At 53.8% G+C, this 287,637-nt stretch overlaps 3 protein-coding genes and 1 long non-coding RNA gene across 7 annotated transcripts; 2 read left to right on the forward strand and 2 right to left on the reverse strand.

Moving 5' to 3' along the window:
- Window positions 1-34,605: 34,605 nt before the first annotated feature.
- Window positions 34,606-237,627, forward strand: LOC142474895 (kinesin-like protein KIFC3). Of its 3 annotated transcripts, XM_075581038.1 has the most exons (20): window positions 34,611-34,682; window positions 34,904-35,252; window positions 79,088-79,178; window positions 107,703-107,875; window positions 123,247-123,505; window positions 125,256-125,431; window positions 142,110-142,175; window positions 142,622-142,759; window positions 163,221-163,418; window positions 194,062-194,235; window positions 194,646-194,793; window positions 195,454-195,584; window positions 196,108-196,219; window positions 198,548-198,729; window positions 205,968-206,072; window positions 209,335-209,465; window positions 214,849-214,972; window positions 228,765-228,894; window positions 233,321-233,550; window positions 234,034-237,627. In XM_075581038.1, the coding sequence occupies exons 2-20, from the start codon at window positions 35,151-35,153 to the stop codon at window positions 234,160-234,162; spliced, it is 2,799 nt and encodes a 932-aa protein (XP_075437153.1). In that variant the 5' UTR covers window positions 34,611-34,682; window positions 34,904-35,150; the 3' UTR covers window positions 234,163-237,627. The 3 variants fall into 3 exon arrangements, with proteins under 3 accessions (XP_075437154.1, XP_075437152.1, XP_075437153.1); XM_075581039.1 differs by having other exon boundaries at window positions 34,606-35,252; window positions 233,321-233,627; XM_075581037.1 differs by having other exon boundaries at window positions 34,608-35,252.
- Window positions 180,648-187,380, forward strand: LOC142474947 (uncharacterized). 2 transcript variants are annotated; one of them, XR_012790649.1, is made up of 6 exons: window positions 180,648-180,903; window positions 180,995-181,061; window positions 181,427-181,452; window positions 183,770-183,924; window positions 184,943-184,998; window positions 186,338-187,380. It is a non-coding gene; the product is annotated as an uncharacterized LOC142474947 (long non-coding RNA). The 2 variants fall into 2 exon arrangements; XR_012790650.1 differs by lacking the exon at window positions 184,943-184,998 and having other exon boundaries at window positions 180,649-180,903; window positions 186,338-187,379.
- LOC142474931 (uncharacterized) lies at window positions 185,355-187,512 on the reverse strand. The gene is made up of 2 exons (XM_075581041.1): window positions 187,241-187,512; window positions 185,355-186,877 (listed from the first exon to the last, which is right to left on the reverse strand). The coding sequence occupies exons 1-2, from the start codon at window positions 187,335-187,337 to the stop codon at window positions 185,811-185,813; spliced, it is 1,164 nt and encodes a 387-aa protein (XP_075437156.1). The 5' UTR covers window positions 187,338-187,512; the 3' UTR covers window positions 185,355-185,810.
- A 45,857-nt stretch (window positions 237,628-283,484) lies between the features above and the next one.
- Window positions 283,485-284,938, reverse strand: LOC142488467 (uncharacterized). Its single transcript, XM_075588989.1, has one exon. It carries the CDS (start codon window positions 284,874-284,876, stop codon window positions 283,638-283,640), a length of 1,239 nt encoding a protein of 412 aa, XP_075445104.1. The 5' UTR covers window positions 284,877-284,938; the 3' UTR covers window positions 283,485-283,637.
- Window positions 284,939-287,637: the final 2,699 nt, after the last annotated feature.

Here is a 287,637-nt window from a genome sequence, read left to right on the forward strand (position 1 = left end):
GCAGGGAGAGGGAGAGACCCTGTGTAGTTCTTAGTGCAGGGAGAGACTCTGTGCAGTTCTTAGTGCAGGGAGAGACCCTGTGCAGTTCCTTAGTGCAGGGAGAGAGAGAGACCCTGTGCAGTTCCTTAGTGCAGGGAGAGAGAGAGACCCTGTGCAGTTCCTTAGTGCAGGGAGAGACCCTGTGCAGTTCTTAGTGCAGGGAGAGAGAGACCCTGTGCAGTTCCTTAGTGCAGGGAGAGAGACCCTGTGCAGTTCTTAGTGCAGGGAGAGAGAGAGACCCTGTGCAGTTCCTTAGTGCAGGGAGAGAGAGAGACCCTGTGCAGTTCCTTAGTGCAGGGAGAGAGACCCTGTGCAGTTCCTTAGTGCAGGGAGAGAGACCCTGTGCAGTTCCTTAGAGCAGGGAGAGAGAGACCCTGTGCAGTTCCTTAGTGCAGGGAGAGAGAGACCCTGTGCAGTTCCTTAGTGCAGGGAGAGACCCTGTGCAGTTCCTTAGTGCAGGGAGAGAGAGACCCTGTGCAGTTCCTTAGTGCAGGGAGAGAGAGACCCTGTGCAGTTCCTTAGTGCAGGGAGAGAGACCCTGTGCAGTTCTTTAGTGCAGGGAGAGAGAGACCCTGTGCAGTTCCTTAGTGCAGGGAGGGAGACCCTGTGCAGTTCTTTAGTGCAGGGAGAGACCCTGTGCATTTCTTAGTGCAGGGAGAGAGAGACCCTGTGCATTTCCTTAGTGCAGGGAGGGAGAGACCCTGTGCAGTTCCTTAGTGCAGGGAGAGAGAGACCCTGTGCAGTTCCTTAGTGCAGGGAGAGAGAGACCCTGTGCAGTTCCTTAGTGCAGGGAGGGAGAGACCCTGTGCAGTTCCTTAGTGCAGGGAGAGGAGAGACCCTGTGCAGTTCCTAGTGCAGGGAGAGAGACCCTGTGCAGTTCCTAAGTGCAGGGAGAGAGACCCTGTGCAGTTCTTAGTGCAGGGAGAGACCCTGTGCAGTTCCTTAGTGCAGGGAGGAGAGACCCTGTGCAGTTCCTTAGTGCAGGGAGAGAGACCCTGTGCAGTTCCTTAGTGCAGGGAGAGAGAGAGGCCCTGTGCAGTTCCTTAGTGCAGGGAGAGAGAGACCCTGTGCAGTTCCTTAGTGCAGGGAGAGACCCTGTGCAGTTCCTTAGTGCAGGGAGAGAGAGGCCCTGTGCAGTTCCTTAGTGCAGGGAGAGAGAGACCCTGTGCAGTTCCTTAGTGCAGGGAGAGAGAGACCCTGTGCAGTTCCTTAGTGCAGGGAGAGAGAGACCCTGTGCAGTTCCTTAGTGCAGGGAGAGAGAGACCCTGTGCAGTTCCTTAGTGCAGGGAGAGAGACCCTGTGCAGTTCCTTAGTGCAGGGAGAGAGAGAGGCCCTGTGCAGTTCCTTAGTGCAGGGAGAGACCCTGTGCAGTTCCTTAGTGCAGGGAGAGACCCTGTGCAGTTCCTTAGTGCAGGAGAGAGAGACCTGTGCAGTTCCTTAGTGCAGGGAGAGAGAGACCCTGTGCAGTTCCTTAGTGCAGGGAGAGAGACCCTGTGCAGTTCCTTAGTGCAGGGAGAGAGACCCTGTGCAGTTCCTTAGTGCAGGGAGAGAGAGACCCTGTGCAGTTCCTTAGTGCAGGGAGAGAGAGACCCTGTGCAGTTCCTTAGTGCAGGGAGAGAGACCCTGTGCAGTTCTTTAGTGCAGGGAGAGAGAGACCCTGTGCAGTTCCTTAGTGCAGGGAGGGAGACCCTGTGCAGTTCTTTAGTGCAGGGAGAGACCCTGTGCATTTCTTAGTGCAGGGAGAGAGAGACCCTGTGCATTTCTTAGTGCAGGGAGGAGAGACCCTGTGCAGTTCCTTAGTGCAGGAGAGAGAGACCCTGTGCAGTTCCTTAGTGCAGGGAGAGAGAGACCCTGTGCAGTTCCTTAGTGCAGGGAGAGAGAGAGACCCTGTGCAGTTCCTTAGTGCAGGGAGGGAGAGACCCTGTGCAGTTCCTTAGTGCAGGGAGAGGAGAGACCCTGTGCAGTTCCTTAGTGCAGGGAGAGAGACCCTGTGCAGTTCTTAGTGCAGGGAGAGACCCTGTGCAGTTCCTTAGTGCAGGGAGGAGAGACCCTGTGCAGTTCTTAGTGCAGGGAGAGAGACCCTGTGCAGTTCCTTAGTGCAGGGAGAGAGAGAGACCCTGTGCAGTTCCTTAGTGCAGGGAGAGAGAGACCCTGTGCAGTTCCTTAGTGCAGGAGAGACCCTGTGCAGTTCTTAGTGCAGGGAGAGAGAGACCCTGTGCAGTTCCTTAGTGCAGGGAGAGAGAGACCCTGTGCAGTTCCTTAGTGCAGGGAGAGAGAGACCCTGTGCAGTTCCTTAGTGCAGGGAGAGAGAGACCCTGTGCAGTTCCTTAGTGCAGGGAGAGAGACCCTGTGCAGTTCCTTAGTGCAGGGAGAGAGACCCTGTGCAGTTCGACCCTGTGCAGTTCTTAGTGCAAGGAGAGAGAGGCCCTGTGCAGTTCCTTAGTGCAGGGAGAGAGAGGCCCTGTGCAGTTCTTAGTGCAGGGAGAGACCCTGTGCAGTTCTTAGTGCAGGGAGAGAGACCTGTGCAGTTCTTAGTGCAGGGAGAGACCCTGTGCAGCTCTTTAGTGCAGGGAGAGAGACCCTGTGCAGTTCTTAGTGCAGGGAGAGAGAGACCCTGTGCAGTTCCTTAGTGCAGGGAGAGAGAGAGACCCTGTGCAGTTCCTTAGTGCAGGGAGAGAGACCCTGTGCAGTTCCTTAGTGCAGGGAGAGAGACCCTGTGCAGTTCTTAGTGCAGGGAGAGAGACCCTGTGCAGTTCCTTAGTGCAGGGAGAGAGAGACCCTGTGCAGTTCTTTAGTGCAGGGAGAGAGAGACCCTGTGCAGTTCCTTAGTGCAGGGAGAGACAGAGACCCTGTGCAGTTCCTTAGTGCAGGGAGAGAGAGACCCTGTGCAGTTCCTTAGTGCAGGGAGAGGGAGACCCTGTGCAGTTCCTTAGTGCAGGGAGAGAGAGACCCTGTGCAGGTCCTTAGTGCAGGGAGAGAGACCCTGTGCAGTTCCTTAGTGCAGGGAGTGACCCTGTGCAGTTCCTTAGTGCAGGGAGAGAGAGACCCGTGCAGTTCTTAGTGCAGGGAGAGAGAGAGACCCTGTGCAGTTCCTAAGTGCAGAGAGAGACCCTGTGCAGTTCTTTAGTGCAGGGAGAGGGAGACCCTGTGCAGTTCCTTAGTGCAGTGAGAGACCCTGTGCAGTTCCTTAGTGCAGGGAGAGAGAGACCCTGTGCAGTTCTTTAGTGCAGGGAGAGAGAGGCCCTGTGCAGTTCTTAGTGCAGGGAGAGAGAGGACCCTGTGCAGTTCTTAGTGCAGGGAGAGAGAGACCCTGTGCAGTTCTTAGTGCAGGGAGAGAGAGACCCTGTGCAGTTCCTTAGTGCAGGGAGAGGGAGAGACCCTGTGCAGTTCCTTAGTGCAGGGAGAGAGAGACCCTGTGCAGTTCTTAGTGCAGGGAGAGGGAGAGACCCTGTGCAGTTCCTTAGTGCAGGGAGAGAGAGACCCTGTGCAGTTCCTTAGTGCAGGGAGAGGGAGAGACCCTGTGCAGTTCTTAGTGCAGGGAGAGACCCTGTGCAGTTCCTTAGTGCAGGGAGAGAGAGACCCTGTGCAGTTCCTTAGTGCAGGAGAGAGAGACCCTGTGCAGTTCTTAGTGCAGGGAGAGAGACCCTGTGCAGTTCCTTAGTGCAGGGAGGGAGAGACCCTGTGCAGTTCTTAGTGCAGGGAGAGACCCTGTGCAGTTCCTTAGTGCAGGGAGAGAGAGACCCTGTGCAGTTCTTAGTGCAGGGAGAGAGACCCTGTGCAGTTCCTTAGTGCAGGGAGAGAGACCCTGTGCAGTTCCTTAGTGCAGGGAGAGACCCTGTGCAGTTCTTAGTGCAGGGAGAGAGACCCTGTGCAGTTCCTTTAGTGCAGGGAGAGAGACCCTGTACAGTTCTTTAGTGCAGGGAGAGAGACCTGTGCAGTTCTTAGTGCAGGGAGAGAAAGACCCTGTGCAGTTCTTTAGTGCAGGGAGAGAGAGACCCTGTGCAGTTCCTTAGTGCAGGGAGGGAGAGACCCTGTGCAGTTCCTTAGTGCAGGGAGAGAGACCCTGTGCAGTTCTTTAGTGCAGGGAGAGAGAGACCCTGTGCAGTTCTTAGTGCAGGGAGAGAGACCCTGTGCTAGTTCCTTAGTGCAGGGAGAGGAGAGACCCTGTGCAGTTCTTAGTGCAGGGAGAGAGAGACCCTGTGCAGTTCTTAGTGCAGGGAGAGAAGACCCTGTGCAGTTCTTTAGTGCAGGGAGAGAGAGACCCTGTGCAGTTCCTTAGTGCAGGGAGGGAGAGACCCTGTGCAGTTCTTAGGTGCAGGGAGAGAGAGACCCTGTGCAGTTCCTTAGTGCAGGGAGAGAGAGACCCTGTGCAGTTCTTTAGTGCAGGGAGAGAGAGACCCTGTGCAGTTCTTTAGTGTATGGAGAGAGAGACCCTGTGCAGTTCCTTAGTGCAGGGAGAGAGGACCCTGTGCAGTTCTTAGTGCAGGAGAGAGACCCTGTGCAGTTCTTTAGTGCAGGGAGAGAGAGACCCTGTGCAGTTCCTTTAGTGCAGGGAGAGGAGAGACCCTGTGCAGTTCCTTAGTGCAGGGAGAGAGACCCTGTGCAGTTCTTTAGTGCAGGGAGAGAAAGACCCTGTGCAGTTCTTTAGTGCAGGGAGAGGAGAGACCCTGTGCAGTTCCTTAGTGCAGGGAGAGAGAGACCCTGTGCAGATCTTAGTGCAGGGAGAGGAGAGACCCTGTGCAGTTCCTTAGTGCAGGGAGAGAGAGACCCTGTGCAGTTCTTAGTGCAGGGAGAGAAGACCCTGTGCAGTTCTTTAGTGCAGGGAGAGGAGAGACCCTGTGCAGTTCTTAGTGCAGGGAGAGAGAGACCCTGTGCAGTTCTTAGTGCAGGGAGAGAGAGACCCTGTGCAGTTCCTTAGTGCAGGGAGAGAGAGACCCTGTGCAGTTCCTTAGTGCAGGGAGAGAGAGAGACCCTGTGCAGTTCTTAGTGCAGGGAGAGAGAGACCCTGTGCAGTTCCTTAGTGCAGGGAGAGAGACCCTGTGCAGTTCCTTAGTGCAGGGAGAGAGAGACCCTGTGCAGTTCCTTAGTGCAGGGAGAGAGAGACCCTGTGCAGTTCCTTAGTGCAGGGAGAGAGACCCTGTGCAGTTCCTTAGTGCAGGGAGAGAGAGAGACCCTGTGCAGTTCCTTAGTGCAGGGAGAAAAGACCCTGTGCAGTTCCTTAGTGCAGGGAGAGAGAGAGAGCCTGTGCAGTTCCTTAGTGCAGGGAGAGACCCCGTGCAGTTCCTTAGTGCGGGGAGAGAGAGACCCTGTGCAGTTATTTAGAGCAGGGAGAGAGAGACCCTGTGCAGTTCCTTAGTGCAGGGAGAGAGAGAGACCCTGTGCAGTTCCTTAGTGCAGGGAGAGGGAGAGACCCTGTGCAGTTCCTTAGTGCAGGGAGAGAGAGACACTGTGCAGTTCCTTAGTGCAGGGAGAGAGAGACCCTGTGCAGTTCTTAGTGCAGGGAGAGACCCTGTGCAGTTCCTTAGTGCAGGGAGAGAAAGACCCTGTGCAGTTCCTTAGTGCAGGGAGAGGGAGAGACCCTGTGCAGTTCCTTAGTGCAGGGAGAGAGAGAGACCCTGTGCAGTTCCTTAGTGCAGGGAGAGAGAGACCCTGTGCAGTTCCTTAGTGCAGGGAGAGACCCTGTGCAGTTCCTTAGTGCAGGGAGAGAGAGACCCTGTGCAGTTCCTTAGTGCAGGGAGAGAGACCCTGTGCATTTCCTTAGTGCAGGGAGAGAGAGACCCTGTTCAGTTCTTAGTGCAGGGAGAGAGAGACCCTGTGCAGTTCCTTAGTGCAGGGAGAGAGAGGCCCTGTGCAGTTCCTTAGTGCAGGGAGAGAGAGAAACCCTGTGCAGTTCTTTAGTGCAGGGAGAGAAAGACACTGTGCAGTTCCTTAGTGCAGGGAGAGAGAGACCTGTGCAGTTCTTAGTGCAGGGAGAGACCCTGTGCAGTTCCTTAGTGCAGGGAGAGACCCTGTGCAGTTCCTTAGTGCAGGGAGAGACCCTGTGCAGTTCCTTAGTGCAGGGAGAGACCCTGTGCAGTTCCTTAGTGCAGGGAGAGAGAGACCCTGTGCAGTTCCTTAGTGCAGGGAGAGAGACCCTGTGCAGTTCCTTAGTGCAGGGAGAGAGAGACCCTGTGCAGTTCTTAGTGCAGGGAGAGAGAGACCCTGTGCAGTTCCTTAGTGCAGGGAGAGAGACCCTGTGCAGTTCCTTAGTGCAGGGAGAGAGAGAGACCCTGTGCAGTTCTTTAGTGCAGGGAGAGAGAGACCCTGTGCAGTTCCTTAGTGCAGGGAGGGAGAGACCCTGTGCAGTTCTTTAGTGTATGGAGAGAGAGGCCCTGTGCAGTTCTTAGTGCAGGGAGAGAGACCCTGTGCAGTTCCTTAGTGCAGGGAGGGAGAGACCCTGTGCAGTTCTTAGTGCAGGGAGAGAGAGGCCCTGTACAGTTCCTTAGTGCAGGGAGAGACCCTGTGCAGTTCCTTAGTGCAGGGAGAGACCCTGTGCAGTTCCTTAGTGCAGGGAGAGAGAGACCCTGTGCAGTTCTTTAGTGCAGGGAGAGAGAGGCCCTGTGCAGTTCTTAGTGCAGGGAGAGAGAGAGACCCTGTGCAGTTCTTAGTGCAGGGAGAGAGAGACCCTGTGCAGTTCTTAGTGCAGGGAGAGAGAGACCCTGTGCAGTTCTTAGTGCAGGGAGAGGGAGAGACCCTGTGCAGTTCCTTAGTGCAGGGAGAGAGAGACCCTGTGCAGTTCTTAGTGCAGGGAGAGGGAGAGACCCTGTGCAGTTCCTTAGTGCAGGGAGAGAGAGACCCTGTGCAGTTCCTTAGTGCAGGGAGAGGGAGAGACCCTGTGCAGTTCTTAGTGCAGGGAGAGACCCTGTGCAGTTCCTTAGTGCAGGGAGAGAGAGACCCTGTGCAGTTCCTTAGTGCAGGAGAGAGAGACCCTGTGCAGTTCTTAGTGCAGGGAGAGGCCCTGTGCAGTTCCTTAGTGCAGGGAGGGAGAGACCCTGTGCAGTTCTTAGTGCAGGGAGAGACCCTGTGCAGTTCCTTAGTGCAGGGAGAGAGAGACCCTGTGCAGTTCTTAGTGCAGGGAGAGAGACCCTGTGCAGTTCTTAGTGCAGGGAGAGAGACCCTGTGCAGTTCCTTAGTGCAGGGAGAGACCCTGTGCAGTTCTTAGTGCAGGGAGAGAGACCCTGTGCAGTTCTTTAGTGCAGGGAGAGAGACCCTGTACAGTTCTTTAGTGCAGGGAGAGAGACCTGTGCAGTTCTTAGTGCAGGGAGAGAAAGACCCTGTGCAGTTCTTTAGTGCAGGGAGAGAGAGACCCTGTGCAGTTCCTTAGTGCAGGGAGGGAGAGACCCTGTGCAGTTCCTTAGTGCAGGGAGAGAGACCCTGTGCAGTTCTTTAGTGCAGGGAGAGAGAGACCCTGTGCAGTTCTTAGTGCAGGGAGAGAGACCCTGTGTAGTTCCTTAGTGCAGGGAGAGGAGAGACCCTGTGCAGTTCTTAGTGCAGGGAGAGAGAGACCCTGTGCAGTTCTTAGTGCAGGGAGAGAAAGACCCTGTGCAGTTCTTTAGTGCAGGGAGAGAGAGACCCTGTGCAGTTCCTTAGTGCAGGGAGGGAGAGACCCTGTGCAGTTCCTTGGTGCAGGGAGAGAGAGAGACCCTGTGCAGTTCCTTAGTGCAGGGAGAGAGAGACCCTGTGCAGTTCTTTAGTGCAGGGAGAGAGAGACCCTGTGCAGTTCTTTAGTGCAGGGAGAGGGAGAGACCCTGTGCAGTTCCTTAGTGCAGGGAGAGAGACCCTGTGCAGTTCTTTAGTGCAGGGAGAGAAAGACCCTGTGCAGTTCTTTAGTGCAGGGAGAAGGAGAGACCCTGTTGCAGTTCCTTAGTGCAGGGAGAGAGAGACCCTGTGCAGTTCTTAGTGCAGGGAGAGGAGAGACCCTGTGCAGTTCCTTAGTGCAGGGAGAGAGAGAGACCCTGTGCAGTTCTTTAGTGCAGGGAGAGAAAGACACTGTGCAGTTCTTTAGTGCAGGGAGAGGGAGAGACCCTGTGCAGTTCTTAGTGCAGGGAGAGAGAGACCCTGTGCAGTTCTTAGTGCAGGGAGAGAGAGAGACCCTGTGCAGTTCTTAGTGCAGGGAGAGAGAGACCCTGTGCAGTTCCTTAGTGCAGGGAGAGAGAGACCCTGTGCAGTTCTTAGTGCAGGGAGAGAGAGACCCTGTGCAGTTCCTTAGTGCAGGGAGAGAGAGACCCTGTGCAGTTCCTTAGTGCAGGGAGAGAGAGAGACCCTGTGCAGTTCTTAGTGCAGGGAGAGAGAGACCCTGTGCAGTTCCTTAGTGCAGGGAGAGAGACCCTGTGCAGTTCCTTAGTGCAGGGAGAGAGAGACCCTGTGCAGTTCCTTAGTGCAGGGAGAGAGAGACCCTGTGCAGTTCCTTAGTGCAGGGAGAGAGACCCTGTGCAGTTCCTTAGTGCAGGGAGAGAGAGAGACCCTGTGCAGTTCCTTAGTGCAGGGAGAGAAAGACCCTGTGCAGTTCCTTAGTGCAGGGAGAGAGAGAGAGCCTGTGCAGTTCCTTAGTGCAGGGAGAGACCCCGTGCAGTTCCTTAGTGCGGGGAGAGAGAGACCCTGTGCAGTTCCTTAGAGCAGGGAGAGAGAGACCCTGTGCAGTTCCTTAGTGCAGGGAGAGAGAGAGACCCTGTGCAGTTCCTTAGTGCAGGGAGAGGGAGAGACCCTGTGCAGTTCCTTAGTGCAGGGAGAGAGAGACACTGTGCAGTTCCTTAGTGCAGGGAGAGAGAGACCTGTGCAGTTCTTAGTGCAGGGAGAGACCCTGTGCAGTTCCTTAGTGCAGGGAGAGAAAGACCCTGTGCAGTTCCTTAGTGCAGGGAGAGGGAGAGACCCTGTGCAGTTCCTTAGTGCAGGGAGAGAGAGAGACCCTGTGCAGTTCCTTAGTGCAGGGAGAGAGAGACCCTGTGCAGTTCCTTAGTGCAGGGAGAGACCCTGTGCAGTTCCTTAGTGCAGGGAGAGAGAGACCCTGTGCAGTTCCTTAGTGCAGGGAGAGAGACCCTGTGCATTTCCTTAGTGCAGGGAGAGAGAGACCCTGTTCAGTTCTTAGTGCAGGGAGAGAGAGACCCTGTGCAGTTCCTTAGTGCAGGGAGAGAGAGGCCCTGTGCAGTTCCTTAGTGCAGGGAGAGAGAGAAACCCTGTGCAGTTCTTTAGTGCAGGGAGAGAAAGACACTGTGCAGTTCCTTAGTGCAGGGAGAGAGAGACCTGTGCAGTTCTTAGTGCAGGGAGAGACCCTGTGCAGTTCTTTAGTGCAGGGAGAGAAAGACCCTGTGCAGTTCCTTAGTGCAGGGAGAGACCCTGTGCAGTTCCTTAGTGCAGGGAGAGACCCTGTGCAGTTCCTTAGTGCAGGGAGAGAGAGACCCTGTGCAGTTCCTTAGTGCAGGGAGAGAGACCCTGTGCAGTTCCTTAGTGCAGGGAGAGAGAGACCCTGTGCAGTTCTTAGTGCAGGGAGAGAGAGACCCTGTGCAGTTCCTTAGTGCAGGGAGAGAGACCCTGTGCAGTTCCTTAGTGCAGGGAGAGAGAGAGACCCTGTGCAGTTCTTTAGTGCAGGGAGAGAGAGACCCTGTGCAGTTCCTTAGTGCAGGGAGGGAGAGACCCTGTGCAGTTCTTTAGTGTATGGAGAGAGAGGCCCTGTGCAGTTCTTAGTGCAGGGAGAGAGACCCTGTGCAGTTCCTTAGTGCAGGGAGGGAGAGACCCTGTGCAGTTCTTAGTGCAGGGAGAGAGAGGCCCTGTACAGTTCCTTAGTGCATGGAGAGAGAGAGACCCTGTGCAGTTCCTTAGTGCAGGGAGAGACCCTGTGCAGTTCCTTAGTGCAGGGAGAGACCCTGTGCAGTTCTTAGTGCAGGGAGAGGGAGAACCTGTGCAGTTCCTTAGTGCAGGGAGAGAGAGACCCTGTGCAGTTCCTTAGTGCAGGGAGAGACCCTGTGCAGTTCCTTAGTGCAGGGAGAGAGAGAGACCCTGTGCAGTTCCTTAGTGCAGGGAGAGAGAGGCCCTGTGCAGTTCTTTAGTGTATGGAGAGAGAGAGAGAGAGAGGCCCTGTGCAGTTCCTTAGTGCAGGGAGGGAGAGACCCTGTGCAGTTCCTTAGTGCAGGGAGAGAGAGACACCGTGCAGTTCCTTAGTGCAGGGAGAGACCCTGTGCAGTTCCTAAGTGCAGGGAGAGACCCTGTGCAGTTCTTAGTGCAGGGAGAGGGAGAGACCCTGTGTAGTTCCTTAGTGCAGGGAGAGAGAGACCCTGTGCAGTTCCTTAGTGCAGGGAGAGAGAGACCCTGCGCAGTTCTTAGTGCAGGGAGAGGGAGAGACCCTGTGTAGTTCTTAGTGCAGGGAGAGACTCTGTGCAGTTCTTAGTGCAGGGAGAGACCCTGTGCAGTTCCTTAGTGCAGGGAGAGAGAGAGACCCTGTGCAGTTCCTTAGTGCAGGGAGAGAGAGAGACCCTGTGCAGTTCCTTAGTGCAGGGAGAGACCCTGTGCAGTTCTTAGTGCAGGGAGAGAGAGACCCTGTGCAGTTCCTTAGTGCAGGGAGAGAGACCCTGTGCAGTTCTTAGTGCAGGGAGAGAGAGAGACCCTGTGCAGTTCCTTAGTGCAGGGAGAGAGAGAGACCCTGTGCAGTTCCTTAGTGCAGGGAGAGAGACCCTGTGCAGTTCCTTAGTGCAGGGAGAGAGACCCTGTGCAGTTCCTTAGAGCAGGGAGAGAGAGACCCTGTGCAGTTCCTTAGTGCAGGGAGAGAGACCCTGTGCAGTTCCTTAGAGCAGGGAGAGAGAGACCCTGTGCAGTTCCTTAGTGCAGGGAGAGAGACCTGTGCAGTTCCTTAGAGCAGGGAGAGAGAGACCCTGTGCAGTTCCTTAGTGCAGGGAGAGACCCTGTGCAGTTCCTTAGTGCAGGGAGAGAGAGACCCTGTGCAGTTCCTTAGTGCAGGGAGAGACCCTGTGCAGTTCCTTAGTGCAGGGAGAGAGAGACCCTGTGCAGTTCCTTAGTGCAGGGAGAGAGAGACCCTGTGCAGTTCCTTAGTGCAGGGAGAGAGACCCTGTGCAGTTCTTTAGTGCAGGGAGAGAGAGACCCTGTGCAGTTCCTTAGTGCAGGGAGGGAGACCCTGTGCAGTTCTTTAGTGCAGGGAGAGACCCTGTGCATTTCTTAGTGCAGGGAGAGAGAGACCCTGTGCATTTCTTAGTGCAGGGAGGGAGAGACCCTGTGCAGTTCCTTAGTGCAGGGAGAGAGAGACCCTGTGCAGTTCCTTAGTGCAGGGAGAGAGAGACCCTGTGCAGTTCCTTAGTGCAGGGAGGGAGAGACCCTGTGCAGTTCTTTAGTGCAGGGAGAGGGAGAGACCCTGTGCAGTTCCTAAGTGCAGGGAGAGAGACCCTGTGCAGTTCTTTAGTGCAGGGAGAGACCCTGTGCAGTTCCTTAGTGCAGGGAGAGAGACCCTGTGCAGTTCTTTAGTGCATGGAGAGAGACCCTGTGCAGTTCCTTAGTGCAAGGAGAGAGAGAGGCCCTGTGCAGTTCCTTAGTGCAGGGAGAGAGAGACCCTGTGCAGTTCCTTAGTGCAGGGAGAGACCCTGTGCAGTTCTTAGTGCAGGGAGAGAGAGGCCCTGTGCAGTTCCTTAGTGCAGGGAGAGAGAGACCCTGTGCAGTTCCTTAGTGCAGGGAGAGAGAGAGACCCTGTGCAGTTCCTTAGTGCAGGGAGAGAGACCCTGTGCAGTTCCTTAGTGTAGGGAGAGAGACCCTGTGCAGTTCTTAGTGCAGGGAGAGAGAGGCCCTGTGCAGTTCCTTAGTGCAGGGAGAGACCCTGTGCAGTTCTTAGTGCAGGGAGAGACCCTGTGCAGTTCCTTAGTGCAGGGAGAGAGACCTGTGCAGTTCCTTAGAGCAGGGAGAGAGAGACCCTGTGCAGTTCCTTAGTGCAGGGAGAGAGAGACCCTGTGCAGTTCCTTAGTGCAGGGAGAGACCCTGTGCAGTTCCTTAGTGCAGGGAGAGAGAGACCCTGTGCAGTTCCTTAGTGCAGGGAGAGAGAGACCCTGTGCAGTTCCTTAGTGCAGGGAGAGAGACCCTGTGCAGTTCTTTAGTGCAGGGAGAGAGAGACCCTGTGCAGTTCCTTAGTGCAGGGAGGGAGACCCTGTGCAGTTCTTTAGTGCAGGGAGAGACCCTGTGCATTTCTTAGTGCAGGGAGAGAGAGACCCTGTGCATTTCTTAGTGCAGGGAGGGAGAGACCCTGTGCAGTTCCTTAGTGCAGGGAGAGAGAGACCCTGTGCAGTTCCTTAGTGCAGGGAGAGAGAGACCCTGTGCAGTTCCTTAGTGCAGGGAGGGAGAGACCCTGTGCAGTTCTTTAGTGCAGGGAGAGGGAGAGACCCTGTGCAGTTCCTAAGTGCAGGGAGAGAGACCCTGTGCAGTTCTTTAGTGCAGGGAGAGACCCTGTGCAGTTCCTTAGTGCAGGGAGAGAGACCCTGTGCAGTTCTTTAGTGCAGGGAGAGAGACCCTGTGCAGTTCCTTAGTGCAGGGAGAGAGAGAGGCCCTGTGCAGTTCCTTAGTGCAGGGAGAGAGAGACCCTGTGCAGTTCCTTAGTGCAGGGAGAGACCCTGTGCAGTTCTTAGTGCAGGGAGAGAGAGGCCCTGTGCAGTTCCTTAGTGCAGGGAGAGAGAGACCCTGTGCAGTTCCTTAGTGCAGGGAGAGAGAGACCCTGTGCAGTTCCTTAGTGCAGGGAGAGAGAGAGACCCTGTGCAGTTCCTTAGTGCAGGGAGAGAGACCCTGTGCAGTTCCTTAGTGCAGGGAGAGAGAGACCCTGTGCAGTTCCTTAGTGCAGGGAGGGAGAGACCCTGTGCAGTTCTTTAGTGCAGGGAGAGGGAGAGACCCTGTGCAGTTCCTAAGTGCAGGGAGAGAGACCCTGTGCAGTTCTTTAGTGCAGGGAGAGACCCTGTGCAGTTCCTTAGTGCAGGGAGAGAGACCCTGTGCAGTTCTTTAGTGCAGGGAGAGAGACCCTGTGCAGTTCCTTAGTGCAGGGAGAGAGAGAGGCCCTGTGCAGTTCCTTAGTGCAGGGAGAGAGAGACCCTGTGCAGTTCCTTAGTGCAGGGAGAGACCCTGTGCAGTTCTTAGTGCAGGGAGAGAGAGGCCCTGTGCAGTTCCTTAGTGCAGGGAGAGAGAGACCCTGTGCAGTTCCTTAGTGCAGGGAGAGAGAGACCCTGTGCAGTTCCTTAGTGCAGGGAGAGAGAGAGACCCTGTGCAGTTCCTTAGTGCAGGGAGAGAGACCCTGTGCAGTTCCTTAGTGCAGGGAGAGAGACCCTGTGCAGTTCTTAGTGCAAGGAGAGAGAGGCCCTGTGCAGTTCCTTAGTGCAGGGAGAGAGAGGCCCTGTGCAGTTCTTAGTGCAGGGAGAGACCCTGTGCAGTTCTTAGTGCAGGGGGAGAGACCCTGTGCAGTTCTTAGTGCAGGGAGAGACCCTGTGCAGTTCTTTAGTGCAGGGAGAGAGACCCTGTGCAGTTCTTAGTGCAGGGAGAGAGAGACCCTGTGCAGTTCCATAGTGCAGGGAGAGAGAGAGACCCTGTGCAGTTCCTTAGTGCAGGGAGAGAGACCCTGTGCAGTTCTTAGTGCAGGGAGAGAGACCCTGTGCAGTTCTTAGTGCAGGGAGAGAGACCCTGTGCAGTTCCTTAGTGCAGGGAGAGAGAGACCCTGTGCAGTTCTTTAGTGCAGGGAGAGAGAGACCTGTGCAGTTCCTTAGTGCAGGGAGAGACAGAGACCCGGTGCAGTTCCTTAGTGCAGGGAGAGAGAGACCCTGTGCAGTTCCTTAGTGCAGGGAGAGGGAGACCCTGTGTAGTTCCTTAGTGCAGGGAGAGAGAGACCCTGTGCAGGTCCTTAGTGCAGGGAGAGAGACCCTGTGCAGTTCCTTAGTGCAGGGAGTGACCCTGTGCAGTTCCTTAGTGCAGGGAGAGAGAGACCCCGTGCAGTTCTTAGTGCAGGGAGAGAGAGAGACCCTGTGCAGTTCCTAAGTGCAGGGAGAGAGACCCTGTGCAGTTCTTTAGTGCAGGGAGAGGGAGACCCTGTGCAGTTCCTTAGTGCAGGGAGAGACCCTGTGCAGTTCCTTAGTGCAGGGAGAGAGACCCTGTGCAGTTCTTAGTGCAGGGAGAGAGAGACCCTATGCAGTTCTTAGTGCAGGGAGAGAGAGACCCTGTGCAGTTCCTTAGTGCAGGGAGAGAGGGAGACCCTGTGCAGTTCTTAGTGCAGGGAGAGACCCTGTGCAGTTCCTTAGTGCAGGGAGAGAGAGACCCTGTGCAGTTCTTAGTGCAGGTAGGGAGAGACCCTGTGCAGTTCTTTAGTGCAGGGAGAGAGAGAGACCCTGTGCAGTTCTTAGTGCAGGGAGAGAGAGACCCTGTGCAGTTTTTAGTGCAGGGAGAGAGAGAGACCCTGTGCAGTTCTTAGTGCAGGGAGGGAGAGACCTTGTGCAGTTCCTTAGTGCAGGGAGGGAGAGACCCTGTGCAGTTCTTAGTGCAGGGAGAGAGAGACCCTGTGCAGTTCCTTAGTGCAGCGAGAGAGAGAGAGACCCTGTGCAGTTCTTAGTGCAGGGAGAGAGAGAGACCCTGTGCAGTTCCATAGTGCAGGGAGAGAGAGACCCTGTGCAGTTCTTAGTGCAGGGAGAGAGAGACCCTGTGCAGTTCTTAGTGCAGGGAGAGAGAGAGACCCTGTGCAGTTCTTTAGTGCAGGGAGAGAGACCCTGTGCAGTTCTTAGTGCAGGGAGAGAGAGACCCTGTGCAGTTCTTAGTGCAGGGAGAGAGAGGCCCTGTGCAGTTCCTTAGTGCAGGGAGAGAGAGACCCTGTGCAGTTCTTTAGTGCAGGGAGAGAGAGAGACCCTGTGCAGTTCTTAGTGCAGGGAGAGAGAGACCCTGTGCAGTTCTTAGTGCAGGGAGGGAGAGACCCTGTGCAGTTCTTAGTGCAGGGAGAGGGAGAGACCCTGTGCAGTTCCTTAGTGCAGGGAGAGAGAGACCCTGTGCAGTTCTTAGTGCAGGGAGAGGGAGAGACCCTGTGCAGTTCCTTAGTGCAGGGAGAGAGAGACCCTGTGCAGTTCCTTAGTGCAGGGAGAGGGAGAGACCCTGTGCAGTTCTTAGTGCAGGGAGAGACCCTGTGCAGTTCCTTAGTGCAGGGAGAGAGAGACCCTGTGCAGTTCCTTAGTGCAGGGAGAGAGAGACCCTGTGCAGTTCTTAGTGCAGGGAGAGGCCCTGTGCAGTTCCTTAGTGCAGGGAGGGAGAGACCCTGTGCAGTTCTTAGTGCAGGGAGAGACCCTGTGCAGTTCCTTAGTGCAGGGAGAGAGAGACCCTGTGCAGTTCTTAGTGCAGGGAGAGAGACCCTGTGCAGTTCTTAGTGCAGGGAGAGAGACCCTGTGCAGTTCCTTAGTGCAGGGAGAGACCCTGTGCAGTTCTTAGTGCAGGGAGAGAGACCCTGTGCAGTTCTTTAGTGCAGGGAGAGAGACCCTGTACAGTTCTTTAGTGCAGGGAGAGAGACCTGTGCAGTTCCTTAGTGCAGGGAGGGAGAGACCCTGTGCAGTTCTTAGTGCAGGGAGAGAAAGACCCTGTGCAGTTCTTTAGTGCAGGGAGAGAGAGACCCTGTGCAGTTCCTTAGTGCAGGGAGGGAGAGACCCTGTGCAGTTCCTTAGTGCAGGGAGAGAGACCCTGTGCAGTTCTTTAGTGCAGGGAGAGAGAGACCCTGTGCAGTTCTTAGTGCAGGGAGAGAGACCCTGTGTAGTTCCTTAGTGCAGGGAGAGGGAGAGACCCTGTGCAGTTCTTAGTGCAGGGAGAGAGAGACCCTGTGCAGTTCTTAGTGCAGGGAGAGAAAGACCCTGTGCAGTTCTTTAGTGCAGGGAGAGAGAGACCCTGTGCAGTTCCTTAGTGCAGGGAGGGAGAGACCCTGTGCAGTTCCTTGGTGCAGGGAGAGAGAGAGACCCTGTGCAGTTCCTTAGTGCAGGGAGAGAGAGACCCTGTGCAGTTCTTTAGTGCAGGGAGAGAAAGACCCTGTGCAGTTCTTTAGTGCAGGGAGAGGGAGACCCTGTGCAGTTCTTTAGTGCAGGGAGAGGGAGAGACCCTGTGCAGTTCCTTAGTGCAGGGAGAGAGACCCTGTGCAGTTCTTTAGTGCAGGGAGAGAAAGACCCTGTGCAGTTCTTTAGTGCAGGGAGAGAGAGACCCTGTGCAGTTCTTTAGTGCAGGGAGAGGGAGAGACCCTGTGCAGTTCCTTAGTGCAGGGAGAGAGACCCTGTGCAGTTCTTTAGTGCAGGGAGAGAAAGACCCTGTGCAGTTCTTTAGTGCAGGGAGAGGGAGAGACCCTGTTGCAGTTCCTTAGTGCAGGGAGAGAGAGACCCTGTGCAGTTCTTAGTGCAGGGAGAGGGAGAGACCCTGTGCAGTTCCTTAGTGCAGGGAGAGAGAGAGACCCTGTGCAGTTCTTTAGTGCAGGGAGAGAAAGACCCTGTGCAGTTCTTTAGTGCAGGGAGAGGGAGAGACCCTGTGCAGTTCCTTAGTGCAGGGAGAGAGACCCTGTGCAGTTCTTTAGTGCAGGGAGAGAAAGACCCTGTGCAGTTCTTTAGTGCAGGGAGAGAGAGACCCTGTGCAGTTCTTTAGTGCAGGGAGAGGGAGAGACCCTGTGCAGTTCCTTAGTGCAGGGAGAGAGACCCTGTGCAGTTCTTTAGTGCAGGGAGAGAAAGACCCTGTGCAGTTCTTTAGTGCAGGGAGAGGGAGAGACCCTGTTGCAGTTCCTTAGTGCAGGGAGAGAGAGACCCTGTGCAGTTCTTAGTGCAGGGAGAGGGAGAGACCCTGTGCAGTTCCTTAGTGCAGGGAGAGAGAGAGACCCTGTGCAGTTCTTTAGTGCAGGGAGAGAAAGACCCTGTGCAGTTCTTTAGTGCAGGGAGAGGGAGAGACCCTGTGCAGTTCTTAGTGCAGGGAGAGAGAGACCCTGTGCAGTTCTTAGTGCAGGGAGAGAGAGACCCTGTGCAGTTCCTTAGTGCAGGGAGAGAGAGACCCTGTGCAGTTCCTTAGTGCAGGGAGAGAGAGACCCTGTGCAGTTCCTTAGTGCAGGGAGAGAGAGAGACCCTGTGCAGTTCTTAGTGCAGGGAGAGAGAGACCCTGTGCAGTTCCTTAGTGCAGGGAGAGAGACCCTGTGCAGTTCCTTAGTGCAGGGAGAGAGAGACCCTGTGCAGTTCCTTAGTGCAGGGAGAGAGAGACCCTGTGCAGTTCCTTAGTGCAGGGAGAGAGACCCTGTGCAGTTCCTTAGTGCAGGGAGAGAGAGAGACCCTGTGCAGTTCCTTAGTGCAGGGAGAGAAAGACCCTGTGCAGTTCCTTAGTGCAGGGAGAGAGAGAGAGCCTGTGCAGTTCCTTAGTGCAGGGAGAGACCCCGTGCAGTTCCTTAGTGCAGGGAGAGAGAGACCCTGTGCAGTTCCTTAGAGCAGGGAGAGAGAGACCCTGTGCAGTTCCTTAGTGCAGGGAGAGAGAGACACTGTGCAGTTCCTTAGTGCAGGGAGAGAGAGACCTGTGCAGTTCTTAGTGCAGGGAGAGACCCTGTGCAGTTCCTTAGTGCAGGGAGAGAAAGACCCTGTGCAGTTCCTTAGTGCAGGGAGAGGGAGAGACCCTGTGCAGTTCCTTAGTGCAGGGAGAGAGAGAGACCCTGTGCAGTTCCTTAGTGCAGGGAGAGAGAGACCCTGTGCAGTTCCTTAGTGCAGGGAGAGACCCTGTGCAGTTCCTTAGTGCAGGGAGAGAGACCCTGTGCAGTTCCTTAGTGCAGGGAGAGAGAGACCCTGTTCAGTTCTTAGTGCAGGGAGAGAGAGACCCTGTGCAGTTCCTTAGTGCAGGGAGAGAGAGGCCCTGTGCAGTTCCTTAGTGCAGGGAGAGAGAGAGACCCTGTGCAGTTCTTTAGTGCAGGGAGAGAAAGACACTGTGCAGTTCCTTAGTGCAGGGAGAGAGAGACCTGTGCAGTTCTTAGTGCAGGGAGAGACCCTGTGCAGTTCCTTAGTGCAGGGAGAGAAAGACCCTGTGCAGTTCCTTAGTGCAGGGAGAGACCCTGTGCAGTTCCTTAGTGCAGGGAGAGACCCTGTGCAGTTCCTTAGTGCAGGGAGAGAGAGACCCTGTGCAGTTCCTTAGTGCAGGGAGAGAGACCATGTGCAGTTCCTTAGTGCAGGGAGAGAGAGACCCTGTGCAGTTCTTAGTGCAGGGAGAGAGAGACCCTGTGCAGTTCCTTAGTGCAGGGAGAGAGAGACCCTGTGCAGTTCCTTAGTGCAGGGAGAGAGACCCTGTGCAGTTCCTTAGTGCAGGGAGAGAGAGAGACCCTGTGCAGTTCTTTAGTGCAGGGAGAGAAAGACCCTGTGCAGTTCCTTAGTGCAGGGAGAGAGACCCTGTGCAGTTCTTTAGTGCAGGGAGAGAAAGACCCTGTGCAGTTCCTTAGTGCAGGGAGAGAGACCCTGTGCAGTTCTTAGTGCAGGGAGAGGGAGAGACCCTGTGCAGTTCCTTAGTGCAGGGAGAGAGAGAGACCCTGTGCAGTTCCTTAGTGCAGGGAGAGAGAGACCCTGTGCAGTTCCTTAGTGCAGGGAGAGGGAGAGACCCTGTGCAGTTCCTTAGTGCAGGGAGAGACCCTGTGCAGTTCCTTAGTGCAGGGAGAGACCCTGTGCAGTTCCTTAGTGCAGGGAGAGAGAGACCTGTGCAGTTCCTTAGTGCAGGGAGAGAGAGAGACCCTGTGCAGTTCTTTAGTGCAGGGAGAGAAAGACCCTGTGCAGTTCCTTAGTGCAGGGAGAGACCCTGTGCAGTTCCTTAGTGCAGGGAGAGAGACCCTGTGCAGTTCCTTAGAGCAGGGAGAGAGAGACCCTGTGCAGTTCCTTAGTGCAGGGAGAGAGAGACCCTGTGCAGTTCCTTAGTGCAGGGAGAGAGACCTGTGCAGTTCCTTAGAGCAGGGAGAGAGAGACCCTGTGCAGTTCCTTAGTGCAGGGAGAGAGAGACCCTGTGCAGTTCCTTAGTGCAGGGAGAGAGAGACCCTGTGCAGTTCCTTAGTGCAGGGAGAGAGAGACCCTGTGCAGTTCCTTAGTGCAGGGAGAGAGACCCTGTGCAGTTCTTTAGTGCAGGGAGAGAGAGACCCTGTGCAGTTCCTTAGCGCAGGGAGGGAGACCCTGTGCAGTTCTTTAGTGCAGGGAGAGACCCTGTGCATTTCTTAGTGCAGGGAGAGAGAGACCCTGTGCAGTTCCTTAGTGCAGGGAGAGAGACCCTGTGCAGTTCCTTAGTGCAGGGAGAGAGAGACCCTGTGCAGTTCCTTAGTGCAGGGAGAGAGAGACCCTGTGCAGTTCCTTAGTGCAGGGAGAGAGACCCTGTGCAGTTCCTTAGTGCAGGGAGAGAGAGAGACCCTGTGCAGTTCCTTAGTGCAGGGAGAGAAAGACCCTGTGCAGTTCCTTAGTGCAGGGAGAGAGAGACCCTGTGCAGTTCCTTAGTGCAGGGAGAGAGAGACCCTGTGCAGTTCCTTAGAGCAGGGAGAGAGAGACCCTGTGCAGTTCCTTAGTGCAGGGAGAGAGAGAGACCCTGTGCAGTTCCTTAGTGCAGGGAGAGGGAGAGACCCTGTGCAGTTCCTTAGTGCAGGGAGAGAGAGACCCTGTGCAGTTCCTTAGTGCAGGGAGAGACCCTGTGCAGTTCCTTAGTGCAGGGAGAGAGACCCTGTGCAGTTCCTTAGTGCAGGGAGAGAGAGACCCTGTTCAGTTCTTAGTGCAGGGAGAGAGAGACCCTGTGCAGTTCCTTAGTGCAGGGAGAGAGAGGCCCTGTGCAGTTCCTTAGTGCAGGGAGAGAGAGAGACCCTGTGCAGTTCTTTAGTGCAGGGAGAGAAAGACACTGTGCAGTTCCTTAGTGCAGGGAGAGAGAGACCTGTGCAGTTCTTAGTGCAGGGAGAGACCCTGTGCAGTTCCTTAGTGCAGGGAGAGAAAGACCCTGTGCAGTTCCTTAGTGCAGGGAGAGACCCTGTGCAGTTCCTTAGTGCAGGGAGAGACCCTGTGCAGTTCCTTAGTGCAGGGAGAGAGAGACCCTGTGCAGTTCCTTAGTGCAGGGAGAGAGACCCTGTGCAGTTCCTTAGTGCAGGGAGAGAGAGACCCTGTGCAGTTCTTAGTGCAGGGAGAGAGAGACCCTGTGCAGTTCCTTAGTGCAGGGAGAGAGACCCTGTGCAGTTCCTTAGTGCAGGGAGAGAGAGAGACCCTGTGCAGTTCTTTAGTGCAGGGAGAGAAAGACCCTGTGCAGTTCCTTAGTGCAGGGAGAGAGACCCTGTGCAGTTCTTTAGTGCAGGGAGAGAAAGACCCTGTGCAGTTCCTTAGTGCAGGGAGAGAGACCCTGTGCAGTTCTTAGTGCAGGGAGAGGGAGAGACCCTGTGCAGTTCCTTAGTGCAGGGAGAGAGAGAGACCCTGTGCAGTTCCTTAGTGCAGGGAGAGAGAGACCCTGTGCAGTTCCTTAGTGCAGGGAGAGGGAGAGACCCTGTGCAGTTCCTTAGTGCCGGGAGAGACCCTGTGCAGTTCCTTAGTGCAGGGAGAGACCCTGTGCAGTTCCTTAGTGCAGGGAGAGAGAGACCTGTGCAGTTCCTTAGTGCAGGGAGAGACCCTGTGCAGTTCCTTAGTGCAGGGAGAGAGAGAGACCCTGTGCAGTTCTTTAGTGCAGGGAGAGAAAGACCCTGTGCAGTTCCTTAGTGCAGGGAGAGACCCTGTGCAGTTCCTTAGTGCAGGGAGAGACCCTGTGCAGTTCCTTAGTGCAGGGAGAGAGAGACCCTGTGCAGTTCCTTAGTGCAGGTAGAGGGAGACCCTGTGCAGGTCCTTAGTGCAGGGAGAGAGACCCTGTGCAGTTCCTTAGTGCAGGGAGTGACCCTGTGCAGTTCCTTAGTGCAGGGAGAGAGAGACCCCGTGCAGTTCTTAGTGCAGGGAGAGAGAGAGACCCTGTGCAGTTCCTAAGTGCAGGGAGAGAGACCCTGTGCAGTTCTTTAGTGCAGGGAGAGGAGACCCTGTGCAGTTCCTTAGTGCAGGGAGAGACCCTGTGCAGTTCCTTAGTGCAGGGAGAGAGACCCTGTGCAGTTCTTAGTGCAGGGAGAGAGAGACCCTATGCAGTTCTTAGTGCAGGGAGAGAGACCCTGTGCAGTTCCTTAGTGCAGGGAGAGAGAGACCCTGTGCAGTTCCTTAGTGCAGGGAGAGAGAGAGACCCTGTGCAGTTCTTAGTGCAGGGAGAGAGAGACACTGTGCAGTTCCTTAGTGCAGGGAGGGAGAGACCCTGTGCAGTTCTTTAGTGCAGGGAGAGAGAGAGACCCTGTGCAGTTCTTAGTGCAGGGAGGGAGAGACCCTGTGCAGTTCCTTAGTGCAGGGAGGGAGAGACCCTGTGCAGTTCTTAGTGCAGGGAGAGAGAGACCCTGTGCAGTTTTTAGTGCAGGGAGAGAGAGACCCTGTGCAGTTCCTTAGTGCAGCGAGAGAGAGAGAGACCCTGTGCAGTTCTTAGTGCAGGGAGAGAGAGAGACCCTGTGCAGTTCCATAGTGCAGGGAGAGAGAGACCCTGTGCAGTTCTTAGTGCAGGGAGAGAGAGACCCTGTGCAGTTCTTAGTGCAGGGAGAGAGAGAGACCCTGTGCAGTTCTTTAGTGCAGGGAGAGAGACCCTGTGCAGTTCTTAGTGCAGGGAGAGAGAGACCCTGTGCAGTTCTTAGTGCAGGGAGAGAGAGACCCTGTGCAGTTCCTTAGTGCAGGGAGAGAGAGACCCTGTGCAGTTCTTTAGTGCAGGGAGAGAGAGAGACCCTGTGCAGTTCTTAGTGCAGGGAGAGAGAGACCCTGTGCAGTTCTTAGTGCAGGGAGGGAGAGACCCTGTGCAGTTCTTAGTGCAGGGAGAGGGAGAGACCCTGTGCAGTTCCTTAGTGCAGGGAGAGAGAGACCCTGTGCAGTTCTTAGTGCAGGGAGAGGGAGAGACCCTGTGCAGTTCCTTAGTGCAGGGAGAGAGAGACCCTGTGCAGTTCCTTAGTGCAGGGAGAGGGAGAGACCCTGTGCAGTTCTTAGTGCAGGGAGAGACCCTGTGCAGTTCCTTAGTGCAGGGAGAGAGAGACCCTGTGCAGTTCCTTAGTGCAGGGAGAGAGAGACCCTGTGCAGTTCTTAGTGCAGGGAGAGGCCCTGTGCAGTTCCTTAGTGCAGGGAGGGAGAGACCCTGTGCAGTTCTTAGTGCAGGGAGAGACCCTGTGCAGTTCCTTAGTGCAGGGAGAGAGAGACCCTGTGCAGTTCTTAGTGCAGGGAGAGAGACCCTGTGCAGTTCTTAGTGCAGGGAGAGAGACCCTGTGCAGTTCCTTAGTGCAGGGAGAGACCCTGTGCAGTTCTTAGTGCAGGGAGAGAGACCCTGTGCAGTTCTTTAGTGCAGGGAGAGAGACCCTGTACAGTTCTTTAGTGCAGGGAGAGAGACCTGTGCAGTTCCTTAGTGCAGGGAGGGAGAGACCCTGTGCAGTTCTTAGTGCAGGGAGAGAAAGACCCTGTGCAGTTCTTTAGTGCAGGGAGAGAGACCCTGTGCAGTTCCTTAGTGCAGGGAGGGAGAGACCCTGTGCAGTTCCTTGGTGCAGGGAGAGAGAGAGACCCTGTGCAGTTCCTTAGTGCAGGGAGAGAGAGACCCTGTGCAGTTCCTTAGTGCAGGGAGGGAGAGACCCTGTGCAGTTCCTTAGTGCAGGGAGAGAGACCCTGTGCAGTTCTTTAGTGCAGGGAGAGAGAGACCCTGTGCAGTTCTTAGTGCAGGGAGAGAGACCCTGTGTAGTTCCTTAGTGCAGGGAGAGGGAGAGACCCTGTGCAGTTCTTAGTGCAGGGAGAGAGAGACCCTGTGCAGTTCTTAGTGCAGGGAGAGAAAGACCCTGTGCAGTTCTTTAGTGCAGGGAGAGAGAGACCCTGTGCAGTTCCTTAGTGCAGGGAGGGAGAGACCCTGTGCAGTTCCTTGGTGCAGGGAGAGAGAGAGACCCTGTGCAGTTCCTTAGTGCAGGGAGAGAGAGACCCTGTGCAGTTCTTTAGTGCAGGGAGAGAAAGACCCTGTGCAGTTCTTTAGTGCAGGGAGAGGGAGACCCTGTGCAGTTCTTTAGTGCAGGGAGAGGGAGAGACCCTGTGCAGTTCCTTAGTGCAGGGAGAGAGACCCTGTGCAGTTCTTTAGTGCAGGGAGAGAAAGACCCTGTGCAGTTCTTTAGTGCAGGGAGAGAGAGACCCTGTGCAGTTCTTTAGTGCAGGGAGAGGGAGAGACCCTGTGCAGTTCCTTAGTGCAGGGAGAGAGACCCTGTGCAGTTCTTTAGTGCAGGGAGAGAAAGACCCTGTGCAGTTCTTTAGTGCAGGGAGAGGGAGAGACCCTGTTGCAGTTCCTTAGTGCAGGGAGAGAGAGACCCTGTGCAGTTCTTAGTGCAGGGAGAGGGAGAGACCCTGTGCAGTTCCTTAGTGCAGGGAGAGAGAGAGACCCTGTGCAGTTCTTTAGTGCAGGGAGAGAAAGACCCTGTGCAGTTCTTTAGTGCAGGGAGAGGGAGAGACCCTGTGCAGTTCTTAGTGCAGGGAGAGAGAGACCCTGTGCAGTTCTTAGTGCAGGGAGAGAGAGACCCTGTGCAGTTCCTTAGTGCAGGGAGAGAGAGACCCTGTGCAGTTCCTTAGTGCAGGGAGAGAGAGAGACCCTGTGCAGTTCTTAGTGCAGGGAGAGAGAGACCCTGTGCAGTTCCTTAGTGCAGGGAGAGAGACCCTGTGCAGTTCCTTAGTGCAGGGAGAGAGAGACCCTGTGCAGTTCCTTAGTGCAGGGAGAGAGAGACCCTGTGCAGTTCCTTAGTGCAGGGAGAGAGACCCTGTGCAGTTCCTTAGTGCAGGGAGAGAGAGAGACCCTGTGCAGTTCCTTAGTGCAGGGAGAGAAAGACCCTGTGCAGTTCCTTAGTGCAGGGAGAGAGAGAGAGCCTGTGCAGTTCCTTAGTGCAGGGAGAGACCCCGTGCAGTTCCTTAGTGCAGGGAGAGAGAGACCCTGTGCAGTTCCTTAGAGCAGGGAGAGAGAGACCCTGTGCAGTTCCTTAGTGCAGGGAGAGAGAGAGACCCTGTGCAGTTCCTTAGTGCAGGGAGAGGGAGAGACCCTGTGCAGTTCCTTAGTGCAGGGAGAGAGAGACACTGTGCAGTTCCTTAGTGCAGGGAGAGAGAGACCTGTGCAGTTCTTAGTGCAGGGAGAGACCCTGTGCAGTTCCTTAGTGCAGGGAGAGAAAGACCCTGTGCAGTTCCTTAGTGCAGGGAGAGGGAGAGACCCTGTGCAGTTCCTTAGTGCAGGGAGAGAGAGAGACCCTGTGCAGTTCCTTAGTGCAGGGAGAGAGAGACCCTGTGCAGTTCCTTAGTGCAGGGAGAGACCCTGTGCAGTTCCTTAGTGCAGGGAGAGAGAGACCCTGTTCAGTTCTTAGTGCAGGGAGAGAGAGACCCTGTGCAGTTCCTTAGTGCAGGGAGAGAGAGGCCCTGTGCAGTTCCTTAGTGCAGGGAGAGAGAGAGACCCTGTGCAGTTCTTTAGTGCAGGGAGAGAAAGACACTGTGCAGTTCCTTAGTGCAGGGAGAGAGAGACCTGTGCAGTTCTTAGTGCAGGGAGAGACCCTGTGCAGTTCCTTAGTGCAGGGAGAGAAAGACCCTGTGCAGTTCCTTAGTGCAGGGAGAGACCCTGTGCAGTTCCTTAGTGCAGGGAGAGACCCTGTGCAGTTCCTTAGTGCAGGGAGAGAGAGACCCTGTGCAGTTCCTTAGTGCAGGGAGAGAGACCCTGTGCAGTTCCTTAGTGCAGGGAGAGAGAGACCCTGTGCAGTTCTTAGTGCAGGGAGAGAGAGACCCTGTGCAGTTCCTTAGTGCAGGGAGAGAGACCCTGTGCAGTTCCTTAGTGCAGGGAGAGAGAGAGACCCTGTGCAGTTCTTTAGTGCAGGGAGAGAAAGACCCTGTGCAGTTCCTTAGTGCAGGGAGAGAGACCCTGTGCAGTTCTTTAGTGCAGGGAGAGAAAGACCCTGTGCAGTTCCTTAGTGCAGGGAGAGAGACCCTGTGCAGTTCTTAGTGCAGGGAGAGGGAGAGACCCTGTGCAGTTCCTTAGTGCAGGGAGAGAGAGAGACCCTGTGCAGTTCCTTAGTGCAGGGAGAGAGAGACCCTGTGCAGTTCCTTAGTGCAGGGAGAGGGAGAGACCCTGTGCAGTTCCTTAGTGCAGGGAGAGACCCTGTGCAGTTCCTTAGTGCAGGGAGAGACCCTGTGCAGTTCCTTAGTGCAGGGAGAGAGAGACCTGTGCAGTTCCTTAGTGCAGGGAGAGACCCTGTGCAGTTCCTTAGTGCAGGGAGAGAGAGAGACCCTGTGCAGTTCTTTAGTGCAGGGAGAGAAAGACCCTGTGCAGTTCCTTAGTGCAGGGAGAGACCCTGTGCAGTTCCTTAGTGCAGGGAGAGAGACCCTGTGCAGTTCCTTAGAGCAGGGAGAGAGAGACCCTGTGCAGTTCCTTAGTGCGGGGAGAGAGAGACCCTGTGCAGTTCCTTAGTGCAGGGAGAGAGACCTGTGCAGTTCCTTAGAGCAGGGAGAGAGAGACCCTGTGCAGTTCCTTAGTGCAGGGAGAGAGAGACCCTGTGCAGTTCCTTAGTGCAGGGAGAGAGAGACCCTGTGCAGTTCCTTAGTGCAGGGAGAGAGACCCTGTGCAGTTCTTTAGTGCAGGGAGAGAGAGACCCTGTGCAGTTCCTTAGCGCAGGGAGGGAGACCCTGTGCAGTTCTTTAGTGCAGGGAGAGACCCTGTGCATTTCTTAGTGCAGGGAGAGAGAGACCCTGTGCATTTCTTAGTGCAGGGAGGGAGAGACCCTGTGCAGTTCCTTAGTGCAGGGAGAGAGAGACCCTGTGCAGTTCTTAGTGCAGGGAGAGACCCTGTGCAGTTCCTTAGTGCAGGGAGAGAGAGACCCTGTGCAGTTCCTTAGTGCAGGGAGGGAGAGACCCTGTGCAGTTCTTTAGTGCAGGGAGAGGGAGAGACCCTGTGCAGTTCCTAAGTGCAGGGAGAGAGACCCTGTGCAGTTCTTTAGTGCAGGGAGAGACCCTGTGCAGTTCCTTAGTGCAGGGAGAGAGACCCTGTGCAGTTCTTTAGTGCAGGGAGAGAGACCCTGTGCAGTTCCTTAGTGCAGGGAGAGAGAGAGGCCCTGTGCAGTTCCTTAGTGCAGGGAGAGAGAGACCCTGTGCAGTTCCTTAGTGCAGGGAGAGACCCTGTGCAGTTCTTAGTGCAGGGAGAGAGAGGCCCTGTGCAGTTCCTTAGTGCAGGGAGAGAGAGACCCTGTGCAGTTCCTTAGTGCAGGGAGAGACCCTGTGCAGTTCTTAGTGCAGGGAGAGAGAGAGACCCTGTGCAGTTCCTTAGTGCAGGGAGAGAGAGAGACCCTGTGCAGTTCCTTAGTGCAGGGAGAGAGACCCTGTGCAGTTCCTTAGTGCAGGGAGAGAGACCCTGTGCAGTTCTTAGTGCAGGGAGAGAGAGGCCCTGTGCAGTTTCTTAGTGCAGGGAGAGAGAGGCCCTGTGCAGTTCTTAGTGCAGGGAGAGACCCTGTGCAGTTCTTAGTGCAGGGAGAGAGACCCTGTGCAGTTCTTAGTGCAGGGAGAGACCCTGTGCAGTTCTTAGTGCAGGGAGAGAGACCCTGTGCAGTTCTTAGTGCAGGGAGAGAGAGACCCTGTGCAGTTCCTTAGTGCAGGGAGAGAGAGAGATCCTGTGCAGTTCCTTAGTGCAGGGAGAGAGACCCTGTGCAGTTCCTTAGTGCAGGGAGAGAGACCCTGTGCAGTTCTTAGTGCAGGGAGAGAGACCCTGTGCAGTTCCTTAGTGCAGGGAGAGAGAGACCCTGTGCAGTTCTTTAGTGCAGGGAGAGGGAGACCTGTGCAGTTCCTTAGTGCAGGGAGAGAGAGAGACCCTGTGCAGTTCCTTAGTGCAGGGAGAGAGAGACCCTGTGCAGTTCCTTAGTGCAGGGAGAGGGAGACCCTGTGCAGTTCCTTAGTGCAGGGAGAGAGAGACCCTGTGCAGGTCCTTAGTGCAGGGAGAGAGACCCTGTGCAGTTCCTTAGTGCAGGGAGAGAGAGACCCTGTGCAGTTCCTTAGTGCAGGGAGAGAGAGACCCTGTGCAGTTCCTTAGTGCAGGGAGAGAGAGACCCTGTGCAGTTCCTTAGTGCAGGGAGAGAGAGACCCTGTGTAGTTCCTTAGTGCAGGGAGAGAGACCCTGTGCAGTTCCTTAGTGCAGGGAGAGAGAGACCCTGTGTAGTTCCTTAGTGCAGGGACCAGTGATTGTGTTGCTGCATGTTCCTGTGTGCTGTGTTGCTGATCCAGAGACTGTCCTTACGGTGGGACGTCCGGCTGGACCCCATCCCACGTGGAGGTACAGATCAGCGTTGGACCAAGTGGCGCCGGTAGACCCTTTGCGAAGACCCCCAGGTGCAGGGACACCTGGGCAGGTATTTACAGCCTTCCACCCGTGCACCAACGTTGCCATGCTCCTCACATGTGACAGGCCTGTTCACACACTTGGGTGGGCTTGGACTCTCTGGACACGGGGTTGGGAAGGGGTGTAAGGGTATAGCCCAGTTAGGGGCTAAGGAGGTTATAGCCCAGTTAGGGGCACGGTTATAGTTGCCAGCTAGTGGCAGAGGGTGGTACATATATCTTGTTGTGTATTGCTGATGTATGTGTTAAGTTACATTCTGCATATAGTAAAGACCGTTGCTATTTTACATCCAGTGTATGTGTTCATTTGTATGTGTCCTGCGAGGAACAACTCCCACTCTGCTGGGAGCCATCGCAGGTGGAGGCGCTGCTGGGAGCCATCGCAGGTGGAGGCGCTGCTGGGAGCCATCGCAGGTGCAGGCGCTGCACCCTATAGTATTGTTCCAGAGGATACACCCCAGGCTCTCACTGGCAGAGGCTCAGGCCTCCTGTGAGCCTCACAGGTAAAGCACCACACCGGGTAATCCATATATATCCCCCCACATGCACCCTATCTGCGATTGGGAGGGGGGGGGGGGATATGGGTTACATAACCATAGTCCCACTAATAGTAACTGTCATCTTTGGGGATCGAGTGGATGGAAGGAATGTAAGTGGAAGTTGTAAATCAGTATCGTAGCCCTGTACTGACCTGCGCGACCCGCCCCAAGGGGGTCAAAACGGATCTCCAAGTATAAATTAAACTGTATGCCCAGATCCCTCTGCCCCAAACGACAGATTAATGATGGACAAAGATGGACATAATACATGCTAGATGAATGAGGAGTAGATAAATCCCTCATTCAAGCCTGATGGCGCTTTCGTGCCCCGTGTGTGTATCCACCTGCGTTCATGTTGCAAAGTTTGCGGTCCCAGTCACCCTTACGGGGACCCGATAAGCCCCCTGTCTCGCTCCCATGTATATCATTTACAGGTGTATCCCGTCCATTGTCCATCATTAATCTGTCGTTTGGGGTAGAGGGATCTGGGCATACAGTTTAATTTATACTTAGGGATCCGTTTTGACCCCCTTGGGGCGGGTCGCGCAGGTCAGGACAGGCCTACGATACTGATTTACAACTTCCACTTACATTCCTTCCATCCACTCGATCCCCAAAGATGACAGTTACTATTAGTGGGACTATGGTTATATAGTAGTACAGCTTAACATCAGATACCCGCGTCGACCTCCCCCCTTTATGTGGGGGTGGGGGGGGCCGTGTAGGCCAGTACATTCCTACCACTATCATGATGTGTGCCCTTGACATGCTAAGAAGATCATTATTATGTATCTGGTCACACTTTAGTTACATTACACAGTTAGTTAGGCTGTATCAATATATATATATATACCTCCTCAAGTTTGTTTGTGTTTGTTTTGGTTCACTTACCTATTCAGGGAGAGACTGTGTCACTAACTAAGTTGTTACCAAAATTGTGTCAGACCATCGTTGTGATTGGCGCGGTGTATTAGTCCCGCCCACTTTGTAGGGTATATCCTTCGCATGATGCGACCGGTATGTAGCTCCTCCCCTGAAGAAGTGTCTGTAGACACGAAACGGCGTCGGGTGCAGTGACGTCACGGTTGTGGCGCCTGCGAGCGGGACGGTGTTCAGGACGGTGGTAGCGGGAGATCTCGCTCTGCTCGGAGATACGGTTGTATACCAATAATACGGCTGACATTGTGGTGCTGCAGCTGCAGCTCCCTGATACAGATCAGTTCTGGGGCTGGGTGTTGGGGCGTACTTGATACAGATCAGTTCTGGGGCTGGGTGTTGGGGCGTACTTGATACAGATCAGTTTCTGGGGCTGAGTGTTGGGGCGTACTTGATACAGATCAGTTCTGGGGCTGAGTGTTGGGGCGTACTTGATACAGATCAGTTCTGGGGCTGGGTGTTGGGGCGTACTTGATACAGATCAGTTCTGGGGCTGAGTGTTGGGGCGTACTTGATACAGATCAGTTTCTGGGGCTGAGTGTTGGGGCGTACTTGATACAGATCAGTTCTGGGGCTGAGTGTTGGGGCGTACTTGATACAGATCAGTTCTGGGGCTGGGTGTTGGGGCGTACTTGATACAGATCAGTTCTGCGGCTGAGTGTTGGGGCGTACTTGATACAGATCAGTTCTGGGGCTGGGTGTTGGGGCGTACTTGATACAGATCAGTTCTGGGGCTGGGTGTTGGGGCGTACTTGATACAGATCAGTTCTGGGGCTGGGTGTTGGGGCGTACTTGATACAGATCAGTTCTGGGGCTGGGTGTTGGGGCGTACTTGATACAGATCAGTTTCTGGGGCTGAGTGTTGGGGCGTACTTGATACAGATCAGTTCTGGGGCTGAGTGTTGGGGCGTACTTGATACAGATCAGTTCTGGGGCTGGGTGTTGGGGCGTACTTGATACAGATCAGTTCTGGGGCTGAGTGTTGGGGCGTACTTGATACAGATCAGTTCTGGGGCTGGGTGTTGGGGCGTACTTGATACAGATCAGTTCTGGGGCTGGGTGTTGGGGCGTACTTGATACAGATCAGTTCTGGGGCTGGGTGTTGGGGCGTACTTGATACAGATCAGTTCTGGGGCTGGGTGTTGGGGCGTACTTGATACAGATCAGTTTCTGGGGCTGGGTGTTGGGGCGTACTTGATACAGATCAGTTCTGGGGCTGAGTGTTGGGGCGTACTTGATACAGATCAGTTCTGGGGCTGGGTGTTGGGGCGTACTTGATACAGATCAGTTCTGGGGCTGGGTGTTGGGGCGTACTTGATACAGATTCGTTCTGGGGCTGGGTGTTGGGGCGTACTTGATACAGATCAGTTCTGGGGCTGAGTGTTGGGGCGTACTTGATACAGATCAGTTCTGGGGCTGGGTGTTGGGGCGTACTTGATACAGATCAGTTCTGGGGCTGAGTGTTGGGGCGTACTTGATACAGATCAGTTCTGGGGCTGAGTGTTGGGGCGTACTTGATACAGATCAGTTTCTGGGGCTGGGTGTTGGGGCGTACTTGATACAGATCAGTTCTGGGGCTGAGTGTTGGGGCGTACTTGATACAGATCAGTTCTGGGGCTGAGTGTTGGGGCGTACTTGATACAGATCAGTTCTGGGGCTGGGTGTTGGGGCGTACTTGATACAGATCAGTTCTGGGGCTGGGTGTTGGGGCGTACTTGATACAGATCAGTTCTGGGGCTGAGTGTTGGGGCGTACTTGATACAGATCAGTTTCTGGGGCTGGGTGTTGGGGCGTACTTGATACAGATCAGTTCTGGGGCTGGGTGTTGGGGCGTACTTGATACAGATCAGTTCTGGGGCTGGGTGTTGGGGCGTACTAATACACAGTTCTGGGGCTGGGTGTTGGGGCGTACTTGATACAGATCAGTTCTGGAGCTGGGTGTTGGGGCGTACTTGATACAGATCAGTTCTGGGGCTGGGTGTTGGGGCGTACTTGATACAGATCAGTTCTGGGGCTGGGTGTTGGGGCGTACTTGATACACAGTTCTGGGGCTGGGTGTTGGGGCGTACTTGATACAGATCAGTTCTGGAGCTGGGTGTTGGGGCGTACTTGATACAGATCAGTTCTGGGGCTGAGTGTTGGGGCGTACTTGATACAGGCATCCTTAGGTGCACAGGTGCTTACCGCTGCACCGCAATATACTGCCTGCACATACAGCGTGCAGGTCCTTATACACCACACTCTTCATTATATCTACCTCTGCGGCGGCTGCAGCCTATGATATACCACATGTGTATCCAGCTTGTGGTATATATACCTTAGCAGGGTTATATTAGTATTGACTATACCACTCTTATATATGGATTGATTGGTAGTGTGACTAAGATTGCTATAATATAGCTATGAAGCTGATTGAGTTCACTGCCAGCTTCCCACCTGACACACCCTCCTCAGGGGAAACTTTATTCCTTTTTTAACTCACTTGTACATACTCACACCTGTACATACTCACACCTGTACATACTCACACCTGTACATACTCACACTTGTACATGCTCACACCTGTACATACTCACACCTGTACATACTCACACCTGTACATGCTCACACTTGTACATGCTCACACCTGTACATGCTCACACCTGTACATGCTCACACTTGTACATGCTCACACCTGTACATGCTCACACTTGTACATGCTCACACTTGTACATGCTCACACTTGTACATGCTCACACTTGTACATGCTCACACCTGTACATACTCACACCTGTACATACTCACACTTGTACATGCTCACACTTGTACATGCTCACACCTGTACATGCTCACACCTGTACATGCTCACACTTGTACATGCTCACACTTGTACATGCTCACACCTGTACATACTCACACCTGTACATACTCACACCTGTACATACTCACACTTGTTTCGGCGTGACTAATTGTCAGACATGAAAGTTGTGTTATTTTCTGTTTTTATACAGACCGCCTGTCGGTTTCTGTTGTTACACCCTCCTCGGGGTAGTGGGATATCGGTTAAATGAATGGATATGAATCCGTGTTATTTGTACGTGTGCACCATGAGGGCGTGCTAATAGGGACCTGGGCGAATCTGTTTGCTGTTTGTGCTGTAACTTTTCCCTTCGCACCTGAGCCTGATACTAAATTGTATGTCTTCGGTACTGAGCGAGAACTGTATCTGTGTTTGCACACGGGAAAGGCCACAAGGTGTGTAAAAGTAAGAATATTAGAACATCTGAGTAACATCCGAAGAGGGGTCACTACCCATCTTCCATCAGAACACTTTCTAACACATCACCAAAGTAACACTGCAGGACTGGTTTTCACTGTCCCGGAACATGTAGCTCCCCATTGGAGGGGAGGAGATAGAAATATATTATTGAGAAAACGAGAAAAATATTGGATTTTTTCAATGAAAACATTAGTCTTGGGTTAAATGTGGATATTGGGTTAAATGTGGATATTGAACTTGGCGTCTTTCTTTGAAAATGAAAGGAGGTGGGGGAGAGAAATAAGGGGAGGGGGAGAAGGGGGAGTGAGATTGTATAATAAGAGAAAGTGAGGGGCAGAGAGGAGAGACAGGGGAGAGGGAGAAAGGAGGTGGGGGAGAGAAATAAGGGGGGGGGTGGGGGAGAGAAATAAGGGGGGGGGGGTGGGGGAGAGAAATAAGGGGGGGGGTGGGGGAGAGAAATAAGGGGGGGGGGGTGGGGGAGAGAAATAAGGGGGGGGGGGAGAGAAATAAGGGGGGGGTGGGGGAGAGAAATAAGGGGGGGGGGGTGGGGGAGAGAAATAAGGGGGGGGGGTGGGGGAGAGAAATAAGGGGGGGGGTGGGGGAGAGAAATAAGGGGGGGGGGGTGGGGGAGAGAAATAAGGGGGGGGGGAGAGAAATAAGGGGGGGGTGGGGGAGAGAAATAAGGGGGGGGGTGGGGGAGAGAAATAAGGGGGGGGTGGGGGAGAGAAATAAGGGGGGGGGGTGGGGGAGAGAAATAAGGAGGGGGTGGGGGAGAGAAATAAGGGGGGGGTGGGGGAGAGAAATAAGGGGGGGGGTGGGGGAGAGAAATAAGGGGGGGGGGGTGGGGGAGAGAAATAAGGGGGGGGTGGGGGAGAGAAATAAGGGTGGGGGGGGTGGGGGAGAGAAATAAGGGTGGGGGGGGTGGGGGAGAGAAATAAGGGGGGGGGGGTGGGGGAGAGAAATAAGGGGGGGGGGTGGGGGAGAGAAATAAGGGGGGGGGTGGGGGAGAGAAATAAGGGGGGGTGGGGGAGAGAAATAAGGGGGGGGTGGGGGAGAGAAATAAGGGGGGGTGGGGGAGAGAAATAAGGGGGGGGTGGGGGAGAGAAATAAGGGGGGGTGGGGGAGAGAAATAAGGGGGGGTGGGGGAGAGAAATAAGGGGGGGGTGGGGGAGAGAAATAAGGGGGGGGTGGGGGAGAGAAATAAGGGGGGGGTGGGGGAGAGAAATAAGGGGGGGGTGGGGGAGAGAAATAAGGGGGGGGGGTGGGGGAGAGAAATAAGGGGGGGGAAGAGAAATAAGGGGGGGGGGAGAGAAATAAGGGGGGGGGAGAGAAATAAGGGGGGGGGGGTAGAGAAATAAGGGGGGGGGGTAGAGAAATAAGGGGGGGGGTAGAGAAATAAGGGGGGGTGAGAGAAATAAGGGGGTGAGAGAAATAAGGGGGGGGGGAGAGAAATAAGGGGGGGGGAGAGAAATAAGGGGGGGGGGAGAAATAAGGGGGGGGGAGAGAAATAAGGGGGGGGAGAGAAATAAGGGGGGGGAGAGAAATAAGGGGGGGGGAGAGAAATAAGGGGGGGGAAGGAGAGAAATAAGGGGGGAGAGAGAAATAAGGGGGGGGGAGAGAAATAAGGGTCGGAGAGAAATAAGGGGGGGGGGGAGAGAAATAAGGGGGGGGAGAGAAATAAGGGGGGGGAGAGAAATAAGGGGGGGGAGAAGGGGGAGTGAGATTGTATAATAAGAGAAAGTGAGGAGCAGAGAGGAGAGACAGGGGAGAGGGAGAAAGGAGGTGGGGGAGAGAAATAAGGGGGGGGAGAGAAATAAGGGGGGGGAGAGAAATAAGGGGGGGGGAGAGAAATAAGGGGGGGGGAGAGAAATAAGGGGGGGGAGAGAAATAAGGGGGGGGGGAGAGAAATAAGGGGGGGGAGAGAAATAAGGAGGAGGAGAAGGGGGAGTGAGATTGTATAATAAGAGAAAGTGAGGGGCAGAGAGGAGAGACAGGGGAGAGGGAGAAAGGAGGTGGGGGAGAGAAATAAGGGGGGGGGTGAGAAGGTATAATAAGAGAAAGTGAGGCTAGAGATAGGGGAGAGGGAAGGAATATAAAAGGAGGAGGGGGCAGATAGAGGGATGCTGAGAGAAAATGAGAGAAAGGAAGGTGAGAAAGAGAGAGAGAAGAGAGAACTGAGGGGAGAGAGGGAGGAGAGAGCTGAGCTGAGGGGAGAGAGGGAAGAGAGAGCTGAGCTGAGGGGAGAGAGGGAGGAGACAGCTGAGCTGAGGGGAGAGAGGGGAGAGAGAGAGATGATGCTGAGGGGAGACAGGGAGGAGAGAGAGAGAGCTCAGCTGATGGGAGAGAGGGAAGAGAGAGAGATGATGGAGAGATGATGCTGAGGGGGAGGTGCTGTATCCCCTGCTGCCTTGTCACACACGCACACACACACACACACACACACACGGACAGGATGGACCAGCTGCGGTTAGTACCAGCTCTTTCATGGACCTAAGGATCGCGTCCTCCCCCCACACCCGTCTCTTGCCCACGGGCGATACACGCCTGAGCATCCTGCTGTCCTCCCACTACACACCCATCCCTCGCCCACGGGCGATACACGGGCTTCTCTTCCGAGCCCCCTGGCGCCAGTCCCGGCGCAGGACGCCCGCTCGCTGCTCTCAGCAGCTATTATTCTGTATTCGCAGCTTCCACCCAATCTCCGTGGATTCCCTATTCAGCCATTCCGTGGTATTTTCCGTGGCTGAGAACGCCACGTTACATGTGACGCGCGCTCCAGCGTTGGGGCGATTTTAGGGCGGTTGGGATCCCCATCTCACAGACAAGGACGTGGACTGGATGGGGCGGAATCTTCTGCCCCTGGATTGTACCCCCTGACGCGCTTTGGATGCCGGATTGTTGCCCCCACGGACGCGCAGACGCCCCGCACTCGCCATGTACGCCTTCTACTCCCTCCTGGTGTACATCATATACGCCTTCTTCAGGAAGCGCGCTGGCGAGGAGCCGGAGACTACAGCGGATCAGGAGGTGTCGCAGGTAAAGCGCTCGCCCAAATCCCTGCAGCGTGGAAATCACTGCAGCACCCTCACATCAGCACCCACCCAAATCCCCGCACCTGCGCAATCACTGCAGCACCCTCACCTCAGCCCCCATCCAAATCCCCGCACCCGGGCAATCACTGCAGCACCCTCACCTCAGCACCCATCCAAATCCCCGCACCCGGGCAATCACTGCAGCACCCTCACCTCAGCACCCACCCAAATCCCTGCACCTGGGCAATCACTGCAGCACCCTCACCTCAGCCCCCACCCAAATCCCTGCACCTGCGCAATCACTGCAGCACCCTCACCTCAGCACCCACCCAAATCCCTGCACATGGGCAATCACTGCAGCACCCTCACCTCAGCCCCCAACCCAAATACCTGCACCTGCGCAATCACTGCAGCACCCTCACCTCAGCCCCCAACCCAAATACCTGCACCTGCGCAATCACTGCAGCACCCTCACATCAGCACCCACCCAAATCCCCGCACCTGCGCAATCACTGCAGCACCCTCACCTCAGCACCCATCCAAATCCCTGCACCCGGGCAATCCCAGCAGCACCCTCACCTCAGCACCCACCCAAATCCCTGCACCTGGGCAATCACTGCAGCACCCTCACCTCAGCACCCATCCAAATCCCCGCACCCGGGCAATCACTGCAGCACCCTCACCTCAGCACCCACCCAAATCCCAACACCTGCGCAATCACTGCAGCACCCTCACCTCAGCCCCCACCCAAATCCCTGCACCTGTGCAATCACTGCAGCACCCTCACCTCAGCCCCCACCCAAATCCCTGCACCTGCGCAATCACTGCAGCACCCTCACCTCAGCCCCCACCCAAATCCCCGCACCTGGGCAATCACTGCAGCACCCTCACCTCAGCCCCCACCCAAATCCCTGCACCTGCGCAATCACTGCAGCACCCTCACCTCAGCCCCCACCCAAATCCCTGCACCTGGGCAATCCCTGCAGCACCTCACCTCAGCCCCCACCCAAATCCCTGCACCTTGTCAATCCCTGCAGCACCCACCCAAATCCCTGCACCTGGGCAATCACTGCAGCACCCTCACCTCAGCCCCCACCCAAATCCCAGCACCTGTGCAATCACTGCAGCACCCTCACCTCAGCACCCACCCAAATCCCTGCACCTTGTCAATCCCTGCAGCACCCACCCAAATCCCTGCACCTGGGCAATCCCTGCAGCACCTCACCTCAGCCCCCACCCAAATCCCTGCACCTGGGCAATCACTGCAGCACCCTCACCTCAGCACCCATCCAAATCCCCGCACCCAGGCAATCACTGCAGCACCCTCACCTCAGCCCCCACCCAAATCCCTGCACCCGGGCAATCACAGCAGCACCCTCACCTCAGCCCCCACCCAAATCCCCGCACCCGGGCAGTCACAGCAGCACCCTCACCTCAGCCCCCACCCAAATCCCTGCACCCGGGCAATCACTGCAGCACCCTCACCTCAGCACCCACCCAAATCCCTGCACTTGGGCAATCACTGCAGCACCCTCGCCTCAGCCCCCACCCAAATCCCCGCACCTGGGCCATCACTGCAGCACCCTCACCTCAGCCCCCACCCAAATCCCTGCACCTGGGCAATCACTGCAGCACCCTCACCTCAGCCCCCACCCAAATCCCTGCACCTGGGCAATCACTGCAGCACCCTCACCTCAGCCCCCACATCCCTGCACCCGGGCAATCCCAGCAGCACCCTCACCTCCCAACCACCCAAATCCCTGCACCTGCGCAATCACTGCAGCACCCTCACCTCAGCCCCCACCCAAATCCCTGCACCTGTGCAATCACTGCAGCACCCTCACCTCAGCCCCCACCCAAATCCCTGCACCTGCGCAATCACTGCAGCACCCTCACCTCAGCCCCCACCCAAATCCCCGCACCTGGGCAATCACTGCAGCACCCTCACCTCAGCCCCCACCCAAATCCCTGCACCTGCGCAATCACTGCAGCACCCTCACCTCAGCCCCCACCCAAATCCCTGCACCTGGGCAATCCCTGCAGCACCTCACCTCAGCCCCCACCCAAATCCCTGCACCTTGTCAATCCCTGCAGCACCCACCCAAATCCCTGCACCTGGGCAATCACTGCAGCACCCTCACCTCAGCCCCCACCCAAATCCCAGCACCTGGGCAATCACTGCAGCACCCTCACCTCAGCACCCACCCAAATCCCTGCACCTGTGCAATCACTGCAGCACCCTCACCTCAGCCTCCACCCAAATCCCTGCACCTGGGCAATCACTGCAGCACCCTCACCTCAGCACCCACCCAAATCCCTGCACCTGTGCAATCACTGCAGCACCCTCACCTCAGCCCCCACCCAAATCCCTGCACCTTGTCAATCCCTGCAGCACCCACCCAAATCCCTGCACCTGGGCAATCCCTGCAGCACCTCACCTCAGCCCCCACCCAAATCCCTGCACCTGGGCAATCACTGCAGCACCCTCACCTCAGCACCCATCCAAATCCCCGCACCCAGGCAATCACTGCAGCACCCTCACCTCAGCCCCCACCCAAATCCCTGCACCCGGGCAATCACAGCAGCACCCTCACCTCAGCCCCCACCCAAATCCCCGCACCCGGGCAGTCACAGCAGCACCCTCACCTCAGCCCCCACCCAAATCCCTGCACCCGGGCAATCACTGCAGCACCCTCACCTCAGCACCCACCCAAATCCCTGCACTTGGGCAATCACTGCAGCACCCTCGCCTCAGCCCCCACCCAAATCCCCGCACCTGGGCCATCACTGCAGCACCCTCACCTCAGCCCCCACCCAAATCCCTGCACCTGGGCAATCACTGCAGCACCCTCACCTCAGCCCCCACCCAAATCCCTGCACCTGGGCAATCACTGCAGCACCCTCACCTCAGCCCCCACATCCCTGCACCCGGGCAATCCCAGCAGCACCCTCACCTCAGCCCCCACCCAAATCCCTGCACCCGGGCAATCACTGCAGCACCCTCACCTCAGACCCCACCCAAATCCCTGCACCTGGGCAATCTCTGCAGCACCCTCACTTCAGCCCCCACCCAAATCCCAGCACCTGAGCAATCACAGCAGCACCCTCACCTCAGCCCCCACCCAAATCCCTGCACCTGGGCAATCACTGCAGCACCCTCACCTCAGCCCCCACCCAAATCCCAGCACCTGCGCAATCACTGCAGCACTCTCATCTCAGCACCCACCCAAATCCCTGCACCTGGGCAATCACTGCAGCACCATCACCTCAGCCCCCACCCAAATCCGTGCACCTGGGCAATCACTGCAGCACCATCACCTCAGCCCCCACCCAAATCCCTGGAACTTGGCAATCACTGCAGCACCCTCACCTCAGCCCCCACCCAAATCCCCGCACCTGGGCAATCACTGCAGCACCCTCACCTCAGCCCCCACCCAAATCCCTGCACCTGGGCAATCACTGCAGCACCATCACCTCAGCCCCCACCCAAATCCCTGGAACTTGGCAATCACTGCAGCACCCTCACCTCAGCCCCCACCCAAATCCCCGCACCTGGGCAATCACTGCAGCACCCTCACCTCAGCCCCCACCCAAATCCCTGCACCTGGGCAATCACTGCAGCACCCTCACCTCAGCACCCACCCAAATCCCAGCACCCGGGCAATCACTGCAGCACCCTCACCTCAGCCCCCACCCAAATCCCCGCACCCGGGCAATCCCTGCAGCACCCTCACCTCAGCACCCACCCAAATCCCTGCACCTGGGCAATCACAGCAGCACCCTCACCTCAGCACCCACCCAAATCCCTGCACCTGCGCAATCACTGCAGCACCCTCACCTCAGCCCCCACCCAAATCCCTGGAAATTGGCAATCACTGCAGCACCCTCACTTCAGCCCCACCCAAATCCCTGCACCTGGGCAATCACTGCAGCACCCTCACCTCAGCCCCCACCCAAATCCCTGCACCTGGGCAATCACTGCAGCACCCTCACCACAGCCCCCACCCAAATCCCTGCACATGGGCAATCACTGCAGCACCCTCACCTCAGCACCCACCCAAATCCCTGCACCTGGGCAATCACTGCAGCACCCTCACCTCAGCCCCCACCCAAATCCCTGCACCTGAGCAATCACTGCAGCACCCTCACCTCAGCCCCCACCCAAATCCCTGCACCTGGGCAATCACTGCAGCACCCTCACCACAGCCCCCACCCAAATCCCTGCACCTGGGCAATCACTGCAGCACCCTCACCTCAGCCCCCACCCAAATCCCTGCACATGGGCAATCACTGCAGCACCCTCACCTCAGCACCCACCCAAATCCCTGCACCTGGGCAATCACTGCAGCACCCTCACCTCAGCCCCCACCCAAATCCCTGCACCTGGGCAATCACAGCAGCACCCTCACCTCAGCCCCCACCCAAATCCCCGCACCTGGGCAATCACTGCAGCACCCTCACCTCAGCCCCCACCCAAATCCCTGCACCTGGGCAATCACTGCAGCACCCTCACCTCAGCCCCCACCCAAATCCCTGCACCTGGGCAATCACTGCAGCACCCTCACCTCAGCACCCACCCAAATCCCTGCACCTGGGCAATCACTGCAGCACCCTCACCTCAGCCCCCACCCAAATCCCCGCACCCGGGCAATCCCTGCAGCACCCTCACCTCAGCACCCACCCAAATCCCTGCATCTGGGCAATCACAGCAGCACCCTCACCTCAGCACCCACCCAAATCCCTGCACCTGCGCAATCACTGCAGCACCCTCACCTCAGCCCCCACCCAAATCCCTGGAAATTGGCAATCACTGCAGCACCCTCACCTCAGCCCCCACCCAAATCCCTGCACCTGGGCAATCACTGCAGCACCCTCACCTCAGCCCCCACCCAAATCCCTGCACCTGGGCAATCACTGCAGCACCCTCACCACAGCCCCCACCCAAATCCCTGCACATGGGCAATCACTGCAGCACCCTCACCTCAGCACCCACCCAAATCCCTGCACCTGGGCAATCACTGCAGCACCCTCACCTCAGCCCCCACCCAAATCCCTGCACCTGAGCAATCACTGCAGCACCCTCACCTCAGCCCCCACCCAAATCCCTGCACCTGGGCAATCACTGCAGCACCCTCACCACAGCCCCCACCCAAATCCCTGCACCTGGGCAATCACTGCAGCACCCTCACCTCAGCCCCCACCCAAATCCCTGCACCTGGGCAATCACTGCAGCACCCTCACCACAGCCCCCACCCAAATCCCTGCACATGGGCAATCACTGCAGCACCCTCACCTCAGCACCCACCCAAATCCCTGCACCTGGGCAATCACTGCAGCACCCTCATCTCAGCACCCACCCAAATCCCTGCACCTGGGCAATCCCTGCAGCACCCTCACCTCAGCCCCCACCCAAATCCCCGCACCTGGGCAATCACTGCAGCACCCTCATCTCAGCACCCACCCAAATCCCCGCACCTGGGCAATCACTGCAGCACCCTCACCTCAGCCTCCACCCAAATCCCAGCACCTGAGCAATCACAGCAGCACCCTCACCTCAGCCCCCACCCAAATCCCTGCACCTGGGCAATCACTGCAGCACCCTCACTTCAGCCCCCACCCAAATCCCTGCACCTGGGCAATCACTGCAGCACCCTCATCTCAGCACCCACCCAAATCCCTGCACCTGGGCAATCACTGCAGCACCCTCACCTCAGCCTCCACCCAAATCCCAGCACCTGAGCAATCACTGCAGCACCCTCACCTCAGCCCCCACCCAAATCCCTGCACCTGGGCAATCACTGCAGCACCCTCACCTCAGCACCCACCCATATCCCTGCACCTGGGCAATCACTGCAGCACCCTCATCTCAGCACCCACCCAAATCCCTGCACCTGGGCAATCACTGCAGCACCCTCACCTCAGCCCCCCACCCAAATCCCTGCACCTGCGCAATCACTGCAGCACCCTCACCTCAGCACCCACCCAAATCCCTGCACCTGGGCAATCACTGCAGCACCCTCACCTCAGCACCCACCCAAATCCCTGCACCTGGGCCATCACTGCAGCACCCTCACCTCAGCACCCACCCAAATCCCTGCACCTGGGCAATCACTGCAGCACCCTCACCTCAGCCCCCACCCAAATCCCCGCACCTGGGCAATCACTGCAGCACCCTCACCTCAGCCCCCACATCCCTGCACCCGGGCAATCCCAGCAGCACCCTCACCTCAGCCCCCACCCAAATCCCTGCACCCGGGCAATCCCAGCAGCACCCTCACCTCAGCCCCCACCCAAATCCCTGCACCCGGGCAATCACTGCAGCACCCTCACCTCAGCCCCCACCCAAATCCCTGCACCTGGGCAATCACTGCAGCACCCTCACCTCAGCACCCACCCAAATCCCTGCACATGGGCAATCACTGCAGCACCCTCACCTCAGCACCCACCCAAATCCCTGCACCTGGGCAATCACTGCAGCACCCTCACCTCAGCCCCCACCCAAATCCCTGCACCTGGGCAATCACAGCAGCACCCTCACCTCAGCCCCCACCCAAATCCCTGCACCTGGGCAATCACTGCAGCACCCTCACCTCAGCACCCACCCAAATCCCTGCACCTGGGCAATCACTGCAGCACCCTCACCTCAGCACCCACCCAAATCCCTGCACCTGGGCAATCACTGCAGCACCCTCACCTCAGCACCCACCCAAATCCCTGCACCTGGGCAATCACTGCAGCACCCTCATCTCAGCCTCCACCCAAATCCCCGCACCTGGGCTATCCCTGCAGCACCCTCACCTCAGCCCCCACCCAAATCCCTGCACCTGGGCAATCACAGCAGCACCCTCACCTCAGCCCCACCCAAATCCCTGCACCTGGGCAATCACAGCAGCACCCTCACCTCAGCCCCACCCAAATCCCTGCACCTGGGCAATCACTGCAGCACCCTCACCTCAGCCCCCACCCAAATCCCTGCACCTGGGCAATCACTGCAGCACCCTCACCTCAGCACCCACCCAAATCCCTGCACCTGTGCAATCACTGCAGCACCCTCACCTCAGCACCCACCCAAATCCCTGCACCTGGGCAATCTCTGCAGCACCCTCACCTCAGCACCCACCCAAATCCCCGCACCTGGGCAATCACTGCAGCACCCTCACCTCAGCCCCCACCCAAATCCCCGCACCTGGGCAATCACTGCAGCACCCTCACCTCAGCACCCACCCAAATCCCTGCACCTGAGCAATCACTGCAGCACCCTCACCTCCCACCCACCCAAATCCCAGCACCTGCGCAATCACTGCAGCACCCTCACCTCAGCCCCACCCAAATCCCTGCACATGGGCAATCACTGCAGCACCCTCACCTCAGCCCCCACCCAAATCCCTGCACCTGGGCAATCACTGCAGCACCCTCACCTCAGCACCCACCCAAATCCCTGCACCTGGGCAATCACTGCAGCACCCTCACCTCAGCACCCACCCAAATCCCTGCACCTGGGCAATCACAGCAGCACCCTCACCTCAGCACCCACCCAAATCCCTGCACCTGGGCAATCACTGCAGCACCCTCACCTCAGCACCCACCCAAATCCCTGCACCTGGGCAATCCCTGCAGCACCCTCACCTCAGCCCCCACCCAAATCCCTGCACCTGGGCAATCACTGCAGCACCCTCACCTCAGCACCCACCCAAATCCCTGCACCTGGGCAATCACAGCAGCACCCTCACCTCTGCACCCACCCAAATCCCTGCACCTGGGCAATCACTGCAGCACCCTCACCTCAGCCCCCACCCAAATCCCAGCACCCGGGCAATCACTGCAGCACCCTCACCTCAGGCCCCACCCAAATCCCTGCACCTGGGCTATCACTGCAGCACCCTCACCTCAGCACCCACCCAAATCCCTGCACCTGGGCAATCACTGCAGCACCCTCACCTCAGCACCCACCCAAATCCCTGCACCTGGGCAATCCCTGCAGCACCCTCACCTCAGCACCCACCCAAATCCCTGCACCTGGGCAATCACTGCAGCACCCTCACCTCAGCCCCCACCCAAATCCCTGCACCTGGGCAATCACTGCAGCACCCTCACCTCAGCACCCACCCAAATCCCCGCACCTGGGCAATCACTGCAGCATCCTCACCTCAGCCTCCACCCAAATCCCTGCACCTGGGCAATCCCTGCAGCACCCTCACCTCAGCACCCACCCAAATCCCTGCACCTGGGCAATCACTGCAGCACCCTCACCTCAGCACCCACCCAAATCCCTGCACCTGGGCAATCACTGCAGCACCCTCACCTCAGGCCCCACCCAAATCCCTGCACCATCACTGCAGCACCCTCACCTCAGCCTCCACCCAAATCCCTGCACCTGGGCAATCCCTGCAGCACCCTCACCTCAGCACCCACCCAAATCCCTGCACCTGGGCAATCACTGCAGCACCCTCACCTCAGCCCCCACCCAAATCCCTGCACCTGGGCAATCACTGCAGCACCCTCACCTCAGCACCCACCCAAATCCCTGCACCTGGGCAATCACTGCAGCACCCTCACCTCAGCACCCACCCAAATCCCTGCACCTGTGCAATCACTGCAGCACCCTCACCTCAGCCCCCACCCAAATCCCTGCACCTGGGCAATCACTGCAGCACCCTCACCTCAGCACCCACCCAAATCCCTGCACCTGGGCAATCACTGCAGCACCCTCACCTCCCACCCAAATCCCTGCACCTGCGCAATCACTGCAGCACCCTCACCTCAGCACCCACCCAAATCCCTGCACCTGGGCAATCACTGCAGCACCCTCACCTCAGCACCCACCCAAATCCCAGCACCTGGGCAATCACTGCAGCACCCTCACCTCAGCCCCCACCCAAATCCCTGCACCTGGGCAATCACTGCAGCACCCTCACCTCAGCCCCCACCCAAATCCCTGCACCTGGGCAATCACTGCAGCACCCTCACCTCAGCCCCACCCAAATCCCTGCACCTGGGCAATCACAGCAGCACCCTCACCTCAGCACCCACCCAAATCCCTGCACCTGGGCAATCACTGCAGCACCCTCACCTCAGCCCCCACCCAAATCCCTGCACCTGCGCAATCACTGCAGCACCCTCACCTCAGCCCCCACCCAAATCCCCGCACCTGGGCAATCACTGCAGCACCCTCACCTCAGCCCCCACCCAAATCCCTGCACCTGGGCAATCACTGCAGCACCCTCACCTCAGCCCCCACCCAAATCCCCGCACCTGGGCAATCACTGCAGCACTCTCACCTCCCACCCACCCAAATCCCTGCACCTGGGCAATCACTGCAGCACCCTCACCTCAGCACCCACCCAAATCCCTGCACCTGGGCAATCCCTGCAGCAACCTCACCTCAGCCCCCACCCAAATCCCTGCACCTGGGCAATCACTGCAGCACCCTCACCTCAGCACCCACCCAAATCCCTGCACCTGGGCAATCACTGCAGCACCCTCACCTCAGCCCCCACCCAAATCCCCGCACCTGGGCAATCACTGCAGCACCCTCACCTCAGCACCCACCCAAATCCCAGCACCTGGGCAATCACTGCAGCACCCTCACCTCAGCCCCCACCCAAATCCCTGCACCTGGGCAATCACTGCAGCACCCTCACCTCAGCACCCACCCAAATCCCTGCACCTGGGCAATCACTGCAGCACCCTCACCTCAGCCCCCACCCAAATCCCCGCACCTGGGCAATCACTGCAGCACCCTCACCTCAGCACCCACCCAAATCCCCGCACCTGGGCAATCACTGCAGCACCCTCACCTCCCACCCACCCAAATCCCTGCACCTGGGCAATCACTGCAGCACCCTCACCTCAGCCCCCACCCAAATCCCCGCACCTGGGCAATCACTGCAGCACCCTCACCTCAGCACCCACCCAAATCCCTGCACCTGGGCAATCACTGCAGCACCCTCACCTCAGCCCCCACCCAAATCCCCGCACCTGGGCAATCACTGCAGCACCCTCACCTCAGCACCCACCCAAATCCCCGCACCTGGGCAATCACTGCAGCACCCTCACCTCAGCACCCACCCAAATCCCTGCACCTGGGCAATCCCTGCAGCACCCTCACCTCAGCCCCCACCCAAATCCCTGCACCTGGGCAATCACTGCAGCACCCTCACCTCAGCACCCACCCAAATCCCTGCACCTGGGCAATCACTGCAGCACCCTCACCTCAGCCCCCACCCAAATCCCCGCACCTGGGCAATCACTGCAGCACCCTCACCTCAGCACCCACCCAAATCCCAGCACCTGGGCAATCACTGCAGCACCCTCACCTCAGCCCCCACCCAAATCCCTGCACCTGGGCAATCACTGCAGCACCCTCACCTCAGCACCCACCCAAATCCCTGCACCTGGGCAATCACTGCAGCACCCTCACCTCAGCCCCCACCCAAATCCCTGCACCTGCGCAATCACTGCAGCACCCTCACCTCAGCCCCCACCCAAATCCCCGCACCTGGGCAATCACTGCAGCACCCTCACATCAGCACCCACCCAAATCCCCGCACCTGGGCAATCACTGCAGCACCCTCACATCAGCACCCACCCAAATCCCTGCACCTGGGCAATCACTGCAGCACCCTCACCTCAGCCCCCACCCAAATCCCTGCACCTGGGCAATCACTGCAGCACCCTCACCTCAGCACCCACCCAAATCCCCGCACCTGGGCAATCACTGCAGCACCCTCACCTCCCACCCACCCAAATCCCTGCACCTGGGCAATCACTGCAGCACCCTCACATCAGCACCCACCCAAATCCCCGCACCTGAGCAATCACAGCAGCACCCTCACCTCAGCCCCCACCCAAATCCCTGCACCTGCGCAATCACTGCAGCACCCTCACCTCAGCCCCCACCCAAATCCCCGCACCTGGGCAATCACTGCAGCACCCTCACCTCAGCCCCCACCCAAATCCCTGCACCCGGGCAATCACTGCAGCACCCTCACCTCAGCACCCACCCAAATCCCAGCACCTGGGCAATCACTGCAGCACCCTCACCTCAGCACCCACCCAAATCCCAGCACCTGGGCAATCACTGCAGCACCCTCACCTCCCACCCACCCAAATCCCAGCACCTGGGCAATCACTGCAGCACCCTCACCTCCCACCCACCCAAATCCCCGCACCTGGGCAATCACTGCAGCACCCTCACCTCCCACCCACCCAAATCCCTGCACCTGGGCAATCACTGCAGCACCCTCACCTCAGCCCCCACCCAAATCCCTGCACCTGGGCAATCACTGCAGCACCCTCACCTCCCACCCACCCAAATCCCTGCACCTGGGCAATCACTGCAGCACCCTCACCTCAGCCCCCACCCAAATCCCTGCACCTGGGCAATCACTGCAGCACCCTCACCTCAGCCCCCACCCAAATCCCTGCACCTGGGCAATCACTGCAGCACCCTCACCTCAGCCCCCACCCAAATCCCTGCACCTGGGCAATCACTGCAGCACCCTCACCTCAGCCCCCACCCAAATCCCTGCACCTGGGCAATCACTGCAGCACCCTCACCTCAGCCCCCACCCAAATCCCTGCACCTGGGCAATCACAGCAGCACCCTCACCTCAGCCCCCACCCAAATCCCCGCACCTGGGCAATCACTGCAGCACCCTCACCTCAGCACCCACCCAAATCCCAGCACCTGGGCAATCACTGCAGCACCCTCACCTCAGCACCCACCCAAATCCCAGCACCCGGGCAATCACTGCAGCACCCTCACCTCAGCACCCACCCAAATCCCAGCACCTGGGCAATCACTGCAGCACCCTCACCTCAGCACCCACCCAAATCCCAGCACCTGGGCAATCACTGCAGCACCCTCACCTCCCACCCACCCAAATCCCAGCACCTGGGCAATCACTGCAGCACCCTCACCTCCCACCCACCCAAATCCCCGCACCTGGGCAATCACTGCAGCACCCTCACCTCCCACCCACCCAAATCCCTGCACCTGGGCAATCACTGCAGCACCCTCACCTCAGCCCCCACCCAAATCCCTGCACCTGGGCAATCACTGCAGCACCCTCACCTCCCACCCACCCAAATCCCTGCACCTGGGCAATCACTGCAGCACCCTCACCTCAGCCCCCACCCAAATCCCTGCACCTGGGCAATCACTGCAGCACCCTCACCTCAGCCCCCACCCAAATCCCTGCACCTGGGCAATCACTGCAGCACCCTCACCTCAGCCCCCACCCAAATCCCTGCACCCGGGCAATCACTGCAGCACCCTCACCTCAGCACCCACCCAAATCCCTGCACCTGGGCAATCACTGCAGCACCCTCACCTCAGCCCCCACCCAAATCCCTGCACCTGGGCAATCACTGCAGCACCCTCACCTCAGCCCCCACCCAAATCCCTGCACCCGGGCAATCACTGCAGCACCCTCACCTCAGCCCCCACCCAAATCCCCGCACCTGGGCAATCACTGCAGCACCCTCACCTCCCACCCACCCAAATCCCTGCACCTGGGCAATCACTGCAGCACCCTCACCTCCCACCCACCCAAATCCCTGCACCTGGGCAATCACTGCAGCACCCTCACCTCAGCACCCACCCAAATCCCAGCACCTGCGCAATCACTGCAGCACCCTCACCTCAGCCCCCACCCAAATCCCTGCACCTGGGCAATCACTGCAGCACCCTCACCTCAGCACCCACCCAAATCCCCGCACCTGGGCAATCACTGCAGCACCCTCATCTCAGCCTCCACCCAAATCCCCGCACCTGGGCTATCCCTGCAGCACCCTCACCACAGCCCCCACCCAAATCCCCGCACCTGGGCAATCACTGCAGCACCCTCACCTCAGCCCCCACCCAAATCCCCGCACCTGCGCAATCACTGCAGCACCCTCACCTCAGCACCCACCCAAATCCCAGCACCTGCGCAATCACTGCAGCACCCTCACCTCAGCACCCACCCAAATCCCTGCACCTGGGCAATCACTGCAGCACCCTCACCTCAGCACCCACCCAAATCCCTGCACCTGCGCAATCACTGCAGCACCCTCACCTCAGCCCCCACCCAAATCCCCGCACCTGCGCAATCACTGCAGCACCCTCACCTCAGCCCCCACCCAAATCCCTGCACCTGGGCAATCACTGCAGCACCCTCACCTCAGCACCCACCCAAATCCCTGCACCTGGGCAATCCCTGCAGCACCCTCACCTCAGCCCCCACCCAAATCCCCGCACCTGAGCAATCACTGCAGCACCCTCACCTCAGCACCCACCCAAATCCCCGCACCTGCGCAATCACTGCAGCACCCTCACCTCAGCACCCACCCAAATCCCTGCACCTGGGCAATCACTGCAGCACCCTCATCTCAGCCCCCACCCAAATCCCTGCACCTGGGCAATCACTGCAGCACCCTCACCTCAGCCCCCACCCAAATCCCTGCACCTTGTCAATCCCTGCAGCACCCACCCAAATCCCTGCACCTGCGCAATCCCTGCAGCACCCTCACCTCAGCCCCCACCCAAATCCCCGCACCTGCGCAATCCCTGCAGCACCCTCACCTCAGCCCCCACCCAAATCCCCGCACCTGCGCAATCACTGCAGCACCCTCACCTCAGCACCCACCCAAATCCCTGCACCTGGGCAATCACTGCAGCACCCTCATCTCAGCCCCCACCCAAATCCCTGCACCTGGGCAATCACTGCAGCACCCTCACCTCAGCCCCCACCCAAATCCCTGCACCTGGGCAATCACTGCAGCACCCTCACCTCAGCCCCCACCCAAATCCCTGCACCTGGGCTATCCCTGCAGCACCCTCACCTCAGCCCCCACCCAAATCCCTGCACCTGCGCAATCACAGCAGCACTCTCACCTCAGCACCCACCCAAATACCTGCACCTGGGCAATCACTGCAGCACCCTCACCTCAGCCCCCACCCAAATCCCTGGAACTTGGCAATCACTGCAGCACCCTCACCTCAGCCCCCACCCAAATCCCTGCACCTGGGCAATCACTGCAGCACCCTCACCTCAGCACCCACCCAAATCCCAGCACCCGGGCAATCACTGCAGCACCCTCACCTCAGCCCCCACCCAAATCCCCGCACCCGGGCAATCCCTGCAGCACCCTCACCTCAGCACCCACCCAAATCCCTGCACCTGGGCAATCACAGCAGCACCCTCACCTCAGCACCCACCCAAATCCCTGCACCTGGGCAATCACTGCAGCACCCTCACCTCAGCACCCACCCAAATCCCTGCACCTGGGCAATCACAGCAGCACCCTCACCTCAGCACCCACCCAAATCCCTGCACCCGGGCAATCCCTGCAGCACCCTCACCTCAGCACCCACCCAAATCCCTGCACCTGGGCAATCACAGCAGCACCCTCACCTCAGCACCCACCCAAATCCCTGCACCCGGGCAATCCCAGCAGCACCCTCACCTCAGCACCCACCCAAATCCCCGCACCTGCGCAATCACTGCAGCACCCTCACCTCAGCACCCACCCAAATCCCCGCACCTGCGCAATCACTGCAGCACCCTCACCTCAGCACCCACCCAAATCCCTGCACCTGGGCAATCACTGCAGCACCCTCACCTCAGCCCCCACCCAAATCCCTGCACCTGGGCAATCACTGCAGCACCCTCACCTCAGCCCCCACCCAAATCCCCGCACCTGCGCAATCACTGCAGCACCCTCACCTCAGCCCCCACCCAAATCCCTGCACCTGCGCAATCACTGCAGCACCCTCATCTCAGCCCCCACCCAAATCCCTGCACCTGGGCAATCACTGCAGCACCCTCACCTCAGCCCCCACCCAAATCCCTGGAACTTGGCAATCACTGCAGCACCCTCACCTCAGCCCCCACCCAAATCCCTGCACCTGGGCAATCACTGCAGCACCCTCACCTCAGCACCCACCCAAATCCCAGCACCCGGGCAATCACTGCAGCACCCTCACCTCAGCCCCCACCCAAATCCCCGCACCCGGGCAATCCCTGCAGCACCCTCACCTCAGCACCCACCCAAATCCCTGCACCTGGGCAATCACAGCAGCACCCTCACCTCAGCACCCACCCAAATCCCTGCACCTGCGCAATCACTGCAGCACCCTCACCTCAGCCCCCACCCAAATCCCTGGAAATTGGCAATCACTGCAGCACCCTCACCTCAGCCCCCACCCAAATCCCTGCACCTGGGCAATCACTGCAGCACCCTCACCTCAGCCCCCACCCAAATCCCTGCACCTGGGCAATCACTGCAGCACCCTCACCACAGCCCCCACCCAAATCCCTGCACATGGGCAATCACTGCAGCACCCTCACCTCAGCACCCACCCAAATCCCTGCACCTGGGCAATCACTGCAGCACCCTCACCTCAGCCCCCACCCAAATCCCTGCACCTGAGCAATCACTGCAGCACCCTCACCTCAGCCCCCACCCAAATCCCTGCACCTGGGCAATCACTGCAGCACCCTCACCACAGCCCCCACCCAAATCCCTGCACCTGGGCAATCACTGCAGCACCCTCACCTCAGCCCCCACCCAAATCCCTGCACCTGGGCAATCACTGCAGCACCCTCACCACAGCCCCCACCCAAATCCCTGCACATGGGCAATCACTGCAGCACCCTCACCTCAGCACCCACCCAAATCCCTGCACCTGGGCAATCACTGCAGCACCCTCACCTCAGCCCCCACCCAAATCCCTGCACCCGGGCAATCACTGCAGCACCCTCACCTCAGCACCCACCCAAATCCCTGCACCTGGGCAATCACTGCAGCACCCTCACCTCAGCACCCACCCAAATCCCCGCACCTGGGCAATCACTGCAGCACCCTCACCTCAGCACCCACCCAAATCCCTGCACCTGGGCAATCACAGCAGCACCCTCACCTCAGCCCCCACCCAAATCCCCGCACCTGGGCAATCACTGCAGCACCCTCACCTCAGCCCCCACCCAAATCCCTGCACCTGGGCAATCACTGCAGCACCCTCACCTCAGCCCCCACCCAAATCCCTGCACCTGGGCAATCACTGCAGCACCCTCACCTCAGCACCCACCCAAATCCCTGCACCTGGGCAATCACTGCAGCACCCTCACCTCAGCCCCCACCCAAATCCCTGCACCTGGGCAATCACTGCAGCACCCTCACCTCAGCACCCACCCAAATCCCTGCATCTGGGCAATCACAGCAGCACCCTCACCTCAGCACCCACCCAAATCCCTGCACCTGCGCAATCACTGCAGCACCCTCACCTCAGCCCCCACCCAAATCCCTGGAAATTGGCAATCACTGCAGCACCCTCACCTCAGCCCCACCCAAATCCCTGCACCTGGGCAATCACTGCAGCACCCTCACCTCAGCCCCCACCCAAATCCCTGCACCTGGGCAATCACTGCAGCACCCTCACCACAGCCCCCACCCAAATCCCTGCACATGGGCAATCACTGCAGCACCCTCACCTCAGCACCCACCCAAATCCCTGCACCTGGGCAATCACTGCAGCACCCTCACCTCAGCCCCCACCCAAATCCCTGCACCTGAGCAATCACTGCAGCACCCTCACCTCAGCCCCCACCCAAATCCCTGCACCTGGGCAATCACTGCAGCACCCTCACCACAGCCCCCACCCAAATCCCTGCACCTGGGCAATCACTGCAGCACCCTCACCTCAGCCCCCACCCAAATCCCTGCACCTGGGCAATCACTGCAGCACCCTCACCACAGCCCCCACCCAAATCCCTGCACATGGGCAATCACTGCAGCACCCTCACCTCAGCACCCACCCAAATCCCTGCACCTGGGCAATCACTGCAGCACCCTCACCTCAGCCCCCACCCAAATCCCTGCACCTGAGCAATCACTGCAGCACCCTCACCTCAGCCCCCACCCAAATCCCTGCACCTGGGCAATCACTGCAGCACCCTCACCACAGCCCCCACCCAAATCCCTGCACCTGGGCAATCACTGCAGCACCCTCACCTCAGCCCCCACCCAAATCCCTGCACCTGGGCAATCACTGCAGCACCCTCACCACAGCCCCCACCCAAATCCCTGCACATGGGCAATCACTGCAGCACCCTCACCTCAGCACCCACCCAAATCCCTGCACCTGGGCAATCACTGCAGCACCCTCACCTCAGCCCCCACCCAAATCCCTGCACCCGGGCAATCACTGCAGCACCCTCACCTCAGCACCCACCCAAATCCCTGCACCTGGGCAATCACTGCAGCACCCTCACCTCAGCACCCACCCAAATCCCCGCACCTGGGCAATCACTGCAGCACCCTCACCTCAGCACCCACCCAAATCCCTGCACCTGGGCAATCACAGCAGCACCCTCACCTCAGCCCCCACCCAAATCCCCGCACCTGGGCAATCACTGCAGCACCCTCACCTCAGCCCCCACCCAAATCCCTGCACCTGGGCAATCACTGCAGCACCCTCACCTCAGCCCCCACCCAAATCCCTGCACCTGGGCAATCACTGCAGCACCCTCACCTCAGCACCCACCCAAATCCCTGCACCTGGGCAATCACTGCAGCACCCTCACCTCAGCCCCCACCCAAATCCCTGCACCTGGGCAATCACTGCAGCACCCTCACCTCAGCACCCACCCAAATCCCTGCATCTGGGCAATCACAGCAGCACCCTCACCTCAGCACCCACCCAAATCCCTGCACCTGCGCAATCACTGCAGCACCCTCACCTCAGCCCCCACCCAAATCCCTGGAAATTGGCAATCACTGCAGCACCCTCACCTCAGCCCCACCCAAATCCCTGCACCTGGGCAATCACTGCAGCACCCTCACCTCAGCCCCCACCCAAATCCCTGCACCTGAGCAATCACTGCAGCACCCTCACCTCAGCCCCCACCCAAATCCCTGCACCTGGGCAATCACTGCAGCACCCTCACCACAGCCCCCACCCAAATCCCTGCACCTGGGCAATCACTGCAGCACCCTCACCACAGCCCCCACCCAAATCCCTGCACCTGGGCAATCACTGCAGCACCCTCACCTCAGCCCCCACCCAAATCCCTGCACCTGGGCAATCACTGCAGCACCCTCACCTCAGCACCCACCCAAATCCCTGCACCTGGGCAATCACAGCAGCACCCTCACCTCAGCCCCCACCCAAATCCCCGCACCTGGGCAATCACTGCAGCACCCTCACCTCAGCACCCACCCAAATCCCTGCACCTGGGCAATCACTGCAGCACCCTCACCTCAGCACCCACCCAAATCCCCGCACCTGCGCAATCACTGCAGCACCCTCACCTCAGCCCCCACCCAAATCCCCGCACCTGGGCAATCACTGCAGCACCCTCACCTCAGCCCCCACCCAAATCCCTGCACCTGCGCAATCACTGCAGCACCCTCACCTCAGCCCCCACCCAAATCCCTGCACCTGGGCAATCACAGCAGCACCCTCACCTCAGCCCCCACCCAAATCCCCGCACCTGGGCAATCACTGCAGCACCCTCACCTCAGCCCCCACCCAAATCCCTGCACCTGGGCAATCACTGCAGCACCCTCACCTCAGCCCCCACCCAAATCCCTGCACCTGGGCAATCACTGCAGCACCCTCACCTCAGCACCCACCCAAATCCCCGCACCTGGGCAATCACTGCAGCACCCTCACCTCAGCCCCCACCCAAATCCCTGCACCTGGGCAATCTCTGCAGCACCCTCATCTCAGCACCCACCCAAATCCCTGCACCTGGGCAATCACTGCAGCACCCTCACCTCAGCCCCCACCCAAATCCCTGCACCTGGGCAATCACTGCAGCACCCTCACCTCAGCCCCCACCCAAATCCCTGCACCATCACTGCAGCACCCTCACCTCAGCCCCCACCCAAATCCCAGCACCTGCGCAATCACTGCAGCACCCTCACCTCTGCCCCCACCCAAATCCCTGCACCTGTGCAATCACTGCAGCACCCTCACCTCCCACCCACCCAAATCCCCGCACCTGCGCAATCACTGCAGCACCCTCACCTCCCACCCACCCAAATCCCTGCACCCGGGCAATCCCAGCAGCACCCTCACCTCTGCCCCCACCCAAATCCCTGCACCTGGGCAATCACTGCAGCACCCTCACCTCCCACCCACCCAAATCCCTGCACCCGGGCAATCCCAGCAGCACCCTCACCTCTGCCCCCACCCAAATCCCTGCACCTGTGCAATCACTGCAGCACCCTCACCTCCCACCCACCCAAATCCCTGCACCTGGTTAATCACTGCAGCACCCTCACCTCAGCCCCCACCCAAATCCCTGGAACTTGGCAATCACTGCAGCACCCTCACCACAGCCCCCACATCCCTGCACCTGAGCAATCACTGCAGCACCCTCACCTCAGCCCCCACCCAAATCCCCGCACCTGCGCAATCACTGCAGCACTCTCACATCAGCCCCCACCCAAATCCCTGCACCTGGGCAATCACTGCAGCACCCTCACCTCAGCCCCCACCCAAATCCCTGCACCTGGGCAATCACTGCAGCACCCTCACCTCAGCCCCCACCCAAATCCCCGCACCTGGGCAATCACTGCAGCACCCTCACCTCAGCACCCACCCAAATCCCTGCACCTGGGCAATCCCTGCAGCACCCTCACCTCAGCCCCCACCCAAATCCCTGCACCTGGGCAATCACTGCAGCACCCTCACCTCAGCCCCCACCCAAATCCCAGCACCCGGGCAATCCCTGCAGCACCCTCACCTCAGTACCCACCCAAATCCCTGCACCTGGGCAATCACTGCAGCACCCTCACCTCAGCCCCCACCCAAATCCCTGCACCTGGGCAATCCCTGCAGCACCCTCACCTCAGCACCCACCCAAATCCCTGCACCTGGGCAATCACTGCAGCACCCTCACCTCAGCTCCCACCCAAATCCCTGCACCTGGGCAATCACTGCAGCACTCTCACCTCAGCACCCACCCAAATCCCTGCACCTGGGCAATCCCTGCAGCACCCTCACCTCAGCCCCCACCCAAATCCCTGCACCTGGGCAATCACTGCAGCACCCTCACCTCAGCACCCACCCAAATCCCTGCACCTGCGCAATCCCTGCAGCACCCTCACCTCAGCACCCTCACCTCAGCAGTGGCAGGGGAGGGAGGGGGTGTAATTTCGGCTCTGCGGGACCTATTAACCAGATTGAATCTGTGAAACGAGCGCTGATATTGCCGGAGAAGGCGTTCCATGCCTGAGTGCTCTCGCTCTCTTGTATAGGAAACACCCGGGGGGGGGGGGGGGGTATTAACCCTTCCAGTCCCAGGCCGGCCGGAGCACGTTCCTCTGCCAGTAACATCACTCGGTTATTTCAATACAAATAGCACAACACAGCACAACAGCGTATCACCGCACAACACAGCACAACAGCGTATCACCGCACAACACAGCACAACAGCGTATCACCGCACAACACAGCACCGCACAACACCGCACAACACAGCACAACAGCGTATCACCGCACAACACAGCACAACAGCACCGCACAACACCGCACAACACAGCACAACAGCGTATCACCGCACAACACAGCACAACAGCGTATCACCGCACAACACAGCACCGCACAACACCGCACAACACAGCACAACAGCGTATCACCGCACAACACAGCACAACAGCACTGCACACAACAGCACCGCACAACACCGCACAACACAGCACAACAGCGTATCACCGCACAACACAGCACAACAGCGTATCACCGCACAACACAGCACCGCACAACACCGCACAACACAGCAGCACAACAGGGTATCACCGCACAATACAGCACAACAGCACCGCACAACACTGCACAACAGAGCAGCACAACAGCATATCACCGCACAACACCGCACAACAGCGTATCACCGCACAACACAGCACCGCACAACACAGCACAACAGCGTATCACCGCACAACACAGCACAACAGCGTATCACCGCACAACACAGCACCGCACAACACAGCACAACAGCGTATCACTGCACAACACAGCACAACAGCGTATCACCGCACAACACAGCACCGCACAACACAGCACAACAGCGTATCACCGCACAACACAGCACAACAGCGTATCACCGCACAACACAGCACCGCACAACACCGCACAACACAGCAGCACAACAGGGTATCACCGCACAATACAGCACAACAGCACCGCACAACACTGCACAACAGAGCAGCACAACAGCGTATCACCGCACAACACAGCACAACAGCGCAGCACAACAGCATATCACCGCACAATACAGCACAACAGCACCGCACAACAGCACCGCACAACACTGCACAACAGCGCAGCACAACAGCGTATCACCGCACAATACAGCACAACAGCACCGCACAACACTGCACAACAGAGCAGCACAACAGCGTATCACCGCACAACACAGCACAACAGCGCAGCACAACAGCATATCACCGCACAATACAGCACAACAGCACCGCACAACAGCACCGCACAACACTGCACAACAGCGCAGCACAACAGCGTATCACCGCACAACAGCACAACACAGCACAACAGCGCAGCGCAGAACCGAACAGCACAACAGCACTGCACACCACAGCACAACAGCACTGCACAACAGCACAACAGCACTGCACATCACAGCACAACAGCACAGCAGCACTGCGCACAACAGCACAGCAGCACTGCACACCACAGCACAACAGCACTGCACAGGACAACAGCACAGCACAACAGCACTGCACAGCACAGAGCAGCACAGCAGAACAGCGCAGCACTGCACAACAGCACTGCACAACAGCACAGCAGCACTGCACACCACAGCACAACAGCACTGCACACCACAGCAGCACTGCACAGCACAAAAGCACTGCACATCCCAGCACAACAGCACTGCACAGCACAGAGCAGCACAGCAGAACAGCACAGCACTGCACAGCACAGCACAACAGCAGAACAGCGCAGCACTGCACAGCACAACAGCACTGCACAGCACAACAGCACTGCACAGCACAGCACAACAGCACAGCACAGCACAACAGCACTGCACACCACAGCACAACAGCACAGCAGCACTGCGCACAACAGCACAGCAGCACTGCACACCACAGCACAACAGCACTGCACAGCACAACAGCACAGCACAACAGCACTGCACAGCACAGAGCAGCACAGCAGAACAGCGCAGCACAGCACAAAAGCACTGCACATCCCAGCACAACAGCACTGCACAGCACAGAGCAGCACAGCAGAACAGCACAGCACTGCACAGCACAGCACAACAGCAGAACAGCGCAGCACTGCACAGCACAACAGCACTGCACAGCACAACAGCACTGCACAGCACAGCACAGCACAGCACAACAGCACTGCACAGCGCAGCACAGCACAACAGCACAGCACAGCACAACAGCACTGCACAGCACAGCACAGCACAACAGCACAGCACAGCACAGCACAACAGCACTGCACAGCACAGCACAGCACAACAGCACAGCACAGCACAGCACAACAGCACTGCACAGCACAGCACAACAGCACAGCACAACAGCACTGCACAGCACAACAGCACAGCACAGCACAACAGCACTGCACAGCACAACAGCACAGCACAGCACAGCACAACAGCACTGCACAGCACAGCACAGCACAACAGCACAGCACAGCACAGCACAACAGCACTGCACAGCACAACAGCACAGCACAACAGCACTGCACAGCACAACAGCACAGCACAGCACAGCACACAACAGCACTGCACAGCACAACAGCACTGCACAGCACAGAGCAGAACAGCAGAACAGCGCAGCACTGCACAGCACAGCACAACAGCACTGCACAGCACAGCACAACAGCACTGCAGACCACAGCACAACAGCACTGCACAGCACAGCAGAACAGCGCAGCACTGCACAGCACAGCACAACACAACATTGCAGCACCTGGAGCACACACGGAGTCTGAGGCTACGCCCAGAGAGGGGGAAGCCGCGCTGAGCCCCGTGCACGCTCCACGCTGAGCCCCGTCATCCTCAATGAGGTTGTCTTTAAAGGGGGCTTCCACGAGGGTCCGCAGGCGTGCTGAGGCGCTGGGATTTTCAGCCGACAGCAGAACCTGTTTCTCAGCGCGCTGAAAGCACCCAATCAGCACGAAGCAGCGTCATGACGTCGACGTCGGTGCCCCCGGCTCACCCCGCCTCCCGATCGCGCACGCTGACTCACCGGCCAGTCCATGGAATGCCTCCTGACCGAGCAGGCGAGCCTCAGCGTCAGCGCGGAGCAGCGCGGAGCAGCGCGGCTGGACCCCTCTATGGACTCAGCCTTAGATACACTCACTGACAGACACACGCACACACACACACAAACACTGAAACACACTCACTGACAGACACACGCACACACACACACACACAAACACTGACACACACTCACTGACAGACACACGCACACACACACACACACAAACACTGACACACACTCACTGACAGACACACGCACACACACACAAACACTGACACACACTCACTGACAGACACACGCACACACACACACAAACACTGAAACACACTCACTGACAGACACACGCACACACACACACACACAAACACTGACACACACTCACTGACAGACACACGCACACACACACAAACACTGACACACACTCACTGACAGACACACGCACACACACGCACACACACACACACACACACAAACACTGACACACACTCACTGACAGACACACGCACACACACACACACAAACACTGAAACACACTCACTGACAGACACACGCACACACACACACAAACACTGAAACACACTCACTGACAGACACACGCACACACACACACACACAAACACTGACACACACTCACTGACAGACACACGCACACACACACACAAACACTGACACACACTCACTGACAGACACGCACACACACACACAAACACTGAAACACACTCACTGACAGACACACGCACACACACACACACACAAACACTGACACACACTCACTGACAGACACACGCGCACACACACACACAAACACTGAAACACACTCACTGACAGACACACGCACACACACACACACACAAACACTGACACACACTCACTGACAGACACACGCACACACACACACAAACACTGACACACACTCACTGACAGACACACGCACACACACACACAAACACTGAAACACACTCACTGACAGACACACGCACACACACACACACACAAACACTGACACACACTCACTGACAGACACACGCGCACACACACACACAAACACTGAAACACACTCACTGACAGACACACGCACACACACACACAAACACTGACACACACTCACTGACAGACACACGCACACACACACACAAACACTGACACACACTCACTGACAGACACACGCACACACACACACAAACACTGACACACACTCACTGACAGACACACGCACTAACTCTGGCTGCGGCCCGTTAGCGCTGAGCGTGCTGGCGCTCAAACCATGCGTGGCGGGTGTCCTGGGTCTGCTCGCGCGTGGGGGGAGGGGGCGGCATCGAAGCCGGTGGCTTTGCTATTCGCGCAAGAGAAATTTTGAAAAGCCGCCCGCGCTCTTACTGCCGGAGCACTACAATCTGATTGGGTTAGACGATTCTTATAGTATTCTAAGGCCGCGCTTATAGTGCCGGCGACGTCGCCCGAAAACAAATGCATTGTTGCCGCCGCCGCGTTCGCTTATAGTAAGCGCGACGGCGACGCTATTTTTGGTAGCCGTAATTTGATTTTTCAGGGGCTGTCGTCTCATGTGACAGCCCGTGAACCAATCAGGACCCCGGTCGCCCGCGACGCCGCCGCAAAGCGAAATACAACTAGGCGCGGTCCAAGTTTCATTCATGAAACTCAGCAACCAATCATAGCGTGGGAACTTTCTCAGCAGCCAATCAGAACCAAGCCCGTATGAAAGCCGGGTCAGCGGGAAATCTGAAATTGCCAAGGGTCATGCAAAAGCCTGGCACCTCCGTCCCTGGCTATCTCATGCCACCCGCTGGGACAGGCTCTACCAGGTCTGGCACCTCCGTCCCTGGCTATCTCAATGCCACCCTCTGGGACAGGCTCTACCAGGTCTGGCACCTCCGTCCCTGGCTATCTCATGCCACCCGCTGGGACAGGCTCTACCAGGTCTGGCACCTCCGTCCCTGGCTATCTCATGCCACCCGCTGGGACAGGCTCTACCAGGTCTGGCACCTCCGTCCCTGGCTATCTCAATGCCACCCTCTGGGACAGGCTCTACCAGGTCTGGCACCTCCGTCCCTGCTATCTCAATGCCACCCTCTGGGACAGGCTCTACCAGGTCTGGCACCTCCATCCCTGGCTATCTCAGTGCCACCCTCTGGGACAGGCTCTACCAGGTCTGGCACCTCCGTCACTGGCTATCTAATGCCACCCGCTGGGACAGGCTCCACTAGGTCTGGCACCTCCGTCCCTGGCCATCTCATGCCACCCGCTGGGACAGGCTCTACCAGGTCTGGCACCTCTGTCCCTGGCTATCTCATGCCACCCTCTGGGACAGGCTCTACCAGGTCTGGCACCTCCGTCCCTGGCTATCTCATGCCACCCTCTGGGACAGGCTCTACCAGGTCTGGCACCTCCGTCCCTGGCTATCTCATGCCACCCGCTGGGACAGGCTCTACCAGGTCTGGCACCTCCGTCCCTGGCTATCTCATGCCACCCACTGGGACAGGCTCTACCAGGTCTGGCACCTCCGTCCCTGGCTATCTCAATGCCACCCTCTGGGACAGGCTCTACCAGGTCTGGCACCTCCGTCCCTGGCTATCTCAATGCCACCCTCTGGGACAGGCTCTACCAGGTCTGGCACCTCCGTCCCTGGCTATCTCAATGCCACCCTCTGGGACAGGCTCTACCAGGTCTGGCACCTCCGTCCCTGGCTATCTCATGCCACCCGCTGGGACAGGCTCCACTAGGTCTGGCACCTCCGTCCCTGGCACCTCCGTCCCTGGCTATCTCATGCCACCCGCTGGGACAGGCTCCACTGGGTCTGGCACCTCCGTCCCTGGCTATCTCATGCCACCCGCTGGGACAGGCTCTACCAGGTCTGCCACCTCCGTCCCTGGCTATCTCATGCCACCCGCTGGGACAGGTTCTACCAGGCCTGGCACCTCCGTCCCTGGCTATCTCAATGCCACCCTCTGGGACAGGCTCCACTAGGTCTGGCAGAGCAAGTGGCATCCCGGATGACTACTATTGTCCTCCGGACCTGGGTACGTGAGCCCTTCCCTGCCACCCAAATGGCTTTCACACCTCTGGCTACTTTGAAGTCCGATGTCCAGCAGACTTACTGGCACCAACTTGACAGTCAGACTGGACATCGGATCTGAAAGTCCCAGCTCATTACAGTACACAACAGGACATTACAGCAGCGGTGCGCAAACTGGGGTGCGCACGGGGCAAAGTTTACGCACCCCTGTATTACAGTATGTTACAATGTATTAATAATATATACTTTAATACATCCCTAAGCCCTGGGTATGGGGAATAGAAAGCTGCACTGTTATTTCTATCAGCCTGTATTCCCCACACACTGTCTATGGGACTTATCTATGGTTGGAGCACCCACAACCCCAATACAGGTTCTGGGCTACCTGGGCACTAACTGGGGTACCCCCCTCAACCTAGGAATCTCCACAGTTACAGAGACACTTTTCATCCCTGTGCTCCATTTACCTTTCTGGGCTGTGCTGAAGCAGGGAACCCTAGTGGTGAGTCGCTCTTGCATTTTCAGGGGAGATATTGCTGGGGCAATGTGCCTACATGTATCCGAGAATCAGGCATAATTCCCGGGTACATCTATAGGGGAACTGACAACTCCGGACCCCAACCTCCTAGACACAATCTGACAACAATTTCTCCGTAAACCTCCCCCCCCCCCTTGAAAACACTATATATATTCTATCATCCGAGAACAGTCTAAGGTTTTTGAATGTGGATGTATAGATTTTTTTCTAAAACCAGATCCCTTATTTTAATTCAAAATTCGACATATATATATATATATATATACTGAGTTAAGTTATGGTGAGTAAAAAAAGTGACAAAAACCCTCCACAGGAAAGCAAATATGCAAATATACCTGTATGCTCATCTGCATGTCTTAGGCAGGTCTGCAACCCCGCCTTTCCCCATTATCACCCAGCATACAGCACTTCCACTGCAGCAAGGGATTCTGGGAAATGACATGCAAATGAGCACACAGTGTCACTTTTTGCCTCAATAACCATTTTTAACATGGTTCCCTATAGGCTTAAGCTTGCTGCATGGTCACAGCTTTGAGCACAGCCAGGGTTAAGGTGCATACCCAGAAAACCACCCACAGACAGCTGTTTCGACCTTGATGGGTCTCATCAGTGTGGGGTTGATTTTACTGGGAATGCAAGAGAGGCTTATGGGATAGGCTAAACCATAATACTGAGTTAAGTTATGGTGAGTAAAAAAAGTGGCAAAAACCCTCCACAGGAAAGCAAATATGCAAATATATATATATATAACCCTCTCATAAGTTCAGGAGATCTAAGAATTTGGGAGGGCCTCATAGCCAACTGGACGAGCGATTTCCCAGACCTCCCAGACTGGAACCTAATTCTGCAGTCATTTAATAGCCTGAGAAGAGCATCGCATCCGCATGAAACATTTAGACAAGATATCTCCAGCAACTGTCCAAAATGTGGAGGCGTTGATGCCAATTGTTTGCATTGTATATGGCAGGGGAGCGCACACTTTTTGTGCTGCGCCCCCCTGTCTCTCTGCCCTCGGCTCTCGCGCCCCCCTGCCTTCCTTCAGCCGCGTCAGATGACGCTGCGTGGGCGTGTGACGTCAGGTCACATGGTGCCGCGTAGTCTATTGACGCCGCGTTGCCATGGCGACGCAACACAGACGGCTGAATCCCGGTAAGTAAACAGTTGCAGGGGCCTCACGCGATCCCCCGGCATTTAATTTAAATGCCTGGGGGAAGAGCGCGGGGCCTCTGCAACAGCCCGCGCCCCCCCAGCACAATCTCCCGCCCCCCCTGGGGGTCGCGCCCCCCACTTTGCGCACCGCTGGTATATGGGACTGGGGCAAGATCAGATATTTCTGGAATAAAATCACGCAACTCCCAGCAGGCTGTTAAACAGGAAGATAAATACGGATTATAGGCCCTTTTTGTTTGGGGTCATGACCCCCTGGTTTACTCGTCCAAACCTTGATAGATCTCATTCTCCTTTCGGCAAAAAAGTGTCTCATGGACTGTTGGATTAGATCCATCTCCCCCTCCATCTCCCAACTGACAACACAAACTAATAGATCAATAGCTACAGTATGTTCAGATGGGAAGTACGCTATGAAAATGTGCCTAGCAGGGAAGAAATAATCCATAGATGGATTGTATTTACAGGAAGTGATGGACAAATGCAAGGTTTCTGGGTCAAGGGCGCTAAACAATTATCTAGAGGGAGGCTGTACAGAATAGGGTATTGATTTACAGAAAATCTAAAGATTTGGAATCAAAATATTATGTGGCTTTATATTTGAGCGATGTAGGTATATATTTTATACAATGCTTTGTTTCAATGTATATATCAAGCTACAATAAAGAAATGTTTCATAAAAAAAAAAAAAAGATGCTTTGTTTGTAATAGCAAAGCAACCGGCTACGATTTTAAAGCCTGAAAGTCCAGCATTTTGCGCCCAAGTTCTCAGAGTCGAACATGCGGACGCGGCTAGGATTTTGCGCCGATTTGAGTTCCAGGAGATTTGGAGAAACTCGCAGTCAGGAGGGTCCAAGTTCTCAGGAGGGAACGTAGCGGGGGCGTGTGGAACTTTATGCCGATTTGGGTTCCAGGAGATTCCGGGCTAAGTCCCGGTCAGGGTAAAACTCTCCCATAGGGTTCCCTGCACCTAGGAAAGTCTCGTTTTCTACCCCAGTCCCAAAGTAAGTGTCTTTTTGTCTGTATTTTGTGTATCACTGTGTGTAAGCGAATTTATGCGAATAAATTACAATTTATTTCATTACCTTGTTTTGCTCAATGAATGTTCCGGTAAAATGGTGTAAATAACCTGCTCTCCCGTGACAATGGTACTGCAAACTTCTGGGCAGGACGAGTTGTCTCCTATCGGGATGGTTGTGATAACATGATAGAGAAGGCCGCGGTCCATGCAGACCTTGTCCCATTCCCTCATGATGACAGTGACCGTATCGGCGGGAGCACGGGTCACTAAGGAAGGGTTTTTTTCTTGGATAGCCCGACGTATGGCTTTGGCCACCGGGTAATGCATCTGGTGTATCACTAATTCCTTCCACCTCATTATGGTGTCTTGCGTGATGGACATGCTTTCTGGATGGCAGTATGCTGCAGGAAGTGCGTTTGACTGACACCCCAATGTGTCTGAGTTCGGAAAAGGCTACTTTGTCCTCCACTATCGCCACTGTGGAGCACATGGCCCGAATCCCAGGGCCAGGAATTTCTTCCCACTGGCCGTCGTCTGGCGTTGCACTCAGTCCAGGCCTTCTGGACAGAGCATCGGCTCCAATGTTCAAGGGCTCCGTCCGGCTTTTACTTACAGCGTGAACTGATATTTAGACAGGGCAGCCAACCACCTGTGGCCGGTGGCATGTAACTTTGCGGAGGTCAGGATATAAGTCAAAAGATTATTGTTGGTTCGCACTTCAATGGAGACCCCTTAAAGATAATCGTGAAGCGTATCTACAACAGCCCACTTGAGCGCTAGGAATTCCAGTTTAAGTACTGGGCAGTTCTGCTCGCTCGGTTCGCTCACCGTTAGGCTGCGACACACATACGTTACCAGCCGGAGGCCTGCAGGGTGTTTTTGGTGTAATACTGCTCCCAGCATCTTAGATCTATACATCATAAAGATCTAAGATATCCTGTGTCCAGGCATTGGGCAAATTGTCCCATGGGGGACATCAAACATTGACTTTTTCAGCTCTTGAACATATTGCCCCACATATAAGAGGGGGCGATAGAATTGCTGGGCTGAATCGCCGAGAGATATTTTGGGTCTTTTCCCATAAGTCCCAGACGGTATTAATATTGACTGGCAGTTACACCACTTTTTGTAAAGAATTTACTATTTTTCTATCTTTGCGGAGTTAGTCATCAATTTAGATATTTAATTAAAGTTTAATACCAATATATGATTTACTTTTTCATTTCCGGGAAAAACATATTTTTTCCATTGATATTTTCATGTATTATGTTATTATTCATTATCGATACTAACAGTTGGTTTTCATTATTTTTTCTGTTTAGTGTTCAACACTTGTTTTTTTCTTGTTTTCTGAGCCCCCACCCCCCTTTTTTTGGTGGTTGTATCTTTAATTATATATTTACTTGATTAGTTATTGTTATTTTTTTCATGAACAAGTTGATCACAATTTAGACATATTGATATACACTAATACATATATATATATATTTGTAGTTATACTGACTATCATTCTTCTATGCAGTATGTTGTTTTGCTTTGGTTTTTATTCAGTTTCTTTTTATTATACTATTTTGTTTACCTTTATCTATATACAGTACTTATAGTAATTGTATATATTTTTTATTTATAGCATTGCCATTTCGGTATTTTGTATCAAGTGCGGGGGCTGCCATTGTCCATCCCCCTCCCCCCACCCCCTCTCCCGTCTCTGACTCTGCCAGACTGACAGCTTTCACAGGTTGTTAGCAGCCTGTCCTTTCTCATTGGCTTAGCGGCGTGTGGGGGCGGGCTGGACACTCTCACTTCCCGTACTTATAGTGAGTCAGTGTTCAAGGCAAAATACTCTTTGGTAAAGCGCCCACATGGCTATGCTTTGAAATACTTTTGCTTGGGATAAATCACCTACCTTTTGCCGGCATATTCAGCCTGGTTCCTGTTTTTGCCGCTGTTTGCAGCGCTCTTCGGCGTCTCCTTACCTGGACTCCCTACTCATTCACTCCTGTGGCAGGAATGACTTTCTTGGAGAGTAACCGCCATGAGGATAGTTGTAAGCATCGGACAAACATGAACAGCTCTTCTCCCTCCTTCTGCCGGAGAGAACGGAACTGGGCCAAGAGTTCATCTTCATCATCCTCGGCAGTGTAGGCCTGGTTGAGGAGTCCAACTAACTCTTGGGCGGTGGCTTCCTCCTTGGTCTCGCAGTGCACTTGCACAACTTGGGCTGCTGGGGGCCGTAGGCACTTGACTATCCACTGCCTCTTCACGGCTTCGGAGCAAGACCATTCCTCAAGCACATGCAGGGTATGTTCCCTCCATGTCTCACACTCTTCTTCGCTGACGGGAGTGGGTGATATTCCGGAGAAAGCTTTGAGCTTACGGTAGTTGTGGGACTGCAAGGACTGCGTAGACCGTCGACCAGCTGCTGTAGTGTTCCCCCGCAGACCGAGCCCCCGTTCAACCGGCGACTATGGTAGTCAGGCTGGCAGCTGTGGACCGACTCCAGGCTAGCTTCGTTCCTTCTGGGGATATCTGAAGGGTGTGGGACTTAAGCCCGCAAGGGTACCTCAGGTGTGGGACCCGGACTGAAAGCTACCATTGGTATTAATATATATGTATATACAGTATCAACGGGAAACCTGTGGGCAGGGCTTCCAAAAAATGCAAGGCCCCCCTCATCTTCACTTAACTTGTTGCCGGCAGTAACGATGACTACGCTCCATCGGTAGGTAGGATCCCCCTTGTTGCATTGTGGCCGGGCTCCGGCTAAACCTGGAAACCGCCTTAAAGAGGTGCCTACTTCATGTGGGGGTGTGGTGGCTGGGACGTCCCCCACCGCGACCACGATGCGGGGAGATTCTTGGAACTCCATGGCCCATTGACGGACCTCTTGTTTGGGGGTTACAAACATAGTTCCCTAAATTTGGTTCTGCTATCTCGGGCACCCCAGGTCTGAATCTCAGCAGCGCCTCCAAATGTAGCCCCCTTTCCCTATGCCTAAGGGAACTATGCGTGCTGCTATACCTGTCTGCTCACAAGAGGCCTGAGCCTCCCCCTCTTGGAGCCTGGGGTGAGCACCTTCTCCTTGCATGCAGCGCCTCCACCTATGAGGGAACCCAGCACTGGCGGGATAACCCCTCACAGGAACCAATACACAGTAAAGAATAACACACCACACAATGTATATAACTAAGGTTTACTGTATACACAAACTAATAACGGTAATAACTGTACTCACAGTGGTTCCCCCAAAGTACTGAGGGTGCCAAGGCACCAATAACCCCTGGTGTCCTGTCCTAGCAATCCCACCCAAATGTGAGGTAGCGCTACCCCCTGTAGATGTAGCTGCACATTGGGTAACTGCCTGGGTACTCCAGTACCCATGTGCTGCTTGGCGTAGTGAGTTGGAACAGGTACCACATATTGGGGCCTCCAACACAATCCCCTGATCCTCCTCGCCGTGTGAGCTCCAGCCAGAGGGTCTCACCCAATGTCTCTGGATCCTGTGACCTGGTCCCAGGCCGCAGGACGCCGCGTGGCCGTCCGTTCACCGGTGCAGAAATAACAATAAGGGGGAGAGTCCCTATATGGGGCCTTCCCTGCAACACTCCTCTACTATAGCTCAGGGCCTGACTTGGGCCTAGGGGCAAGATCTAGGCCTAGCCCAGGAAGCACTGCTCCCTGGACACTACCTTCTCCTTTGTCTCCTCCGTTCAGACTGACTCTCGGGCTTTCCGCGCACGGTGGATATTCTGTTGCTCGCATCCCATTGGCTGGGGCAGTCCCATGTGCGTCAGTCCCAACCTCTAGGGATTCTGGGACTTGTAGTCCCGCGTCTGCGGAGCCATCCTAAGATGGCTGCCGCACTCTTCACACTGCGCATCTCGCCGCATTGCACATGCGCTATTACCAAAATGGCCGCCCCCACACTCCCGATCGTGCGGAGCTCCGGCCAACTACTTGACAGCTCCCCCGCACCGGATCCGCGCACCGGAGGCAGGGTAGGGGGGAAAAATATATAACATCTGATCTTAGTACAAAGGCCTATTAGTGTCAGCAAGGCATGGAATTCGCCCCAATTTCCCCCTCATGCACTTTGGGGAGTGGTAATAGGAAGCGTTAGGATGTCATTACATCCTCAGCCCCACAATCTCCCTAATACAGACGAGCCCCCTTCCCCTCGCTGTGGTATCTCTCAGCTTACAAAGAATCCAATGTTTTAACTCCGTTTCACATCCGCCCGCGAGGTGCTACATTCTTCCCGAACGTGCAGCGATGCTTAATATTCAGTATATAGTGCAGCAGTGGGATCATTTTCCAGAGGAGACTCTGTGAACGTGTCCCGCTGCTCTGCAATTGCATGGCGTTCATTGTGAGCAGCAGCTTTGCTAGAAGTCTCTCCTGGGTACCAGTCTGCCGGATGCTCGGTTGCCATAGAAACTGAAAGATGGTCTTGTTAAAACTCCAGTATCCCTACGTCTCCCCCCCCCCCCCCAATGCTCAGGGATTTTGTTTTAACCATTTTGATGCAAGAGGGGCCTGCCACTCATTTCACTCTGGCAGGGAAATGGTTAATATGTTCTGCACATTGTGTATTTTGTATTTAAATAGTTTCCTTATCGAGCTTCCTCCAGATTGGGAGATATGTAGTATTGCGTTCATGTTTTCCTGTATATATTATTAGTGGATAAGTACTGGTTTCATTTATTTTAGTGAAATATATATGTGTTTTTCTGTAGTATATGAACAACACTGAGTATGTGACAACCCTGAGTATGTGACAACACTATGTGACAACCCTGAGCATGTGACAACCCTGAGCATGTGACAACCCTGAGCATGTGACAACCCTGAGTATGTGACAACCCCGAGTATGTGACAACCCTGAGTTCATCTCAGATTTTCCTAAACTTCATTGAGGTCTCTATTTTTTCCCATTGAGTGCTGGGTACCATTCTGTACATATTGTGTATTTAAATAGTGTCCGCCAGTGTACACAGCGCTTGACCCTTGAACCCTCGATTCTCACCCATTCCGTTTGCTAACCCACTCAAATTAATACAGACTCTTTGGTTCGATACAAATGACCTGACACTGCTCACCCCGCTATGGACATGTATTGGGGGTGAGCAGGATCAGGGTCACTGGGGCATGTAGCGGGATGAGCAGTGTTCCCTCTGTGTGCCGCCATGTTCAGTGTTCCCTCTGTGTGTGCCGCCATGTTCAGCGTTCCCTCTGTGTGCTGCCATGTTCAGTGTTCCCTCTGTGTGTGCCGCCATGTTCAGCGTTCCCTCTGTGTGCCGCCATGTTCAGCGTTCCCTCTGTGTGCCGCCATGTTCAGCGTTCCCTCTGTGTGTGCCGCCATGTTCAGTGTTCCCTCTGTGTGTGCCGCCATGTTCAGCGTTCCCTCTGTGTGCCGCCATGTTCAGTGTTCCCTCTGTTTGCCGCCATGTTCAGCGTTCTCTCTGTGTGCCGCCATGTTCAGCGTTCCCTCTGTGTGTGACGCCATGTTCAGCGTTCCCTCTCTGTGTGCCGCCATGTTCAGCATTCTCTCTGTGTGCCGCCATATTCAGTGTTCCCTCTGTGTGTGCCGCCATGTTCAGTGTTCCCTCTTTGTGTGTGCCGCCATGTTCAGTGTTCCCTCTGTGTGCCGCCATGTTCAGCATTCCCTCTGTGTGCCGCCATGTTCAGCGTTCCCTCTGTGTGCCGCCATGTTCAGCGTTCCCTCTGTGTGCCGCCATGTTCAGCGTTCCCTCTGTGTGCCGCCATGTTCAGCGTTCCCTCTGTGTGCCGCCATGTTCAGTGTTCCCTCTGTGTGCCGCCATGTTCAGCGTTCCCTCTGTGTGCCGCCATGTTCAGTGTTCCCTCTGTGTGCCGCCATGTTCAGCGTTCCCTCTGTGTGCCGCCATGTTCAGTGTTCCCTCTGTGTGCCGCCATGTTCAGCGTTCCCTCTGTGTGCCGCCATGTTCAGTGTTCCCTCTGTGTGCCGCCATGTTCAGCGTTCCCTCTGTGTGCCGCCATGTTCAGTGTTCCCTCTGTGTGCCGCCATGTTCAGCGTTCCCTCTGTGTGCCGCCATGTTCAGTGTTCCCTCTGTGTGCCGCCATGTTCAGCGTTCCCTCTGTGTGCCGCCATGTTCAGTGTTCCCTCTGTGTGTGCCGCCATGTTCAGTGTTCCCTCTGTGTGTGCCGCCATGTTCAGCGTTCCCTCTCTGTGTGCCGCCATGTTCAGCGTTCCCTCTGTGTGTGCCGCCATGTTCAGCGTTCCCTCTGTGTGCCGCCATGTTCAGCGTTCCCTCTCTGTGTGCCGCCATGTTCAGCATTCTCTCTGTGTGCCGCCATGTTCAGCATTCCCTCTGTGTGCCGCCATGTTCAGCGTTCCCTCTGTGTGCCGCCGTGTTCAGCATTCCCTCTGTGTGCCGCCATGTTCAGCGTTCCCTCTGTGTGCCGCCATTTTCAGCGTTCCCTCTGTGTGTGCCGCCATGTTCAGCGTTCCCTCTGTGTGTGCCGCCATGTTCAGCGTTCCCTGTGTGTGCCGCCGTGTTCAGCGTTCCCTCTGTGTGCCGCCGTGTTCAGCGTTCCCTCTGTGTGCCGCCATGTTCCGCGTTCCCTCTGTGTGCCGCCATGTTCCGCGTTCCCTCTGTGTGTGCCGCCATGTTCAGCGTTCCCTCTGTGTGCCGCCATATTCAGCATTCCCTCTGTGTGCCGCCATGTTCCGCGTTCCCTCTGTGTGCCGCCATGTTCCGCGTTCCCTCTGTGTGTGCCGCCATGTTCAGCGTTCCCTCTGTGTGCCGCCATATTCAGCATTCCCTCTGTGTGTGCCGCCATGTTCAGTGTTCCCTCTGTGTGCCGCCATGTTCAGCGTTCCCTCTTTGTGTGCCGCCATGTTCAGCATTCTCTCTGTGTGCCGCCATGTTCAGCATTCCCTCTGTGTGTGCCGCCATGTTCAGCGTTCCCTCTGTGTGTGCCGCCATGTTCAGCGTTCCCTCTGTGTGCCGCCATGTTCCGCGTTCCCTCTGTTTGCCGCCATGTTCCGCGTTCCCTCTGCGTGCCGCCATGTTCAGCGTTCCCACTGTGTGCCGCCATGTTCAGCGTTCCCTCTGTGTGCCGCCATGTTCCGCGTTCCCTCTGCGTGCCGCCATGTTCAGCGTTCCCTCTGTGTGCCGCCATGTTCAGTGTTCCCTCTGTGTGCCGCCATGTTCAGCGTTCCCTCTGTGTGCCGCCATGTTCAGTGTTCCCTCTGTGTGTGCCGCCATGTTCAGTGTTCCCTCTGTGTGTGCCGCCATGTTCAGCGTTCCCTCTCTGTGTGCCGCCATGTTCAGCGTTCCCTCTGTGTGTGCCGCCATGTTCAGCGTTCCCTCTGTGTGCCGCCATGTTCAGCGTTCCCTCTCTGTGTGCCGCCATGTTCAGCATTCTCTCTGTGTGCCGCCATGTTCAGCATTCCCTCTGTGTGCCGCCATGTTCAGCGTTCCCTCTGTGTGCCGCCGTGTTCAGCATTCCCTCTGTGTGCCGCCATGTTCAGCGTTCCCTCTGTGTGCCGCCATTTTCAGCGTTCCCTCTGTGTGTGCCGCCATGTTCAGCGTTCCCTCTGTGTGTGCCGCCATGTTCAGCGTTCCCTGTGTGTGCCGCCGTGTTCAGCGTTCCCTCTGTGTGCCGCCGTGTTCAGCGTTCCCTCTGTGTGTGCCGCCATGTTCAGCGTTCCCTCTGTGTGCCGCCATGTTCAGCGTTCCCTCTGTGTGCCGCCATGTTCCGCGTTCCCTCTGTGTGCCGCCATGTTCCGCGTTCCCTCTGCGTGCCGCCATGTTCAGCGTTCCCTCTGTGTGCCGCCATGTTCAGCGTTCCCTCTGTGTGCCGCCATATTCAGCGTTCCCTCTGTGTGCCGCCATGTTCAGTGTTCCCTCTGTGTGTGCCGCCATGTTCAGCGTTCCCTCTGTGTGTGCCGCCATGTTCAGCGTTCCCTCTGTGTGCCGCCATGTTCAGCGTTCCCTCTGTGTGCCACCATGTTCAGCGTTCCCTCTGTGTGTGCCGCCATGTTCAGTGTTCCCTCTGTGTGCCGCCATGTTCAGCGTTCCCTCTCTGTGTGCCGCCATGTTCAGCATTCTCTCTGTGTGCCGCCATGTTCAGCATTCCCTCTGTGTGCCGCCATGTTCAGCGTTCCCTCTGTGTGCCGCCGTGTTCAGCATTCCCTCTGTGTGCCGCCATGTTCAGCGTTCCCTCTGTGTGCCGCCATGTTCAGCATTCTCTCTGTGTGCCGCCATGTTCAGCATTCCCTCTGTGTGTGCCGCCATGTTCAGCGTTCCCTCTGTGTGTGCCGCCATGTTCAGCGTTCCCTCTGTGTGCCGCCATGTTCCGCGTTCCCTCTGTGTGCCGCCATGTTCCGCGTTCCCTCTGCGTGCCGCCATGTTCAGCGTTCCCACTGTGTGCCGCCATGTTCAGCGTTCCCTCTGTGTGCCGCCATGTTCCGCGTTCCCTCTGCGTGCCGCCATGTTCAGCGTTCCCTCTGTGTGCCGCCATGTTCAGCGTTCCCTCTGTGTGCCGCCATATTCAGCGTTCCCTCTGTGTGCCGCCATGTTCAGTGTTCCCTCTGTGTGTGCCGCCATGTTCAGCGTTCCCTCTGTGTGTGCCGCCATGTTCAGCGTTCCCTCTGTGTGCCGCCATGTTCAGCGTTCCCTCTGTGTGCCACCATGTTCAGCGTTCCCTCTGTGTGTGCCGCCATGTTCAGTGTTCCCTCTGTGTGCCGCCATGTTCAGCGTTCCCTCTGTGTGCCGCCATGTTCAGCGTTCCCTCTGTGTGTGCCGCCATGTTCAGCGTTCCCTCTGTGTGTGCCGCCATGTTCAGTGTTCCCTCTGTGTGTGCCGCCATGTTCAGCATTCCCTCTCTGTGTGCCGCCATGTTCAGCGTTCCCTCTGTGTGTGCCGCCATGTTCAGCATTCTCTCTGTGTGCCGCCATGTTCAGCATTCCCTCTGTGTGTGCCGCCATGTTCAGCATTCTCTCTGTGTGCCGCCATGTTCAGCGTTCCCTCTGTGTGCCGCCATGTTCAGCGTTCCCTCTGTGTGCCGCCATGTTCAGCGTTCCCTCTGTGTGCCGCCGTGTTCAGCGTTCCCTCTGTGTGCCGCCATGTTCAGCGTTCCCTCTGTGTGCCGCCATTTTCAGCGTTCCCTCTGTGTGTGCCGCCATGTTCAGCGTTCCCTCTGTGTGTGCCGCCATGTTCAGCGTTCCCTCTGTGTGCCGCCATGTTCAGCGTTCCCTCTGTGTGCCGCCATGTTCAGCGTTCCCTCTGTGTGCCGCCATTTTCAGCGTTCCCTCTGTGTGTGCCGCCATGTTCAGCGTTCCCTCTGTGTGTGCCGCCATGTTCAGCGTTCCCTCTGTGTGTGCCATGTTCAGCGTTCCCTCTGTGTGCCGCCATGTTCTGTGTTCCCTTTGTGTGTGCCGCTGTTTTCAGCGTTCCCTCTGTGTGTGCCGCCGTGTTCAGCGTTCCCTCTGTGTGCCGCCATGTTCAGCGTTCCCTCTGTGTGTGCCGCCATGTTCAGTGTTCCCTCTGTGTGTGCCGCCATGTTCAGCGTTCCCTCTCTGTGTGCCGCCATGTTCAGCGTTCCCTCTGTGTGCCGCCATGTTCAGTGTTCCCTCTGTGTGTGCCGCCATGTTCAGCGTTCCCTCTGTGTGCCGCCATGTTCAGCGTTTCCTCTGTGTGTGCCGCCATGTTCAGCATTCTCTCTGTGTGCCGCCATGTTCAGCGTTCCCTCTGTGTGCCGCCATGTTCAGCGTTCCCTCTGTGTGTGCCGCCATGTTCAGTGTTCCCTCTGTGTGTGCCGCCATGTTCAGCGTTCCCTCTGTGTTCCGCCATGTTCAGTGTTCCCTCTGTGTGTGCCGCCATGTTCAGCGTTCCCTCTCTGTGTGCCGCCATGTTCAGCGTTCCCTCTGTGTGTGCCGCCATGTTCAGCGTTCCCTCTGTGTGTGCCGCCATGTTCAGCGTTCCCTCTGTGTGCCGCCATGTTCAGCGTTCCCTCTGTGTGCTGCCATGTTCAGCGTTCCCTCTCTGTGTGCCGCCATGTTCAGCGTTCCCTCTGTGTGCCGCCATGTTCAGTGTTCCCTCTGTGTGTGCCGCCATGTTCAGCGTTCCCTCTGTGTGCCGCCATGTTCAGTGTTCCCTCTGTGTGTGCCGCCATGTTCAGCGTTCCCTCTGTGTGCCGCCATGTTCAGCGTTCCCTCTGTGTGTGCCGCCATGTTCAGCGTTCCCTCTGTGTGCCGCCATGTTCCGCGTTCCCTCTGCGTGCCGCCATGTTCAGCGTTCCCTCTGTGTGCTGTCATGTTCAGCGTTCCCTCTGTGTGTGCCGCCATGTTCAGCGTTCCCTCTGTGTGCCGCCATATTCAGCGTTCCCTCTGTGTGTGCCGCCATGTTCAGTGTTCCCTCTGTGTGTGCCGCCATGTTCAGCGTTCCCTCTGTGTGTGCCGCCATGTTCAGCGTTCCCTCTGTGTGTGCCGCCATGTTCAGCGTTCCCTCTGTGTGCCGCCATGTTCAGCGTTCCCTCTCTGTGTGCCGCCATGTTCAGCGTTCCCTCTGTGTGCCGCCATGTTCAGTGTTCCCTCTGTGTGTGCCGCCATGTTCAGCGTTCCCTCTGTGTGCCGCCATGTTCAGCGTTCCCTCTGTGTGTGCCGCCATGTTCAGCGTTCTCTCTGTGTGCCGCCATGTTCAGCGTTCCCTCTGTGTGCCGCCATGTTCAGCGTTCCCTCTGTGTGTGCCGCCATGTTCAGTGTTCCCTCTGTGTGTGCCGCCATGTTCAGCGTTCCCTCTGTGTGCCGCCATGTTCAGTGTTCCCTCTGTGTGTGCCGCCATGTTCAGCGTTCCCTCTCTGTGTGCCGCCATGTTCAGCGTTCCCTCTGTGTGCCGCCATGTTCAGTGTTCCCTCTGTGTGTGCCGCCATGTTCAGCGTTCCCTCTGTGTGCCACCATGTTCAGTGTTCCCTCTCTGTGTGCCGCCATGTTCAGCGTTCCCTCTCTGTGTGCCGCCATGTTCAGCGTTCCCTCTGTGTGTGCCGCCATGTTCAGTGTTCCCTCTGTGTGTGCCGCCATGTTCAGCGTTCCCTCTGTGTGCCGCCATGTTCAGTGTTCCCTCTGTGTGCCGCCGTGTTCAGTGTTCCCTCTGTGTGCCGCCATGTTCAGCGTTCCCTCTGTGTGTGACGCCATGTTCAGCGTTCCCTCTGTGTGCCGCCATGTTCCGCGTTCCCTCTGTGTGCCGCCATGTTCCGCGTTCCCTCTGTGTGTGCCGCCATGTTCCGCGTTCCCTCTGTGTGTGCCGCCATGTTCTGTGTTCCCTCTGTGTGCCGCCATGTTCAGCGTTCCCTCTGTGTGCCGCCATGTTCAGTGTTCCCTCTGTGTGCCGCCATGTTCTGTGTTCCCTCTGTGTGCCGCCATGTTCAGCGTTCCCTCTGTGTGCCGCCATGTTCCGCGTTCCCTCTGTGTGTGCCGCCATGTTCTGTGTTCCCTCTGTGTGCCGCCATGTTCAGCGTTCCCTCTGTGTGCCGCCATGTTCTGTGTTCCGTCTGTGTGCCGCCATGTTCTGTGTTCCCTCTGTGTGCCGCCATGTTCAGCGTTCCCTCTGTGTGCCGCCATGTTCAGCGTTCCCTCTGTGTGCCGCCATGTTCAGCGTTCCCTCTCTGTGTGCCGCCATGTTCAGCGTTCCCTCTGTGTGCCGCCATGTTCAGTGTTCCCTCTGTGTGTGCCGCCATGTTCAGTGTTCCCTCTGTGTGCCGCCATGTTCAGTGTTCCCTCTGTGTGCCGCCATGTTCAGCGTTCCCTCTGTGTGTGCCGCCATGTTCAGCGTTCCCTCTGTGTGTGCCGCCATGTTCTGTGTTCCCTCTGTGTGCCGCCATGTTCAGCGTTCCCTCTGTGTGCCGCCATGTTCTGTGTTCCCTCTGTGTGCCGCCATGTTCTGTGTTCCCTCTGTGTGCCGCCATGTTCAGCGTTCCCTCTGTGTGCCGCCATGTTCAGCGTTCCCTCTGTGTGCCGCCATGTTCAGCGTTCCCTCTCTGTGTGCCGCCATGTTCAGCGTTCCCTCTGTGTGCCGCCATGTTCAGTGTTCCCTCTGTGTGTGCCGCCATGTTCAGTGTTCCCTCTGTGTGCCGCCATGTTCAGTGTTCCCTCTGTGTGCCGCCATGTTCAGTGTTCCCTCTGTGTGTGCCGCCATGTTCAGTGTTCCCTCTGTGTGCCGCCATGTTCAGTGTTCCCTCTGTGTGCCGCCATGTTCAGCGTTCCCTCTGTGTGTGCTGCCATGTTCAGCGTTCCCTCTGTGTGTGCCGCCATGTTCAGTGTTCCCTCTGTGTGCCGCCATGTTCAGCGTTCCCTCTGTGTGCCGCCATGTTCAGCGTTCCCTCTGTGTGTGCCGCCATGTTCAGCGTTCTCTCTGTGTGCCGCCATGTTCAGCGTTCCCTCTGTGTGCCGCCATGTTCAGCGTTCCCTCTGTGTGTGCCGCCATGTTCAGCATTCCCTCTGTGTGCCGCCATGTTCAGTGTTCCCTCTGTGTGTGCCGCCATGTTCAGCGTTCCCTCTCTGTGTGCCGCCATGTTCAGCGTTCCCTCTGTGTGCCGCCATGTTCAGTGTTCCCTCTGTGTGTGCCGCCATGTTCAGTGTTCCCTCTGTGTGTGCCGCCATGTTCAGCGTTCCCTCTGTGTGCCACCATGTTCAGTGTTCCCTCTGTGTGTGCCGCCATGTTCAGCGTTCCCTCTCTGTGTGCCGCCATGTTCAGCGTTCCCTCTGTGTGTGCCGCCATGTTCAGTGTTCCCTCTGTGTGTGCCGCCATGTTCAGTGTTCCCTCTGTGTGCCGCCATGTTCAGTGTTCCCTCTGTGTGCCGCCATGTTCAGCGTTCCCTCTGTGTGTGACGCCATGTTCAGCGTTCCCTCTGTGTGCCGCCATGTTCCGCGTTCCCTCTGTGTGCCGCCATGTTCCGCGTTCCCTCTGTGTGTGCCGCCATGTTCCGCGTTCCCTCTGTGTGTTCCGCCATGTTCTGTGTTCCCTCTGTGTGCCGCCATGTTCAGCGTTCCCTCTGTGTGTGCCGCCATGTTCAGCGTTCCCTCTGTGTGCCGCCATGTTCAGTGTTCCCTCTGTGTGCCGCCATGTTCTGTGTTCCCTCTGTGTGCCGCCATGTTCAGCGTTCCCTCTGTGTGCCGCCATGTTCCGCGTTCCCTCTGTGTGTGCCGCCATGTTCTGTGTTCCCTCTGTGTGCCGCCATGTTCAGCGTTCCCTCTGTGTGCCGCCATGTTCTGTGTTCCCTCTGTGTGCCGCCATGTTCTGTGTTCCCTCTGTGTGCCGCCATGTTCAGCGTTCCCTCTGTGTGCCGCCATGTTCAGCGTTCCCTCTGTGTGTGCCGCCATGTTCAGCGTTCCCTCTGTGTGCCGCCATGTTCTGTGTTCCCTCTGTGTGCCGCCGTGTTCAGCGTTCCCTCTGTGTGCCGCCATGTTCACTGTTCCCTCTGTGTGTGCCGCTATGTTCAGCGTTCCCTCTGTGTGCCGCCATGTTCAGCGTTCCCTCTGTGTGCCGCCATGTTCAGTGTTCCCTCTGTGTGTGCCGCCATGTTCCGCGTTCCCTCTGTGTGCCGCCATGTTCCGCGTTCCCTCTGTGTGCCGCCATGTTCCGCGTTCCCTCTGTGTGCCGCCATGTTCAGTGTTCCCTCTGTGTGCCGCCATGATAAGCGTTCCCTCTGTGTGTGCCGCCGTGTTCAGTGTTCCCTCTGTGTGTGCCGCCATGTTCAGTGTTCCCTCTGTGTGCCGCCATGTTCAGCGTTCCCTCTGTGTGCCGCCATGTTCAGCGTTCCCTCTGTGTGCCGCCGTGTTCAGTGTTCCCTCTGTGTGCCGCCATGTTCAGCGTTCCCTCTGTGTGCCGCCATGTTCAGTGTTCCCTCTGTGTGTGCCGCCATGTTCAGCGTTCCCTCTGTGTGCCGCCATGTTCAGCGGTCCCTCTGTGTGCCGCCATGTTCAGCGTTCCCTCTGTGTGCCGCCATGTTCAGCATTCCCTCTGTGTGCCGCCGTGTTCAGTGTTCCCTCTGTGTGCCGCCATGTTCAGCGTTCCCTCTGTGTGCCGCCATGTTCAGCGTTCCCTCTGTGTGCCGCCATGTTCAGTGTTCCCTCTGTGTGTGCCGCCATGTTCAGCGCTCCCTCTGTGTGTGCCGCCATGTTCAGCGTTCCCTCTGTGTGCCGCCATGTTCAGCGTTCCCTCTGTGTGCCGCCATGTTCAGCGTTCCCTCTGTGTGCCGCCGTGTTCAGTGTTCCCTCTGTGTGCCGCCATGTTCAGCGTTCCCTCTGTGTGCCGCCATGTTCAGTGTTCCCTCTGTGTGCCGCCATGTTCAGCGTTCCCTCTGTGTGTGCCGCCATGTTCAGCGCTCCCTCTGTGTGTGCCGCCGTGTTCAGCGTTCCCTCTGTGTGCCGCCATGTTCAGCGTTCCCTCTGTGTGCCGCCATGTTCAGCGTTCCCTCTGTGTGCCGCCATGTTCAGCGTTCCCTCTGTGTGTGCCGCCATGCTCAGCGTTCCCTCTGTGTGTGCCGCCATGTTCAGCGTTCCCTCTGTGTGCCGCCATGTTCAGCGTTCCCTCTGTGTGCCGCCATGTTCAGCGTTCCCTCTGTGTGCCGCCATGTTCAGCGTAACCTCTGTGTGCCGCCATGTTCCGCGTTCCCTCTGTGTGTGCCGCCATGTTCAGTGTTCCCTCTCGGTGCCGCCATGTTCAATAATGTCCCTCTCTCCAGTTGGATTCCAGCCCCATTACAGATAGCCAGGACTTCCCCTGAGCACCCAAACAATCCTGCTGGAGATACCTCCTAGTAACAGATGGGCTTTGTTGAATGGAGCATCTCTTATTTCCCATGTAGGATCGGACCTTTGTTTACATCAAGACAGAGCGCAAGAGGCCGGAGAAACCCTCACGTGAAGAGCTGTGGCCAGGACTGGATGAGCTAGAAAGTACGTGACTTCCAGACTAAAGATGTGAGGTTGTATGAGAATTAGCAAGCTAGCGAATCAGAGAGCAGAAAACACGTCCTACAAGATGCATAGGCAATCAGTGCGTGAGGGGCTCCCTCTGGTGACAGAAGAGGGTATCAGTGCGTGAGGGGCTCCCTCTAGTGACAGAAGAGGGTATCAGTGTGTGAGGGGCTTCCTCTGGCGACAGACTAGGGTATCAGTGTGTTAGGGGCTCCCTCTGGTGACACAAGAGGGTATCAGTGTGTTAGGGGCTCCCTCTGGTGACAGAAGAGGGTTTCAGTGTGTTAGGGGCTCCCTCTGGTGACAGAAGAGGTTATCAGTGCGTAGGGGTCTCCCTCTAGTGACAGAAGAGGGTATCAGTGCTTGAGGGGCTCCCTCTGGTGACAGAATAGGGTATCAGTACGTGAGGGTCTCCCTCTGGTGACAGAAGAGGGTATCAGTGTGTTAGGGGCTCCCTCTGGTGACAGAAGAGGGTATCAGTGTGTTAGGGGATCCTTCTGGTGACAGAAGAGGGTATCAGTGTGTTAGGGGCTCTCTCTAATGACAGAAGAGGGTATCAGTGCGTGAAGGGCTCCCTCTGGTGACAGAAGAGAGTATCAGTGCTTGAGGGGCTCCCTCTAGTGACAGAAGAGGGTATCAGTGCGTGAGGGGCTCCCTCTGCTGACAGAAAAGGGTATCAGTGTGTTAGGGGCTCCCTCTGGTGACAGAAGAGGGTATCAGTGTGTTAGGGGCTCCCTCTGGTGACAGAAGAGGGTATGTGTGTTAGGGGCTCCCTCTAGTGACAGAAGAGGGTATCAGTGTGTTAGGGGCTCCCTCTAGTGACATAATAGGGTATCAGTGTGTTAGGGGCTCCCTCTGGTGACAGAATAGGGTATCAGTGTGTTAGGGGCTCCCTCTGGTGACAGAAGAGGGTATCAGTGTGATAGGGGCTCCCTCTGGTGACAGAATAGGGTATCAGTGTGTTAGGGGCTCCCTCTGGTGACAGAATAGGGTATCAGTGTGATAGGGGCTCCCTCTGGTGACAGAATAGGGTATCAGTGTGATAGGGGCTCCCTCTGGTGACAGAATAGGGTATCAGTGTGTTAGTGGCTCCCTCTGGTGACAGAAGAGGGTATCAGTGTGTTAGGGGCTCCCTCTAGTGACAGAAGAGGGTATCAGTGTGTTAGGGGCTCCCTCTAGTGACAGAAGAGGGTATCAGTGTGTTAGGGGCTCCCTCTAGTGACAGAAGAGGGTATCAGTGTGTTAGGGGCTCCCTCTAGTGACAGAAGAGGGTATCTGGTGACAGCTCCCTGCTGGATTCCTCAGACCAATACAGGCCTTTTGGAGAGGGGTTAAGGTTACAGGCTGTCACGATGTGCTCACCACAAACAAGGCGTGACCGCGAGGCCGAGGTGGGGACGGATAGAAACACCACCCACAGCCGCGTGGGCGCGAACTGGAGTGTAGGTTGGTCGAGGTAGCCGGGTCGGGTTGGAGAGGTACAGATAGTCAGTATACTTGCCGGGGTCGGGGTTGGAGAGGTACGGATAGTCGGTATACTTGCCGGGTCTGGGTTTCAGAGGTACGGATAGTCGGTATACTTGCCGGGGTCGGGGTTGGAGAGGTACGGATAGTCGGTATACTTGCCGAGATCTGGGTTGGAGAGGTAAGGATAGTCGGTATACTTGCCGGGGTCGGGGTTGGAGAAGTACGGATAGTCGGTATACTTGCCGGGGTCGGGGTTGGAGAGGTACGGATAGTCGGTATACTTGCCGAGATCTGGGTTGGAGAGGTAAGGATAGTCGGTATACTTGCCGGGGTCGGGGTTGGAGAAGTACGGATAGTCGGTATACTTGCCGGGGTCGGGGTTGGAGAAGTACGGATAGTCGGTATACTTGCCGGGTCTGGGTTGGAGAGGTACGGATAGTCGGTATACTTGCCGGGTCGGGTTGGAGAGGTACGGATTGTCGGTATACTTGCCGGGGTCGGGGTTGGAGAGGTACAGATAGTCGGTATACTTGCCGGGGTCGGGGTTGGAGAGGTACGGATAGTCGGTATACTTGCCAGGGTCGGGGTTGGAGAGGTACAGATAGTCGGTATACTTGCCGGGGTCGGGGTTGGAGAGGTACGGATAGTCGGTATACTTGCCAGGGTCTGGGTTGAAGAGGTACGGATAGTCGGTATACTTGCCGGTTCTGGGTTGGAGAGGTACGGATAGTCGGTATACTTGCCCAGGTCTGGGTTGGAGAGGTACGGATAGTCGGTATACTTGCCGAGGTCTGGGTTGAAGAGGTACGGATAGTCGGTATACTTGCCGGCTCTGGGTTGAAGAGGTACGGATAGTCGGTATACTTGCCGGTTCTGGGTTGGAGAGGTACGGATAGTCAGTATACTTGCCCAGGTCTGGGTTGGAGAGGTACGGATAGTCGGTATACTTGCCGGGTCGGGTTGGAGAGGTACGGATAGTCGGTATACTTGCCGGTTCTGGGTTGGAGAGGTACGGATAGTCGGTATACTTGCCGGGTCAGGTTGGAGAGGTACGAATAGTCGGTATACTTGCCGGCTCTGGGTTGTAGATGTACGGATAGTCGGTATACTTGCCGGTTCTGGGTTGGAGAGGTACGGATAGTCGGTATACTTGCCGGGTCGGGTTGGAGAGGTACGGATAGTCGGTATACTTGCCCAGGTCTGGGTTGGAGAGGTACGGATAGTCGGTATACTTGCCAGGGTCGGGGTTGGAGAGGTACAGATAGTCAGTATACTTGCCGGGGTCGGGGTTGGAGAGGTACGGATAGTCAGTATACTTGCCGGGTCGGGTTGGAGAGGTACGGATAGTCGGTATACTTGCTGGGTCTGGGTTTCAGAGGTACGGATAGTCGGTATACTTGCCGAGATCTGGGTTGGAGAGGTAAGGATAGTCGGTATACTTGCCGGGGTCGGGGTTGGAGAAGTACGGATAGTCGGTATACTTGCCGGGTCTGGGTTGGAGAGGTACGGATAGTCGGTATACTTGCCGAGGTCTGGGTTGAAGAGGTACGGATAGTCGGTATACTTGCCGGGTCAGGTTGGAGAGGTACGGATAGTCGGTATACTTGCCGGGGTCGGGGTTGGAGAGGTACGCATAGTCGGTATACTTGCCGGGGTCGGGGTTGGAGAGGTACAGATAGTTGGTATACTTGCTGGCTCTGGGTTGGAGAGGTACGGATAGTCGGTATACTTGCCGGGGTCTGTGTTGGAGAGGTACGGATATTCGGTATACTTGCCGGGGTCTGGGTTGGAGAGGTACGGATAGTCGGTATACTTGCCGAGGTCTGGGTTGAAGAGGTACGGATAGTCGGTATACTTGCCGGCTCTGGGTTGGAGAGGTACGGATAGTCGGTATACTTGCCGAGGTCTGGGTTGGAGAGGTACGGATAGTCGGTATAGTTGCCCAGGTCTGGGTTGGAGAGGTACGGATAGTCGGTATACTTGCCGGCTCTGGGTTGGAGAGGTACGGATAGTCGGTATACTTGCAGGGGTCTGGGTTTGAGAGGTACGGATAGTCGGTATACTTGCCCAGGTCTGGGTTGGAGAGGTACGGATAGTCGGTATACTTGCCGGCTCTGGGTTGGCGAGGTGTGGATAGTCGGTATACTTGCCGGGTCGGGTTGGAGAGGTACAGATAGTCGGTATACTTGCCGGGGTCTGGGTTGGAGAGGTACGGATAGTCAGTATACTTGCCGGGTCTGGGTTGGAGAGGTACGGATAGTCGGTATACTTGCCGGGTCTGGGTTGGAGAGGTACGGATAGTCGGTATACTTGCCGGGTCGGGTTGGAGAGGTACGGATAGTCGGTATACTTGCCGGGGTCGGGGTTGGAGAGGTACGGATAGTCGGTATACTTGCCGGGTCTGGGTTGGAGAGGTACGGATAGTCGGTATACTTGCCGGGTCGGGTTGGAGAGGTAAGGATAGTCGGTATACTTGCCGGGGTCGGGGTTGGAGAAGTACGGATAGTCGGTATACTTGCCGGGTCTGGGTTGGAGAGGTACGGATAGTCGGTATACTTGCCGAGGTCTGGGTTGAAGAGGTACGGATAGTCGGTATACTTGCCGGGTCAGGTTGGAGAGGTACGGATAGTCGGTATACTTGCCGGCTCTGGGTTGGAGAGGTACGGATAGTCGGTATACTTGCCGGCTCTGGGTTGGAGAGGTACGGATAGTCGGTATACTTGCCGGGGTCGGGGTTGGAGAGGTACGCATAGTCGGTATACTTGCCGGGGTCGGGGTTGGAGAGGTACAGATAGTTGGTATACTTGCTGGCTCTGGGTTGGAGAGGTACGGATAGTCGGTATACTTGCCGGGGTCTGTGTTGGAGAGGTACGGATATTCGGTATACTTGCCGGGGTCTGGGTTGGAGAGGTACGGATAGTCGGTATACTTGCCGAGGTCTGGGTTGAAGAGGTACGGATAGTCGGTATACTTGCCGGCTCTGGGTTGGAGAGGTACGGATAGTCGGTATACTTGCCGAGGTCTGGGTTGGAGAGGTACGGATAGTCGGTATAGTTGCCCAGGTCTGGGTTGGAGAGGTACGGATAGTCGGTATACTTGCCGGCTCTGGGTTGGAGAGGTACGGATAGTCGGTATACTTGCAGGGGTCTGGGTTTGAGAGGTACGGATAGTCGGTATACTTGCCCAGGTCTGGGTTGGAGAGGTACGGATAGTCGGTATACTTGCCGGCTCTGGGTTGGCGAGGTGTGGATAGTCGGTATACTTGCCGGGTCGGGTTGGAGAGGTACAGATAGTCGGTATACTTGCCGGGGTCTGGGTTGGAGAGGTACGGATAGTCGGTATACTTGCCGGGTCTGGGTTGGAGAGGTACGGATAGTCGGTATACTTGCCGGGTCTGGGTTGGAGAGGTACGGATAGTCGGTATACTTGCCGGGTCGGGTTGGAGAGGTACGGATAGTCGGTATACTTGCCGGGGTCGGGGTTGGAGAGGTACGGATAGTCGGTATACTTGCTGGGGTCTGGGTTGGAGAGGTACGGATAGTCGGTATACTTGCCGGGGTCTTGGTTGGAGAGGTACGGATAGTCGGTATACTTGCCGGGGTCGGGGTTGGAGAGGTACGGATAGTCGGTATACTTGCCGGCTCTGGGTTGGAGAGGTACGGATAGTCGGTATACTTGCCGGGGTCGGGGTTGGAGAGGTACGGATAGTCGGTATACTTGCCGGGGTCTGGGTTGGAGAGGTACGGATAGTCTATATACTTGCCCAGGTCTGGGTTGGAGAGGTACGGATAGTCGGTATACTTGCCGGGTCGGGTTGGAGAGGTACGGATAGTCGGTATACTTGCCGGCTCTGGGTTGGAGAGGTACGGATAGTCTATATACTTGCCGGGGTCTGGGTTGGAGAGGTACGGATAGTCGGTATACTTGCCGGGGTCTGGGTTGGAGAGGTACGGATAGTCGGTATACTTGCCGGGGTCTGGGTTGGAGAGGTACGGATAGTCGGTATACTTGCCGGGGTCGGGGTTGGAGAGGTACAGATAGTCGGTATACTTGCCGGGGTCGGGGTTGGAGAGGTACGGATAGTCTATATACTTGCCGGGGTCTGGGTTGGAGAGGTACGGATAGTCGGTATACTTGCCGGGTATGGGTTGGAGAGGTACGGATAGTCGATATACTTGCCGGCTCTGGGTTGGAGAGGTACGGATAGTCAGTATACTTGCCGGCTCTGGGTTGGAGAGGTACGGATAGTCGGTATACTTGCCGGGTCGGGTTGGAGAGGTACGGATAGTCGGTATGCTTGCCGGCTCTGGGTTGGAGAGGTACGGATAGTTGGTATACTTGCCGGGTCGGGTTGGAGAGGTACGGATAGTCGGTATGCTTGCCGGCTCTGGGTTGGAGAGGTACGGATAGTCGGTATACTTGCCGGGTCGGGTTGGAGAGGTACGGATAGTCGGTATACTTGCCCAGGTCTGGGTTGGAGAGGTACGGATAGTCGGTATACTTGCCGGGTCGGGTTGGAGAGGTACGGATAGTCGGTATACTTGCCGGGGTCGGGGTTGGAGAGGTACGGATAATCGGTATACTTGCCGGGGTCTGGGTTGGAGAAGTTTGGATAGTCGGTATACTTGCCGAGATCTGGGTTGGAGAGTTACGGATAGTCGATATACTTGCCGAGATCTGGGTTGGAGAGGTACGGATAGTCGGTATACTTGCCGGGGTCGGGGTTGGAGAGGTACAGATAGTCGGTATACTTGCCGGGGTCGGGGTTGGAGAGGTACGGATAGTCTATATACTTGCCGGGGTCTGGGTTGGAGAGGTACGGATAGTCGGTATACTTGCTGGGTATGGGTTGGAGAGGTACGGATAGTCGATATACTTGCCGGGGTCTGGGTTGGAGAGGTTGGCATAGTCGGTATACTTGCCGGCTTTGGGTTGGAGAGGTACGGATAGTCGGTATACTTGCCGGCTCTGTGTTGGAGAGGTACAGATAGTCGGTATACTTGCCGGCTCTGGGTTGGAGAGGTACGGATAGTCGATATACTTGCCGGGGTCTGGGTTGGAGAGGTACGGATAGTCGGTATACTTGTCGGGGTTGGAGAGGTACAGATAGTCGGTATACTTGCCGGGGTCGGGGTTGGAGAGGTACGGATAGTCTATATACTTGCCGGGATCTGGGTTGGAGAGGTACGGATAGTCGGTATACTTGCCGGGTATGGGTTGGAGAGGTACGGATAGTCGATATACTTGCCGGCTCTGGGTTGGAGAGGTACGGATAGTCGGTATACTTGCCGGCTCTGGGTTGGAGAGGTACGGATAGTCGGTATACTTGCCGGGTCGGGTTGGAGAGGTACGGATAGTCGGTATGCTTGCCGGCTCTGGGTTGGAGAGGTACGGATAGTCGGTATACTTGCCGGGTCGGGTTGGAGAGGTACGGATAGTCGGTATACTTGCCCTGGTCTGGGTTGGAGAGGTACGGATAGTCGGTATACTTGCCGGGTCGGGTTGGAGAGGTACGGATAGTCGGTATGCTTGCCGGCTCTGGGTTGGAGAGGTACGGATAGTCGGTATACTTGCCGGGTCGGGTTGGAGAGGTACGGATAGTCGGTATACTTGCCCTGGTCTGGGTTGGAGAGGTACGGATAGTCGGTATACTTGCCGGGTCGGGTTGGAGAGGTACGGATAGTCGGTATACTTGCCGGGGTCGGGGTTGGAGAGGTACGGATAGTCGGTATACTTGCCGGGGTCTGGGTTGGAGAAGTTCGGATAGTCGGTATACTTGCCGAGATCTGGGTTGGAGAGGTACGGATAGTCGATATACTTGCCGAGATCTGGGTTGGAGAGGTACGGATAGTCGGTATACTTGCCGGGTCGGGTTGGAGAGGTACGGATAGTCGGTATACTTGCCGGGTCGGGTTGGAGAGGTACGGATAGTCGGTATACTTGCCGGGGTCAGGGTTGGAGAGGTACAGATAGTCGGTATACTTGCCGGGGTCTGGGTTGGAGAGGTACGGATAGTCGGTATACTTGCCGGGTCGGGTTGGAGAGGTACAGATAGTCGGTATACTTGCCCAGGTCTGGGTTGGAGAGGTACGGATAGTCGGTATACTTGCCGGGGTCTGGGTTGGAGAGGTACGGATAGTCGGTATACTTGCCGGGGTTTGGGTTGGAGAGGTACGGATAGTCGGTATACAGTAGAGACAACGCTTATTCTAACATTTGCCTTAAACTAGCCTGGTTACATTCTGGGTATGTGCTGGGTGTGTGCTGGGTATGTGCTGGGTATGTGCTGGGTGTGTGCTGGGTATGTGCTGGGTGTGTGCTGGGTGTGTGCTGGGTATGTGCTGGGTGTGTGCTGGGTATGTGCTGGGTATGTGCTGGGTGTGTGCTGGGTGTGTGCTGGGTGTGTGCTGGGTGTGTGCTGGGTATGTTCTGGGTATGTGCTGGGTGTGTGCTGGGTATGTGCTGGGTATGTGCTGGGTGTGTGCTGGGTGTGTGCTGGGTGTGTTCTGGGTATGTGCTGGATATGTGCTGGGTGTGTGCTGGGTATGTGCTGGGTATGTTCTGGGTATGTGCTGGGTATGTGCTGGGTGTGTGCTGGGTGTGTGCTGGGTATTTTCTGGGTGTGTGCTGGGTGTGCGCTGGGTGTGCGCTGGGTGTGCGCTGGTTATGTGCTGGGCTAGTTTGAGGCACGTTTAAGGCATTTTTGCATTGACTAACGACCCATAGGATTAACACAGCAGGGATCCCTGGCAGTCCAATTCAGTTTAAATGGGACTGCCAGGGACCCCCGCTGTTAATCTGATAGGCCATTAATCAATGCAGAAATGCTGGGGCTAGTTTAAGGAAATGTATTCAGAATGTGCCTGGGTGTTTTGGGGAATTGCCACTGGTTTTTGTTAGAATAATCGCTGCCTCTACTGTACTTGCCGGGTCAGGGTTGGAGAGGTACGGATAGTCGGTATACTTGCCGGCTCTGGGTTGGCGAGGTGTGGATAGTCGGTATACTTGCCGGGGTCGGGGTTGGAGAGGTACGGATAGTCGGTATACTTGCCGGGGTCTGGGTTGGAGAGGTACGGATAGTCGGTATACTTGCCGGCTCTGGGTTGGAGAGGTACGGATAGTTGATATACTTGCGGGGGTCTGGGTTGGAGAGGTATGGATAGTCCATATACTTGCCGGCTCTGGGTTGGAGAGGTACAGATAGTCGATATACTTGCCGGGGTCGGGGTTGGAGAGGTACGGATAGTCTGTATACTTGCCGGCTCTGGGTTGGAGAGGTACGGATAGTCGATATACTTGCCGGCTCTGGGTTGGAGAGGTACGGATAGTCGGTATACTTGCCGGGTCGTGGTTGGAGAGGTACGGATAGTCGGTATACTTGCCGACTCTGGGTTGGCGAGGTGTGGATAGTCGGTATACTTGCCGGGGTCGGGGTTGGAGAGGTACGGATAGTCGGTATACTTGCCGGGGTCTGGGTTGGAGAGGTACGGATAGTCGGTATACTTGCCGGCTCTGGGTTGGAGAGGTACGGATAGTTGATATACTTGCCGGGGTCTGGGTTGGAGAGGTATGGATAGTCCATATACTTGCCGGCTCTGGGTTGGAGAGGTACAGATAGTCGATATACTTGCCGGGGTCGGGGTTGGAGAGGTACGGATAGTCTGTATACTTGCCGGCTCTGGGTTGGAGAGGTACGGATAGTCGATATACTTGCCGGCTCTGGGTTGGAGAGGTACGGATAGTCGGTATACTTGCCGGGGTCTGGGTTGGAGAGGTACGGATAGTCGGTATACTTGCTGGGTCGGGTTGGAGAGGTACGGATAGTCGTATACTTGCCCAGGTCTGGGTTGGAGAGGTACGGATAGTCGGTATACTTGCCGGCTCTGGGTTGGAGAGGTACGGATAGTCGGTATACTTGCCCAGGTCTGGGTTGGAGAGGTACGGATAGTCGGTATACTTGCCGGGGTCTGGGTTGGAGAGGTACGGATAGTCGGTATACTTGCCGGGGTCTGGGTTGGAGAGGTACGGATAGTCAATATTCTTGCCGGGGTCTGGGTTGGAGAGGTACGGATAGTCGGTATACTTGCCGGGGTCGGGGTTGGAGAGGTTCGGATAGTCCATATACTTGCCGGGGTTGGATATGTACGGATAGTCGGTATACTTGCCTAGGTCTGGGTTGGAGAGGTACGGATAGTCGGTATACTTGCCGGCTCTGGGTTGGAGAGGTACGGATAGTCGGTATACTTGCCGGCTCTGGGTTGGAGAGGTACGGATAGTCGATATACTTGCCGGGGTCTGGGTTGGAGAGGTACGGATAGTCGATATACTTGCCGGGGTCTGGGTTGGAGAGGTACGGATAGTCAGTATCCTTGCCGGGGTCTGGGTTGGAGAGGTACGGATAGTCGGTATACTTGCCGGGGTCTGGGTTGGAGAGGTACGGATAGTCGGTATACTTGCCGGGGTCTGGGTTGGAGAGGTACGGATAGTCGGTATACTTTCCGGGGTCTGGGTTGGAGAGGTACGGATAGTCGGTATACTTGCCGGGGTCTGGGTTGGAGAGGTACGGATAGTCGGTATACTTGCCCAGGTCTGGGTTGGAGAGGTTCGCATAGTCGGTATACTTGCCGGCTCTGGGTTGGAGAGGTACGGATAGTCGACATACTTGCCGGCTCTGGGTTGGAGAGGTACGGATAGTCGGTATACTTGCCGGGGTCTGGGTTGGAGAGGTACGGATAGTCGGTATACTTGCCGCGGTCGGGGTTGGAGAGGTACGGATAGCCTGTATACTTGCCTTGCTGGGTCTGGGTTGGAGAGGTACGGATAGTCGGTATACTTGCCGGGGTCGGGGTTGGAGAGGTACGGATAGCCTGTATACTTGCCTTGCCGGCTCTGGGTTGGAGAGGTACGGATAGTCGGTATACTTGCCGGCTCTGGGTTGGAGAGGTACGAATAGTCCGTATACTTGCCGGGGTCTGGGTTGGAGAGGTACGGATAGTCGGTATTCTTGCCGGGGTCTGGGTTGGAGAAGTACGGATAGTCGGTATACTTGCCGGGGTCTGGGTTGGAGAGGTACGGATAGTCGGTATACTTGCCGGCTCTGGGTTGGAGAGAGGAGAATAGTCTTTGTACAGTGCCGAGGCCGGGGTTGGAGAGGTGCAATTTGTCGTAGATAGCTCGGGTCAGGAGTACAGATGAGCGGAGTCCAATACAAAGCCGGGTCAGGAACAGAGATCTGCGAACAGAGAGACAAGACTGTGAGGTTAGGAAGCAATGAACACAAAGGAACATAGGATTATGCTCAGCCAATGTGCCACTGGCACCGCTGAGCTTATAAAGGAGAAGGCGACCAATGAGGCAGGAGGAGGTATGGAGGTACTCCAGTAAGGATGACAGCTATTGGTCGTTCGGATATGCAGGAGAGGTGTGGGGAGGTACCCAGGTGCTGATATATGACCTGCGTGCGCCGAACGCGTGCTGTGCGTGCTAGCTGCGTCCTGATGATGCCAGGTGGGCGGAGCCCAGAGGTGGGACCGGAGAGAGAGGCATTAAGCCTGGAGCGGGATGTGCGCACGCGAGCCGCTTGCCGGGTGGTCCCCGAAGGAGAGGTGTCCCTACCAGCGGAGGAAGCGGGGAAGGCGGGAGCTTCGGTAGCGGGCGGAGGTGAGTGGGGAGCGCGTCGAGGGCGGCGTGACTCCCTGATCCTTACACAGGCTCCATCTGACAGGAGAGGGTATCAGTGTGAGGGGCTCCCTCTAGTGACAGAGGAATGTATCAGTGTGAGGGGTTCCCTCTTGTAATAGAGGAATGTATCAGTGTGAGGGGCTTCCCCTTGTGACAGAGGAATGTATCAGTGTGAGGGGCTTCCCTCTTGTGACAGAGGAATGTATCAATGTGAGGAGCTTCCTCTTGTGACAGAGGAATGTACCAGTGTGAGGGGCTTCCTCTTGTGATAGAGGAATGTATCAGTGTGAGGGGCTTCCTCTTGTGACAGAGGAATGTATCAGTGTGAGGGGCTTCCTCTTGTGATAGAGGAATGTATCAGTGTGAGGGGCTCCCTCTTGTGATAGAGGAATGTATCAGTGTGAGGAGCTTACTCTTGTGATAGAGGAATGTATCAGTGTGAGGAGCTTCCTCTTGTGACAGAGGAATGTATCAGTGTGAGGGGCTTCCTCTTGTGACAGAGGAATGTATCAGTGTGAGGGGCTTCCCCTTGTGACAGAGGAATGTATCAGTGTGAGGGGCTTCCTCTTGTGACAGAGGAATGTATCAGTGTGAGGGGCTTCCTCTTGTGATAGAGGAATGTATCAGTGTGAGGGGCTCCCTCTTGTGATAGAGGAATGTATCAGTGTGAGGAGCTTACTCTTGTGATAGAGGAATGTATCAGTGTGAGGGGCTCCCTCTTGTGACAGAGTAATGTATCAGTGTGAGGAGCTTCCTCTTGTGACAGAGGAATGTATCAGTGTGAGGGGCTTCCTCTTGTGATAGAGGAATATATCAGTGTGAGGGGCTTCCTCTTGTGATAGAGGAATGTATCAGTGTGAGGGGTTTCCTCTTGTGACAGAGGAATGTATCAGTGTGAGGAGCTTCCTCTTGTGACAGAGGAATGTATCAGTGTGAGGGGTTTCCTCTTGTGACAGAGGAATGTATCAGTGTGAGGGGCTTCCTCTTGTGATAGAGGAATGTATCGGTGTGAGGGGCTCCCTCTTGTGACAGAGGAATGTATCACTGTGAGGGGTTTCCTCTTGTGATAGAGGAATGTATCGGTGTGAGGAGCTTCCTCTTGTGATAGAGGAATGTATCAGTGTGAGGGGCTTCCTCTTGTGACAGAGGAATGTATCAGTGTGAGGGGCTTCGTCTTGTGACAGAGGAATGTATCGGTGTGAGGGGCTTCCTCTAGTGACAGGAATGTATCAGTGTGAGGGGCTTCCTCTTGTGACAGAGGAATGTATCAGTGTGAGGAGCTTCCTCTTGTGACAGAGGAATGTATCAGTGTGAGGGGCTTCCTCTTGTGACAGAGGAATGTATCAGTGTGAGGGGCTCCCTCTTGTGATAGAGGAATGTATCAGTGTGAGGGGCTTCCTCTTGTGACAGAGGAATGTATCAGTGTGAGGGGCTTCCTCTTGTGACAGAGGAATGTATCAGTGTGAGGGGCTTCCTCTTGTGATAGAGGAATGTATCGGTGTGAGGGGCTCCCTCTTGTGACAGAGGAATGTATCACTGTGAGGGGTTTCCTCTTGTGACAGAGGAATGTATCAGTGTGAGGGGCTCCCTCTTGTGACAGAGGAATGTATCAGTGTGAGGGGCTTCCTCTTGTGACAGAGGAATGTATCAGTGTGAGGGGCTTCCTCTTGTGACAGAGGAATGTATCAGTGTGAGGGGCTTCCTCTTGTGACAGAGGAATGTATCAGTGTGAGGGGCTCCCTCTTGTGACAGAGGAATGTATCAGTGTGAGGGGCTCCCTCTTGTGATAGAGGAATGTATCAGTGTGAGGGGCTTCCTCTTGTGACAGAGGAATGTATCAGTGTGAGGGGCTTCCTCTTGTGATAGAGGAATGTATCAGTGTGAGGGTCTTCCTCTTGTGACAGAGGAATGTATCAGTGTGAGGGGCTTCCTCTTGTGACAGAGGAATGTATCAGTGTGAGGGGCTTCCTCTTGTGACAGAGGAATGTATCAGTGTGAGGGGCTTCCTCTTGTGACAGAGGAATGTATCAGTGTGAGGGGCTCCTCTTGTGACAGAGGAATGTATCAGTGTGAGGGGCTTCCTCTTGTGACAGAGGAATGTATCAGTGTGAGGGGCTTCCTCTTGTGACAGAGGAATGTATCAGTGTGAGGGGCTTCCTCTTGTGACAGAGGAATGTATCAGTGTGAGGGGCTTCCTCTTGTGACAGAGGAATGTATCAGTGTGAGGGGTTTCCTCTTGTGACAGAGGAATGTATCAGTGTGAGGGGCTTCCTCTTGTGACAGAGGAATGTATCAGTGTGAGGGGCTCCCTCTTGTGACAGAGGAATGTATCAGTGTGAGGGGCTTCCCCTTGTGACAGAGGAATGTATCAGTGTGAGGGGCTTCCTCTTGTGACAGAGGAATGTATCAGTGTGAGGGGCTTCCTCTTGTGACAGAGGAATGTATCAGTGTGAGGGGCTTCCTCTTGTGACAGAGGAATGTATCAGTGTGAGGGGCTCCCTCTTGTGACAGAGGAATGTATCAGTGTGAGGGGCTTCCTCTTGTGACAGAGGAATGTATCAGTGTGAGGGGCTTCCTCTTGTGACAGAGGAATGTATCAGTGTGAGGGGCTTCCCGTTGTGACAGAGGAATGTATCAGTGTGAGGGGCTTCCTCTTGTGACAGAGGAATGTATCAGTGTGAGGGGCTTCCTCTTGTGATAGAGGAATGTATCAGTGTGAGGGGCTCCCTCTTGTGACAGAGGAATGTATCAGTGTGAGGGGCTTCCTCTTGTGACAGAGGAATGTATCAGTGTGAGGGGCTTTTTCTTGTGACAGAGGAATGTATCAGTGTGAGGGGCTTCCTCTTGTGACAGAGGAATGTATCAGTGTGAGGGGCTTCCTCTTGTGACAGAGGAATGTATCAGTGTGAGGGGCTCCCTCTTGTGACAGAGGAATGTATCAGTGTGAGGGGCTTCCTCTTGTGACAGAGGAATGTATCAGTGTGAGGGGCTTTTTCTTGTGACAGAGGAATGTATCAGTGTGAGGGGCTTCCTCTTGTGACAGAGGAATGTATCAGTGTGAGGGGCTTCCTCTTGTGACAGAGGAATGTATCAGTGTGAGGGGCTTCCTCTTGTGACAGAGGAATGTATCAGTGTGAGGGGCTTCCTCTTGTGATAGAGGAATGTATCAGTGTGAGGGGCTTCCTCTTGTGACAGAGGAATGTATCAGTGTGAGGGGCTTCCTCTTGTGACAGAGGAATGTATCAGTGTGAGGGGCTCCCTCTTGTAATAGAGGAATGTATCAGTGTGAGGGGCTTCCTGTTGTGATAGAGGAATGTATCAGTGTGAGGGGCTCCCTCTTGTGATAGAGGAATGTATCAGTGTGAGGGGCTTCCTCTTGTGACAGAGGAATGTATCAGTGTGAGCGGCTTCCTCTTGTGATAGAGGAATGTATCAGTGTGAGGGGCTTCCTCTGTGTGACAGAGGAATGTATCAGTGTGAGCGGCTTCCTCTAGTGACAGAGGAATGTATCAGTGTGAGGGGCTTCCTCTTGTGACAGAGGAATGTATCAGTGTGAGGGGCTTCCTCTTGTGACAGAGGAATGTATCAGTGTGAGGGGCTTCCTCTTGTGACAGAGGAATGTATCAGTGTGAGGGGTTTCCTCTTGTGATAGAGGAATGTATCAGTGTGAGGGGCTTCCTCTTGTGACAGAGGAATGTATCAGTGTGAGGGGCTTCCTCTTGTGACAGAGGAATGTATCAGTGTGAGTGGCTTCCTCTTGTGATAGAGGAATGTATCAGTGTGAGGGGCTTCCTCTTGTGACAGAGGAATGTATCAGTGTGAGGGGCTTCCTCTTGTGACAGAGGAATGTATCAGTGTGAGGGGCTCCCTCTTGTGACAGAGGAATGTATCAGTGTGAGGGGCTTCCTCTTGTGACAGAGGAATGTATCAGTGTGAGGGGCTTCCTCTAGTGCCAGAGGAATGTATCAGTGTGAGGGGCTTCCTCTTGTGATAGAGAAATGTATCAGTGTGAGGGGCTTCCTCTTGCGATAGAGGAATGTATCAGTGTGAGGGGCTTCCTCTTGTGACAGAGGAATGTATCAGTGTGAGGGGCTCCCTCTTGTGACAGAGGAATGTATCAGTGTGAGGGGCTTCCTCTTGTGACAGAGGAATGTATCAGTGTGAGGGGCTTCCTCTAGTGACAGAGGAATGTATCACTGTGAGGGGCTTCCTCTTGTGATAGAGGAATGTATCAGTGTGAGGGGCTTCCTCTTGTGACAGAGGAATGTATCAGTGTGAGGGGCTTCCTCTTGTGACAGAGGAATGTATCAGTGTGAGGGGCTCCCTCTTGTGATAGAGGAATGTATCAGTGTGAGGGGCTTCCTCTTGTGACAGAGGAATGTATCAGTGTGAGGGGCTTCCTCTTGTGACAGAGGAATGTATCAGTGTGAGGGGCTCCCTCTTGTGATAGAGGAATGTATCAGTGTGAGGGGCTTCCTCTTGTGACAGAGGAATGTATCAGTGTGAGGGGCTTCCTCTTGTGACAGAGGAATGTATCAGTGTGAGGGGCTTCCTCTTGTGATAGAGGAATGTATCAGTGTGAGGGGCTTCCTCTTGTGACAGAGGAATGTATCAGTGTGAGGGGCTTCCTCTTGTGACAGAGGAATGTATCAGTGTGAGGGGCTTCCTCTTGTGACAGAGGAATGTATCAGTGTGAGGGGCTTCCTCTTGTGACAGAGGAATGTATCAGTGTGAGGGGCTTCCTCTTGTGATAGAGGAATGTATCAGTGTGAGGGGCTTCCTCTTGTGACAGAGGAATGTATCAGTGTGAGGGGCTTCCTCTTGTGATAGAGGAATGTATCAGTGTGAGGGGCTTCCTCTTGTGATAGAGGAATGTATCAGTGTGAGGGGCTCCCTCTTGTGACAGAGGAATGTATCAGTGTGAGGGGCTATCTCTTGTGACAGAGGAATGTATCAGTGTGAGGGGCTCCCTCTTGTGACAGAGGAATGTATCAGTGTGAGGGGCTCCCTCTTGTGACAGAGGAATGTATCGGTGTGAGGGGCTTCCTCTTGTGACAGAGGAATGTATCAGTGTGAGGGGTTTCCTCTTGTGACAGAGGAATGTATCAGTGTGAGGGGCTTCCTCTTGTGATAGAGGAATGTATCAGTGTGAGGGGCTTCCTCTTGAGATAGAGGAATGTATCAGTGTGAGGGGCTCCCTCTTGTGATAGAGGAATGTATCAGTGTGAGGGGCTTCCTCTTGTGATAGAGGAATGTATCAGTGTGAGGGGCTTCCCCTTGTGACAGAGGAATGTATCAGTGTGAGGGGCTTCCTCTTGTGACAGAGGAATGTATCAGTGTGAGGGGCTTCTTCTTGTGATAGAGGAATGTATCAGTGTGAGGGGCTTCCCCTTGTGACAGAGGAATGTATCAGTGTGAGGGGCTTCCTCTTGTGACAGAGGAATGTATCAGTGTGAGGGGCTTCCCCTTGTGACAGAGGAATGTATCAGTGTGAGGGGGCTCCCTCTTGTGACAGAGGAATGTATCAGTGTGAGGGGCTTCTTCTTGTGATAGAGGAATGTATCAGTGTGAGGGGTTCCCTCTTGTGACGGAGGAATGTATCAGTGTGAGGGGCTCCCTCTAGTGACAGAGGAATGTATCAGTGTGAGGGGCTTCCTCTTGTGATAGAGGAATGTATCAGTGTGAGGGGCTTCCTCTAGTGACAGGAATGTATCAGTGTGAGGGGCTTCCTCTTGTGATAGAAGAATGTATCAGTGTGAGGGGCTTCCTCTAGTGACAGGAATGTATCAGTGTGAGGGGCTTCCTCTTGTGACAGAGGAATGTATCAGTGTGAGGGGCTTCCTCTAGTGACAGAGGAATGTATCAGTGTGAGGGGCTTCCTCTAGTGACAGAGGAATGTATCAGTGTGAGGGGCTTCCTCTTGTGACAGAGGAATGTATCAGTATGAGGGGCTTCCTCTTGTGACAGAGGAATGTATCAGTGTGAGGGGCTTCCTCTTGTGACAGAGGAATGTATCAGTGTGAGGGGCTTCCTCTTGTGACAGAGGAATGTATCAGTGTGAGGGGCTTCCTCTTGTGACAGAGGAATGTATCAGTGTGAGGGGCTTCCTCTTGTGATAGAGGAATGTGTCAGTGTGAGGGGCTTCCTCTTGTGACAGAGGAATGTATCAGTGTGAGGGGCTTCCTCTTGTGACAGAGGAATGTATCAGTGTGAGGGGCTCCCTCTTGTGACAGAGGAATGTATCAGTGTGAGGGGCTTCCTCTTGTGACAGAGGAATGTATCAGTGTGAGGGGCTCCCTCTTGTGATAGAGGAATGTATCAGTGTGAGGGGCTTCCTCTTGTGACAGAGGAATGTATCAGTGTGAGGGGCTTCCTCTTGTGACAGAGGAATGTATCAGTGTGAGGGGCTCCCTCTTGTGACAGAGGAATGTATCAGTGTGAGGGGCTCCCTCTTGTGACAGAGGAATGTATCAGTGTGAGGGGCTTCCTCTTGTGATAGAGGAATGTATCAGTGTGAGGAGCTCCCTCTTGTGACAGAGGAATGTATCAGTGTTAGGGGCTTCCTCTTGTGACAGAGGAATGTATCAGTGTGAGGGGCTTCCTCTTGTGACAGAGGAATGTATCAGTGTGAGGGGCTTCCTCTTGTGACAGAGGAATGTATCAGTGTGAGGGGCTTCCTCTTGTGACAGAGGAATGTATCAGTGTGAGGGGCTTCTTCTTGTGATAGAGGAATGTGTCAGTGTGAGGGGCTTCCTCTTGTGACAGAGGAATGTATCAGTGTGAGGGGCTCCCTCTTGTGATAGAGGAATGTATCACTGTGAGGGGCTCCCTCTTGTGATAGAGGAATGTATCAGTGTGAGGGGCTCCCTCTTGTGACAGAGGAATGTATCAGTGTGAGGGGCTTCCTCTTGTGACAGAGGAATGTATCAGTGTGAGGGGCTTCCTCTTGTGACAGAGGAATGTATCAGTGTGAGGGGCTTCCTCTTGTGACAGAGGAATGTATCAGTGTGAGGGTCTTCCTCTTGTGACAGAGGAATGTATCAGTGTGAGGGGCTTCCTCTTGTGACAGAGGAATGTATCAGTGTGAGGGGCTCCCTCTTGTGACAGAGGAATGTATCAGTGTGAGGGGCTTCCTCTTGTGATAGAGGAATGTATCAGTGTGAGGGGCTTCCTCTTGTGATAGAGGAATGTATCAGTGTGAGGGGCTTCCTCTTGTGACAGAGGAATGTATCAGTGTGAGGGGCTTCCTCTTGTGATAGAGGAATGTATCAGTGTGAGGGGCTTCCTCTTGTGATAGAGGAATGTATCAGTGTGAGGGGCTTCCTCTTGTGACAGAGGAATGTATCAGTGTGAGGGGCTTCCCCTTGTGACAGAGGAATGTATCAGTGTGAGGGGCTTCCTCTTGTGACAGAGGAATGTATCAGTGTGAGGGGCTTCCTCTTGTGACAGAGGAATGTATCAGTGTGAGGGGCTTCCTCTTGTGACAGAGGAATGTATCAGTGTGAGGGGCTTCCTCTTGTGACAGAGGAATGTATCAGTGTGAGGGGCTTCCTCTTGTGATAGAGGAATGTGTCAGTGTGAGGGGCTTCCTCTTGTGACAGAGGAATGTATCAGTGTGAGGGGCTTCCTCTTGTGACAGAGGAATGTATCAGTGTGAGGGGCTTCCTCTTGTGATAGAGGAATGTATCAGTGTGAGGGGTTCCCTCTTGTGACAGAGGAATGTATCAGTGTGAGGGGCTCCCTCTTGTGACAGAGCAATGTATCAGTGTGAGGGGCTTCCTCTTGTGACAGAGGAATGTATCAGTGTGAGGGGCTTCCTCTTGTGACAGAGCAATGTATCAGTGTGAGGGGCTTCCTCTTGTGACAGAGGAATGTATCAGTGTGAAGGGCTTCTTCTTGTGATAGAGGAATGTATCAGTGTGATGGGCTTCTTCTTGTGACAGAGGAATGTATCAGTGTGAGGGCTCCCTCTAGTGACAGAGGAATGTATCAGTGTGAGGGGCTTCCTCTTGTGACAGAGGAATGTATCAGTGTGAGGTGCTTCCTCTTGTGATAGAGGAATGTATCAGTGTGAGGGGCTTCCTCTAGTGATAGAGGAATGTATCAGTGTGAGGGGCTTCTTCTTGTGACAGAGGAATGTATCAGTGTGAGGGCTCCCTCTAGTGACAGAGGAATGTATCAGTGTGAGGGGCTTCCTCTTGTGACAGAGGAATGTATCAGTGTGTGGGGCTTCCTCTTGTGACAGAGGAATGTATCAGTGTGAGGGGCTTCCTCTTGTGACAGAGGAATGTATCAGTGTGAGGGGCTTCCTCTTGTGACAGAGGAATGTATCAGTGTGAGGGGCTTCCTCTAGTGACAGAGGAATGTATCAGTGTGAGGGGCTCCCTCTAGTGACAGAGGAATGTATCAGTGTGAGGGGCTTCCTCTTGTGACAGAGGAATGTATCAGTGTGAGGGGCTTCCTCTTGTGACAGAGGAATGTATCAGTGTGAGGGGCTTCCTCTTGTGACAGAGGAATGTATCAGTGTGATGGGCTTCCTCTTGTGATAGAGGAATGTATCAGTGTGAGGGGCTTCCCCTTGTGACAGGAATGTATCAGTGTGAGGGGTTTCCTCTTGTGATAGAGGAATGTATCAGTGTGTGGGGCTCCCTCTTGTGACAGAGGAATGTATCAGTGTGAGGGGCTTCTTCTTGTGATAGAGGAATGTATCGGTGTGAGGGGCTTCCTCTTGTGATAGAGGAATGTATCAGTGTGAGGGGCTTCCTCTTGTGACAGAGGAATGTATCAGTGTGAGGGGCTTCCTCTTGTGACAGAGGAATGTATCAGTGTGAGGGGCTTCCTCTTGTGACAGAGGAATGTATCAGTGTGTGGGGCTCCCTCTTGTGACAGAGGAATGTATCGGTGTGAGGGGCTTCCTCTTGTGATAGAGGAATGTATCAGTGTGAGGGGATTCCTCTAGTGATAGAGGAATGTATCAGTGTGAGGGGCTTCCTCTTGTGACAGGAATGTATCAGTGTGAGGGGCTCCCCTCTTGTGATAGAGGAATGTATCAGTGTGAGGGGCTTCCTCTTGTGACAGAGGAATGTATCAGTGTGAGGGGTTTCCTCTTGTGACAGAGGAATGTATCAGTGTGAGGGGTTTCCTCTTGTGACAGAGGAATGTATCAGTGTGAGGGGCTTCCTCTTGTGACAGAGGAATGTATCAGTGTGAGGGGCTTCCTCTTGTGACAGAGTAATGTATCAGTGTGAGGGGCTTCCTCTAGTGACAGAGGAATGTATCAGTGTGAGGGGCTCCCTCTAGTGACAGAGGAATGTATCAGTGTGAGGGGCTTCCTCTAGTGATAGAGGAATGTATCAGTGTGAGGGGTTTCTGTAAGGATGTGCTCACCACAAACGAGACGGGACCGCGGTGCTGAGGTGGGATAGGAAATAACGCCACCCACAGCCACGAGGGCACGTCTTGATTGAAGAGTGGTCTGGGATTCCGGATCGGGGTAGGAGAGGTACGGTAGGTAGAGAGGCCGTTAGCCAAGTCCGGGGTTAGAGAGAGGGACGTTGTCGTTTACCTTAAGCCAGGATCGGGATGCCAGAGGTGCGGAGAGTCGTGTAGCCGTATGCCGAGTTCGGGATGCCAGAGGTACAGGAAGACGTAGCGGAAGCCGGTTCAGTTCACGAGGAAGTCTGCGAAATAGACTAAGGAGGCAGAGAGAGGTGAGAACAACTGGTTCTATGCTCAGCCAACGAGTCAGTGACTCTGCAAGGTATATATAAGAGAGAGGATCCAATAGCAGCGCAGCAAGGTGGAGGTGTGTGGAAAGGCCAGTTTACAGCAGGTATAGGTCCAGAAGGAGTCCCAGGGGAGGAGCCATAAAGCCCAGCAGCCTGACTGTATTTGGTGATGGCCATCAAAAGAGGTGTTGTGCCTTTAAGAGGCGGGAGCGCCTCCGTGTGGCCGCGCCTCCGTGAATCAGTGCCATCGGCTGCGTGCGCGGACCCACGCCCTGCTCCGAGAGCAGAAGAGAGAGGAAGACGTGCGCGCGCATAGGAGGAACAGCTGTCGGCGGCTTGCCTCCGGAGTCCATGTGCGCCGCGGGAGACCCAGACGGAGCTGCAGGTAAGTGAGGAGCACGCCGTGAGCGACGTGACTCCAGAATCCTCACAGTACCCCCCCCTTCAGGGGCGACCTCCGGGCGACCATGATAAGGCTTGGAGGGATTCTTGCGATGAAAGGCCTGTAGAAGACGAGGTGCGTGAAGATCCCGGTGAGGAATCCATGAACGTTCCTCTGGTCCGAACCCTTTCCAGTGAACCAAGTATTGTACTCCTCCTCTGGAAATTCTAGAATCCAGGACAAACTGCACCTCGTATTCCTGTTGACCTTGAATCATAATCGGACGTGGAGAAGAAGTATTTTTGGAAAAGCGAGGACTCCGAAACACTGGTTTAAGTAAGGACACATGGAAGACCGAAGGTATCTTCATAGAAGGTGGAAGACGTAGCTTGTAAGCCACAGGATTAATCCTCCTAACTATGGTAAAGGGACCGAGTAACTTGGGAGCGAGCTTCATGGTAGGAACCTTCAAACGGATATTCCTGGACGAGAGCCATACCCTGTCTCCTGGGGCGAACTCCGGCACTTGGCGTCGAAGTCGATCAGCCTGGAGTTTCTGTCTCCCTGTAGCCACCCTTAAGTTCTCCTGAATCTTGGACCATAAGACCTTCAGGCGAGAAACGTGCTTGTCCACTGCTGGCACCCCTGAGGAGAGAGAAGAGAAAGGTGACCGAGACGGATGAAATCCAAAATTTATAAAGAATGGAGATTCTTGGGTAGAATCATTGCGAAGAGAGTTCAGAGCAAACTCGGCCCATGGAAGCAGATCCACCCAGTCCTCCTGTGTATCAGTTATAAAACATCGAAGGTATTGTTCCAGGTTTTGGTTGACCCTCTCCGTCTGCCCATTGGTCTGTGGATGGTACCCAGAAGAGAACTGAAGCGAAATCCCCAACTTCTGGGAAAAGGCACGCCAAAACCTCGACACGAATTGAGACCCACGATCTGAGACAATGGTAGAAGGTACTCCGTGAAGACGAAAAATCTCCTGAATGAAGACATCTGCCAGCCTGGAGGAATTCGGTAGACCCCTCAAAGGAACAAGGTGCGACTGTTTGGAAAAACGATCGATGACCACCAGAATCGTATTTTTTCCTTTGGATTCTGGAAGCTCTACAATGAAGTCCATAGAAATATGGTTCCAGGGACGGTCTGGAATGGGTAACGGTAGCAGAAGCCCAGCAGGTCTGACCCGAGGTACCTTGTTGCGAGCGCAAATACTACACGCTTTGACAAACTCCTCCACATCTTTAGCCCTCTCTGGCCACCAGAAGGTACGTTGAACCAGGTCGTTGGTCTTCCGTATCCCTGGGTGTCCTGCTGATTTAGAGGAATGACACCACTCGAGAACCTTCTTGCGGTGTTGAGGTGCCGTGTAGAGTCTTCCCTCCGGAACCTTGAGTCCCTCAGGAGTCCGTGACTGTTCGGATTGAATCTTGCCCATGATATCAAACGAATTAGCGGACAGGATACAACTAGAAGGAATAATAGACTCAAGTTGCTCTTCAGACCTGTCCTCCGCCAGGAACTGTCGCGATAGAGCGTCCGCTTTTAGATTCTTGGAGCCAGGAATGAAGGAGATGAGAAAATTAAATCGTGAAAAAAACAAAGCCCAGCGGGCTTGTCGAGCGTTCAAACGCCGTGCCCCTTCTAGGTAGAGGAGATTCTTATGATCCGTCAGAATGGTAATGGGTGTCTCAGTACCCTCTAAGAAATGTCTCCACTCCTCTAAAGCCAACTTGATCGCCAAAAGCTCTCTATTCCCGACATCATAATTCCGTTCAGCGGACGAAAATCTCTTCGAGAAAAACGCACATGGGTGCAGTCTGGCTAAGGGAGATGTTCTCTGGGACAGAACAGCCCCAGCCCCAATGTCCGATGCATCCACCTCCAAGGTAAATGGGAGTTTAGGATCTGGGTGGGTGAGGTTGGGAGCAGACACAAAAGCCCTCTTTAGCAGATCAAACGCCCTAATGGCGGTCTTCGACCAAGATGAAGGATCTGCACCCTTCTTGGTGAGGGCTGTTATGGGAGATACGGTGGACGAAAAGTTGCGGATGAAACGTCGATAATAGTTTGCAAAACCTAAAAAGCGTTGCACGGCTCTAAGAGTAGTCGGACGAGGCCAGTCCAGAATAGCCTTAAGTTTTTATGGATCCATATTGAAACCGGAGTCCGAGATGACGTAACCCAAAAATGCCACTGATTTGAGGTGGAACTGACATTTCTCCAGCTTCGCAAAAAGATGGTTCTCCCGAAGACGTAACAGTACTTGTTGAACATGTTTGATGTGTTCTTGAGTGGATTTAGAAAAAATGAGGATGTCATCCAAGTAAACAATAAGAAATGAGTTCAGAATGTCCCGAAAAATCTCGTTGACAAAATCCTGGAAAACTGCTGGTGCGTTGCACAAACCGAACGGCATAACCAGATATTCGTAGTGGCCGTCATGGGTGTTAAAAGCAGTCTTCCACTCGTCCCCCTCTCGTATCCTTACTAAATTGTAGGCACCTCTTAGATCCAGCTTAGAAAAGATAGTTGCTCCCTGGAGACGGTCGAAGAGTTCCGGAATCAAAGGCAGAGGGTAGCGATTTTTACGAGTGATATTATTCAAACCCCGGTAGTCTATGCATGGGCGGAGAGAACCGTCCTTTTTCATGACAAAAAAGAAGCCTGCTCCGACCGGGGAAGATGATTTTCTGATGAAACCCCTCTCTAAGTTCTCAGCAATGTAAGTGTTCATGGCCCTTGTCTCTGGGAGAGAGAGAGGATAGGATCTTGCCCTGGGAAGAGGTGCGCCCGGAAGTAGGTCAATCGGACAATCAAAAGACCGGTGCGGAGGTAGAACCTCGGAACGTGCCTTGTCGAATACATCACGGAATTCCCAGTACACAGAGGGTAAGGAGTTAATCTTCTCAGATAGGGTAGACAATCCACCAATCCTCTGGAAAATCTGGGTACATGTCTTGGCACAAGAAGGAGCCCACTGGATGGGTTCCTGATCCGTCCAGTCGATGCGAGGATTATGAAGTTGAAGATAGAGGAATGTATCAGTGTGAGGGGCTTCCTCTTGTGACAGAGGAATGTATCAGTGTGAGGGGCTTCCTCTTGTGACAGAGGAATGTATCGGTGTGAGGAGCTTCCTCTTGTGATAGAGGAATGTATCAGTGTGAGGGGCTTCCTCTTGTGATAGAGGAATGTATCGGTGTGAGGGGTTCCCTCTTGTGACAGAGGAATGTATCAGTGTGAGGGGCTTCCTCTTGTGACAGAGGAATGTATCAGTGTGAGGGGCTTCCTCTTGTGACAGAGGAATGTATCAGTGTGAGGGGCTTCCTCTTGTGACAGAGGAATGTATCAGTGTGAGGGGATTCCTCTTGTGACAGAGGAATGTATCAGTGTGAGGGGCTCCCTCTTGTGACAGAGGAATGTATCAGTGTGAGGGGCTCCCTCTTGTGATAGAGGAATGTATCATGGTGAGGGGCTTCCTCTTGTGACAGAGGAGTGTATCAGTGTGAGGGGCTTCCTCTTGTGATAGAAGAGGGTACCAGTGTGAGGCGCTTCCTCTTGTGATAGAGGAATGTATCAGTGTGAGGGGCTTCCTCTTGTGACAGAGGAATGTATCAGTGTGAGGGGCTTCTTCTTGTGACAGAGGAATGTATCAGTGTGAGGGGCTTCCTCTTGTGACAGAGGAATGTACCAGTGTGAGGGGCTTCCTCTTGTGACAGAGGAATGTATCAGTGTGAGGGGCTTCCTCTTGTGACAGAGGAATGTATCAGTGTGAGGGGCTTCCTCTTGTGACAGAGGAATGTATCAGTGTGAGGGGCTTCCTCTTGTGATAGAGGAATGTATCAGTGTGAGGGGCTCCCTCTTGTGATAGAGGAATGTATCATGGTGAGGGGCTTCCTCTTGTGACAGAGGAGTGTATCAGTGTGAGGGGCTTCCTCTTGTGATAGAAGAGGGTACCAGTGTGAGGCGCTTCCTCTTGTGATAGAGGAATGTATCAGTGTGAGGGGCTTCCTCTTGTGACAGAGGAATGTATCAGTGTGAGGGGCTTCTTCTTGTGACAGAGGAATGTATCAGTGTGAGGGGCTTCCTCTTGTGACAGAGGAATGTACCAGTGTGAGGGGCTTCCTCTTGTGACAGAGGAATGTATCAGTGTGAGGGGCTTCCTCTTGTGACAGAGGAATGTATCAGTGTGAGGGGCTTCCTCTTGTGACAGAGGAATATATCAGTGTGAGGGGCTTCCTCTTGTGATAGAAGAGGGTATCAGAGTGTGGGCTGTGTCCCTTGTGATAGAAAAGGGTATCAGAGTGTGAGCTGCATCCCTTGTGATAGAGAGGGTATCAGAGTGTGGGCTGCATCCCTTGTGATAGAAGAGGGTATCAGAGTGTGAGCTGCATCCCTTGTGATAGAGAGGGTATCAGAGTGTGGGCTGCATCCCTTGTGATAGAAGAGGGTATCAGAGTGTGAGGAGCTCCCTTGTGATAGAAGAGGGTATCAGAGTGTGAGGAGCTCCCTTGTGATAGAAGAGGGTATCAGAGTGTGAGCTGCGTCCCTTGTGATAGAAGAGGGTATCAGAGTGTGAGCTGCATCCCTTGTGATAGAGAGGGTATCAGAGTGTGGGCTGCATCCCTTGTGATAGAAGAGGGTATCAGAGTGTGAGGAGCTCCCTTGTGATAGAAGAGGGTATCAGAGTGTGAGGAGCTCCCTTGTGATAGAAGAGGGTATCAGAGTGTGAGCTGCGTCCCTTGTGATAGAAGAGGGTATCAGAGTGTGAACTGCGTCCCTTGTGATAGAGAAGGGTATCAGAGTGTGAGCTGCGTCCCTTGTGATAGAAGAGGGTATCAGAGTGTGAGCTGCATCCCTTGTGATAGAAGAGGGTATCAGAGTGTGAGGGGCGTCCCTTGTGATAGAAGAGGGTATCAGAGTGTGAGCTGCGTCCCTTGTGATAGAAGAGGGTATCAGAGTGTGGGCTGCGTCCCTTGTGATAGAAGAGGGTATCAGGGTGTGGGCTGCGTCCCTTGTGATAGAAGAGGGTATCAGAGTGTGAGCTGCGTCCCTTGTGATAGAAGAGGGTATCAGAGTGTGAGCTGCGTCCCTTGTGGTAGAAGAGGGTATCAGGGTGTGGGGGGCGTCCCTTGTGATAGAAGAGGGTATCAGGGTGTGGGCTGCGTCCCTTGTGACAGAAGAGGGTATCAGAGTGTGAGGGGCGTCCCTTGTGATAGAAGAGGGTATCAGAGTGTGGGCTGCGTCCCTTGTGATAGAAGAGGGTATCAGGGTGTGGGGGGCGTCCCTTGTGATAGAAGAGGGTATCAGAGTGTGAGCTGCGTCCCTTGTGATAGAAGAGGGTATCAGAGTGTGAGGGGCGTCCCTTGTGATAGAAGAGGGTATCAGAGTGTGAGCTGCGTCCCTTGTGACAGAAGAGGGTATCAGAGTGTGAGCTGCGTCCCTTGTGACAGAAGAGGGTATCAGAGTGTGAGCTGCGTCCCTTGTGATAGAAGAGGGTATCAGAGTGTGGGCTGCGTCCCTTGTGATAGAAGAGGGTATCAGAGTGTGAGGGGCGTCCCTTGTGACAGAAGAGGGTATCAGAGTGTGGGCTGCGTCCCTTGTGATAGAAGAGGGTATCAGAGTGTGAGGGGCGTCCCTTGTGACAGAAGAGGGAATCAGAGTGTGAGGGGCATCCCTTGTGATAGAAGAGGGTATCAGAGTGTGGGCTGCGTCCGTTGTGATAGAAGAGGGTATTAGAGTGTGAGGGGCGTCCCTTGTGATAGAAGAGGGTATCAGAGTGTGGGCTGCGTCCCTTGTGATAGAAGAGGGTATCAGAGTGTGAGGGGCGTCCCTTGTGACAGAAGAGGGAATCAGAGTGTGAGGGGCATCCCTTGTGATAGAAGAGGGTATCAGAGTGTGAGGAGCTCCCTTGTGATAGAAGAGGGTATCATAGTGTGGGCTGCGTCCCTTGTGATAGAAGAGGGTATCATAGTGTGGGCTGCGTCCCTTGTGATAGAAGAGGGTATTAGAGTGTGAGGGGCGTCCCTTGGGATAGAAGAGGGTATCAGAGTGTGGGCTGCGTCCCTTGTGACAGAAGAGGGTATCAGAATGTGAGGGGCGTCCCTTGTGATAGAAGAGGGTATCAGAGTGTGAGGGTCGTCCCTTGTGATAGAAGAGGGTATCAGAGTGTGAGGGGCGTCCCTTGTGATAGAAGAGGGTATCAGAGTGTGAGCTGCGTCCCTTGTGATAGAAGAGGGTATCAGAGTGTGGGCTGCGTCCCTTGTGATAGAAGAGGGTATCAGAGTGTGAGCTGCGTCCCTTGTGGTAGAAGAGGGTATCAGAGTGTGAGGGGCGTCCCTTGTGATAGAAGAGGGTATCAGACTGTGAGCTGCGTCCCTTGTGATAGAAGAGGGTATCAGTGTGTGGGCTGCGTCCCTTGTGGTAGAAGAGGGTATCAGAGTGTGAGTTGCGTCCCTTGTGATAGAAGAGGGTATCAGAGTTTGAGGGGCGTCCCTTGTGATAGAAGAGGGTATCAGAGTGTGAGCTGCGTCCCTTGTGATAGAAGAGGGTATCAGAGTGTGAGCTGCGTCCCTTGTGGTAGAAGAGGGTATCAGAGTGTGAGGGGCGTCCCTTGTGATAGAAGAGGGTATCAGACTGTGAGCTGCGTCCCTTGTGATAGAAGAGGGTATCAGTGTGTGGGCTGCGTCCCTTGTGATAGAAGAGGGTATCAGAGTATGAGGTGCGTCCCTTGTGATAGAAGAGGGTATCAGAGTGTGAGGGGCGTCCCTTGTGATAGAAGAGGGTATCAGAGTGTGAGGGGCGTCCCTTGTGGTAGAAGAGGGTATCAGAGTGTGAGGGGCGTCCCTTGTGACAGAAGAGGGTATCAGAGTGTGGGCTGCGTCCCTTGTGATAGAAGAGGGTATCAGAGTGTGAGGGGCGTCCCTTGTGATAGAAGAGGGTATCAGAGTGTGAGCTGCGTCCCTTGTGATAGAAGAGGGTATCAGTGTGTGGGCTGCGTCCCTTGTGATAGAAGAGGGTATCAGGGTGTGGGCTGCGTCCCTTGTGATAGAAGAGGGTATCAGAGTGTGAGCTGCGTCCCTTGTGATAGAAGAGGGTATCATAGTGTGGGCTGCGTCCCTTGTGATAGAAGAGGGTATCAGAGTGTGAGGAGCTCCCTCTTGTGGTAGAGGAGGGTATCAGTGTGAGGTGCGTCCCTTGTGGTGCATTTGGGACCTGCAGTGACGTGTTGATTTTCAGGCAGCTCTGACAGTGATGGGGTCTCTGGATCTGAGGATGAGGAGGGAGCTGCTGGGGTCGGAGGTCAGTTCCTGGGAGACATCAGCTCCCCTCTCACAGAGTTCCTGGCTTTCAAGCAGGAGGCAGCGACGAGGAGACCCCCGTCTCTGGATGCAGAGTCTGCTTCTGGCAAGGTAACTTTCCCTGCGCGTATACACCGACTGACCGGAGAATAGGGCGAGGGACCCCACGGGAGGAGGAGTGGAGGGTGGCCGGGCTCTATTCAGTCCCGCTGCACATTACCCACGCCCCCTCACCACATCACACATCACACATCACACCCCACGGCACATCACACCCCACGGCATATCACACCCCACGGCACATCACACCCCACGGCACATTACCCCCCTCCCTCATCAGCACATCACACACCTAGGCTCATCACACCCCATGGCAAATCACACCCCACGGCACATCACACCCCACGGCACATCACACCCCACGGCACATCACACCCCACGGCACATCACACCCCGCTGCACATCACACCCCGCTGCACATCACACCCCACAGCACATCACACCCCGCTGAACATTACCCCCCTCCCTCCACAGCACATCACACCCCATGGCACATCACACCCCACAGCACATCACACCCCGCTGAACATTACCCCCCTACCTCCACAGCACATCACACCCCATGGCAAATCACACCCCACGGCTCATCACACCACATGGCAAATCACACCCCACGGCACATCACACCCCACGGCACATCACACCCCATGGCACATCACACCCCGCTGAACATTACCCCCCTCCCTCCACAGCACATCACACCCCATGGCAAATCACACCCCACGGCTCATCACACCCCATGGCAAATCACACCCCACGGCACATCACACCCCACGGCACATCACACCCCACGGCACATCACACCCCACGGCACATCACACCCCACGGCACATCACACCCCACGGCACATCACACCCCACGGCACATTACACCCCACGGCACATCACCCCACTCCCTCCACAGCACATCACACCCCACGGCACATCACACCCCACGGCACATCACACCCCACGGCACATCACATCCCACGGCACATCACACCCCACGGCACATCACACCCCACGGCACATCACACCCCACGGCACATCACACCCCACGGCACATCACATCCCACAGCACATCACACCCCACGGCACATTACACCCCGCTGCATATCACACCCCGCTGCACATCACATCCCATGGCACATCACACCCCACGGCACATCACACCCCACGGCACATCACACCCCATGGCACATCACACCCCACAGCACATCACACCCCACGGCACATCACATCCCACAGCACATCACACCCCACGGCACATTACACCCCGCTGCATATCACACCCCACTGCACATCACACCCCACTGCACATCACCCCACTCCCTCCACAGCACATCACACCCCACGGCACATCACACCCCACGGCACATCACACCCCACGGCACATCACACCCCACGGCACATCACACCCCACGGCACATCACACCCCACGGCACATCACACCCCACGGCACATCACACCCCACGGCACATCACACCCCGCTGCACATCACACCCCACAGCACATCACACCCCACGGCACATCACACCCCTCTGCACATCACACCCCGCTGCACATCACCCCCCTCCCTCCACAGCACATCACACCCCACAGCACATCACACCCCACGGCACATCACACCCCACGGCACATCACACCCCACGGCACATCACACCCCACGGCACATCACACCCCACGGCACATCACACCCCACGGCACATCACACCCCACGGCACATCACACCCCACGGCACATCACACCCCACGGCACATTACCCCCCTCCCTCCACGGCACATCACACCCCACGGCACATCACACCCCACGGCACATCACACCCCACGGCACATCACACCCCACGGCACATCACACGCCACGGCACATCACACCCCGCTGCACATCACACCCCGCTGCACATCACACCCCGCTGCACATCACATCCCACGGTACATCACACCCCACAGCACATCACACCCCACAGCACATCACACCCCACGGCACATCACACCCCACAGCACATCACACCCCACAGCACATCACACCCCGCTGCACATCACACCCCACAGCACATCACATCCCCACAGCACATCACACCCCGCTGAACATTACCCCCCTCCCTCCACAGCACATCACACCCCACAGCACATCACACCCCACGGCACATCGCACCCCGCTGCACATCACACCCCGCTGCACATCACACCCCACAACACATCACACCCCACAGCACATCACACCCCGCTGAACATTACCCCCCTCCCTCCACAGCACATCACACCCCACAGCACATCACACCCCACAGAACATCACACCCCACGGCACATCACACCCCGCTGCACATCACACCCCGCTGCACATCACACCCCGCTGCACATCACACCCCACAGCACATCACACCCCGCTGAACATTACCCCCCTCCCTCCACAGCACATCACACCCCATGGCAAATCACACCCCACGGCTCATCACACCCCATGGCAAATCACACCCCACGGCACATCACACCCCACGGCACATCACACCCCACGGCACATCACACCCCACGGCACATCACACCCCACGGCACATCACACCCCACGGCACATCACACCCCACGGCACATCACACCCCACTGCACATCACACCCCGCGGCACATCACACCCCCACGGCACATCACACCCCACGGCACATCACACCCCACGGCACATCACACCCCACGGCACATCACACCCCTCTGCACATCACACCCCACGGCACATCACACCCCACAGCACATCACCCCCCACGGCACATCAAACCCCACGGCACATCACACCCCACGGCACATCAAACCCCACGGCACATCACACCCCACGGCACATCACCCCTCACGGCACATCACACCCCTCTGCATATCACACCCCACGGCACATCACACCCCGCTGCACATCACACCCCGCTGCACATCACACCCCACGGCACATCACACCCCACGGCACATCACACCCCGCTGCACATCACACCCCACAGCACATCACACCCCGCTGCACATCACACCCCACAGCACATCACACCCCAAAGCACATCACACCCCACGGCACATCACACCCCGCTGCACATCACACCCCCCTGCACATCACACCCCGCTGCACATCACACCCCACGGCACATCACACCCCACGGCACATCACACCCCGCTGCACATCACACCCCCCTGCACATCACACCCCACTGCACATCACACCCCACTGCACATCACACCCCGCTGCACATCACCCCCCTCCCTCCACAGCACATCACACCCCACGGCAAATCACACCCCATGGCCATTCACACCCCACGGCACATCACATCCCAACGGCACATCACACCCCACGGCACATCACACCCCACAGCACATCACACCCCACGGCACATCACACCCCACGGCACATCAACCCGCTGCACATCACACCCCACGGCACATCACACCCCACGGCACATCACCCCACACGGCAAATCACACATCACACATCACCCCCCACGGCACATCACACCCCTCTGCACATCACACCCCACAGCACATCACACCCCACGGCACATCACACCCCACGGCACATCACACCCCTCTGCACATCACACCCCACGGCACTTCACACCCCACGGCACATCACACCCCACGGCACATCACACCCCTCTGCACATCACACCCCACAGCACATCACACCCCACGGCACATCACACCCCACGGCACATCACACCCCTCTGCACATCACACCCCACAGCACTTCACACCCCACGGCACATCACACCCCACGGCACATCACACCCCTCTGCACATCACACCCCACAGCACATCACACCCCACGGCACATCACACCCCACGGCACATCACACCCCACGGCACATCACACCCCACAGCACATCACACCCCACAGCACATCACACCCCGCTGCACATCACACCCCACGGCACATCACACCCCACAGCACATCACACCCCACAGCACATCACACCCCGCTGCACATCACATCCCGCTGCACATCACACCCCACTGCACATCACACCCCCACGGCACTTCACACCCCACGGCACTTCACATCCCACGGCACATCACACCCCACTGCACATCACACCCCACTGCACATCACACCCCACGGCACATCACACCCCACGGCACATCACCCCCCTCCCTCCACGGCACATCACACCCCACAGCACATCACCCCACTCCCTCCACAGCACATCACCCCACACGGCAAATCACACATCACACATCACACCCCACGGCACATCGCACCCCACGGCACATCACACCCCACGGCACATCACACCCCACGGCACATCATACCCCGCGGCACATCACACCCCACGGCACATCATACCCCGCTGCACATCACACCCCACAGCACATCACACCCCACGGCACATCACACCCCACGGCACATCACACCCCGCTGCACATCACACCCCACGGCACATCACACCCCACAGTACATCACACCCCACGGCACATCACACCCCACGGCACATCACACCCCACGGCACATCACACCCCACGGCACATCACACCCCACGGCACATCACACCCCACGGCACATCACACCCCACGGCACATCACACCCCGCTGCACATCACACCCCACGGCACATCACACCCCACGGCACATCACACCCCACGGCACATCACACCCCGCTGCATATCACACCCCACGGCACATCACACCCACGGCACATCACACCCCACGGCACATCACACCCCGCTGCACATCACACCCCACGGCACATCACACCCCACTGCACATCACACCCCACGGCACATCACACCCCACGGCACATCACCCCCCTCCCTCCACGGCACATCACACCCCACAGCACATCACCCCACTCCCTCCACAGCACATCACCCCACACGGCAAATCACACATCACACATCACACCCCACGGCACATCGCACCCCACGGCACATCACACCCCACGGCACATCACACCCCACGGCACATCACACCCCGCTGCACATCACTCCCCGCTGCACATCACACGCCACGGCACTTCACACCCCACGGCACATCACACCCCACGGCACATCACACCCCACGGCACATCACACCCCACGGCACATCGCACCCCACGGCACATCACACCCCACGGCACATCACACCCCACGGCACATCACACCCCGCTGCACATCACACCCCACGGCACATCACCCCCCACAGCACATCACACCCCACGGCACATCACACCCCGCTGCACATCACACCCCGCTGCACATCACACCCCACAGCACATCACACCCCACGGCACATCACACCCCACGGCACATTACACCCCGCTGCACATCACACCCCACGGCACATTACACCCCGCTGCACATCACACCCCACGGCACATCACACCCCACGGCACATCACACCCCACGGCACATCACCCCCCACGGCACATCGCACCCCACGGCACATCACACCCCACGGCACATCACACCCCACGGCACATCACACCCCACGGCACATCACACCCCACGGCACATCACACCCCGCTGCACATCACACCCCACGGCACATCACACCCCACGGCACATCACACCCCACGGCACATCACCCCACTTCCTCCACAGCGCATCACCCATCACACATCACACATCACACATCACCCCCCACGGCACATCGCACCCCACGGCAAATAACACCCCACGGCACATCATACCCCGCGGCACATCACACCCCACAGCACATCACACCCCGCGGCACATCACACCCCACGGCACATCACCCCCCATGGCACATCGCACCCCACGGCACATCACACCCCACGGCACATCACACCCCACGGCACATCACACCCCGCTGCACATCACACCCCTCCCTCCACGGCACATCACCCCACACGGCAAATCACACATCACACATCACCCCCCACGGCACATCACCCCCCACGGCACATCACACCCCACGGCACATCACCCCCCTCCCTCCACGGCACATCACACCCCACGGCACATCACACCCCACGGCACATCACCCCCCACGGCACATCGCACCCCACGGCACATCACACCCCACGGCACATCACACCCCACGGCACATCACACCCCACGGCACATCACCCCCACGGCACATCACCCCCCACGGCACATCGCACCCCACGGCACATCACACCCCACGGCACATCACACCCCACGGCACATCACACCCCACGGCACATCACACCCCGCTGCACATCACACCCCGCTGCACATCACACCCCGCTGCACATCACACCCCACGGCACATCACACCCCACGGCACATCACACCCCACGGCACATCACACCCGGCTGCACATCACACCCCACGGCACATCACCCCCCACGGCACATCACCCCCCACGGCACATCGCACCCCACGGCACATCGCACCCCACGGCACATCACCCCCCACGGCACATCACCCCCCACGGCACATCACCCCCCACGGCACATCACACCCCACGGCACATCACACCCCACGGCACATCACACCCCACGGCACATCACACCCCACGGCACATCACATCCCACAGCACATCACACCCCGCTGCACATCACACCCCACAGCACATCACCCCCCTCTGCACATCACACCCCGCTGCACATCACACCCCACGGCACATCACCCCCCTCCCTCCACAGCACATCACCCCACACGGCAAATCACACATCACACATCACCCCCCACGGCACATCGCACCCCACGGCACATCACACCCCACGGCACATCGCACCCCACGGCACATCACCCCCCACGGCACATCACAACCCACGGCACATCACACCCCACGGCACATCACACCCCACGGCACATCACACCCCACGGCACATCACACCCCACGGCACATCACACCCCACGGCACATCATACCCCGCGGCACATCACACCCCACAGCACATCACACCCCGCGGCACATCACACCCCACGGCACATCACCCCCCATGGCACATCGCACCCCACGGCACATCACACCCCACGGCACATCACACCCCACGGCACATCACACCCCACGGCACATCACCCCCCGCTGCACATCACACCCCTCCCTCCACGGCACATCACCCCACACGGCAAATCACACATCACACATCACCCCCCACGGCACATCACCCCCCACGGCACATCACCCCCCACGGCACATCACACCCCACGGCACATCACCCCCCGCTGCACATCACACCCCTCCCTCCACGGCACATCACCCCACACGGCAAATCACACATCACACATCACCCCCCACGGCACATCACCCCCCGCTGCACATCACCCCCCATGGCACATCACACCCCACGGCACATCACACCCCACGGCACATCACACCCCACGGCACATCACACCCCACGGCACATCACCCCCCACGGCACATCACACCCCTCCCTCCACGGCACATCACCCCACACGGCAAATCACACATCACACATCACCCCCCACGGCACATCACCCCCCACGGCACATCACACCCCGCGGCACATCACCCCCCTCCCTCCACGGCACATCACACCCCACGGCACATCACACCCCACGGCACATCACCCCCCACGGCACATCGCACCCCACGGCACATCACACCCCACAGCACATCACACCCCACGGCACATCACACCCCACGGCACATCACACCCCACGGCACATCACCCCCCACGGCACATCACCCCCCACGGCACATCGCACCCCACGGCACATCACACCCCACGGCACATCACACCCCACGGCACATCACACCCCACGGCACATCACACCCCGCTGCACATCACACCCCGCTGCACATCACACCCCGCTGCACATCACACCCCGCTGCACATCACACCCCACGGCACATCACACCCCACGGCACATCACACCCCACGGCATATCACACCCGGCTGCACATCACACCCCACAGCACATCACACCCCACAGCACATCACACCCCACAGCACATCACACCCCACGGCACATCACACCCCACGGCACATCACCCCACACGGCAAATCACACATCACACATCACCCCCCACGGCACATCACACCCCGCTGCACATCACACCCCACGGCACATCACACCCCACTGCACATCACACCCCGCTGCACATCACACCCCACGGCACATCACACCCCACTGCACATCACACCCCACGGCACATCACACCCCACGGCACATCACCCCCCTCCCTCCACGGCACATCACACCCCACAGCACATCACCCCACTCCCTCCACAGCACATCACCCCACACGGCAAATCACACATCACACATCACACCCCACGGCACATCACACCCCTCTGCACATCACACCCCGCTGCACATCACACCCCACGGCACATCACACCCCACGGCACATCATACCCCGCGGCACATCACACCCCACGGCACATCATACCCCGCTGCACATCACACCCCACGGCACATCACACCCCGCGGCACATCACACCCCGCGGCACATCACACCCCGCGGCACATCACACCCCGCGGCACATCACACCCCGCGGCACATCACACCCCGCGGCACATCACACCCCACGGCACATCACACCCCACGGCACATCACACCCCACAGTACATCACACCCCACGGCACATCACACCCCACGGCACATCACACCCCACGGCACATCACACCCCACGGCACATCACACCCCACAGTAGATCACACCCCACGGCACATCACACCCCACGGCACATCACACCCCGCTGCACATCACACCCCACGGCACATCACACCCCACGGCACATCACACCCCACAGTACATCACACCCCACGGCACATCACACCCCGCGGCACATCACACCCCGCGGCACATCACACCCCGCGGCACATCACACCCCACGGCACATCACACCCCACGGCACATCACACCCCACGGCACATCACACCCCACGGCACATCACACCCCTCGGCACATCACACCCCGCTGCACATCACACCCCACGGCACATCACACCCCACGGCACATCACACCCCACAGTACATCACACCCCACGGCACATCACACCCCACGGCACATCACACCCCGCTGCACATCACACCCCACGGCACATCACACCCCACGGCACATCACACCCCACGGCACATCACACCCCACAGTACATCACACCCCACGGCACATCACACCCCACGGCACATCACACCCCACAGTACATCACACCCCACGGCACATCACACCCCACGGCACATCACCCCCCACGGCACATCACACCCCACAGCACATCACACCCCACGGCACATCACATCACACCCCGCTGCACATCACACCCCACGTCACATCACACCCGGCTGCACATCACACCCCGCTGCACATCACACCCCGCGGCACATCACACCCCACAGTACATCACACCCCACGGCACATCACACCCCACGGCACATCACACCCCACGGCACATCACACCCCACGGCACATCACACCCCACAGTACATCACACCCCACGGCACATCACACCCCGCGGCACATCACACCCCACGGCACATCACACCCCACGGCACATCACACCCCACGGCACATCACACCCCACGACACATCACACCCCACGGCACATCACACCCCGCTGCACATCACACCCCACGGCACATCACACCCCACGGCACATCACACCCCACAGTACATCACACCCCACGGCACATCACACCCCACGGCACATCACACCCCGCTGCACATCACACCCCACGGCACATCACACCCCACGGCACATCACACCCCACGGCACATCACACCCCCACAGTACATCACACCCCACGGCACATCACACCCCACGGCACATCACACCCCACAGTACATCACACCCCACGGCACATCACACCCCACGGCACATCACCCCCCACGGCACATCACACCCCACGGCACATCACACCCCATGGCACATCACACCCCACGGCACATCACACCCCACGGCACATCACACCCCGCTGCACATCACACCCCACGGCACATCACACCCCACGGCACATCACACCCCACGGCACATCACACCCCGCTGCACATCACACCCCACGGCACATCACACCCCACGGCACATCACACCCCACGGCACATCACACCCCACAGTACATCACACCCCACGGCACATCACACCCCACGGCACATCACACCCCACAGTACATCACACCCCACGGCACATCACACCCCACGTCACATCACACCCCACGTCACATCACACCCCACGGCACATCACACCCCACGGCACATCACACCCCACGGCACATCACACCCCACAGCACATCACACCCCACGTCACATCACATCCCTCTGCACATCACACCCCACGGCACATCACACCCCACAGCACATCACACCCCACGTCACATCACACCCCACGGCACATCACACCCCACAGTACATCACACCCCACGGCACATCACACCCCACGTCACATCACACCCCACGTCACATCACACCCCACGGCACATCACACCCCACGGCACATCACACCCCACGGCACATCACACCCCACAGCACATCACACCCCACGTCACATCACATCCCGCTGCACATCACACCCCACGGCACATCACACCCCACGTCACATCACACCCGGCTGCACATCACACCCCACGGCACATCACACCCCACAGTACATCACACCCCACGTCACATCACACCCGGCTGCACATCACACCCCACGGCACATCACACCCCACAGCACATCACACCCCGCTGCACATCACACCCCCCTGCACATCACACCCCACGGCACATCACACCCCACGGCACATCACACCCCACGGCACATCACACCCCACAGTACATCACACCCCACAGTACATCACACCCCACGGCACATCACACCCCACGGCACATCACCCCCCACGGCACATCACACCCCACGGCACATCACACCCCACGGCACATCACACCCCACGGCACATCACACCCCACGGCACATCACACCCCGCTGCACATCACACCCCACGGCACATCACACCCCACGGCACATCACACCCCACGGCACATCACACCCCGCTGCACATCACACCCCACGGCACATCACACCCCACGGCACATCACACCCCACGGCACATCACACCCCACAGTACATCACACCCCACGGCACATCACACCCCACGGCACATCACACCCCACAGTACATCACACCCCACGGCACATCACACCCCACGGCACATCACACCCCACGGCACATCACACCCCACAGCACATCACACCCCACGTCACATCACATCCCTCTGCACATCACACCCCACGGCACATCACACCCCACAGCACATCACACCCCACGTCACATCACACCCCACGTCACATCACACCCGGCTGCACATCACACCCCACGGCACATCACACCCCACGGCACATCACACCCCGCTGCACATCACACCCCGCTGCACATCACACCCCACGGCAGATCACACCCCGCTGCACATCACACCCCACAGCACATCACACCCCACGGCACATCACACCCCACGGCACATCACACCCCACGGCACATCACACCCCACAGCACATCACACCCCACGTCACATCACACCCCACAGTACATCACACCCCACGTCACATCACACCCCGCTGCACATCACACCCCGCTGCACATCACACCCCACGGCACATCACACCCCGCTGCACATCACACCCCACAGCACATCACACCCCACGGCACATCACACCCCACGGCACATCACACCCCACGGCACATCACACCCCACGGCACATCACACCCCACAGTACATCACACCCCACGGCACATCACACCCCACGGCACATCACACCCCACAGTACATCACACCCCACGGCACATCACACCCCCCTGCACATCACACCCCACGGCACATCACACCCCGCTGCACATCACACCGCACAGTACATCACACCCCGCTGCACATCACACCCCACGGCACATCACACCCCGCTGCACATCACACCCCACAGCACATCACACCCCACGGCACATCACACCCCACGGCACATCACACCCCACGGCACATCACACCCCGCTGCACATCACACCCCACAGCACATCACACCCCACGTCACATCACACCCCACAGTACATCACACCCCACGTCACATCACACCCCACGGCACATCACACCCCGCTGCACATCACACCCCACAGCACATCACACCCCACGGCACATCACACCCCACGGCACATCACACCCCACGGCACATCACACCCCACAGCACATCACACCCCACGTCACATCACACCCCACAGTACATCACACCCCACGTCACATCACCCCCCACGGCACATCACACCCCACGTCACATCACACCCCACAGTACATCACACCCCACGGCACATCACACCCCACGGCACATCACACCCCGCTGCACATCACACCCCACAGCACATCACACCCCACGTCACATCACACCCCACAGTACATCACACCCCACGTCACATCACCCCCCACGGCACATCACACCCGGCTGCACATCACACCCCACGGCACATCACCCCCCACAGTACATCACACCCCGCTGCACATCACACCCCACAGTACATCACACCCCACGTCACATCACACCCGGCTGCACATCACACCCCGCGGCACATCACACCCCACAGTACATCACACCCCGCTGCACATCACACCCCACGGCACATCACACCCCGCTGCACATCACACCCCGCGGCACATCACACCCCACGGCACATCACACCCCACGGCACATCACACCCCACAGTACATCACACCCCACGGCACATCACACCCCCCTGCACATCACACCCCACGGCACATCACACCCCGCTGCACATCAGCTACACATCACATCATCTGCACGTCACCCCGCTGCACGCATAAGGGGTTAACCAGCTAGCAATGTACATTTGCGACTCCTAGCGACATACTTACCTCTCGGTGACCAGTATCTGCGTCGTTCTTATATCACTGTATATATTGTGCGCTCATAGCGCCGGTACCTTATTGTAAACGGCGAAACAGAATGTAAGTAATTCGCTGCACTCAGAAATCTGCCAATTCCAGGGATTCCTGTATCTTTCTGCGGTTTGTGAGGAATAATATACTGTTCTGTTACTCAGTATTGCACTGAATAACTGATTGACGTTTCAGTTATGCTGAGTGTAAATAGCTTATTTTCTTCCTACTGTATGTGTATATGGTATGTGTATATGGTATGTGTTTATGGTATGTGTATATGGTATGTGTATATTGTATGTGTATATGGTATGTGTTTATGGTTTGTGTATATGGTATGTGTATATTGTATGTGTATATGGTATGTGTTTATGGTTTGTGTATATGGTATGTGTATATTGTATGTGTATATGGTATGTGTTTATGGTTTGTGTATATGGTATGTGTATATTGTATGTGTATATGGTATGTGTTTATGGTTTGTGTATATGGTATGTGTATATTGTATGTGTATATTGTTTGTGTATATTGTATGTGTATATTGTATGCTGTAATGCCTCCTATCTCTCTTTCCTTCCCAATTCATCACCCTTCTTCCTTTCATTTTCTGTTCAACCATTTCTCTCTCTTCCAATCGTCCTCTCCCTCCCATCTCTTCCTCTCCCTCCCATCTCTTCCTCTCCCTCCCATCTCTTCCTCTCCCACCCATCTCTTCCTCTCCCTCCCATCTCTTCCTCTCCCATCCATCTATTCCTCTCCCACCCATCTCTTCCTCTCCCCCACCCATCTATTCCTCTCCCTCCCATCTCTTCCTCCCCCATCCATCTATTCCTCTCCCACCCATCTCTTCCTCTCCCACCCATCTCTTCCTCTCCCTCCCATCTCTTCCTCTCCCTCCCATCTCTTCCTCTCCCTCCCATCTCTCTCTCCCACCCCATCTCTTTCTCTCCCACCCCATCTCTTTCTCTCCCTCTCATCTCGTCCTCTCCCTCTCATCTCGTCCTCTCCCGCCCATCTCTTCCTCTCCCGCCCATCTCTTCCTCTCCCGCCCATCTCTTTCTCTCCCTCCCATCTCTTTATCTCCCTCCCATCTCTTCCTCTCCCACCCATCTCTTCCTCTCCCGCCCATCTCTTTCTCTCCCACCCATCTCTTCCTCTCCCACCCATCTCTTCCTCTCCCTCCCATCTCTTCCTCTCCCTCCCATCTCTTCCTCTCCCACCCATCTCTTCCTCTCCCACCCATCTCTTCCTCTCCCTCCCATCTCCCGCCCCATCTTTTTCTCTCCCACCCATCTCTTCCTCTCCCTCCCATCTCTTCCTCTCCCTCCCATCTCTTCCTCTCCCTCCCATCTCTTCCTCTCCCACCCATCTCTTCCTCTCCCACCCATCTCTTCCTCTCCCTCCCATCTCCCGCCCCATCTTTTTCTCTCCCACCCATCTCTTTCTCTCCCTCCCATCTCTTTCTCTCCCTCCCATCTCTTCCTCTCCCACCCATCTCTTCCTCTCCCGCCCATCTCTTTCTCTCCCACCCATCTCTTTCTCTCCCTCCCATCTCTTCCTCTCCCGCCCATCTCTTCCTCTCTCGCCCATCTCTTCCTCCCACATCTCTTTCTCTCCCTCCCTTCTCTTTCTCTCCCTCCCATCTCTCTCTCCCTCCCATCTCTTTATCTCCCTCCCATCTCTTCCTCTCCCACCCATCTCTTCCTCTCCCGCCCATCTCTTTCTCTCCCACCCATCTCTTCCTCTCCCACCCATCTCTTCCTCTCCCTCCCATCTCTTCCTCTCCCTCCCATCTCTTCCTCTCCCACCCATCTCTTCCTCTCCCACCCATCTCTTCCTCTCCCTCCCATCTCCCGCCCCATCTTTTTCTCTCCCACCCATCTCTTCCTCTCCCTCCCATCTCTTCCTCTCCCTCCCATCTCTTCCTCTCCCTCCCATCTCTTCCTCTCCCACCCATCTCTTCCTCTCCCACCCATCTCTTCCTCTCCCTCCCATCTCCCGCCCCATCTTTTTCTCTCCCACCCATCTCTTTCTCTCCCTCCCATCTCTTTCTCTCCCTCCCATCTCTTCCTCTCCCACCCATCTCTTCCTCTCCCGCCCATCTCTTTCTCTCCCACCCATCTCTTTCTCTCCCTCCCATCTCTTCCTCTCCCGCCCATCTCTTCCTCTCTCGCCCATCTCTTCCTCCCACATCTCTTTCTCTCCCTCCCTTCTCTTTCTCTCCCTCCCATCTCTCTCTCCCTCCCATCTCTTCCTCTCCCGCCCATCTCTTCCTCTCCCGCCCATCTCTTCCTCTCCCGCCCATCTCTTCCTCTCTCGCCCATCTCTTCCTCTCCCGCCCATCTCTTCCTCTCCCGCCCATCTCTTCCTCTCCCGCCCATCTCTTCCTCTCCCCCCCCTTCTCTTTCTCTCCCTCCCATCTCTTTCTCTCCTGTCCCAATTCATCTCTATCCCTTTTTGTTTCCATTTCTCTTTCACCCTCCCTTCTTCATCCCATCTTTCCATTACACCTGTCCCTCCTTCCTCGTTTCCCTTTCCCACTCATGTCCCCCTTTTTATTCTCCTTATCTTCCACACCTATTTATCGCTTTCCTTTTCCACCCATATTCTCTCCCTACCAATCCTTACTCCTCCTCTTCTCACTCATTTCTTTCTCCCCTCCACGGTTCCTCTCTCCCACCCCCCACGTGTGACACTAGCCGGTTCCGGTGTCCCCGCTCCTCACGGTCATGTCGCACCTCATCTCCTTCCTGGAGCATTACTCCCAGATGCAGAGGCTGCAGGGTAAGGCGCAGGAGTACCGCGCCCAGCTGCGGCGGGAGGAAGGGAGGCGCAGGAAGCAGCTGCGGACGTTGCGTGGAGCCCACAGACAGCGCATGAGAGACAAGCTTAGCCTCATCGAGAGCCTGGAGACCGTGATATGCGAGCAGCAGAGTGTGGTGGAAACGCTCCAGGGAGGTGAGGAGCCGGAGTACTGCAGGGGTAACAATGTCCCTCCCCTAATCCCGTCTCTGGCAGCCCTCGCTGGGCGCCTCGGCCTGATAGATGAATCAATGTTGGTCTTTTCTGTTAAGTTGCCATTTTTCTGGCCCCGAAGCCCCCCCAGGTCTCGCCGGCTTTGATGTCACTGGCAACATTCATTTGAAAAACAAATATGTTAGTATGCAGGCCGAGAAGGGGGCTCTGCCGGCGCAAACTCTTGTGGAACACGCAGTGACCTGGTATAAAAGGGAGCAACCAGAGGACCTCACACCCCTCCCAAATCTCAGCTGGCAAATAATATTCAAAAATACCCAATGTCAAAATGTGTAATTCCTTCAGATTTAACCCTTAGGCCGTGCCCATCATGGTGGCGGTGTGGGCGAGCGCTGCTGTGCACGCCCCCGCGTGCACTCCTGCAGCCCCAGCGATATGTGCACTAGGCTGCAGGAGATTGGGGAGGCGATCGGGGGCATGGCGGGGGAGTCACGGACGCATCACAAAACTGGTTCGCCGTCGTTCGCTGAACCAGGTCACGTGACGCTGACGTCACGCGACTGCAGCACGAAATCACAAATGTTATTGTCTGGCCAAAATGTAGCAGCATCGACGCACTACAGCGCCGCCAGGGGCACCATGCTCCGATGACGCCACCATGCGTGCGGCCTCAAGCATGTCACAGCGGTGTGTTGATTGTGGTCCTTGAAGGGACTCCATCTTTAAAAGATAAAATGAGCAAATAGTGTATATCATGGTTCCCTGCTCCGTCTGTGGGGTTCCCTGCTCCATCTGTGGGGTTCCCAGTTCCTGCTCCGGGGTTCCCAGCTCCGTCTGTGGGGTTCCCAGCTCCGTCTGTGGGGTTCCCTGCTCCGTCCGTGGGGTTCCCTGCTCCATCTGTGGGGTTCCCTGCTCCGTCTGTGGGGTTCCCTGCTCCATCTGTGGGGTTCCCAGCTCCATCTGTGGGGTTCCCAGCTCCGTCTGTGGGGTTCCCAGCTCCGTCTGTGGGGTTCCCAGCTCCGTCTGTGGGGTTCCCTGCTCCGTCTGTGGGGTTCCCTGCTCCGTCTGTGGGGTTCCCTGCTCCGTCTGTGGGGTTCCCAGCTCCGTCTGTGGGGTTTCCAGCTCCGTCTGTGGGGTTTCCAGCTCCGTCTGTGGGGTTTCCAGCTCTGTCTGTGGGGTTCCCAGCTCCCTCTGTGGGGTTTCCAGCTCCGTCTGTGGGGTTTCCAGCTCCCTCTGTGGGGTTTCCAGCTCCCTCTGTGGGGTTCCCAGCTCCTGTGGGGTTTCCAGCTCCCTCTGTGGGGTTCCCAGCTCCTGCTGTGGGGTTCCCAGCTCCTGTGGGGTTCCCCGCTCCCTCTGTGGGGTTCCCAGCTTCTGCTGTGGGGTTCCCAGCTCCTGCTGTGGGGTTCCCAGCTCCTGTGGGGTTCCCAGCTCCTGCTGTGGGGTTCCCAGCTCCTGCTGTGGGGTTCCCAGCTCCTGCTGTGGGGTTCCCAGCTCCTGTGGGGTTCCCCGCTCCCTCTGTGGGGTTCCCAGCTCCTGCTGTGGGGTTCCCAGCTCCTGCTGTGGGGTTCCCAGCTCCTGCTGTGGGGTTCCCAGCTCCTGTGGGGTTCCCAGCTCCCTCTGTGGGGTTCCCAGCTCCTGCTGTGGGGTTCCCAGCTCCTGTGGGGTTCCCAGCTCCTGTGGGGTTCCCAGCTCCTGTGGGGTTCCGCTCATTCTCTGGATTTTTATTCCCCAGGAGCCCTTTGTTCTCCGCACGCCATGTCCCCCGTGGGTGTGCACAGGCTGGTGGAGTCTATCAGTGTCCTGCAGGGCGAGAGGGCGAGACTCGGGGAGGAGATCGGAGGACTGAAGCAGGACATGGAGGAAAAGGAGAGGGAGAAGCAGCAACTGGCCAGCACCTTCCGGCAGCAGGTGAGGCACCGAGGGTTGGGTGACCTCGGGGCCTACGCCCCAAATCTGGGGTGTTCAACCTTCAACCCTTTTTCAAATGTACTGAGATCTGAACACCCACCCACGTATCCCAGGTACCTTTCTAATACTCTACATTGGGGGGCTGTTGGTGGCCCTTGAGGACTGGATTTGGCTCCTCCTGCACTACACAGTAACTAGATTAGGCTGGAGAAAGCCAGGTCCGTAGAGTCCCACCCTTGATACATTCCCATTGGCTGAGACGCTGCTGTCCTAGGTTTATAGTGCTGCTGCCCCCACGGGAGGAGGAACAGAACGCTTTCTGCAGCACGTACATCTGGTAACAATACCGCAGGACACGGAGTAGCATTTGGGGTTTCTTAAATGACAAAATGTGTCAATAAAGGGAACGAGGAGTTAGATCGGCACTACCTGGGAAGCCCTGCTGTCTTCCCTCAGCCACGATTTAAACATGTTTGAACAGTTTCAGGGCGATGGAGCCACACTGTATCCCGGCTGTTCTACATTTCCCAAAGCTAGTGTAGCCCCCCTACCCCCCTAAGGGAGATCTGTACTTACATGGCGGTGCTGCGGTGCTGCGGTGCTGCGGTGCTGCGGTGCTGTGTAGCACACCTGTAAGCTCTCAGGAGCTCTGAGTCTCCGGAGTTGGTATAGGGACTAGACAACAGGACAGGTTTTGGTGCAGCGCCTCTGCCCTGCAGGACGGTGCCAGGGGCAGAGGTTCTTCTCACCGGAGTCTGTGCGTGACTGCGGCTACATGGAGTTATTAGTGTATGTATGTATGTGTATGTACAGTATGTACTAGTGCAGAACTGTATGTGCATATGTATGTACTAGTGTAGGTATGTATGTATGTACTAGTGCAGGTATGTATGTGTGCATGTATGTACTAGTGTAGGTATGTACGTGTAACGGGTGTTCCCCCACCCAATCGCAGATTATACGGTGGGTGCGGAGAAACATATATTGTTACCAGGTGTGTGGTGCGTTACCTGTTGGCTCACAGGAGGACTGAGCTTCCGCCACGGGGAACCTGGGGTAATTATATACTAATGAGTAACCACTTACTCGGTGCAGCGCCTCCACCTGCGATGGCTCCCACCAGAGGGGGAGTGGTTCCTCGCAGGACAATCACAATAACCATATACACGTATGTGAGATAACCAAACACCTTTTACTTTGGAACACAAGAACACATATATATCACACTTCATGTAACCAGTGTCCCTCTCTATAGAAGATACTACTCACGTCGTCTCACACAACTCTAACCTTGCGCCACGGCGGACGCCAACCCTTTATGCATCACGGCGGACGCTAACCCTTTATGCGCCATGGCGGACGCTAACACTTCACAGAGAGATCCCACCCCGTGTCCAGTAAACCCAACCCAATGTCTCGCACTCCCAAGTCATATACCAGTGTGTGTGTGTGACTGCGCAGCCACTCTGTCTGTTGATAGGCCTTGTTGGTGCACGTGAGGGTATGGGTTACCTGCCGAGCACTCCAGTGCTTGGACCTGCAACGGACTTCACAAAGGATCCAGGCGAACTCCTGCACGATTTCTGGATCCACCACAGGATGATCCATCAGGGGCGATCCCACCCTGATAATAGTCCAGCTCGCTCAGCAAGACACACAGTATTCTTTCTCCCTTACTATCAAGTAGCTAATGGGGTAGATTCCCTAACTTAGGGCCTGTCCCTACAATACTTCACTAGGATGACTCAGGGCTATCTGGGGCCTAGGGGGATTGCTGGCCTAGTGCAGGGAGTCACTGACTCCTGCACCCTACCTCCTTCCCCTAGCTGCTCCGGTCACCAACTAACGTGCTGCCAGCCCGCGAAATGTATCTAAATCTCCCTTGCAGGGAGATTCTCTAGCCCTATTGGCTCCCTGGCATCACGTGGGGCGCTGCTGAGGCTCATGGGACTTGTAGTCCCTTCCAAGAGCCTTCCCTGGTAGGTTAGGGTTCCCGCGCTTGTCCTGCGCATGCGCGAACCTCCCTGCCTGTCCCCGCGCCGACATCCCTTCTGTGCATGTGTGCGCAACTCCCTATGGCGGCGCCCTGCACCGGGACCCGACCGAGCCCTGACAACGCCCCCGCACGCGTTCCTGGCAACCGGCCGCCTGCACCTGAGCTGCGCTATGCGCGCACACGCCCTCGCACGGCTCTAACCTCCCTAGCGTCGCGATGAGAGTCCCGAGGGGAAGGGGGGGTCCGCAACGCTCGGGGGACCTGGCTACATACGTATTACTGTATTTGTGTATGTATGTACTAGTGTAGGTATGTATGTATTAGTGTGTGTATGTATGTGTGAATTGTGATAACATCACTGTCCTCTAGGTGCTAGAACAGTGCAGTAAGTGTGCTTTCCAGTCTACAGAAAGTTAATCTTCCCTAGAGAAAATAGCAGCAGCTGCAAACTAATTAATCAGGCTGGACTTCTGAGTGAACAAGGAAGTGTTTTAAAAGACAGACTGAAAGCTGCCATGCTGAGAGACTGACTGCTGTTCCTCAGAGAAGGGGGACAGAGAAGAGTTCTCCCCAGCTGTGGAAGCTGACACAGCCATTAGACCCGCTGGACGGTGGTCGCAGAGTCTGCTGGGACTGCCTGGGTTTGAATCCCAGAGGGAAGAATGAAGGACGCGAGACTGTGCTGAAGCAGGGATGTCCTATCCATGGCACTGGAATTACAGAGAGATTCTCTGAGCTCTCGAGGGGCTGAGCTCCCCTAGGAAGGAAGAATGCCAGACCGTGCTGAAGCGGGACGTCTGCTCCAAAACCTGGACTAACAGATAAGCAAACCCCTGTATTGCTGTGTACAGAGACTGTGTATATTAAATATAATACTACCTATTTTGGGGTGGGAACCAGCTTAGCTGGCCATCCAGTTAGTAAGGGCTAAAGCTACGATGTAGTTAGTTTTCCCTAAAGGGAATAGGTGTTATTTTTATGTTTTGTTTTGACTTAAAGGGACGGTGGGCCTGTTAGTGTATGATTTAAGCCCTATAAATAAACCCCCTGCATAGAGAAATACAATGTTTACGGCCTTAATCTGTGACTACAAGATTCTACAACGTGGTGAGGGCATCACCGTATGTATTGTGATGTCGCAGTCACACTGCACGGTCTTTTGTTTCGTATCAAAGGCAGGAACCCTTAGGGTTCGTTGAACAGGGTTTATTTACAGGACCAAACCTATCAACTCAAAACCTACTCCCCTTGGGGTACTTACTCACGGCATAACCCTAGCTACTGGCTGGACAGCTAAGCCAGTTACTCGCCCCCAAAACATACAATACAATCCCAAGGAATAATATTAAAGTCCTTAACTGACATTTGCTGAGGAATCCCTCCAAGAGTCTCCCGGTAGTTCTCTCAGCAGGATTGGATTGCCAGTTCCTTGTACCTCCGCTCCGTCCAGCAGCCTCTTGGCCCTCATGGCTCACCTTGTTTACGGCTGCAGGGTCCTGCTGCTCCCAGGTGTACCTTCTGGGCAGTCCCACAGTCTCTTGACCTGCCTCTGCAGGTTCTGGAACAGGTAGCCTCTGTGGCAATCCAGCAGTCTGTCTGGCCATTACCCTGAGCAGCGTGACCCTGCCTCTGCAGGATCTGGAAGCCAGGCCAGCCAGTGTCCTCCTGGTTGGGGAAAAGTCTCTCTCTGCAGGCAGCTGCCTGCTTTTCAAACCCGTGTTCCTACAGGAACACAGTCCACTTAATTAGCTGCAGGTGCAGCAAGCTCCTACAGAGGAAGTTAACTGTCTGCATGCTGCAAAGCACACCTACTGCACTCCTTCAACATACAGAGATAGTGACTCTGTTACAGTATGTACTAGGGTATGTATGTATTAGTGTATGTGTGTGTGCATGTATTAGTGTGTGTATGTATTAGTGTATGTGTGCATGTATTATTGTGTGTATGTATTAGTGTATGTGTGCATGTATTAGTGTATGTGTGCATGTATTAGTGTGTGTATGTATTAGTGTATGTGTGTATGTATTAGTGTATGTGTGTGCATGTATTAGTGTGTGTATGTATTAGTGTATGTGTGTATGTATTAGTGTATGTGTGTGTGTGCATGTATTAGTGTGTGTATGTATTAGTGTATGTGTGCATGTATTAGTGTATGTACAGATGAAGTCTCCGACCTGTCCTCTCCGTGGCTCCCACACAGAACCCCCCTCCCCAACGCGCTTCACCTGGCTTTTTTTAAAGCCATAGCGGGTGAAAGCGTGCCGTGGGAGGCACAAATTCCACCGCGGGCAACCAACGGAGCGTTCCTGAAGCCGCAACGGAACTGGAGACTTCATCTGTATGTATGTATGTATTGGTGCGTGTGTGTGTATGTATGTATTAGTGTATGTATTGGTGCGTGTGTGTGTATGTATGTATTAGTGTATGTATTGGTGCGTGCATGTGTATGTATGTATTAGTGTATGTATTGGTGCGTGTGTATGTATGTATTAGTGCGTGCGTGTCTATGTATGTATTAGTGTATGTATTGGTGCGTGTGTATGTATGTATTAGTGCGTGCGTGTCTATGTATGTATTAGTGTATGTATTGGTGCGTGCGTGTCTATGTATGTATTAGTGTAGGTATTGGTGCGTGCGTTTGTATGTATATATTAGTGTATGTATTGGTGCGTGTGTATGTATTGCGTGCGTGTGTATGTATGTATTAGTGTATGTATTGGTGCGTGTGTATGTATGTATTGCGTGCGTTTGTATGTATATATTAGTGTATGTATTGGTGCGTGCGTTTGTATGTATGTATTAGTGTATGTATTGGTGCGTGCGTGTCTATGTATGTATTAGTGTAGGTATTGGTGCGTGCGTTTGTATGTATATATTAGTGTATGTATTGGTGCGTGTGTATGTATTGCGTGCGTGTGTATGTATGTATTAGTGTATGTATTGGTGCGTGTGTATGTATGTATTAGTGTATGTATTGGTGCGTGTGTATGTATGTATTGCGTGCGTTTGTATGTATATATTAGTGTATGTATTGGTGCGTGCGTTTGTATGTATGTATTAGTGTATGTATTGGTGCGTGCGTGTCTATGTATGTATTAGTGTAGGTATTGGTGCGTGCGTTTGTATGTATATATTAGTGTATGTATTGGTGCGTGTGTATGTATTGCGTGCGTGTGTATGTATGTATTAGTGTATGTATTGGTGCGTGTGTATGTATGTATTAGTGTATGTATTGGTGCGTGTGTATGTATGTATTGCGTGCGTTTGTATGTATATATTAGTGTATGTATTGGTGCGTGCGTTTGTATGTATGTATTAGTGTATGTATTGGTGCGTGCGTGTCTATGTATGTATTAGTGTAGGTATTGGTGCGTGCGTTTGTATGTATATATTAGTGTATGTATTGGTGCGTGTGTATGTATTGCGTGCGTGTGTATGTATGTATTAGTGTATGTATTGGTGTGTGTGTATGTATTAGTGTATTTATTGTGACGCTGAGGGGGTAACCAGGCTCACTAATAAAGGTCAAGCCCATTTGGTTATCCCTGATCCATGTTTTGGGGTCCTAGAGTGTCAGCTCTTGGGCCTGAATGTTGTATATGTAATGCCATGCATTGTATGTAAAATATGCGACAATAAAGAATTGATGTGTGTTTTGCCTTTCCAGGAGTGCCAGCGCGCAGGGAGTGCCAGCGAGTAGGGAGTGCCAGCGAGCAGGGAGTGCCAGCACGCAGGGAGTGCCAGCGAGTAGGGAGTGCCAGCGAGCAGGGAGTGCCAGGGCGCAGGGAGTGCCAGGGCGCAGGGAGTGCCAGCGAGCAGTGATTGCTGGGCTATGTGTTTCAGGGGGGGGGGGTGGTTTGCGGAGAAAGTGTTGTCAGATTGTGTCTAGGTAGCGGGGTTCCAGCAACTCGGGAATCAGGTCAAAATCCCGGGTACATACAGGCACAATGCTCCGGTCAAAATCCTGCCCTGAAAACGTTCTTGCAGCTCACCGCCAGGAGTCCCTGCTTCAGCACAGACCAGAAAGGTAAAAGAGGGCATAGGGATACGCATATCCCGGGTATAGTCAGGGGTCCCTGTTAATTTAGGGCACAGGAATGATGTGTTTATGTAGCACACACTAAGCGGCACAGTTACAGTATATTTAGCATGCAGGAAGGATGTGTTTATGTAGCACACGCTAAGCGGCACAGTTACAGTATATTTAGCGCGCAGGAAGGATGTGTTTATGTAGCACACGCTAAGCGGCACAGTTACAGTATATTTAGCGCGCAGGAAGGGTGTGTTTATGTAGCACACGCTAAGCGGCACAGTTACAGTATATTTAGCGCGCAGGAAGGATGTGTTTATGTAGCACACGCTAAGCGGCACAGTTACAGTATATTTAGCGCGCAGGAAGGATGTGTTTATGTAGCACACGCTAAGCGGCACAGTTACAGTATATTTAGCGCGCAGGAAGGATGTGTTTATGTAGCACACGCTAAGCGGCACAGTTACAGTATATTTAGCGCGCAGGAAGGATGTGTTTATGTAGCACACGCTAAGCGGCACAGTTACAGTATATTTAGCGCGCAGGAAGGATGTGTTTATGTAGCACACGCTAAACGGCACAGTTACAGTATATTTAGCGTGCAGGAAGGATGTGTTTATGTAGCACACGCTAAACGGCACAGTTACAGTATATTTAGCGCGCAGGAAGGATGTGTTTATGTAGCACACGCTAAGCGGCACAGTTACAGTATGTTTAGCGTGCAGGAAGGATGTGTTTATGTAGCACACGCTAAGCGGCACAGTTACAGTATATTTAGCGCGCAGGAAGGATGTGTTTATGTAGCACACGCTAAGCGGCACAGTTACAGTATATTTAGCATGCAGGAAGGATGTGTTTATGTAGCACACGCTAAACGGCACAGTTACAGTATATTTAGCGCGCAGGAAGGATGTGTTTATGTAGCACACGCTAAGCGGCACAGTTACAGTATGTTTAGCGTGCAGGAAGGATGTGTTTATGTAGCACACGCTAAGCGGCACAGTTACAGTATATTTAGCGTGCAGGAAGGATGTGTTTATGTAGCACACGCTAAGCGGCACAGTTACAGTATATTTAGCGCGCAGGAAGGATGTGTTTATGTAGCACACGCTAAGCGGCACAGTTACAGTATATTTAGCGCGCAGGAAGGATGTGTTTATGTAGCACACGCTAAGCGGCACAGTTACAGTATATTTAGCGCGCAGGAAGGATGTGTTTATGTAGCACACGCTAAGCGGCACAGTTACAGTATATTTAGCGCGCAGGAAGGATGTGTTTATGTAGCACACGCTAAGCGGCACAGTTACAGTATATTTAGCGCGCAGGAAGGATGTGTTTATGTAGCACACGCTAAGCGGCACAGTTACAGTATATTTAGCGCGCAGGAAGGATGTGTTTATGTAGCACACGCTAAGCGGCACAGTTACAGTATATTTAGCGCGCAGGAAGGATGTGTTTATGTAGCACACGCTAAGCGGCACAGTTACAGTATATTTAGCGTGCAGGAAGGATGTGTTTATGTAGCACACGCTAAGTTGCACAGTTACAGTATATTTAGCGCGCAGGAATGATGTGTTTATGTAGCACACGCTAAGCGGCACAGTTACAGTATATTTAGCGCGCAGGAAGGATGTGTTTATGTAGCACACGCTAAGCGGCACAGTTACAGTATATTTAGCGCGCAGGAAGGATGTGTTTATGTAGCACACGCTAAGCGGCACAGTTACAGTATATTTAGCGCGCAGGAAGGATGTGTTTATGTAGCACACGCTAAGCGGCACAGTTACAGTATATTTAGCGCGCAGGAAGGATGTGTTTATGTAGCACACGCTAAGCGGCACAGTTACAGTATATTTAGCGCGCAGGAAGGATGTGTTTATGTAGCCCACGCTAAGCGGCACAGTTACAGTATATTTAGCGCGCAGGAAGGATGTGTTTATGTAGCACACGCTAAGCGGCACAGTTACAGTATATTTAGCGTGCAAGAAGGATGTGTTTATGTAGCACACGCTAAGCGGCACAGTTACAGTATATTTAGCGTGCAGGAAGGATGTGTTTATGTAGCACACGCTAAGCGGCACAGTTACAGTATTTTTAGCGCGCAGGAAGGATGTGTTTATGTAGCACACGCTAAGCGGCACAGTTACAGTATATTTAGCGCGCAGGAAGGATGTGTTTATGTAGCACACGCTAAGCGGCACAGTTACAGTATATTTAGCGCGCAGGAAGGATGTGTTTATGTAGCACACGCTAAGCGGCACAGTTACAGTATATTTAGCGCGCAGGAAGGATGTGTTTATATAGCACACGCTAAGCGGCACAGTTACAGTATATTTAGCGAGCAGGAAGGATGTGTTTATGTAGCACACGCTAAGCGGCACAGTTACAGTATATTTAGCGTGCAGGAAGGATGTGTTTATGTAGCACACGCTAAGCGGCACAGTTACAGTATATTTAGCGCGCAAAAAGGATGTGTTTATGTAGCACACGCTAAGCGGCACAGTTACAGTATATTTAGCACGCAGGAAGGATGTGTTTATGTAGCACACGCTAAGCGGCACAGTTACAGTATATTTAGCGCGCAGGAAGGATGTGTTTATGTAGCACACGCTAAGCGGCACAGTTACAGTATATTTAGCGCGCAGGAAGGATGTGTTTATGTAGCACACGCTAAGCGGCACAGTTACAGTATATTTAGCGCGCAGGAAGGATGTGTTTATGTAGCACACGCTAAGCGGCACAGTTACAGTATATTTAGCGCGCAGGAAGGATGTGTTTATGTAGCACACGCTAAGCGGCACAGTTACAGTATATTTAGCGCGCAGGAAGGATGTGTTTATGTAGCACACGCTAAGCGGCACAGTTACAGTATATTTAGCGCGCAGGAAGGATGTGTTTATGTAGCACACGCTAAGCGGCACAGTTACAGTATATTTAGCGCGCAGGAAGGATGTGTTTATGTAGCCCACGCTAAGCGGCACAGTTACAGTATATTTAGCGCGCAGGAAGGATGTGTTTATGTAGCCCACGCTAAGCGGCACAGTTACAGTATATTTAGCGCGCAGGAAGGATGTGTTTATGTAGCACACGCTAAGCGGCACAGTTACAGTATATTTAGCGCGCAGGAAGGATGTGTTTATGTAGCACACGCTAAGCGGCACAGTTACAGTATATTTAGCGCGCAGGAAGGATGTGTTTATATAGCACACGCTAAGCGGCACAGTTACAGTATATTTAGCGCGCAGGAAGGATGTGTTTATGTAGCACACGCTAAGCGGCACAGTTACAGTATATTTAGCGCGCAGGAAGGATGTGTTTATGTAGCACACGCTAAGCGGCACAGTTACAGTATATTTAGCGTGCAGGAAGGATGTGTTTATGTAGCACACGCTAAGCGGCACAGTTACAGTATATTTAGCGTGCAAGAAGGATGTGTTTATGTAGCACACGCTAAGCCGCACAGTTACAGTATATTTAGCGCAGGAAGGATGTTTATATGTAGCACACGCTAAGCGGCACAGTTACAGTATATTTAGCGCGCAGGAAGGATGTGTTTATGTAGCACACGCTAAGCGGCACAGTTACAGTATATTTAACGCGCAGAAAGGATGTGTTTATGTAGCACACGCTAAGCGGCACAGTTACAGTATATTTAGCGCGCAGGAAGGATGTGTTTATGTAGCACACGCTAAGCGGCACAGTTACAGTATATTTAGCGCGCAGGAAGGATGTGTTTATGTAGCACATGCTAAGCGGCACAGTTACAGTATGTTTAGCGTGCAGGAAGGATGTGTTTATGTAGCACACGCTAAGCGGCAGAGTTACAGTATATTTAGCGCGCAGGAAGGATGTGTTTATGTAGCACACGCTAAGCGGCACAGTTACAGTATTTTTAGCGCGCAGGAAGGATGTGTTTATGTAGCACACGCTAAGCGGCACAGTTACAGTATATTTAGCGCGCAGGAAGGATGTGTTTATGTAGCACACGCTAAGCGGCACAGTTACAGTATATTTAGCGCGCAGGAAGGATGTGTTTATGTAGCACACGCTAAGCGGCACAGTTACAGTATATTTAGCGCGCAGGAAGGATGTGTTTATATAGCACACGCTAAGCGGCACAGTTACAGTATATTTAGCGCGCAGGAAGGATGTGTTTATGTAGCACACGCTAAGCGGCACAGTTACAGTATATTTAGCGTGCAGGAAGGATGTGTTTATGTAGCACACGCTAAGCGGCACAGTTACAGTATATTTAGCGTGCAAGAAGGATGTGTTTATGTAGCACACGCTAAGCCGCACAGTTACAGTATATTTAGCGCGCAGGAAGGATGTTTATATGTAGCACACGCTAAGCGGCACAGTTACAGTATATTTAGCGCGCAGGAAGGATGTGTTTATGTAGCACACGCTAAGCGGCACAGTTACAGTATATTTAACGCGCAGAAAGGATGTGTTTATGTAGCACACGCTAAGCGGCACAGTTACCGTATATTTAGCGTGCAGGAAGGATGTGTTTATGTAGCACACGCTAAGCGGCACAGTTACAGTATATTTAGCGAGCAGGAAGGATGTGTTTATGTAGCACACGCTAAGCGGCACAGTTACAGTATATTTAGCGTGCAGGAAGGATGTGTTTATGTAGCACACGCTAAGCGGCACAGTTACAGTATATTTAGCGCGCAAAAAGGATGTGTTTATGTAGCACACGCTAAGCGGCACAGTTACAGTATATTTAGCACGCAGGAAGGATGTGTTTATGTAGCACACGCTAAGCGGCACAGTTACAGTATATTTAGCGCGCAGGAAGGATGTGTTTATGTAGCACACGCTAAGCGGCACAGTTACAGTATATTTAGCGTGCAGGAAGGATGTGTTTATGTAGCACACGCTAAGCGGCACAGTTACAGTATATTTAGCGCGCAGGAAGGATGTGTTTATGTAGCACACGCTAAGCGGCACACTTACAGTATATTTAGCGCGCAGGAAGGATGTGTTTATGTAGCACACGCTAAGCGGCACAGTTACAGTATATTTAGCACGCAGGAATGATGTGTTTATGTAGCACACGCTAAGCGGCACAGTTACAGTATATTTAGCGTGCAGGAAGGATGTGTTTATGTAGCACACGCTAAGCGGCACAGTTACAGTATATTTAGCGCGCAGGAAGGATGTGTTTATGTAGCACACGCTAAGCGGTACAGTTACAGTAAATTTAGCGTGCAGGAAGGATGTGTTTATGTAGCACACGCTAAGCGGCACAGTTACAGTATATTTAGCGCGCAAAAAGGATGTGTTTATGTAGCACACGCTAAGCGGCACAGTTACAGTATATTTAGCGCGCAGGAAGGATGTGTTTATGTAGCACACGCAGTTACAGTATATTTAGCGTGCAGGAAGGATGTGTTTATGTAGCACACGCTAAGCGGCACAGTTACAGTATATTTAGCGCGCAGGAAGGATGTGTTTATGTAGCACACGCTAAGCGGCACAGTTACAGTATATTTAGCGTGCAGGAAGGATGTGTTTATGTAGCACACGCTAAGCGGCACAGTTACAGTATATTTAGCGCGCAGGAAGGATGTGTTTATGTAGCACACGCTAAGCGGCACAGTTACAGTATATTTAGCGTGCAGGAAGGATGTGTTTATGTAGCACACGCTAAGCGGCACAGTTACAGTATATTTAGCGTGCAGGAAGGATGTGTTTATGTAGCACACGCTAAGCGGCACAGTTACAGTATATTTAGCGCGCAGGAAGGATGTGTTTATGTAGCACACGCTAAGCGGCACAGTTACAGTATATTTAGCGCGCAGGAAGGATGTGTTTATGTAGCACACGCAGTTACAGTATATTTAGCGTGCAGGAAGGATGTGTTTATGTAGCACACGCTAAGCGGCACAGTTACAGTATATTTAGCGCGCAGGAAGGATGTGTTTATGTAGCACAAGCAGTTACAGTATATTTAGCGTGCAGGAAGGATGTGTTTATGTAGCACACGCTAAGCGGCACAGTTACAGTATATTTAGCGTGCAGGAAGGATGTGTTTATGTAGCACACGCTAAGCGGCACAGTTACAGTATATTTAGCGTGCAGGAAGGATGTGTTTATGTAGCACACGCTAAGAGGCACAGTTACAGTATATTTAGCACGCAGGAAGGATGTGTTTATGTAGCACACGCTAAGCGGCACAGTTACAGTATATTTAGCGCGCAGGAAGGATGTGTTAATGTAGCACACGCTAAGCGGCATAGTTACAGTATATTTAGCGTGCAGGAAGGATGTGTTTATGTAGCACACGCAGTTACAGTATATTTAGCGTGCAGGAAGGATGTGTTTATGTAGCACACGCTAAGCGGCACAGTTACAGTATATTTAGCGTGCAGGAAGGATGTGTTTATGTAGCACACGCTAAGCGGCACAGTTACAGTATATGTAGCGTGCAGGAAGGATGTGTTTATGTAGCACACGCTAAGCGGCACAGTTACAGTATATTTAGCGCGCAGGAAGGATGTGTTTATGTAGCACACGCTAAGCGGCACAGTTACCATATATTTAGCATGCAGGATGGATGTGTTTATGTAGCACACGCTAAGCGGCACAGTTACAGTATATTTAGCGCGCAGGAAGGATGTGTTTATGTAGCACACGCTAAGCGGCACAGTTACAGTATATTTAGCGCTCAGGAAGGATGTGTTTATGTAGCACACGCTAAGCGGCACAGTTACAGTATATGTAGCGTGCAGGAAGGATGTGTTTATGTAGCACACGCTAAGCGGCACAGTTACAGTATATTTAGCGTGCAGGAAGGATGTGTTTATGTAGCACACGCTAAGCGGCACAGTTACAGTATATTTAGCACGCAGGAAGGATGTGTTTATGTAGCACACGCTAAGCGGCACAGTTACAGTATATTTAGCGCGCAGGAAGGATGTGTTTATGTAGCACACGCTAAGCGGCACAGCTACAGTATATTTAGCGCGCAGGAAGGATGTGTTTATGTAGCACACGCTAAGCGGCACAGTTACAGTATATTTAGCGCGCAGGAAGGATGTGTTTATGTAGCACACGCTAAGCGGCACAGTTACAGTATATTTAGCGCGCAGGAAGGATGTGTTTATGTAGCACACGCTAAGCGGCACAGTTACAGTATATTTAGCGCGCAGGAAGGATGTGTTTATGTAGCACACGCTGAGCGGCAGTTACAGTATATTTAGCGCCCAGGAAGGATGTGTTTATGTAGCACACGCTAAGCGGCACAGTTACAGTATATTTAGCGTGCAGGAAGGATGTGTTTATGTAGCACACGCTGAGCGACAGTTACAGTATATTTAGCGCGCAGGAAGGATGTGTTTATGTAGCACACGCTGAGCGGCATTTACAGTATATTTAGCACGCAGGAAGGATGTGTTTATGTAGCACACGCTAAGCGGCACAGTTACAGTATATTTAGCTTGCAGGAAGGATGTGTTTATGTAGCACACGCTAAGCGGCACAGTTACAGTATGTTTAGCGTGCAGGAAGGATGTGTTTATGTAGCACACGCTAAGCGGCACAGTTACAGTATATATAGCGCGCAGGAAGGATGTGTTTATGTAGCACATGCTAAGCGGCACAGTTACAGTATATTTAGCGCACAGGAAGGATGTGTTTATGTAGCACGCGCTAAGCGGCACAGTTACAGTATATTTAGCGCGCAGGAAGGATGTGTTTATGTAGCACGCGCTAAGCGGCACAGTTACAGTATATTTAGCGTGCAGGAAGGATGTGTTTATGTAGCACACGCTAAGCGGCACAGTTACAGTATATTTAGCGTGCAGGAAGGATGTGTTTATGTAGCACACGCTAAGCGGCACAGTTACAGTATATTTAGCGCGCAGGAAGGATGTGTTTATGTAGCACACGCTAAGCGGCACAGTTACAGTATATTTAGCGCGCAGGAAGGATGTGTTTATGTAGCACACGCTAAGCGGCACAGTTACTGTATATTTAGCGTGCAGGAAGGATGTGTTTATGTAGCACACGCTAAACGGCACAGTTACAGTATATTTAGCGCGCAGGAAGGATGTGTTTATGTAGCACACGCTAAGCGGCACAGTTACAGTATGTTTAGCGTGCAGGAAGGATGTGTTTATGTAGCACACGCTAAGCGGCACAGTTACAGTATATTTAGCGTGCAGGAAGGATGTGTTTATGTAGCACATGCTAAGCGGCACAGTTACAGTATATTTAGCGCGCAGGAAGGATGTGTTTATGTAGCACACGCTAAGCCGCACAGTTACAGTATATTTAGCGCGCAGGAAGGATGTGTTTATGTAGCACACGCTAAGCGGCACAGTTACAGTATATTTAGCGCGCAGGAAGGATGTGTTTATGTAGCACACGCTAAGCGGCACAGTTACAGTATATTTAGCGCGCAGGAAGGATGTGTTTATGTAGCACACGCTAAGCAGCACAGTTACAGTATATTTAGCGCGCAGGAAGGATGTGTTTATGTAGCACACGCTAAGCGGCGCAGTTACAGTATATTAGCGCGCAGGAAGGATGTGTTTATGTAGCACACGCTAAGCGGCACAGTTACAGTATATTTAGCGCGCAGGAAGGATGTGTTTATGTAGCACACGCTAAGCGGCACAGTTACAGTATATTTAGCGTGCAGGAAGGATGTGTTTATGTAGCACACGCTTAGTTGCACAGTTACAGTATATTTAGCGCGCAGGAATGATGTGTTTATGTAGCACACGCTAAGCGGCACAGTTACAGTATATTTAGCGCGCAGGAAGGATGTGTTTATGTAGCACACGCTAAGCGGCACAGTTACAGTATATTTAGCGCGCAGGAAGGATGTGTTTATGTAGCACACGCTAAGCGGCACAGTTACAGTATATTTAGCGCGCAGGAAGGATGTGTTTATGTAGCACACGCTAAGCGGCACAGTTACAGTATATTTAGCGCGCAGGAAGGATGTGTTTATGTAGCACACGCAGTTACAGTATATTTAGCGTGCAGGAAGGATGTGTTTATGTAGCACACGCTAAGCGGCACAGTTACAGTATATTTAGCGCGCAGGAAGGATGTGTTTATGTAGCACATGCTAAGCGGCACAGTTACAGTATATTTAGCGCGCAGGAAGGATGTGTTTATGTAGCACACGCTAAGCAGCACAGTTACAGTATATTTAGCGCGCAGGAAGGATGTGTTTATGTAGCACACGCTAAGCGGCACAGTTACAGTATATTTAGGGCGCAGGAAGGATGTGTTTATGTAGCACACGCTAAGCGGCACAGTTACAGTATATTTAGCGTGCAGGAAGGATGTGTTTATGTAGCACACGCTAAGCGGCACAGTTACAGTATATTTAGCGTGCAGGAAGGATGTGTTTATGTAGCACACGCTAAGCGGCACAGTTACAGTATATTTAGCGCGCAGGAAGGATGTGTTTATGTAGCACACGCTAAGCGGCACAGTTACAGTATATTTAGCGCGCAAAAAGGATGTGTTTATGTAGCACACGCTAAGCGGCACAGTTACAGTATATTTAGCGCGCAGGAAGGATGTGTTTAGGTAGCACACGCTAAGCGGCACCGTTAAAGTATATTTAGCACGCAGGAAGGATGTGTTTATGTAGCACACGCTAAGCGGCACAGTTACAGTATAATTAGCGTGCAGGAAGGATGTGTTTATGTAGCACACGCTAAGCGGCACAGTTACAGTATATTTAGCGCGCAGGAAGGATGTGTTTATGTAGCACACGCTAAGCGGCACAGTTACAGTATATTTAGCGCGCTTGAAGGATGTGTTTATGTAGCACACGCTAAGCGGCACAGTTACAGTATATTTAGCGCGCAGGAAGGATGTGTTTATGTAGCACACGCTAAGCGGCACAGTTACAGTATATTTAGCGTGCAGGAAGGATGTGTTTATGTAGCACACGCTAAGCGGCACAGTTACAGTATATTTAGCGCGCAGGAAGGATGTGTTTATGTAGCACACGCTAAGCGGCACAGTTACAGAATATTTAGCGCGCAGGAAGGATGTGTTTATGTAGCACACGCTAAGCGGCACAGTTACAGTATGTTTAGCGTGCAGGAAGGATGTGTTTATGTAGCACACGCTAAGCGGCACAGTTACAGTATATTTAGCGTGCAGGAAGGATGTGTTTATGTAGCACACGCTAAGCGGCACAGTTACAGTATATTTAGCGCGCAGGAAGGATGTGTTTATGTAGCACACGCTAAGCGGCACAGTTACAGTATATTTAGCGCGCAGGAAGGATGTGTTTATGTAGCACACGCTAAGCGGCACAGTTACAGAATATTTAGCGCGCAGGAAGGATGTGTTTATGTAGCACACGCTAAGCGGCACAGTTACAGTATGTTTAGCGTGCAGGAAGGATGTGTTTATGTAGCACACGCTAAGCGGCACAGTTACAGTATATTTAGCATGCAGGAAGGATGTGTTTGGTTACTTACACATTGGGATTATTACTTTATTGGAACACTGGACAGAATTGATTTGCCGTCAGTGATCCAGCGTGATATGGACCCTCCGTTCTGTGTAATGGGGGTTACGCCGGCGCCTGCGTTTCTTGACCCTTTAAGGTTTGCTGGAGCCGGGCTGATTCTCGCTCCCTTATTTTCCTCTCCGTCTTTAGATTGAAGAACTTAAAGAACAGATCCAGGAGAGAGAGGACGACCTGTCGCAGCTGCGAGTGGAAATGGTGAGGCCAGTGAGAGCTGCACAGACCGGCTCATTCGCTAAACAGACTCAAGCATATCACATACAGGGTTAACTGCTCAAAACAGGTCAAGCCCTGAACAGGCTCAAACATATAAAATAGAGGGTTAACGCTGCAATATAAAGTAGTGATACTGGGATAGAATTCATGGAGTCAGAATCTTTCTGCGCTTCTTTGTATAACATTCCTGAAGCGTTATGGGCCTTATGTACTAAGCAGTGCTACTCTGTAAGACACCCCCAGCACTGCTTAGTAAATTGGGCCCTTTGTGGGATATTCAAGACATCGTGCTGTATAGTGTCTTCCAGCACAGAAAGTTGTCTTATCGAGTAACATTCCTTAGTAAAGAGGGTGATACTCTATCCCCTGTGTCCTGTCGCTCACTTATATGTATGTGGGAGCTCTCATCTGTTCCATGTCCCCATCAGGGTGTGACAGATTCGGAGAAACGACTCCAGAACCTTACGGTGGAGAACGAGAGCCTGAAGCAGAGTCTCAGCGTCACCCAGGGGCTTCTCGAGAAGCTGGCCACAGTCACTACACAGCCCTCGACTCAGCTGGTCAAGGTATGTGAACTATGGGAGTGTTCCAGTGTCATATTACTCCATGTATGTTCCCACCAAGCCAACGGGGTATTTTACTTTCACAAAACTCTTGTTGTTTTGTTTTTCAAACAGTTTGGCTCTGGCCATAATACACACGCACAATGTCCTTCACAACTTCTACATGGCCCAGACGTAGCAAAACAAGCAGAAGCACTGCTGTGTATCATGTACTCACTCCAGACGTGTGTGTGCTTTCATCTAAACTAATAACTAATAGATTGAGTGCTCTGTAACCTGGGTTAGTAAGAACTGAGAGATGTATAGAGGCACTCGCACAAATACATGAAAATAAGTGCCCCGGTGGAAAATTAGCACCACTGGAGCACTAAAGGACTAGGAGACCCATCTAATGGTTATACAACAAGAAGATCACGCTTACCAAGAGAGTCTACCTGAAGATCACGCTTACCAAGAGAGTCTATCAGAAGATCACGCTTACCAAGAGAGTCTACCTGAAGATCACGCTTACCAAGAGTCTACCTGAAGATCACGCTTACCAAGAGAGTCTACCTGAAGATCACGCTTACTAAGAGAGTCTACCTGAAGATCACACTTACTAAGAAAGTCTACCTGAAGATCACGCTTACCAAGAGAGTCTACCTGAAGATCACACTTACTAAGAGAGTCTACCTGAAGATCACACTTACTAAGAAAGTCTACCTGAAGATCACGCTTACCAAGAGAGTCTACCTGAAGATCACACTTACCAAGAGACTCTACCTGGCAACAAAGATAAAAACTGCAGATAAGGACGCCAAAGAGAGCTTTAAAATAGTTGCCACTCTGACCAATCCCAGCTGCCCCAGGAATGAGCACGAGGCCGCCAAGGAGCTCTGTGAGCAGCTCAATCTACATTTCCACTCCGAGATTCAGACTATAAGAGCCGGTCTGAAGATGATCAATAGGAACAACTGTAACTTGGATTTAACACCCAGCAATATAAGGGTACATGTATTTATGAACATCTCTGGTGGGGAAAGACATGGCATGGCATCGACCAACATTATGTGACCAGGAAACCTATTGATTCTGGTTGTAAAAGCCTCAGAAGGCAAACTCAGGAGCAACATCCTCAGGATTGTCAACCCATCCAAGAGATCAGAGCAAGTTCCTGGACAACCAGAAATCTTCTTTAGTCCGACCCATTCTTGTAAAATTGACACTAGATACCTCAGAGCTGAAGAGCTTTAGACCGATTGTCACAGAAGACCAGGTCTTTTAACACATTTATATTTAAGGGATCGGACAATAGGCAAAACAAGGCAGTGAAACAAAATGAGGTTTATTCGGATTTAGACCTCGGAAACTCACAGAAACACAGAATACTAAAATATACCCACTTACTGGGGTCTGGGGATACTATCTAGCCTTTCCTAGGTGCAGGGCGCACCCTGATCGGGACCTTGTTCCGGACATCTGGAACCAAAACCCAGCCGACAATTCTGACTGGGACTTAGTCCCGATTCCCCTGGAACCGATTTCAGCACGAAATCCTGATCGCGACCGCTAGTTCGATTTTGAGAACTTGGCCGCTTGCAAGGTATGTGAACTATGGGAGTCTTCCAGTGTCATATTACTCCATGTATGTTCCCACCAAGCCAACGGGGTATTTTACTTTCACAAAACTCTTGTTGTTTTGTTTTTCAAACAGTTTGGCTCTGGCCATAATACACACGCACAATGTCCTTCACAACTTCTACATGGCCCAGACGTAGCAAAACAAGCAGAAGCACTGCTGTGTATCATGTACTCACTCCAGACGTGTGTGTGCTTTCATCTAAACTAATAACTAATAGATTGAGTGCTCTGTAACCTGGGTTAGTAAGAACTGAGAGATGTATAGAGGCACTCGCACAAATACATGAAAATAAGTGCCCCGGTGGAAAATTAGCACCACTGGAGCACTAAAGGACTAGGAGACCCATCTAATGGTTATACAACAAGAAGATCACGCTTACCAAGAGAGTCTACCTGAAGATCACGCTTACCAAGAGAGTCTATCAGAAGATCACGCTTACCAAGAGAGTCTACCTGAAGATCACGCTTACCAAGAGTCTACCTGAAGATCACGCTTACCAAGAGAGTCTACCTGAAGATCACGCTTACTAAGAGAGTCTACCTGAAGATCACACTTACTAAGAAAGTCTACCTGAAGATCACGCTTACCAAGAGAGTCTACCTGAAGATCACACTTACTAAGAGAGTCTACCTGAAGATCACACTTACTAAGAAAGTCTACCTGAAGATCACGCTTACCAAGAGAGTCTACCTGAAGATCACACTTACCAAGAGACTCTACCTGGCAACAAAGATAAAAACTGCAGATAAGGACGCCAAAGAGAGCTTTAAAATAGTTGCCACTCTGACCAATCCCAGCTGCCCCAGGAATGAGCACGAGGCCGCCAAGGAGCTCTGTGAGCAGCTCAATCTACATTTCCACTCCGAGATTCAGACTATAAGAGCCGGTCTGAAGATGATCAATAGGAACAACTGTAACTTGGATTTAACACCCAGCAATATAAGGGTACATGTATTTATGAACATCTCTGGTGGGGAAAGACATGGCATGGCATCGACCAACATTATGTGACCAGGAAACCTATTGATTCTGGTTGTAAAAGCCTCAGAAGGCAAACTCAGGAGCAACATCCTCAGGATTGTCAACCCATCCAAGAGATCAGAGCAAGTTCCTGGACAACCAGAAATCTTCTTTAGTCCGACCCATTCTTGTAAAATTGACACTAGATACCTCAGAGCTGAAGAGCTTTAGACCGATTGTCACAGAAGACCAGGTCTTTTAACACATTTATATTTAAGGGATCGGACAATAGGCAAAACAAGGCAGTGAAACAAAATGAGGTTTATTCGGATTTAGACCTCGGAAACTCACAGAAACACAGAATACTAAAATATACCCACTTACTGGGGTCTGGGGATACTATCTAGCCTTTCCTAGGTGCAGGGCGCACCCTGATCGGGACCTTGTTCCGGACATCTGGAACCAAAACCCAGCCGACAATTCTGACTGGGACTTAGTCCCGATTCCCCTGGAACCGATTTCAGCACGAAATCCTGATCGCGACCGCTAGTTCGATTTTGAGAACTTGGCCGCTAAAGACGGGACTTGCGAGACAGGCCTTTCTAGCTTCAAAAGGGTCTGGTTCTCTGACTCGGGCATCTCCTTACATAGCTCAGCGGAAGGTATCTTCAGCATGGAAGGAGGAGCGGCCAATCAGAGCGTGGGAAACATTCCAACCAGCGAATAGAAACAGGGGCTTGTCTATAGGCTGATGTCAGAGGAGGAGGAAATATGGATTCGCCAATGGAGAAAGCGCCTACGCTCGCCATCTTTCCCCAGCTAACCCAATATCACCTGCTGGGCGGGCTACACCAGGTCTGGCAGATACAAAAGGTGTCCCCACAGGTTGCCCTTTGTTCTCCGGACCTGGGCAACAATCGCCCTTCCTCGCTGACCAAACGTTTTTGTCACCTCTGGACATCCTCTCCTCTTTGAGCTACGGGCTCTATACATACTCCTGACGAAGCGCTGTAATGCGCGAAACGCGTTGAGGGTTATGCTCATTACTCTTGAGTTGCACTCCTGGGTAGGAGTGCAGTTTTAGCACGTTTGATTCTCCCCTCACAGTAGCCGTTGTTACCTCCCCCGTCATCTCGCTAGTTGTTGCAGCTATTGCCATAGCTTTTGACCTAGCTGATGAGAGCCCGCCTACCACTCTTGTGTTGTTGCACTTCCGGTTCCGGGTCAGGGACTCTGTGAGAATCTGCAGCAGTGGATCGCGGTCGGGGCAGGGGGATTTTGACCTACGCTGTGTACAGACTCTTGGGGGAGCCTCTACGTGCATGCGGTTTTATCCAATTGTAAGTAATACTGTGCAGTGTTGTTTTAATAAATTGACCTTATCTCACCTTGGCATTTCTCTTTTTCTCTGCGCTCCACCTCCCCCTCTTTTTGCTTTTTGTTTTTTCTATACAGACATGCCAGTGTCTATGCTGATGCCCTGGCTGACTGTATAGAGCCTTATAGCAATTGTATAACACATTATAACTCGCACGTTAATAAAGTGCACACGTTGGGGAACCTTATACTTAGAATGGAAATGGCTTTGGGATATTTGGGCTCGAAATCCAGGAGTCTGGGGGACACGGGATTGGCCCGGTGTAATTCACCCTGTGCACCGGCAAATGATGGATAAACTAGAGAGGAGCCCCCGCTTCAGCTTAATAATGATACAGGAAGGGTGATGGTGCTAATTGGGAAATGATTAACGTAACAGCTAGAGAGAAAAAGAACCCCAATTTGTAGCACTCTCTCACCCAAATGGATGATTAATGGGAGAAGGAGCGGCTCAGTGAGTAAAGACACGGACTGGCACTGAGTGTGAAGCAGGGGAGCCTGGGAGAAGGAGCGGCTCAGTGAGTAAAGACACTGACTGGCACTGAGTGTGAAGCAGGGGAACCTGGGAGAGGGAGCGGCTCAGTGAGTAAAGACACTGACTGGCACTGAGTGTGAAGCAAGGGAACCTGGGAGAAGGAGGGGCTCAGTGAGTACAGACACTGACTGGCACTGAGTGTGAAGCAGGGGAACCTGGGAGAAGGAGCGGCTCAGTGAGTAATAACACTGACTGGCACTGAGTGTGAAGCAGGGAACCTGGGAGAAGGAGCGGCTCAGTGAGTAACGACACTGACTGGCACTGAGTGTGAAGCAGGGAAACCTGGGAGAAGGAGCGGCTCAGTGAGTAAAGACACTAACTGGCACTGAGTGTGAAGCAGGGGAACCTGGGAGAAGGAGCGGCTCAGTGAGTAACGACACTGACTGGCACTGAGTGTGAAGCAGGGGAGCCTGGGAGAAGGAACGGCTCAGTGAGTAAAGACACTGACTGGCACTGAGTGTGAAGCAGGGGAGCCTGGGAGAAGGAGCGGCTCAGCGAGTAAAGACACTGACTGGCACTGAGTGTGAGGCAGGGGAACCTGGGAAAAGGAGCGGCTCAGTGAGTAAAGACACTGACTGGCACTGAGTGTGAAGCAGGGGAACCTGGGAGAAGGAGCGGCTCAGCGAGTAAAGACACTGACTGGCACTGAGTGTGAGGCAGGGGAACCTGGGAAAAGGAGCGGCTCAGTGATTAAAGACACTGACTGGCACTGAGTGTGAAGCAAGGGAACCTGGGAGAGGGAGCGGCTCAGTGAGTAAAGACACTGACTGGCACTGAGTGTGAAGCAGGGGAACCTGGGAGAGGGAGTGGCTCAGTGAGTAAAGACACTGACTGGCAGTGAGTGTGAAGCAGGGGAACCTGGGAGAAGGAGCGGCTCAGCGAGTAAAGACACTGACTTGCACTGAGTGTGAAGCAGGGGAACCTGGGAGAAGGAGCCGCTCAGCGAGTAAAGACATTGACTGGCACTGAGTGTGAAGCAGGGGAACCTGGGAGAAGGAGCGGCTCAGTGAGTAAAGACACTGCCTGGCACTGAGTGTGAAGCAGGGGAACCTGGGAGAAGGAGCGGCTCAGTGAGTAAAGACACTGCCTGGCACTGAGTGTGAAGCAGGGGAACCTGGGAAAGGGAGCGGCTCAGTGAGTAAAGACACTGACTGGCACTGAGTGTGAGGCAGGGGAACCTGGGAGAAGGAGCGGCTCAGTGAGTAACGACACTGACTGGCACTGAGTGTGAAGCAGGGGAACCTGGGAGAAGCAGCGGCTCAGTGAGTAAAGACACTGATTGGCACTGAGTGTGAAGCAGGGGGACCTGGGAGAAGGAGCGGCTCAGTGAGTAAAGACACTGACTGGCACTGAGTGTGAAGCAGGGGAACCTGGGAGAAGGAGCGGCTCAGTGAGTAAAGACACTGACTGGCACTGAGTGTGAAGCAGGGGGACCTGGGAGAAGGAGCGGCTCAGTGAGTACAGACACTGACTGGCACTGAGTGTGAGGCAGGGGAACCTGGGAGAGGGAGCGGCTCAGTGAGTAAAGACACTAACTGGCACTGAGTGTGAAGCAGGGGAACCTGGGAGAAGCAGCGGCTCAGTGAGTAAAGACACTGACTGGCACTGAGTGTGAAGCAAGGGAACCTGGGAGAGGGAGCGGCTCAGTGAGTAAAGACACTGACTGGCAGTGAGTGTGAAGCAGGGGAACCTGGGAGAGGGAGTGGCTCAGTGAGTAAAGACACTGACTGGCACTGAGTGTGAAGCAGGGGAGCCTGGGAGAAGGAGCGGCTCAGTGAGTAAAGATACTGACTGGCACTGAGTGTGAAGCAGGGAACCTGGGAGAAGGAGCGGCTCAGTGAGTAACGACACTGACTGGCACTGAGTGTGAAGCAGGGGAACCTGGGAGAAGGAGCGGCTCAGTGAGTAAAGACACTAACTGGCACTGAGTGTGAAGCAGGGGAACCTGGGAGAAGGAGCGGCTCAGTGAGTAAAGATACTGACAGGCACTGAGTGTGAAGCAGGGGAACCTGGGAGAAGGAGCGGCTCAGTGAGTAAAGACACTGACTGGCAGTGAGAGTGAAGCAGGGGAGCCTGGGAGAAGGAGCGGCTCAGTGAGTAAAGATACTGACTGGCACTGAGTGTGAAGCAGGGGAACCTGGGAGAAGGAGCGGCTCAGTGAGGCACTGACTGGCACTGAGTGTGAAGCAGGGAACCTGGGAGAAGGAGCGGCTCAGTGAGTAAAGACACTGACTGGCACTGAGTGTGAAGCAGGGGAACCTGGGAGAAGAAGCAGCTAAGTGAGTAAAGACACTAACTGGCACTGAGTGTGAAGCAGGGGAGCCTGGGAGAAGGAGCGGCTCAGTGAGTAAAGACACTGACTGGCACTGAGTGTGAAGCAGGGGAACCTGGGAGAAGGAGCGGCTCAGTGAGTAAAGACACTGCCTGGCACTGAGTGTGAAGCAGGGGAACCTGGGAGAAGGAGCGGCTCAGTGAGTAAAGACACTGCCTGGCACTGAGTGTGAAGCAGGGGAACCTGGGAAAGGGAGCGGCTCAGTGAGTAAAGACACTGACTGGCACTGAGTGTGAGGCAGGGGAACCTGGGAGAAGGAGCGGCTCAGTGAGTAACGACACTGACTGGCACTGAGTGTGAAGCAGGGGAACCTGGGAGAAGGAGCGGCTCAGTGAGTAAAGACACTGACTGGCACTGAGTGTGAGGCAGGGGAACCTGGGAGAGGGAGCGGCTCAGTGAGTAAAGACACTAACTGGCACTGAGTGTGAAGCAGGGGAACCTGGGAGAAGCAGCGGCTCAGTGAGTAAAGACACTGATTGGCACTGAGTGTGAAGCAGGGGGACCTGGGAGAAGGAGCGGCTCAGTGAGTAAAGACACGGACTGGCACTGAGTGTGAGGCAGGGGAACCTGGGAGAAGGAGCGGCTCAGTGAGTAACGACACTGACTGGCACTGAGTGTGAAGCAGGGGAACCTGGGAGAAGCAGCGGCTCAGTGAGTAAAGACACTGATTGGCACTGAGTGTGAAGCAGGGGGACCTGGGAGAAGGAGCGGCTCAGTGAGTAAAGACACTGACTGGCACTGAGTGTGAAGCAGGGGAACCTGGGAGAAGGAGCGGCTCAGTGAGTAAAGACACTGACTGGCACTGAGTGTGAAGCAGGGGGACCTGGGAGAAGGAGCGGCTCAGTGAGTACAGACACTGACTGGCACTGAGTGTGAGGCAGGGGAACCTGGGAGAGGGAGCGGCTCAGTGAGTAAAGACACTAACTGGCACTGAGTGTGAAGCAGGGGAACCTGGGAGAAGCAGCGGCTCAGTGAGTAAAGACACTGACTGGCACTGAGTGTGAAGCAAGGGAACCTGGGAGAGGGAGCGGCTCAGTGAGTAAAGACACTGACTGGCAGTGAGTGTGAAGCAGGGGAACCTGGGAGAGGGAGTGGCTCAGTGAGTAAAGACACTGACTGGCACTGAGTGTGAAGCAGGGGAGCCTGGGAGAAGGAGCGGCTCAGTGAGTAAAGATACTGACTGGCACTGAGTGTGAAGCAGGGAACCTGGGAGAAGGAGCGGCTCAGTGAGTAACGACACTGACTGGCACTGAGTGTGAAGCAGGGGAACCTGGGAGAAGGAGCGGCTCAGTGAGTAAAGACACTAACTGGCACTGAGTGTGAAGCAGGGGAACCTGGGAGAAGGAGCGGCTCAGTGAGTAAAGATACTGACAGGCACTGAGTGTGAAGCAGGGGAACCTGGGAGAAGGAGCGGCTCAGTGAGTAAAGACACTGACTGGCAGTGAGAGTGAAGCAGGGGAGCCTGGGAGAAGGAGCGGCTCAGTGAGTAAAGATACTGACTGGCACTGAGTGTGAAGCAGGGGAACCTGGGAGAAGGAGCGGCTCAGTGAGGCACTGACTGGCACTGAGTGTGAAGCAGGGAACCTGGGAGAAGGAGCGGCTCAGTGAGTAAAGACACTGACTGGCACTGAGTGTGAAGCAGGGGAACCTGGGAGAAGAAGCAGCTAAGTGAGTAAAGACACTAACTGGCACTGAGTGTGAAGCAGGGGAGCCTGGGAGAAGGAGCGGCTCAGTGAGTAAAGACACTGACTGGCACTGAGTGTGAAGCAGGGGAACCTGGGAGAAGGAGCGGCTCAGTGAGTAAAGACACTAACTGGCACTGAGTGTGAAGCAGGGGAACCTGGGAGAAGGAGCGGCTCAGTGAGTAAAGACACTGCCTGGCACTGAGTGTGAAGCAGGGGAACCTGGGAAAGGGAGCGGCTCAGTGAGTAAAGACACTGACTGGCACTGAGTGTGAGGCAGGGGAACCTGGGAGAAGGAGCGGCTCAGTGAGTAACGACACTGACTGGCACTGAGTGTGAAGCAGGGGAACCTGGGAGAAGGAGCGGCTCAGTGAGTAAAGACACTGACTGGCACTGAGTGTGAGGCAGGGGAACCTGGGAGAGGGAGCGGCTCAGTGAGTAAAGACACTAACTGGCACTGAGTGTGAAGCAGGGGAACCTGGGAGAAGCAGCGGCTCAGTGAGTAAAGACACTGATTGGCACTGAGTGTGAAGCAGGGGGACCTGGGAGAAGGAGCGGCTCAGTGAGTAAAGACACGGACTGGCACTGAGTGTGAAGCAGGGGAACCTGGGAGAAGGAGCGGCTCAGTGAGTAAAGACACTGACTGGCACTGAGTGTGAAGCAGGGGGACCTGGGAGAAGCAGCAGCTCAGTGAGTAAAGACACTGACTGGCACTGAGTGTGAAGCAGGGGAACCTGGGAGAAGGAGCGGCTCAGTGAGTAACGACACTGACTGGCACTGGGTTTGGAGCAGGGGAACCTGGGAGAAGGAGCGGCTCAGTGAGTAAAGACAATGACTGGCAGTGAGAGTGAAGCAGGGGACCTGGGAGAAGGAGCGGCTCAGTGAGTAAAGATACTGACTGGCACTGAGTGTGAAGCAGGGGAACCTGGGAGAAGGAGCGGCTCAGTGAGTAATAACACTGACTGGCACTGAGTGTGAAGCAGGGGAACCTGGGAGAAGGAGCGGCTCAGTGAGTAAAGACAATGACTGGCAGTGAGAGTGAAGCAGGGGACCTGGGAGAAGGAGCGGCTCAGTGAGTAAAGATACTGACTGGCACTGAGTGTGAAGCAGGGGAACCTGGGAGAAGGAGCGGCTCAGTGAGTAAAGACACTGACTGGCACTGATTGTGAAGCAGGGAACCTGGGAGAGGGAGCGGCTCAGTGAGTAAAGATACTGACTGGCACTGAGTGTGAAGCAGGGGAACCTGGGAGAAGGAGCGGCTCAGTGAGTAAAGATACTGACTGGCACTGAGTGTGAAGCAGGGGAACCTGGGAGAAGGAGCGGCTCAGTGAGGCACTGACTGGCACTGAGTGTGAAGCAGGGAACCTGGGAGAAGGAGCGGCTCAGTGAGTAAAGACACTGACTGGCACTGAGTGTGAAGCAGGGGAACCTGGGAGAAGGAGCGGCTCAGTGAGTAAAGACACTGACTGGCACTGAGTGTGAAGCAGGGGAACCTGGGAGAAGAAGCAGCTAAGTGAGTAAAGACACAGACTGGCACTGAGTGTGAAGCAGGGGAGCCTGGGAGAAGGAGCGGCTCAGTGAGTAAAGACACTGACTGGCACTGAGTGTGAAGCAGGGGAACCTGGGAGAAGGAGCGGCTCAGTGAGTAAAGACACTGCCTGGCACTGAGTGTGAAGCAGGGGAACCTGGGAGAAGGAGCGGCTCAGTGAGTAAAGACACTGCCTGGCACTGAGTGTGAAGCAGGGGAACCTGGGAAAGGGAGCGGCTCAGTGAGTAAAGACACTGACTGGCACTGAGTGTGAGGCAGGGGAACCTGGGAGAAGGAGCGGCTCAGTGAGTAACGACACTGACTGGCACTGAGTGTGAAGCAGGGGAACCTGGGAGAAGCAGCGGCTCAGTGAGTAAAGACACTGACTGGCACTGAGTGTGAGGCAGGGGAACCTGGGAGAGGGAGCGGCTCAGTGAGTAAAGACACTAACTGGCACTGAGTGTGAAGCAGGGGAACCTGGGAGAAGCAGCGGCTCAGTGAGTAAAGACACTGATTGGCACTGAGTGTGAAGCAGGGGGACCTGGGAGAAGGAGCGGCTCAGTGAGTAAAGACACGGACTGGCACTGAGTGTGAAGCAGGGGAACCTGGGAGAAGGAGCGGCTCAGTGAGTAAAGACACTGACTGGCACTGAGTGTGAAGCAGGGGGACCTGGGAGAAGGAGCGGCTCAGTGAGTACAGACACTGACTGGCACTGAGTGTGAGGCAGGGGAACCTGGGAGAGGGAGCGGCTCAGTGAGTAAAGACACTAACTGGCACTGAGTGTGAAGCAGGGGAACCTGGGAGAAGCAGCGGCTCAGTGAGTAAAGACACTGACTGGCACTGAGTGTGAAGCAAGGGAACCTGGGAGAGGGAGCGGCTCAGTGAGTAAAGACACTGACTGGCAGTGAGTGTGAAGCAGGGGAACCTGGGAGAGGGAGTGGCTCAGTGAGTAAAGACACTGACTGGCACTGAGTGTGAAGCAGGGGAGCCTGGGAGAAGGAGCGGCTCAGTGAGTAAAGATACTGACTGGCACTGAGTGTGAAGCAGGGGAACCTGGGAGAAGGAGCGGCTCAGTGAGTAATAACACTGACTGGCACTGAGTGTGAAGCAGGGAACCTGGGAGAAGGAGCGGCTCAGTGAGTAACGACACTGACTGGCACTGAGTGTGAAGCAGGGGAACCTGGGAGAAGGAGCGGCTCAGTGAGTAAAGACACTAACTGGCACTGAGTGTGAAGCAGGGGAACCTGGGAGAAGGAGCGGCTCAGTGAGTAAAGATACTGACAGGCACTGAGTGTGAAGCAGGGGAACCTGGGAGAAGGAGCGGCTCAGTGAGTAAAGACACTGACTGGCAGTGAGAGTGAAGCAGGGGAGCCTGGGAGAAGGAGCGGCTCAGTGAGTAAAGATACTGACTGGCACTGAGTGTGAAGCAGGGGAACCTGGGAGAAGGAGCGGCTCAGTGAGGCACTGACTGGCACTGAGTGTGAAGCAGGGAACCTGGGAGAAGGAGCGGCTCAGTGAGTAAAGACACTGACTGGCACTGAGTGTGAAGCAGGGGGACCTGGGAGAAGGAGCGGCTCAGTGAGTACAGACACTGACTGGCACTGAGTGTGAGGCAGGGGAACCTGGGAGAGGGAGCGGCTCAGTGAGTAAAGACACTAACTGGCACTGAGTGTGAAGCAGGGGAACCTGGGAGAAGCAGCGGCTCAGTGAGTAAAGACACTGACTGGCACTGAGTGTGAAGCAAGGGAACCTGGGAGAGGGAGCGGCTCAGTGAGTAAAGACACTGACTGGCAGTGAGTGTGAAGCAGGGGAACCTGGGAGAGGGAGTGGCTCAGTGAGTAAAGACACTGACTGGCACTGAGTGTGAAGCAGGGGAGCCTGGGAGAAGGAGCGGCTCAGTGAGTAAAGATACTGACTGGCACTGAGTGTGAAGCAGGGAACCTGGGAGAAGGAGCGGCTCAGTGAGTAACGACACTGACTGGCACTGAGTGTGAAGCAGGGGAACCTGGGAGAAGGAGCGGCTCAGTGAGTAAAGACACTAACTGGCACTGAGTGTGAAGCAGGGGAACCTGGGAGAAGGAGCGGCTCAGTGAGTAAAGATACTGACAGGCACTGAGTGTGAAGCAGGGGAACCTGGGAGAAGGAGCGGCTCAGTGAGTAAAGACACTGACTGGCAGTGAGAGTGAAGCAGGGGAGCCTGGGAGAAGGAGCGGCTCAGTGAGTAAAGATACTGACTGGCACTGAGTGTGAAGCAGGGGAACCTGGGAGAAGGAGCGGCTCAGTGAGGCACTGACTGGCACTGAGTGTGAAGCAGGGAACCTGGGAGAAGGAGCGGCTCAGTGAGTAAAGACACTGACTGGCACTGAGTGTGAAGCAGGGGAACCTGGGAGAAGAAGCAGCTAAGTGAGTAAAGACACTAACTGGCACTGAGTGTGAAGCAGGGGAGCCTGGGAGAAGGAGCGGCTCAGTGAGTAAAGACACTGACTGGCACTGAGTGTGAAGCAGGGGAACCTGGGAGAAGGAGCGGCTCAGTGAGTAAAGACACTGCCTGGCACTGAGTGTGAAGCAGGGGAACCTGGGAGAAGGAGCGGCTCAGTGAGTAAAGACACTGCCTGGCACTGAGTGTGAAGCAGGGGAACCTGGGAAAGGGAGCGGCTCAGTGAGTAAAGACACTGACTGGCACTGAGTGTGAGGCAGGGGAACCTGGGAGAAGGAGCGGCTCAGTGAGTAACGACACTGACTGGCACTGAGTGTGAAGCAGGGGAACCTGGGAGAAGGAGCGGCTCAGTGAGTAAAGACACTGACTGGCACTGAGTGTGAGGCAGGGGAACCTGGGAGAGGGAGCGGCTCAGTGAGTAAAGACACTAACTGGCACTGAGTGTGAAGCAGGGGAACCTGGGAGAAGCAGCGGCTCAGTGAGTAAAGACACTGATTGGCACTGAGTGTGAAGCAGGGGGACCTGGGAGAAGGAGCGGCTCAGTGAGTAAAGACACTGACTGGCACTGAGTGTGAAGCAGGGGAACCTGGGAGAAGGAGCGGCTCAGTGAGTAAAGACACTAACTGGCACTGAGTGTGAAGCAGGGGAACCTGGGAGAAGGAGCGGCTCAGTGAGTAAAGATACTGACAGGCACTGAGTGTGAAGCAGGGGAACCTGGGAGAAGGAGCGGCTCAGTGAGTAAAGACACTGACTGGCAGTGAGAGTGAAGCAGGGGAGCCTGGGAGAAGGAGCGGCTCAGTGAGTAAAGATACTGACTGGCACTGAGTGTGAAGCAGGGGAACCTGGGAGAAGGAGCGGCTCAGTGAGGCACTGACTGGCACTGAGTGTGAAGCAGGGAACCTGGGAGAAGGAGCGGCTCAGTGAGTAAAGACACTGACTGGCACTGAGTGTGAAGCAGGGGAACCTGGGAGAAGAAGCAGCTAAGTGAGTAAAGACACTAACTGGCACTGAGTGTGAAGCAGGGGAGCCTGGGAGAAGGAGCGGCTCAGTGAGTAAAGACACTGACTGGCACTGAGTGTGAAGCAGGGGAACCTGGGAGAAGGAGCGGCTCAGTGAGTAAAGACACTAACTGGCACTGAGTGTGAAGCAGGGGAACCTGGGAGAAGGAGCGGCTCAGTGAGTAAAGACACTGCCTGGCACTGAGTGTGAAGCAGGGGAACCTGGGAAAGGGAGCGGCTCAGTGAGTAAAGACACTGCCTGGCACTGAGTGTGAAGCAGGGGAACCTGGGAAAGGGAGCGGCTCAGTGAGTAAAGACACTGACTGGCACTGAGTGTGAGGCAGGGGAACCTGGGAGAAGGAGCGGCTCAGTGAGTAACGACACTGACTGGCACTGAGTGTGAAGCAGGGGAACCTGGGAGAAGGAGCGGCTCAGTGAGTAAAGACACGGACTGGCACTGAGTGTGAAGCAGGGGAACCTGGGAGAAGGAGCGGCTCAGTGAGTAAAGACACTGACTGGCACTGAGTGTGAAGCAGGGGGACCTGGGAGAAGCAGCGGCTCAGTGAGTAAAGACACTGACTGGCACTGAGTGTGAAGCAGGGGAACCTGGGAGAAGGAGCGGCTCAGTGAGTAACGACACTGACTGGCACTGGGTTTGGAGCAGGGGAACCTGGGAGAAGGAGCGGCTCAGTGAGTAAAGACAATGACTGGCAGTGAGAGTGAAGCAGGGGACCTGGGAGAAGGAGCGGCTCAGTGAGTAAAGATACTGACTGGCACTGAGTGTGAAGCAGGGGAACCTGGGAGAAGGAGCGGCTCAGTGAGTAATAACACTGACTGGCACTGAGTGTGAAGCAGGGGAACCTGGGAGAAGGAGCGGCTCAGTGAGTAAAGACAATGACTGGCAGTGAGAGTGAAGCAGGGGACCTGGGAGAAGGAGCGGCTCAGTGAGTAAAGATACTGACTGGCACTGAGTGTGAAGCAGGGGAACCTGGGAGAAGGAGCGGCTCAGTGAGTAAAGACACTGACTGGCACTGATTGTGAAGCAGGGAACCTGGGAGAGGGAGCGGCTCAGTGAGTAAAGATACTGACTGGCACTGAGTGTGAAGCAGGGGAACCTGGGAGAAGGAGCGGCTCAGTGAGTAAAGATACTGACTGGCACTGAGTGTGAAGCAGGGGAACCTGGGAGAAGGAGCGGCTCAGTGAGGCACTGACTGGCACTGAGTGTGAAGCAGGGAACCTGGGAGAAGGAGCGGCTCAGTGAGTAAAGACACTGACTGGCACTGAGTGTGAAGCAGGGGAACCTGGGAGAAGGAGCGGCTCAGTGAGTAAAGACACTGACTGGCACTGAGTGTGAAGCAGGGGAACCTGGGAGAAGAAGCAGCTAAGTGAGTAAAGACACAGACTGGCACTGAGTGTGAAGCAGGGGAGCCTGGGAGAAGGAGCGGCTCAGTGAGTAAAGACACTGACTGGCACTGAGTGTGAAGCAGGGGAACCTGGGAGAAGGAGCGGCTCAGTGAGTAAAGACACTGCCTGGCACTGAGTGTGAAGCAGGGGAACCTGGGAGAAGGAGCGGCTCAGTGAGTAAAGACACTGCCTGGCACTGAGTGTGAAGCAGGGGAACCTGGGAAAGGGAGCGGCTCAGTGAGTAAAGACACTGACTGGCACTGAGTGTGAGGCAGGGGAACCTGGGAGAAGGAGCGGCTCAGTGAGTAACGACACTGACTGGCACTGAGTGTGAAGCAGGGGAACCTGGGAGAAGCAGCGGCTCAGTGAGTAAAGACACTGACTGGCACTGAGTGTGAGGCAGGGGAACCTGGGAGAGGGAGCGGCTCAGTGAGTAAAGACACTAACTGGCACTGAGTGTGAAGCAGGGGAACCTGGGAGAAGCAGCGGCTCAGTGAGTAAAGACACTGATTGGCACTGAGTGTGAAGCAGGGGGACCTGGGAGAAGGAGCGGCTCAGTGAGTAAAGACACGGACTGGCACTGAGTGTGAAGCAGGGGAACCTGGGAGAAGGAGCGGCTCAGTGAGTAAAGACACTGACTGGCACTGAGTGTGAAGCAGGGGGACCTGGGAGAAGGAGCGGCTCAGTGAGTACAGACACTGACTGGCACTGAGTGTGAGGCAGGGGAACCTGGGAGAGGGAGCGGCTCAGTGAGTAAAGACACTAACTGGCACTGAGTGTGAAGCAGGGGAACCTGGGAGAAGCAGCGGCTCAGTGAGTAAAGACACTGACTGGCACTGAGTGTGAAGCAAGGGAACCTGGGAGAGGGAGCGGCTCAGTGAGTAAAGACACTGACTGGCAGTGAGTGTGAAGCAGGGGAACCTGGGAGAGGGAGTGGCTCAGTGAGTAAAGACACTGACTGGCACTGAGTGTGAAGCAGGGGAGCCTGGGAGAAGGAGCGGCTCAGTGAGTAAAGATACTGACTGGCACTGAGTGTGAAGCAGGGGAACCTGGGAGAAGGAGCGGCTCAGTGAGTAATAACACTGACTGGCACTGAGTGTGAAGCAGGGAACCTGGGAGAAGGAGCGGCTCAGTGAGTAACGACACTGACTGGCACTGAGTGTGAAGCAGGGGAACCTGGGAGAAGGAGCGGCTCAGTGAGTAAAGACACTAACTGGCACTGAGTGTGAAGCAGGGGAACCTGGGAGAAGGAGCGGCTCAGTGAGTAAAGATACTGACAGGCACTGAGTGTGAAGCAGGGGAACCTGGGAGAAGGAGCGGCTCAGTGAGTAAAGACACTGACTGGCAGTGAGAGTGAAGCAGGGGAGCCTGGGAGAAGGAGCGGCTCAGTGAGTAAAGATACTGACTGGCACTGAGTGTGAAGCAGGGGAACCTGGGAGAAGGAGCGGCTCAGTGAGGCACTGACTGGCACTGAGTGTGAAGCAGGGAACCTGGGAGAAGGAGCGGCTCAGTGAGTAAAGACACTGACTGGCACTGAGTGTGAAGCAGGGGAACCTGGGAGAAGAAGCAGCTAAGTGAGTAAAGACACAGACTGGCACTGAGTGTGAAGCAGGGGAACCTGGGAGAAGGAGCGGCTCAGTGAGTAAAGACACTGACTGGCACTGAGTGTGAAGCAGGGGAGCCTGGGAGAAGGAGCGGCTCAGTGAGTACTGACACTGACTGGTACTGAGTGTGAAGCAGGGGAACCTGGGAGAAGGAGCGGCTCAGTGAGTAACGACACTGACTGGCACTGAGTGTGAAGCAGGGGAACCTGGGAGAAGGAGCGGCTCAGTGAGTAACGACACTGACTGGCACTGAGTGTGAAGCAGGGGAGCCTGGGAGAAGGAGCGGCTCAGTGAGTACTGACACTGACTGGTACTGAGTGTGAAGCAGGGGAACCTGGGAGAAGGAGCGGCTCAGTGAGTAACGACACTGACTGGCACTGAGTGTGAAGCAGGGGAACCTGGGAGAAGGAGCGGCTCAGTGAGTAAAGACACTAACTGGCACTGAGTGTGAAGCAGGGGAACCTGGGAGAGGGAGCGGCTCAGTGAGGCACTGACTGGCACTGAGTGTGAAGCAGGGAACCTGGGAGAAGGAGCGGCTCAGTGAGTAAAGACACTGACTGGCACTGAGTGTGAAGCAGGGGAACCTGGGAGAAGCAGCGGCTCAGTGAGTAAAGATACTGACTGGCACTGAGTGTGAAGCAGGGGAACCTGGGAGAAGGAGCGGCTCAGTGAGTAAAGACACTGACTGGCACTGAGTGTGAAGCAGGGGAACCTGGGAGAAGGAGCGGCTCAGTGAGTAAAGACACTGACTGGCACTGAGTGTGAAGCAGGGGAACCTGGGAGAAGAAGCAGCTAAGTGAGTAAAGACACAGACTGGCACTGAGTGTGAAGCAGGGGAACCTGGGAGAAGGAGCGGCTCAGTGAGTAAAGACACTGACTGGCACTGAGTGTGAGGCAGGGGAACCTGGGAGAAGGAGCGGCTCAGTGAGTAAAGCCACTGACTGGCACTGAGAGTTTGAAGCAGGGGAACCTGGTTCAATTCCTGGTGTCAGCTCCTTGTGACCTTGTTTATCATTAATACACTGTACCAATGTGAAAGCGTAGAAATAAAATCAATGAGTCAAGGGTTCAAAGTAACAACGTGAGTTTATCTGCACCAAGGTACGATTGAGAGAAAAGAATTCAGAAAATGAACTCAAGCCTCTGAAGAAATATTGCTTAGTATCACATTTTTATACATTTCAAAATGAGTAATACACCCCTAAGGGGGCTGGCTGCTTAGAGATAAATAACAATATGATGACTTATACAAAAATACATATTGATACATAAATATGCTTCACATTGCTATATTCTTATCCTATATATCACCATAATGTGGGCCGCCCTTAACCTGCTGACTTTAAGGTTTAGCCCTGTGTGTTACTGTATCTGTCAGATAACAGAACCTAAGGTCAGCAGAAATATCTAAGGCAGGAAAAACCTCTTACGAATGCATTTTCAATTCTTTCATGACTCGTAGGAATTACACAAGGGCTGTAGTTACATCTAGAAGCGATACTTTTCAGAATCACACATTCACAGATCATACACGAATAAACAAATGAGCATACATGCAAGCAAACACTCAAAATGGCGGTTAGGCCAAAATGGAGATGATGATAGCCACACACATTATCTCAATCTTCACACCAAGCATTTAATTGTTTTTTTATAGCCCTGTATTTTATCGTTTGGTCCTAATAAAATGTATTTGAATGAACACATTAATCATTCATTTGGGTGAGAGTGCTGCAAATTAGGGATCTTTCTCTCTCTAGCTGTTACACCGGCAAATCATGCCTGCTCCCCGGGAGAATTAAACGACTACCGATAACTTCGCCCCCGAACTCCTGCAAACACAATAATTACATTTCCACTCAAATACCCCCCCTAAAACTGACACACAGGAGATCTCACAGTTCTAGGGCCAAGGGAACATCTAATAGAAAAAAAACAGGGTCACTTTATTTTCCAGCATGTACCTTCCCTGGCTTACGGAGGTACCAGGGTCCTTATGGGTTCAGGGGTAACCGGAGGGCTTAACCCTTATTAGATAGCCTGGTTACCCCTAGTCACACGGATTTCCAAACTCCAATTCCTCTCCAGAGTCCTAGGAAAGTTGATAGAGCTCCAACTAAAAGTCAGGTTTCAGGAGACTTCAAAACACCAAACTCCCTTGATAAATGTGCTGGGCTTCTTGCTGACTTTTACGGACAGAGGATCTCCATCAATTCTCATCCAGTTGGACCTCTTGGCCGACTTCGACATGATTGAGCATAGCCTTCTATTACACAAGATGTTGCAGGGATATCTGAACAAGCTCCTTCATAAGCGGAATAACCCAAAGAGTATGCATGAATGGGCTCTCATCACCCGCAACACACATTACACGTGGAGGTCCTCAAGTCTCCATTCTGTCCCCTCTCCTCTTTCACATCAATATGAAGCCATTGGGTCCCATCATTGCACGTCATGGTTACGGATATCACCGATATGCAGATGATACCCAGCTGTATGTGACTATTACTCCAGCCACGGCATCTCACCTGCTATTGAAGCTTGAATTGCTGATTTAAGAACGTGAATATACAGTAAGACCAAGAGTTCAAACTAAACATGGACAAGACAGAGACTATTATCATAGAAGCCACATCCAAACTGATAAACGAAAGGACCGGAAAAATATTTAACAAGTTTAAGACCTCTTCAGAGCACCCTCCAGGACAGTGAATAGTAATCTAACAATGGAAAAAACAAGTGAAACAGACAGTCAAGTCCTGTCTCTGCCACCTCTGCTCCATCAGAGACTCAAGCCTCTCCTTAGGAAAGAAGGAGGCTTCCTGGTCACCTCCAGACTTGACTATGGCTTGCCAAACAACAGCCAGATCAACCATTTTCCGGCAATGTAGAATACCGCACCGAGACCGGTCAGAAACCCGTGGAGACCAAGGAAGCGTGAGAGGACTTTGCTGGCTACCAGATAACGGAGGGAGTTCAAAGTCCCCTCTACAAACCGTGAGGCCCCTACATGGCCTAGCACCACCAGACATCTGAGAAAGCATCGCTCCATATCAGCCACCCGGACTACTCCGATCAACCAACACCGCACAGCGCAAACTCTGCCGGTCTGAGGCAAAACACACGGCGCCAGGTGTGTATCAAAGGAGAATGCCCATACAGAACTTTCTGCTCCCAAATTGCACCACTTTTGCCTTGATACACAGGCCTCATTAACCTCATGTGGGGTCATAGTTACTGCAGCTCCACATATATCGGAAGACACCATCTATGAAGTAATCACAAAGGGACATATGTACTAAATGTCCTGGAACCTCTCTGTTTGTGTTCTCTGTTCTGCGGCAGCCATTGCTCCTCAGCCTAGTTTGCAACAATGTTGCTTCTCCTTGTGATTTAACACCAGTTGCCTTGGCAGCGCCCCTCTTTTCCCAGTAAGGTGGTTTGCCCATTCTCCCCTGCTAGGCTGTGTTAGTGGTATAGTCCAGCGCTTGTTCCTGCCTGGACAGGAACACATGCTCCCTTTTTCCATCAGCAGACACAGTGAGCAGATGCACCTTTCACTGTCCCCCCCAGAAAAGTATTCCTTTTCACCTTTTCCCCACAAATGTTACCTGCCTGTTATTGTATCCCCCCTGCACACCCCCTCCAATAAACGTTACAGAAAATAGAAGGGCTCTGTGTGCATTTAAAGGAGATGAGTTTAGCTACCTGATCCTACTCGCTTGCCACAGTGGGCTTGGGCCAGAATACTGAACCTTGCAAAAAGGTGTTTATGGAATAGCGCTGCTTAGAAAACATGGCTCTGTGTGTCTGGTTTAGAGACGTTTGCACATATCAGGGAATAATGGTTTTACTTTTATGGCGTACGTGTGCGTCGCGTGAGGCGCCCCTTCTGGTAGTGTCCTGAATGAGGACTGGTGCTTGCCTGTGCATGGAGGGTACACTGTCTGTGTTCGTGTTATTACCCGCCCTCCCTTCTCTCGCAGGACAATGAGGACCTGCGCAGTAAGGTGCAGCATCTGGAGGGCTCCCTGCAGCAGAAGGTGGAGCAGCTGGTGGACGCCAAGGGTCAGGTGGACACCGTGCAGTGGCGCAAGGAGGAGGAGATCCGCCAGCTGGACGAGAGGATCCAGGGACTGCAGCGGTCACTGGAAAATGAGAGGAAGAGGCCCCCAGATGTACAGGTGACAGAAAGCAGTATGGGCTGTGTGTATAGGTGACAGAAAGCAGTATGGGCTGTGTGTATAGGTGACAGAAAGCAGTATGGGCTGTGTGTATAGGTGACAGAAAGCAGTATGGGCTGTGTGTACAGGTGACAGAAAGCTGTATGTGCTATGTGTATAGGTGACAGAAAGCTGTATGTGCTATGTGTATAGGTGACAGAAAGCAGTATGGGCTGTGTGTATAGGTGACCAGAAACTGTCTGTGCTGTGTGTACAGGTGACAGGATGCTGTCTGTGACTGTGCTGTGTGTATAGGTGACCGGAAGCTGCCTGTGCTGTGGGTACAGGTGACAGGATGCTGTCTGTGCTGTGGGTACAGGTGACAGAATGCTGTCTGTGCTGTGGGTACAGGTGACAGGATGCTGTCTGTGCTGTGGGTACAGGTGACAGGATGCTGTCTGTGACTGTGCTGTGGGTACAGGTGACAGGATGCTGTCTGTGCTGTGGGTACAGGTGACAGGATGCTGTCTGTGACTGTGCTGTGTGTATAGGTGACCGGAAACTGTCTGTGCTGTGTGTACAGGTAACAGGAAGCTGCCTGTGTCTGTGCTGTGGGTACAGGTGACAGGATGCTGTCTGTGACTGTGCTGTGGGTACAGGTGACAGGATGCTGTCTGTGCTGTGGGTACAGGTGACAGGATGCTGTCTGTGACTGTGCTGTGTGTATAGGTGACCGGAAGCTGTCGGTGCTGTGTGTACAGGTAACAGGATGCTGTCTGTGACTGGGCTGTGTGTATAGGTGACCGGAAGCTGTCTATGTCTGACTGTAGGTACAGGTGACAGGACGCTGTCTGTGACTTGTTGTAGGTACAGGTGACAGGAAACTGTCTGTGACTGTGCTTTGTGTACAGGTGACAGGAAGCTGCCTGTGTCTGGCTGTAGGTACAGGTGACAGGACGCTGTCTGTGACTGTGCTTTGTGTACAGGTGACAGGAAGCTGCCTGTGTCTGGCTGTAGGTACAGGTGACAGGACGCTGTCTGTGACTGGCTGTGGGTATAGGCGACCGGAAGCTGTCGGTGCTGTGTGTACAGGTAACAGGATGCTGTGGGTACAGGTGACAGGAAGCTGCCTGTGTCTGGCTGTAGGTACAGGTGACAGGACGCTGTCTGTGACTGGCTGTGGGTACAGGTGACAGGAAGCTGCCTGTGTCTGGCTGTAGGTACAGGTAACCGGAAGCTGTCTGTCTGGCTGTATGTACAGGTAACAGGAAGCTGTCTGTCTGGCTGTAGGTACAGGTGACAGGAACCGGTCTGTGTCATGCTGTAGGTACAGGTGACAGGGCGCTGTCTGTGTCATGCTGTAGGTACAGGTGTGTCACGGTAGCTAGTGATAGGTTATAATATACACAAAATATCTGGGTTGAATTGAACACGACTTAGATATAATAAAGATAGTTTATTCCTTAGATAAGTGAACACACAAGATGGTACAAATAACAGACAAAAATACAGCACTTACTTAGGGGTTGGGTAATGAAGCAATCAGGTACAGGATTGGCAATTCATACAGCAATCAGGCATCAAGTAGTTGGTAAAATCGAAGACACTGGGCATAGGGCTGACACTGGTGTATATGTGATTTCAGTCCTATACCCTGGCATGGGATGCAAGACATTGGATGACAATTATCTACACTCAATCCCTCCTTGCCAGCTAACGTGGGAAGCATTGCTGGATCATGCCCCCAGTTAGTTGGCACATGCGCACCTCTGGCCCTTGGGGTCTCATTTCTTTAGCCCCACACTAAAGTCAGGGCGCCTACAAGTCTATCAGACTTGTATCTGGTCAGGAAATCCTTTGTCTGTAAGTGTGAATTGCAGCACTTACAGACCACTCAAGCCCTGCGTTTCTCCGCCCTAATGTATGCAGCCAGAGTGGTTGAGCCTTTCATCAGGGGGTCTGTTGTAGACAATGTGTCGCCCCCCTGAGCATTTACATTAAACAGAGCCAGTGACTTTCGCGGGCTTTTATCCCCGCTTGTAAACACAATACAATTCTTAATATATATATTAAAATAGTCCGTTCGGCTGGGCCGAGCGGGCCGTAACTTGCCAGACCCTCATGCCGGAGGGGACTCCCCATGGTGGCTAAATTTCAGCTCGCTGCAACCCACCGAACCGGAGATACACAAATACAGTTTAAAAGCACTTTTGGAACATGAGGCTTTTTTCTGCCATGCAAGTCAATGGCAGAAACGCAAACTTTGCAATTACCCTGACTCCGTTCTGTTGCCCCGAGAGGATTGGTATTTGCCATGCAATCCTGCCAGAACTAGGACTACATGGTGGCCGAATCTCAGCCCTCTATGTTGAACAGAACCGGAGTTATGGGTTCTAGGTTTCTGCTCATTCTGACTTAGCTGTTTTTACTCGCGGCTTTTACCTCCACCATTAGAGTCCATGGTGCGACCCTTATAACGAGCGTGACCCTTTACCGGGGTCATTAACTCTTGGACCCGGTTGGGGTCATGTGAGGGGGTTCCTAGGGTCTAGGGGCAAAAAGAATTCCTGGGTGCCCTAGAACCTAAGTTTCCCACGCCAATTGAATTTGAACTTAACCGGGGAGTGATCAAAGCTTTCTTCAAGACAATGTTTCCGCTCTTGCGGTCTGCGGTTTGGATGGCTGCCAACCCGTTCCTGGAGGTCGGCTTCGAGGAATCCCCATTGAAATGAATGGCTCCATTGACTTACATGGGGAACCGCCGCTCCTCCTCTCGGGCGCCACCTGCAGGTCTTCTACGATATCAGGCCCAAATCGCCGGAATCTCCATAGGGTTATATGGAGCCCCAATGGCGACCTATGGAGAAACTGCAAAATGGAGCCTGCAAAGGCGGGAAAAGGGACAAAGGGCCATTAACACAAAATTAACATTAACCCCTTCCCTCCCACCTGGATCCCAGTGTATGTGTTTGCTGCATACACTGCAAAGGTACAAACTCCATAATTGTACCAATATAAACAATAAAACAGTTTGCCATGAGGCAGGGGAATAAAAATACATTAATTCCCTCTACATGTGGGAATAGGATAACCAAGGGACGTACCTTTTGGTTGTGAAGCAGGGGAATATATGTATTGTATGTACATTTCGGGTTAACCCCTCACTTCCCAGACGGTGGAACGGGGTGCCAAATGGGAGTGACCCCTTTATTACTCGCTTGGCACCCCTCCCCCGTCACAAGGTGACAGGAAGCTGTCTGTGTCTGGCTGTAGGTACAAGTGACAGGACGCTATCTGTGACTAGCTGTGGGTACAGGTGACAGGACGCTGTCTGTGACTGGCTGTGGTTACAGGTGACAGGACGCTGTCTGTGTCTGGCTGTAGGTACAAGTGACAGGACGCTGTCTGTGTCTGGCTGTAGGTACAAGTGACAGGACACTGTCTGTGACTGGCTGTGGGTACAGGTGACAGGACGCTGTCTGTGACTGGCTGTAGGTACAGGTGACAGGAAACTCTGTGTCTTGCTGTGGGTACAAGTGACAGGAAACTGTCTGCGTCTTGCTGTGGATACAGGTGACAGGACGCTGTCTGACTGGCTGTGGTTACAGGTGACAGGACGCTGTCTGTGTCTGGCTGTAGGTACAGGTGACAGGAAACTGTCTGTGTCTTGCTGTGGTTACAGGTGACAGGACGCTGTCTGTGACTGTGCTGTGTGTACAGGTGACAGGACGCTGTCTGTGTCTGACTAGGTACAGGTGACAAGGCGCTGTCTGTGTCTGGCTGTAGGTACAGGTGACAAGGCGCTGTCTGTGTCTGGCTGTAGGTACAGGTGACAGGACGCTGTCTGTGTCTGGCTGTAGGTACAGGTGACAGGACGCTGTCTGTGTCTGGCTGTAGGTACAGGTGACAGGACGCTGTCTGTGTCTGGCTGTAGGTACAGATGACAGGACGCTGTCTGTGTCTGGCTGTAGGTACAGGTGACAGGAAACTCTGTGTCTTGCTGTGGGTACAGGTAACAGGACGCTGTCTGTGTCTTGCTGTGGGTACAGGTGACAGGACGCTGTCTGTGACTGGCTGTAGGTACAGGTGACAGGAAACTGTCTGCGTCTTGCTGTAGGTACAGGTGACAGGACGCTGTCTGTGTCTTGCTGTGGGTACAGGTGACAGGAAACTGTCTGTGTCTTGCTGTGGTTACAGGTGACAGGACGCTGTCTGTGACTGGCTGTAGGTACAGGTGACAGGACGCTGTCTGTGTCTTGCTGTGGGTACAAGTGACAGGACACTGTCTGTGACTGGCTGTGGGTACAGGTGACAGGAAACTGTCTGTGACTGGCTGTGGTTACAGGTGACAGGACGCTGTCTGTGACTGGCTGTGGGTACGGGTGACAGGAAACTGTCTGTGTCTGGCTGTAGGTACAAGTGACAGGACGCTGTCTGTGTCTGGCTGTAGGTACAGGTGACAGGAAACTGTCTGTGTCTTGCTGTAGGTACAGGTGACTGGACGCTGTCTGTGTCTGACTAGGTACAGGTGACAAGGCGCTGTCTGTGTCTGGCTGTAGGTACAGGTGACAGGACGCTGTCTGTGTCTGGCTGTAGGTACAGGTGACAGGACGCTGTCTGTGTCTGGCTGTAGGTACAGGTGACAGGACGCTGTCTGTGTCTGGCTGTAGGTACAGGTGACAGGACGCTGTCTGTGTCATGCTGTAGGTACAGGTGACAGGACGCTGTCTGTGTCTGGCTGTAGGTACAGGTGACAGGACGCTGTCTGTGTCTGGCTGTAGGTACAGGTGACAGGACGCTGTCTGTGTCTGGCTGTAGGTACAGGTGACAGGACGCTGTCTGTGACTGGCTGTAGGTACAGGTGACAGGAAACTCTGTGTCTTGCTGTGGGTACAGGTGACAGGACGCTGTCTGTGTCTGGCTGTAGGTACAGGTAACAGGACGCTGTCTGTGTCTTGCTGTGGGTACAGGTGACAGGACGCTGTCTGTGACTGGCTGTAGGTACAGGTGGCAGGGAGCAGTCTGTGTCATGCTGTAGGTACAAGTGACAGGACGCTGTCTGTGACTGGCTGTAGGTACAGGTGACAGGAAACTGTCTGCGTCTTGCTGTAGGTACAGGTGACAGGACGCTGTCTGTGTCTTGCTGTGGGTACAGGTGACAGGAAACTGTCTGCGTCTTGCTGTAGGTACAGGTGACAGGACGCTGTCTGTGACTGGCTGTAGGTACAGGTGACAGGACGCTGTCTGTGTCTTGCTGTGGGTACAGGTGACAGGAAACTGTCTGTGTCTTGCTGTAGGTACAGTTGACAGGATACTGTCTGTGTCTTGCTGTGGGTACAGGTGACAGGACACTGTCTGTGTCTTGCTGTGGGTACAGGTGACAGGAAACTGTCTGTGTCTTGCTGTAGGTACAGGTGACAGGAAACTGTCTGCGTCTTGCTGTAGGTACAGGTGACAGGACGCTGTCTGTGACTGGCTGTAGGTACAGGTGACAGGACGCTGTCTGTGTCTTGCTGTGGGTACAGGTGACAGGACGCTGTCTGTGTCTTGCTGTGGGTACAGGTGACAGGAAACTGTCTGCGTCTTGCTGTAGGTACAGGTGACAGGACGCTGTCTGTGACTGGCTGTAGGTACAGGTGACAGGACGCTGTCTGTGTCTTGCTGTGGGTACAGGTGACAGGAAACTGTCTGTGTCTTGCTGTAGGTACAAGTGACAGGACGCTGTCTGTGTCTTGCTGTGGGTACAGGTGACAGGAAACTGTCTGCGTCTTGCTGTGGGTACAGGTGACAGGACGCTGTCTGTGACTGGCTGTAGGTACAGGTGACAGGACGCTGTCTGTGTCTTGCTGTGGGTACAGGTGACAGGAAACTGTCTGTGTCTTGCTGTAGGTACAAGTGACAGGACGCTGTCTGTGTCTTGCTGTAGGTACAGGTGACAGGAAACTGTCTGTGTCTTGCTGTGGGTACAGGTGACAGGGTACTGTCTGTGTCTTGCTGTGGGTACAGGTGACAGGACGCTGTCTGTGACTGGCTGTAGGTACAGGTGACAGGACGCTGTCTGTGTCTTGCTGTGGGTACAGGTGACAGGATACTGTCTGTGTCTTGCTGTGGGTACAGGTGACAGGATACTGTCTGTGTCTTGCTGTGGGTACAGGTGACAGGACGCTGTCTGTGACTGGCTGTAGGTACAGGTGGCAGGATACTGTCTGTGTCTGGCTGTAGGTACAGTTGACAGGAAACTGTCTGTGTCTTGCTGTGGGTACAGGTGACAGGAAACTGTCTGTGACTGGCTGTAGGTACAGGTGGCAGGATACTGTCTGTGTCTTGCTGTGGGTACAGGTGACAGGGAGCAGTCTGTGTCTTGCTGTAGGTACAAGTGACAGGACGCTGTCTGTGTCTTGCTGTGGGTATAGGTGACAGGAAACTGTCTGTGTCTTGCTGTGGGTACAGGTGACAGGGTACTGTCTGTGTCTTGCTGTGGGTACAGGTGACAGGACGCTGTCTGTGACTGGCTGTAGGTACAGGTGACAGGACGCTGTCTGTGTCTTGCTGTGGGTACAGGTGACAGGAAACTGTCTGTGTCTTGCTGTAGGTACAAGTGACAGGACGCTGTCTGTGTCTTGCTGTGGGTACAGGTGGCAGGAAACTGTCTGTGTCTTGCTGTAGGTACAAGTGACAGGACGCTGTCTGTGTCTTGCTGTAGGTACAAGTGACAGGACGCTGTCTGTGTCTTGCTTTGGGTACAGGTGACAGGAAACTGTCTGTGTCTTGCTGTGGGTACAGGTGACAGGGTACTGTCTGTGTCTTGCTGTGGGTACAGGTGACAGGACGCTGTCTGTGACTGGCTGTAGGTACAGGTGACAGGGCGCTGTCTGTGTCTTGCTGTGGGTACAGGTGACAGGACGCTGTCTGTGACTGGCTGTAGGTACAGTTGACAGGAAACTGTCTGTGTCTTGCTGTGGGTACAGGTGACAGGAAACTGTCTGTGACTGGCTGTAGGTACAGGTGGCAGGATACTGTCTGTGTCTTGCTGTGGGTACAGGTGACAGGACGCTGTCTGTGTCTTGCTGTAGGTACAGGTGACAGGAAACTCTATGTCTTGCTGTGGGTACAGGTGACAGGAAACTGTCTGTGACTGGCTGTGGGTACAGGTGACAGGAAACTGTCTGTGACTGGCTGTGGGTACAGGTGACAGGACGCTGTCTGTGTCTGGCTGTAGGTACAGGTGACAGGACGCTGTCTGTGTCTGGCTGTGGGTACAGGTGACAGGAAACTGTCTGTGACTGGCTGTAGGTACAGGTAACAGGACGCTGTCGGTGACTGGCTGTAGGTACAGGTGACAGGAAACTCTGTCTTGCTGTGGGTACAGGTGACAGGAAACTGTCTGCGTCTTGCTGTGGGTACAGGTGACAGGACGCTGTCTGTGTCTGGCTGTAGGTACAGGTGACAGGACGCTGTCTGTGTCTGGCTGTAGGTACAGTTGACAGGAAACTGTCTGTGTCTTGCTGTGGGTACAGGTGACAGGATACTGTCTGTGTCTTGCTGTGGGTACAGGTGACAGGACGCTGTCTGTGACTGGCTGTAGGTACAGGTGACAGGAAACTCTATGTCTTGCTGTGGGTACAGGTGACAGGAAACTGTCTGCGTCTTGCTGTGGGTACAGGTGACAGGACGCTGTCTGACTGGCTGTGGGTACAGGTGACAGGAAACTGTCTGTGACTGGCTGTAGGTACAGGTGACAGGAAACTGTCTGTGTCATGCTGTAGGTACAGGTGACAGGACGCTGTCTGTGTCATGCTGTAGGTACAGGTGACAGGACGCTGTCTGTGTCATGCTGTAGGTACAGGTGACAGGACGCTGTCGGTGACTGGCTGTAGGTACAGGTGACAGGACGCTGTCTGTGTCTGGCTGTAGGTACAGGTGACAGGAAACTGTCTGCGTCTTGCTGTAGGTACAGGTGACAGGACGCTGTCTGTGTCTTGCTGTAGGTACAGGTGACAGGAAACTCTATGTCTTGCTGTGGGTACAGGTGACAGGAAACTGTCTGTGACTGGCTGTGGGTACAGGTGACAGGACGCTGTCTGTGTCTGGCTGTAGGTACAGGTGACAGGACGCTGTCGGTGACTGGCTGTAGGTACAGGTGACAGGACGCTGTCTGTGTCATGCTGTAGGTACAGGTGACAGGACGCTGTCTGTGACTGGCTGTAGGTACAGGTGACAGGATGCTGTCTGTGTCATGCTGTAGGTACAGGTGACAGGACGCTGTCTGTGTCTGGCTGTAGGTACAGGTGACAGGAAACTGTCTGCGTCTTGCTGTAGGTACAGGTGACAGGAAACTGTCTGTGTCTTGCTGTGGGTACAGGTGACAGGATGCTGTCTGTGACTGGCTGTAGGTACAGGTGACAGGATGCTGTCTGTGTCATGCTGTGGGTACAGGTGACAGGACGCTGTCTGTGTCTGGCTGTAGGTACAGGTGACAGGAAACTGTCTGCGTCTTGCTGTAGGTACAGGTGACAGGAAACTGTCTGTGTCTTGCTGTGGGTACAGGTAACAGGAAACTGTCTGTGACTGGCTATAGGTACAGGTGACAGGAAACTGTCTGCGTCTTGCTGTGGGTACAGGTGACAGGACGCTGTCTGTGACTGGCTGTAGGTACAGGTGACAGGAAACTGTCTGCGTCTTGCTGTAGGTACAGGTGACAGGATGCTGTCTGTGACTGGCTGTAGGTACAGGTGACAGGACGCTGTCTGTGTCTGGCTGTAGGTACAGGTGACAGGACGCTGTCTGTGTCATGCTGTAGGTACAGGTGACAGGACGCTGTCTGTGTCTGGCTGTAGGTACAGGTGACAGGACGCTGTCTGTGTCTGGCTGTAGGTACAGGTGACAGGACGCTGTCTGTGTCTGGCTGTAGGTACAGGTGACAGGACGCTGTCTGTGACTGGCTGTAGGTACAGGTGACAGGAAACTCTGTGTCTTGCTGTGGGTACAGGTGACAGGACGCTGTCTGTGTCTGGCTGTAGGTACAGGTAACAGGACGCTGTCTGTGTCTTGCTGTGGGTACAGGTGACAGGACGCTGTCTGTGACTGGCTGTAGGTACAGGTGGCAGGGAGCAGTCTGTGTCATGCTGTAGGTACAAGTGACAGGACGCTGTCTGTGACTGGCTGTAGGTACAGGTGACAGGAAACTGTCTGCGTCTTGCTGTAGGTACAGGTGACAGGACGCTGTCTGTGTCTTGCTGTGGGTACAGGTGACAGGAAACTGTCTGCGTCTTGCTGTAGGTACAGGTGACAGGACGCTGTCTGTGACTGGCTGTAGGTACAGGTGACAGGACGCTGTCTGTGTCTTGCTGTGGGTACAGGTGACAGGAAACTGTCTGTGTCTTGCTGTAGGTACAGTTGACAGGATACTGTCTGTGTCTTGCTGTGGGTACAGGTGACAGGACACTGTCTGTGTCTTGCTGTGGGTACAGGTGACAGGAAACTGTCTGTGTCTTGCTGTAGGTACAGGTGACAGGAAACTGTCTGCGTCTTGCTGTAGGTACAGGTGACAGGACGCTGTCTGTGACTGGCTGTAGGTACAGGTGACAGGACGCTGTCTGTGTCTTGCTGTGGGTACAGGTGACAGGACGCTGTCTGTGTCTTGCTGTGGGTACAGGTGACAGGAAACTGTCTGCGTCTTGCTGTAGGTACAGGTGACAGGACGCTGTCTGTGACTGGCTGTAGGTACAGGTGACAGGACGCTGTCTGTGTCTTGCTGTGGGTACAGGTGACAGGAAACTGTCTGTGTCTTGCTGTAGGTACAAGTGACAGGACGCTGTCTGTGTCTTGCTGTGGGTACAGGTGACAGGAAACTGTCTGCGTCTTGCTGTGGGTACAGGTGACAGGACGCTGTCTGTGACTGGCTGTAGGTACAGGTGACAGGACGCTGTCTGTGTCTTGCTGTGGGTACAGGTGACAGGAAACTGTCTGTGTCTTGCTGTAGGTACAAGTGACAGGACGCTGTCTGTGTCTTGCTGTAGGTACAGGTGACAGGAAACTGTCTGTGTCTTGCTGTGGGTACAGGTGACAGGGTACTGTCTGTGTCTTGCTGTGGGTACAGGTGACAGGACGCTGTCTGTGACTGGCTGTAGGTACAGGTGACAGGACGCTGTCTGTGTCTTGCTGTGGGTACAGGTGACAGGATACTGTCTGTGTCTTGCTGTGGGTACAGGTGACAGGATACTGTCTGTGTCTTGCTGTGGGTACAGGTGACAGGACGCTGTCTGTGACTGGCTGTAGGTACAGGTGGCAGGATACTGTCTGTGTCTGGCTGTAGGTACAGTTGACAGGAAACTGTCTGTGTCTTGCTGTGGGTACAGGTGACAGGAAACTGTCTGTGACTGGCTGTAGGTACAGGTGGCAGGATACTGTCTGTGTCTTGCTGTGGGTACAGGTGACAGGGAGCAGTCTGTGTCTTGCTGTAGGTACAAGTGACAGGACGCTGTCTGTGTCTTGCTGTGGGTATAGGTGACAGGAAACTGTCTGTGTCTTGCTGTGGGTACAGGTGACAGGGTACTGTCTGTGTCTTGCTGTGGGTACAGGTGACAGGACGCTGTCTGTGACTGGCTGTAGGTACAGGTGACAGGACGCTGTCTGTGTCTTGCTGTGGGTACAGGTGACAGGAAACTGTCTGTGTCTTGCTGTAGGTACAAGTGACAGGACGCTGTCTGTGTCTTGCTGTGGGTACAGGTGGCAGGAAACTGTCTGTGTCTTGCTGTAGGTACAAGTGACAGGACGCTGTCTGTGTCTTGCTGTAGGTACAAGTGACAGGACGCTGTCTGTGTCTTGCTTTGGGTACAGGTGACAGGAAACTGTCTGTGTCTTGCTGTGGGTACAGGTGACAGGGTACTGTCTGTGTCTTGCTGTGGGTACAGGTGACAGGACGCTGTCTGTGACTGGCTGTAGGTACAGGTGACAGGGCGCTGTCTGTGTCTTGCTGTGGGTACAGGTGACAGGACGCTGTCTGTGACTGGCTGTAGGTACAGTTGACAGGAAACTGTCTGTGTCTTGCTGTGGGTACAGGTGACAGGAAACTGTCTGTGACTGGCTGTAGGTACAGGTGGCAGGATACTGTCTGTGTCTTGCTGTGGGTACAGGTGACAGGACGCTGTCTGTGTCTTGCTGTAGGTACAGGTGACAGGAAACTCTATGTCTTGCTGTGGGTACAGGTGACAGGAAACTGTCTGTGACTGGCTGTGGGTACAGGTGACAGGAAACTGTCTGTGACTGGCTGTGGGTACAGGTGACAGGACGCTGTCTGTGTCTGGCTGTAGGTACAGGTGACAGGACGCTGTCTGTGTCTGGCTGTGGGTACAGGTGACAGGAAACTGTCTGTGACTGGCTGTAGGTACAGGTAACAGGACGCTGTCGGTGACTGGCTGTAGGTACAGGTGACAGGAAACTCTGTCTTGCTGTGGGTACAGGTGACAGGAAACTGTCTGCGTCTTGCTGTGGGTACAGGTGACAGGACGCTGTCTGTGTCTGGCTGTAGGTACAGGTGACAGGACGCTGTCTGTGTCTGGCTGTAGGTACAGTTGACAGGAAACTGTCTGTGTCTTGCTGTGGGTACAGGTGACAGGATACTGTCTGTGTCTTGCTGTGGGTACAGGTGACAGGACGCTGTCTGTGACTGGCTGTAGGTACAGGTGACAGGAAACTCTATGTCTTGCTGTGGGTACAGGTGACAGGAAACTGTCTGCGTCTTGCTGTGGGTACAGGTGACAGGACGCTGTCTGACTGGCTGTGGGTACAGGTGACAGGAAACTGTCTGTGACTGGCTGTAGGTACAGGTGACAGGAAACTGTCTGTGTCATGCTGTAGGTACAGGTGACAGGACGCTGTCTGTGTCATGCTGTAGGTACAGGTGACAGGACGCTGTCTGTGTCATGCTGTAGGTACAGGTGACAGGACGCTGTCGGTGACTGGCTGTAGGTACAGGTGACAGGACGCTGTCTGTGTCTGGCTGTAGGTACAGGTGACAGGAAACTGTCTGCGTCTTGCTGTAGGTACAGGTGACAGGACGCTGTCTGTGTCTTGCTGTAGGTACAGGTGACAGGAAACTCTATGTCTTGCTGTGGGTACAGGTGACAGGAAACTGTCTGTGACTGGCTGTGGGTACAGGTGACAGGACGCTGTCTGTGTCTGGCTGTAGGTACAGGTGACAGGACGCTGTCGGTGACTGGCTGTAGGTACAGGTGACAGGACGCTGTCTGTGTCATGCTGTAGGTACAGGTGACAGGACGCTGTCTGTGACTGGCTGTAGGTACAGGTGACAGGATGCTGTCTGTGTCATGCTGTAGGTACAGGTGACAGGACGCTGTCTGTGTCTGGCTGTAGGTACAGGTGACAGGAAACTGTCTGCGTCTTGCTGTAGGTACAGGTGACAGGAAACTGTCTGTGTCTTGCTGTGGGTACAGGTGACAGGATGCTGTCTGTGACTGGCTGTAGGTACAGGTGACAGGATGCTGTCTGTGTCATGCTGTGGGTACAGGTGACAGGACGCTGTCTGTGTCTGGCTGTAGGTACAGGTGACAGGAAACTGTCTGCGTCTTGCTGTAGGTACAGGTGACAGGAAACTGTCTGTGTCTTGCTGTGGGTACAGGTAACAGGAAACTGTCTGTGACTGGCTATAGGTACAGGTGACAGGAAACTGTCTGCGTCTTGCTGTGGGTACAGGTGACAGGACGCTGTCTGTGACTGGCTGTAGGTACAGGTGACAGGAAACTGTCTGCGTCTTGCTGTAGGTACAGGTGACAGGATGCTGTCTGTGACTGGCTGTAGGTACAGGTGACAGGACGCTGTCTGTGTCTTGCGGTGGGTACAGGTGACAGGGAGCAGTCTGTGTCATGCTGTAGGTACAGGTGACAGGACGCTGTCTGTGACTGGCTGTAGGTACAGGTGACAGGAAACTGTCAGCGTCTTGCTGTGGGTACAGGTGACAGAGCAGTTTGTAGCGCAGCTTGCAGCCATGTACATAAAAAACATCACATAGTACAGCAATGTTTAAAATTGAAAATAGTGATAGTGTAAGGCTCACATAGAGTATGGCTACTCACATATAAGCGGCCAAACTGAGAGGTCATCCAACTTATGGGGTGGATGTTCCCTGTGATAGATGCAGCAACTGCCCGCAGACAATCTCCAAGAAAAGAAAGAGACCATATAGTGTAGACTGAAAAATATCGTCTGTGTCTTGCTGTGGGTATAGGTGACAGGGAGCAGTCTGCGTCTTGCTGCGGGTATAGGTGACAGGGAGCATTCTGTGTCTTGCTGCGGGTATAGGTGACAGAGAGCAGTCTGCGTCTTTCTGCGGGTATAGGTGACAGAGAGCAGTCTGTGTCTTGCTGTGGGTATAGGTGACAGGGAGCAGTCTGTGTCTTGCTGCGGTTATAGGTGACAGGGAGCAGTCTGTGTCTTGCTGTGGGTATAGGTGACAGGGAGCAGTCTGTGTCTTGCTGTGGGTATAGGTGACAGGGAGCATTCTGTGTCTTGCTGTGGGTATAGGTGACAGAGAGCAGTCTGTGTCTTGCTGTGGGTATAGGTGACAGAGAGCAGTCTGTGTCTTGCTGTGGGTATAGGTGACAGGGAGCAGTCTGTGTCTTGCTGTGGGTATAGGTGACAGGGAGCAGTCTGTGTCTTGCTGTGGGTATAGGTGACAGGGAGCAGTCTGTGTCTTGCTGTGGGTATAGGTGACAGGGAGCAGTCTGTGTCTTGCTGCGGGTATAGGTGACAGAGAGCAGTCTGTGTCTTGCTGCGGGTATAGGTGACAGGGAGCAGTCTGTGTCTTGCTGCGGGTATAGGTGACAGGGAGCATTCTGCGTCTTGCTGTGGGTATAGGTGACAGGGAGCAGTCTGTGTCTTGCTGCGGGTATAGGTGACAGGGAGCATTCTGTGTCTTGCTGCGGGTATAGGTGACAGGGAGCAGTCTGCGTCTTGCTGTGGGTATAGGTGACAGGGAGCATTCTGTGTCTTGCTGTGGGTATAGGTGACAGGGAGCAGTCTGTGTCTTGCTGCGGGTATAGGTGACAGGGAGCATTCTGTGTCTTGCTGTGGGTATAGGTGACAGGGAGGATTCTGTGTCTTGCTGCGGGTATAGGTGACAGGGAGCATGCTGTGTCTTGCTGTGGGTATAGGTGACAGGGAGCATTCTGTGTCTTGCTGTGGGTATAGGTGACAGGGAGGATTCTGTGTCTTGCTGTGGGTATAGGTGACAGGGAGCATTCTGTGTCTTGCTGTGGGTATAGGTGACAGGGAGGATTCTGTGTCTTGCTGTGGGTATAGGTGACAGGGAGGATTCTGTGTCTTGCTGTGGGTATAGGTGACAGGGAGGATTCTGCGTCTTGCTGTGGGTATAGGTGACAGGGAGCATTCTGTGTCTTGCTGTGGGTATAGGTGACAGGGAGGATTCTGTGTCTTGCTGTGGGTATAGGTGACAGGGAGGATTCTGTGTCTTGCTGTGGGTATAGGTGACAGGGAGGATTCTGTGTCTTGCTGTGGGTATAGGTGACAGGGAGCAGTCTGCGTCTTGCTGTGGGTATAGGTGACAGGGAGGATTCTGCGTCTTGCTGTGGGTATAGGTGACAGGGAGCATTCTGTGTCTTGCTGTGGGTATAGGTGACAGGGAGGATTCTGTGTCTTGCTGTGGGTATAGGTGACAGATAAGTGGCTTATCACCGCTGCCTCTGTGATTTTTTTTATGACCAATTTTTTTTGAGCGATTCAGCCTTTTATCACCCACTTATCACCGCTTACTGAATAGCAGTAGGCATTTTGGGCGATAAGTGGTTGATAAGTGGCTTATGAACGCTTACTGCATCGAACCCTAAGGGCCTCATGCAGTAAGCGTTGATAAGGGAAATATGGCCATGTTATAGCCAAAATTGGGTTTGAGATTCAGTAAGCGCCGATAAGTGCTTCATATCGCCAGGTTTCGGAGCCGATTATTTGGTTATGGCCAGTCGCCTGCCGATAAGCCTGTTTTCGACACTGATCGCCACTTTTTTAAATCGGCTGGATTCAACAAAAAAAACCAGCTTATCGGGGCTGATCGGCACTACGAAATTGAGATGTTATGGCCGATTTCTCCCGCCAACTAAAGTTGGCATTTTGGACGGGAGAACGATCGCTAAGGCTGCCGGAACGGCACTTAGAAAAAAAAAATATTCTGTACATCAATGGAAGTCAATGGAGCGGGGACGTATAACAGTATAGTACTGTTTACGTTTCATTGCTCACAATACAAACGTCATTTGCATTACAGTGTGGGGGCATTCCCTGCATTGTGTCACAGCTGATGTGTCTTATTTGCATAACATTCGACTTTTACATGTTTTCAGCATTTGCGGGTCACATTACTCATCATGTGATGATGTGGCAAGGGAAAATACTATACTACACTCTTAAAGGAGAACCTCACATCATATCACACATTTTACTCAACTCAGCGACAATTATTTACATGATGTTACACATGTCACACATGTCACACATACACAGTATATTCATCTTCCTTTACATTACACAATGCTTGTAATGTGACACGCATCTTTAAACGTTCATGTACATCTGTCTTCTCATGTTTACATATAGTTTTGGGTCCTCCCTATTTTCATGACGTCACTTATTGGACGCTCAATCACATTGCATGTTTACATTGTAACCGTAGCATTACAAGCACTTCAACCTAACTTATACACACATGTACAGTAATTCAGCATTGGGACACCTTGTAAACTCATTCTATAGCAACTATCCTCCTTACACAAATGCATGCATATGCACACGACTATTCATTGTTGCCAACATGTCACAATAACATGGATAATTACACATGTTACACAAAACTTTTCCCACGTCAATCTCAGCCTTTTTGTCTCATTACATGACTGACTCTTGCGTTCACAAGTGTTACATGCATTGCACATGCAACTATTTATTTGCAAGCAATCTTTGTACAAAGCTTCACGTCACATCATTGCCAAATATCATCATTCCCTGCAGAATACACACAACAAATACTTAGAACAACAAGTGCACACAGCTTGCCACAGAAGTACTTTATTATGTTAATGTAACACCTTGCATTTTACTATGTCACCTGACATCATCACATACCTATTTAAAGGACGCACATTACCTGCTCATTCACAGCTACTCATTTCAAAATGTTGCGAATGTTTAGGAGACGCAGGAACATTCTTTTCTATGACATGCTTGCTGATCAAGAGAATGATATAGGGCAAGGTAGGGACACACCGAGGGACAGTGACAGTGACGCGGATACGACAGGGACAGGGAGAGGGACAGGCCGAGGGACAGGTAGAGGGACAGGAGATCAGAGGAGAAGACAGAGGAGACAACTTGTGCCTCGTCCGCGTCTGTACAGGGAGAGAACCCTGTTAGATGGGATGAGTGAGGAGGAGATTGTAAGTCGCTATCGTTTGAGTTCAGCAGCAATCTTAGCTCTTTATGAGGAGATAAGGGGGGATTTAGATTTTTTCACAGCCAGAGGTCGTGCAGTCCCTGGGCTTGTTAAAATGCTGTGCTCATTACATTATCTTGCTTCCGCGTCATACCAGACAACTGTGGGCATAGTGGGCGGGGTCTCGCAATCTACATTCTCGCGGGCCTTGACCCAGTTTCTCTATGCACTCAATAGACGCGCTAGGAATTATATTCATTTTCCTACAGAGGCAACAGAGTGGCTGGAAGTCAGGACTGGCTTTTATAATATAGCAGGGATACCATCTGTGCTGGGTGCAATCGATTGCACACATGTTGCTTTGATTGCACCTAGTCAGAGTGAGCATGTGTACCGCAATCGGAAGCACTACCATTCACTCAATGTACAGGTGGTATGTGATGCCACGATGAGGATAATGCATGTGGTACCCAAGTTCCCTGGTTCCAGTCACGATTCCTCTATCCTGAGGAACTCTTCAGTCTTCCATGCGTTCGAAGAGGGACATTTTGAACCTGGTTGGCTGCTGGGTGAGTACATATTTACATGTTCTAACACAAAACACATGTTGATTTAGGAATGTTGGCATTGTACAATTTGATCACTAATGTCAGCTTATGTGTGCTCCATTCATTATAGGTGACTCAGGATACGGAATTAGGCCGTGGCTCTTGACTCCGGTGCTAAACCCTCAAACTGAAGCAGAGGACAGGTACAATGCAGCCCATATATCTACAAGATCTGTTATAGAGAGGACATTTGGCCTACTCAAGACCAGGTTTAGGTGTCTGGACAGAACTGGTGGGGCTCTTCTATACAAGCCTCAAAAAGTGTCTGATATTATCCTTGCCTGTTGCATTTTGCACAATGTTGCACTCAGGCACAATGTACAGTCAGACCTAGCTGAGGCTTTGGTAGACGAGCATCCCACCCATGTAGCTGCTGAAAATGAACAAACAGCCAGTGGTGGCCAGACACGACAGAATCTCATCAATTCATTTTTTTCTTGTAAGTACAAACTCATATGTTCCTAGTACTACTTTTATAGTTTAATTATGTTATATTAACAATAATGTTTCTTTATATAACCTTCTGTTAGGACACAGATGAATATGGGTTGCACACCTTTCTTTTCTCTGCTGTGTGCACAAAGGGATGTGGCACCGGTATGTTATTGTTGCACAGGTTATATAATCCCTCTTCAATTGTACTTTAGTTGTGTGTATGTGAATACAACTTGGGTAACAAAGCAATAATATTTTAGCATTGTGTTATTCCTTATGCTAAGACAAAACACATATTATGCCCATAATCATTCATGCTTCTAGTATGCTTACATACAATGTTATTGGTGCAGTGTAACATGTACATCCAGATGATGTGTACACCAGGCTGATTTACATTTTGAATGTCATTAAATATACATGGTGTTGCACATTTAACACCAAATACACACTTTGATGTGTTCTTTACGGTACTGAAGATGGCATGTCAATGTTTGCAATTTATATATTGTTCCTTTGCATTATAGGTATATTTGCAGTATGACTGATCATGGTATGTATATTTGCTGACATCTCTCATAAGATGTGGCTACCTCAATCTTCCTATAATTATTGGAACTAAAAACCCAACATATTGGTTTAAACACAAATGTTACATATATGTACTTTCTGTATCATGTATATGCATTTAGCTACTCTTGAGCTTTCATGTGCATTGTATTACAAAATGATTACTCACATTTCATCACATTTTATGTATGTTTCCTTATAATTTCCATTAATGTAATATAGAGGTGGTTGGAGAAAAGGGGATAACTGTACTTATTTGTTTACTTACGGGAGCACATTCATCACTAGCATAGACACACTTTTTAAGACAACTGTTTGTGTCTCTATCAATTGGTGTAGGATCCATGTATAACACCGACAAATGATAACACCAGCTTTATTATGGTAGCTTATATCATCATATTGACTATACTATGTATTGCTAAACGATTAATAAACACAGTAAACTATAGTTAGTTAGGTTAATGAAATATACACAGAAACGTACTTCATAACATGATGGTGATGTCATATTCAGAACATCATGCATTGGAGGGGACCATAACATCTGGCCAGTAACATTATTTGCTACAGTCCCAAACCATTTTATCTACATACCCATGTAACAAGAGATTTTAAAAATAAATGGCTACTTGGTTGTAAGTGTCCTTTACATTGGGAGAAGGAGTGGCTCACTGAGTAAAGACACACACTGGCACTGATAGTTTGAAGCAGGGGAGTCTGGTTCAATTCCCGGTGTGGGCTCCTTGTGACCTTGGCCAAGTCACTTTATCTCCCTGTGCCTCATGCGGCAAAAAAACATTTGTACGTTCCACGGGCCAGGGACCTCAGGCTGAAACATGTGTCTGTAAATCGCTGCGTACAACTAGCAGCCCTATACATGAACATGCTCATATTATTATTATTATTGTTACATAGTTTCGACAGTCATACGTTCCATTACATATTAGAATACACAAATGTGTTAGCAGAGTGGGAATGGTTGTTATATATAAAACACACCATGTCATAAAATGTTAGTAGTCATTAAAGAACACTCAATAAAAATTCATGAAGCACTATTTTGCAACATCATTATGTTAATTAAGTGCTTATGCAATATAGGCATAAGGGTATCACATTTTTAATTGTTTGTTAATAAGCGCTGCAAGCAATATAAAATTAGTTCCATATGTAGTATAGTAGTCGGTGGCTCCTCCTCACAATCATCTCATATAAAGGTAGACTCTACTGAAATCATACATTGATCCGATTGTATCTTCCCCGACATCTCTGAAATACAGCAAACACATGATGGTCAAATATGGCACCTTACTAGATATGCATCCGTGACAACGCGTTACGCAGCTCTATATGATTGTGTAGATACACACGTCAGTCACTTATATGTTAGAAGTAAAACTGTTCATCAGTATGTAATGTTTCTTTAAATTTGTAGCAGGCATAACTATGTATAAGAAGTGAACGTTGCCTGTATACTGAAAGATGTGCGCGCACATCTTTGTGTGCGCACGCACTTCACGCTTGGCTCCACTAACTGTTAGCGCATGCGCAAAACAAAGCGTACGTTGTGCGTTCAATACATGTTGAAAATACCAGTAAACATAACATCTTTATTTCAAATACAATGAAGACGAAACTACATTCGTTCTAAACGAGTACATCTGTATTCTTTTTAAACAGACGTGTTTGAACAGAAAGCACGGCCGATAACACAATGCGCAAATGCAATACGTGTGACGTCATGTTAAGCCAGCGTGAAACGCACGCTAACACTCCTCCCACTCAATTAACATTCGGCTAACGCCCAGGGTACGCCTACAAACACTGAGCCGCACGCATCACACACTGCAGTTACCGTTACTATAACAAAACATGACAGCCAATAGGCTTTGAGGCGCGCACGTCGCTTGGGGGCGGGACTTACATCACTAATCCTTTTTAAGGACGCCTTGGCCCATGACAAGGGTCCCACGTCATACGTGGTGGACCCGGTTTTCAATGTTGTAGATGTTGCATGATAACAAAACAGGTATGTGTTAGAGTAATGGAAAAATGTTGCTAATATGTTTAAAGGGATAGGAAAGTACGTATATTTATTCCGTCAGCAATGTGTACTACTCTTTCAGGTCCTACTATATTGTATTAGGAAACAATTTGTTTGTGATCGCTACATGTTATGCAGTCTGCAATGTTACGCTGTATCCACGCATTGAAAGTGAAAATGGTGGTTACAAAAAAAAAAAAAATTTAAACGCAGAGTCAACGCATAACGATTGTTATATTTACCATTCTTCTAGAATTAACTCTTCGCCTGGCTGCAACTGGTCGCTCCAGAAATGCAAGGCATTTTCATCCACGCTTAACCCAACCGCTGAATCCAGTATGGCACATATCTGCTCCAGGATGCGCTCATAGGAATCGCCACTGCTTTCTTCAAATAATTGGTCGGGAGGTAGGTTCATTTCTTCGGGTTCCCATTCCAATGCATTTTCAGCTGAAAGGCTTGGTACATAATCATAGTACTTTTGTTCTTGTACAATGTGGGTTTCAGGAATGGAGGCTGCAGATATTGCAGCACGTATCGATTCAAACGGATCAGTAGTAGCGGATACATTGCTATTGCCATTAGGAATAAATATGCCTTTCACGACAATATAAGTGCCGTCTTTCAGGAGAAATTGTTTTTCCGGGGCAATCTTCCAGAAACCATAGGTGTGTTGTAGCTTATCCTGGTCACGTTCAAAAAAGTCATTACTTGATAAAGTGAATCTTATTGAGGAATTAAAATTCCGTGCATGCTTACGGTCTTGGTAATAAGGATATTTTGCTCGAATGAAATCATCGATTTGGCGTGTGCTTGCTTTCTGTCCGCGACTGTTCAAGATGGCTTCACAGATCATGTACTTATACCCTAAAAGGGGATTAATATTGTTAACGAATTCATCAGCCATGTCTGAGTAGCACAAAAGCTGTGTGCAGGTCTGTGTTATTTGCTCATCAAAATGAATGTGCTGAATGGCTAACAAACTCCTGTTTTTCCTTGTCAAGGTCAACAAAACTAACTACTTTGACTCCTTATTTCAAACGCCAATTGAATTTGTTTGTCTAATTGGGTTAACAGTTGTGGTTCGTGATATGGGACTGTGGGAGAAACATTTCTCCTTCTTTTATCTCGTTTGTGAAAAACATCCCTAGACTTTGAATGCGTTCACATAGTATTTTTTTGAACACTAACAAAGGCCACTGTGTGAAAATATTTCTTAGCCAGGCATATCAGTAAAAACACACCTGCAAAAAGAAATGTTTTTTTCCCCGCTTACATTTCTGTGTGTATGTGAAAGTCTGGTTAACTCCCTGTCTGCATGAGTTTAAATACGTGTGTATATATATATATATATATATATAAATATATCTCTTATAAAAATATATATATATTTATATATTATATTTTATTTTTTTTTATATTGCAGGAGTACACACAACATTGATGGCATTAAGTATACCTTGTATGAAACCTATTTAAATGGTGAGAAACATGATTGAATTAAGTAATAAACATTTGTTTAAGCACAATACTGTTAGAGTCTCATACTTAGGATATTTCTCAAACATTAGGCCTGTATTATTAAAATAGTGTTTTCACAAGGAAGCATGAAGTGTATTAGTTTGTGTATACCAGTTTATATAGTACTATATATATATGTATGTATGTATGTATATATATATATATATATATATATATGTATATATATATATATATATACATACACATATACATATATATATATACATACACATATATATATACTCACACACTCACACTCACACTCACTCAGTGTGTGTGTGTGTGTGTGTGTGTATATATATTATTATACATTCTGAGATGTTATAGAAACGAACACACAACTGATTAAAGGACAAAATTACAATGGCCAAGCAAGGCAAAGGTAAGTAATAATTTACACATAATCCTGCTGTACACGTACAAGAAAGATGTTTGCAGTTACTTAGGTGTTTTTATAATTGCATGTGACTAATATGCATATGCAATTCTTACATCAATTAACACACCCAAATGCAATGTTTTGCTGCAAAGTCAATGGCAGCTTCTCTAAACTTAGCAACTGGCTCCTGGTGGACCATTACTGAACAGACGATTACAACATAAATATTTATAACACAATTAATTATGAGTGTTAACATTTCCAAAACTTCACGTGTACAAGAACATAGTTGAAAGTTTGGAAACAACACAGTCTTCAGCATACATACAATAGTAATTAGATAATCTGAAGTCAACAAAACAAGGCCAAAGACATATTTTCTGAATTATAACATTTATTTTTTTTGTTCCTTTTGCGAGCGAGTAACAGGCCTGCTTGTTGTCTCTTGAATTTTCCTTTTTCTTTTGCCACCAACTTTAGGCACAACAGAGCCACTTTGAGTGGCCTCTGGCACTTCACGGGCAGGGCTTGTGGCCAGTGACTGTTCACCTACGGGGCTTGTGGCCAGTGACTCACCTACAGGGCTTGTGGCCAGTGACTCACCTACAGGGCTTTTGGGCAGTGATTCACCTACAGGGCTTTTGGGCAGCGACTCACCTACAGGGCTTTTGGGCAGCGACTCACCTACAGGGCTTTTGGGCAGCGACTCACCTACAGGGCTTTTGGGCAGCGACTCACCTACAGGGCTTTTGGGTAGTGACTGTTCACGGACAGGGCTTGTGTCAGTGGGCACATGTGAGCAAGTTGGTAGACACTGCACAAGTGATGGTTGGTCTGTTTCATGTGTGTCTTTTGTTGTTTTTGACCAAAAACTGGTCAGTAGTAACTGCTTGTGTTTTCTTTTTGTGGCCTCCTTTGTAGGTGTCAGCTGCTTAATTTGTACAGATGGCAGCGGTAGGATGGCGTCAGGAACCTGCACAGCAATGTCTGCTACTTGACCGGTAACATTTGGGCCTGGTGAATGAATATCAGAAGCATGTGGTGAAAACTGACCTGCATGAACAGATCCTGCCTGTGAGGTGTTGAATAGTGGTACATTAGTCATTCTCCAGTAATTAGCTTGTGTTTGCTGAACAACTAATGCTTCGAATGAGGTGTTGATTTTTTGCAACTGTTTAGGCACTTCAATGAAGACTCTGTGGAGATGTGCCAATTGTGATACTGTTTCTTCCTGCAGTCCAATCATCCTTTCCAGCACTGTCATCATGTCTGAATGGCGACGATTTTCTGCGTCCACTATTTTTCCCTCTGAAGCTACAATTGCATCGTATGTGGAAGTTGATGGACGATTTGGCGGTACAACAGTTTCTATTGGCACCTCTTCATGGTCACATGATTGTATTTCAGTCTCTTCTGTGGCGTCATCCTCATCATACTCATCATCCTCATCACCATGATGTTCTAAAAAGAAATGTACACATTATTAAATGGCATGTTAATGTATGCTGTGTTACTATGTAATTGTACTGTGTCCTAAGTAACACCTAACATGTTAGCATACGTTTTATAACCTCATTAAAAACTACCTTGACTTACGAATAATGTTTGGACTCAGTATGAAATATGAATGAATGAAAAGTTGCTCTAAACTCAGAAGTCCTACATGATAATTAACATCACTAACACAATACATGTTGCCTTACACTTAATTTGCACTGACACTAAGTAATCCTATTTAAAGAAGATGTGCAAAACAAATAATGCACATGACAACATAACATATAGAAGAGCACATATTATATGGCCAGCAAATGATACACTCACCTTCTAGTAGTGTTGAGCTGGCTGACCCAGGTGAAGACACTTGTTCCATCTCAGGTGACACATGTCCTCCAGGGGCAACTATATATAACAATAACATAAGTTTTACATTTACATGTGTAAATATTGAACAAACACTTATTGTATGTTCTGTATTTATGATTAACTAACAACATCAGTTCCTTAACCGAAAATGTGTGTGAAAGTGAACATAAATAGTTGTAATAACACTGTACATGCCTGTGTACTTAGAATTTTTGAGTTCCCTAACATACAACATACTATGTTTCTGCAGTAATGCGTGAGGATAAATAGATTAAATGAGTACATAAAAATCATATGTTGTGTAGTGATATCAGTATCATAATGTACATAACTATCATGAGATGACCATTCACAATGGTTATCATGAAGGTGGTCATATTGCAAAAAGTGTTGTTTTTGGTAGAGGATATGTGTGGTACATTAATCGAAGATGTGGCACACCTGAATGTGGCTGTGACTCAACAAGACAACACATGCAGTGTGTGATAATGTGTCTTTGATAGTAGTTCAACTATAGATATGAGTGAACTAATGTGTGACGTACGCTTTGATAAGTAATGAGTTGTTGGGGCATTTAGTAGCTAGAGTTAAGCTTTCAAATGAGTGTGATTAACTTCAGTTGTGCTATTCAGGTTGTAAGAAAGGTATTCCCTTCCCCAAAAAGCCTAATCAGCCACACCTTTCAATGACTTGAAACAGGTGCAAATGGTGTGAACTAAGTTGACCGTGAAATGAGGCTGTAATTAGTGTGTGTGCTGAACCCCACCCCCTCTGTTGAAGTGTATGCTGTGATGAGATATTAATTGCAGCTGCTTTAACACAATGGTAGATGAGCTAAGTAGTCATCTGCAGTGTTTAAGTTATGAAAACAATGACATAACATATGATACGTGTGCCTCATTATGCTGTCTGTATATGACATTAAGCAAAAATGGACCTTTTCATAAGCAACTATAGATGTGTTAGTGCCAGTGATGTTTGTAGGCCGTTACATGCAATTTCTTTGATGCATGCTTAAAATAGGCAGTAATGTCATGTTTGTCGGAGTAAAATCAATAAAATACACAATAATATGATACATATTTCTGTTCTGTACCTGTAGCTACTAATAATTTCTCATGAACATGTGTTACACATGTGTAGTACCCTGTTGTTCCCCATCTTCGCCCACCATCAATTGCTTCCACTGCAGCTATGCATTTTGGGAATTCACATGTAAATGAGCACGCAATGGCACGTGCTATATTAGTTACTGCTTTTAGTAGGACTACTACATATATGTCTATTTTAAGATATATATATATACAGAATCAGACATATACATATATAGATGCAGGTATGCTTATATTGTGAAGACAGTATAAAAAGCAGTGTAAATATGCAGAATAACTGTAAGCAACGACACGCCTAGTACAGTAATATTTATCACCTGCTGGAAATTGTGACGGATAAATTCCAATGTCACGGTCACCAGCCAAGCCTTCCACGACGACGGTAAGTAATTTTGGCCGAAGCAGCTCCTCCAATGGAGTCAATATGAGACGTTGTGGTGTGGGCCCACCTCCAGTGCCAGTAGCATGCACGCGTTGGTCTTGTATTTTCTTTTTCAATTTGGACCTAATATCATCAAATCTTTTCCGACAATGATACTTGTCCCTGACACTATTCCCACAGGCATTGACACCAATGACTATTGTGTCCCACATTTCTTTTTTGCTTGCTGCACTTGTCCGCCCTTGAAAAACATATAAAAGATATGAGGTAAATTAATAATAATATAAGCACCAGTTTCCTACACTGCTAGCTGTTCCAAGAGATAGCAAACATGCTGTTTTATGTGTAATATGTGAAGCACATGAGCATTCACTACTAAACCTATACATGTAAGCAAGGTTGCATTCATATTGTATGCAGTTCTGGCAAATTGACCGCCTGTGTTTATTTGTCCTTGTAAGGCATGATAAAAAGCTGTGTTTCCACACTAATGAACATAGAAAGATATTGTGTACCCATATTTGCATATGAACAAAACTCAGATGACCTAGGATCACATGTATTTGAATAATAAATGTAAAGTTACACTTACCTACTAAATGTCCATAGAGACTGTCATAGTGCTCCAGAATGCCAGTGACAAGAGCCCTATTTTCCTGGTCATTGAAGCGAGGATTACGTGGCTTCTCCACACGTTTCTTCCGAGCAGGTTTAGGGTCAGAGCTTGGCTGGTGCTGACTGGACTCTCCTTCTTCCAATGGAAGAGCCTCCAAAAGCTGGCCACCAGCAAGCACGCCACCACCAGACACCCCATCAGCAACTGCGCCACCAGCAGCACTCCCAGCACCAGCACTCCCACTCCTAGCACCAGCACTCCCACTCCTAGCACCAGCACTCACACTCCTAGCACCAGCACTCACACTCCTAGCACCAGCACTCCCAGCACCAGCACTCCCACTCACAGCAACAGCACTCCCACTCCCAACAACAGCACTCCCACTCCCAACAACAGCACTCCCACTCCCAGCAACAACACTCGCAGCACCCGCACTCCCACTCCCAGCAACAGCACTCCCACTCCCAGCAACAGCACTCCCACTCCCAGCAACACCACTCGGTGCACCAGCAACATCACTCCCCTGAACAGTACGTTCACTCCGACGCGTACTCCCACGAGTAGCACTCCCACTCCCACCAGCATCACTCTTCCCACGCTTTGCGGGCATACTTCCAGCACTCACAAAAAACAGACAAGAAATGTACAGGCAATCACACGACCCACTTCCACATATAAAACAAGACAAAGATGTAAACAAAACAACAAAGGACAAAGCTCACCCAATACACAACAAGTCTCTCAGTCAATATGCAAATCTTCAATAGTCCAGCTCTGTGCGTCTCTCTCTCTCTCTCACTCCCAACAACACAGAGAATGATTAGCAGTACACGTTGCCTTTAAATATGGCGCGCAATCAAAAACATGCTTGTTTCGCCTGATTCAGCAAGATTTGTGATTGTGCAACCTAACAGCACCCCGCCACGCACGCCGATACACCTGTGTGTGATCGGCTCATCATCGTGAGAGTGGGCGGATTTGTTTTCGGCTTGATTTTGAATGTATTCGGCACTTACTGCATACGGAGAGGGAAAAACGCCAATAACATGACTAATCGATAAGCTTGCCGATTTCACATAATCGTCGCTTACTGCATGAGGCCCTAAGACTCTTATACAATGTTCTGTGAAGCCATCTTCCCCGTACTGGAGAATATTTTGTATTGTATTGTATGTCTTTATTTATATAGCGCCAAAAGTGTACTCAGCGCCTCACAAAGAATACAGTACAGGGAATTATAATTATAGAATAAGTGCAGCAAAATCAGACAATAGGAAAGGAAATCCCTGCCCCGAAGAGCTTACAATCTAAGAGGTTTCATGGGAAACTTACAGAGACAGCAGGGGAGGGAGTAAGTGCTGTGTATGGCATAGTGCTTGGTCACAATGGATGGTAGGAGTGAATGAGTGTGGGACATTAGCCATGGGGGCAGGCTATTGGGATGCTTGATTTGTGGGGTAAAATTTAAGGAAGGTCAGTGTTAAATGAAAAGGTTAACACCATTTTCAGGGGAAGAGGTGGCAGGGAGGTGTGGGTGGGAAGAGGTGGCAGGGAGGTGTGGGTGGGAAGAGGTGGCAGGGAGGCGTGGGGGGGAAGAGGTGGCAGGGAGGCGTGGGGGGGAAGAGGTGGCAGGGAGGCGTGGGTGGGAAGAGGTGGCAGGGAGGCGTGGGTGGGAAGAGATGGCAGGAAGGCGTGGGTGGGAAGAGGTGGCAGGGAGGTGTGGGTGGGAAGAGGTGGCAGGGAGGCGTGGGTGGGAAGAGATGGCAGGAAGGCGTGGGTGGGAAGAGGTGGCAGGGAGGCGTGGGTGGGAAGAGGTGGCAGGGAGGCGTGGGTGGGAAGAGGTGGCAGGGAGGCGCGGGTGGGAAGAGGTGGCAGGGAGGCGCGGGTGGGAAGAGGTGGCAGGAAGGCGTGGGTGGGAAGAGGTGGCAGGGAGGCGCGGGTGGGAAGAGGTGGCAGGGTGGGAAGAGGTGGCAGGGAGGCGCGGGTGGAAAGAGGTGGCAGGGAGGCGTGGGTGGGAAGAGGTGGCAGGGAGGCGCGGGTGGGAAGAGGTGGCAGGGTGGGAAGAGGTGGCAGGGAGGCGTGGGTGGGAAGAGGTGGCAGGTAGGCGTGGGTGGGAAGAGGTGGCAGGTAGGCGTGGGTGGGAAGAGGTGGCAGGGAGGCGTGGGTGGGAAGAGGTGGCAGGGAGGCGTGGGGGGGAAGAGGTGGCAGGGAGGTGTGGGTGGGAAGAGGTGGCAGGAAGGCGTGGGTGGGAAGAGGTGGCAGGGAGGCGCGGGTGGGAAGAGGTGGCAGGGAGGCGCGGGTGGAAAGAGGTGGCAGGGAGGCGTGGGTGGGAAGAGGTGGCAGGGAGGCGTGGGTGGGAAGAGGTGGCAGGAAGGCGTGGGTGGGAAGAGGTGGCAGGGAGGCGCGGGTGGAAAGAGGTGGCAGGGAGGCGTGGGTGGGAAGAGGTGGCAGGAAGGCGCGGGTGGGAAGAGGTGGCAGGGAGGCGTGGGTGGGAAGAGGTGGCAGGGAGGCGTGGGTGGGAAGAGGTGGCAGGGAGGCGTGGGTGGGAAGAGGTGGCAGGGAGGCGTGGGGGGGAAGAGGTGGCAGGGAGGCGCGGGTGGGAAGAGGTGGCAGGGAGGCGTGGGTGGGAAGAGGTGGCAGGGAGGCGTGGGTGGGAAGAGGTGGCAGGGAGGCGTGGGTGGGAAGAGGTGGCAGGGAGGCGCGGGTGGGAAGAGGTGGCAGGGAGGCGTGGGTGGGAAGAGGTGGCAGGGAGGCGCGGGTGGGAAGAGGTGGCAGGGGGGCGTGGGTGGGAAGAGGTGGCAGGGAGGCGTGGGTGGGAAGAGGTGGCAGGGGGGCGTGGGTGGGAAGAGGTGGCAGGGAGGCGTGGGTGGGAAGAGGTGGCAGGGAGGCGTGGGTGGGAAGAGGTGGCAGGGAGGCGTGGGTGGGAAGAGGTGGCAGGGGGGCGTGGGTGGGAAGAGGTGGCAGGGAGGCGTGGGGGGGAAGAGGTGGCAGGGAGGCGTGGGTGGGAAGAGGTGGCAGGGAGGCGTGGGTGGGAAGAGGTGGCAGGGAGGCGCGGGTGGAAAGAGGTGGCAGGGAGGCGTGGGTGGGAAGAGATGGCAGGAAGGCGTGGGTGGGAAGAGATGGCAGGAAGGCGTGGGTGGGAAGAGGTGGCAGGGAGGCGTGGGTGGGAAGAGGTGGCAGGGAGGCGTGGGTGGGAAGAGGTGGCAGGGAGGCGCGAGTGGGAAGAGGTGGCAGGGGGGCGTGGGTGGGAAGAGGTGGCAGGGAGGCGTGGGTGGGAAGAGGTGGCAGGGGGGCGTGGGTGGGAAGAGGTGGCAGGGAGGCATGGGTGGGAAGAGGTGGCAGGGAGGCGTGGGTGGGAAGAGGTGGCAGGGAGGCGTGGGTGGGAAGAGGTGGCAGGGGGGCGTGGGTGGGAAGAGGTGGCAGGGAGGCGTGGGGGGGAAGAGGTGGCAGGGAGGCGTGGGTGGGAAGAGGTGGCAGGGAGGCGTGGGTGGGAAGAGGTGGCAGGGAGGCGCGGGTGGAAAGAGGTGGCAGGGAGGCGTGGGTGGGAAGAGATGGCAGGAAGGCGTGGGTGGGAAGAGATGGCAGGAAGGCGTGGGTGGGAAGAGGTGGCAGGGAGGCGTGGGTGAGATCCGGTGTGTATGTCTGGGTTCAGGCTTAGGGGAGATCCCCAGCAGCAGGAAGGAGTAGATAGAGGGTGTGAATAGAGGATTTGTGGGGGTGTTTTTTATTGAGGGGTAAAGAAGTTGTTGGGAGAGAGGTGTATAAATAATGGTGCAGTGGGGAGTGGGGAAGTTGTAGAGAACAGAAATGTTCACAAAGGAGTGAGGAAACAGTAAACATAAAAAGAAATAGGGAGGGCATAGTGAGATGCAGGAGGGAGGGCATAGTGAGATGCAGGAGGGAGGGCACAGTGAGATGCAGGAGGGAGGGCACAGTGAGACGCAGGGGGAGAGGGCACAGTGTGACGCAGGAGGAGAGGGCACAGTGAGACGCAGGAGGGAGGGCATAGTGAGATGCAGGAGGGAGGGCATAGTGAGATGCAGGAGGAGAGAGTTCCAAGGTACTGGAGGATAAAAGTGTACAAATAAATCACAGATGTTAAAAGTTAATGTCTCACAGCGGCAACGTTGTAATGCAGAGTCCAGATCTTCCTCCAATCTTCACCTCCAATTTCACCTCCAAAATTAACTCTTGTAGACACTTTTGATGTGACGCTTTTGATGTTACACAGCCTTATGGCTAAACAGAAATGCTACAGTGACTTTAGTACCCTATTCACGTGCATTTGACTAACACTTAAGGGAGGGGTTTGTCTAATCAACTCAGACCTACAAAATAGTTACTTAGATTATCATTTCTCTCTCAATTGATAGGAATCAGCTCACAAACATACCCCAAAAGCCAATTAAATCTTAATTTCTCTGGTTGGTAGAATGCAGCTCAATGACACATACCCCCAAAAATTTAGCCCTATTCAAGTGAATAGAGCTGATCTCTTCTCTAGCACTGGGAACTAACTTCACAAGCTACCATGAAAACTCTGTTTCATGACCAATGCAGCCGTTGGAGATCTGAACTACAAATGGTGATAGAAGTAGAAGGTGTTGTGAGTGTCGGGTTATACCAGGAGAAGGTGGAGTGTCTCTATGTCTGTCTCCCTTTATTGAAGTATGTGACGAAGACGCTGGAGGTGGAGTCCCCTGCAATGCGGTTGTCCTTGGAGAAAGCCGATGAGAGGAACCATGTGCTTTTGGGTCAGGTGTCCAGTCAGGGGGAGAGGTGCCAGCGGTTGGAGGAGCAGCTCAGGGGATCCGAAGATCTAACATCCAGTCTCCGACTTAAGGTGATGCCTGCCTTGATGCCTACAGTATTAATCAATGCCCACTAGGGGCAGTAGAGACTTGACACACTGGGAACCCCAGGGAGTTTAAGGCGTTTGGGTTCTGGGGGATTGTGTAAGTTAGAGTTCTCCGGGGGGTTGGGGGGGCTTTAGGGTTCAAGTTCTAATTGATTCAGAGAATTGGCGTCCTGAGATATTTTTAGTTGGGGCGGAAGAATCTGGGGGTTAGAGTCTTGAAGGATTGTGGGATATGGATTTCTGGAGTATTCTGGTATATGGAGTCCTGGGGGATCCTGGAGTTTGTGTCTTCGGGTATTCTGAAAGTTTGAATCCAGGGGAGTTCTTGGAGTTGAATTACTGGAGGATATTTGGGGGGGGCCATAGACTGATGACTTTCTTTGGACTCCCTGCAGATCTCGGCCTACGAGTCAGAAATTGGGAGCTTGAAGGATGAGCTGATGCAGGAGATCCACCAGCTGGAAACTCAGAAGGAGGAAGCCATCAAGGAGGCATCAGAATGCTCTGAGCAGCATCTGGACCTTCTGCGGGACCAGCTCTCAGGTAGAACTGTACCTACCGTCACAAAGGCAGGCTTCAATATTAGCAGGCATATAACCTAGGCCCCTCCCGTGTATGTGTTACTTTGCAGTAAAAAGGAAGAGAATCAATGTGACTTGTTAGTCAGTATCGGTCCTTAATGACCATACACTTGATTGTCCCTTAATGGCGAGTGTACTTTTTTGAATATTTCTCTGTGTTACTACATCTTGTGACACATGGTATAACAAACCGAATGTTCCTTCTGCTTGTGTCACTGTCATCCTTCAGGAGGAGTCTCTATGTCACCCTGTGGTGTGAAGGCTTGGGACACTTTGTGTCTCTTGGCCGAAGGAGCCTCCTGTCTGAGTCAATATGTCACCATGATACTGGACAGCAGAAGAGACAGATTCAATGAGCCATAAGTCTATTCTGTCTAGATCACTGTCACTGTGTCACTTTACAGTAGAAGAGATCTTGGCCCTTTGTAATTTCCTTTGAAGGTGTATCCCTCTGTTAAAGCGGAGTTCAAGTCCATCTAACCGAATGGGTCTAAAATGTTTTTATGTAAGTTACGGTCTACTAACTATTGACCTCTATAATCCCCATGTGCTGGAGCCACTGTACAGTAGGAAGTGACCTGTGGTAGCCTGAGAGCCGACCGCTGTATTGTTCCCTCTGAAGGTGTGCAGACACGTCTGACCTCATTACAGCCCATTCTGAAGCACATGAAAACAAACTACAGCAGTCTGAGGAGCCAGGTCAAGAACTTCTCCCAATTCTATGAGGCATCCATCAGAGAGGCCCGAAGACAGGTGAGAGAACTCAATGGCCAGGAGATGTTGGAGAGATCACAGGGAGGGCAGGAGACTGAGGTGAGAGAGCACAGAGAGGACACTGGATGGGGGAGGACTACCAAAAAGAAGCCAGGAGACAGAGCATAGAGAGGACTGAAGACTTTGGGGAGGCCAGAAGACTGGGAAGAGAGAAGGATATACTCTGGGATGAATGAGAGGGAGAGACACTGGGTGAGTGAGAGATGAGGCTGTCATGTGTGAGAGCGGAGGCTCTGGGGGGAGTGAGAGGGGAGGCTTCATGGTGAGAGTATAGGCTGCCATGTGTAAGAAGGGAAGCTCAGGGATGAGTGAGAAGGAGGCTCTGGCACGACTGAGAGGGGAGGCTCCCAGGTGAGTGAAAGAGGGAAGCTCCAGAGTGAATGAGAGTGTAGGGTGCTATTTGTGACAAGGGAGGCTCTATACTGAGTGAGAGGGGAAGCTCCAGGGCGAGTGAGAGCAGAGGCTGCCAGAATGAGTGTCTGGGCCATTTCATGTCCTGCAGATCTGCAGTGCGGTGACAGATGTGTCAGAAGCCAACAGGGACCTGCTGGAGAAGTACCAAAGAGAGGTCCAACTGCGCAAGAGATACCACAACCAGCTGGTGGAGCTGAAGGGTGAGCACTACACCTAGGACTGGGTGTCACTGCACTGGGGGCTGGACCTTTGTGATTGACTATCACTGTGAGCATCTAGGTCTGTCTACAGCTTCCTATTAGCCTGACCCTATTGGTCAGCTCATGCTGCTAGGACATCCTGAAGGTCTATGGAATAATGTCAGTCACTCCTTCCCTCTAGGCCACTGATTTTTTTAACCTGTGTCCATAATGTTCTGTGAGGCCAAACACTTTCTGAGGGTCTTCTGGAGCTGAACCTCCCTATTCCTAGCTCTGGGGGTCTTCTGGAGCTGAACCTCCCTATTCCTAGCTCTGGGGGTCTTCTGGAGCTGAACCGCCCTATTCCTAGCTCTGGGGGTCTTCTGGAGCGGAACCTCACTATTCCTAGCTCTGGGGGTCTTCTGGAGCGGAACCTCACTATTCCTAGCTCTGGGGGTCTTCTGGAGAGGAACCTCACTATTCCTAGCTCTGGGGATCTTCTGGAGAGGAACCTCACTATTCCTAGCTCTGGGGGTCTTCTGGAGCGGAACCTCACTATTCCTAGCTCTGGGGGTCTTCTGGAGCTGAACCTCCCTATTCCTAGCTCTGGGGGTCTTCTGGAGATGAACCTCACTATTCCAACCTCACATGGGCCAACGGTCCATGACATATTTACCTTTTTATGTGCCCGTAAACTGAAAGTAAAATCAAAGATGGAAGCTGCAATGTCCTGCTCTGAGTGTGAGTGAGGCAAAGTCCTGCTCTGAGTGGGAGTGAGACAATGTCTTGCTCTGAGTGGGAGTGAGGCAATGTTCTGCTCTGAGTGTGAGTGAGACATTGTCCTGCTCTGAGTGTGAGCGAGGCAATGTCCTGCTCTGAGTGTGAGTGAGGCAATGTCCTGCTCTGAGTGAGTGAGGCAATGTCCTGCTCTCAGTGGGAGTGAGGTAATGTCCTGCTCTGAGTGTGAGTGTGGTAATGTCCTGCTCTGAGTGTGAGTGAGGCAATGTCCTGATCTGAGTGTGAGTGAGGCAATGTCCTGCTCTGAGTGTGAGTGAGGCAATGTCCTGCTCTGAGTGGGAGTGAGGCAATGTCCTCTGAGTGGGAGTGAGGCGATGTCCTGCTCTGAGTGTGAGTGAGGCAATGTTCTGCGTTGAGTGTGAGTGAGGCAATGTCCTGCTTTGAGTGTGAGTGAGGCAATGTTCTGCTCTGAGTGTGAGTGAGGCAATGTCATGCTCTGAGTGGGAGTGAGGCAATGTCCTGCTCTGAGTGGGAGTGAGGCAATGTCCTCCTCTGAGTGTGAGTGAAGCAATGTCCTGCTCTCAGTGGGGGTGAGGTAATGTCCTGCTCTGAGTGTGAGTGTGGTAATGTCCTGCTCTGAGTGTGAGTGAGGCAATGTCCTGCTCTGAGTGTGAGTGAGGCAATGTCCTCCTCTGAGTGGGAGTGAGGCAATGTCCTGCTCTGAGTGGGAGTGAGGCAATGTCCTGCTCTGAGTGGGAGTGAGGCAATGTCCTCCTCTGAGTGGGAGTGAGGCAATGTCCTGCTCTGAGTGTGAGTGAGGCAATGTCATGCTCTGAGTGGGAGTGAGGCAATGTCCTGCTCTCAGTGGGAGTGAGGCAATGTCCTGCTCTGAGTGGGAGTGTGGTAATGTCTGGCTCTGAGTGGGAGTGAGGCAATGTCATGCTCTGAGTGTGAGTGGGGCAATGTCCTGCTCTGAGTGTGAGTGAGGCAATGTCCTGCTCGGAGTGTGAGTGTGGTGATGTCCTGCTCTGAGTGGGAGTGAGGCAATGTCCTCTGAGTGGGAGTGAGGTAATGTCCTGCTCTGAGTGGAAGTGAGGCAATGTCCTCCTCTGAGTGGGAGTGAGGCAATGTCCTGCTCTGAGTGTGAGAGAGGCAATGTCCTGCTCGGAGTGTGAGTGTGGTGATGTCCTGCTCTGAGTGGGAGTGAGGCAATGTCCTCCTCTGAGTGTGAGTGAGGCAATGTCATGCTCTGAGTGGGAGTGAGGCAATGTCCTGCTCTGAGTGGGAGTGAGGCAATGTCCTGCTCTGAGTGGGAGTGAGGCAATGTCCTGCTCTCAGTGGGAGTGAGGCTTGGCCGGCAGACATGTTGATTTCCCAAATGGGACCAGAAACCAGGACATACTGTAGACAGGTAAATATCCCGGGGGAACCCGGAGATAAGAAGAGAGCCGTCCAGCTCTGGGGGAGCCCCGGGGTCCGATCCTGTACATAATACATAAAGAGAAAGCTAGAGGGGATTGCTGCTTTACTAATCCACGCGGGTTATCGCATGTGCCACCCCAATATTATACACTGTATATGTAATTACCTGTACACTCCCCTGTCCGTCAGGGAACATCCGCGTGCTGTGCAGACTGAGGCTGCAGCCGGAGCCCGGGGACGAGGGCGGGAGCAGAACCTCCCCGCTAACCACAGACGCGAACGACGACACCAGACTCTCCGTGGTGTATAAAGGGAAGGAGAGGACCTTTGAGCTGGATAAAGTCTTCTTACCGCAGGCCACCCAGGAGGAGGTCAGCGGTTACGGGGAACCTTGTCAGCTCTTGGTAGGAGAGGGATAACTTTCAGGGTGGGTGTACGGGCCACTAAAGGTGCAATCCTACGCAGCCGGCAAAAGGATAGCTGGTGTAAACAATATATCTAAATGGATAAATTCCCAGTGCTTGGGTTTCTCTGGAAATGTACTACAGATTGCATGTCGTGGGGGTCTGGGAATAGTGTGATGTGTGTTAGTTGTGTGTTTGTGACGCATTGTCTGTCCTTCCACAGGTAATCCTGGAGATGTGTTAGTTGTGTGTTTGTGACGCATGGTCTGCCCTTCATCAGGTCTTCCTGGAGATGTGTTAGTTGTGTGTTTGTGACGCATTGTCTGCCCTTCCTCAGGACTTCCTGGAGATGTGTTAGTTGTGTGTTTGTGACGCATTGTCTGCCCTTCCTCAGGTATTCCTGGAGATGTGTTAGTTGTGTGTTTGTGACGCATTGTCTGCCCTTCCTCCGGTATTCCTGGAGATGTGTGTTAGTTGTGTGTTTGTGACGCATTGTCTGCCCTTCATCAGGTCTTCCTGGAGATGTGTTAGTTGTGTGTTTGTGACGCATTGTCTGCCCTTCCTCAGGTATTCCTGGAGATGTGTTAGTTGTGTGTTTGTGACGCATTGTCTGCCCTTCCTCAGGTATTCCGGGAAATGTGTTAGTTGTGTGTTTGTGACGCATTGTCTGCCCTTCATCAGGTCTTCCTGGAGATGTGTGTTAGTTGTGTGTTTGTGATGCATTGTCCGCCCTTCCTCAGGTGTTCCTGGAGATGTGTGTTAGTTGTGTGTTTGTGACGCATTGTCTGCCCTTCCTCAGGTATTCCTGGAGATGTTTGTTCATTGTGTGTTTGTGATGCATTGTCTGCCCTTCATCAGGACTTCCTGGAGACGTGTGTTAGTTGTGTGTTTGTGACGCATTGTCTGCCCTTCCTCAGGTATTCCTGGAGATGTGTTAGTTGTGTGTTTGTGACGCATTGTCTGCCCTTCATCAGTATTCCTGGAGATGTTTATTCGTTGTGTGTTTGTGATGCATTGTCTGCCCTTCATCAGGACTTCCTGGAGATGTGTGTTAGTTGTGTGTTTGTGACGCATTGTCTGCCCTTCCTCAGGTATTCCTGGAGATGTGTTAGTTGTGTGTTTGTGATGCATTGTCTGCCCTTCCTCAGGTATTCCTGGAGATGTTTGTTCATTGTGTGTTTGTGATGCATTGTCTGCCCTTCATCAGGACTTCCTGGAGATGTGTGTTAGTTGTGTGTTTGTGACGCATTGTCTGCCCTTCCTCCGGTATTCCTGGAGATGTGTTAGTTGTGTGTTTGTGACGCATTGTCTGCCCTTCCTCAGGTATTCCTGGAGATGTGTGTTAGTTGTGTGTTTGTGACGCATTGTCTGCCCTTCCTCAGGTGTTCCTGGAGTTGTGTGTTAGTTGTGTGTTTGTGACGCATTGTCTGCCCTTCCTCAGGTATTCCTGGAGTTGTGTGTTATTTGTGTGTTTGTGACGTATTGTCTGCCCTTCCTCAGGTATCCCTGGAGATGTGTGTTAGTTGTGTGTTTGTGACGCATTGTCTGCCCTTCCTCAGGTATTCCTGGAGATGTGTGTTAGTTGTGTGTTTGTGACGCATTGTCTGCCCTTCCTCAGGTGTTCCTGGAGATGTGTGTTAGTTGTGTGTTTGTGATGCCTTGTCTGCCCTTCATCAGGACTTCCTGGAGATGTGTGTTAGTTGTGTGTTTGTGACGCATTGTCTGCCCTTCCTCAGGTGTTCCTGGAGTTGTGTGTTTGTGACACATTGTCCGCCCTTCCTCAGGTATTCCTGGAGATGTGTTACTTGTGTGTTTGTGACGCATTGTCTGCCCTTCCTCAGGTGTTCCTGGAGATGTGTGTTAGTTGTGTGTTTGTGACGCATTGTCTGCCCTTCCTCAGGTATTCCTGGAGTTGTGTGTTAGTTGTGTGTTTGTGACGCATTGTCTGCCCTTCCTCAGGTATTCCTGGAGATGTGTGTTAGTTGTGTGTTTGTGACGCATTGTCTGCCCTTTCTCAGGTATTCCTGGAGATGTGTGTTAGTTGTGTGTTTGTGACTCATTGTCTGCCCTTCCTCAGGTATTCCTGGAGATGTGTGTTAGTTGTGTGTTTGTGACGCATTGTCTGCCCTTCCTCAGGTATTCCTGGAGTTGTGTGTTTGTGACGCATTGTCTGCCCTTCCTCAGGTATTCCTGGAGTTGTGTGTTATTTGTGTGTTTGTGACGCATTGTCTGCCCTTCCTCAGGTATCCCTGGAGATGTGTGTTAGTTGTGTGTTTGTGACGCATTGTCTGCCATTCCTCAGGTATTCCTGGAGATGTGTGTTAGTTGTGTGTTTGTGACGCATTGTCTGCCATTCCTCAGGTGTTCCTGGAGATGTGTTAGTTGTGTATTTGTGACGCATTGTCTGCCCTTCCTCAGGTATTCCTGGGGATGTGTTAGTTGTGTGTTTGTGACGCATTGTCCGCCCTTCCTCAGGTATTCCTGGAGATGTGTGTTAGTTGTGTGTTTGTGACGCATTGTCTGCCCTTCCTCAGGTATTCCTGGAGATGTGTTAGTTGTGTGTTTGTGACGCATTGTCTGCCCTTCCTCAGGTGTTCCTGGAGATGTTGTTAGTTGTGTGTTTGTGACGCATTGTCTGCCCTTCCTCAGGTAACCCTGGCAATGTGTTAGTTGTGTGTTTGTGACGCATTGTCTGCCCTTCCTCAGGTGTTCCTGGAGATGTGTGTTAGTTGTGTGTTTGTGACGCATTGTCTGCCCTTCCTCAGGTGTTCCTGGAGATGTGTTAGTTGTGTGTTTGTGACGCATTGTCTGCCCTTCCCCAGGTATTCCTGGAGATGTGTGTTAATTGTGTGTTTGTGACGCATTGTCTGCCCTTCCTCAGGTATTCCTGGAGATGTGTGTTAGTTGTGTGTTTGTGACGCATTGTCTGCCCTTCCTCAGGTGTTCCTGGAGATGTGTTAGTTGTATGTTTGTGACACATTGTCTGCCCTTCCTCAGGTAACCCTGGCAATGTGTTAGTTGTGTGTTTGTGACGCCTTGTCTGCCCTTCCTCCGGTATTCCTGGAGATGTGTGTTAGTTGTGGGTTTGTGCCGCATTGTCTGCCCTTCCTCAGGTCGTCCTCGAGATGTGTGTTAGTTGTGTGTTTGTGACGCATTGTCTGCCCTTCCTCAGGTGTTCCTGGAGATGTGTGTTAGTTGTGTGTTTGTGACGCATTGTCTGCCCTTCCTCAGGTGTTCCTGGAGATGTGTGTTAGTTGTGTGTTTGTGACGCATTGTCTGCCCTTCCTCAGGTGTTCCTGGAGATGTGTGTTAGTTGTGTGTTTGTGACGCATTGTCTGCCCTTCCTCAGGTATTCCTGGAGATGTTGTTAGTTGTGTGTTTGTGACGCATTGTCTGCCCTTTCTCAGGTATTCCTGGTTTTGTGTTAGTTGTGTGTTTGTGACGCATTGTCTGCCCCTCCTCAGGTGTTCCTGGAGATGTGTTAGTTGTGTGTTTGTGACGCATTGTCTGCTCTCCCTCAGGTGTTCCTGGAGATGTGTTAGTTGTGTGTTTGTGACGCATTGTCTGCCCTTCCTCAGGTATTCCTGGAGATGTGTTAGTTGTGTGTTTGTGACGCATTGTCTGCCCTTCCTCAGGTCATCCTGGAGATGTGTTAGTTGTGTGTTTGTGACGCATTGTCTGCCCTTCCTCAGGTGTTCCTGGAGATGTGTTAGTTGTGTGTTTGTGACACATTGTCCGCCCTTCCTCAGGTATTCCTGGAGATGTGTTAGTTGTGTGTTTGTAACGCATTGTCTGCCCTATCTCAGGTGTTCCTGGAGATGTGTGTTAGTTGTGTGTTTGTAACGCATTGTCTGCTCTTCCTCAGGTATTCCTGGAGATGTGTTAGTTGTGTGTTTGTGACACATTGTCCGCCCTTCCTCAGGTATTCCTGGAGATGTGTGTTAGTTGAGTGTTTGTGACGCATTGTCTGCCCTTCCTCAGGTATTCCTGGAGTTGTGTGTTAGTTGTGTGTTTGTGACGCATTGTCCGCCCTTCCTCAGGTGTTCCTGGCAATGTGTTAGTTGTGTGTTTGTGACGCATTTTCTGCCCTTCCTCAGGTATTCCTGGAGATGTGTTAGTTGTGTGTTTGTGACGCATTGTCTGCATTCCTCAGGTATTCCTGGAGATGTGTGTTAGTTGTGTGTTTGTGTCGCATTGTCTGCCCTTCCTCAGGTATTCCTGGAGATGTGTGTTAGTTGTGTGTTTGTGACGCATTGTCTGCCATTCCTCAGGTATTCCTGGAGATGTGTGTTAGTTGTGTGTTTGTGACGCATTGTCTGCCCTTCCTCAGGTGTTCCTGGAGATGTGTTAGTTGTGTGTTTGTGATGCATTGTCTGCCCTTCCTCAGGTATTCCTGGAGATGTGTGTTAGTTGTGTGTTTGTGACGCATTGTCTGCCATTCCTCAGGTATTCCTGGAGATGTGTGTTAGTTGTGTGCTTGTGACGCATTGTCTGCCCTTCCTCAGGTATTCCTGGAGATGTGTTAGTTGTGTGTTTGTGCCGCATTGTCTGCCCTTCCTCAGGTATTCCTGGAGATGTGTGTTAATTGTGTGTTTGTGCCGCATTGTCTGCCCTTCCTCAGGTGTTCCTGGAGATGTGTGTTAGTTGTGTGTTTACGACGCATTGTCTGCCCTTCCTCAGGTCATCCTGGAGATGTGTTAGTTGTGTGTTTGTGACACATTGTCCGCCCTTCCTCAGGTATTCCTGGAGATGTGTTAGTTGTGTGTTTGTAACGCATTGTCTGCCCTTCCTCAGATATTCCTGGAGATGTGTTAGTTGTGTGTTTGTGACACATTGTCTGCCCTTCCTCAGGTGTTCCTGGAGATGTGTGTTAGTTGTGTGTTTGTAACGCATTGTTTGCTCTTCCTCAGGTGTTCCTGGAGATGTGTGTTAGTTGTGTGTTTGTGACGCATTGTCTGCCCTTCCTCAGGTATTCCTGGAGATGTGTTAGTTGTGTGTTTGTGACACATTGTCCGCCCTTCCTCAGGTATTCCTGGAAATGTGTTAGTTGTGTGTTTGTGACGCATTGTCCGCCCTTCTTCATGTCACCCTGGAGATGTGTTAGTTGTGTGTTTGTGACACATTGTCCGCCCTTCCTCAGGTATCCTGGAGATGTGTGTTAGTTGTGTGTTTGTGACGCATTGTCTGCCCTTCCTCAGGTATTCCTGGAGATGTGTGTTAGTTGTGTGTTTGTGACGCATTGTCTGCCCTTCCTCAGGTATTCCTGGAGATGTGTTAGTTGTGTGTTTGTAACGCATTGTCTGCCCTTCCTCAGGTGTTCCTGGAGATGTGTGTTAGTTGTGTGTTTGTAACGCATTGTCTGCCCTTCCTCAGGTATTCCTGGAGATGTGTTAGTTGTGTGTTTGTGACGCATTGTCTGCCCTTCCTCCGGTATTCCTGGAGATGTGTGTTAGTTGTGTGTTTGTGACACATTGTCTGCCCTTCCTCAGGTGTTCCTGGAGATGTGTTAGTTGTGTGTTTGTGACGCATTGTCTGCCCTTCCTCAGCTGTTCCTGGAGATGTGTTAGTTGTGTGTTTGTGACGCATTGTCTGCCCTTCCTCAGGTATTCCTGGAGATGTGTTAGTTGTGTGTTTGTGACGCATTGTCTGCCCTTCCTCAGGTATTCCTGGAGATGTTGTTAGTTGTGTGTTTGTGACACATTGTCTGACCTTCCTCAGGTATTCCTGGAGATGTGTGTTAGTTGTGTGTTTGTGACACATTGTCTGCCCTTCCTCAGGTGTTCCTGGAGATGTGTTAGTTGTGTGTTTGTGACGCATTGTCTGCCCTTCCTCAGCTGTTCCTGGAGATGTGTTAGTTGTGTGTTTGTGACGCATTGTCTGCCCTTCCTCAGGTATTCCTGGAGATGTGTTAGTTGTGTGTTTGTGACGCATTGTCTGCCCTTCCTCAGGTGTTCCTGGAGATGTGTTAGTTGTGTGTTTGTGACGCATTGTCTGCCCTTCCTCAGCTGTTCCTGGAGATGTGTGTTAGTTGTGTGTTTGTGACGCATTGTCTGCCCTTCCTCAGGTGTTCCTGGAGATGTGTTAGTTGTGTGTTTGTGACGCATTGTCTGCCCTTCCTCAGGTGTTCCTGGAGATGTGTTAGTTGTGTGTTTGTGACGCATTGTCTGCCCTTCCTCAGGTATTCCTGGAGATGTGTTAGTTGTGTGTTTGTGACGCATTGTCTGCCCTTCCTCAGGTGTTCCTGGAAATGTGTTAGTTGTGTGTTTGTGACGCATTGTCCGCCCTTCCTCAGGTGTTCCTGGAGATGTGTTAGTTGTGTGTTTGTGACGCATTGTCTGCCCTTCCTCAGGTGTTCCTGGAAATGTGTTAGTTGTGTGTTTGTGACGCATTGTCCGCCCTTCCTCAGGTGTTCCTGGAGATGTTAGTTGTGTGTTTGTAACGCATTGTCTGCCCTTCCTCAGGTATTCCTGGGGATGTGTTAGTTGTGTGTTTGTGACGCATTGTCCGCCCTTCCTCAGGTGTTCCTGGAAATGTGTTAGTTGTGTGTTTGTGACGCATTGTCTGCCCTTCCTCAGGTGTTCCTGGAGATGTGTTAGTTGTGTGTTTGTGACGCATTGTCTGCCCTTCCTCAGGTGTTCCTGGAGATGTTTTAGTTGTGTGTTTGTGACGCATTGTCTGCCCTTCCTCAGGTGTTCCTGGAGATGTGTTAGTTGTGTGTTTGTGACGCATTGTCTGCCCTTCCTCAGGTGTTCCTGGAGATGTGTTAGTTGTGTATTTGTGACGCATTGTCTGCCCTTCCTCAGGTGTTCCTGGAGATGTGTGTTAGTTGTGTGTTTGTGACGCATTGTCCGCCCTTCCTCAGGTGTTCCTGGAAATGTGTTAGTTGTGTGTTTGTGACGCATTGTCTGCCCTTCCTCAGGTGTTCCTGGAGATGTTTTAGTTGTGTGTTTGTGACGCATTGTCTGCCCTTCCTCAGGTGTTCCTGGAGATGTGTTAGTTGTGTGTTTGTGACGCATTGTCTGCCCTTCCTCAGGTGTTCCTGGAGATGTGTTAGTTGTGTGTATGTGACGCATTGTCTGCCCTTCCTCAGGTGTTCCTGGAGATGTTGTTAGTTGTGTGTTTGTGACGCATTGTCTGCCCTTCCTCAGGTGTTCCTGGAGATGTGTTAGTTGTGTGTTTGTGACGCATTGTCCGCCCTTCCTCAGGTGTTCCTGGAGATTGAGCCCATGGTCACGTCCTGCATCAATGGTTACAATGTCTGCATCTTCGCTTATGGGCAGACCGGCTCAGGGAAGACCTACACCATGGAGGTGAGTGTGTGCGTCAGGGCGGACTGTGAGCGCCGGAGGTGAGTGTGTGCGTCAGGGCGGACTGTGAGCGCCGGAGGTGAGTGTGTGCGTCAGGGCGGACTGTGAGCGCCGGAGGTGAGTGTGTGCGTCAGGGCGGACTGTGAGTGCCGGAGGTGAGTGTGTGCGTCAGGGCGGACTGTGTGCGCCGGAGGTGAGTGTGTGCGTCAGGGCGGACTGTGAGTGCCGGAGGTGAGTGTGTGCGTCAGGGCGGACTGTGAGCGCCGGAGGTGAGTGTGTGCGTGAGGGCGGACTGTGAGCGCCGGAGGTGAGTGTGTGCGTCAGGGCGGACTGTGAACGCCGGAGGTGAGTGTGTGCGTGAGGGCGGACTGTGAGCGCCGGAGGTGAGTGTGTGCGTCAGGGCAGAATGTGAGCGCCGGAGGTGAGTGTGTGCGTCAGGGCAGACTGTGAGCGCCGGGGGTGAGTGTGTGCGTCAGGGCGGACTGTGTGCGTCGGAGTTGAGTGTGTGCGTCTGGGCGGACTGTGTGCGTCGGAGGTGAGTGTGTGCGTCACAGCAGACTGTGGTCAGAGACAAGTGTGTGCACCGGTGGCATGTGTGCGTCGGAGGCGAGTGTGTGCATCGGAGGTGAGTGTGTGCATCGGAGGCGAGTGTGTGCAAGCGTGCGGGAGCAGAGGCGTGGCGCGATCACATCGATGTGCCTCTATGAGGCTGTCTGTAGAGCGCGCGGGAGCAGAGCGCGCGGGAGCAGAGGCGCCGGCGCTCGCGATGCAGGAGGAAACAGAAAAATCTGTCTTCATGCGCGGCGGCAGCCGGGTCACGTGAGCGATTCGCCCAATGAGGGCGAACCAGCTCCGTGATGTCACGGCCACGCCCCCCGACACGCCTCCCCGTCTCCTCTGCATGCAGGACACAGATCTCTCCTGCTGCAGGCGGCAGGGAGAAGCTGAGTGAACGCCTGCGCCATCTCCAGCGCTCACCACGGCCGCAGCCTGAGGGAGATATATTGATGGTTATTAGGTTATTGATATGTTTCTTTCTGCCCCGCTCTCTGTGGCTCCCTCTGACCCCATCCCCTCCTCTCCCCCTCCTCCTCTCCTCCTTCTCTCCGGCTCCTCCTCCTCCCCGTCTCTTCCTCCTCTCCGTCTCCGTCTCACCCTCCTTCTCTCCTCCTTCTTCTCTCCGTCTCCCCGTCTCCTCCTCCTCTCCATCTCCTCCTCCTCCCCGTCTCTTCCTTCTCTCCGTCTCCCCCTCTCCCCCTCTCCGTCTCACCCTCCTTCTTCTCTCCGCCTCCCCGTCTCCTCCTCCTCTCCATCTCCTCCTCCCCGTCTCTTCCTTCTCTCCGTTTTCCCCTCTCCCCCTCCTCTCCGTCTTCCCCTCTCCCCCTCCTCCTCTCCGTCTTCCCCTCTCCCCCTCCTCCTCTCCGTCTTCCCCTCCCCCCTCCTCCTCTCTGTCTTCCCCTCTCCTCCTCCCCTCCGTCTCCTCTTTTTCCTCTTCATCTCTTCCTCTCTGTATCTTCCTCCTCCTCTCCGTCTCTTCCTCCTTCTCTGTCTCTTCCTCTCAGAGAGTGTACATCTCGTCCCCTCCTGGCTCTGTCCCCTCCTGGCTCTGTCCCCTCCTGGCTCTGTCCCCTCCTGGCTCTGTCCCCTCCTGGCTCTGTCCCCTCCTGGCTCTGTCCCCTCCTGGCTCTGTCCCCTCCTGGCTCCGTCCCCTCCTGGCTCCGTCCCCTCCTGGCTCCGTCCCCTCCTGGCTCCGTCCCCTCCTGGCTCCGTCCCCTCCTGTCTCCGTCCCCTCCTGTCTCTGTCCCCTCCTGTCTCTGTCCCCTCCTGTCTCTGTCCCCTCCTGTCTCTGTCCCCTCCTGTCTCGTCCCCTCCTGTCTCCGTTTCCTCCTGTCTCCGTCCCCTCCTGTCTCGTCCCCTCCTGTCTCTGTCCCCTCCTGTCTCGTCCCCTCCTGTCTCCGTCCCCACCTGTCTCCGTCCCCTCCTGTCTCCGTCCCCTCCTGTCTCCGTCCCCTCCTGTCTCCGTCCCCTCCTGTCTCCGTCCCCTCCTGTCTCCGTCCCCACCTGTCTCCGTCCCCTCCTGTCTCCGTCCCCTCCTGTCTCCGTCCCCTCCTGCCTCCGTCCCCTCCTGTCTCGGTCCCCTCCTGTCTCGGTCCCCTCCTGTCTCTGTCCCCTCCTGTCTCCGTTTCCTCCTGTCTCCGTCCCCTCCTGTCTCCGTCCCCTCCTGTCTCGTCCCCTCCTGTCTCTGTCCCCTCCTGTCTCTGTCCCCTCCTGTCTCGTCCCCTCCTGTCTCGTCCCCTCCTTTCTCCGTCCTCTCCTGTCTCCGTCCCCTCCTGTCTCCGTCCCCTCCTGTCTCCGTCCCCTCCTGTCTCCGTCCCCTCCTGTCTCCGTCCCCTCCTGTCTCCGTCCCCTCCTGCCTCCGTCCCCTCCTGTCTCCGTCCCCTCCTGTCTCCGTCCCCTCCCGTCTCTGTCCCCTCCTGTCTGGTCCCCTCCTGTCTCCGTCCCCTCCTGCCTCCGTCCCCTCCTGTCTCCGTCCCCTCCTGTCTTCGTCCCCTCCTGTCTCCGTCCCCTCCCGTCTCCGTCCCCTCCCGTCTCTGTCCCCTCCTGTCTCTGTCCCCTCCTGTCTCCGTCCCCTCCCGTCTCTGTCCCCTCCTGTCTCGGCCTTGTGATTACACTGTTCTTCCCGTTATTTCAACATTTTCATATTATAATTTTTTACGTGTTCCTGCGCATCCCTCAAACCCTATAACAAACACAAACTAAATATAGGGACATTCGCAGTTACCCAGAGGCAGCACCAAAGGAGGCGGGGAGAGGGTGGAGGGGGTGGAGGGGCAGCAAATAATTAGGAGGGAGAGGAGGGTCCCACATTTGAGGCACAATGTGTTTTTATTAGTTTCTGTCTTTGATGCGGACACCCTAAGTTCGGGGGGGAAGTAGAGTAACTGCTCCACCGTGACACACACTTCCCCCCCCCATGTCACTCTCTCCCCCCCATGTCACTATCTTGCTCCCCCAATCTCACACCCCCTATGTTACTCTCTCCCCATGTCACTCTTATCTCCCTATGTCCCAATCCCCCCCCCACCATTCCCTCCCCATCACACATTCTCCCCCCCCCCATTCCCTCCCCATCACACATTCTCCCCCCCCCCCCTAACCTACAGTAACTTCCTGGAAGTGCCGGGACCACGGACCTGCCACTTCTGGCATTAAGCGAGATGTGCCACCATGGGTTTCCCTTATGTCTGGTTCTGTTGGGTTTCAGGGAAGCTCAGAGAGTCCCGGGATAAACCAGCGCGCCCTGCAGGCTCTGTACCGGGAGATGGAGGCCCGGGGAGGTCTGTGGCTGTATACCGTGACCCTGAGCATGGTGGAGATATACAATGAGGTTATCCGGTGAGTAACACGGTGACTGGCGGACAGAGATAAGGGGGGCACTGGGGGCAGCACGCCCATCCCACTGCAGGGTACAACGAAACGGCAAGAGGGGGGCACGGGGGGTAGCACGCCCATCCCACTGCAGGGTACAACGAAACGGGCAGAGGGGGGCACGGGGGGTAGCACGCCCATCCCACTGCAGGGTACAATGAGACGGGCAGAGGGGGGCACGGGGGGTAACACGCCCATCCCACTGCAGGGTACAATGAGACGGGCAGAGGGGGACACTGGGGGTAGCACGCCCATCCCACTGCAGGGTACAATGAGACGGGCAGAGGGGGGCACGGGGGGTAGCACGCCCATCCCACTGCAGGGTACAATGAGACGGGCAGAGGGGGGCACTGGGGGTAGCACGCCCATCCCACTGCAGGGTACAATGAGACGGGCAGAGGGGGACACTGGGGGTAGCACGCCCATCCCACTGCAGGGTACAATGAGACGGGCAGAGGGGGGCACGGGGGGTAACACGCCCATCCCACTGCAGGGTACAATGAGACGGGCAGAGGGGGACACTGGGGGTAGCACGCCCATCCCACTGCAGGGTACAATGAAACGGCAAGAGGGGGGCACGGGGGGTAACACGCCCATCCCACTGCAGGGTACAACGAGACGGGCAGAGGGGGACACTGGGGGTAGCACGCCCATCCCACTGCAGGGTACAATGAAACGGGCAGAGGGGGGACACTGGGGGTAGCACACCCATCCCACTGCAGGGTACAATGACACGGGCAGAGGGGGGCACTGGGGGTAGCACGCCCATCCCACTGCAGGGTACAATGAGACGGGCAGAGGGGGACACTGGGGGTAGCACGCCCATCCCACTGCAGGGTACAATGAAACGGGCAGAGGGGGACACTGGGGTAGCACACCCATCCCACTGCAGGGTACAATGAGACGGGCAGAGGGGGACGCTGGGGGTAGCACACCCATCCCACTGCAGGGTACAATGAAACGGGCAGAGGGGGGCACTGGGGGTAGCACGCCCATCCCACTGCAGGGTACAATGAGACGGGCAGAGGGGGACACTGGGGGTAGCACACCCATCCCACTGCAGGGTACAACGAAACGGGCAGAGGGGGGACACTGGGGGTAGCACGCCCATCCCACTGCAGGGTACAATGAGACTGGCAGAGGGGGACACTGGGGGTAGCACGCCCATCCCACTGCAGGGTACAATGAAACGAGCAGAGGGGGACGCTGGGGGTAGCACGCCCATCCCACTGCAGGGTACAATGAAACGAGCAGAGGGGAACGCTGGGGGTAGCACGCCCATCCCACTGCAGGGTACAATGAAACGGGCAGAGGGGGACACTGGGGTAGCACGCCCATCCCACTGCAGGGTACAATGAAACGAGCAGAGGGGGACGCTGGGGGTAGCACGCCCATCCCACTGCAGGGTACAATGAGATGGGCAGAGGGGGGACACTGGGGGTAGCACGCCCATCCCACTGCAGGGTACAATGAAACGGGCAGAGGGGGACACTGGGGGTAGCACGCCCATCCCACTGCAGGGTACAATGAGACGGGCAGAGGGGGACACTGGGGTAGCACGCCCATCCCACTGCAGGGTACAATGAGACGGGCAGAGGGGGACGCTGGGGGTAGCACACCCATCCCACTGCAGGGTACAATGAGACGGGCAGAGGGGGACACTGGGGGTAGCACGCCCATCCCACTGCAGGGTACAATGAAACGGGCAGAGGGGGACACTGGGGGTAGCACGCCCATCCCACTGCAGGGTACAACGAGACGGGCAGAGGGGGACACTGGGGGTAGCACGCCCATCCCACTGCAGGGTACAACGAGACGGGCAGAGGGGGACGCTGGGGGTAGCACGCCCATCCCACTGCAGGGTACAATGAGACGGGCAGAGGGGGACGCTGGGGGTAGCACGCCCATCCCACTGCAGGGTACAACGAGACGGGCAGAGGGGGACACTGGGGGTAGCACGCCCATCCCACTGCAGGGTACAATGAGACGGGCAGAGGGGGACACTGGGGGAAGCACGCCCATCCCACTGCAGGGTACAATGAGACGGGCAGAGGGGGGACACTGGGGGTAGCATGCCCATCCCACTGCAGGGTACAATGAGACGGGCAGAGGGGGACACTGGGGGTAACACGTCCATTCCACTGCAGGGTACAATGAAACGGGCAGAGGGGGACACTGGGGGTAGCACGCCCATCCCACTGCAGGGTACAATGAGACGGGCAGAGGGGGACACGGGGGGTAGCACGCCCATCCCACTGCAGGGTACAATGAGACGGGCAGAGGGGGACGCTGGGGGTAGCACGCCCATCCTACTGCAGGGTACAATGAGACGGGCAGAGGGGGACACTGGGGGTAGCACGCCCATCCCACTGCAGGGTACAACGAGACGGGCAGAGGGGGGCACTGGGGGTAGCACGCCCATCCCACTGCAGGGTACAATGAGACGGGCAGAGGGGGACGCTGGGGGTAGCACGCCCATCCCACTGCAGGGTACAATGAAACGGGCAGAGGGGGACGCTGGGGGTAGCACGCCCATCCCACTGCAGGGTACAATGAAACGGGCAGAGGGGGACACTGGGGGTAGCACGCCCATCCCACTGCAGGGTACAATGAGACGGGCAGAGGGGGACACTGGGGGTAGCACGCCCATCCCACTGCAGGGTACAATGAAACGGGCAGAGGGGGACACTGGGGGTAACACGTCCATCCCACTGCAGGGTACAATGAGACTGGCAGAGGGGGACACTGGGGGTAGCACGCCCATCCCACTGCAGGGTACAATGAAACGAGCAGAGGGGGACGCTGGGGGTAGCACGCCCATCCCACTGCAGGGTACAATGAAACGAGCAGAGGGGGACGCTGGGGGTAGCACGCCCATCCCACTGCAGGGTACAATGAAACGGGCAGAGGGGGACACTGGGGTAGCACGCCCATCCCACTCCAGGGTACAATGAAACGAGCAGAGGGGGACGCTGGGGGTAGCACGCCCATCCCACTGCAGGGTACAATGAGATGGGCAGAGGGGGGACACTGGGGGTTGCACGCCCATCCCACTGCAGGGTACAATGAAACGGGCAGAGGGGGACACTGGGGGTAGCACGCCCATCCCACTGCAGGGTACAATGAGACGGGCAGAGGGGGACACTGGGGTAGCACGCCCATCCCACTGCAGGGTACAATGAGACGGGCAGAGGGGGACGCTGGGGGTAGCACACCCATCCCACTGCAGGGTACAATGAGACGGGCAGAGGGGGACACTGGGGGTAGCACGCCCATCCCACTGCAGGGTACAATGAAACGGGCAGAGGGGGACACTGGGGGTAGCACGCCCATCCCACTGCAGGGTACAACGAGACGGGCAGAGGGGGACACTGGGGGTAGCACGCCCATCCCACTGCAGGGTACAACGAGACGGGCAGAGGGGGACGCTGGGGGTAGCACGCCCATCCCACTGCAGGGTACAATGAGACGGGCAGAGGGGGACGCTGGGGGTAGCACGCCCATCCTACTGCAGGGTACAATGAGACGGGCAGAGGGGGACACTGGGGGTAGCACACCCATCCCACTGCAGGGTACAATGAAACGGGCAGAGGGGGACACTGGGGGTAGCACGCCCATCCCACTGCAGGGTACAACGAGACGGGCAGAGGGGGGCACTGGGGGTAGCACGCCCATCCCACTGCAGGGTACAATGAGACGGGCAGAGGGGGACGCTGGGGGTAGCACGCCCATCCCACTGCAGGGTACAATGAAACGGGCAGAGGGGGACGCTGGGGGTAGCACGCCCATCCCACTGCAGGGTACAATGAAACGGGCAGAGGGGGACACTGGGGGTAGCACGCCCATCCCACTGCAGGGTACAATGAAACGGGCAGAGGGGGACGCTGGGGGTAGCACGCCCATCCCACTGCAGGGTACAATGAAACGGGCAGAGGGGGACGCTGGGGGTAGCACACCCATCCCACTGCAGGGTACAATGAGACGGGCAGAGGGGGACACTGGGGGTAGCACGCCCATCCCACTGCAGGGTACAATGAAACGGGCAGAGGGGGACACTGGGGGTAGCACGCCCATCCCACTGCAGGGTACAATGAGACGGGCAGAGGGGGACACTGGGGGTAGCACGCCCATCCCACTGCAGGGTACAATGAAACGGGCAGAGGGGGACGCTGGGGGTAGCACGCCCATCCCACTGCAGGGTACAATGAAACGGGCAGAAGGGGACACTGGGGGAAGCACGGCCATCCCACTGCAGGGTACAATGAAACGGGCAGAGGGGGACACTGGGGGTAGCACGTCCATCCCACTGCAGGGTACAATGAAACGGGCAGAGGGGGACACTGGGGGTAGCACGCCCATCCCACTGCAGGGTACAATGAGACGGGCAGAGGGGGGACACTGGGGGTAGCACGCCCATCCCACTGCAGGGTACAATGAAACGGGCAGAGGGGGACGCTGGGGGTAACACGCCCATCCCACTGCAGGGTACAATGAAACGGGCAGAGGGGGACACTGGGGGAAGCACGGCCATCCCACTGCAGGGTACAATGAGACGGGCAGAGGGGGACACTGGGGGTAGCATGCCCATCCCACTGCAGGGTACAATGAAACAGGCAGAGGGGGACACTGGGGGTAGCACGCCCATCCCACTGCAGGGTACAACGAGACGGGCAGAGGGGGACACTGGGGGTAGCACGCCCATCCCACTGCAGGGTACAATGAAACGGGCAGAGGGGGACACTGGGGGTAGCACACCCATCCCACTGCAGGGTACAACGAAACGGGCAGAGGGGGACGCTGGGGGTAGCACACCCATCCCACTGCAGGGTACAACGAAACGGGCAGAGGGGGGACACTGGGGGTAGCACACCCATCCCACTGCAGGGTACAATGAAACGGGCAGAGGGGGTTCGCTGGGGGTAGCACACCCATCCCACTGCAGGGTACAATGAAACGGGCAGAGGGGGTACGCTGGGGGTAGCACGCCCATCCCACTGCAGGGTACAATGAGACGGGCAGAGGGGGTACGCTGGGGGTAGCACACCCATCCCACTGCAGGGTACAATGAGACGGGCAGAGGGGGACGCTGGGGGTAGCACACCCATCCCACTGCAGGGTACAATGAAACGGGCAGGGTACAATGAAACGCCCCCACCCCCAGCAGCGCTCCCCTCCTCGCCCCCTCCAGCAGCCTCGTTTTCTTCAAAGACATCCATTCTAAGACGCATCCCGATTTCAGACAAGTTAAAATGTGAAAAAAGGTGCGGCTTAGAATCGAGAAAATGCGGTATACGAAGTCACACGTGCGGAGATGTGCGGGACCCTGCGATGTAATCTCTCTCTCCTACAGGGACCTGCTTTCCAAGGAGCCGCAGGAGAAGCTGGACGTGAAGCTGAACCCGGATGGCAGTGGTCAGCTTCATGTACCAGGGCTGACCAGCACCGAGGTCAGCAGCTTCCGGCACATCAAGAAGGTACCGAGCTCACCCACGCCCTCCTGTATCTGAATATATAGCCTGGGGCAGTGGGACATCAGGTGCTGATGTATACATTGAGCTATATGTACCGTGTTATAGCAGGGGTGCTCAATTCCAGTATATAGTGGTATGTCCCGGGGGTGCAGCATAGAGGTATGTCCCGGGGGTGCAGCATAGTGGTATGTCCCGGGGTGCAGCATAGTGGTATGTCCCGGGGGTGCAGCATAGTGGTATGTCCCGGGATACAGCTTAGTGGTATGTCCCGGGATGCAGCATAGTGGTATGTCCCGGGGGTGCAGCATAGTGGTATGTCCCGGGGTGCAGCATAGTGGAATGTCCTGGGGTGCAGCATAGTGGAATGTCCCGTGGGTGCAGCATAGTGGTATGTCCCGGGGTGCAGCATAGTGGTATGTCCCGGGATGCAGCATAGTGGTATGTCCCGGGGTGCAGCATAGTGGTATGTCCCGGGATGCAGCATAGTGGTATGTCCCGGGGTGCAGCATAGTGGAATGTCCCGGGGTGCAGCATAGTGGAATGTCCCGTGGGTGCAGCATAGTGGTATGTCCCGGGGTGCAGCATAGTGGTATGTCCCGGGGGTGCAGCATAGTGGTATGTCCCGGGGTGAAGCATAGTGGTATGTCCCGGGGGTGCAGCACAGTGGTATGTCCCGGGGTGCAGCATAGTGGTATGTCCTGGGGGTGCAGCATAGTGGTATGTCCCGGGGTGCAGCATAGTGGTATGTCCCGGGGGTGCAGCATAGTGGTATGTCCCGGGGGTGCAGCATAGGGGTATGTCCCGGCGTACAGCATAGTGGTATGTCCCGGGGTGCAGCATAGTGGAATGTCCCGGGGTGCAGCATAGTGGTATGTCCCGGGGTGCAGCATAGTGGTATGTCCCGGGGGTGCAGCATAGTGGAATGTCCCAGGATGCAGCATAGTGGAATGTCCCGTGGGTGCAGCATAGTGGTATGTCCCGGGGTGAAGCATGTGGTATGTCCCGGGATGCAGCATAGTGGTATGTCCCGGGGTGCAGCATAGTGGTATGTCCCGGGGTGCAGCATAGTGGTATGTCCCGGGGTGCAGCATAGTGGTATGTCCCGGGATGCAGCATAGTGGTATGTCCCGGGGTGCAGCATAGTGGAATGTCCCGGGGTGCAGCATAGTGGTATGTCCCGGGGTGCAGCACAGTGGTATGTCCCGGGGGTGCAGCATAGTGGTATGTCCCGGGGGTGCAGCATAGTGGTATGTCCCGGGGTGCAGCATAGTGGTATGTCCCGGGGGTGCAGCATATTGGTATGTCCCAGGTTGCAGCATAGTGGTATGTCCCGGGGTGCAGCATAGTGGTATGTCCCGGGGTGCAGCATAGTGGTATGTCCCGGGGGTGCAGCATAGTGGAATGTCCCGGGGTGCAGCATAGTGGTATGTCCTGGGGGTGCAGCATAGTGGTATGTCCCGGGGTGCAGCATAGTGGTATGTCTCAGGGTGCAGCATAGTGGAATGTCCCGGGGTGCAGCATAGTGGTATGTCCCGGGGGTGCAGCATAGTGGTATGTCCCGGGGGTGCAGCATAGTGGAATGTCCCTGGATGCAGCATAGTGGTATGTCCCGGGGTGCAGCATAGTGGTATGTCCCGGGAGTGCAGCATAGTTGTATGTCCCGGGGTGCAGCATAGTGGTATGTCCCGGGGTGCAGCATAGTGGTATGTCCCGGGGTGCAGCATAGTGGTATGTCCCGGGGGTGCAGCATAGTGGTATGTCCCAGAGGTGCAGCATAGTGGTATGTCCCGGTGGTGCAGCATAGTGGAATGTCCCGGAATGCAGCATAGTGGTATGTCCTGGGGTGCAGCATAGTGGTATGTCCCGGGGGTGCAGCATAGTGGTATGTCCCGGGGTGCAGCATAGTGGTATGTCCCAGGGTGCAGCATAGTGGAATGTCCCGGGGTGCAGCATAGTGGTATGTCCCGGGGTGCAGCATAGTGGTATGTCCCGGGGTGCAGCATAGTGGAATGTCCCGGGGGTGCAGCATGGTGGTATGTCCCGGGGTGCAGCATAGTGGTATGTCCCGGGGTGCAGCATAGTGGTATGTCCCGGGGTGCAGCATAGTGGTATGTCCCGGGGGTGCAGCATAGTGGAATGTCCCGGGGGTGCAGCATAGTGGTATGTCCTGGGGTGCAGCACAGTGGTATGTCCCGGGGGTGCAGCATAGTGGTATGTCCCGGGGTGCAGCATAGTGGTATGTCCCGGGGGTGCAGCATATTGGTATGTCCCAGGGTGCAGCATAGTGGTATGTCCCGGGGTGCAGCATAGTGGTATGTCCCGGGGTGCAGCATAGGGGTATGTCCGGGGGTGCAGCATAGTGGTATGTCCCGGGGTGCAGCACAGTGGAATGTCCCGGGGTGCAGCACAAAGGTATGTCCCGGGGTGCAGCATAATGGTATGTCCCGGGGGTGCTGCATAGTGGTATGTCCCGGGATGCAGCATAGTGGTATGTCCCGGGGTGCAGCATAGTGGTATGTCCCGGGGGTGCAGCATAGTGGTATGTCCCGGGGTGCAGCAAAGTGGTATGTCCCGGGGTACAGCATAGTGGTATGTCCCGGGGGTGCAGCACAGTGGAATGTCCCGGGGTGCAGCATAGTGGAATGTCCCGGGGTGCAGCATAGGGGTATGTCCCGGGGTGCAGCATAGGGGTATGTCCCGGGATGCAGCATAGTGGAATGTCCCGTGGGTGCAGCATAGTGATATGTCCCGGGGTGCAGCACAGTGGTATGTCCCGGGGGTGCAGCATAGTGGTATGTCCCGGGGTGCAGCATAGTGGTATGTCCCGGGGGTGCAGCATATTGGTATGTCCCAGGGTGCAGCATAGTGGTATGTCCCGGGGTGCAGCATAGTGGTATGTCCCGGGGTGCAGCATAGGGGTATGTCCCGGGGTGCAGCATAGTGGTATGTCCCGGGGTGCAGCACAGTGGAATGTCCCGGGGTGCAGCACAAAGGTATGTCCCGGGGTGCAGCATAGTGGTATGTCCCGGGGGTGCTGCATAGTGGTATGTCCCAGGGTGCAGCATAGTGGTATGTCCCGGGGTGCAGCATAGTGGTATGTCCCGGGGTGCAGCATAGGGGTATGTCCCGGGGTGCAGCACAGTGGAATGTCCCGGGGTGCAGCACAAAGGTATGTCCCGGGGTGCAGCATAGTGGTATGTCCCGGGGGTGCTGCATAGTGGTATGTCCCGGGATGCAGCATAGTGGTATGTCCCGGGGTGCAGCATAGTGGTATGTCCCGGGGGTGCAGCATAGTGGTATGTCCCGGGGTGCAGCATAGTGGTATGTCCCGGGGTGCAGCATAGTGGTATGTCCCAGGGTACAGCATAGTGGTATGTCCCGGGGGTGCAGCACAGTGGAATGTCCCGGGGTGCAGCATAGTGGAATGTCCCGGGGTGCAGCATAGTGGTATGTCCCGGGGTGCAGCACAGTGGTATGTCCCGGGGTGCAGCATAGTGGTATGTCCCGGGGGTGCAGCATAGTGGAATGTCCCGGGGTGCAGCATAGTGGTATGTCCCGGGGGTGCAGCATAGTGGAATGTCCCGTGGGTGCAGCATAGTGGTATGTCCCGGGGTGCAGCATAGTGGAATGTCCCGGGGTGCAGCATAGTGGTATGTCCCGGGGTGAAGCATAGTGGTATGTCCCGGGATGCAGCATAGTGGTATGTCCCGGGGTGCAGCATAGTGGTATGTCCCGGGGTGCAGCATAGTGGTATGTCCCGGGATGCAGCATAGTGGTATGTCCCGGGGGTGCAGCATAGTGGAATGTCCCGGGGGTGCAGCATAGTGGTATGTCCCGGGGTGCAGCATAGTGGTATGTCCCGGGGTGCAGCATAGTGGTATGTCCCGGGGGTGCAGCATATTGGTATGTCCCAGGGTGCAGCATAGTGGTATGTCCCGGGGTGCAGCATAGTGGTATGTCCCGGGGTGCAGCACAGTGGTATGTCCCGGGGTGCAGCACAGTGGAATGTCCCGGGGGTGCAGCACAAAGGTATGTCCCGGGGTGCAGCATAGTGGTATGTCCCGGGGGTGCTGCATAGTGGTATGTCCCGGGATGCAGCATAGTGGTATGTCCCGGGGTGCAGCATAGTGGTATGTCCCGGGGGTGCAGCATAGTGGTATGTCCCGGGGTGCAGCATAGTGGTATGTCCCGGGGTGCAGCATAGTGGTATGTCCCAGGGTGCAGCATAGTGGTATGTCCCGGGGTGCAGCATAGTGGTATGTCCCGGGGTGCAGCATAGGGGTATGTCCCGGGATGCAGCATAGTGGTATGTCCCGGGGTGAAGCATAGTGGTATGTCCCGGGATGCAGCATAGTGGTATGTCCCGGGATGCAGCATAGTGGTATGTCCCGGGGTGCAGCATAGTGGTATGTCCCGGGGTGCAGCATAGTGGTATGTCCCAGGATGCAGCATAGTGGTATGTCCCGGGGTGCAGCATAGTGGAATGTCCCGGGGGTGCAGCATAGTGGTATGTCCCGGGGTGCAGCACAGTGGTATGTCCCGGGGTGCAGCATAGTGGTATATCCCGGGGTGCAGCATAGTGGTATGTCCCGGGGTGCAGCATAGTGGAATGTCCCGGGGGTGCAGCATAGTGGTATGTCCCGGGGTGCAGCACAGTGGTATGTCCCGGGGGTGCAGCATAGTGGTATGTCCCGGGATGCAGCATAGTGGTATGTCCCTGGGGTGCAGCATAGTGGTATGTCCCGGGATGCAGCATAGTGGTATGTCCCGGGGTGCAGCATAGTGGAATGTCCCAGGGTGCAGCATAGTGGTATGTCCCTGGGGTGCAGCATAGTGGTATGTCCCGGGATGCAGCATAGTGGTATGTCCCGGGGTGCAGCATAGTGGTATGTCCCGGGGTGCAGCATAGTGGAATGTCCCAGGGTGCAGCATAGTGGTATGTCCCTGGGGTGCAGCATAGTGGTATGTCCCGGGATGCAGCATAGTGGTATGTCCCGGGGTGCAGCATAGTGGAATGTCCCAGGGTGCAGCACAGTGGTATGTCCCGGGGTGCAGCATAGTGGTATGTCCCGGGGGTGCAGCATAGTGGAATGTCCCGGGGTGCAGCATAGTGGTATGTCCCGGGGTGCAGCATAGTGGAATGTCCCGGGGTGCAGCATAGTGGTATGTCCCGGGGTGCAGCATAGTGGTATGTCCCGGGGGTGCAGCATAGTGGTATGTCCCGGGGGTGCAGCATAGTGGAATGTCCCAGGATGCAGCATAGGGGAATGTCCCGTGGGTGCAGCATAGTGGTATGTCCCGGGGTGAAGCATAGTGGTATGTCCCGGGATGCAGCATAGTGGTATGTCCCGGGATGCAGCATAGTGGTATGTCCCGGGGTGCAGCATAGTGGTATGTCCCGGGGTGCAGCATAGTGGTATGTCCCGGGATGCAGCATAGTGGTATGTCCCGGGGGTGCAGCATAGTGGAATGTCCCGGGGGTGCAGCATAGTGGTATGTCCCGGGGTGCAGCACAGTGGTATGTCCCGGGGGTGCAGCATAGTGGTATGTCCCGGGGTGCAGCATAGTGGTATGTCCCGGGGGTGCAGCATATTGGTATGTCCCAGGGTGCAGCATAGTGGTATGTCCCGGGGTGCAGCACAGTGGTATGTCCCGGGGTGCAGCATAGTGGTATGTCCCGGGGGTGCAGCATAGTGGAATGTCCCGGGGTGCAGCATAGTGGTATGTCCCGGGGTGCAGCATAGTGGAATGTCCCGGGGTGCAGCATAGTGGTATGTCCCGGGGTGCAGCATAGTGGTATGTCCCGGGGGTGCAGCATAGTGGTATGTCCCGGGGGTGCAGCATAGTGGAATGTCCCAGGATGCAGCATAGGGGAATGTCCCGTGGGTGCAGCATAGTGGTATGTCCCGGGGTGAAGCATAGTGGTATGTCCCGGGATGCAGCATAGTGGTATGTCCCGGGGTGCAGCATAGTGGTATGTCCCGGGGTGCAGCATAGTGGTATGTCCCGGGATGCAGCATAGTGGTATGTCCCGGGGGTGCAGCATAGTGGAATGTCCCGGGGGTGCAGCATAGTGGTATGTCCCGGGGTGCAGCACAGTGGTATGTCCCGGGGGTGCAGCATAGTGGTATGTCCCGGGGTGCAGCATAGTGGTATGTCCCGGGGGTGCAGCATATTGGTATGTCCCAGGGTGCAGCATAGTGGTATGTCCCGGGGTGCAGCATAGTGGTATGTCCCGGGGTGCAGCATAGTGGTATGTCCCGGGGTGCAGCATAGGGGTATGTCCCGGGGTGCAGCATAGTGGAATGTCCCGGGGTGCAGCACAAAGGTATGTCCCGGGGTGCAGCATAGTGGTATGTCCCGGGGGTGCTGCATAGTGGTATGTCCCGGGATGCAGCATAGTGGTATGTCCCGGGGTGCAGCATAGTGGTATGTCCTGGGGGTGCAGCATAGTGGTATGTCCCGGGGTGCAGCATAGTGGTATGTCCCGGGGTACAGCATAGTGGTATGTCCCGGGGGTGCAGCATAGTGGTATGTCCCGGGGTGCAGCATAGTGGTATGTCCCGGGGTACAGCATAGTGGAATGTCCCGGGGGTGCAGCATAGTGGTATGTCCCGTGGGTGCAGCATAGTGGTATGTCCCGGGGTGCAGCACAGTGGTATGTCCCGGGGTGCAGCATAGGGGTATGTCCCGGGGTGCAGCATAGTGGTATGTCCCGGGGTGCAGCATAGTGGTATGTCCCGGGATGCAGCATAGTGGTATGTCCCGGGGTGCAGCATAGTGGTATGTCCCGGGGGTGCAGCATAGTGATATGTCCCGGGGTGCAGCATAGTGGAATGTCCCGGGGTGCAGCATAGTGGAATGTCCCAGGGTGCAGCATAGTGGTACAGTATGTCCCGGGGGTGCAGCATAGTGGTATGTCCCGGGGTGCAGCATAGTGGTATGTCCCGGGGTGCAGCATAGTGGAATGTCCCGGGGTGCAGCATAGTGGTATGTCCCGGGGTGCAGCATAGTGGTATGTCCCAGGGTGCAGCATAGTGGTATGTCCCGGGGTGCAGCATAGTGGAATGTCCCGGGGGTGCAGCATGGTGGTATGTCCCGGGGTGCAGCATAGGGGTATGTCCCGGGGTGCAGCATAGTGGTATGTCCCGGGGTGCAGCATAGTGGTATGTCCCGGGGTGCAGCACAGTGGTATGTCCCGGGGGTGCAGCATAGTGGTATGTCCCGGGGGTGCAGCATAGTGGAATGTCCCGGGGTGCAGCATAGTGGAATGTCCCGGGGTGCAGCATAGTGGTATGTCCCGGGGTGCAGCATAGTGGTATGTCCCGGGGTGCAGCATAGTGGTATGTCCCGGGGTGCAGCATAGTGGTATGTCCCGGGATGCAGCATAGTGGTATGTCCCGGGATGCAGCATAGTGGTATGTCCCGGGGGTGCAGCATAGTGGTATGTCCCGGGGGTGCAGCATAGTGGAATGTCCCGGGGTGCAGCATAGTGGTATGTACCGGGGTGCAGCATAGTGGTATGTCCCGGGGTGCAGCATAGTGGTATGTCCCGGGATGCAGCATAGTGGTATGTCCCGGGGTGCAGCATAGTGGAATGTCCCGGGGGTGCAGCATGGTGGTATGTCCCTGGGTGCAGCATAGGGGTATGTCCCGGGGTGCAGCACAGTGGTATGTCCCGGGGTGCAGCATATGGGTATGTCCCGGGGGTGCAGCATAGTGCTACAGTATGTCCCGGGGGTGCAGCATAGTGGTATGTCCCAGGATGCAGCATAGTGGAATGTCCCGGGGGTGCAGCATAGTGGTATGTCCCGAGATGCAGCATAGTGGTATGTCCCGGGGTGCAGCATAGTGGTATGTCCCAGGGATGCAGCATAGTGGTATGTCCCGGGGATGCAGCATAGTGGTATGTCCTGGGGTGCAGCATAGTGGTATGTCCCGGGGATGCAGCATAGTGGTATGTCCCGGGGTGCAGCATAGTGGTATGTCCTGGGGTGCAGCATAGTGGAATGTCCCGGGGGTGCAGCATAGTGGAATGGTCCCGGGGTGCAGCATAGTGGAATGTCCCGGGGTGCAGCACAGTGGTATGTCCCGGGGGTGCAGCATAGTGGTATGTCCCGAGATGCAGCATAGTGGTATGTCCCGGGGTGCAGCATAGTGGAATGTCCCGGGGTGCAGCATAGTGGAATGTCCCAGGGTGCAGCATAGTGGTACAGTATGTCCCGGGGGTGCAGCATAGTGGTATGTCCCGGGGTGCAGCATAGTGGTATGTCCCGGGGTGCAGCATAGTGGAATGTCCCGGGGTGCAGCATAGTGGTATGTCCCGGGGTGCAGCATAGTGGTATGTCCCAGGGTGCAGCATAGTGGTATGTCCCGGGGTGCAGCATAGTGGAATGTCCCGGGGGTGCAGCATGGTGGTATGTCCCGGGGTGCAGCATAGGGGTATGTCCCGGGGTGCAGCATAGTGGTATGTCCCGGGGTGCAGCATAGTGGTATGTCCCGGGGTGCAGCACAGTGGTATGTCCCGGGGGTGCAGCATAGTGGTATGTCCCGGGGGTGCAGCATAGTGGAATGTCCCGGGGTGCAGCATAGTGGAATGTCCCGGGGTGCAGCATAGTGGTATGTCCCGGGGTGCAGCATAGTGGTATGTCCCGGGGTGCAGCATAGTGGTATGTCCCGGGGTGCAGCATAGTGGTATGTCCCGGGATGCAGCATAGTGGTATGTCCCGGGATGCAGCATAGTGGTATGTCCCGGGGGTGCAGCATAGTGGTATGTCCCGGGGGTGCAGCATAGTGGAATGTCCCGGGGTGCAGCATAGTGGTATGTACCGGGGTGCAGCATAGTGGTATGTCCCGGGGTGCAGCATAGTGGTATGTCCCGGGATGCAGCATAGTGGTATGTCCCGGGGTGCAGCATAGTGGAATGTCCCAGGGTGCAGCATAGTGGTATGTCCCGGGGTGCAGCACAGTGGTATGTCCCGGGGTGCAGCATAGTGGTATGTCCCGGGGGTGCAGCATAGTGGAATGTCCCGGGGTGCAGCATAGTGGTATGTCCCGGGGTGCAGCATAGTGGAATGTCCCGGGGTGCAGCATAGTGGTATGTCCCGGGGTGCAGCATAGTGGTATGTCCCGGGGGTGCAGCATAGTGGTATGTCCCGGGGGTGCAGCATAGTGGAATGTCCCAGGATGCAGCATAGGGGAATGTCCCGTGGGTGCAGCATAGTGGTATGTCCCGGGGTGAAGCATAGTGGTATGTCCCGGGATGCAGCATAGTGGTATGTCCCGGGATGCAGCATAGTGGTATGTCCCGGGGTGCAGCATAGTGGTATGTCCCGGGGTGCAGCATAGTGGTATGTCCCGGGATGCAGCATAGTGGTATGTCCCGGGGGTGCAGCATAGTGGAATGTCCCGGGGGTGCAGCATAGTGGTATGTCCCGGGGTGCAGCATAGTGGTATGTCCCGGGGGTGCAGCATATTGGTATGTCCCAGGGTGCAGCATAGTGGTATGTCCCGGGGTGCAGCACAGTGGTATGTCCCGGGGTGCAGCATAGTGGTATGTCCCGGGGGTGCAGCATAGTGGAATGTCCCGGGGTGCAGCATAGTGGTATGTCCCGGGGTGCAGCATAGTGGAATGTCCCGGGGTGCAGCATAGTGGTATGTCCCGGGGTGCAGCATAGTGGTATGTCCCGGGGGTGCAGCATAGTGGTATGTCCCGGGGTGCAGCATAGGGGTATGTCCCGGGGTGCAGCATAGTGGAATGTCCCGGGGTGCAGCACAAAGGTATGTCCCGGGGTGCAGCATAGTGGTATGTCCCGGGGTACAGCATAGTGGTATGTCCCGGGATGCAGCATAGTGGTATGTCCCGGGGTGCAGCATAGTGGTATGTCCTGGGGGTGCAGCATAGTGGTATGTCCCGGGGTGCAGCATAGTGGTATGTCCCGGGGTACAGCATAGTGGTATGTCCCGGGGGTGCAGCATAGTGGTATGTCCCGGGGTGCAGCATAGTGGTATGTCCCGGGGTACAGCATAGTGGAATGTCCCGGGGGTGCAGCATAGTGGTATGTCCCGTGGGTGCAGCATAGTGGTATGTCCCGGGGTGCAGCACAGTGGTATGTCCCGGGGTGCAGCATAGGGGTATGTCCCGGGGTGCAGCATAGTGGTATGTCCCGGGGTGCAGCATAGTGGTATGTCCCGGGATGCAGCATAGTGGTATGTCCCGGGGTGCAGCATAGTGGTATGTCCCGGGGGTGCAGCATAGTGATATGTCCCGGGGTGCAGCATAGTGGAATGTCCCGGGGTGCAGCATAGTGGAATGTCCCAGGGTGCAGCATAGTGGTACAGTATGTCCCGGGGGTGCAGCATAGTGGTATGTCCCGGGGTGCAGCATAGTGGTATGTCCCGGGGTGCAGCATAGTGGAATGTCCCGGGGTGCAGCATAGTGGTATGTCCCGGGGTGCAGCATAGTGGTATGTCCCAGGGTGCAGCATAGTGGTATGTCCCGGGGTGCAGCATAGTGGAATGTCCCGGGGGTGCAGCATGGTGGTATGTCCCGGGGTGCAGCATAGGGGTATGTCCCGGGGTGCAGCATAGTGGTATGTCCCGGGGTGCAGCATAGTGGTATGTCCCGGGGTGCAGCACAGTGGTATGTCCCGGGGGTGCAGCATAGTGGTATGTCCCGGGGGTGCAGCATAGTGGAATGTCCCGGGGTGCAGCATAGTGGAATGTCCCGGGGTGCAGCATAGTGGTATGTCCCGGGGTGCAGCATAGTGGTATGTCCCGGGGTGCAGCATAGTGGTATGTCCCGGGGTGCAGCATAGTGGTATGTCCCGGGATGCAGCATAGTGGTATGTCCCGGGATGCAGCATAGTGGTATGTCCCGGGGGTGCAGCATAGTGGTATGTCCCGGGGGTGCAGCATAGTGGAATGTCCCGGGGTGCAGCATAGTGGTATGTACCGGGGTGCAGCATAGTGGTATGTCCCGGGGTGCAGCATAGTGGTATGTCCCGGGATGCAGCATAGTGGTATGTCCCGGGGTGCAGCATAGTGGAATGTCCCGGGGGTGCAGCATGGTGGTATGTCCCTGGGTGCAGCATAGGGGTATGTCCCGGGGTGCAGCACAGTGGTATGTCCCGGGGTGCAGCATATGGGTATGTCCCGGGGGTGCAGCATAGTGCTACAGTATGTCCCGGGGGTGCAGCATAGTGGTATGTCCCAGGATGCAGCATAGTGGAATGTCCCGGGGGTGCAGCATAGTGGTATGTCCCGAGATGCAGCATAGTGGTATGTCCCGGGGTGCAGCATAGTGGTATGTCCCAGGGATGCAGCATAGTGGTATGTCCCGGGGATGCAGCATAGTGGTATGTCCTGGGGTGCAGCATAGTGGTATGTCCCGGGGATGCAGCATAGTGGTATGTCCCGGGGTGCAGCATAGTGGTATGTCCTGGGGTGCAGCATAGTGGAATGTCCCGGGGGTGCAGCATAGTGGAATGGTCCCGGGGTGCAGCATAGTGGAATGTCCCGGGGTGCAGCACAGTGGTATGTCCCGGGGGTGCAGCATAGTGGTATGTCCCGAGATGCAGCATAGTGGTATGTCCCGGGGTGCAGCATAGTGGAATGTCCCGGGGTGCAGCATAGTGGAATGTCCCAGGGTGCAGCATAGTGGTACAGTATGTCCCGGGGGTGCAGCATAGTGGTATGTCCCGGGGTGCAGCATAGTGGTATGTCCCGGGGTGCAGCATAGTGGAATGTCCCGGGGTGCAGCATAGTGGTATGTCCCGGGGTGCAGCATAGTGGTATGTCCCAGGGTGCAGCATAGTGGTATGTCCCGGGGTGCAGCATAGTGGAATGTCCCGGGGGTGCAGCATGGTGGTATGTCCCGGGGTGCAGCATAGGGGTATGTCCCGGGGTGCAGCATAGTGGTATGTCCCGGGGTGCAGCATAGTGGTATGTCCCGGGGTGCAGCACAGTGGTATGTCCCGGGGGTGCAGCATAGTGGTATGTCCCGGGGGTGCAGCATAGTGGAATGTCCCGGGGTGCAGCATAGTGGAATGTCCCGGGGTGCAGCATAGTGGTATGTCCCGGGGTGCAGCATAGTGGTATGGCCCGGGGTGCAGCATAGTGGTATGTCCCGGGGTGCAGCATAGTGGTATGTCCCGGGATGCAGCATAGTGGTATGTCCCGGGATGCAGCATAGTGGTATGTCCCGGGGGTGCAGCATAGTGGTATGTCCCGGGGGTGCAGCATAGTGGAATGTCCCGGGGTGCAGCATAGTGGTATGTACCGGGGTGCAGCATAGTGGTATGTCCCGGGGTGCAGCATAGTGGTATGTCCCGGGATGCAGCATAGTGGTATGTCCCGGGGTGCAGCATAGTGGAATGTCCCGGGGGTGCAGCATGGTGGTATGTCCCTGGGTGCAGCACAGTGGTATGTCCTGGGGTGCAGCATATGGGTATGTCCCGGGGGTGCAGCATAGTGCTACAGTATGTCCCGGGGGTGCAGCATAGTGGTATGTCCCAGGATGCAGCATAGTGGAATGTCCCGGGGGTGCAGCATAGTGGTATGTCCCGAGATGCAGCATAGTGGTATGTCCCGGGGTGCAGCATAGTGGTATGTCCCAGGGATGCAGCATAGTGGTATGTCCCGGGGATGCAGCATAGTGGTATGTCCTGGGGTGCAGCATAGTGGTATGTCCCGGGGATGCAGCATAGTGGTATGTCCCGGGGTGCAGCATAGTGGTATGTCCTGGGGTGCAGCATAGTGGAATGTCCCGGGGGTGCAGCATAGTGGAATGGTCCCGGGGTGCAGCATAGTGGAATGTCCCGGGGTGCAGCACAGTGGTATGTCCCGGGGGTGCAGCATAGTGGTATGTCCCGAGATGCAGCATAGTGGTATGTCCCGGGGTGCAGCATAGTGGAATGTCCCGGGGGTGCAGCATAGTGAAATGTCCCGGGGGTGCAGCATAGTGAAATGTCCCGGGGTGCAGCACAGTGGTATGTCCCGGGGGTGCAGCATAGTGGTATGTCCCGAGATGCAGCATAGTGGAATGTCCCGGGGTGCAGCACAGTGGTATGTCCCGGGGTGGAGCATAGTGGTATGTCCCGGGGTGCAGCATAGTGGTATGTCCCGGGGTGCAGCATAGTGGTATGTCCCGGGGTGCAGCATAGTGGTATGTCCCGGGGGTGCAGCATAGTGGTATGTCCCGGGGTGAAGCATAGTGGAATGTCCCGGGGTGAAGCATAGTGGAATGTCCCGGGGTGTAGCATAGTGGTATGTCCCGGGGTGCAGCATAGTGGAATGTCCCGGGGTGAAGCATAGTGGAATGTCCCGGGGGTGCAGCATAGTGGTATGTCCCGGGGTGCAGCATAGTGGTATGTCCCGGGGTGCAGCATAGTGGTATGTCCCGGGGGTGCAGCATAGTGGTATGTCCAGGGGTGCAGCATAGTGGTATGTCCCGGGGTGCAGCATAGTGGTATGTCCCGGGGGTGCAGCATAGTGGTATGTCCCAGGGGTGCAGCATAGTGGTATGTCCAGGGGGTGCAGCATAATGGTATGTCCCGGGGGTGCAGCATAGTGGTATGTTCCCGGGTGTAGCATAGTGGTATGTCCCGGGGGTGCAGCATAGTGGTATGTCCCCGGGTGTAGCATAGTGGTATGTCCCGGGGGTGCAGCATAGTGGTATGTCCCGAGATGTAAAACCATCAGCAAGACAAACAGATTACCACTAAGTTTCGCACAATAACACAATCTGATCCCAGGAGCTTGCAATCTAAGAGAGTATCTTCATTCTTGTTACCAGCTGCTGTCTCTGGGGAAGATGAACAGAGCCACGTTCTGCACAAACATGAACGAGAGAAGCTCACGCTCCCACGCGCTGCTCACTGTCACCATCACCGGCAAAGACCTGACCACGGGGACACTTACCAGTGGTAACCTCCCTTACACTGAGCCCACATACACACGTACACTCACACACCCACGCACACTCACATACCCATGCACACTCACATATCCACGCACACTCATATACCCACACACACTCACTGTCACCATCACCGGCAAAGACCACACCACGGGGACACTTACCAGCGGTAACCTCCCTAACACTGAGCACACATACCCACGCACACTCACACACCCACGCACACTCACAATCACACGCTCACACACACACTCACTGTCACCATCACCGGCAAAGACCTGACCACGGGGACACTTACCAGCGGTAACCTCCCTAACACCGAGCCCACATACACTCACATACCCACGCACACTCACATACCCACGCACACTCACTGTCACCATCACCAGCAAAGACCTGACCACGGGGACACTTACCAGTGGTAACCTCCCTAACACCGAGCCCACATACACACGTACACTCACATACCCACGTACACTCACATAACCACGCACACTCACATACCCACGCACACCCACGCACACTCACTGTCACCATCACCGGCAAAGACCTGACCACGGGGACACTTACCAGTGGTAATCTCCCTAACACTGAGCCCACATACACATACACTCACATACCCATGCACACTCACATACCCACGCACACTCACTGTCACCATCACCGGCAAAGACCTCACCACGGGGACACATATCAGTGGTAACCTCCCTAACACTGAGCCCACATACACACGTACACTCACATACCCATGCACACCCACAATCACAATAACATGCTGACACACACACACACACACACACACACACACACACACACACACACACACACACACACACACACACACACACACACACACACACACACACACACACTCACTGTCACCATCACCGGCAAAGACCTGACCACGGGGACACTTACCAGTGGTAACCTCCCTAACACTTAGCCCACGTACACACGTACACTCACCCACACACCATCACACCCACAATCGCATGCTCACACACACTCACATTCACATGCTCACACACACACACTCACTGTCACCATCACCGGCATAGACCTGACCACGGGGACACATACCCGTGGTAACCTCCCTAACACTTAGCCCACGTACACTCACCCACCAACAATCACATGCTCACACCCACTCACAATCACATGCTCACACACACTCACAATCACATGCTCACACACACTCACAATCACATGCTCACACACACTCACAATCACATGCTCACACACACTCACAATCACATGCTCACACACACTCACAATCACATGCTCACACACACTCACAATCACATGCTCACACACACTCACAATCACATGCTCACACACACACACACACATACCCACGCACACTCACTGTCACCATCACTGGCAAAGACCTCACCACGGGGACACATACCAGTGGTAACCTCCCTAACACTGAGCCCACATACATACGTAAACTCACACACCCTCACACACTTGCAATGACATGCTCACACACACACTCACTGTCACCGGCAAAGACCTCACCACCGGGACACTTGCCAGTGGTAACCTCCCTAACACTGAGCCCACGTACACTCACATACTCACACACCCACGCATACTCATAATCACATGCTCACACACACTCACAATCACTTGCTCACACAATCACATGCACTCACACTCACACACTCACTGAATCCCATGCACACATATACTCTGAAGTTCTCACTCTCACCCCTGGTTCTGTTTGAGACCCGTTTTAAGAGGTCTGTGTAAATGGGTCAGGCTGATATCGGGCTGTTTTGCTCAGAGTTTGGGAGGGGGTCAGGGGGCCGAGTGGTAGTTTTCTGAGGACCAAACTCCCCCCCCCCCCCCCCCCACACCTCCAGATCTCGCCCCCTTCATGGGAAGTAACTTATCTGCAAACAAGAAACATAAATATACTAGGAAGCACTGGGCACATTTTCTGGGAAGTTTAGAGAAGTCCAATGTTGCACCTGTAGCCCTTGTACCCCCGGGGTACTGAAACTATGCATGCTGCTTTTACCTGTGTGGCTAACAGGAGGCCTGAGCCTCCGCCACTGGGAGCCTGGGATACACTTATTACACGGTGCAGCGCCTCCACCGGTAAGGGATCCCAGCGTGGTGGGAGTATGCCCTCACCGGAACCAACATACACAGTAATTACACACGTTTGTATAAGCACAGTATTTACTAACTCTCATATAATGCATGTACCATATCATAACGCAGTAACACAGTAACACAGCGTATGACCCAACAATACACAGTCCGTGTGAATGTCCCCAAACACTGAATGTCTGATGCACTTAACCACTGAGTGTCTCTCTCTCAGTGTGTGTGAGGTAATAGCGCACTTGTTGGGGCCTGGTGGGGCACTTTGGAATACCTCCCTGGTCTTTGTCCAGACCAGGATAAACAGCAGCGATGGGTAGACCCGCGACGTGGACCCGCGGCACGGTCTGATGCTCCTCCCTTGGGTAGATCCTCAGGCTGACTTCTCTGAAGGGGCCTCCAGCCGGATGACACCTTACAAGCAGTCTCTGCTATGGAGTCCTGATCTGCTCTCAGATAGCAAGCTGCGCTCTCGTGCACGTAGTGTCCTGCAGCATCTCTCACTCTAATGCGATGGTGAGAAGGGTCCTTACCTTCAAGGCCTTCCCTACAGCAATTACATTAAGTTCCTCTACTGTGTCCCAGGGGACTAACTGGGCCCTTGGGGGTAACTTCTGGCCTAGTCCCTGGAGCACAGCTCCGTGGACCCTACCTTCACCTTCAAGGTCCAGGTCTTGACTCCCCGCTTCCTCTCCCAGCTTGCCTCATATCCCCTTTTCCTTCCAGGAGAATCCAGCCATCTGATTCGCTCCCTGGCGTCATGCGGTACCACCTCCCTATGCAGCCTGGGAGTTGTAGTCCCTGCTGGGCCTATGTTGCATTGGGGCCGCGTGCGTATGGCGTACTGCGCCTGTGCAACTCCTAATGGCCGCCGCGGGTGCTCTGCGCATGCGGGACCTTCCGGGGGTGAGTGCACAACCAGCAATGGCGGCACCCTGCGAAGGGAGCCGCCGGCGAACCCATCGCCATCCCTAACAACAGCGGAGGTAAGGGGTGAAACCAGGGGACTGGGGGGGCCGGAGGGGATATCTGGCTACACGCCTGTTTGCGCATTAAATGCGCGGCGCCCCGAATATAACTCCCCTATAGTCTGTGGAGCTCCCGGGTAGGGACTATAGACAATACTCGGACACAGAGATACGCCGTCCCACTTTATCCCGCCGCTCAGATATACGGGCCGGCACATCCGCACGGACGCCAACTCGTATTCAAGTCAATGTGCCGCCCAAACGGCGTCAACTTTTCTATGCGCATTACATCAGTTCCGTGGGTAAATAAGTGCAGGGTACCACGAATATCAATCCCACGCGTGGTCACGCTCCCGCGTCGCTGGCATCAGAAAACAGTAAGTGCGCGTTCAGCCGCGGAAACGGTTTGTGGTTCCTGTATTTTATATCATCCCCGAGGGCCACCAGCTCCAGTCCCCGAGGTCCACCAGGTCCAGTCCCCGAGGGCCACCGACTCCATTCCCCAAGGGCCATTGACTCCAGTCCCCGAGGGCCACCAGCTCCAGTCCCCGAGGGCCACCGACTTCAGTCCCCGAGGGCCACCAGCTCCAGTCCCCGAGGGCACCCAGCTCCAGTCCCCGAGGGCCACCAGCTCCAGTCCCCGAGGGCCACCGCCTCCAGTCCCCGAGGGCCACCGCCTCCAGTCCCCGAGGGCCACCAGCTTCAGTCCCCGAGGGCCACCAGCTTCAGTCCCCGAGGGCCACCAGCTCCAGTCCCCGAGGGCCACCAGCTCCAGTCCCTGAGGGCCACCAGCTCCAGTCCCCGAGGGCCACCAGCTCCAGTCCCGAGGGCCACCAGCTCCTGTCCCGAGGGCCACCACACTCCAGTCCCCGAGGGCCACCAGCTCCAGTCCCCGAGGACCACCAGCTCCAGTCCCCGAGGGCCACCAACAGGTCACGGTTTAAGGATATCCCTGCTGCAGCACAGGTGGCTGAATCAGTGGCTTAGTGGAGACTGAGCCACTGATTCAGCCACCTGTGCTGAAGCAGGGATATCTTTACAATATGACCCGCTGGTGACCCTTGAGGACTGTAGGTGGCCGCCCCTGCTGTATGGCGTCCTCTGGCGTAGCACCGCTTAGGTAATACAGCCCCGTATGCCTCATCGTTGGTACCAGTCAGGAGCAGGGGGAAGGAGATGGCGCGGGTGTAAGGTACATCGATAAGTTATAGATGGGGGGGGGATCAATTTATTAACCCATGCAAGGAACATTTAACCATTTATGTGCCACAGGGGCCACTCCTCTAGCTCTCCCGGGCTTTGCAGACCCCGTGGTCACCACGTGGTGCCCTGACGTGTCTCTCCCCCCAGGGAAGCTGAATTTGGTGGATTTGGCGGGGTCGGAGCGGGTGTGGAAGTCCGGAGCGGAAGGGGAGAGGCTGAAGGAGGCGCAGAACATTAACAAGTCGCTGCTGGCCCTGGGGGAGGTGATCCAGGCGCTGAGAGCCAGGCAGGGCCACGTGCCCTTCCGCAACTCCAAGCTCACCTACCTGCTGCAGGACTCGCTGGGCAAGGGCAACAAGACCGTCATGATGGTGCAGGTGCGAGGAGCTGCCCGGTGCATGCTGGGAGGAGCGGCTGTACCGCAGTGCATGCTGGGAGGAGCAGCAAGAGACAGGTGCATGCTGGAAAGAGTAGCGGTAAAGCGGCGCATGATGGGAGGGGAAGCGATAGAGCAGTGCATGCTGGGAGGAGCAACGGAAATGCAGTAAATGCTGGGAGGAGCGTTTGATAGAGAAGTGCATGCTGGGGAAAGCAGTGCATGCTGGGAGGAGCAGCAGTAAAGCAGCGCATGCTGGGTAAAGCAGTGCATGCTGGGAGGATCAGCAGTAAAGCAGCGCATGCTGGGGAAAGCAGCGGTAAAGCAGTGCATGCTGGGAGGAGCAGCGGTATACGTCGCTAGCCCCGAAAGGGTTATTTGGCAAGCTCTGACTTTAGCTGATCCCTACAATCGGTGAGTCTGACTCAGAATCGGGGGGACAGGTGCTGTGCATGGACAGGTAACCCCTTATCTTCCCTCGCAGGTCTCTCCCCTGGACGGGAACGTCGGTGAGACGGTTTGCTCGCTGAAGTTCGCTCAGCGGGTCTGCAAGGTGGAGCTGGGTCCGGCATCCCGCAGGATCGACAGCGGAGCCGTAAAATCTGAGATCTGATCCCGTCCTGCGTCCCGGGCGCCCACCGCAGGGAGGGTTAACATCCGCAGAGCATCGCAGGGAAGCCAGACGTGACCCCATCCCGGGCGCCCACCGCAGAGAGGGTTAACATCCGCAGAGCATCGCAGGGAAGCCAGACGTGACCCCATCCCGGGCGCCCACCGCAGAGAGGGTTAACATCCGCAGAGCATCGCAGGGAAGCCAGACCTGACCCCATCCCGGGTGCCCACCGCAGGGAGGGTTAACATCCGCAGAGCATCGCAGGGAAGCCAGACGTGACCCCATCCCGGGCGCCCACCGCAGGGAGGTTTAACATCCGCAGAGCATCGCAGGGAAGCCAGATCTGACCCCATCCCGGCGCCAACCGCAGGGAGGGTTAACATCCGCAGAGCATCGCAGGGAAGCCAGACCTGACCCCATCCCGGGTGCCCACTGCGAGGAGATTTAACATCCGCAGAGCATTGCAGGGAAGCCAGACTTGACCCCATCCCGGGTGCCCACCGGAGGGAGGTTTAACATCCACAGGGAAGACAGATACCGGGCGCCAACTGCGGGAAGATTTAACATTGTTAGAGAGTCATGGGGAAGCCAGATCTGACCCCATCCTGCGTCCTGGGGGCGCCCACCGTAGGGAGGTTTAACATCCGCAGAACATCGTAGGGAAGCCAGATCTGACTCCATCCTGGGCACCAACCGTGGGAAGGTTTAACATCATCAGAGCATCATGCGGAAGCCAGATCTGATCCTGTCCTGGGCGACAACCGTGGGAAGGTTTAACACCTGCTGAGTGACGGAAGCCAGGGAGGAAGCCAGATCTGATCCCATCCCGGGCGTAGGGTTGCCAGGTGTCTGGTATTGGACTGTCCTGTATTTGGATACTCTGTCCAGTAAAAAATGAGAGTTACTGTAATACTGGACATGTATGTGTCCGGTATTTTCCTCCCTGGACATAGTGACCTGATGCACCTTTCACCATTGAGTGCAGTATTTTCGGAGAAGCCGCCTGGCAACCCTATCCGGGCGCCAACCGTGGGAAGGTTTAACATCCGCAGAGTGACGGAAGCCAGTGGGGAAGCCAGATCTGACCCCATCCCGGGCGCCAACCGTGGGAAGGTTTAACATCCGCAGAGGGACGGAAGCCAGTGGGGAAGCCAGATCTGACCCCATCCCGGGCGCCAACCGTGGGAAGGTTTAACCTCCGCAGAGTGACGGAAGCCAGTGGGAAAGCCAGATCTGACCCCATCCCGGGCGCCAACCGTGGGAAGGTTTAACCTCCGCAGAGTGACGGAAGCCAGTGGGGAAGCCAGATCTGACCCCATCCCGGGCGCCAACCGTGGGAAGGTTAACATCCGCAGAGTGACGGAAGCCAGTGGGGAAGCCAGATCTGACCCCATCCCGGGCGCCAACCGTGGGAAGGTTTAACCTCCGCAGAGTGACGGAAGCCAGTGGGGAAGCCAGATCTGACCCCATCCCGGGCGCCAACCGTGGGAAGGTTTAACCTCCGCAGAGTGACGGAAGCCAGTGGGGAAGCCAGATCTGACCCCATCCCGGGCGCCAACCGTGGGAAGGTTTAACCTCCGCAGAGTGACGGAAGCCAGTGGGGAAGCCAGACAAGTAGGAGAACCTCGCACTAAAAAAAGGAACCCGCAGTGCTTGGAGTGGTATTAACTACTTAAATGCCAAACGTGCCAGCAGAGCACAGCTTGGAATGGCACAATTGATCACTTCGCTGCCAGTGAGTGCAGAGGGCATTAACCCTTAAAGGTCAAAGGTACCAGCAGAACATAGCATGGCTTAACCTCTTCAGTGCCAAAAAGTCCAGCAGCTAGTTATTAGGTTAACCCCTTAACGGCAGGTGGATAAGCAGAGCATGGCTTTCTTTTAACTCCTTAAATGCCAAAGGCACAAGAAGAGGAACACTGAGCTTCCATGGGCCAGCCTTTACCAGCAAGGAAGCAATAGGATGTGACTTTAAATGAACCATTTCACTGCTATGAAATGCAGCAGAGTGTGGTGCTACATTAACTCTATCTGTGCTGGCTGTGTGCAGAGCAATACATCAAGATTATTCCCTGATAAACACCTGCAAATCCGTCTTAATTACCCCCACAAAGCTGCACAGAAATACTCATTTCCCAGTGACTGTCCATGATCAGTACAGCTGTGTGTGCACACGGGGGTCGGACATTCATACATGTGCACACGGGCGTAGAGTATTCATACATGTGCACACGGGTGTCGGACATTCATACATGTGCACACGGGTGTCGGACATTCATACATGTGCACACGGGTGTCAAACATTCATACATGTGCACACGGGTGTCAGACATTCATACATGTGCACACGGGTGTTGGACATTCATACATTTGCAGATTCAGGGGGTGTTCATACATGTGCAGTTTGGGGGGGGGGGTGTTCATACATGTGCAGGTTCCGGAGGGTATTCATACATGTGCATGTTCCGGGGTGTGTTCATAAGTGTGCAGATTCCGGGGGTGTTCATATATGTGCAGGTGAACACCCCCCCCGAACCTGCACATGTATGAAATCCCCCTCCCCCCGAACCTGCACATGCATGAAACCTCCCTCCCCCCGATCCTGCACATGTATGTGCAGGTTTCAGGGGGGTGTTCATACATGTTCAGGTTCGTACATGTGCAGGTTCTTGGGGGCGTTCATACATGTGCAGATTCGTGGGGGTTTTCATACATGTGCAGGTTCTGGGGGTGTTCATACATGTGCAGGTTTTGGGGGGTGTTCATACATGTGCAGGTTCTGTGGGGTGTTCATACATATGCAGGTTTGGGGGGTGTTCATACATGTGCAGGTTCAGGGGGTGTTCATACATGTGCAGGTTCGTACATGTGCAGGTTCGGGCGGGTTGTTCATACATGTGCAGGTTCCGGGGGGTGTTCATACATGTGCATGTTTTGGGGGGTGTTCATACATGTGCAGGTTTCGGGGGGTGTTCATACATGTGCAGGTTCGGGGGGGGCTTCATATATGTGCAGGTTCCGTAGGGGTGTTCATACATGTGCAGGTTCCAGGGGGTTATTCATACATGTGCAGGTTCCAGGGGGTGTTCATACATTTGCAGGTTCCAGGGGGTGTTCATACATGTGCAGGTTCCAGTGGGTGTTCATACATGTACAAGTTTGGGGGGGGGGGGTGTTCACACATGTGCATTTTCCGGGGGCGTTCATACATGTGCAGGTTCTGGAGGGCGTTCATACATGTGCAGTTTCAGGGGGTGTTCATACATGTGTAGGTTTCGGGGGTAGTTCATACACATGCAGGTTCGGGGGGTGTTCATACATGTGCAGGTTCGGGGGGTGTTCATACGTGTGCAGATTCGGGGGGTGTTCATATATGTGCAGGTTTCAGGGGGTGTTCATACATGTGCAGGTTCCGGGGGGTGTTCATACATGTGCCGTTTCTGGGGGGTTCATACATGTGCAGGTTCCGGGGGGGGGTTCATACATGTGCCGTTTCTGGGGGGTTCATACATGTGCAGGTTCCAGGGGGTGTTCATACATGTGCAGGTTCCGTGGGGTGTTCATACATGTGCAGGTTCCAGGGGGTGTTCATACATGTGCCATATCTGGGGGGTATTCATACATGTGCCGTTTCCGGGGGGTGTTCATACATGTGCCGTTTCCGGGGGGTGTTCATATATGTGCAGGTTTCGGGGGGTGTTCATACATGTGCAGGTTCCGGGGTTTTTTCATACATGTGCTGTTTCTGGGGGGTGTTCATACATGTGCAGGTTCCGGGGGGTGTTCATACATGTGCAGGTTCCGGGGGGTGTTCATACATGTGCAGGTTCCGGGGGGTGTTCATACATGTTCAAATATTTAGTGTTCAAAACTGGGGGAAACCAGAGCAAAAGTATCGGCAGCAGAATGAAGAAACGTGTGGGTGGGGTGTCTGGGTGTATTTTCTGAGTGGGGTGTCTGGGTGTATTTTCTGAGTGGGGTGTCTGGGTGTATTTTCTGAGTGGGGTGTCTGGGTGTATTTTCTGAGTGGGGTGTCTGGGTGTATTTTCTGAGTGGGGTGTCTGGGTGTATTTTCTGAGTGGGGTGTCTGGGTGTATTTTCTGAGTGGGGTGTCTGGGTGTATTTTCTGAGTGGGGTGTCTGGGTGTATTTTCTGAGTGGGGTGTCTGGGTGTATTTTCTGAGTGGGGTGTCTGGGTGTATTTTCTGGGTGGGGTGTCTGGGTGTATTTTCTGAGTGGGGTGTCTGGGTGTATTTTCTGGGTGGGGTGTCTGGGTGTATTTTCTGAGTGGGGTGTCTGGGTGTATTTTCTGGGTGGGGTGTCTGGGTGTATTTTCTGAGTGGGGTGTCTGGGTGGGGTGTCTGGGTGTATTTTCTGGGTGGGGTGTCTGGGTGTATTTTCTGGGTGGGGTGTCTGGGTGTATTTTCTGAGTGGGGTGTCTGGGTGTATTTTCTGGGTGGGGTGTCTGGGTGTATTTTCTGAGTGGGGTGTCTGGGTGTATTTTCTGAGTGGGGTGTGTGGGTGTATTTTCTGAGTGGGGTGTCTGGGTGTATTTTCTGAGTGGGGTGTGTGGGTGTATTTTCTGAGTGGGGTGTGTGGGTGTATTTTCTGAGTGGGGTGTCTGGGTGTATTTTCTGAGTAGGGTGTCTGGGTGTATTTTCTGGGTGGGGTGTCTGGGTGTATTTTCTGAGTGGGGTGTCTGGGTGTATTTTCTGAGTGGGGTGTCTGGGTGTATTTTCTGAGTGGGGTGTCTGGGTGTATTTTCTGAGTGGGGTGTCTGGGTGTATTTTCTGAGTGGGGTGTCTGAGTGGGGTGTCTGGGTGTATTTGTATGGATAAAATGAGTGCAATTCTGGGGCAAAAAATCTCAATCATGGAACTCCTAAAGGAAGAAAATCTCCTTTGTGTGTGTGTGTGTGTGTGTGCGTGTGCGTGTGCGTGTGTGCGTGTGGGCTTGGGGGAGCCCCCACGTCGCGGATCCCGAGGGCCCGCTTCCAGACCCCATATGGTCACAAAGCTCCAAATCTCCCAGAGTGCAACGTGGTAAAGCCTACTGGGAAGGCTCGAAGCAAAGCTCAAAGTTACATGTTAAGCAGTTGTAACGGTGTTTCCCCTCCCCAATCTCATATTGGCCCCTATGTGAGGAAACTGCCCCATGTTACATGTAGTGTAATGTGGTGCACCTGCTGGCTTACAGGACTCCTGAGTCTCCCGCTTGATGGTATAGGGGAATACATCAGGACTGGCTCGTGAGGTAGTGCTGAGATCTACTCACATTTGGTACAGCGCCTCCATCTCTTCCAGGTCCCCACGACAGCAGGGAGGAGTCTCTGGAAGAGAACCCCTGGGTGCTGCTTCTCCCTGAATGACTCCAGTCTCAGGCAAGAAGGTTCTTTCATTCAAGGCAATCTTTATTGGCATCTCCTTTGGCAGACTGCCCATCATAGCGATCGGTCTTTAGCCGCACATGTTCATTGGTTGCCCACCTCAAGGAAGTCCCTGGACACCACTCCTAGTCAGGGCCCTAGAAGCTGTCCTTGCTCTTCCCTGACTCTCTAATAGAGTAAGGGGAATAGTCTGCCCACCTCTCCCCTAAGGGAGGGCCACAATTCCTGCCAGAGCCCTAGCACTGTGTTGGGTCAGCCAGTCACACTCTCTGCAACTCTCTGAACTGACACTTGACAGACTCTGACTCTCTAAATTCAGGAAGTGATGCGTATTATATAGCTCCAGTAGGCACCACGCCTGTGTCACTGTCAGTGGACAAAAAGCATGCTGTTACTTCCTTTGCTACACATTACACCTCACGGGATGAGGGCAAACCTCATGATTACTCCTGGCAAACCTGCCCTCTTAACAGGGTTTACTGCACAGGAGGAGAGAGGCATGTAACCCCCAAATTACACAGCTACACAGTATTGTGGTTAAGCTGCTACAAAAGTTTAAAGAAGTTCCAATGGTTCCAAGAGGGATGAGAGACACATCAAAGCACCCGTATGCGATGCTGGACAGTGCCGCAAAACACGAGAAATCATAACTTACCGGAATTGAAAGGGGCGTCTTTTTTTTAATGGTGGTGGAGTGGAGTCTTTTTCACGGAGGGAGTATTTTTAATGGTGGGGAGAGGAGTATTTTTAATGGTGGGGAGAGGAGTATTTTTAATGGTGGGGAGAGGAGTATTTTTAATGGTGGGGAGAGGAGTATTTTTCACGGTGTGCGAGAGGTGGATGTGCATTGAGGGATTATGAGATGTGTATACGCTGTATCTTTGCATAGGTGATGGGTTTAATGGATTTGTATATGGGACATTCCAGTAAACTGACGCTCTCTGTACAAGGCTCAGCGCCCGTCTCAACGCTCTAATCTGAGACACCAGGAGTTAATCTACCAATATATCATCCCATGACATGGATATTAAGGGGCATGATGGGTGTGTATGGAGAGACCTTATGGTCCCAAGACCGGGCACTAAATGTGGCGACCCCACACGTGAGCGACACCGCTCGGACACCTGGGAAATCTACTCATTGGGATATGCGGAGTATACGCGAATGATTGACACGAGCCTATTTCAGGGTCTGGGTGGGCGTAGCGCCCCCTGCAGGTCTGCACTAACTAATGTTAAATCCCTGCATTACGTTTAAAAAAGCCTGCGTATAAGGGTTGTTATCCTAATGTTATTAAGCTCCGAAGATACACCTTTACCCCGGGGTTCTCAAGTGGAGTCCTCAAGCCGCCCCCCAACAGATCAGGTTTTCAGGATATCCCTGCTTCAGCACGTGGCTCAATCACTGCTCAAGCAGGTGGCTCAGTCTTTGACTGAGCCACCTAGGCTGAAGCAGTGATATCCTGAAAGCCTGACCTGTTGGTGGGGGGCGGGAGGACCTGGGTTGAGAAGTAACGGTGCGTTAACGTAGTCATGTTCTCACACGTAACCCGAGCTCGGAGGATCTCGCCCTTAACGTCTCTGTATTAGGATATCATTTTCTGAATCTCCTTGTACGGAGATCGCAGTGCGAGATTCTTAGGGTTTATTCATGAAACGGCAACAGCCGCTAACGATCGTTAACAGTGACTTCCACGTAGTGATTACACCCTCGGGTTCCGGATCCTGCAGGAAGTTTTTATGTGTTTTGACTTAAATGGCAATAAAACATTTCGTGAGATTCCTCTTGTTTTGTGGTGTTTCTCGGTCACCCGGGGAATTAATGGGTTACATAGCAATGGGGGTTTCCTTTAAATGGAAGCCAATGGGAATATTTACCCCGGGAGTCGGGGAAAAGGAAGGATCCCAAATCTCCATGATCAACACGGTTCTGAGAACCCATAATCTCTCTTACTTAACAACCAATCAAATCCTTGGAATCTCTGACCTCACCAACATGCAGCCATACAGACTGTGACGAAGGGCGGCTACGCCATTGAGTACCAAAAGGATGACGCCAAGGCCGGGACCCTGCCCCAATAAGGAGGCGGCCCACTTGTTACAGGCAGGCTTTCAGGGGAAGGTTTGGGTTCCGTTTGAGGAATGGACGGGGGAGTTGGGAAGCGAAGAATTTAAGGTCGGTCAGGGGAAGGGAAGGCATAGCAGGTGAGGAAACTGGGAGAGAGATAGTTAGGCAGGATGGGGGGTGGGGGCATTTATTTCCCCATCTATGCCGGGGCTGAGGGTTTTCCCATAGGTGCATAGTGCCTCATTTTTTACGAATCTAAGTTGATTTGGTCCTTATGGAATATAGGCTGCCCGGGGAGAAGCTGGGGGCTTTAGGCTGCCCGGGGAGTAGCTGGGGGCTTTAGGCTGCCCGGAGAGAAGATGGGGGCTTTAGGCTGCCCGGGGAGTAGCTGGGGGCTTTAGGCTGCCCGGGGAGTAGCTGGGGGCTTTAGGCTGCCCGGGGAGAAGCTGGGGGCTTTAGGCTGCACGGGGAGAAGCTGGGGACATTAGGCTGCCCGGGGAGAAGCTGAGGGCTTTAGGCTGCCCGGAGAGAAGATGGGGGCTTTAGGCTGCCCGGGGAGAAGCTGGGGGCTTTAGGCTGCCCGGGGAGTAGCTGGGGGCTTTAGGCTGCCCGGGGAGAAGCTGGGGGCTTTAGGCTGCCCGGGGAGAAGATGGGGCTTTAGGCTGGCTGGGGAGAAGCTGGGGGCTTTAGGCTGCCCAGGGAGAAGCTGGGGGCTTTAGGCTGCCCGGGGAGAAGCTGGGGGCTTTAGGCTGCCTGGAGAGAAGCTGGGGGCTTTAGGCTGCCCGGGGAGAAGCTGGGGGCTTTAGGCTGTCCGGGGAGAAGCTGGGGGCTTTAGGCTGCCCAGGGAGAAGCTGGGGGCTTTAGGCCGCCCGGGGAGAAGCTGGGGCTTTAGGCTGCCCGGGGAGAAGCTGGGGGCTTTAGGCTGCCCGGGGAAAAGCTGGGGGCTTTAGGCTGCCTGGAGAGAAGCTGGGGGCTTTAGGCTGCTTGGGGAGAAGCTGGGGGCTTTAGGCTGCCCGGGGAGCAGCTGGGTGCTATAGGCTGCCTGGGGACAAGCTGGGGGCTTTAGGCTGCCCGGGGAGAAGCTGGGGGCTTTAGGCTGCCTGGAGAGAAGCTGGGGGCTTTAGGCTGCCCGGGGAGCAGCTGGGTGCTATAGGCTGCCTGGGGACAAGCTGGGGGCTTTAGGCTGCCCGGGGAGAAGCTGGGGGCTTTAGGCTGCCCGGGGAGAAGCTGGGGGCTTTAGGCTGCCCGGGGAGAAGCTGGGGCTTTAGGCTGCCCGGTGAGCAGCTGGGGGCTTTAGGCTGCCCGGGGAGAAGCTGGGGGCTTTAGGCTGCCCGGGGAGAAGCTGGGGGCTTTAGGCTGCCCGGGGAGAAGCTGTGGGCTTTAGGCTGCCCGGAGAGAAGCTGGGGGCTTTAGGCTGCACGGGGAGAAGCTGGGGCTTTAGGCTGCCTGGGAAGAAGCTGGGGGCTTTAGGCTACACGGGGAGAAGCTTGGGGGCTTTAGGCTGTACGGGGAGAAGATGGGGGCTTTAGGCTGCACGGGGAGAAGCTGGGGGCTTTAGGCTACACGGGGAGAAGCTGGGGGCTTTAGGCTGCCGGGGAGAAGCTGGGGGGTTTAGGCTGCCCGGGGAGAAGCTGGGGCTTTATGCTGCCTGGAGAGAAGCTGGGGGCTTTAGGCTGCCCGGGGAGCAGCTGGGTGCTATAGGCTGCCTGGGGACAAGCTGGGGGCTTTAGGCTGCCCGGGGAGAAGCTGGGGGCTTTAGGCTGCCCGGGGAGAAGCTGGGGGCTTTAGGCTGCCCGGGGAGAAGCTGGGGGCTTTAGGCTGCCCGGGGAGAAGCTGGGGGCTTTAGACTGCCCGGGGAGAAACTGGGGGCTTTAGGCTGCCCGGGGAGAAGCTGGGGGCTTTAGGCTGCCTGGAGAGTACCTGGGGGCTTTAGGCTGCCCGGGGAGCAGCTGGGTGCTATAGGCTGCCTGGGGAGAAGCTGGGGGCTTTAGGCTGCCCGGGGAGAAGCTGGGGCTTTAGGCTGCCTAGGGAGAAGCTGGGGCTTTAGGCTGCCCGGGAAGAAGCTGGGGGATTTAGGCTACACGGGGAGAAGCTTGGGGGCTTTTGGCTGTACGGGGAGAAGATGGGGGCTTTAGGCTGCCCGGGGAGTAGCTGGGGGCTTTAGGCTGCCCGGGGAGAAGCTGGGGGCTTTAGGCTGCCCGGGGAGAAGCTGGGGGCTTTAGGCTGCCCGGGGAGTAGCTGGGGGCTTTAGGCTGCCCGGGGAGAAGCTGGGGGCTTTAGGCTGCCCGGGGAGAAGATGGGGCTTTAGGCTGGCTGGGGAGAAGCTGGGGGCTTTAGGCTGCCCAGGGAGAAGCTGGGGGCTTTAGGCTGCCCGGGGAGAAGCTGGGGGCTTTAGGCTGTACAGGGAGAAGCTGGGTGCTTTAGGCTGCCTGGAGAGAAGCTGGGGGCTTTAGGCTGCCCGGGGAGAAGCTGGGGGCTTTAGGCTGTCCGGGGAGAAGCTGGGGGCTTTAGGCTGCCCAGGGAGAAGCTGGGGGCTTTAGGCCGCCCGGGGAGAAGCTGGGGCTTTAGGCTGCCCGGGGAGAAGCTGGGGGCTTTAGGCTGCCCGGGGAAAAGCTGGGGGCTTTAGGCTGCCCGGGGAGAAGCTGGGGGCTTTAGGCTGCCTGGGGACAAGCTGGGGGCTTTAGGCTGCCCGGGGAGAAGCTGGGGGCTTTAGGCTGCCCGGGGAGAAGCTGGGGGCTTTAGGCTGCCTGGAGAGAAGCTGGGGGCTTTAGGCTGCCCGGGGAGAAGCTGGGGGCTTTAGGCTGCCTGGAGAGAAGCTGGGGGCTTTAGGCTGCCCGGGGAGCAGCTGGGTGCTATAGGCTGCCTGGGGACAAGCTGGGGGCTTTAGGCTGCCCGGGGAGAAGCTGGGGGCTTTAGGCTGCCCGGGGAGAAGCTGGGGGCTTTAGGCTGCCCGGGGAGAAGCTGGGGCTTTAGGCTGCCCGGTGAGCAGCTGGGGGCTTTAGGCTGCCCGGGGAGAAGCTGGGGGCTTTAGGCTGCCCGGGGAGAAGCTGGGGGCTTTAGGCTGCCCGGGGAGAAGCTGTGGGCTTTAGGCTGCCCGGAGAGAAGCTGGGGGCTTTAGGCTGCACGGGGAGAAGCTGGGGCTTTAGGCTGCCTAGGGAGAAGCTGGGGGCTTTAGGCTGCCCGGGAAGAAGCTGGGGGCTTTAGGCTACACGGGGAGAAGCTTGGGGGCTTTAGGCTGTACGGGGAGAAGATGGGGGCTTTAGGCTGCACGGGGAGAAGCTGGGGGCTTTAGGCTACACGGGGAGAAGCTGGGGGCTTTAGGCTGCCGGGGAGAAGCTGGGGGGTTTAGGCTGCCCGGGGAGAAGCTGGGGCTTTATGCTGCCTGGAGAGAAGCTGGGGGCTTTAGGCTGCCCGGGGAGCAGCTGGGTGCTATAGGCTGCCTGGGGACAAGCTGGGGGCTTTAGGCTGCCCGGGGAGAAGCTGGGGGCTTTAGGCTGCCCGGGGAGAAGCTGGGGGCTTTAGGCTGCCCGGGGAGAAGCTGGGGGCTTTAGACTGCCCGGGGAGAAACTGGGGGCTTTAGGCTGCCCGGGGAGAAGCTGGGGGCTTTAGGCTGCCTGGAGAGTACCTGGGGGCTTTAGGCTGCCCGGGGAGCAGCTGGGTGCTATAGGCTGCCTGGGGAGAAGCTGGGGGCTTTAGGCTGCCCGGGGAGAAGCTGGGGCTTTAGGCTGCCTAGGGAGAAGCTGGGGCTTTAGGCTGCCCGGGAAGAAGCTGGGGGATTTAGGCTACACGGGGAGAAGCTTGGGGGCTTTTGGCTGTACGGGGAGAAGATGGGGGCTTTAGGCTGCACGGGGAGAAGCTGGGGGCTTTAGGCTACACGGGGAGAAGCTGGGGGCTTTAAGCTGCCGGGAGAAGCTGGGGGGTTTAGGCCCGGGCAGCCTGGGGAGAAACTGGGGGCTTTAGGCTGCCCGGGGAGAAGCTGGGGGCTTTAGGCTGCCTGGAGAGTACCTGGGGGCTTTAGGCTGCCCGGGGAGCAGCTGGGTGCTATAGGCTGCCTGGGGAGAAGCTGGGGGCTTTAGGCTGCCCGGGGAGAAGCTGGGGCTTTAGGCTGCCTAGGGAGAAGCTGGGGCTTTAGGCTGCCCGGGAAGAAGCTGGGGGATTTAGGCTACACGGGGAGAAGCTTGGGGGCTTTAGGCTGCCCGGGGAGAAGCTGGGGCTTTAGGCTGCCCGGAGAGAAGCTGGGGCTTTAGGCTGCCCGGGGAGAAGATGGGGGCTTTAGGCTGCCCGGGGAGAAGATGGGGGCTTTAGGCAGCCCAGGGAGAAGATGGGGGCTTTAGGCTGCTCGGGGAGAAGCTGGGGGCTTTAGGCTGCCCGGGGAGAAGCTGGGGGCTTTAGGCTGCCCGGGGAGAAGATGGGGGCTTTAGGCTGCCCGGGGAGAAGATGAGGGCTTTAGGCAGCCCGGGGAGAAGCTGGGGGCTTTAGGCTGCCGGGGGAGAAGCTGGGGGCTATAGGCTGCCCGGGGAGAAGCTGGGGGCTTTAGGTTGCCCGGGGAGAAGCTGGGGGCTTTAGGCTGCCCGGGGAGAAGCTGGGGGCTTTAGGCTGCCCGGGGAGAAGCTGGGGGCTTTAGGCTGCCCGGGGAGAAGCTGGGGGCTTTAGGCTGCCCGGGGAGAAGCTGGGGGCTTTAGGCTGCCCGGGGAGAAGCTGGGGCTTTAGGCTGCCGGGGAGAAGCTGGGAGCTTTAAGAAGTTCCATGACCTCTTTCTTTTCCTCTGAAGGATCTCTGCATCGCTTTACCTACCAGTACCGGGCCACGCTAATTGTGATGGCTCTTTTATCATCACCATTATGTGTGTACGTCCACCTCAAGTTTTTCCTAAAATAGTATTGATTAACAAAATTCTGTTTTCTGTTTTTCTCTTTTTTTATTTATATACGGACGCCCCCTCCTGTGTGTGCACTCGTGTTTGTGTGGGATACCAGAAGGCAGTTATATACGGACGCCCACGCCCCCTCCTGTGTGCGCACTTGTGTTTGTGTGGGATACCAGAAGGCAGTTATATACGGACGCCCACGCCCCCTCCTGTGTGTGCACTTGTGTTTGTGTGGGATACCAGAAGGCAGTTATATACGGACGCCCACGCCCCCTCCTGTGTGTGCACTCGTGTTTGTGTGGGATACCAGAAGGCAGTTATATACGGACGCCCACGCCCCCTCCTGTGTGCGCACTCGTGTTTGTGTGGGAAACCATAAGGCTGTTATATACGGACGCCCACGCCCCCTCCTGTGTGTGCACTTGTGTTTGTGTGGGATACCAGAAGGCTGTTATATACGGACGCCCACGCCCCCTCCTGTGTGCGCACTCGTGTTTGTGAGGAACCAGGCGGCTGTTTCTCTTTGAAGGTTGAGTTGGCGGCTCAGTAATTTTTCTGATTTTACGTATTATATTATATTCACTGAATGACAGGTTATACTGTTTTACTGTTATACTGGTTTAAGATATTGATCGCTCTATATCGCTTTTCACCACAAGATGGGGCTATCAGTCTGTCACATTGGTTTCGGTACTTGTAGTTACTCATTCACTGTTTTAACACTATAGGGGAGCGCCAGTCCTGTTCTTTTTGTGTTTGCACAGGCTTCAGTTGCAGCTGGTACGTGGGACGCTGATGCAGCGTCTGGGTGGGAATACCAGGTTCTGGCAGGGGAACGTGGGTTAGGGGTATTGAAGGTGGGGTCCTCTTGACGAATGTGTTAGTTTTAAAAGTAAAAGGGTGAGCCGGACGCTCGGTGGAAAGGAAACTCGGGGGGCGGCATTTTTGTTATGCGTTTAAGGGGAGCGGGCTATCCAACTACGGTTTTCATAGTGAGGGGGGCAGTAGTCGGCATGAAGAGCGCGTCCGCAGTCCAGGATATCAGAAAATCGGTCCGCCAGTGCGGGAGGGTCTGGTTCAGGAGACCACGCGGGGGTGTTTATCTCGGTACAGAGACAGCAGGCGGGCGTTCTGGTAAGTGTGTCTGTAAGGGGCCAAGGACTGTGCATCGGAGAGGTATAGTGTCAGCCGCGGAGCTACCCATATGCTTTGTTACAGAGGTGTTTTTAGGTAGGCCCTGCAGGTGGATAGAGAGGGTGCTAGTCGGGTACTGAGGGGAAGGGTATTCCAGAGGCGTGGAGCAGTCAGTGAGAAAGGTTTAAGGTGGGAGAGGGCTTTAGATACAAAGGGGGTAGAGAGAAGACATCCTTGAGAAGAACGCAAGAGACGGGCAGGTGGATAGCGAGAAATTAGTGAGAGATAAGACGGGCAGAGGAGAGTATAGTGAGATATTAGGGTGAGATGTAAGGAGGGGCAGAGGAGGGTATAGTGAGATATTAGGGTGAGATGTAAGGTGGCACAGAGGAGGGTATAGTGAGATATTAGGGTGAGATGTAAGGAGGGGCAGAGGAGGGTATAGTGAGATATTAGGGTGAGATGTAAGGAGGGGCAGAGGAGGGTATAGTGAGATATTAGGGTGAGATGAAGGGGGGCAGAGGAGGGTATAGTGAGATATTAGGGTGAGATGTAAGGAGGAGCACAGGAGGGTATAGTGAGATATTAGGGTGAGATGTAAGGAGGGGCAGAGGGGGGTATAGTGAGATATTAGGGTGAGATGTAAGGAGGAGCAGAGGAGGTATAGTGAGATATTAGGGTGAGATGTAAGGAGGGACAGAGGAGGGTATAGTGAGATATTAGGGTGAGATGTAAGGAGGGGCAGAGGAGGGTATAGTGAGATATTAGGGTAAGATGTAAGGAGGGGCAGAGGAGGGTATAGTGAGATATTAGGGTGAGATGTAAGGAGGGGCAGAGGGGGGTATAGTGAGATATTAGGGTGAGATGTAAGGAGGGGCAGAGGAGGGTATAGTGAGATATTAGGGTGAGATGTAAGGAGGGGCAGAGGGGGGTATAGTGAGATATTAGGGTGAGATGTAAGGAGGGGCAGAGGAGGGTATAGTGAGATATTAGGGTGAGATGTAAGGAGGGGCAGAGGAGGTATAGTGAGATATTAGGGGGAGATGTAAGGAGGGGCAGAGGAGGGTATAGTGAGATATTAGGGTGAGATGTAAGGAGGGGCAGAGGGGGGTATAGTGAGATATTAGGGTGAGATGTAAAGAGGAGCAGAGGAGGTATAGTGAGATATTAGGGTGAGATGTAAGGAGGGACAGAGGAGGGTATAGTGAGATATTAGGGTGAGATGTAAGGAGGGGCAGAGGTAGTTATAGTGAGATATTAGGGTGAGATGTAAGGAGGGGCAGAGGAGGGTATAGTGAGATATTAGGGTGAGATGTAAGGAGGGGCAGAGGAGGGTATAGTGAGATATTAGGGTGAGATGTAAGGAGGAGCAGAGGGGGGTATAGTGAGATATTAGGGTGAGATGTAAGGAGGGGCAGAGGAGGGTATAGTGAGATATTAGGGTGAGATGTAAGGAGGGGCAGAGGAGGGTATAGTGAGATATTAGGGTGAGATGTAAGGAGGGGCAGAGGAGGGTATAGTGAGATATTAGGGTGAGATGTAAGGAGGGGCAGAGGAGGGTATAGTGAGATATTAGGGTGAGATGTAAGGAGGGGCAGAGGAGGGTATAGTGAGATATTAGGGTGAGATGAAGGGGGGCAGAGGAGGGTATAGTGAGATATTAGGGTGAGATGAAGGGGGGCAGAGGAGGGTATAGTGAGATATTAGGGTGAGATGTAAGGAGGGGCAGAGGAGGTATAGTGAGATATTAGGGGGAGATGTAAGGAGGGGCAGAGGAGGGTATAGTGAGATATTAGGGTGAGATGTAAGGAGGGGCAGAGGAGGGTATAGTGAGATATTAGGGGTGAGATATTGGGAGGGGCAGAGGAGGGTATAGTGAGATATTAGGGTGAGATGTAAGGAGGGGCAGAGAGGGTATAGTGAGATATTAGGGTGAGATGAAGGGGGGCAGAGGAGGGTATAGTGGGATATTAGGGTGAGATGTGAGGAGGGGCAGAGGAGGGTATATTGAAATATTAGCGTGAGCTGTTAGGAGGGGCAGAGGAGGGTATAGTGAGATATTAGGGTGAGATGTAAAGAGGGGTAGAGGAGGGTATAGTGAGATATTAAGATGAGATGTAAGGAGGGGCAGAGGTAGGTATAGTAAGATGTTAGGGTGAGATGTAAGGAGGGGCAGAGGAGGATATAGTGAGATATTAGGGTGAGATGTAAGGAGGGGCAGAGGAGGGTATAGTGAGATATTAGGGTGAGATGTAAGGAGGGGCAGGGGAGGGTATAGTGAAATATTAGGGTGAGATGTAAGGAGGGGCAGAGGAGGGTATAGTGAGATATTAGGGTGAGATGTAAAGAGGGACAGAGGAGGGTATAGTGAGATATTAGGGTGAGATGTAAGGAGGGGCAGAGGATGGTATAGTGAGATATTAGGGTGTGATGTAAGGAGGGGCAGAGGAGGATATAGTGAGATGTAAGGAGAGGCACAGGAGGGTATAGTGAGATATTAGGGTGAGATGTAAGGAGGGGCATTGGAGGGTATAGTGAGATATTAGGGTGAGATGTAAGGAGGGGCAGAGGAGGGTAGAGTAAGATATTAGGGTGAGATGTAAGGAGTGGCAGAGGAGGGTATAGTGAGATATTAGGGTGAGATGTAAGGAGGGGCAGAGAAGGGAATAGTGAGATATTAGGGAGAGGTGTAAGGAGGGGCAGAGGAGGGTATAGTGAGATGTTAGGGTGAGATGTAAAGAGGGGTAGAGGAGGGTATAGTGAGATATTAAGATGAGATGTAAGGAGGGGCAGAGGTAGGTATAGTAAGATGTTAGGGTGAGATGTAAGGAGGGGCAGAGGAGGATATAGTGAGATATTAGGGTGAGATGTAAGGAGGGGCAGGGGAGGGTATAGTGAAATATTAGGGTGAGATGTAAGGAGGGGCAGAGGAGGGTATAGTGAAATATTAGGGTGAGGTATAAGGAGGGGCAGAGGAGAGTATAGTGAGATATTAGGGTGACATGTAGGGAGGGGCAGAGGAGGGTATAGTGAGATATTAGGGTGAGATGTAAGGCGGGGCAGAGGAGTGTATAGTGAGATATTGGGGTGAGGTGTAAGGAGGGGCAGAGGAGGGTATAGTGAGATATTAGGGTGAGATGTAAGGAGGAGCAGAGGGGGGTATAGTGAGATATTAGGGTGAGATGTAAGGAGGGGCAGAGGAGGGTATAGTGAGATATTAGGGTGAGATGTAAGGAGGGGCAGAGGAGGGTGTAGTGAGATATTAGGGTGAGATGAAGGGGGGCAGAGGAGGGTATAGTGAGATATTAGGGTGAGATGAAGGGGGGCAGAGGAGGGTATAGTGAGATATTAGGGTGAGATGTAAGGAGGGGCAGAGGAGGTATAGTGAGATATTAGGGGGAGATGTAAGGAGGGGCAGAGGAGGGTATAGTGAGATATTAGGGTGAGATGTAAGGAGGGGCAGAGAGGGTATAGTGAGATATTAGGGTGAGATGAAGGGGGGCAGAGGAGGGTATAGTGGGATATTAGGGTGAGATGTAAGGAGGGGCAGAGGAGGGTATATTGAGATATTAGCGTGAGCTGTTAGGAGGGGCAGAAGAGGCTATAGTGAGATATTAGGGTGAGATGTAAGGAGGGGCAGAGGTGGGTATAGTGAGATATTAGGGTGAGATGTAAAGAGGGACAGAGGAGGGTATAGTGAGATATTAGGGTGAGATGTAAGGAGGGGCAGAGGATGGTATATTGAGATATTAGGGTGTGATGTAAGGAGGGGCAGAGGAGGATATAGTGAGATGTAAGGAGAGGCACAGGAGGGTATAGTGAGATATTAGGGTGAGATGTAAGGAGGGGCATTGGAGGGTATAGTGAGATATTAGGGTGAGATGTAAGGAGGGGCAGAGGAGGGTAGAGTAAGATATTAGGGTGAGATGTAAGGAGTGGCAGAGGAGGGTATAGTGAGATATTAGGGTGAGATGTAAGGAGGGGCAGAGAAGGGAATAGTGAGATATTAGGGAGAGGTGTAAGGAGGGGCAGAGGATGGTATAGTGAGATATTAGGGTGTGATGTAAGGAGGGGCAGAGGAGGATATAGTGAGATGTAAGGAGAGGCACAGGAGGGTATAGTGAGATATTAGGGTGAGATGTAAGGAGGGGCATTGGAGGGTATAGTGAGATATTAGGGTGAGATGTAAGGAGGGGCAGAGGAGGGTAGAGTAAGATATTAGGGTGAGATGTAAGGAGTGGCAGAGGAGGGTATAGTGAGATATTAGGGTGAGATGTAAGGAGGGGCAGAGAAGGGAATAGTGAGATATTAGGGAGAGGTGTAAGGAGGGGCAGAGGAGGGTATAGTGAGATATTAGGGTGAGATGTAAAGAGGGGTAGAGGAGGGTATAGTGAGATATTAAGATGAGATGTAAGGAGGGGCAGAGGTAGGTATAGTAAGATGTTAGGGTGAGATGTAAGGAGGGGCAGAGGAGGATATAGTGAGATATTAGGGTGAGATGTAAGGAGGGGCAGAGGAGGTATAGTGAGATATTAGGGGGAGATGTAAGGAGGGGCAGAGGAGGGTATAGTGAGATATTAGGGTGAGATGTAAGGAGGGGCAGAGGAGGGTATAGTGAGATATTAGGGGTGAGATATTGGGAGGGGCAGAGGAGGGTATAGTGAGATATTAGGGTGAGATGTAAGGAGGGGCAGAGAGGGTATAGTGAGATATTAGGGTGAGATGAAGGGGGGCAGAGGAGGGTATAGTGGGATATTAGGGTGAGATGTAAGGAGGGGCAGAGGAGGGTATATTGAGATATTAGCGTGAGCTGTTAGGAGGGGCAGAAGAGGCTATAGTGAGATATTAGGGTGAGATGTAAGGAGGGGCAGAGGTGGGTATAGTGAGATATTAGGGTGAGATGTAAAGAGGGACAGAGGAGGGTATAGTGAGATATTAGGGTGAGATGTAAGGAGGGGCAGAGGATGGTATATTGAGATATTAGGGTGTGATGTAAGGAGGGGCAGAGGAGGATATAGTGAGATGTAAGGAGAGGCACAGGAGGGTATAGTGAGATATTAGGGTGAGATGTAAGGAGGGGCATTGGAGGGTATAGTGAGATATTAGGGTGAGATGTAAGGAGGGGCAGAGGAGGGTAGAGTAAGATATTAGGGTGAGATGTAAGGAGTGGCAGAGGAGGGTATAGTGAGATATTAGGGTGAGATGTAAGGAGGGGCAGAGAAGGGAATAGTGAGATATTAGGGAGAGGTGTAAGGAGGGGCAGAGGAGGGTATAGTGAGATATTAGGGTGAGATGTAAAGAGGGGTAGAGGAGGGTATAGTGAGATATTAAGATGAGATGTAAGGAGGGGCAGAGGTAGGTATTGTAAGATGTTAGGGTGAGATGTAAGGAGGGGCAGAGGAGGATATAGTGAGATATTAGGGTGAGATGTAAGGAGGGGCAGAGGAGGGTATAGTGAGATATTAGGGTGAGATGTAAGGAGGGGCAGGGGAGGGTATAGTGAAATATTAGGGTGAGATGTAAGGAGGGGCAGAGGAGGGTATAGTGAAATATTAGGGTGAGGTATAAGGAGGGGCAGAGGAGAGTATAGTGAGATATTAGGGTGACATGTAGGGAGGGGCAGAGGAGGGTATAGTGAGATATTAAGGTGAGATGTAAGGCGGGGCAGAGGAGTGCATAGTGAGATATTGGGGTGAGGTGTAAGGAGGGTCAGAGGAGGGTATAGTGAGATATTAGGGTGAGGTGTAAGGAGGGGCAGAGGAGGGTATAGTGAGATATTAGGGTGAGATGTAAGAAGGGGCAGAGGAGGGTATAGTGAGATATTAGGGGAGATGTAAGGAGGGGCAGAGGAGGGTATAGTGAGATATTAAGGGAGATGTAAGGAGGGTCAGAGGAGGGTATAGTGAGATATTAGGGTGAGATGTAAGGAGGGGCAGAGGTGGGTATAGTGAGATATTAGTGTGAGATGTAAGGAGGGGCAGAGGATTTATAGTGAAAGATTAGGGTGAGATGTAAGGAGGGGCAGAGGAGGGTATAGTGAGATATTAGGGTGAGATGTAAGGAGGGGCAGAGGAGGGTATAGTGAGATATTAGGGGGAGATGTAAGGAGGGTCAGAGGAGGGTATAGTGAGATATTGGGGAGAGATGGAAGGAGAGGCAGAGAAAGGTATAGTGAGATATTAGGGGGAGATGTAAGGAGGGGCGGAGGAGAGTATAGTGAGATATTAGGGTGAGATGTAAGGAGGGGCAGAGGAGTGTATAGTGAGATATTAGGGTGAGATGTAAGGAGGGGCAGAGGAGGGTATAGTGAGATATTAGGGTGAGATGTAAGGAGGGGCAGAGGATGGTATAGTGAGATATTAGGGTGTGATGTAAGGAGGGACAGAGGAGGGTATAGTGAGATATTAGGGGGAGATGTAAGGAGGGGCAGAGGAGGGTATAGTGAGATATTAGGGTGAGATGTAAGGAGGGACAGAGGAGGGTATAGTGAGATATTAGGGGGAGATGTAAGGAGGGGCAGAGGAGGGTATAGTGAGATATTAGGGTGAGATGTAAGGAGGGTCAGAGGAGGGTATAGTGAGATATTGGGGAGAGATGAAAGGAGAGGCAGAGAAAGGTATAGTGAGATATTAGGGGGAGATGTAAGGAGGGGCGGAGGAGAGTATAGTGAGATATTAGGGTGAGATGTAAGGAGGGGCAGAGGAGGGTATAGCGAGATATTATAGTGAGATGAAAGGAGGGGCAGAGGAGGGTATAGTGAGATATAAGGGGGAGATGTAAGGAGGGGCAGAGGAGGGTATAGTGAGATATTAGGGGTGAGATATTGGGAGGGGCAGAGGAGGGTATAGTGAGATATTAGGGTGAGATGTAAGGAAGGGCAGAGAGGGTATAGTGAGATATTAGGGTGAGATGAAGGGGGGCAGAGGAGGGTATAGTGGGATATTAGGGTGAGATGTGAGGAGGGGCAGAGGAGGGTATATTGAGATATTAGTGTGAGCTGTTAGGAGGGGCAGAGGAGGCTATAGTGAGATATTAGGGTGAGATGTAAGGAGGGGCAGAGGTGGGTATAGTGAGATATTAGGGTGAGATGTAAGGAGGGACAGAGGAGGGTATAGTGAGATATTAGGGTGAGATGTAAGGAGGGGCAGAGGATGGTATAGTGAGATATTAGGGTGTGATGTAAGGAGGGGCAGAGGAGGATATAGTGAGATATTAGGGTGAGCTGTAAGGAGGGGCAGAGGAGGATATAGTGAGATGTAAGGAGAGGTACAGGAGGGTATAGTGAGATATTAGGGTGAGATGTAAGGAGGGGCATTGGAGGGTATAGTGAGATATTAGGGTGAGATGTAAGGAGGGGCAGAGGAGGGTAGAGTAAGATATTAGGGTGAGATGTAAGGAGTGGCAGAGGAGGGTATAGTGAGATATTAGGGTGAGATGTAAGGAGGGGCAGAGAAGGGAATAGTGAGATATTAGGGAGAGGTGTAAGGAGGGGCAGAGGAGGGTATAGTGAGATATTAGGGTGAGATGTAAAGAGGGGTAGAGGAGGGTATAGTGAGATATTAAGATGAGATGTAAGGAGGGGCAGAGGTAGGTATAGTAAGATGTTAGGGTGAGATGTAAGGAGGGGCAGAGGAGGATATAGTGAGATATTAGGGTGAGATGTAAGGAGGGGCAGAGGAGGGTATAGTGAGATATTAGGGTGAGATGTAAGGAGGGGCAGGGGAGGGTATAGTGAAATATTAGGGTGAGATGTAAGGAGGGGCAGAGGAGGGTATAGTGAAATATTAGGGTGAGGTATAAGGAGGGGCAGAGGAGAGTATAGTGAGATATTAGGGTGACATGTAGGGAGGGGCAGAGGAGGGTATAGTGAGATATTAGGGTGAGATGTAAGGCGGGGCAGAGGAGTGTATAGTGAGATATTGGGGTGAGGTGTAAGGAGGGTCAGAGGAGGGTATAGTGAGATATTGGGGAGAGATGGAAGGAGAGGCAGGGAAAGGTATAGTGAGATATTAGGGTGAGATGTAAGGAGGGGCAGAGGAGGGTATAGTGAGATATTGGGGAGAGATGGAAGGAGAGGCAGGGAAAGGTATAGTGAGATATTAGGGGGAGATGTAAGGAGGGTCAGAGGAAGGTATAGTGAGATATTGGGGTGAGGTGTAAGGAGGGTGGGTATAGTGAGATATTAGGGTGAGATGTAAGGAGGGGCAGAGGAGTGTATAGTGATATATTAGGGGGAGATGTAAGGAGGGGCAGAAGATGGTATAGTGAGATATTAGGGTGAGATGTAAGGAGGGGCAGAGGAGAGTATAGTGAGATATTAGGGGGAGATGTAAGGATGGGGCAGAGGAGGGTATAGTGAGATATTAGGGGGAGATGTAAGGAGGGGCAGAGGAGGGTATAGTGAGATATTAGGATGAGATGGAAGGAGGGGCAGGGGAGGGTATAGTGAGATATTAGGGTGAGATGTAAGGAGGGGCGGAGGAGGGTATAGTGAGATATTAGGGGGAGATGTAAGGAGAGACAGAGGAGGGTATAGTGAGATATTAGGGGGAGATGTAAGGAGGGGCAGAAGATGGTATAGCGAGATATTAGGGTGATATGTAAGGAGGGGCAGAGGAGTGTATAGTGAGATATTAGGGTGAGATGTAAGGAGGGGCAGAGGAGGGTATAGTGAGATATTGGGGAGAGATGGAAGGAGAGGCAGGGAAAGGTATAGTGAGATATTAGGGGGAGATGTAAGGAGGGTCAGAGGAGGGTATAGTGAGATATTGGGGTGAGGTGTAAGGAGGGTGGGTATAGTGAGATATTAGGGTGAGATGTAAGGAGGGGCAGAGGAGTGTATAGTGATATATTAGGGGGAGATGTAAGGAGGGGCAGAAGATGGTATAGTGAGATATTAGGGTGAGATGAAAGGAGGGGCAGAGGAGGGTATAGTGAGATATAAGGGGGAGATGTAAGGAGGGGCAGAGGAGGGTATAGTGAGATATTAGGGTGAGATGTAAGGAGGGGCAGAGGAGAGTATAGTGAGATATTAGGGGGAGATGTAAGGATGGGGCAGAGGAGGGTATAGTGAGATATCAGGGGGAGATGTAAGGAGGGGCAGAGGAGGGTATAGTGAGATATTAGGATGAGATGGAAGGAGGGGCAGGGGAGGGTATAGTGAGATATTAGGGTGAGATGTAAGGAGGGGTGGAGGAGGGTATAGTGAGATATTAGGGGGAGATGTAAGGAGAGACAGAGGAGGGTATAGTGAGATATTAGGGGGAGATGTAAGGAGGGGCAGAAGATGGTATAGCGAGATATTAGGGTGATATGTAAGGAGGGGCAGAGGAGTGTATAGTGAGATATTAGGGTGAGATGTAAGGAGAGGCGGAGGAGGGTATAGTGAGTGTGACGATAGCTTTCCACAGGCTTATTAATATTACACAAAAATAACTGGGTTTGAACTGAACGAGGCTTAAGATATAATAAAGTGATTTTATTCCTTAGAATAGGTGAACACAGCAGATAATACAGTAACAACAAGAAGTACACTTACTTAAGGGTTGGGGAAGGAGAAGTATGATGTAGCATTTCTCTCAGCAGTCAGGAAATCATTCAGGTGATATCAGGTAACCATATCAGCAAACGAAGACAAAGGATATGTGGGTGGACAGCAGTTAACTTCTTCTTGAAAAGATTACCTCGAGGCATCTCCATTGAAGTTAATGGGCTCATTGACTTTCAATGGGAAACCGCCGCTCTCCCTCTCGGACGCCACCTGCTGGTCTTTACAGGAAACAGGACTAAAACAGCACATTCTGCCATTGGAATGCATTGAGCCCTAATGGCGGCCAATGGGGACCTGCAAAATGGTGCCTGAAAAGGCGGGAAAACTACACAAAGAGCTATAATCATTAAAGAACTATTAACCCTTGTGCTCCCGGATGGATTCTAGTGTGTGTGTGATGCAGACACTGATTAACACAGACATTACCATGGAACAGGGGAAAATACATTTACAGGTCATAACAAGGGTTAAATCACATTTCTGGACCTCAGTCCAGTTAACCCCTTGTCTCCCTGGTGCGGTCAGGGGGGGCCAAATGGGATGCAACCCCTTTAATACCGGGCCACCCCCTTTCTCCCTCTAAACCTCCCCTTCTTAATGCGTGTCCTGTGGCCCACTGGCCCTGACGGGAAGTGGGGCACTGCTGGCACCATTAATGAATTCAGTCTCAGAGGGATAGTCCTGGTGTTAAAGTCCACCAGCATTGCTGTTTTCACTGCCCTTTTTGTGCTGAATGGTAAATTCAAATTCTTGCAAAACCAAGCTCCATCTCAGCAGTTTGGCATTTTCCCCTGATGCCCTCTGTAGCCAACTCAGGGGATTGTGGTCTGTGATGACCGTGAAAGCCCTCCCATAGACATAGGGCTGGAGCTTTTTGAGTGCCCACACAATGGCCAAGCACTCCTTTTCAATGGTGGCATATGCCACCTCCCTGGGGAGCAGTTTGCGACTGAGATACACCACAGGGTGCTCTTTGCCGTCGTCCCCCACCTGGCTCAACACAGCCCCCACACCAAAGTCTGAGGCATCAGTCTGAATAAGAAAATGCTTGGTATAATCTGGGGCAGCCAGGATGGGGGCCTCAGCAAGCGCAGTTTTCAGTGCCTGGAAAGCAGTTTCACAGGCAGGAGACCAGGTAATAAGCACAGGCAGTTGCTTCTTAGTCAGATCAGTCAGGGGTTTGGCCACGGCGCTGTACTGTGGGACAAATTTCCTGTAGTACCCTGCGGTGCCCAAAAATGCCATGACCTGTTTCTTGGTTTTTGGAACAGGCCACTGAACTATGGCTTCTACCTTGGCTGGCTCTGGTTTGAGATGCCCTCCACCCACCCTGTGCCCTAAGTACAGGACTTCTGCCATCCCTACCATACACTTAGTGGGTTTTAAGGTAAGTCCAGCCTCCCTGATCCTATCCAGCACCGCAGCTACATGTCCTATGTGGGATTCCCAGGAATTACTAAAGACAGCAATGTCATCTAAGTAAGCCCTGGCATAGCTCTGCATCCCTTCCAGTAACCTATTGACCAGGCGTTGGAAGGTAGCCGGGGCATTCTTCATCCCAAATGGCATCACCAAAAACTCATAGAGGCCACTTGGAGTGATGAATGCTGACTTCTCCGTAGCCTCCAGGGTCAGGGGGATTTGCCAGTAACCTTTACTCAAATCCATGGTGCTCAGATACTTTGCTCCCGCGAGTTCATCTAGTAACTCATCCATGCGGGGCATGGGGTAAGCATCTGACACCGTCCCAGCGTTGAGCAACCGGTAGTCCACACAAAACCTGGTGCTTTTGTCCTTCTTAGGAACTAGGACTACTGGACTTGCCCAAGGGCTCTGGAACGGAGTAATTACCCCTAGGGTCAGCATCTCCTCAATCTCTCTCTCCATACTTGTCTTGACCTCTGCTGACACTCTATAAGCGTGCTTATGCAGAGGCTGCAGGTCCCCTGTGTGTACTGTGTTTGTTTGGTGGGATGTGTGGTCCCTGGCATGTCAGTGAAGAGGGCGCTGAACTGAGCTAGCATGTCCCTGGCTTCTCCCTTCTGCCTAGCACTCAACTGTGCCCCTATCTCTACCTGCTCAACAGTGTTTCCTTGCTTTGCCTCCTCTAGGAGATCAGGCAGAGCATTGCTCGCCGGATCCTCCAGCAGTGGGCTACAAATGGCCATTACTGCTCCCATACTCGGTGCTCTGTATTCCTTTAACATATTAATGTGATATGTCTTGTGCCTCTCAGGCGCTACCTGTACAACATAGTTGCACTCATTCACCTTTCGGATAACCGGGTACGGTCCCGACCAGGCAGCCATCAGCTTGTTCTCCTGAGTGGGTTTGAGAACAAGCACCTGCTGTCCTGGGATGAATTCTCTGCTACGGGCCTGCTGGTCATACCATTGCTTCTGCTTGGTCTGAGCAGCCCTGAGGTGGTCCTGAGCAGCCCTGAGGTGGTCCTGGGCCACCCCCATGAGCATCTCTAACCGGTCTCTGAGATCTACTACATACTGGATCACTGAAGCATCAGTAGCAGTAGTCTCCCCTTCCCATCCCTCACGGAATAGGTCCTGAGGTCCACGTACCCTGCGGCCATATAGTAGCTCGAAGGGGGAGAAGCCTGTAGATTCTTGCGGTACCTCTCGGTATGCAAACAGCAAGTGCTGCAGGTGAATCTCCCAGTCTTTCCCCTCCGCCTCTATAAAGGTCCGAAGCATCTGCTTCAGGGTACCATTAAACCTCTCACATAGGGCCTCATGCAGTAAGGCCCGATAAAATCTTTTCACCAAGTGTGGCGGATAGGTGGCCGATAGGCCTTTTTTTGGCGATTTGCCCTCGCAGTATTCAGTAAGGGCCGAATCCTTCCGATCCCTGCCGAAGCACTGCGAAAGCAAAGCTGCCGATGAGCTGTGGCGATACAGCCTGGCTCCCGATAAGGCTCCCGATAAGCCTTTGGTGCCGATAGATGTTTGCAGCTGAGAGAGACAAGCCGCTCTCTCAGCGCAAACTTCGGCACCAAAAAAAGTATTTAAAAACAACTTTTATTCATAGTGTACATGTGCAGGGGGTCTTCGGAGCTGAACCGCGTTGGTTTGAGCTCCGGGGACCCCCTGCCCCCCGAGATACAGGCCCCTTTATGAGGTGCCGGTATCCCTCGGCGTTTAAAGGTCCCGATCACGTGACCGCGACCTGTAAACAAACCAGAGGGATACCGGCACCCCATAAAGGGGCCTGTATCTCGGGGGGCAGGGGGTCCCCGGACCTCAAACCAACGCTGTTCTGCTCCGGAGACCCTCTGCACATGTACACTATGAATAAAACACACACACATCAATAAAGACTCGTTCCTTACCTTGGCGGCTATGTGCAACGGTAATGAAGCAGCATGAATGTCTTTTTAATTATACTGTACAGTGAGCAGGGGGTCCCCTGAGCTGAACCGCATTGCTTTGTGGAGCAGGGACCCCCTGCTTCCCGAGTTACAGGCCCCGGTATGTGTCATCGGGTGGCAGTGTCGCCGCCATGTTTATAGCGTCCCCGCAATAAACATGGCGTCCACACTGTAACCGATGGCCCAAACCGGGGCCTGTAACTCGGGAGGCAGGGGGTCTCTGAGCCACAAATAAATGCGCTTCAGCTCAGGGGGCCTCCTGCTTCCGCACAATATTATTAAAATACATTAATGCTGCTTCATTACCATAGCGGATATCCGCTAAGGCAATGAAGGGGTTAACGCATAGTAGCATGTTTATTGGGGACAAATGCCCCCAATAAACATAGCAGCAATACACAACATACAGTATAGTAATGGGCAGAATGACTATTATCCACAAATGGATAATAGTGCATTTGTCCATTTACAATACATACACAACAATAAAGACTTTAAATACATATAGCACTCACCCATGTCCCACTGCCACGATGAAGGCCATCCTCATCTTCATCCTGCCCATGCCCCATCCACTTCTGCAAAACAAACACAAGAATTACAACATCCAAATTAATGTCCCCTAACCCCTTAATCACCATAGCGGTTATTAACCGCTACAGTTATTAAGGGGTTAAGCCACCATCACCCACATACCCTCCCCACAAAGCCCCCAAACCACCCTCACCAAATACCCACAGGGGAGTCCTATCAAATACCCTTGGGCCTAATACCCCCTCCCCCAGCACATACAGTACAATAATGTGTCAAATAACTATTATCCACATAGGAATAATACATTATTTGGCCATTATTAAACACATTCAATAACGTTAAAATGTAAAGAAAATTGTACTAACCTCATCAATAAGAAGTCTCCGTCGCCAGCATCATCCTTGGGGTCCGTTGCCAACATTAGAAATAGCCACAACATTTGAATATCATTAACATAACACTGAACCCCTTAATCACCTTATCGGGTACTAACCTGAAAGGTAATTAAGGGGTGAAGCCATCCTGCAATGCCTACAACAGTTATGCATAACATCTTCAGTGAAATAAAAACCAATTGCCTAACCAAATTCCATTTAATCATTCAATCTGTAGGCTCACATGCCTCATAAAACATTGCATTTACAGTGTATACATGTAGCATAACATGTAAACTGCATGTACACGCTGCAAATCAATGTTAACAATACAATAATGCCACTCAAATCGCCATACATCACAAGAAGTATATTATTTAATACAATCAACTCACCATCAATGAATTACCACACATCAATTACATCCCTAAACAATTAAAATACCATCCATACCAATTACACAATGAACTAAAGCTATCCTAACAGAGAACAACTTCAAAACATAGTCAAAAGTATACCAACAATTACAATATAATAAAGCAAGGCTTTCCATATCCTACTGTACGGCCTGGAAGCCCAAAACTTACATCTGTCTAAAAATAAAATACATTTAGCACACATCAATGCATAGCCACAATGATTAACAATACAGAATAAGAAGCTTTAACAACACTATCATTTCTTACCCTGTATATATATCTGTACACATACATACAGACATACATACAGTGGGAAGAAATGATATGCATTATAAAAAATGAAAACATGAAAAAGCAACAAAAAAAAACAGTTACATTAAGAACATTTCTTTATTTAACTTACCATTACTTGCCCCCACCGACTCCCGTTGATCAGCTTACTCACGAACCAATCCACGACACCATCCACGACACCATCCACGACACCATCCAGGAACAAATCCACGAACCAAACCAGGAACCAATCCAAGAACAAGTGCAGGAACCAATCCAGGAAGCAAGCCACGAAGAAATCCAAGAAACAATCCACGACACGATCCAGGAACAGGAACCCATAAAAGAAAAAAACATAACAAATTAAACATTAAAATAATAAAACATGACAATCAAGGGTTGTACTAGTTTTATTCTTAGTGAATCTGTATTACAATACCTTGTTCCGGGGTCTTCTTGACGTCCGGTGCCACGCCCTGGTCTTCAATCTTCAGGAGGAGGTCCGTCCTCCTCGGCATCTGCCTTCAAAATGAGACGACATAGGCTTTTAAAGGCCTATGACGTCACATTTGTCGTCATATGGTTCCCACGGCCCTGATTGGGCCGTGAAAACCATGTGTTTTGGCCGATGTAAAAAAATTGATGACGTCACTTAAAGGCAATGCCAGCACAGCCAATCAGAATGGCTTTGCTGCTATTGCCTTTAAGAAAACGTCATGAAATGACACATGGCCGGACTCACATGGTACTTGAACCAATCAGAGTAGGGATGGAGTTCCCACGCTCTGATTGGCTGGCTTACCATGTGAGTCCGGCCATGTGTCATTTCATGACGTTTTCTTAAAGGCAATAGCAGCAAAGCCATTCTGATTGGCTGTGCTGGCATTGCCTTTAAGTGACGTCATCAATTTTTTTACATCGGCCAAAACACATGGTTTTCACGGCCCAATCAGGGCCGTGGGAACCATATGACGACAAATGTGACGTCATAGGCCTTTAAAAGCCTATGTCGTCTCATTTTGAAGGCAGATGCCGAGGAGGACGGACCTCCTCCTGAAGATTGAAGACCAGGGCGTGGCACCGGACGTCAAGAAGACCCCGGAACAAGGTATTGTAATACAGATTCACTAAGAATAAAACTAGTACAACCCTTGATTGTCATGTTTTATTATTTTAATGTTTAATTTGTTATGTTTTTTTCTTTTATGGGTTCCTGTTCCTGGATCGTGTCGTGGATTGTTTCTTGGATTTCTTCGTGGCTTGCTTCCTGGATTGGTTCCTGCACTTGTTCTTGGATTGGTTCCTGGTTTGGTTCGTGGATTTGTTCCTGGATGGTGTCGTGGATGGTGTCGTGGATGGTGTCGTGGATTGGTTCGTGAGTAAGCTGATCAACGGGAGTCGGTGGGGGCAAGTAATGGTAAGTTAAATAAAGAAATGTTCTTAATGTAACTGTTTTTTTTTGTTGCTTTTTCATGTTTTCATTTTTTATAATGCATATCATTTCTTCCCACTGTATGTATGTCTGTATGTATGTGTACAGATATATATACAGGGTAAGAAATGATAGTGTTGTTAAAGCTTCTTATTCTGTATTGTTAATCATTGTGGCTATGCATTGATGTGTGCTAAATGTATTTTATTTTTAGACAGATGTAAGTTTTGGGCTTCCAGGCCGTACAGTAGGATATGGAAAGCCTTGCTTTATTATATTGTAATTGTTGGTGTACTTTTGACTATGTTTTGAAGTTGTTCTCTGTTAGGATAGCTTTAGTTCATTGTGTAATTGGTATGGATGGTATTTTAATTGTTTAGGGATGTAATTGATGTGTGGTAATTCATTGATGGTGAGTTGATTGTATTAAATAATATACTTCTTGTGATGTATGCGATTTGAGTGGCATTATTGTATTGTTAACATTGATTTGCAGCGTGTACATGCAGTTTACATGTTATGCTACATGTATACACTGTAAATGCAATGTTTTATGAGGCATGTGAGCCTACAGATTGAATGATTAAATGGAATTTGGTTAGGCAATTGGTTTTTATTTCACTGAAGATGTTATGCATAACTGTTGTAGGCATTGCAGGATGGCTTCACCCCTTAATTACCTTTCAGGTTAGTACCCGATAAGGTGATTAAGGGGTTCAGTGTTATGTTAATGATATTCAAATGTTGTGGCTATTTCTAATGTTGGCAACGGACCCCAAGGATGATGCTGGCGACGGAGACTTCTTATTGATGAGGTTAGTACAATTTTCTTTACATTTTAACGTTATTGAATGTGTTTAATAATGGCCAAATAATGTATTATTCCTATGTGGATAATAGTTATTTGACACATTATTGTACTGTATGTGCTGGGGGAGGGGGTATTAGGCCCAAGGGTATTTGATAGGACTCCCCTGTGGGTATTTGGTGAGGGTGGTTGGGGGGCTTTGTGGGGAGGGTATGTGGGTGATGGTGGCTTAACCCCTTAATAACTGTAGCGGTTAATAACCGCTATGGTGATTAAGGGGTTAGGGGACATTAATTTGGATGTTGTAATTCTTGTGTTTGTTTTGCAGAAGTGGATGGGGCATGGGCAGGATGAAGATGAGGATGGCCTTCATCGTGGCAGTGGGACATGGGTGAGTGCTATATGTATTTAAAGTCTTTATTGTTGTGTATGTATTGTAAATGGACAACTGCACTATTATCCATTTGTGGATAATAGTCATTCTGCCCATTACTATACTGTATGTTAGGGGGGTATAGGTGTTGTTGGGTATATATATATATATATATATATATATATATATATATATATATATATATAATTATTTAATTATTTATTTAATTCGTTATTGTGGGGCTGGGGTGTGTTTTTTTTATTATTGTGGGTAGTGGGGGTGTGTGAAGGGGGCATTAGCCCCAACGGTGGTTGTTTAGGGCTTGCGGGTGGGTAGCGGGAGGCCTTAACCCCTTCAGGACCGTAGCGGTATTAACCGCTACGGTCGTGAAGGGGTTAAGTGCCCCCGCATCCCCCCCGCAAGTCCTAAACTCACACCCAGGGCCAAATACCCCCCTCACCCATCCCCGCTACCCACAATAACGCTGGCACGGTGGGTTAACCCCTTCATTGCCTTAGCGGTTAGCCGCTAAGGTAATGAAGTGGCTTTTAAATGCCTTTTTCCTGCCTCGGATGCATGCCGGGGGGCTCCGGTGCGGGTATCAGCTCCGGAGACCCCCGGCATCAATCACAGGCAGGAAAAAGGGCTGATTTTTCCTAAGTGTCGCCCTTGCCGATGCTTCTCCTTCAGCAAGTTGCCAACTTTAGTTGGCGGGCTGGATTGGCCATAAAATCTCCAATCTGGCCTGCCGATCAGCACCGAAAAGCTGATCGGGGCTTACTGAATTCAGGCGGGAAAAAAAAGTCCCGATAAGTGGCTTATCGGCAGCCGGGTGGCGAAAATTTTTTTTTCGGAAGAAAAGTTGCCGATAATTCCCACTTATCGGGGCTTACTGAATCAGGAGGGCAAAAAACGGCTATAAAATGCCGAAAAAGCCTTATCGGGGCTTACTGCATGAGGCCCATAATCCGTTTGTTTGGGGATGGTAAGGGGTAGTGCGCCGGTGCTGTACACCGCAGGCATCCCAGAGACAATGTAATAGTTCACTCATTAACTGCGACCCCTGATCGGTTAGGATCTCACTAGGGAAACCTACCCTAGCAAAAATGTTCAGCAAAGCTGCTGCCACTGTCTTGGCACTTATGGTGCCCAGCGCTACCGCCTCAGGGTACTGGGTGGCAAAATCCACCACCGTGAGGATGTAGCGCTTCCCTGACCTGAGGGGTCCTATCAGGTCCATCGCTACCTTCTGGAAGGGTTCCCCTATTATCGGTAGGAGTTTCAGGGGTGCCTTCACACGGTCGCCCGCCTTACCCACTCGCTGGCAGGCATCACAAGAGCGGCAGAAATTGCTCGCATCCCGAGATGCCCCCAGCCAGTAGTAACGCTGTAATAACCGGGCTCGCGTCCTGGTGACCCCCTGATGTCCCGCTAACGGAATAGAGTGAGCTACCCGTAACAATTGCTGTCGGTACCCCTGGGGTACTACTAGCTGTCGCTTACCGGTCAATCCCTTCTCTATCCCCGGGTTCCCTTCTTCTCTGTATAGGAGTCCCTTATGCCATAGGCAGTGCTCAGTGCCCTCCCCTGCCTGAGATTCGGACGCCCGAAGTCTCACGCCGGCCAGGGTAGGGTCTGTCTTCACTGCCTCCCTCAACTGGGCTCCTAAATCTGGCCACCCCCCAGTCATGTCACTGTTAGGGGCAGGGGACAAGGTGAGAGGGAACAGTAAGTCAGTCGGTGCTTGCAACTGATCCTGGCTTACCTCCCCGGGCTCCTCTGTGCCCTCCGCTAACGTTGGTCCCAAAGGCTGGGGGACTGGAGCGGCCGCCGCCGGCATTGCCGCGGTCTGGCTCCGGGTAACCGCCGCCACTGCAGCGGGCTGGGGCACACGGTCGTAGGTGCAGGTCATCGGTCTCAGGTCGTTGCCCAAAAGAATTTCAGCATCCAAACCGGGTAAAACCCCCACCTCCCGCACACCCTTGCCCACCCCCCAATCCAAAAAGATGCGGGCCACCTGCAGGAAACGTGGCTCTCCGTCAGCCACAGTGATCTGCATCCCAGGGCCTGGGAGCAATTCCTCTGGCTGGACCATATCAGGTCGGACCAAGGTCACTGCAGCTCCTGAATCAAGCAAGCCAACTGCTTGCCGGTCACCGACTGTGACCGGGGTAAGATGTTTGCTCCGGCCGTCCGTCTGCTGCAGGTCTGCGCTGAGATGTCCTCCGCTCCTGGCTGTAGGCACCGATGAAACCGGGATAGGGGTGACATGGGACGTCTCGCTGGGAGTTGTTTCCATGGCCGGTCCTGGTTCTTTGGTGGAAGCCACCTGCACGCGGGCTACCGGGTTTGCAGCTGGGGTGCGTTGCCCTCGATAGGGTCCATTGGAACGCAGGGGTTCTGGGCAATCTGGTCTGAGGTGACCAGTGCTGTTGCAATTGTAGCACCGGCGCTCATGCCGGAGTTCTCCCGCCTTCTGTGACCCGCTGCCCACAGGCGGCTTTTGGGTCCACTGGGGGGTACTCACAGCTTTCTTGGCCGGCACTGGTGGGGTTTCCGCTTTGGCTGGTACCTTGGCGGTCATCTGGGACCGGCTGACCACATAGTCATCGGCCATCCTCGCCGCCTCGATGTAGGTCTTGGGCTTTTTATCATACACAAAAGCCCTCACCGCCGGCGGGCACTGCTGCATGAGCTGCTCCTGAAAGATGAGGTCCAGCAGGCGTTGGTAAGTCCTGGCCTCAGAGCCCTCCACCCAGTGTAACCCGTACAAAGCCATGCGGGTCACATAAGTGACATAGGTCTCCTGAGGGTGCCTCTCCTCCAGTCGGAACTTACCCCGGTAAGCCTCATGGGTAAATCCATACTGAAACAGCAAAAGTTCTTTCAGGTGGTCATAGTCACCAGCGAACTCATCTGTAAGCGCCATCAAGGTCTGCTTAGCCAAGCCGGAGAGTAGCGGGTCCAGGCGTGCAACCCTATGCTGGGGAAGCACCCCGTACCGCCGGCACTGCGTTTCAAAGTTCCTTAAAAACATGTCAATCCGATCAGTGCCCTCCACATACTTGGTGAGACTGTGCTTGTCCAGTTGGAGTTCATCTTTGGGGGGTCGGACCGGGGGGCAATAAGTGGGTCTGTTTACTGCCATAGAGATAAACTTTAGCCGCTCCTCCGCTGTCCCTCGGTCTCCCCACGTTGTAAGCAGTGCCAACATCTCAGGGGTAAACGGGCTGGTAGCCGCAGCCATCAGCGCCCCTCCTGTCGCACTTGTCCTGGGGGGTGCACTTGGTCCCTCCCCGGGATCCTGCCAGCCGGCACTGGGTTCAGTCCCTGATCTCCGGGCGGTGGTATAAGGGCAAGCTGAGCTGTCTCCAGAACCTCTGGATGCTCGGCTTCATAGGCTGTGATTGTGGCAACCATGTCCTCAACCTCCTGGTCTGCATATTCCGGTCCATAGGCACGGCACTTTTCTTTTAGCTGAGTTCTAGTTCTCAGGTAATAGATGCTCTCCTCGTCACTCATGGTTCTGGGTCGCAGCAGTGAGGTGGTGTGACAACTTGCGTTACTTGTTGCACTACTGTGTGTTCAATATCTTTAGTCCCAGGAACTTGCAATTACCATCATGTTCCCACTGGATCACAGTACCCCGCAGAATACTGTAATCCAGGTCCAGTTCAGTCCCGCCAGCTGCCACCAGTTTTATTAATACGCCTGTGACGATAGCTTCCACAGGCTTATTAATATTACACAAAAATAACTGGGTTTGAACTGAACGAGGCTTAAGATATAATAAAGTGATTTTATTCCTTAGGATAGGTGAACACACGAGATAATACAGTAACAAACAAGAAGTACACTTACTTAGGGGTTGGGAAATGAGAAGTATGATGTAGCATTTCTCTCAGCAATCAGGTAATCATTCAGGTGATATCAGGTAACCATATCAGCAAACGAAGACAAAGGATAGAGGGTGGACAGCTAGTTTATAAACCTTTTGTCCCTCTATCTGTAACATTAAGTACCTGTGATTGGTTTTCAATTACCTCCAGCCAATCTTTACATGGGAACACATTTCAACACATGCCCCCCTGCTAGCTGGCACAGGCGCAGTAGAACTCTGGGGTCTCATTTCTGTAGCCCCACATATGCAAATGGAATGCCAGCCGGTCTACCCATTTGGAGTTCTGGCAGGAAAACCTTTGTTGGAAGGTGTTAAATGGGACACTTAAAAACTGCTCTGGTCTGAGCTTTCTCCGCCCACAGGTAAACAGTGGGGGTGACAAAACCCTTTGAACAATACTTAAGTCCTAGACATTGGGTCGCCTCTAGGGCCATCTGCTATCCTGGTATGCAAAGGAATTTCCTCTGAGTCCTTTCCATACCTTGGGATACAGTATCAAACATAAAACATAAACGTATTAAAATATCCGGTTCCGTTGGGTCTAGCAGGTCCAAACTTCCCAGTTCTCAAGTCCGGAACTGGGGCACCATATGGTCCAAAAAGCGACTTGCTACGACCTTCGGAGCCGGAGATACACAAATGCACATTAAATCATTTTTCATTTTAATACAAAAATCTCCGCTAAAAAGAAATCTCAGCTTTTCACTAAATCCCCATTGAAAAAACCGGGCTTCTCCGCCCTAGACTTTCAATGGTAAATCGCCGCCATTGAAGTCAATGGGGTGTCTCCGCCATTGAAGTCTATGGGAAAAGTCCCAAACTTTCAAGGGGGTCCATACTCCGTCGGGTTGGTCCAAGCAGGTCAAGGATGGTTTTGCAGCGATGCCGGAGCAGTGGCTACAGATACCCCAAACCCTGATCCGCTGGGCCCTCCGGAACCGGAGCTATGGAATACCAAAATTCAGCATTTTCCACTTAGTCATTTTTCGGAGCCGTTTCTGCCGCCGCCGTCAAAGCCAATGGCGCGACCCGCTCTATCTGGTTCGACCCTTATCGGGGGTCCAGGATTCGGGGACCCGGTTGTGGTCGAGTGGGGGGAAGCCTAGGAACTAGGGGCAAAAAGAATTTTATTTCTAGGTGCCCTAGAACTGTTTATTCCTACGCCAATTGACGTTGAACTTGACTCAAGTGATTTTAACTCTTTTAAAGGACATTGTATCCACTTTGTGGTTGGCGGTCTGGACGGCAGCCAACTCGTTCTTCGAAAGGGTACCTCGAGGAATCTCCATTGAAGTCAATGGGCCCATTGACTTTCAATGGGAAACCGCCGTTCTCCCTCTCGGACACCACCTGCTGGTCTTTACAGGAAACAGGACTAAAACAGCACAATTCTCCATTGGAATGCATTGAGCCCTAATGGCGGCCAATGGGGACCTGCAAAATGGTGCCTGAAAAGGTGGGAAAACTACACAAAGAGCTATAATCATTAAAGAATTATTAACCCTTGTGCTCCCGGATGGATTCTAGTGTGTGTGTGATGCAGACACTGATTAAACCAGACATTACAATTGAACAGGGGGAAATACATTTACATGTTATGACAAGGGTTAAATCACAGTTCTGGGCCTCAGCCCAGTTAACCCCTTGTCTCCCTGGTGAGGTCAGGGAATGGCCAAATGGGGTGCAACCCCTTTAATACCGGGCCACCCCCTTTCTCCCTCTACAAGCTCTACACAGCTTCTACAGCAGTACAACCCAGCAGCTTTACACTGCCACGCAGAGCCTGCAGCTCTACACAGCTTCTACAGCAGTACAACCCAGCAGCTTTACACTGCCACACAGAGCCTGCAGCTCTACACAGCTTCTACAGCAGTACAACCCAGCAGCTTTACACTGCCACACAGAGCCTGCAGCTCTACACAGCTTCTACAGCAGTACAACCCAGCAGCTTTACACTGCCACACAGCCTGCAGCTCTACACAGCTTCTACAGCAGTACAACCCAGCAGCTTTACACTGCCACACAGAGCCTGCAGCTCTACACAGCTTCTACAGCAGTACAACCCAGCAGCTCTACACTGCCACACAGAGCCTGCAGCTCCACACAGCTTCTACAGCAGTACAACCAAGCAGCTTTACACTGCCACACAGAGCTTGCAGCTCCACACAGCTTCTACAGCAGTACAACCAAGCAGCTTTACACTGCCACACAGCCTGCAGCTCAACACAGCTTCTACTGCAGTACAACCCAGCAGCTTTACACTGCCACACAGAACCTGCAGCTCCGCACAGCAAACACCAGTACAACCCAGCAGCTCTACATGGCCACACAGAGCCTGCAGCTCCACACAGCTTCTACAGCAGTACAACCAAGCAGCTTTACACTGCCACACAGCCTGCAGCTCTACACAGCTTCTACTGCAGTACAACCCAGCAGCTTTACACTGCCACACAGAGCCCGCAGCTCTACACAGCTTCTACAGCAGTACAACCAAGCAGCTTTACACTGCCACACAGAGCCTGCAAGCTCTACACAGCTTCTACAGCAGTACAACCCAGCAGCTCTACACTGCCACGCAGAGCCTGCAGCTCTACACAGCTTCTACAGCAGTACAACCCAGCAGCTTTACACTGCCACACAGAGCCTGCAGGTCTACACAGCTTCTACAGCAGTACAACCCAGCAGCTTTACACTGCCACACAGAGCCTGCAGCTCTACACAGCTTCTACAGCAGTACAACCCAGCAGCTTTACACTGCCACACAGAGCCTGCAGCTCCACACAGCTTCTACAGCAGTACAACCCAGCAGCTTTACACTGCCACACAGAGCCTGCAGCTCTACACAGCTTCTACAGCAGTACAACCCAGCAGCTTTACACTGCCACACAGAGCCTGCAACTCCACACAGCTTCTACAGCAGTACAACCCAGCAGCTTTACACTGCCACGCAGAGCCTGCAGCTCTACACAGCTTCTACAGCAGTACAACCCAGCAGCTCTACACTGCCACACAGAGCCTGCAGCTCTACACAGCTTCTACAGCAGTACAACCAAGCAGCTTTACACTGCCACACAGAGCCTGCAAGCTCTACACAGCTTCTACAGCAGTACAACCCAGCAGCTCTACACTGCCACGCAGAGCCTGCAGCTCTACACAGCTTCTACAGCAGTACAACCCAGCAGCTTTACACTGCCACACAGAGCCTGCAGCTCTACACAGCTTCTACTGCAGTACAACCCAGCAGCTTTACACTGCCACACAGAGCCTGCAGCTCTACACAGCTTCTACTGCAGTACTGCCAGCAGCTTTACATTGCCACACAGAGCCTGCAGCTCCACACAGCTTCTACTGCAGTACAACCCAGCAGCTTTACACTGCCACACAGAGCCTGCAGCTCTACACAGCTTCTACAGCAGTACAACCCAGCAGCTTTACACTGCCACACAGAGCCTGCAACTCCACACAGCTTCTACAGCAGTACAACCCAGCAGCTTTACACTGCCACGCAGAGCCTGCAGCTCTACACAGCTTCTACAGCAGTACAACCCAGCAGCTTTACACTGCCACACAGAGCCTGCAACTCCACACAGCTTCTACAGCAGTACAACCAAGCAGCTTTACACTGCCACATAGAGCCTGCAGCTCTACACAGCAAACAGCAGTACAACCCAGCAGCTTTACACTGCCACATAGAGCCTGCAGCTCTACACAGCTTCTACAGCAGTACAACCCAGCAGCTTTACACTGCCACACAGAGCCTGCAGCTCCACACAGCTTCTACATCAGTACAACCCAGCAGCTTTACACGGCCACACAGAGCCTGCAGCTCCACACAGCTTCTACAGCAGTACAACCCAGCAGCTTTACACTGCCACACAGAGCCTGCAGCTCTACACAGCTTCTACAGCAGTACAACCAAGCAGCTTTACACTGCCACGCAGAGCCTGCAGCTCCACACAGCTTCTACAGCAGTACAACCCAGCAGCTTTACACGGCCACACAGCCTGCAGCTCTACACAGCTTCTACTGCAGTACAACCCAGCAGCTTTACACTGCCACACAGAGCCTGCAGCTCTACACAGCTTCTACAGCAGTACAACCAAGCAGCTTTACACTGCCACGCAGAGCCTGCAGCTCCACACAGCTTCTACAGCAGTACAACCCAGCAGCTTTACACGGCCACACAGCCTGCAGCTCTACACAGCTTCTACTGCAGTACAACCCAGCAGCTTTACACTGCCACACAGAGCCCGCAGCTCCACACAGCTTCTACAGCAGTACAACCCAGCAGCTTTACACGGCCACACAGCCTGCAGCTCCACACAGCTTCTACAGCAGTACAACCCAGCAGCTTTACACGGCCACACAGAACCTGCAGCTCCACACAGCTTCTACAGCAGTACAACCCAGCAGCTTTACACGGCCACACAGAGCCTGCAGCTCCACACAGCTTCTACTGCAGTACAACCCAGCAGCTTTACACGGCCACACAGAGCCTGCAGCTCTACACAGCTTCTACAGCAGTACAACCCAGCAGCTTTACACTGCCACACAGAGCCTGCAACTCTACACAGCTTCTACAGCAGTACAACCCAGCAGCTTTACACTGCCACACAGAGCCTGCAGCTCCACACAGCTTCTACAGCAGTACAACCCAGCAGCTTTACACTGCCACACAGAGCCTGCAACTCTACACAGCTTCTACTGCAGTACAACCCAGCAGCTTTACACTGCCACACAGAGCCTGCAGCTCCACACAGCTTCTACTGCAGTACAACCAAGGAGCTTTACACTGCCACACAGAGCCTGCAGCTCTACACAGCTTCTACAGCAGTACTGCCAGCAGCTTTACACGGCCACACAGAGCCTGCAGCTCTACACAGCTTCTACAGCAGTACAACCCAGCAGCTTTACACGGCCACACAGAGCCTGCAGCTCCACACAGCTTCTACAGCAGTACTGCCAGCAGCTTTACACGGCCACACAGAGCCTGCAGCTCTACACAGCTTCTACAGCAGTACAACCCAGCAGCTTTACACTGCCACACAGAGCCTGCAACTCTACACAGCTTCTACAGCAGTACAACCCAGCAGCTTTACACTGCCACGCAGAGCCTGCAGCTCCACACAGCTTCTACAGCAGTACAACCCAGCAGCTTCACACTGCCACACAGAGCCTGCAGCTCCACACAGCTTCTACTGCAGTACAACCCAGCAGCTTTACACTGCCACACAGAGCCTGCAGCTCCACACAGCTTCTACTGCAGTACAACCCAGCAGCTTTACACTGCCACACAGAGCCTGCAGCTCTACACAGCAAACAGCAGTACAACCCAGCAGCTTTACACTGCCACACAGAGCCTGCAGCTCCACACAGCTTCTACTGCAGTACAACCCAGCAGCTTTACACGGCCACACAGAGCCTGCAGCTCCACACAGCTTCTACTGCAGTACAACCCAGCAGCTTTACACGGCCACACAGAGCCTGCAGCTCCACACAGCTTCTACATCAGTACAACCCAGCAGCTTTACTCTGCCACACAGAGCCTGCAGCTCCACAGCTTCTACAGCAGTACAACCCAGCAGCTCTACACTGCCACACAGAGCCTGCAGCTCCACACAGCTTCTACTGCAGTACAACCCAGCAGCTTTACACTGCCACACAGAGCCTGCAGCTCCACACAGCTTCTACTGCAGTACAACCCAGCAGCTTTACACGGCCACACAGAGCCTGCAGCTCCACACAGCTTCTACAGCAGTACAACCCAGCAGCTTTACACTGCCACACAGAGCCTGCAGCTCCACAGCTTCTACAGGAGTACAACCCAGCAGCTTTACACTGCCACACAGCCTGCAGCTCTTCTACTGCAGTACAACCCAGCAGCTTTACACTGCCACACAGAGCCCGCAGCTCTACACAGCTTCTACAGCAGTACAACCCAGCAGCTTTACACTGCCACACAGAGCCTACAGCTCCACACAGCTTCTACTGCAGTACAACCCAGCAGCTTTACACGGCCACACAGAGCCTGCAGCTCCACACAGCTTCTACTGCAGTACAACCCAGCAGCTTTACACTGCCACACAGCCTGCAGTGGCTTTACACTGCCTGCAGTGGCTTTACACTGCACAGAGCCTGCAGTGGCTTTACACTGCCACACAGAGCCTACACAGCTTCTACAGCAGTACAACCCAGCAGCTTTACACTGCCACGCAGAGCCTGCAGCTCTACACAGCTTCTACAGCAGTACAACCCAGCAGCTTTACACTGCCACGCAGAGCCTGCAGCTCCACACAGCTTCTACAGCAGTACAACCCAGCAGCTTTACACTGCCACACAGAGCCTGCAGCTCCACACAGCTTCTACTGCAGTACAACCCAGCAGCTTTACACTGCCACACAGAGCCTGCAGCTCCACACAGCTTCTACAGCAGTACAACCCAGCAGCTTTACACTGCCACACAGAGCCTGCAGCTCCACACAGCTTCTACAGCAGTACAACCCAGCAGCTTTACACTGCCACACAGAGCCTGCAGCTCCACACAGATTCTACAGCAGTACAACCAAGCAGCTCTACACTGCCACACAGAGCCTGCAGCTCTACACAGCTTCTACTGCAGTACAACCCAGCAGCTTTACACTGCCACACAGAGCCTGCAGCTCCACACAGCTTCTACTGCAGTACAACCCAGCAGCTTTACACTGCCACACAGAGCCTGCAGCTCCACACAGCTTCTACTGCAGTACAACCCAGCAGCTTTACACTGCCACACAGAGCCTACAGCTCCATACAGCAAACAGCAGTACAACCCAGCAGCTTTACACTGCCACACAGAGCCTGCAGCTCCACAGCTTCTATAGGAGTACAACCAAGCAGCTTTACACTGCCACACAGCCTGCAGCTCTTCTACTGCAGTACAACCCAGCAGCTTTACACTGCCACACAGAGCCCGCAGCTCTACACAGCTTCTACAGCAGTACTGCCAGCAGCTTTACACTGCCACACAGAGCCTGCAGCTCCACACAGCAAACAGCAGCACTGCCAGCAGCTTTACACTGCCACACAGAGCCCGCAGCTCTACACAGCTTCTACAGCAGTACAACCCAGCAGCTTTACACTGCCACACAGAGCCTGCAGCTCCACACAGCAAACAGCAGCACTGCCAGCAGCTTTACACTGCCACACAGAGCCTGCAGCTCCACACAGCTTCTACAGCAGTACAACCAAGCAGCTTTACACTGCCACACAGAGCCTACAGCTCCATACAGCAAACAGCAGCACTGCCAGCAGCCCACTGCATTACACACAGAACTTTTACTGCTTTTCTGTTTGAGAGAGGGAAGGCATGAGTTAAGCTAACTGGAATTATTCATACATCATACGTGACCCTGGTTCCCGGATACTCACACTCTACACGCCATAGAAGACCACCTTCCTTCCCTGGTGAGTGGCTAGTAAGCCAGCCTATTCTGGGCATAGGCCCCCTTACTTCAGGGAGAGGCCACTATAACTGTATTGTTCACACCTGCGGAACAATGTAACATCACACACTGAACATTAGAATTAATTCCCTTTAGGAATCCTGCCCACACTGCCCACAGCCTATGGGGACTTACAGTGGGACTTAAGGCCAGGGCTAGTAGTCCAGAGAGACCTGGTATGCATACAATAATAAAATGATACAAAATAACTTACAATCTAACGTAAAGGCTTGCAGAGGTTGACCCGGGAGAACCGGAGGTAAGATCCCACGGGTGGATGGAAATCGGGTCTGGACCGATGCTCCGTTAGTCGTTTTCTCCTCTCTCCAAACCGGTACCTCTCAGCTCGTAGACGCTCTGCAGCAGCCCCTCGTGTAGGGTGACCATTCGTACCGGTTTTACCGGTACAGTCTCGGTTTTTTGAGGCCTGTACCGGTTTAAGCCTGTCCCGGTTTTTGTCCCGGTTTTTGTCCCTGGTCCCGGTATTGCGGTGCAGCGGCGGTGAGGAGAATGCGGCGGCGGCAAGTATTTTGTATGTTTGCGTGAGAATGCTGTCGGGGGGACTGAATGATGGAGAATGCCGGGGGCGGGACTTAGAATGCCGGCCGGCCCGCAGGGGATTGGATGAAGGATGCTGCCGGGGGCGGGACTTAGAATGCCGGCCGGCCCGCAGGGGATTGGTTGCAGGCAGGTCAGAGGAAGCCGGGGGCGGGACTTCCGCTTTGTGCAGAGCACACGTGTCTTCCCGGCTTCCTCTGTGCGCGTGAGTGTCCCCCTTCTGTCCCGGGTCCCAGCCAGGGGGGGGGGGGTAATAGGAGGTGGTAGCGGGGGTGCGCCTGCCTTTGTACCACCTTGTACCTTTGCCCCCCCCCCGGCGCTCCCAGCATTGCCCCTCCTGGCGCTCCCAGCATTGCCCCCCCCCCGGCGCTCCCAGCATTGCCCCCCCCAGCGCTCCCAGCATTGCCCCCCCCGGCGCTCCCACCATTGCCCCCCCCGGCGCTCCCACTATTGCCCCCCCGGCGCTCCCACCGTTGCCCCCCCGGCGCTCCCACCATTGCCCATCGGCGCTCCCACCATTGCCCATCGGCGCTCCCAGCTTTGCCCACCCGGCGCTCACAGCTTTGCCCCCCGGCGCTCACAGCTTTGCCCCCCGGCGCTCACTTCCCCCCGTCCCCTTGGTGTGTGAGATGGGCTCGGGGGCGGGCAGTGGTTGCTGCGCGGTCGCGGGCGGTGCAGGGGGAGGCGGGGTGTATCTGTGTGTGTGTATCAGTGTGTGTATCAGTGTGTGTGTGTGTGTGTGTGTGTATGTGTATCAGTGTGTGTATGTGTATCAGTGTGTGTGTGTGTATGTGTATGTGTATCAGTGTGTATGTGTATCAGTGTGTGTGTTTATGTGTGTGTATCTCTGTGTGTGTATCAGTGTATGTGTGTATGTGTGTATGTGTGTGTGTATCAGTGGGTGTGTGTGTATCAGTGGGTGTGTGTGTATCAGTGGGTGTATGTATGTGTATCAGTGTGTGTATCAGTGTGTGTGTATCAGTGGGGGTGTGTTGTGTGTGTATCAGTGGGTGGGTGTGTATCAGTGGGTGGGTGTGTATCAGTGGGTGTGTGTGTATCAGTGGGTGGGTGTGTATCAGTGGGTGTGTGTGTATCAGTGGGTGTGTATCAGTGGGTATGTATCAGTGTGTGTGTGTGTGTGTGTATCAGTGTGTGTATCAGTGTGTGTGTGTGTATCAGTGGGTGTGTGTGTGTATCAGTGTGTGTGTGTATCAGTGTGTGTGTGTGTATCAGTGTATCAGTGTGTGTGTGTGTGTGTGTGTGTGTATCAGTGTATCAGTGTGTGTGTGTGTGTGTGTGTGTGTGTGTGTGTGTGTGTGTGTATCAGTGTGTGTGTGTGTGTGTATCAGTGTGTGTGTGTATCTGTGTGTGTGTGTGTGTGTATCTGTGTGTGTGTGTATCTGTGTGTGTGTGTGTGTATCAGTGTGGGGGGGTATATCAGTGTGGGGGTGTGTGTATCAGTGTGGGGGGGTGTGTATCAGTGGGGGTGTGTGTGTATCAGTGGGGGTGTGTGTATCAGTGGGGGTGTGTGTGTATCAGTGGGGTGTGTGTATCAGTATCAGTGTGTGTGTGTGTGTGTATCAGTATCAGTGTGTGTGTATCAGTATCAGTGTGTGTGTGTATCAGTATCAGTGTGTGTGTGTATCAGTGGGGGGGTGTGTGCATCAGTGTGTGTGTGTGTGTGTGTATCAGTGTGTGTGTCAGTGGGTGTGTGTCTCTCTCCCTCCCTCTCTTTCCCTCCCTCTCCCCCACCCTGTCTCCCTCCTTCCCTCCCACCCTGTCTCCCACCCTGTCTCCCTCCTTCCCTCCCACCCTGTCTCCCACCCTGTCTCCCTCCTTCCCTCCCACCCTGTCTCCCACCCTGTCTCCCACCCTGTCTCCCACCCTGTCTCCCACCCTGTCTCCCACCCTGTCTCCCACCCTGTCTCCCACCCTGTCTCACCCTCCCTGTCTCACCCTCCCTCCCTCCCTGTCTCACCCTCCCTCCCTCCCTGTCTCACCCTCCCTCCCTCCCTGTCTCACCCTCCCTCCCTCCCTGTCTCACCCTCCCTCCCTCCCTCCCTGTCTCACCCTCCCTCCCTCTCTCACCCTCCCTCCCTCTCTCACCCTCCCTGTCTCACCCTCCCTCATCCTCCCTGTCTCACACTCCCTCATCATCCCTGTGTCACCCTCTCACCCTCCCTCACCTTCCCTGTCTCACCCTCTCACCCTCCCTGTCTCCCTCCCTCCCTGTCTCCCTCCCTCCCTGTCTCCCTCCCTCCCTCCCTCCCTGTTTCCCTCCCTCCCTGTCTCCCTCCCTCGCCCTCCCTCCCTGTCTCCCTCCCTCGCCCTGTCTCCCTCCCTCGCCCTGTCTCCCTCCCTCCCTGTCTGTCTCACTCCCTCGCCCTCCCTTCCTGTCTCCCTCCCTCCCTCTCCCTCCCTCTCCCTCCCTGTCTCCCTCCATCCCTGTCTCCCTCCATCCCTGTCTCCCTCCATCCCTCTCTCCCTCCATCCCTCTCACCCTCCCTCGCCCTCCCTCCATCCCTGTCTCCCTCCCTCGCCCTCCCTCCATCCCTGTCTCCCTCCCTGTCTCCCTCCCTCGCCCTCCCTCCCTGTCTCCCTCACCCTCTGTCTTATCTTAACTGCCGTATACCTACACTGAAGTAACCTACTCTGCTTTCTTCCAGATCTGACTCAAATTTCACGCGGGAGACATCGGAAGACAGGTAGGGAACACCTCCCCTCTAATATAGTACCTTGAGGGACTGCGGATCAGGTAAGATCCCAGGCGGGATTGCTGCTTTTAGAAATTGTGAAGAGGGGGCATCCTGACACTGGTTAATGGGTTCAGAATCATTCACATCTGGGTTTTTTTGTTGTTCGATTATTGAGGTGTACACACACACACACACTCACTCACTCACTCACTCTCTCTAATGGTAGTAAAGTATAAGTGTACTACAATAAATAAACTGTTATATATATATATATATATATATATATATATATATATATATATATATATATATATATAAAAAAGTGTCCCGGTTTTTCATTTTCAAAATCTGGTCACCCTACCCTCGTGACCTCAACGTGTTTCGTACAACGCACTTCGTCAGGAGGTCACGCGTTGGGGCTGCTCCGGGGCTTACAAGGGATAGTACATCCAGTCGGATCTCTCCCATTTATTCCGCTCACCAAATGCAGAACGCGGTCACCTGGGGTTAATGTGATAAAGTTACAGACCAGTTAATACCTGCTGCAAGCCGGCTCTGCGATTAGCTTAATGTGCACGTGAAATAATTTCACTAAGAACACTATAGTGTTAAAATCAAAGCAAAATGTGTGCATTATATACTTTAAAATAATGTATTTATTTAATAGTTGTGAAAGATGAAAATTGAATATAAATGTACATAAAGACATGTGCTTTAAACTATAAATAGTGAAATAGCAGATCATTTTAAATGTTACATTTTTAAATGGGTGTTAAAGTGAAACACCTTGATTTAAAGTGTATGTACTTAGATGCCCCCAGAGTTCTTCACAAACTGAGAAAAGTTTTATTAAATTGTCACAATAAACACAACATTAACACATTCATAGTTAAGACATAGTTAATATTATAAATACTAAAATTGGCAGGAATACACACTAAAATATTCTATTAGTTTGTCTTGAAATGTTGCCCAGCTACTGCCCATAAAAAGTAGGGGATAAAAAGGGATATACTGTACTAGCGCCAACCGTGTGTTGATTTAAATGCAGATATAATAATAATAATAGCATGTTCTTGTATAGCGCTGCTAGTTTTACGCAGCGCTTTACAGAGCCATTTTGCAGGCACAGGTCCCTTCCCCGAGGAGCTTACAATCTATGTTTTGGTGCCTGAGGCACAGGGAGAATAAAGTGACTTGCCCAACGTCACAAGGAGCTGACACCGGGAATTGAACCAGGTTCCCCTGCTTCAAACTCTCAGTGCTAGTCAGTGTCTTTACTCACTGAGCCGCTCCATCTCCACAATATACAATATATTCAATATATTCAATAAATTCAATAAATGCACAAAGAAGTCCCGCTGCCAGAGTTCCTAGAGGTGATTCAAAGTCCTCCACACAATGTCAATCAAGACAAAAAGGAGTCCTTCGGCACGTGGCTATACTCGTGGTTCCCAAGGCACGTAGGGAGAAAATGAAAACAACAAACCACAGAAAAGGGGTGGTTAAAATGGAAATAATATGCAGCCTAATGTTGATTGGTATTAGACAGAAGAACACGTACACAAACTGCAGATCCTGGAGAAGGAGATTCTTCTTAAATGTGCCTCAAAACATAAAGCAGAAGGATATAGTGTAACAACGTTTAATGAAGAAATAAGATTTAAAAGAGATTGCTCACTCACAAATGGCCATAGGCATACTGTATGGCATTGAAAGGGTTTTCACTCTGGACTCCACAAGCCTCTCCCTTGTATATCAAGGCGTCGGTGCGGCGTCTGTCTCGGCGTAGGAAGTGACGTCAGCTGTCACCGTCAGCGGGGGACACGGTGAAGGGTTGCGTCCTGCGAGACGCGTTAGCTACTGTGTCCCCTAGAAGAGAGACCCTTAATGTATGACATGCATGGTTATGGTTACTGTTAGTAAAGTCACTGTTCTTTTATATGCTGTGTGCGTAGTATTGTGTTATTGTCCTGTGAGGAACAACTCCCGCTCTGCTGGGAGCCGTCGCAGGTGGAGGCGCTGCACCCTATAGTATTGTTCAGGAGGATACACCTCAGGCTCTCATTGGTGGAGGCTCAGGCCTCCTGTGAGCCTAACAGGTAAAGCACCACACCGGGTAATCCATATATATGCCCTCACATGCACCCTATCTGCGATTGGGTGGGGGAATATGGGTTACAGTTGTTACACTTGTAGCGGTCATGTAAAATGGCTACAGTCATCTCTCCTGCTGACAGTAAGGCCTGGTAAGTTGTGGGCATGCCAGCAGTAATCATGGAGGTTTTCCCTCACACCCTGGTGATGTGCCCTGTGTAAGGATGGGAGTGGTCACAGACTCTGACTCCCTGGTTGGTGATGTCAGAGTTGTGTCAGCCCCCAGAGTGTACATAAGGCACAGCACTGTGTCTAAAAGTTAGTTCTACCAGAGTTCTGCTAAGTGAAGGAGGAGTTTTAGTAGTTCTAGGAGTTCTAGTTCAAGTTGAGTCAGTTATGTTCTAGTAGCTGAAGTAGTAGTCTGTGTCCAGGGACCTGGCACAGAATAAAGACATCCCGGCTGGGATAGTGAATCCCTAATCAAGGAGACAATACCTTTTAAAGGGAAGTACGGTGACAATGGAGGGCTAATTACACCCCATTGTGGAGGGCAGCATGGCCCACCGTATAATAAAGATGATGCTGATAACAGAAACCCTCATGTGTAAGAGTGAAGTGATTGCACAGGGGGCTGCACCACAGAGGAGTTCCTCGCCAGGACCATCCCCAAGTGACCGAAGGGACCCTGATGAGGTGGAGGCGCTGCACTGGAACTAGGTAGGACTCAGCACACTACCTCAGCTGCCTGTCTGGACGGGTCCTCCCCACACACCATCATGCGGGAGACTCAGGAGTCCTGTTGCCAACAGGTGCACCACCAGACACTACACACTGTAATGGGGGACTGGTTAGACCACAGGGGCCAATGTGAGATTGGGTGGGTCAGGCCAAGTCAGAAATACCGTTACACACTTGTAACGGATTTTCTGGCCTGGCCTGACCCACCCAATCTCACATTGGCCCCTGTGGTCTAACCAGCCCCCATTACATGGTAGTGTCTGGTGGTGCACCTGTTGGCAACAGGACTCCTGAGTCTCCCGCATGATGTTGTGTGGGGATTGCCAACTCAGACAGGCAGCTGAGGTAGTGGGTGCAAGTCCTACCTATATCCAGTGCAGCGCCTCCACCTCATCAGGATCCCTGCGTCTGCGTGGGGATGGGTCTGATGAGGAACTTCTCTGTGGTGCCGCCCTCTTTAGAGTAATCCCAGACTCACACATGAGGGTATCTTTGATCAAGATCATCTTTATTGCAAGGTGATGGGGCCAGCTGCCCTTCACAGTGATAGAGTTAGCCACACATCTTGCTGTGCTGTCCCTTTCAAAGGTACGTCCTCCCAATGGAGTGGGATCCCCTCTCCCCGAAGGGAGATCACCCCTGTGCCAGGTCCCTGGACACAGTATGGCTCTTCCAGCTAAATATCACTTATCATAACATGGGCCACTAGTTACAGCACTAGTGAGCCGCCTCCTCCCAAGTCTCAACGCAGACTTGCTCCTTACTCCAGCAACCTAACTTTGAGCAGTGCTGTGCCTTATATCCTTTCAGGGGGCAGGCACATCTCTGATGTCACTAACTGTGGACTCAGAGTATGCAGCCACTCCCATCCATATATAGGGCACCTCACCAGGGTGTGAGGGCAAACCTCCATGATTACTGCTGGCATTCCTGTATCTTACCAGGCTTACTGCCAGCAGGGGAGAAAACTGCAGACCATTTTACAGCATGGCTACACACTATATCCGTCTGCTTTATGTTTTGAGGCACATTTAAGAAGAATCTCCTTCTCCAGGATCTGCAGTTTGTGTACGTGTTCTTCTGTCTAATACCAATCAACATTAGGCTGCATATTATTTCCATTTTAACCACCCCTTTTCTGTGGTTTGTTGTTTTAATTTTCTCCCTACATGTCTTGGGACCCACGAGTATAGCCACGCGCCGAAGGACTCCTTTTTTCTTGATAGCCCATAATTAGCAACTGTAAAAACAACCCAATAAACCCGGCAATAATTTGTTAATTACAGACAAAGGGTTATTAACAAAAAAAAGAAAAGGAAAGAAACTGTGTTAGCAAAAAAAGATTTACCAAACATAGAATTCCTGGCATCTCATGTAAATGACTGCTCTTTGAGAAATGGTATCAGCTAACTCTTATAATTCAGACCACAGGGAATTTTGGACTTGAATGTATTTATCCAAAAATGTTCACAATTAGTCAACCTGCGGTCCTTGTTTAGAAATCTTTTAGAAGCAGGTACAGTTTCAATGCCCAGGAACTGTAGTTTAGTTGGATCGCAATCATGGACTTCCAAAAAGTGTTTTAAAAAAGGAGGCAGAGATTGATTCTTTTCCAAGCGCTCTGGAATAAGTTTAATATTCCGCATGTGCTCCTGTATTCGGACGGTTAACTTTCTCTTGGTTTTTCCGATATACTGGAGCCCACACGCACATTGGATAAGATACACCACGTAGGTTGACTGGCAATTTATGAAGCTTTTGATTTTATAACTCTTCTTTGTAACACAAGAAATTGCCTCCTTTTTAGTGCACATTTTTTTACAGATTTTACATGTATTGCACTTATAATTGCCCTTCCTTTCAAAGTGTGTTTGGATAGTTCTGGCACCCGGAGTCCGGGCCCTTAATTGGCTTGTGGCAAATAAATTCTTTGCCCGCTCTCCCCTCTTTCTCTGATTCTCCCGCTCTCCCCTCTTTCTCTGATTCTCCCGCTCTCCCCTCTTTCTCTGATTCTCCCGCTCTTTCCACATCCGCAGAAACGCTCCCTTCTTTCTCTGAAACTCCCGCTCTTCCCACCTCCGCAGAAACGCTCCCCTCTCTCTCTGATACTCCTGCTCTTTCTCCATCCGTAGTATCTCTTCCCTCTCTCTCTGACAGTCCCACTCTTTCCACATCTGCAGCAACTCTTCCCTGTCTCTCTGACAGTCCCTCTCTATCTCCCTCTGCAGCAACTCTTCCGCCGCTATCTGATACTCAAACACTTTGCACTTCCGCAGAAACTCTTCCATCTTTCTCCGCTTCGCCCGCTCTTCCCTCTTTCTCTGATTCTCCTGCACTTTCCTCTTTCTCTGAGTCTCCATCTCTTCCCACATCCGCAGAAACTCTTCCCTCTTTTTCTGATTCTCTTGCTGTTCCCTCTTCTGCAGGCTCTCTCCCCTCTCTCTCTGACAGTCCCTCTCTTTCCCCATTTGCTGAAACTCTTCAATCTTTCTCTGATAGTCCCACTCTTTCCACATCTGCAGCAACTCTACCCCCTCTCTCTGATTCTCCCGCTTTCCCCTCTCTCTCTGATTCTCCCGCTTTTCCCTCTCTCTTTGATTTTCCTGCTCTTTCCTCTGTCTATGATTCTCCCACTCTTCCCACATCTGCAGAAACTCTTCCCTCTTTCTCTTATTCTCCCGCCCTTCCCTCTCTCTCTGATAATCCCACTCTTCCAATATCCGCAGAAACTCTTCCCTATCTCTCTGATTCTCCCGCCTTTCCCTCTCTCTCTGTTTATCCCGCCTTTCCCTCTCTCTCTGATTCTCCCGCCATGCCCTCTCTCTCTGATTATCCCACCTTTTCCTCTCTCTCTGATTCTCCCACTCTTGACTGTCTCTCTTATTCTCCCACTCTTCCCTCTCTCTCTGATAATCCCACTCTTCCCACACTATCTGTTTCTCCCACTCTTCCCTCTCTCTCTGATACTCCTGCTCTTCCCACATCCGCAGAAACTCTTTCCTCTTTCTCTGATACTCCCACTCTTCCCACCTCCGCAGAAAATCTTCCCTCTTTCTCTGATACTCCAACTCTTCCCGTATTCGCAGAATCTCTTCCCTCTTTCTCTGATTCTCCCACTCTTCCCACATTCGCTGAAACTCTCCCTTCTTTCTCTGATACTCTCGCTCTTTCCACATCTGCAGCAACTCTTCCCTCTTTCTCTGATACTCTCGCTCTTCCCCCATTCGCTGACTCTCTCCCCTCTTTCTCTGATACTCCCACTCTCTACACATCCGCTGAAGCTGTCCCCTCTTTCTCTGATACTCGCACTCTTCCCACATCTGCAGCAACTCTCCCCTCTGTCTCTGACTATCAGACAGGAGCCTCATTCTGTGATTCTGGCACTTTTCTAAATCTCTGCCATGTAAACATTTGTACAGAGTCTCTTTCCGCTTAATCTTTTCATCGATGGGATGCCTTTCCTCTCTCATTCGTAATTCGATATCTTGAAGAACTTCACAGAGACACTTTAATATCGCTTCGTGTTTCTCGCGGGTTTTCAGGTTATCTTCTGCTGTGTAATTTTCCAATGAAAACACGTTCCTTGCTCCCATCTTTCCGAATTTCTCTCTCAGGTCGGACAGAGTTGTATTTGTTTCATGGGTGAGAACAACAGTGGGAACAATTCCTGGAGTGAAAAGAAATATACCCGTCACTCACCTCGCCACAGGGACATCTCACCGCTGGCCATTTCGCTGCCAGGGTAAGGCCCTAACCTTACACTAAAAACCCTGAAGCTTAACCCCTAATATGTTATAACCCTGGCACCATACCCGAAAAACCTTAATCCTTTAACCGTAAACCCCTTACCCTAAGCCACTTTACCCTAATTCCCTGCCCTAAAAACCTAACCCCTTGCCCTAAAATCTCAATCCTTAACCCCAGGGCCACTGACAGGGTGGGAGAGATGGGCCCAGTGGCTGCGGGAGACCTGGCCGGCCAGCGCTGAAATTTGGGCCCAGCCCAACTCCAGCACGCAGCTGCCAGGCCTCAAAATACCACCGGGTCCAGCTCTCCCTAGCTGTTGTAGGCCTCTTCCCCTCTGGCGCACGGCAGAAGCTAGGCCCGCAGCCTGTCTCTTCCCCTCTGGCGCACGGCAGAAGCTAGGCCCGCAGCCTGTCTCTTCCCCTCTGGCGCACGGCAGAAGCTAGGCCCGTAGCCTGTCTCTTCCCCTCTGGCGCACGGCAGAAGCTAGGCCCGTAGCCTGTCTCTTCCCCTCTGGCGCACGGCAGAAGCTGGGCCCACAGCTTGTCTCTTCCCCTCTGGCGCATGGCAGAAGCTGGGCCCACAGCTTGTCTCTTCCCCTCTGGCGCATGCCAGAAGCTGGGCCCACAGCCTGTTTGTGGCCCTCGAGGACTGGAGTCGTGCAGGCCTGCAGTACAGTAATGTGCAAAATTACTATTATCCACATATGGATAATAGTGCATTTGCCCATTTAAAATACATTAATCACAATAAATACAGTAAATACATCTTGCACTCACCCTTGCCAGGCTGCCACGATGAAGGCCGTCCTCATCCTCATCACGTACATTCCCTCCAGTGTTGCAAAAAATACACAAGAATAAAAAGAGACAATATAATGTCTGCATACCCCTTAATTACCTTAGCGGTTATTAACCGCTATAGTAATTAAGGGATTAAACCACCCTCCCCCACCAACCACTCGGGGGGTTCCTGAGTCATCCCTACCGGTGTCTGAGGGCCCTTGGGTGGTTACCACGGGGTCTAGGGCCCTCGGGTTGTCCTTGCGGGTCCTTGGATCCCCCACAGCTGGGGGCTCCCGGTTCTTTTCCGCAGGTGTCCCCCTTGGGTCCGCAGGTGGTACCGTGGGTGTCTGGGAATCCTCAGGTGGTCTCCATAGTTCCCCGCAGACCTAAGGTACCAACCCGGTATGTAAAACAAAAAAACATGGCCCTATATTTAAATAAATACACCCCCCCAACACAAAGTACAGTAATGTGCAAAATAACTATTATCCAGATATGGATAATAGATTATTTGCCTATTATTAAACACATAAAACAGCATACATAAAGTAATATATATGTGTGTATATATATATATATATATATGTATATATATGTATATATGTATATATTAAGATTTATTTATTTATATATATATATATATATATATATATATATATATATATATATATATATATATATATATATATATATATATATAAAAATAAATCTTAATATATAAAATTGAAATTTGTGGGGTTGATAGTAGATGTGGTGAATCTGATTGGTCCGTGGGTTTGTCACTCAGCCTCTGGCCAATCAGATTGGTCCGTATCCCTGCCCCGCCCCGCACACCTCTCATTGGCCTGCGTGGCTCTATGACGTCACCCAACTGCCA

This window comes from Ascaphus truei, chromosome 2 (genome assembly GCF_040206685.1).
Source record: "Ascaphus truei isolate aAscTru1 chromosome 2, aAscTru1.hap1, whole genome shotgun sequence".
Classification (NCBI taxonomy): Eukaryota; Metazoa; Chordata; class Amphibia; order Anura; family Ascaphidae; genus Ascaphus; species Ascaphus truei.

Coding starts and splice junctions, on each gene's coding strand:
- LOC142488467 (XM_075588989.1), bottom strand. CDS start 284,876: ATGTGGGAAGAGTGGGAGAATCATAGACAGAGGAAAGAGCAGGAAAAT.
- LOC142474895 (XM_075581037.1), top strand. CDS start 35,151: ATGTACGCCTTCTACTCCCTCCTGGTGTACATCATATACGCCTTCTTC. Junction 196,220..198,547: donor CCAGCTGGTGGAGCTGAAGG/GTGAGCACTACA, acceptor CCTGTCCGTCAG/GGAACATCCGCGTGCTGTGC. Junction 228,895..233,320: donor CACGGGGACACTTACCAGTG/GTAACCTCCCTT, acceptor CTCTCCCCCCAG/GGAAGCTGAATTTGGTGGAT.
- LOC142474931 (XM_075581041.1), bottom strand. CDS start 187,337: ATGTTATTGTTATATATAGTTGCCCCTGGAGGACATGTGTCACCTGAG. Junction 186,878..187,240: donor CAGCTCAACACTACTAGAAG/GTGAGTGTATCA, acceptor ATTTCTTTTTAG/AACATCATGGTGATGAGGAT.